Source organism: Siphateles boraxobius, unplaced genomic scaffold (assembly GCF_051911475.1).
Source record: "Siphateles boraxobius isolate OS27281-9 unplaced genomic scaffold, OSU_SipBor_1 68, whole genome shotgun sequence".
Classification (NCBI taxonomy): Eukaryota; Metazoa; Chordata; class Actinopteri; order Cypriniformes; family Leuciscidae; genus Siphateles; species Siphateles boraxobius.
In genome coordinates, this window is record NW_027509195.1 from 12,783,170 (window position 1) to 13,013,125 (window position 229,956).

Consider the following 229,956-nt stretch of genomic DNA (forward strand, 5'->3'; position numbering starts at 1 on the left):
GTTACACATGTATGCCCCCTTCCATGAGACATAAGATGTTGTCATTGATCTCAATGTGCAGTTGCATCACAAACGTCATTGATGAATTATTCTGAAGTGAGAAATGCATCTGTGTGCTGCACGAGCTTGAAGCGAGACAGGACCTGTGGGAGGGGACATGTGTATCACGAGTTCGTTCATGCTCCTGTGTTTCGCCTACCAATTCCACATCATCATGCACATTGTTCCTGCGAGTGAACGAGCTCACTGACACTACGATCCAACACACCTTCATCTTATGTGGATTTGCCCGCGTTCTGAGAGAACCGGAGAGCTCGCCAGAACCCTAGCTTTGCGCTTTGTGCGACTCATTCTTTTATTCGTCTGACTTCATGGGACGTGGTTTTAACCGAAACGGTTTAAGGACATTCAAGTCGTCGACATATTGTCTGTTGTACGCTTGGAGACAATGTTTTAAGGCAAACATTGGCGCGCGCGCTTCTCTTTAAATGAGCTCAGATTGGAGAGGCACTGGGAAGCAAAGCAAGGAACTAACTTGAACTACGAAAGTGAGTATTTCGATTAATTTTTAATGACTTTAATTGATGCATGATTGTTTTGTTGATATTTCGTGATTTACATTTTATTGACTCGCTTTTGACAGCTCACCTGTTTTCAGTGTAATTCCGAGGAGTTTTAACATCTGCAGCCAGGTGTTGTTTTTTCTGCTATGTCTAACGTTATTCCCATATAAACGAACCTACTATTTGTCCCAAAACTGTGTAAGTTAATGTCAAGTACAAAGGTGCTTTACATCACTACTGATAAATACAGTCATTTGTTACTGTTTAGTTATTTTGTTTATTGTAGTGTATTGTAATATGCCTACATTTCACTTGATTATTATGCCATTTCGCCAACCTCATTTAATTTGAACTATTACAATTCATAATTAAAAAGGAAACACTCTGCCTGGTCAGCAGTGATACTTCTATGTTTAAGGTGTAAATGAAAACGTTTGGTTTGATGTTATTTAGCAAATTCAACACAATTCAGATGAGACGAGTTTTGTCATCTGATATTTATCTGTCTTGAAAATGTTCTTAGACCCAAATCTAAGTGCTTGCTAAGTGCTGCTTTTGTTCGACTGTGCATCTTAGCTCACATTGTTGTTGTTGTTGTTGTTTTTTGTCCTGTAAATCCTTTATATTTCTACACATTGTCACCTCAGGAGGGTTGTGTTCATGCATGATAGGGATTTAATCTCATTCAGCTAATTTCTGATTGGTTGTACTGGTGACTAACTGGCTTTAAGTGTTTCCATTTATTTCATTGGCACTTCCCTTCCTCAGCTGGTGAAGGACCCCTTCTTTGCCAAAGGGTGCTCAGTAATACTTCCAGTTCTTTACATTGTGACAACACTGGTAGTCTGATGACGATACAAGGAAATGCACAGTTAATATTTATGTCTATCCTGAGCTATAACATAAGGCCTCAGTTGCATAAATATAGCCATTATGTTAAGACTGTGTTTTAAGAACTAGTGCGAACAGCTAGCAGTTAGTTAGGGGTAATCAGTCTTACTTTTCGGTATCAAATCTGCGTTTTTAATGTAACTGACTTGAAAAAGATATGAACAGTCTTGAAGAAAAAAAATGGATGACTAACTTGTAAGACGAATCTTAGCATTAAGCCACTATTAGGCCTTCGTTCAATTAGGACATATCTTTCATAACCATGCGTGCCTTAGAAAAAAACTACTGGTGTGCATTTTGAGACAAAACAATGGCACTGACATATTTTTAAGATAGCCTATGTCAGTGCAAGTTGCTTTCAGTTCAAACAGCTCAAACAAGCATTTTAGTCTGAGACTATAGGTTTAAGCTATGTCTGTGAAACTGGGTGTAGAGGCAGCAGACAGGTAAAAATAAGTCAATTTTACAATTGTAAGAGCCTGCAAAAAGAATCAGGCACTTGTGAAATATATAATATTATGAATTATTTCCAAATATTTGAAAATTATGACATTTTAAATGTTTTACAATTCAAATGTCATTAGAATACTCCGATATTTTTGAATAACCGTGACATGTTTTTCTACTTGTGGTTTACAGCTGTCTTCTGAAAAATGGGACTTTCTCTATCAGAATTACATGCATGCCTAAATAATTGATATGCATGAATGATTAAGTCAGACATAAACCTGAGCATGATTTTCGTGGGAGTACAGGAGCCGACTGTTTGTCACACATGCTTCTAGGAGGCTATTGAATAAATCATCGTTCTAGAACTGACAGGGAATGAGCCTTGGGAATGGTGAGCTCATCAAACCCTGTTTGTCATATTAATGTTTTTAAAAAGGCAAAGTCTCACCAGACCTACAGGAAAATGTAGTATTTTCTTTTTTCTTCCCTAGCCAGTGCTGTGGCATATGTTTGAATTGCTGGGTGAACATTGTTTCAAAGGTGAACAACATCCAGTCGCTATGAGGTCCACCACTAAATCTTTTATGAGGTGTATTGGGATGCTGCTTAGATGGCATTTTGGGACATACAGAAATTGCTTCAGTCTTGGATTTTATTTGGCATATTATCTTTCTTGACTGAAATTATGTCTACTAAAGACAAGTGCAGTTATTTACTGCTAATACAAGGGTAGTTTGAGAGAGATTTGAGCGTCTCAGATGCATCATCAAAAATTAAAAGTTTTGATAAATGTATAAAGAGAGAGAGAGAGAGAGAGAGAGAGAGAGAGAGAGAGAGAGAGAGAGAGAGAGAGAGAGAGAGAGAGAGAGAGAGAGAGAGAGAGAAGGTATTGTTTTAAGGAATAGTTGAACCAAAAATTATGTCTTAATTTATTGACCTCCAAACCCGTGACTTAATTTCTTCTGTGGAACATGAAAGAATAGGCTATATTTTGCATCTCTGTGTTTTTTGTCCATACTGTCAATGAGGTCCAATTGAATTGTTTTGGTTCCCACTGACTGTTATTGTATGTAAAAAAAATCTTCTTTTGTGTTCTGATGAAGAAAAATAGCCAAGAAAGATGGTCTCAAATCAAATTGAAATTTTACTTTCTTAGACCCGAATTGGTTCAGAGCAACATGAAAGTCAGTAAATGATGACAGAATTCTCATTTTGAACAATGTCTTCATTTTGTGCCACATATTACCAGAAATAACTCCATACTTTCAGCATAAATTAACTCATGTAAATAATCCTGATCTCTTGACTTTGTTCACCCAGCATTTTTTCCCCGCAGGTACCAAATGTCTTCCCCACGTTTTCATTTTTTAAGCACACTGATGCACAGCTGTATGATTACTGCACTTAAGACAATCACACACTGTAACAAGGACTTGCATCATACGTGAAACATCAGAGACTAGGTCTGCAATACAAAGAGGTCCATAAATGCATATTTGCTTTAAAGTAGGTTGTGTAACTCCCAAAGTTGCATTAGTTTTCTCTCAAAAGGCAGTGCTCAGGGCAAGCTGTGATATTTCGCCTGTTTCCCCACTTATAGCCATTAGGATATTTGACATCAGCAGTGGAGATAGACTCAAGCAGTGCTGCTTTTGTTTGGCTGGGCATCCCGCTCACATTATTGTTGTTTTTTTGCTTGTGTCAAGGTCAACTCAGGGTGAGACGCGCTGCCCATTTCCTCTAATGTGCATAGTGTCTCTCACTTATGGAGATCACAGCTTACAGTCCATTACAATGTAGCACAAACCCCAAGGTGTCTGTGAACTTAAGTGAGACATGTGGTCGAGAGAACAGAGGGACTGTTGGGTGATTTAAAAGTTGGAATATTTAAAATTCAAGTCTTTATGTTCTAGTGCTAGCTGTAGAATTCATGACAGAAATTTGCTTTATCCTTATTTAATAATGTGTTTAAAATAGCTCCCGTGCATATGCAATAAATTGGTAAATTGAAATTGTCAAAGAAATAATGAGCAATATAAGTTTATCCCATCATAGTCTCAGTTAATTACCATTTGAATGGAGACAAGTGTCATTCTTTAAGGTAATAATTTTCACCTCCGGCTAAAAGAGACCCATAGCGCTTCATAAATGTAATGGATTACCTTTCGGCTCCATTTATTAATGAGGAAACGGTAAGGCCCTGTTCGCTGGTCCCTTCAAGCGCGCTTTTATTCATTTGCGACTAAACAGTATGTCTATAGAATGTAACCCAAGGCTGTAATTAAACTCAAAATGAAACAGGACAAACAGTTTTCCCAGAGGACATCCCTTACCCAAGGGAAATCCAAGGCTCAAACTTTTTCAAATGGATCTCGGAAAAGTGCCGGATCTATGAGGGGGGAAAATACCCTTAAAGGGATAGTTCACCCCAAACTTAAAATTCTGTCGTAATTTATTCACCAATATATATATATTTTTCTTCTTACATTAAAAATCAGTGGGGTTCAATGTTGTTTGTGCCACTGAAAAAAGACTCTTGGCTGATCTATCCCTTTAAAGATTTTGATTTAGCTTTCTTCTCATTTATTGAAAGATATATAAGATAATATGTATGAAATGATATTGTCCGAACCCTTACCTACTCTACACGAGTGGAGAGGCATCAATGAACCAAAAGCTTTGTAAATGCAGGTCTATTTTTGGTCCATGTCGGACAGCTCTCTCCTCTCCACTCGCTTGTGTGTATCTGTTGTTTTGCACAGAGAAAAGACAGCTGCCAGATACAAGCAAATGATTTTATCGCTTGAGAGGAAGATGCCCTCCGTTGCTGATAAAAGGGCTTTGTAAATAGACAAGTGCATAATGAGAGACCATCTCCATTCTGACAGCGTACATGATGGAAATTTCCCCCCCCCCTGCCTTATTTTGAACTGATTTAATATTATGTCCTTTTTTTCCCCACTGTTTAACACAACCGTTCAAACATCTGGGGTCAGTAAGTTTCTTTGAAATAAGTCTCTTTTGCTCACCAAGGCTGCATTCATTTGATCAAAAATACAGTAAAAACAGTAGGCTACTTTTGTGAAATGTTATTACAGTTTAAAATAATTGTCTTTTTAAATATATTTTCAGATCTAATTTATTTATGTGATGCAAAACTGAATTTCCAGCATCATTACTTCAGTCTTCAGTGTCACATGATCCTTCAGAAATCATTCTAATGCTTATTTAATCCTCAATAAATATTTCTTATTATTATCAATGTTGAAAACAGTTATGCTGCTTAATATTTTTGTGGAAACTGAAACATTTGAACAATATTGTATATAGATTTAATTACTAAAAATTTAGAACCTCATTTTGTCACGTCCTCGGGTGGATGAAGAAGATGAAGGTAGGCGAAGTTACAAAATAGCAAAGGTTTTATTCCAATAAGTAAATACCCAAACAAACAGAACAGTGTGCTAGTGCACAAACAATAACCAGCAAAGACAAGCGTGAGAGGGGAACTTAAATACACAGATAATGACAAGGGCAACAGGTGACGGTGATGATGATGATGAGGGTGATGAGGCGCAGGTGCAGGTGATGATGACAGGGGATGCTGGGAAGTGTAGTGCAGACAAGGACAGACAGGTGCAGACGAGGACTGTGACACATTTATTTTCAAGCATTTTTTTCTACCAGACTGAAACACTGTAAAATAATTATTGTTGGTTTAACTTAAAAAAGTAAGTAACCTGGTTGCCTTAATTTTAAGGTAATTGAAATTTAAAAATTTGAGTTAATACAAGAGATTGATTTAATCAACAGAAACTCAAAATTGTATTTTATCTGAACCACAAAAAATTATTAAGTTGTTTTGACAAAAGAAAAAATGTTGTGATAACAAATTATGAAAATATATTTTTACAGTGTAGATAACTTATCCTTGGAATTTATTCAGAGTAGATGCCATATTTAATTTGTTGTGGATGAAAACAAGTCTCAACATACTGTCCATTCAGTAGGTTGTACTGTCTTAAAGATGTAGTGTGCAATTTCAATTTCATTGCAAAATTATGCAATGTAATGTATGCAATTCAGTTTTAATAATTGTGCGGAACTGAGGAAGAACTGATGATGGCACGGTTTGATCTTTGGTTGCCCTATCAGTGGAAAAGGGCGTTTCTTTCCCACCCACATATAGAGATCAAGTATTCAAGCTGTTTATCCATTTTGGTTTTTATTGTATTTCCATTTGGTGCATTATAACCATTAGAAGTGTGATGAAAACAAAAACAAAATAAGAAAAAACAAAAAGAGATTTGTTTTTGTGAGAAAACAAATTATCTGAAGGTACATGGACCTGAACAGACTGTGTATTTATCCTTTGCAGGTTGTGTACACCTATTAAATAAAGTGTATAAGATGCAGGTTGTGCTATTCTGAAATTCCGTGCAAACTATCATCAGCTTTTAAAGACGCGTCATAAGTAAGTTTAACCATTAGAGTCTACCTTCTGTTTGGTGCAGGGTTCAGTGGTTTGACATATCAAAGGTTATGAAATCCAATTTAATGACCAGGCAAGCTTCCAGAGCATCAAACCTTTCCTTATGTCAGCATTAGCAAAGGTTGAATGAAGAGTCGTCAGTGGATGCATGTAGCATGTGGTGCAGTTAATTACCTGAATACATACAGGACATCCATGATGCAGTTAGATCACAGCTAAATGTTGAACTCAAGGTGAACTCTCCCTCCAGGCATCATTGGCAATGATGATCCAGTCTATCTCAGAAACAGAGGGATTATGTAAAAATTGTTGAAAAGGTAATTATGCAAATTGTGGGAGCAGTCAGTGAGTTAGTGCTCTATGTCACCGCACTGCAGTTCCCCACTGCTGGATGGGTCTGCAATAGAAAAGCCTGTTTTTGCCCTTGAGGTAGTCAGAGGCTTTTTTCACCACTGATTGTAGATCATAAAGCAAGCAAAGTAAGACATTTCACTTTTTAACAAAGGTGAAGGTCAGAGCCTGTGACGGAGATCAGTCTAAGCCATCGCAATTGATCTTTCCTCGAGCACTGTTAAATGTATTTCAGCATTATAGTGATTTTTATGTCTTCTCTGTCTGGCATCCATAGCATTCAGCTAAAAGAAGGCAGACTGAAGCAATAAGCATTTTTTTTAAACAATCAAAACAAACATTTAAGTAAAACATTTAAATATTTATTGTGCTAAAATTATTTATATACATTTTTTAGACAATTAATGTATATACACAACTGCATTCTCGACAAACCTGCACTGAATGAATGGAATTGCGTTGGAAAACTAGCTGTCTACCACTTCATATAATGTGAGAGCCACAGTATAATCATGACCGGTTTAGTTTACTCACGGAGATGGAGAAATTATTTGCTTTTAGCTCAAAAAGGCACGTGGCTCAAACATACTCTCTGCACTCGGTTACTAAGCATTTAATGTCCTTGTTGGTTCTTTAACAATATCTGATGGATGAACTCACGCCTTGATTGACTCGATAATTTAATAACGCACTGCCAATTGTGATAAAATTTCCAGATGTTATGGACATCTGCATTTTTGATAATGTCGCTGAATGCAGTTGTGAGTCCTGAAAATGTGCAGGCTCGTATTAGGCGGCGCTGCCATACTATCCACTAGCATCAGCTCTAGAGTTTTGTTTTGTGTGAAACATGAGCGGGGATTAGGGATGAACATAAACAATGTGTAATTGGCGTAATCGATAACGTTGACACATCGTTCCAGCCCAGTAGAGATTTAAGTCATAATGAAACCAAGATCAAAAAGATGCAAAGTGCTTTAATATCTCACGTCTTGTCATGGTTGTTCGCTCTGCTCCTTCTCAGTAAGAGGCACAGAGGAACAAGAGTGCTCTCCTGCTGCTCACTCCAGTTGGTGACATTTTACAATGACCCCTGTTGATATCCAGTGTTGCTGTTTCTGATGATGCACCAGTTTAGGCAGAGTGCAGTGGCACAGTTGTGGCCAAGCTGAAGGGTGTTTGACTGCAAAATGTAGCTAGGGCAGAGACAACAGTGTCCTGGTTAATTCAGCCCTGGGGTTCTGATTTGCTGAAACCAGATGAAGTTTTGGCATTTTCTTCGTTCTTAGTGGCATATGAAAGCATAATGAAATTAGTCAAAATATTAATCAGTGAACATGCAAGGTACAGCTTTGTAAATGTCCGGTGTTCCAGTTCTGATGAAATCTGCAGAGTTTGTGTTGACCTAAGGATAAGACATGAAAAGCAAGAAGCATTGCTGCTGTCTCTGCAGTTTGGTTATTCCTAGTGTCTGTGTCTGCCAACAGCACTTATCCAATTATATGGCAATGCCTAATGACTCTAATGGTATCGGACTTGTTGTTCTGGTGAATGAAATTCCATACTTAAGTTCTGGTAAAGCCTGTTTATAAAAAAAAAACCTGCCACCAGGTTTTATGTTTGGTTTAGAACTTGAATTTCATTTAAATTGAGGTAGAAAACAGAGTTGCAACTCAGATTTGAAAGTAAAGTAGTGCAATTAATATAATGATTAGAAATTCAACTGTAACTGTAATAGTTTCTCAATATATACACTACCATTGAAAAGTTTGGCGTCAGTAAGATATTTTTTTTAAAGAAATGCATACGGTTTACTAACTTTTAGCTAACTTTTACATTGTTACAAGAATGCATCATGGTTTTCAACACTGATAATAAGAAAAAAAAATTGAGCACCAAATCAGCTTATAAGCTTTGCCATCACAGGAATAAATAACATTTATAAACATATCAAAATTGAAGACAATTAATTTTAATTATAATAATATTTTAAAATATTGCTGTTTCTACAAAAAAAATGTTTTATCAAATAAATGCAGCCTTGGTGAAAATTAGAGTCTTCGTTACTGACCACAAACTTTTGAATGGCAAAATATTTATTTAGTTTATTTAGTATTTAGTTTATCATATTTAAAATTCTGTCATCAGTTGCTCACCCTCATGTTTTATATGTGAATATGTGAATAAAAAGCCTAAATTTATAATATAAAGTGATCTAGTGTATATTCAGAAAATTTGGACTAAACCACTTGATCCATATGGATTAGTTTTACGATCTCTTTATGAACATTTTGAAGCGCCTCAGTTGCGTTGCTGTCAACGAAGGGACAGAAATCAAATCGCTCATATTTCATTAATCTCAGATAAGATCTTCATTTGTGTTCCGAAGATGAGCGAAAGTCTTACGGGTTTGGAACAACATGAGGGTGAGTATTTTATTTTTTTGAGTGAACTACAGTTACAGGTATTTTTCAGTGACTCTTTCTGCAGGTTACATCGATATGGCAGTGCGTGGTGACAAGTGGCATTTTTTATGAGTAATTTTCTTTATTAATTTACTCAACCGATTCGTTCAAATACAATGAAACAAGTGATTGGCTGCATCTGAAATCGCTTACTCTCTTGAGGAGGTACTTACTGTATTTTGAATAAGTACTGCTAAAAAAGTATGTTCTCTATAGAATGAATATGTGTAGTATGAATGTAATCCAGATGTACTACATACACCATATTGTCATTATCATATGACCTACCAGCGTCAATTGTGTCACTTCACTTTTATTCACAAATCCGCTCCCGTGGCCTCATGAGATAGTAAAATGTCGATTGTACGTAGTTTTTTTATCACATACTGTTTTTCGCCTACTGTTTAGTTACTTTAATTCCCTCTTATCATTGTAAAGCTGCTTTGAAACAGTCAATATTGTTAAAAGCGCTATATAAATGAAGGTTGACTTGACTTGTAGGGAAGAATGCGATTTTGGATTCAGCCACTGTCTTTTTGAGTGAGTCACTGAATCATTCATGCAACCGATTCATTCAAAAACACTTTCTGAATTCAGAAACACAAACTACTCTTTCTATTTTTAGTAAGAGTGTATTGCAGGAATAGTGAGAGTATTATGCTAACATGCAGTTCCGGATTCAGCAATTGATTCATTCAGGAATACAACCAATGTCTTTTTCAGTGAGTCTATGAATCATTAACTCAAATATTTGTTTCAATCAGTAACACCTCACCTATGTGTTGCTTGGAGATGAAACGGGTAATTATGCTGTATAGTTTGTTTATCATTAGAGAAGCAAAAATAGAAAGTAACTAGCAAAATTGCTTTTTATCGCTTGAAGGACACATTGAAGAATATATTCAGCAACACATATAAAGTTTCTTTTAGCTCGTTTATTGTCCTGCTATTGTAAATAGGGATGGTTTGTCTTCTTGGCTCCTAAAGATATTTGATACACACCCTTCTAATCTTGCACAGGAAATTTGTCATGCCACAATAATGGAAAAACAAACAAGTCAAGATATTAGCACTGTATAAATAATTCATTAGTTCACACAATAAATCATTTCACATTGCTTTAGTTTATCTGCGTTTGAGTTTCTCTCTCTCTCTCTCTCTCTCTCTCTCTCTCTCTCACTTGACCAGTGTATGTATGTCTGATCGGATCTCCTAGTGGGTGCCGTCTGTCCCCATCTGCCTCAGACTGCCTTGCTCCATGTTCCCCATGGAGCCCACCATCATTAATATTGCTTTCACTTGTGTGCTATGAAGAAACCCACTGGTAGTCGCCCGCACCTGCTGTCGGTGCTGTTAGGTGATGCTTGGGCAGAGAGGGAGAGCCGCGGTGTCACTGGAGACCTGTGAGCTAAGGACTAACTGTGGTAACAAAGATGTGGTAACAGATGTGAAATTATACAGTCAGTGAACAAGATCAATAATGTGGAACTAAAGCGTTATACGGATTTGTAAGAGAGATGAGGCTGATACACAATCAGGGTTTTAAATTGTGTAGCCTTGTTAATAAATGTTGACTGTCAAGTCATTGGACTTCGAATATGTGATGATTAATACTCATGATAATAGACAGTGCTGGTTTAGTCCTATATCTGGGCTGGTGGACCAGCATAGCCATTCTGTTCACCAACAAAAAATTGCCGTTAAGTTATAAAAAAGCTTATTTCTGAAAGTTCAATGCATTCAGTTTTTTAAATGTTTAAAAAGCGTTTTTTTTTTTGGTTTTGGTTTTGTGAACATCATGTGCTAACATTTTAAGAACATTATTAAATAATTGAACAAAATGTTCTATTAACGTTTCTGGAAGAACATTTTTCATAACTTTGAGAGAACCTTGGCTGAACATTAGCCAAAGTTTTGAGAACGTTCCGTGTTAGGTAAGATGGTCTTTGTGGTTAGTAAAATCTTGCAATTTAAGCTAAAGCCGGTGTGGACACCAGTATCTCATGCTGTAAATAAAAATATACGTAAAAATTCCTTAACACTGTAGAACAACAAGCTTAAGGCACATTTGTCTCACCATTTGTGGTAAGTTACTCTAATCTTTGCTTTCCATTACGAATTTAACCGACTAGCTTTCATGTTTGCATTTAATAGTTGGAGAGCTCCAGCTACTGTGTTGGATTGGTGACGACGTCTACGGCTTCCGGGCCATGAGTAGTTTTAAGGGCCAGGATGTGGAAAAACAGGGCATCAAGCTGCCAAAAAAATGGATTGATTCCAAAGACAAAGTAAGTTCACTTATCACATTTATTGTTAATTTCTGTTGTTTTACATGTGTGAATGTTGGGAAAGCTACTTTGGAACTGTTGCTTGCTTAGCTACAAGATACTCATGCTTTTGAAAGAAGTATTTTATGCTTACCAAGGCTGCATTTATTTGATCAAATATCCAGACAGACAAACATAAATATTGTTAAAATATTATTACAGTTTTAAAGAACTAATTTAAATATATTTTATTTTAAATTGTAATTTATTCCTGTGATGCAAAGCTGAATTTTCAGCATCATTACTCCAGCCTTCAGTGTCACACGATCCTTCAGAAATCATTATAATATGCTGATTTGGTTCTAAATAAACAGCTCTTTTTATTATGAATTTTGAAACAGTTGTACCGGTTGATATTTTTATGGAAACTGAATTTTTTTCAGGATTCTTTGATAAATAGAAAGTTCAAAAGAACAGTAATTATTTGAAATAATAATAATAATAAATGGAGCGATTGCAAGAGGATCCTCGCATTGGTGCTCTGCTCCTAATAAAAATCTTTTAACATTAGAAATTTCTTTTTTTGTCACTTTTGATCAATTTAATGCATCATTGAAATACATTGCTACATGCTGTAAAATCTAGCTTGTTACTGAAAAAACTACTTGATTTTGAAAAAAAAAACATACTTAAACAGTATTCACTACTTTTAGTTAGTAACTCACCAACACTGATATTGACTGTCCTTCATTTAAGTTTTGTTGACCATATTTTGATGGACTCTGCTACTGTTTATTTTTTCTTTTAGCCTATCTTGAAATGCTTCTTTTTTTTCTTCTTTTAAAATTCTTGCTGTATTCAATCGCACATGAGTGTAGATCCCCACAGACCGTACAATGGTTGTCAGGGGAGGAGGAGGCGCTTCCGGTCCTGCACGAGGTCCGCTGAAGAAACGGCGCCAGCGCTACGTAGAAAAGGACGGCAAGTGCAATGTCCACCATGGAAACGTGCGCGAAACCTACCGTTACCTGACGGACATCTTCACCACGCTTGTGGACTTAAAGTGGCGCTTCAATCTGCTGGTCTTCACCCTGGTCTACACCACCACCTGGGTGTTTTTTGGCCTCTTTTGGTGGCTCATCGCCTACATCCGTGGAGATCTGGACCATACCGATGACAACGAGTGGACCCCTTGTGTGAATAACCTCAATGGCTTCGTCTCTGCGTTCCTTTTTTCCATCGAGACTGAGACCACCATCGGTTATGGGTACCGTGTCATAACGGACAAATGCCCCGAGGGCATCATCCTGCTTCTGGTGCAGGCCATCTTGGGCTCCATCGTCAATGCCTTCATGGTGGGTTGCATGTTTGTGAAAATCTCACAGCCAAAGAAACGCGCCGAAACACTCATGTTTTCCAACACAGCTGTGGTATCCGTGCGGGACAGCAAGTTGTGTTTGATGTTCCGTGTCGGTGACTTGCGAAACTCGCACATAGTGGAGGCCTCCATTAGGGCCAAGCTCATCCGCTCTAAACAGACCAAGGAAGGAGAGTTCATCCCCCTAAACCAGACGGACATTAATGTGGGCTTTGACACGGGGGACGATCGACTGTTTCTGGTGTCACCGCTGATCATTTGCCATGAGATCAACAAGAACAGCCCCTTCTGGAACATCTCTCAGGGGCAACTGGCACGAGAAGAGTTTGAAATAGTGGTCATCCTGGAAGGAATGGTAGAGGCCACAGGTGAGTGTAGATAACAGAGAATGAGAGAGCGAGGGTAACTAGAACGATGAGTTTTGTTCCCCTGCTGGCAAATATCATAACTACAGATGTTCATAACTATTATGCAGGCAAAACATGTTTCTCCATTGACTGGCTTTCAAAAGTAGTCATGTATTTAAGTTAAAAAGCAATATTTAAATTATAAATATTTGATTATTAAAGTAGATGTTTAATCAATTCTTCATTTAAAAATGTAAAAAATTTATCCATTTATTTATTTATTTATTTATTTATTTAAAATGTAAATTTTTACATTATATAATAAAATATTAAAATTCCAAAAATGAAAATAGTCATTTAAAACCTGTATGACTGTCTTTCTTCCGCGGAAAGCAATTTTTTAAGAATTTAAGTTGTCAAGCTAAAAAATGACAACAAAGAACTACAAAATTATAACATAAAATTGTATATTGTGATTATATGAATCATGTACTATATTTCATTTATCATACCTTTGTATGATAAAGGCAGTTGAATAATTTTTTAGTTTTGACTTTTCAATGAATCTGTTGATTCATTTCACACAAAAAAAACGATTTATTAATGAATAAGAATGATCTAGTTGATCTGGTTGCAGTTGTTGAATGATATGAAAACATTCAGACTGCTTGGAAATATAGCATGCGAATCGTTTTTATGAAAATCTTATGGTGCTTTTTGGTTCTTTAAGTAGTTTGACGGCCTCACTCCTCATTTACTTTAATTGTATTAAAAGGATTTGCCAGGATATTCTTCAAAATAATCACATTTTATTTTCTAGGGTAGAGAGTTGGTCATAAGGTTTTTGATAAGCATGAGAGCATGATGCCAGAATTTAAATTTCAGATGAACTTTTCCCTTAACAATGTAAAATGGGAAAAAATATTTTCATTCTCTCCAGGTATATCAGAGCTCAAGAGTCAGGGGTAATGGGTGTTGCCTGAAAGTCAAATATGAAAAGTGACTAGATTTACTACAGTTCCCCTGGTAACATAATGCTGACAGCGGGGCGTGATGTGGTATTTTCATGGGATTCACCAATTATATTGACAGTGAATTCATGTGACAGCAGTTGCAATTACACTAGACTAATTAGCTTTTGCATTGTGCTTTATGTCAGTATAGACACATAATGCTGCCTGCATGGAGCATAAAGACGGAGGACTCTTGAGATGTTTCTCACTAAGGCAAGCTCATGGCCTGTCAATAGATCCGCCTCAGGGAAATTAGCGAGCAGAAGACAATTGAAAGAACTATAATGCAATTCACTCTCACGCATACATAAATACAGGCATGGCTCACAAACACACTCTCTCCTACATCTAAAATAATGAATCATTGCTCAGGAGTGGGATGCAGTGAGTAGCAAGGTTCAGTCCACAATCACTGCACTTGTTCAGTGCAGTTATACTTTTGTTTTGTCTCACGTCTGACATTCAAGAGCATCCCACTTTCAGTCGATGTAGGTTTAACCTATCTATTATTAGACAAAAAGCAGGATTACAGTAACATAATCAGTTTCATAAATGATACCAAACTATTCAGGTCAGGACTGTACCTCAAGGCCTAATGAAATTGGAAAATTATAAAGAATAATTATTGATTTCTTTTTCATGTCTTACAGTGATAAGTAATGGAAGTAAGATTGGTAACTCATGGCCAATCAGGGTAATGACATCAGGGAGACACTTAACTTAGAGTCCAAGTCTAATAACAATTATAATTGTTCTCATAACAATTCTAGTTTAAGCCTCGACCTGAGCAACAACTCACTCTTAAAGGGATACTCCCCTTTTTTTGGGAAATAGGCTCATTTTACAACTCCCCCAGAGTTAAACTGTTTAGTTTTACCGTTTTTGGATCCATTCAGCCGATCTCCGGTTCTGGTGGTACCACTTTTAGCATAGCTTAGCATACATCATTGAAGTGGACAAGACCATTAGCATTTCTCACAAAAAAATGACCAAAGTGTTTCGATATTTTTCCTATTTATGAGTGCAGAAGGCGTAATGATAATACGCAGCGCAATTGACGGAAGGTAGCCTATTTTCAGGCGCTGCGTCATATCAATGCACCTGCTGCACAATTCTTGATTATTACGCAGGAATGAGAGTATAGTTCCTAGCCATATCAGCCTAGAAAATCGCAACTTTACATTTTCCGTCGGTCTTAGTGCACAATGTAACTACAGAAGAGTCAAGTTTTAAATAGGAAAAATATCGAAACACTTTGGTAATTTTATTTTGAGAAATGCTAATGGTCTTGTCCACTTCAATGATGTATGCTAAGCTATGCTAAAAATGGCACCGCCAGAACCGGAGATCGGCTGAATGGATTCAAAAACGGTAAAGGCGGGCATACACTGTGCGAATTTCGTCCGATTTTGAGCCGAATTCTGACTCGTGCGACTCTTTTTCGGGTCGGGCCGATTTTCAGCTTTGTCGCGCGTCGTTTGTCGTGCTATTAATTCTAATAGCAGATCAATTTAATAATAAAATTAGCCTTCCCTAATACAATAATACTACTAATAATTTAATACATAAATTGGAAGTGCTAAATCATATTCATATTCATATTGATAGCTGATGCTTGTTTTGACAATATCTCTGGATAGCCTACATGACATCGTCTAGGCACAACCCAGCACGGGGGTTTATCGCACATATTTCACACGTATAGTGTGAGCAGTCAAGTCGCAGCTCGACGTTCGGACCGTATAGTGTGAGCACATAAATCCCGAGCTTTGGCTTTACATCGCATGCGATTTACTCGTTCAGTGTGAGTAGGTACCTTGCTGAAATCGCACAGACATCGCACAGTGTATGCCCGCCTTAAAACTCTTTAAGGAGTAGTTCATCAAAAAAATTTTAATTTTTATAATTTACTCACCCTCATGTTGTTTACTTCCACTTCTGTGGAATGCAAAATAAGATATTTTGAATAATTTTTCAACTGTTCTTGTCCATATCATGAATGTCAATGGGGTCCAAAACAACATGTATGGATTATATGGTTCATTGTATGTTCAAAACAACACTGAGACACTTTTCTAAATATCTTATTTTGAATTCCACAGAAGGAAGAATGTAATACAGGTTTGGAACTGGATTTGGACTCTTATTTTGATATATTGTTGTGTGTTGTTTAGTTCCTGTTTCTCTTCTCCGTACAGTTACTGGTTGTCTCCTTGTTTGTTTCTGTGGTTATGTATGAGTATCCCCAGTAAGTCATTTGTTTCGTCTTGTATTAAAAACTCCCTGTTTTGTTCACGTGATTTCCCCCCCAGACCCCCCCAAATCAATTCATCAGAACACCGCCCTGCAGCCGATTCTTAAGATTTTATTGGTCATGTCAATCACAATACTGATTGCCTACACCAAACACTGATCCCTAAACCTACCCGTCACTGTTACCTTAAAGGGGTAGTAGTCCACCCCAAAATAAAAATTCTTTCATAATTTACTCACCCTCAAGTGTTTCCAAACCTGTATGAATTTACGTCTTCAGCTGAACACAAAAGAAGATATTTTGAAGAATATGGGTAACCAAAAAGTTGATTGGCCCCATTGACTTCCGTAGTATACTATGGATCTCAATCGGGTCCATCAACTGTCTGGTTATTGACATTCTTCACAAGGATTCGGCCTTAGTTCAATTTAGGACATTGAAGTTGCTTTTATAAAAGCCTTAGAAAAGAAACATTACTGGTGTGCATCTTGAGACAAAACAATGGCACTGATATGACAGTGCAAGTTGCTTTCAGTTCCAACAGCTCAAACATGCATTTTAGTCTGGGACTAGGCTTAAGCCTTGTCTGTGAAACTGGGGGCAGATGTATTAGGTGTGATAAAGTGCTTACTAATCATATAAGCAAGTTATTTCCAATTTACACCTGTCATGAACAAATCGAAGGAACTGCTTGCATAACCCGAGGTTCATCCGCCTAGAACAATAGTGTCAACACTAAAAGGATGATTCAGACAAATTTACGACTTAAATAGTCTTTCTGTATGAAAGAATGAATGCAAGTGCTTTAACAGAAAATTCAAGCTGCACATTTTAGCTTTTAAACCCTCTGCAATTAATTGCACCATAGACTTCCATTATTTCAAACACGTTTTTGCAAACTGAGGGATGAAATTATTTTCTGTGATAGTCGACGGCACAAATGCTGTCGAGAGAGCTTAACTTGTGTTGAACCTGGAACGTACCCTTAAATTAAGCCTTTTAAACTGCCAACGGGGTGCTGCTCTTAGCAGGATTTGAGATGTTTTAAAACCACTTTCCTTTTATAAATTAAGGCTTTATTACCAGCAAGGCTTTGGTTCTACTTCTACTTGGGTAGCCTAATGTTTTGGAATTGCACTGGGTGGCTAACAAAGCATTTTACTCACAGTGAAATGTTTTTAAATTAACAGACTTCATGTTTAAAATGTCCGAATGGAGGTGTTAAAGTCAATTGCGGAGCATTAGCACTGAAACTGAAGCTTCTCTTGTGGTTTTGCAGTAGTATGCATTGCTTATATAGATGCATACCCAGTGTGGTTATTGAACTGCTGTACACTGGGAATCTCATGAATTTTGATGCGTTTGATGAATGTTATCTGCTGAGTTTTTCCTGGATATCATTTATATTCATTATGACAGCTGCTATATATCACTCTGTGTGTGTTTATAAGTGGTTGTAAAAGTTATGCTTGTTGAAAGTGTTTTGTTGCTCTGTCACTGTGTGTCTCTGGAGTAATTGATGTATATATTTAAGCTTCACTTAAGTAGATGATTAAAAAGCTTGTATTCTATTTTTAGAAGATGTGCATATAAATATTCAGCGGTGCATGTGCATAGATGTCTGTGCATTTCACAGGAAATATGATATTTTTAATTAATTAAGCTTACAGTACATTCCTGTTGACATATTGGCAGGATCATCACAAACCTTAAAAGGTCAAAAGCACAATTAGACGCGCAGTGATCTTTAGGTATTTAAAGAAGATGAAATGGAACAGGTAGTTCTTTAGAAAATGTCACAGAAGTGGGATTTATAGAGGGATTAATATCCCAATACTGAACTGATCTCATCAGGATGAAAACTGGAATATTTTTTCCATTACTGTTTTATCTCCACACTTAAAGCATCATGCAAACATTTTCAGCTCATACAACAGTCATATGCGTACTATATATTTACACTACACTAAAGTTGTATTTTGTATAACAAAATTTCCTTTTTTGTGGTACTGAGTTTAAATGATAAAACAATTAGTATTGCGTTAAAAATGAAGAAATGATCCATTTTATTTGATATTTAACATATTAAAAACATAAGCCATAGTAAAAATTGTATAAATGTCATAGCATTTGATATCAAAATATAATATGTATCTAATAATGTATTTTTTATTTTACACATATATATACATATTAACAATAAATAGTGTTTAAAAAAACAAGAGAAAAAACAAGAACTCCGATGCCTTTTGTCAACATTTTGTCAACTAATGCAAAGACATTATACATTCATACATGCACAAAAGAACGATAGCAAATCCAGCACTCAGAAGTAAACATGGAGGTGATGTGCTGCAGAAGTCAGCGAATATGTGCGCAGACGAGGATAAGGACATGCAAAAGTATGTACTTTTTCTTCACAAAAAGAGTACGTATACTTTTAGGGCATGGTATAAGCAGGCGAATTGGGACGCAGCACAACGGTATGTAAAATATTTGGAGTGACTCCCATCAGCGCAGAATTGTGACGAATGACGTAATTAATTCCGACATGACTGTTTAGACGAGATCACATTGCAAAACATCAGACCTGTATCTGATTTAGGACCACATATGAAAGTGACCCAAATCAGAATGGATGTGTTCAGATTCCATGTGTTGGCTTATAAGCAAAGAAAATCCGATTTGGGCCACTTTTACCTGAAGTCTGAACGTAGCCTAATGCAGTATATGATTGTCCACACCATATAGTAATTTGAAATCAGCATCTCTTTCTGTTTTCATTGCTTTTCTGTGCCGCTCACAACCGTTTTCTTCTGTCTTTTCCCACAGGTATGACATGTCAAGCCCGCAGCTCGTACCTGAACTCAGAGGTGCTTTGGGGAGAACGCTTCACCCCTGTGCTCTCGTTGGAGGAGGGATTCTACGAGGTGGATTATGACACCTTCCACCACACATATCCCTCTCCGACCCCTTCCTGCTCCGCACGAGAGCTAGCAGAACTGGCCAAGAAAGGGGAAGCTATCCCTTTGCCCCCTATTTCACCCCCAGCAACCCTGGGAGAGCCCCTAAACCCAAAGGAGATGCCCGAGGAGGAGCACAAAGAAGAAGAAGCTGCAGCAGAAGCAGAAGAGACTGTTAACAATGGTGATGTGAACAGACTGGAATGCGAGCAAGAATGAGTTGATGCATTGCAATCTGCAATCTTTTGCTGCCCCTGTGTGGCAGATGGAAATAGACAGAGAAAGAAAAACTCACTTCAGCCACATTAACACCACATAAAGTTACAAATCTATAGGCCTACATTTTGTCATTGACCCCACACTGGTACTGTTATTAACTGTTTTCAAGAAAAGAAGGAAATTGCACATGGTTAAGTTTTTGCATTTTAGGCGCTAAAAAGGAAAACCTCTTTCAGCTTGGATTTAAATGCAATTTATTTAAATAAGATGTAAATATTTGCAGCTTTGTGCTGTGCTTGTTTAACACACGCTACTGATTGCTTTAGAGGTTTATAAGTATTTCTAAATCCAGTTTATTTGTATAGGTTGCGATTTATTGACCCAGATGGTGCTTATATACTACAGCATTTTCTGTGTAAAACTGCTGGTAAAAACATTTCCTATTTGTATTTCATTTCATTAATGAAGGACATTCCATTCTCTATAAAGGGAATATTGAAGATGCTTAGAATTGCACATCAAGTATGGAATTTATTTAAAATAATTAATAGATGTATCATATGTCTACCCTTCATATTTCTGCTTGAGGAAAACCCTCACTGTTATGTATAGCTCTTTTTTTACACTAGATTTAATAAAATTATGTTTCTGTTTTATTTATAGGAAGCGAAAAAGCCGATTAAATAAAAATATTATCCTTCTCAGACACTGTGTTTATGTGCAGGCACTTCAATGTACCTGTCAAAAGTTTGAGAAAAAAATTATGTTTTTGAAAGAAGTCTATTATGCTCACCAAGGCTGCATTTATTTAATCAAAAATACAGCAAAAACAGTAATATTGTGAAATAGTAAAATAATTGTTTTAATCAATGTAAAAAATTAATTTATTCCTGTAATGCAAAGCTTAATTTTCAGCATTATTACTCCAGTCTTCCGTGTTCCCAATTCCGAACTCAGTTTGGAACTCAGCATAACCCATATTACATTCTGACAACCATGCATTGTCAAAATTCATAAAGTTACCAATCAACTGGTGATTAACACCGTTTCAATGCCGGTGGTTACTCGCATTTGCCGCTTTGAACCCTGGAGCTTATGGTCTAGAAACACGTTAAAATGTATTTTATTTATAAAATACATTATAAAATGTATTTAAATTTTAATTTGTAAAAATATTTCGCAATATTGTTGTTTGTTACTGTTCACCAGGTAAAAAGATTGTGTATTCTGCACTTACAGCTTATTTAATTTATAAGTTCAATGTAGCATGTAGCCTACCTTGATGAATAATCTAATTCTGTACAGAAACTTTTTGGTGGCATTGTGTGTCTATGTTTTCTTTAAGAAAATTAAAATAGAGATTACACAAATATTTTGCAATATTGCTGTGTTTTACTGTATTTTTGATTACATAAATGCAGCCTTGGTGAGCATTAGAGACTTCTTTCAAAAACATTTAAAAACAGGTACTGTATATCCACGTTGAAGCAGTTTCTGGGACAGAAATAAATGTAGGGCGGGGCTTGATTTTGTCCATTGGGTATTGATTTGATGGTCGTGGTTTGCTATTGCTGTGATCTCATGTGAGTGACAGGTTGTCCTTCATTTGCATCAAAAAACATGTCATCAGAGCAAGAGAAAGAAAGCAATATTTAAAAAAAATATCATGTGCATGGATAAATCATTTATAATAAATACTGAAATATCCCAGTAAAAGTTGGATTTCATGGTGACTTAAACACAACGCTCTTTAATAAACCATAAGCACTTTCTTGTTACTTTGGTTGGTCTGCAAAGAGAATCTGCATCTGCATTAATACATTGGCAATTTATAATAAATTTACCTAAAAACCAACTGCAGAGCTTAACATCCTTGTGTCATAGCTGGATGTCAGTTATAGTTTGAAAATTGTGTGCTATAATGTACATCAAATAAATATTTAATCTACAATGTATTTCATCAAATGAAAGACCCAGTAATATGACATGCAATGGTAGTCTATAAGAAACTATAGCAAGTCCCATCGAGTCCTTTTGATGTCATTGTAAAGCAAGGTGCATGACAGACAAACAATATTTTCTAATCATGCCCATTGTTGGTGGTAATTTCTCCATATAAAAAGAAAGGTTTTAAAAGTTTTAAAGAATGAGAGTAACTGCTCTCTGTGGCTTCTACACTAGAACTCAATATCACTGAATTATAGTGAATAATACAAAGTTCCCTCCTCAAATAGAATTTCCCCAGTGACCCTGGAGCATAAAACAAATGCTGTTTTCCTGAATAATGATCCAATAACCAACTGCATGGGTTCAGCCAAAAATACTTTCAGTCAAGTTATAGTTTTCAGTTGTCACCACCATTAACTTTGTTGTTGTATTTTCCCCTATCATCTATTTTTATAAAGTGAATCCTTGTTAATTAAGTCCTTTGAGTTTTAAAGTCTAGACACATAGCTGACATGTTCCTTTTGTTTAATTATGAAAACGTATTAGTGCCACTTGATTATACAATACGATATGAAACAAATGTATAGCTCTAGCAAGCACATTTAATTAGAAGCTGATCAAAGTGCTTTCCTAATGACATATATGGTAATGCCGAATTACCATAAACATGAAAAATGATATTTACATTGTAGTCTACTGCAACTTACAAAAGGATACTGTCCAAACATGGTATTATACTATGGTACATGTGGAAGTACAGTGGCAATTTTCTTTAAGTGTGTAATCTTTCATAAACTAATAACTTTTTATTTCTATTGAACTAGTGGCTCATTCCAATCACATGAACGAAGCAGTTGCATGATTGTAGTTTGCCTCTAGATGGCGGAACAACGAGCAAGAGCCACGTTTTTTTGCAATGCATTATGGGTAAGACATTCGACGCACATGTTGCCACCACCTGATCAGAACTGAACGAGTCTGGAGGAAGAGCTGCGGGATTGTATCATCGGCAGCTATTTGTAGAATTAAAACCGGATTAGCTACATATAGTACGATAAAATGAGACCAGGTAAGCGTTTTATAGTTTTTGATGCATTTATATTTGTTTCCATGGTCGCGCTATAAAACAACTGTTTATGTGTGTTGGTTTTGCTCGTGAACATACCGGCCAAGTTAGCCACGCGCTTAAAGTGTTTGCGCACGAATCGCCTTTCTATGAAATGTTATGACATTGTTTGTTATTTTATTAGTATATATTTAATCATTTAATTGTGGTCTCATAAAGAAAAGTGGTTTCAATGTAAACAATTATATTTATTGCAATGTTTAACTTGCGCGTGCGAGCAAACGAGCCATGCTGCGCACGCGGTGCTGAAAAGCCCCACATGGCTCTTAACTATAGAAACTATTAATTTGTTTTTAAGATTCCTGGTCTAGTTTACTTAGTTGCGTTGTTCTTATTATTAAATCAAAACCGTACTCTAAATTATTAATTTGTTTTTGGCCGGAAAGCCTGGACATTGTGCACAAGGCGTATTTTAATGGTGGAGTGTACACACTTTGAGGAACTCTATCAGACCATGTTAATGTCGATAACCTAGTAAAAACTAGTTGTTTTGGTTTAGTGGACAACATGTAGCAGAATCAAATATTATACGCAAAACTTGTTTATAATCAAATTATCATCAATATCTTTCTTAACTTTGTCATAAAGCAATTATAACTAAAGGTTTTGTTGCAGCTGACTACAGTTTACTGAGTGTGATGTTGAATTAACGTTACGTCGTCCCTTGTTTTGGCATAACCAAAGTTTTACTGTTATTGTTTCAATTTATTAATATTTGATTTCTCTTGACAGGATTCAGCCCGAGAGGAGGTGGAGGTAGAGGAGGCTTTGGAGGTGGAAGTAGAGGAGGCTTTGGAGGTGGAGGTAGAGGAGGCTTCGGTGGAGGTTTTGGAGGCCGAGGAGGAGGAGACAGGGGTGGAAGAGGAGGATTTCGAGGAGGTAGAGGTGGGGGTAAACAAAATGTTAAAATTATTTTTTTCCCCATATATATTTAATTCTGGTATTGTTGGAAATGGAAATGTTAGTTGATCTTCACAAATACTTTGGGTTAAAAAAATAGAAAATAAATATTTGGTATTTAATTACAATATACAGTATCAGTCAAAAGTTTGGAAACATACTATTTTTAATGTTTTTGCAAGAAGTCTCTTATGCTCCTCAAGCCTGCATTTATTTGATAAAATCTTTTTGAATGTACTTTAAAATATAATTTATTTCTGTGATTGCACAGCTGAATTCTCATCAGCCATTACTCCAGTTTTAGTGTCACTTGATCCTTCAGAAATCATTGTAATATGCTGATTTATTACCAGTGTTGGGAACAGTTGTGCTGCTTAATATTTTGTATAACCTGTCTGTGGGGCTACTTTCATGATTCTTTTAGCATGCATTTAAAATAGAAATCGTTTCTTACAATATACACTACCATTCAAAAGTTTGGGGCCAGTGATTTCTTTCATTTTTTTGAAAGAAAATAATACTTTTGTTCCGAAACGGATGTTAAATTGTTTATAATAAGTGATAGTAAAGACTTATATTGTTAGAAAAGATTTCTATTTTGAATAAATGCTGTTTTTTTACTTTTGAAAAAAGTATCACAGGTTTAAAAAAAAATTGAGCTGTTAATGTTTCCAACATTAATAATAAATCAGCATATTAGAATGATTGTGACACTGAAGACTGTAGAAATGGTTGATGAATTCAGCTTTGCATCACAGAAATAAATGGTAGTTTGAAGTATGTTCAAATAGAAAAACATTATTTATATTTTTATTTCAGAATATTACTTTTTTCTGCATTTTTCTTTCAAAAACTTTCCAAACTTGTTTGTATGTATATGTACCTATCGCTGTTTCTGTCTTCTAGTTTAGTATGTCAGAAAAATGTGCAGTTTATATTTAATGTTGTTTGTTTTGATGCATTTCTGTGTCTTGTTTGATAAAGGTGGAGGATTCAGGTCCCCTGGAGATGAAGGGGGCTTCCGTGGACGAGGGGGTTTCCGTGGCACTCCTAGAGGCCGTGGAGGTGGACGAGGAGGGTTCAGAGGGGGCAAAAGAGTGACCGTAGAGCCCCATAGACATGAAGGTGGGTCATCAATGTCTCAACTTTCTCAAATGCAGAAAAATCGGTTACATTTTGGAGTTGAAATGGCTGTTGCTGACATTTTTACATGCTAACGTTCTGTTTAAAATGACAGGAGTGTTTATCTGCCGTGGTAAGGAGGATGCCCTGGTCACAAAGAACATGGTGATTGGAGAGTCTGTGTACGGAGAGAAGAGAATAAATGTTGAGGTGAGCCTGTGGTAGCATGTCTCTGATGTTCACTGGAGTAGTTTTAGATATTGTATTCATTGCATGTTATTTTTTTCTGATTTAAGGAAGGGGAAACTAAGATTGAGTACAGAGCATGGAATCCTTTCCGGTCAAAGCTGGCTGCGGCCATTTTAGGAGGCGTTGACCAGATCCACATCAAGCCGGGAACAAAGGTCATGTACCTGGGAGCCGCATCAGGGACCACTGTATCCCATGTTTCTGACATTGTTGGACCGGTATGTGGAATTTGATTTAAAAAAAATATATATATATATTTATTAATGTCCACATCTTCACACATCAGCAAATAGAAAACACTGAAACGTTTATAGTTCAAGTGTGTTTTTTTGCACAATTCTGTGTATTGTTATTAGTTGCTATAATAAACTAATACAGTTGAACATTCAGCTGGGATGGCATTTTAACAGAAAAAAACCTTTACATATTTTAGCTCAAAACAATAGGAACACCTTAGTTTGATTTATTTTTGATTTTGTGATTTTATTTATATATATATATATATATATAAAGTGTTAATTCATGTTTTGAATTAGTTTGTTTATTTTAGTTAAAGTTTGTCATTTTAGTTTCTGATATTTTTCTTATGCTTTATTTTTCTTTATACTTTAATACTTTATTTCAGTCATAGTTTCAGTAATTATATATTTCAGCTTTATTTCAAAGAAAATTATTTTAATAGTTTTACAATTATTTTATATTTATTTATGTTAAGTTAAGTCATCTAAATGTTCAGATATTTCCAGCTCTGAAGTAGTGTGTGTGAATGAGCCGATACATATTCAAGCAATTTTGCATTGTTGGTTTGGCTTGCAGACATGACATTGTTAGACAGTATTTCTGGAAGTCTTTTTTTAAATTGTCTAAATTTTATTAATTTGCTCTTCACAGGAGGGGTTGGTGTATGCTGTTGAATTCTCTCACAGATCAGGCAGAGACTTGCTGAATGTGGCCAAAAAGAGAACCAACATTATTCCAATCATAGAAGATGCACGACACCCGCACAAGTACCGCATGCTTGTTGGTAAGTTCCTGTAATGGGAACATTTGAAGAGTAGGGAATGCTTATTGCAAGGTTGTTTATTAAAGCACTGCTGTTTTCTTTAAGGTATGGTGGATGTCATCTTTGCTGATGTTGCTCAGCCTGATCAAACACGAATCGTCGCCCTCAATGCACACAATTTCCTGAAAAATGGAGGCCATTTTGTTATTTCCATCAAGGTAGTGTAATGCTGCTAATATGTTGTTATTGGTCATGTTTTGCTGCTGTAAATCTTCAGTTGTTAACTTTTCCTTTCTTTTCATCAGGCTAACTGCATTGATTCAACAGCCGCTCCAGAGGCAGTGTTTGCGTCAGAGGTTAAGAAGATGAGCTCTGAGAACATGAAACCTCAGGAGCAGCTGACACTGGAGCCGTATGAGAGAGATCATGCTGTTGTTGTGGGAATTTACAGGTGAGTCTTGATGCATAAACCTAAAAGAACCATGTAGGAACTTTCAGACTAAATTTTTTTTAAAAACAAGGTTTGAGCAGCTTCTTATTTAGGCCTGAATAGCAATTGTGTAATTTAAAGTTGTGGTCTGAAATGTTTCTTATATAGCTCAGTTTTGCTCATTTTTTTATTTTATTTTTTTTGCAGACCACCACCCAAGCAGAAGAAATGAGGTGTCGAAATATGTCGTCACTATTCACATCCTCCTTCTCTCCTGAAATAACTGCTTCGGCCACTAGATGGACCCAAAATTTGCAGATGACAAAAGACTGATATATGAACCATTTTCCTGTTTCTGCTTGGATGGGATTGTATCCCGCTGTACCCGAATGGCACAGGCAACATTGTTTATGGAGAGTATCTCTGCTCCTGTTTTTCCATTGTGTGATCATCCTCTTTCATGTAATATACTGTACTGAGAGATGAAGTTTGTATTTTGCTTGTAATAATTATTGGAAGCTAAATGTGTTATGTTAACTAAATCAAGAGTTTTCCAAAGCATACATTCGTTTTTGTTTCTTTGAATATTTTTAGTAAAAAAATGTAACAATCGAATGTCATGGCTGTTATTTGTGGAATATTTACAGAAAACACCATTGTTTCAAGTTCTAATCTAATATTTCTGTATTATGCTTGTAACCTCACAAATCTCTGAAACAATTCAAAACTTCCTCTTGTTTTGCTGCCATAGAAGGGCTAGACATGGGTTTATACCCATTTTGAGATCAATTTGTATAACTAATACTAAAGGTTATTGTTAAACCAGCCTTAGCTGGTTTAGGTTAGTCGATATGGTTTTCTCCCATCCTATTTGACAAGTGCCCTAGACTTCTCGGAAACCATCATATTAGTTTAGGTATATTCAAAAAATTTTCCTGCAAGGTATTATTGTGGGTATGTCTAGTTACTTATGATTTAAAGAAATTAAGAAACTGAATTAAAGGTACAGATGTTTCCTTGTCCACAAGTTGTGTAAACATAAACTGTAAATAAATTTTCAAAAAAATCAGTAACTTTTAAATAAGCTACCAGTTCGTTCAGTTCATTGCTCAACAATGCATTTTAAAAAATTATATAGGAGGTTGACGATGTCAAGAGCATTTATAAACCTAATTCTCATGAGCACATACATTTACCGGTTATGACCAAATCCAAAATCGAGCTTTTTCGGCACCGCCCTTAGTCAAACGCCTTAGGTCCACACTCTGATAAAGCTACATTTAGATACAAAACCTGTGAAAACGGCCTGATTTGTATGGTTCGATGCGGTTCTGTATTCGATCAGCAATTGGAAATTAAACGTTCCTATCTTTCAACGTAAAAACAAATTAATTTTCATGTTTACTTTGTTTTCATAATGTTACTGCCGAATAATAGAAACGATAAAACTAAAATCCAATAAATCCGAAAAAAGACCGGAACACACGCATCTAGGAACCAACTGTGTAGTTCGTGCTAACGGGGGAACAAATATGCGGTAGCACAACGGAGAGCAGCATGGACAGTTTAAGAAGTGTCAGAAGATCTAAAGAGGAGAAAAAACTGCTTCGAAGGCAGATTAAAACCAGTCACACGTTACTGAAACACGAGGGCATAAACACAGTGTCACATCCCACAAAGGTACCTACAAAGTTTCTTTTGCCGAATTTTCAGAAAGATCTAGATTCAGACAGTCAGTAACATAGATTAAATGTACTGCTGCTGGATTCCTGTCATTATGTATGTAATATTTCTGAACACTAATTTTACAGCGTAGACATATATAAGCTGTTTGTTTTTACTTCTAAACGAATGCAGTAAAATTATGATATAAATGATTTGTGGCTTCTCCAGTCAAGTCACCAACAATGATAGTGAACCACTTTGATTAACGATCTAAGTTACGTGTCTTTGCATGTAACATGGATATAAATAAGCTGCCAAATAACTTAAGAGGTCAAAGCAAATTGAGTTGTTAATAATTTACCATTTTATGTTCACATTGACAGTGATCTTGATGAAGCCTCTTAAATGGTGAAATATGCAGTGCATTGCTTTGCATAAATTACCCACAAAATAAGTCAATAATATGTTCACAAATAATGTTCTCAATAATGTTTAAGAATGTCTGTTTTGTAGCATCTGGTGGTGTCTAATGGAGGTCTGGGGAATGGAGTGAGCAGAGAGTCTCTGCTGGAGGTTCTTAAAGAGGGAGGAACTTTTGAGTCCCTCCTCACCCCTCCAGCGAAACCTTATGCATTTATAACATATTCATCAATTGAAGCATGCCAGAATGCATATACATTTCTCAATGGACGAGCACTGCAGTGTCAGGAGCAAAGTGTGACACTTTATTTCAGCTATGTTGAGAAAGGTGCGTTACACAGGTCATGGGCCATATCATCCTTTTCAGTGAGCTTTGAAATTGAACAGTGTTTCTAATGCATCTCATCTTTGATTGTTTGTCAGTGGACGGTGACCGGAGTGTATCCTGTGCTTTACCTCTTGGTCTGTTGGTGTTGGAGGATTTTGTGTCTCCAGAGGAGGAGCAGCAGCTGCTGCATGCTGTTGATTGGACACCGCATACTGATGATGTCACGAGTGAGAGATACTTGGGTTGATTCTCAATCCTCAAATTGATGCTTCCTCGTTTCTTCGATTTCTTAATCTTTGTCATATAGTTATATGTAGCAGAGTTATTTCCTTGGATAATATTTTGATGAAGGCAAACCTATTAGTATTAACATGTTAGTAATAATAGCATGTTCACTTTATTTTCATATATCAGTGCAGAAAGCTTTGAAACACAGAAGAGTGAAGCATTATGGGTATGAATTTCGGTACGATAATAATAACGTGGACAAAGGCAAGCCTTTAACAGGTGGTAAGTATATCTCATTTTGAAGATAATAAATTAGTTGCAAATGTTCAACAAATTTGGGATTGATAAGATTTTTGCAATTATTTTTTAAAGAAGTCTCATGTTCACCAAGACTACATTTCTTTGATTAAAAATACAGAAAAATAGTAATTTGTGAAATAGATTTACAATGTAAAAGGACTGTTTTCTATTGTAATATATTTTTAAATGAAATTTAACTGAATGGAATTCGTAAATGAAAGCTAAGTTCAAAAGAAAAACATTTTAAATAGAAATCTTTTGCAATATTATAATTGTCTTTATTGTCTTTTGATCATTTGAATGCATCCGCGCTGAATAAAAGTGTTAATATTTTCCAAAGTTTTGAGTGGTAGTATACATATATTTACACATCTATATAATATAATTGAATAGACACCTGTCATTTCAGGCCTGCCGGCGGAATGTGATGCTTTACTACAAAGATGTTTGGCTGATGGCCACATAAGTGTCCTCCCAGACCAGCTCACTGTAAACCAATACCAAAGTGGACAAGGTAGTACATCATGTATTCACGCACCTGAGGCGAGATTTATGCCTGTTTATAGGAGTAAATGTTATTGTCTGTTACAGGAATTCCTCCTCATGTGGACACTCACTCTGCATTTGAAGACACCATTCTTTCCTTGAGTCTCGGTGCAAAGGTATGAATAAATGAAGCAATAAAATGTCAGTTATTATGGATTAATAATGGATTATGAGTATATGTTTACTTTTTAATTGTTTTCTTTTATTTGTTAAAGGTGGGGTATGTGATTCTCTTTTTTGTCAATTTTTTCAAAATAACTTAATCCTATTCCTAACCAACTTACAGCCACTGAGTTAGAAGCACTGAAATGAAAATTAAGCAATTGAATCATCTGTGGAACGGGCAGGACCTGAAAAACTCCAGCCAATCATTTCCAAGACCACCTAGAATCATTGGACAGTCAGTTCGTCAATCAAACGGTCCTACCACACACCCCTCCCTCCAGACCCCCTTTGTACGCATACTCCAAGCTCGTGAAGCATGCGCATCTCCTCAGTAAAGCCGGTTCCATGATTAGTAGTAAATCGTCATTACAATCTCTCGCACATCTGAGTTTTCGCTCGTGCATGATTGCGCGTCCATGTTCTTCGAATGGGTGGAGTCAGGGCCAGCGTTGGAGGAAAGAAGGTAGGACCATTTCAATTGTGTATTTTCAAAATCTGCCGGTCGTTTTCCAAATCGCATACCCCACCTTTAACAACACTTTTTTCATGCATCAGTATTATGGGTGTGATAATGTGTGGGATTGTGTTACACCAGACCTGTTTGTAGACTTATTGATTTGTTATGGTACAGCAACTTTATTGATTATCTGATTTTCCTTAGTCAAAACAAAGATGGAGATGGAAAAGGAACCTCATGATTTTCCTACATGGATGGATATCTCTGTTTAACACCTTTCCTCCCATTTTCCTATAGACAGTAATGGACTTTAAACATCCTGACGGACGTTCTGTTGCGGTGGTGCTGCCAGAGCGAAGTCTGCTAGTAATGAAAGGAGAGAGTCGTTATCTGTGGACTCACGGGTGAGAAACTGGATTTTTTTTTCAATCAACCCTCTGTATACACTATATGCCCAAAAATATGCAAAAAACCAAACACTACAGTCATATATTCTTTGATTTTTGTATGCTCTTGTATTTTATTGTAATATTATTATTTAATTAATGATTATTATTTATTATTTACAAAATATATAACATAATATAATTATAAATTCTTTGTTCTAGGGAGAGATGAACATGTTTTGTGTGTGTTTCATTTCAGCATTACACCTCGGAAGTTTGATGTGGTACCTGTGTTGGAGGCTGGAGGGTCAGGGGTCATGACCTCTGACTTGAGTAATCTGACCCTGAGCCGCCGTGGTACCAGGATATCGCTGACGTTCCGAAAAATCCGCCATACACCCTGCAACTGTGGTGAGTGTGTGAAGTATTTACTTATGCTAGCTACATTTTTTTAAATTATTATCTAAATGCAGTACCGTTCAAAAGTCTTTTTTTAAAAGAAATTACTTAAAAAAATACTTGTATTCAGCAAGGTTGCAAAATAAATTATATTTGATTTTTTATTTTTTTTTATCAGAATGTTATGACTCTTGGGGACATTTATGGCACTTGCTATGTGAACACAAAAAAAATGTGTGGACATGATTTGAAAAGGTTAAATGGTCCTAAAAATAGTCACACTTGTACTCCTTTTGACTGCCATTGAAATTAATAGGATATAATCATTTAAAAAAATTTAAAAAAGGAAATACAGAGAATTTTTGGGATATAATCTAGAAATCAGCCATGATGCAGGAAAAAAGCACACAGCAATCAATTATTAATTGAAAAATATATTTTTTTAAATTCTAAAAATTTTATGGATTTATTATTTGTATTGGATTGTTAAAATTGTGGAAACAAATGGGTCATAATTATTGCTTTAATATTACTTAATAAGATAAAATACCCTCTAAATACAAAATATTAATCAAATAAAAAAAACAATTATAACGAAAAAGTATTACATTGCTGTTCCTGGGGAAAAAAGTTGTATTTTAAGTGTTCAGCCACTTTTTGACTGGGAGGAGTAGGGTGTGACCCCTAAATGAGAAGCACCAGAGGGTTAAATTGATCAAAAGTAACAGTGAAGACATAATGTGACAAAAGATTTTTTTGTTCAAATAAATGCTGTTCTTTTTAAGAACCCTGACAAAATAGCATATTAATCTGATTTCTGAAGGATCATATGACATGTAATGATATTTCAAAGTATTCTTGTTTTCACTGTATTTTGATCAAATAAATGCAACCTTGATGAGCAAAAGAGACGTCTTTAAAAAAAATCATATACTGGCCCCAATTTTTTTTCAATAGTGAATATACATCAAAATCATATTTGAATATCTCTTTGCATTTGTATATTTTTGTAGATATTTTTGTAGAATCTGTTTATTTCTTGTTGTAGCCTATCCATCTGCCTGCGATAGCCAGCGGCCGCCCTCTCCACCCACTGTGCCTGTAGCTGAAGGCGATGCGTGTCGTTTGGAGTCACAGTATGTCCATCAGGTCTATGAAGAGATTTCCTCCCACTTCAGCAGCACACGACACTCACCGTGGCCTCAGGTGCGAGATTTCCTACTGACCCTTTCACCTGGTAGTGTTCTGGCTGACATCGGATGTGGCAACGGCAAATACCTGGGGATCAACCCTGAAGTGATGTCGGTAAGTAATATAACACAGCAAACTTTACCGGGATGTGACATAAACTTGGTCAGACATCTCATGGTTATCACTTACAATCAGAGGTGTAAAGTCCAGGTTCAGAAAGTAAAAGTCCTCCTCAGTATTTTGTTCCAATCACCTGGATTTGCTAATTAGCTCAGTTTTTCAGCCAGGAGGTAGAACCAGGGCTGGACTGGCCATCGGGCATACCGGGCACTTTCCCGGTGGGCTGACTTGCTTTTTGGGCTGATACAGATCATTCTTAAAAAAAAAATGTTTTGTCTGAACGGCCCATAATACTCGTACATAGGCGGCCCATTCGTTTAGTTTTGCTTAATTGGCGGTGCTGGGATCTTTGTGCCGGTGTAATGCATTGGACAAAAAAAGTCAACGTAGTTTTTTTTTTTCCACAGACCGGCCCATGAAACACGTAGATCAGCGGCCCATTGGTTCTTTTCTTGATTGACTTTGGGCTCTGAGCGAGCGTGCAGTGTCAGTGTGTATCTGTGTGTCAAAATTGTCAGAGATGGAGAAGAAACGCAAGGAATGTGCAGAGAAATAGCGTGAAAAAAAGAAACGGGCCCTTCAAGTGTCTGATGAGGAGATTGAGGAGGATCAGGAGAGAATGAGTGAGTGTAGAGAACTGTGGTAAGCAGAACTAGGCAACTTTCAGAACACTGAGGCGATGAGTGAGGAACCCATTACCCAGTTACGCATTATTTACACATCTGCATAGTTAACGATAGACGATTACGCATTTTAATAGAATTGTAATGAGACGCGATTGTAAACCATGTTTTCCCCCAAAATACAAGATCATGTGTTTCTCTTTCAAGCTTAGAAATTAGTACAAAACTAATTATGAAAGTTGCTTTTATTTTTCAGTGCATTTGTTTTACAATACATGGCTATTACTGTCATGGGATTAATATTATAACTATTATTATGCAGTAGTGTAATGCAGACAGACACTATATCACAGCTAAAAGAGTTTTGAGGTTTTCTTAGTTCAATTTGCACACTGATTATGGGTTGGAGCTCTTAATTTTTAACTCTCAAAGTGCACCAGATTGATGAATTTAACATTAATAATCTTTCTTACGGGGGTGTTCACTCACCACTCACCACAGATTTACCAAAAATCATGTGTCAAACACTGGTATTGCTATGCCAATGCAGCTTATAGCTTGTTTTAGGACTCATCATTGTGGAGTAGTTCGATTGTATTTTACAATTAGTAGTTATCTCATATATTAATTCTTACGCATTACATGGCATTAGTGGTTTTAATAGGAGTTAGTATACATATTCAGGGGCGTGAAAAGATCGGTTGTGTTTATGATTATATGTAGTGGGCCAGTCTGGACCAAAATGCCCGGGCCGATTTTTAGTCCCAGTCCAGCCCTGGGTAGAACTAATTAGTGAAATCAGCTGGCTGATTTTACACCTCTGCTTAAAATTTCTATTCTATTAATTTCTATTACTTTAACCCCTTAAAAAATGGAGAACTGTGATGGAGCCTCTATCGTCTGTCCATCTGTAGGTGGGCTGCGACCGCAGTGCTAATCTGGTGCAGATCTGTATTGAACGAGGTCATGAGGGATTCGTGTCAGATGCGCTGTCTGTCCCCCTGCGCAGTGGCAGCTGTGATGCCTGCATCTCCATTGCAGTCATTCATCATTTCTCCACACAGGTGAGCAACCTCGCTAATTCAGGGGAAAAACACTGTAAGGGGTCATGTTTTTGTACAATTATTAAAAAAAACATTTTTTTTAAGTGAGACATGATGCTGAACAAACTGCTTGTGTTCTTAGGAGAGAAGACAGGCCGCTGTCAGAGAGCTGATCCGGTTATTAAAGGTGGGAGGAAGAGCTCTGATCTACGTTTGGGCTATGGAGCAGGAATACAACAACCAGAAATCAAAATATCTGAAAGAAAGAACAATTGGAACTAGCATGGAGAATGGCGAGGAGATTAAAACTGAAGAAAATAAGTCCAACCAACCGGAGGAGCATGATAGGAAATTGAGTTCAGACATGAAATGCACAGAGGCCGGTTTTGGGAACGTGACACAACCCAGAATCCATGTCCATACTAACCGCACAGCTTTCCTTTCCCAAGATCTCCTGGTGCCGTGGCACTTAAAAGGGAATGTGGACAAGAACAAGGGAGCAGCGATTAGTAGCACAGATGTCCCCGTGGACAGCACAACCCAGAGGCCCATATTTCACCGCTATTATCATGTCTTCCAGCAGGGAGAGCTGGAGGAGATGTGTTTTGGTGTGGCAGGTGTTAAAGTGCTTAGGAGCTACCATGATCAGGGTAACTGGTGTGCGGAATTGGAGAAGACACATTATACCTCATCAGAGGATGATATTGCACAGGAAAAAGTCTAGTTCGTTGAATAAATACAAAGTTTTAATTTAAAAATGTACTTTTTAATATTGTGTATATTTAATATTTGTTTTTCATGCTTGCAGTGACAGTCAATAAAAGACAACTGAAGAATAGTGACTGAATGTTGAGTGTTTTTGTAAAGAAGCACATGTTGCTTTATATGCTTTCTTGTACAAAACCCACCTAAAAGTGATGATAGACAGGGCAAGTTTTTGAGCAATGTTGCTGGGGAATGTTGCCGTCAACAGACAACAGGCAACCAGGTGAGACACGGCACACAACCGATCTAAAGTATTTAGATAGAAATTTGTTGCCCATTCTCAATGTGAAACTGCCAAGCAACATTGATCTGAAACATTGCTCAAAAAAGTTCCCCTGTGTATCATCACCTTCAGTTTATTACACTTTGGCAGTGGATTAGACAACTATGTTAAACATGTTAGTGTCAACCTGATCTGGACTGGTTTATGCATAACAAATTCTACAGTAATACAATATAAGCACCATAACAAAGTATGAAGATACATTAATATGGCATCCTGTGCATGTTATTATTTTCCAGTCTTAAAATGCAACATTACAGTTTTCTACAACATGTATACAGGGCTTCTCATATCTGTCACTGCACTACTGTTCAAAAGTTTGGGTTGGGTAAGGTTTTTAAAAGATGTCATTTATTTTCACCAAGGCTGCTTTTATCTGACCAAAAATACAGTAAAACTAATATTGTAATATATATATATATAGATTTTTTTTTTCTTTCAGCATCATTACTCCAGTCTTCAGTGTCACATGATCCCTCAGAAATCATTCTAATATGCTGATTTGGTCCGCAAGAGAAAAAAAAAAACGTATCAATATTGAAAACAGTTACAGTTAAAATAAATTATGAATGAAACCGTGATCATTTTTTCAAGGATTTTTTGATGTAGAGAAAGCTCAAAAGAACAGCATTTATTTATAAAATTCTTTGTAACATTATAAATATCTTTACTATAACTTTTGATCAATCCTTGCTCAATAAAATTATTAGTGTCTTTTACAAACGTTTACTGAGCACAAACTTTTGAACTGTAGTGAATACTTGGCCTGAAGAAGTTTGAATCTATTTTCAATTAACTGACTGCACTGTTTTTGTTAGATCACTAGATGGCGTCGGATCGGAATGTAATGCAGAGGTAAAGGTAGCGCTATGAACTTTCACCTTGAATTTGATGACGAACTTCCTGCATGTTTAAATTTTCGTAACCTAGGTTGACCTGGCGGCTCATTTAATTTATATCCAGTTCAAATGTATACCTTTGCGTTTTGTCATAATCTACGGTAGGTCTCATACATGAAGAAACATCAGAGAGAGGGGGACATAAGGGTCATTCTCAGGTTCAGTCTGAATGTTCCCACAAAAATCATACAGACGTATGAATATTAGAGCTTACAGTGCAACTAAAAGGTTATGAAAATTAGGGGGAGGGGTCACATTTGTGACCTTGTCTTTTTGTCCCATTGGCAGTGGCACACTACACATTCGGGCTGTTTTAAATGTTGACCTCGACTTGGAACAATGAGAAATGTATGTAATGGTGATAAAATAGGATGTATACAGACCGGTTAACTTAATAAGTTTCACATCCACTTCATGACCTCCTCTACCATAATGTCAATAGTCGGTCAATGTGACTTGAATAATACAACGGGTTTTTTATTTTATTTTTTAAAGTATGCTTAACATGACAAAAGTGGTGGTGTAATATGCTTTTTAAAGCTAATGAAGTCCATAACGAACTTTGCATCAAGGTGCGTCTGTAAAGTCAAACATATTGTGACAAAGTATTTTGAAATAATTTCATTTAACGGTGTGCGCAAACTGCTTCGTTCTTGTTAGCTGGTTGGACTTCCAGTTTGAAGAAAACCTGCGACCATGGACAGACTGTAACCAGCAACTGTTTTTAAAGTAATTTATAACGCATAACCTACGAAAATATATACGTGGAAACTTCCCAAGTAAAGTTAATTCATCACATAATTGTGTCTTGTCCCACAATGTTTGGCATGAAATACAAATATTGAGCTAAATTAAGATTTAAAAAAAAGTTTTCTTAGCCATAGCCATTTATGGTCGCAGATTAGCTCTGTAAGTAAGCTGCTTCACATATCCACTGCCTCGGCATTGTTCATTTGCCTTGGCTCCAATCAACCTATCAATTTCTAATAGCTTGAAACGGGCCAAAAAAGCACTCCAGTGCGCGTTTTCTAAATTATTGTTCCCGTAAAAGCATCGTCTTTCTCCCCTACACAGGCAAATGCCGAGGCAAATAACGCTAACAGCCGTTGGGTGCAGCCCGTTGTCGGGTTTGTTTAGGCGGCCATTTTGTGAACACTGCACACACACACTGAAGCGAGCGCGCTTTGTAGCGGGGACGCGCTTTACCGTGCAGACCCTCTCTAAGCGACAAGCAGCCGCGGAGCCGATCCGAGATTAACGGGCAGTGAGGGGGGGTCCCTGGCGAATGCACATCGCTAATTGTAGCGGTGCGACGAAGAAACCCCGGTTTTTAGTTCATTCGTTTTTCTTTCTTTTTCCATTTTCATTTAATCACTCTTCTTCTCACCCCTCCACCCCCTCGCCGCTGCTGCTGCTGCAACACCACAACCGTGAGCGATCCGCTACTATACTGCCGCTGCTGGGCGATGTGATCGCGGTTAGCCTGAGCGCTAGCCGCCGAGACCCACACACCACCACCGTTACTGCCGCGATTTTTTTCTTAACGAGCAGACGGGACACACCACGTCAAGGCGGAATATTGCGGCGGTTGTCACGGTTGCATGTTCTGCTGCTCATCGAACTGGCGGTTGGCCGCGCCGGGGGTTTGAAGACGATCCTGTCGCGCTCATCTGTGCTTTTGGGGGACTGTGAAAAGAACGCCAAATGTGTTGAAGAGGGCTTGTAGAGCAACGAAAAGACGATAGCCTGCGCGTTTCGTCTTTTTTCGGGAGACGATCGCAGCAAGCCGTCTGAAGGGGTGGCGGTTCGAGGGGAGGGGGGTCGTTTTGCCGGTTTTTTCGGTCCGCCCCGGTACCTGTGTGGCGGAGGTTCGGACGGTAGAGGGGGAATACTGGTAATGGCTGCTTCAGGAAGCTGGACACGAAGCTGAGGTAAGACTACAGTTGGTTTCTTTACATGCAGACACACTAGTATCGTCTTTTTAGGGCTCAGCCTGTTCCCTACTTATTCATCGCAAGACACCGTGTTCCAGAAGATGCCTGATGCACAGGCCGAGGCTTTGGGCAGGGGAATGGGGAGGGAGTGGGGACATATTCGGCTTGCTACTTAATGTAAACTGGGTCAGATGCAAAAGACCACGGGCAGGTATTTAAACGTTAACGTTATCCTCCTGTACCAACCATAGAGCAGCGGCTCAACTCATGGCAGCCCGGTTGCTTGTCAGTGGATGTGATTTGCAATGATTAAAACCATGCAATATATCTTTCCCGATCTGGTTTGAACCATTTCGAGTATTAAACCGCTTATTCTGTGATATATGTATACAAAATTGGCATCAGTCAAATCCATTGCATGAACCGCGTTTGCAGCCATGCACCCATGAACATGTTCGATTATGAGACCTTCAATGCATCTCTTGGTTATCGTTTTTCATTACTCAGATTGATGAGTCAGGTTAGCCCATCACGTTTGTTTAGACATCCAGTCGTCATTTAATGGTTGTTTAAAAAAGAAAAAAATCCAAGAGTATCAGTTTGGCCACAATTACATTAATGCAAAACTGCGGTATTGCATGGGATGCAAATCTTGTGCACAGAATGCTTGAATGCTATAGACATTACACTGATAACGTTAATCTTGTTGGTTTTCAGCGCATTGGTTAATATATTTGACGTTTCACAAAACATACGACCGTCCGCAGGTCATATTTTGCGAATAAAACCGCGACTTTATTCCAAGGATATCTGTATTGTAGGGTGACGTTACAATTTTCTTCATACGTTCACAAGCGTGTGGCTTGGAGGGAGATTTATGGCCGATTCTTATTACCATCCACCTCTAGAATACATTTGGATGTGGCACATATACCCAAGTCTATAGCCCAGTGTGGATAAATCTGGATATGCCTAACGTTACACCCTTCATCTCCATAGCGTTTTCTGCAAGGTTTCTGCTGTGGTGCTGAAGTAGCAATGCCGGTTCAAAATGGACACACTTCTGCTTCTGCTCTTCTTTTAGCATGTTGCCATCTCGATCAGCCTTCTTACTGCATCATTATACGTGTCAACTTTAGCAATGGTTTTGAACGTCCATATTGTCACTGTGTTAGTTAGAATTCATGCTTTGATCCATGCTTTGGATCATGTATATTTTTCCCAGAAAGAAAAAAAAATGGGTGGAATCATTTGCATTTTAGTTGAATCTTGGATTTAGACTACTTGGAACTACTTTGTACTATCACCTTTCTGTTTTGGGTGTTTTTGTAATAAATAAAAAAAGATACATAATAGGAGATTGTCTTTTGAGACCTCTTTTTAGATGTAGGAGCCACCTGTCCCTAGTGTATTTTTTATCTCTTTTCCCTAAATCATCTAACTGTTTTCATGCATTTTTGTGCTCTTTTCCAAACATCTGGCTTGAGCATGCATTAATCTACCCTTAGTTTCTATTTATTTTTATGTGTGACAAGCTCTGTTTTTGGATTTCTTTTGGTGTCCGTGGCAGAGTGACACAGGGCTGTGAATAGACTAACTTCATTGTACAAAATCTTGCAACGACTGTACACATACTGTGGAATTACTTTAAAGGGGTCTTTCTTTGACAGGAAAAAAATGACAATGAATCTCTTAATTTAAATAGATGGGCGATGATTTTATATGTTTTATTAGGCATTTTGTAAAATGGCTCGTAAAAGGCTTGTTCTCTATAGCTTTTTAAGAAGTTTTGCAATGACAAGACATCAAGCATGCAAGGCAAGTTTTACCATGTTGTCTCAATATTATTATTATTATTAATATCTCATGGACACAATATTGTGTAATGTGTAACAGAAACAACTTTCAGGTGTATATTCTATGAAGTTGCTTAGCGGGAAGTTCCTATTGGTTGGTTGACAGTCTTGTAGTTGCTGTTAATGTCACATCTCTCATTTCTTGTAGCTGACATAAACTAAACTGGGATGGACACAACACACAAGCTTGTTAGTCTTTTCAGAGACCACCTGAGGCAGTATTCCCTATTCATCTTGCAACATACTCCTAAATTTGATAGCGCTGGGAGGAGAGAACACACACACACACTTACAAGTAGAAAGTTTATATACCGTCTCCCTGTTTATGTGGCTCTGACTTCTTTGATGATCAGCATAAGCTACATTTAGGCTCTTCTAAACATTGGAAAGAGCTCTTCCTGCTGTGTAAATTCATGATAAATACTGGAGTAGGAAAGAGCTGTTTTAGCCCACCTCCCTTTCTGTCCGTCTGTCCCTGTGTGACTTTGCCCTTTCTCTATCAGGACAAATCTCTTCACTCATCAGATGGCATATAGCCTAACACATCGATTTGGATGTGGCTCTTAACAAGCTTTTCCTCTAAAGCATGGCTTTTGTGCGAGGTCAACATGTGGCTATGTGGAGGATAACAGTAGCCTATATACTGAAGTATGTTCTCCATTGAGATTGTCCAGGCTATTTAAGTGTATCGTAATTTATGTACATCTTGAAATTTTAAACTACAAACTTGTCCTATTGTTCATCTAAACTGCCAAATGAGAAAGTGACCACCTGAGTCAGGTTTTAGTATTCCCTTGAATTCAGAGCAGAAGTTAGATCCACATCAACATAATTCATTTACATATCAAATTGAGGAATTACAAGGAAATTGCATCGGGAAATGGAGCAGCGTTTACAGCCACCATCCTAAACGTTAATTGCTTTGTCTTGTAAGGAATCGTAGTTAAAGCCATTAACCACCATTTCGGCAAACTCATTCAACCTCTGAGTAATCATCACTTTTGTGCCCTGCCCATTTGGTAGTAAATGATATTGAGGTGTGTTCATCATTGAACTTACAAATACAAATTACGTTAATGTAAACCAGTCCAACATAGGCTGCAAAACTAAAGTTCTTTTGGAGTTATATAGTTTCTTTTTAATGTAATTCATGAGATGTGTAAATGAGCATAAGTTGAATGGGTCTTTCATGGTGTCATTTGATAACCACATGAGTGATGGATTGATTTTTTTTATGTTTGCAGATTTAACACTACAGATCACAGTCACATTGCAGGAAGTTAATGTGACCCTGTATTACAGCTAAAGTAAAGTTTCGCAGCCAAAAAAGGGGCACAAAAGAGAAGACTTCTGGTCAAGAGCATCTTAGCTGGCTTCATGGCTTGCTCCCAGCTTCCTTCCATAAGCTGTTGCTTCCTGTCCCTTTTTAATGGAGTTTTCTTCCTGCTTCCAGTGGCTCATAAATTGGTAATGAAAAGCACACAGTGGCTTTGTAGATGTTGAACTGGCTTGGTGGATACCTAGGGTATGAGAGAAGCTATAGCTGTAATTTAGTCAGGTGTTGGTGACTTTTGATGGGAGATAGGAAGAAATGGAAAGTTGGCTCTTACAGAATTTTCTTACAGAAATCACATAGGGCATCACTTATATCCAGACCAACTTATAATCTCTTTTGCAACAGTATGGATGACACTTTTTCTTAGTCTGTCTGTCTTCGGTATATGGTGCAGGTTGTGATGTGGACACTTTCCTGTAGGGAGAGATTCAGTGTTTATGTCCTTTACTGTGTCTCAACTCTTTCTTGACCACTGCATGCACATATCAGAGTAGCCTGCCTTGCTGAGGTGTACACCTTAGCAGCAGTAATGTATGTGAGTGAGTCATTCTGGTCTAGTCCCCACCTCTACATGATGCAGTCTTGGTCAGTGTTTGAAATGGATAAGCCCAGAAACCCTGTAAGTTTCAGCAATGCTCTTCATTGACCAAGTGCAATATGGTTTCCAAATCTAGAAATTCAAGGTGCTGTAGAGTTAAGCCAGTCATTATAAAACATAATTACTAGGGATGGGACGATTACTGGTTTCACTATAAACCACGATAAAATGTACTGACGGTTAGTAATATCGTTTAAAATTCAATTATCATTAAAACCGTGTTTGATTATCGCGATTTTAATAACTCACTATAAATCCTGTCCAGCCAGCAATAGTCTGACGCAGGCGCGCAATGTTGGTTTTTTTTTTATTCGAGAAGGAATGGCGGAAGGCAGTGACCGTGTTCGGGAGATTTTTCAGCCTTTTAAGAGGACCAAATCTGAGGTGTGGTTATATTTTGGCATTTACAAAAATCCTGAGGGAAACTTAGTCGAGGATGGTCACTCTGTCTGCAGAACATGCACGAAAAAAGTCGCAGTGATAGGGGTAAACACTTCAAATCTGCCGAGTCGTCCTGTGTGACCATCATCCACTGTTGTAGCGAACGCAAGGCAAGTTAACTTTGATCTCAATACTAAAACTACGTCTGGAAAATAATTGGGCACACAATGTTGTTTTGAGTTGACATATTTTATCTTACTTGAAATAAACTTGAAGCTTCCGCGAAGAAAAGTTCGCAGCAAGTGGCTTTGAGCCAAAGACGAACGAATAAGTTCAAACAAGACTATTAAGAGTGACATTTAAGAGATAATAATGTATATTCATTGTACACTTATAACACCGATTTTTTTTTTTACCACATAATTACGGGGACATATTGAATAGAGATTAATGTCTCTATTCTTCGCTGTTAAATCCATTTAGCGTACAAAACTCGTCCAGACAATATGATCACAACAATATTATCAAATTCTGTAAACAATAAATCAACTCTGATTTCATTTTCAATACAATCAAAAACGGAGACGCAAGATTACAAGTTGTATTTGAATGAAATGAGAACGCGAGTCCGTTGTGATACATGGATGTGCGCTGTTATAATATATGTTGCTATTGACGACGGTCATCATAAGGAAGAAAATCAAAATGCCATAGAATAGAATCTTGCTTTAAAAAGTGCATAGAACTGCTTGTTTTATTTGTTGTTTGTTGATTCTCAAATATTAAACTTGTTGAAATGTTTTCAGTGTGAGCATCAGTTCTTTTTTAACACTTTCATCTTGTTTTAACAAAACCGTGATAATATTGATAATCACGATAATTTCGGTCACTATAATCGTGATATGAAATTTTCATACCGTCCCATCCCTAATAATGACTAGAGCTTGCTAAAGCACAAACCCTTAACCCTCAGTATTAAAGTAACTCATCCTGTATCGTATGTGATATGGAAATACGTTATACCTTAAATAATTTACATTTCAAAGTGTTCTGACTTAAAGGAGAACTCCGGGCAATTTTTAAGTTAATCTTGATCGTTAGACCTTTGTGAGTACTGACTATAGAAAAAAAAAAACGAACCGGATTGGTGCTTGCTATGCAGAGCTGCGACCGCGAATGCCCAGAGCTCCCACCCAGCTAAAACGGCAGCTATGGGGGCATGAACATAAAGAGCGTTTTTGAGCCTCTTAACAGACACAAAATGCAATTAAAATGTCTGTCCAACATGAACAAGGACCCTACATGAGAACAAGATACGTTTAGCAACTTAGCCATTGTTTCAACTCATCTAAATAGTCTTTTAGACGGCAAGCTGTAGTCTCGCGCTGCAGTCCCGTGCTGTAGCCAGAAAAGGTAAACAATGTCCAGGTGGGAGGAGCGTTGATCATATGCGACGAGTTAAGATCAGAGTTGCTTACAAGTGAAGAAGAAATGGTTCGTGTTTGTGCCTTTCCGAATTGTGGCAACAGAATGCGAAAATATAAGAGCTTAAATTTTCATTGTCTTCCTTTTCATGACCTCGAGATTCTGCAGTTGTGGCTAGTTGTACTTCAACTTGATATGCAATATCCCGTAGTACTACGCGCTAAAGATTACCGCATTTGCAGCGAATACAATTACAATACAATTACAATTCAAGTCGAAAAAAGCTAGTGAAATAATTAAAGCTTTGTAAATAAGACTACAAAAACATTCATGCACATCTCTCCTCATGCCGTGTGTGCCCAAGGATAAATAAAGTTTACATTACCTCCACAGTGGTTGCATCCGTCTTCGTACATGGAATGGCATTTTTCTTCAAACGGCCCCGCTGTGTTGAGTGTGTGTAGTCATCCTTGTCAAAGCTCCGAGTAGCAAGGACCAATCCGGTTCGTTTTTTTTCTATAGTCAGTACTCACAAAGGTCTAACGATCTAGATTAACTTAAAAATTGCCCGGAGTTCTCCTTTAAGGTTTTTATGTTGACATTGAGCCTTATATAGCAACCAGCATGTCATTGGTCTTATTCACACAGGCAACATGGTTTTTATTTATATATTGAAGAAAATCTATCTGAAGAAAATCCATTTTTAAACAGATTTTCTGATTCACCTTCGTAAATGAATCTATTTTGTTTTGAAGGTACGACAACCATTGTGTATGTGCTAGGAAAAGCAACTGCAGTCTGAACAGATAAAAAGTAGATCTGGCCATATCATGGGAATTGACGTAAAAATAATAATTATAGTGAAAAAAAAATAGGCCTATATTACCCCTTTTCCACCAACAAGAACCAGGTGCTGGTTCAGAGTCAGAGCTAGTGCCGGTTCGGAGTTGGTTCGTCTGATGAGCTTTCAAAGAACCGGTTTGCTAGCGCGGCAACGCCAAACACAAACACACCAGGCTTGTTCAGGATGGTTCGGCTTCTCTCAGACCGATCGGCGCAAGATATCGCAGCACTGCGAGAGCGATCCAAAAGCAGGAGTCGTATGCTCTCCAAGCACTCCCGCAGCTCCGATCAGTCCATGCCGCTCCGATGCATCTCGAACAAGCCTTCCATCAACAATGGCGGTCGTTGCGTTACTTTTTATGCTCATGGCTTTGCAAACCTACATCGGTGTCCAAACACGGCGAATCCAGCACGTTCGTGCAGCTCGCCGTAACTTGCATTAACGGAGATTACAATCGAGCTGCTATTAGCACGATTAGCTGCTATTTAAAAAATGGCGGTCACAAGTTTCTGTTCGTCTTGTTGGTCACGGTAACCCCGCCCCCAGCCGCTGACGTAAGCGGTTCTTACTTCTAGACCAGCAATGATTTGGTGCTACTTACGAACCACTTTTACTGGTTCGGAGCTGGTGCTTTGGTGGTCGAAAAACAAAGAACCGATTTGAAACTAGGCTCTGGCTCCAAACCAGCACCAGCTCTGCCTTGGTGGAAAAGGGGTATATGTTGCCTTTCTGACGCACTGAATGTAAGAACTGAATGGAACAAAAATCACATAAAAATCTGGCCAAATACAAAATGCAATTTGAGTTCTCGGTTTAAGAAAAATGAAATCAGATTTGACCTGCAGTGTGTGAACTTTCGGCTCGGGCACATTCGACCTCTCAAGACACGTCGGCGCGCCAGCCATCTTGTAATATTGAGTTAACACATATAAAAACACAAACCAACACATTCTCGCCTATGAAAGGGTATCCCATTTCTTCGGGAATTTAAATCTCTGCTGTTTCACAACAACCAGAAGCTGCGCAATGTTGTGGCATCATTGATTCTTACTGTGAGTGGCAACAGTCAGCGTGTTGCCACTCACATGTTTTTACCATGATACTTAAAATGTTTTTACTTTTACTATGGTAACTTTTTAATGTCGTGTTAGCTGATGCCTTCGTATTGTATTAAATCCTATGAAAATCATCTGTTGCTGAAGTCCATTGCAGATACAGATATTCATACGTATAACTATGGTTGCAGACACAGTCAAGTTGTTCTCTAGTGTTCACGGACTGGCTTTTACCGTTCCAACATGGCGGACAGCTTGCGTATAGCAGCCCTTAGAAACAGCCGATAGTGAGGCATCTATGTCTATGCTGGTAGCATCCACCTAGCAATGCCATAACAACCACTAAGAACCCCCTAACAACTGCATAGCAACATGCTAAAAATGATTTAGAACGCTTTAGAAACTCCCTAGCATCATGGCTGCAAGTATTGCACTCACATTTTGTGTTCACACCCCTTATGATTATCTAGTTAGACATCCTCAAAAGTTTTCTGACAACATAAGGGCCTTTTGCACCGGAGGGACATTTTGATAGTTCCTATAAATTTGCTAGAAGTACCTGCTTTTTGGCTTGTTCACACTGCAGGAACTTGGAACAATTTTAGTTAGCCTATAGGAATGCCTTATGGGGGGGGGGGAGTAGGGTAGGGTCTAACCCAGCATAATAGGAACTAGGGAAGTGTAAATTGATTGACCAAACGCATGCCATACGAAACATAGACCCGCACCATTTTTAAAAATCTGTGTAAGCACACAGTTTACTTACTCCACGAACATGTAAAACAGTTATAGATGGACCAACGCTGAAGTCCATGGAGATTTCGTCTCTTAGCCCTCTTTTTTGCTCTTTCAAACACATAACTTATACGTCTACATTCCATCTCCGTTATCACGAAACCCACGGCACACAACAAAAACACAGCTCCGATCACGGCGTCCTCCATCCTCAAGTTGTTGACGTTGTTAAATGCTGCGCTTAAATGACGTTGCTGTCGCCCGGCTTACGTCACTTCTGAGTTCCTAGCAGGAAAATGGCCCTAAGGGAAAATTGTTCTCGGGGGACCACCATAGTGTTTAGTTCATGTAACTGAGTTCCTATAACTATCCTTAGCGAAAGCCCCTATATACTATTTTCCAGAAGGAGTCAGGCTATCAATGAATATCCGAGAGCAGTAGCCTAATTGTGGAAGCAAACCTGAAGTAGCTGAACCTTTCTGCTGTAACTTAAGCATTCTGTTTGCATTGTGTGCAATTGAGTTATTGTTATGCCTGTGTGTGTTTGATCAGTATGATGTCTCTCTGAATGTATGTCTGCTTTAGCATTCTCTGTGCATGTGTGTGATAAGAAGGAGCTGCTCATCTTCATGGTGATCTTTTTTCCCTCTCAGCATCCCTGCCTTGCTGACCTGCTTAACGCAGCTCTGAGATGGAGAGAGTGAGGGTGAATGAGTTTAGACATATGGAGGAGTGAGTCTGGAAGACGCGAAAGGTAACAGGAGGTAGAATAAACTGGTAGAGAAGAGATCTCGATAAATCAAGATAAATGGATCTCCTATTCGGTCGAAAGACAAAAAAGAAAGGTGTAAAGATGGATGTGTTTGTATGTGTGTCAGAGAGAGAGAGAGCGAGAAAGTCATTGGTGGAGCTGGATGGGATAAAGATGTTATGAGCTGCTCCCAAAATAGACTTTTCTTCATCATTTTAGTAATCTTTATCCATCCTGTGCAAATCCCTGCACCATGAGAGAATAGTCATTTAAAGTCAAGTGCATGACATGACCACAACATGGAATTAATTTGTAAGTTCCCAAGGTGAAAAAGGCATGATTTTATTTTGTTGTTTATTAAAACAGAATTTAGATCAAACTATTATTTTTCAATTTTGTGGCTTTTGCTATTTTATTTATAACACAACTTGAAAGGTGATGGCGAGAAGAGGGAGAATTGGGACAGGATGTGTGATTCAAACCTGCACCTCCTGCATGAGCACCATTGCTTCACATGTAGCATGTGTTATGCTAGGCCTCAGCTCTGGCTTTTATACATTAGCCTAATTGTAATACTTTATTTTTACCCATGAAGTCAGTAATAGGTCAAAATAAAGTTTGCATTCATTTTAAATACAACATTTGCTGTCAACTTGTTTAGAAAGCAGACAGCAGACTAGCTAAAAACCCATAAAACGGGTAGATGTATAATCCACTAGTTGGGTTATTTGACTAATATTTGAAATTATCGAGTGATAACTGTGCCTCATTGGCCAATTAATATAGCCTAGTATCTGTGAATTGAACATTGATAGCCATGTAGATAATCCCCATTTTCTGTTTTTGAGTAAATACTGTAAAATAAATAACTGATTTTGTTTTGAACTGATTCATTTGATGAATTTGAAATCATATCAGCCACTGGCGATTACATAACAATTTACCATTAATTCATAGGACAATTAACAGACACATACACTACTATTCAGTATGGGGTTAAGAAATTCATATTTTATTCAGAAAGATTCTTTAAATTGATTAAAATAAACAGTAAAAACTGTCTTTTTGAAAGTAAAAAGATTTACACCGCTAGAAAAGAATTTCAAATAAATGCTGTTCTTTTGATCTTTCTATTCATCAAAGAATTGATCATTGATATTTAATAGGCAGTATTTTTTGAGGAGTAAATCAGCATATTAGAATGATTTCTGAAAGAGGTCATCTGCAGATACTAGTTGAATTGCAAAAAGGCCGTTTGATTAGGAGTTTGATGAACTGGGTAACTTGAGCTACTCTATATGCAGCTATAGCTTAGTAATTGTATTTATTTTTGCGTTGAGGTCTGTGTTTTATATTGCCACAAACTGTTGCTATGATTTAATTCACCATGGGACCGGGTTTACTAGTTCTGCATTTACTGCAGACTTGTCCAGAAAGTTAGAAGTTAAGCCTTCTGGACCAAATCTATTGTGATCTGACTGTCACAATTCATACTTTGGAGTCACGTGACTACCATGGATACCTGGCGGGCAACAAACGCTGACAAAATGGCCAATACTACAATAAATTATATAGTGAGGCTATTTTGTTTCCATAGCACATTAACAAAATGTTTAATGACACTAATAACACTAAAAACAATACAATTACTAAATATGAATAATATCACTAAAATGATATAGGCCTAAAAACAGTCTTTAGTTCACGAACAACACAACTCTGCCATCTGTGAAAATCACTTTTTTAAAAAGAAATATTCTTCTAATTTTTTACTGTCATTAATGTAGGTCCACAAGAGAAATATTAAGCCAGTAAATTAAGATAGTCGTCACTATACTGTTATATCCATCGTCGTCTCTGAGAGAACACTGCGTTAATGCAGCGACAGATGCTGAAAGCTCAGTCCGTTTCTACTTTCACTTTCGGGAATGAGCGCGTTTACATGCACGTTCTTAACCCGATTATGCTGAATGATAGTGCATCCAATCGCACAAAAACTATCTGGCATGTCGTTTACAACTCAAAACACCAACTTTTGTATATTAAAACTGGCGACGTCCTGGCAAGATTCTTGATTAGTTTACTGGGTTTCGTTGCTAGAGAACGACGTTCTTGCCCGCCCCAGCCAGTACTTCTGACGTCACGTGCAAAGTATGAATAAAGGGGTGGTGATGGCGCAGTGGATAAGACACATGCCTTTGGTGTGAGAGACCCGGGTTCGAATCCACTGTGAGACACCAATTTGTCCCTGAGCAAGACACTTAACCCCTAGTTGCTCCAGAGGCGTATATAGCAATTGTAAGTCGCTTTGGATAAAAGCGTCAGCTAAATGAATAAATGTAAATGTAAATGAATAGAGCATTGTCAAAATGCCTGTTTTTAAATATAGACACTATATATATATATATATATATATATATATATACTAATTTTAATTCATATTGAGTATGATAAGGTTTTATCTCGCTATTAGTGCACTAATGAGAGAATATTGTGTTTGTTATGGCCAATTTTTGGAATGAATAAGTTGTAAATCTCACTTGCTCTTCCTCTCTAATACATGCAGCACTCAATAGGCTTGTATGTTGTTGAATATGGGATGTATTTACACGGCCCATGTCTCTATGGATACAGTGACGTGGGGGTAGTGCGGGGCAGAACAGTATAGGATCCTCATCAGGGACATTGCTGGGTCACTCTCTTTTCAAAGGGAGATGAAAGTGGGTCAGGACTGGGGGAAGAGATGAGAGGAGAAGGAAGGAAATCAGGAGCAACTGAGAACATGCCACACAGCTTTATTTTAGTCTGTTGCACCAGTGTTGATTAGTCAAACTTGTTTGGCGCTTATTCTGTAATTATGTCAGGATGTAGCATCAGTTTGTATCGCTTGATGGGGTGACCGTAGTCCTGGGTCCATGGTCCAAGGGTTAGTTCACCCTCCCACCCAAAAAATTTAAGCAATTACTCGCCCTCATGTCGTTTCAAACCTATAACACTTTTGTTCATCTTCGAAACACAAATTTCTAGATAAAATCTGAGATAAATCTTTCTGTCCCTCCATTGACAGTTCACGCAGCTACCACTTCGTGCTTCAAAAAGTTCATAAAGACATCATAAAACTAATCCATATGAATTGAGCGGATTATTCCAGATTTTCTGAAGAGGCCGTATCGCTTTATATGATCTACAGATTGAATTTAGGCTTTTATTCATGTTTAAACATTGATCAGCCAACAAAAACAGAAGCTCAACCAAACCTGTTTGATGTTTAAGAGCAGACCTCTTGCGGAAGCTCAATCGTGCTGTGTAACACGAGAACGAACCTCATTGGTTCTCGCACATCAAGGAAACATGCTTGAGGTTCCTCTTACCAACTTATGTGCGAGTTGATGAATGTTTATATGTGAATAAAGGCCTAAATACAGTCTGTCCATCATGTAAAGCAATTGTGTCTCTTCAGAAAGTTTGGACTAAACTGCTCAATTCATATGGATTAGTTTTACAATCTCTTTATGAACTTTTTAAAGCATCAAAATGTCAGTTGCGTAGCTGCCAATGGAGGGACAGAAATCTCTCAGATTTTATTAAAATATCTTCATTTGTGTTTCGAAGATGAGCGAAAGCATTACGGTCTGGAACGACATGAGGGTGAGTAATTGATGACAGAATTTTACCACAATTTAAAGGGATAGTTCATGAAAATTGAAAATGGAAATTCTGTCATTTACTCACCCTCAAGTTGTTCCAAACCCATTTTACTTTCTTCTGTGGAACACTTTAAAAGTCAATAGGGTCCAATGTTATTCATCATGGTGAGTAAATCATGACAGAATTGTCTTTTTTTGTGAACTAGCACTTTAATACCTTTTACAGCCCTGCATACAGTCTACTACACATCCCCTACACAACTCTTGCATACAGTGACTGTGACGTTCGCCATCAGGTTGGCCACCATCTTATCCAGCTGTCTTTTTGGACCGCTTTGCCAAAGATAGAAATGTTAGATGTTGCACACACATTGGTGATACAGCGATTCAGAAACTTTGCTTATTTTGTATTTCAGGAAAAGCTGTAGTTGTAGTACCCTAAGGTGATGGACACAGGGTTGTGGTGATCCTAGTCCCAAACGCTGGCCTACCTATAGACAACATCCATCCGAATTGGGCTATATAACCCATACTGCATAAACAGGTTCCACAAATTGTCAAATTTATCAGTCTGCTTCATTACTTGAATGCAAGAGGGTGGCTGTCTGTGCACATGCATGCATTTCTAGATGTGCACATGTGCCCGTCCTTAAACATCTGTATGTACGTCATGGTAGCCTATATTTGAAACATGCCTGTTTTAAAGCCCATGGTTAGTAAACTGCATGTGTCCATGTAAAGGTCCTGTTATCAACGTGGGAGTGTGAGACTGCTTCATGCACTGACTGTGACAGCCAAAGTGCCTGTCTGTGTGCCTGCATGCCTGCACACACCCCTTGCCAGGCTCCATGACTGCTCTAAGCTGGCACAGCAAGAATTAAATAGCCAGAGCTTCTAGAGATTATGCCTGGCTTAACAGAAGCTTAATCACATCGTATGTGCAGTATAGGAGGAATAGAACAGACAGTGGAAGAAGAGGAGAGGTGAGGTGGCAGTGGGGCGTTAGGTTTTCATGTGGACCAAGCTCTAAGAATTGCGGTTTTGAAAGTTCCAATTTTAGGGGTATGTTTTATCCAAAAAGGAGCATGGTGGATGTTAGCTGTCAACCTTATTATTCTTGCATGTTCAGAAGCACTGCTCTTGAAAACTACCTGTGCACGAACTAAATAAATCTTTGAACTTGATGCTTTAAATCTGTTTCAGTTTTAAATCTGTTTGTATTAATGCATAAATGGATATTAGCCAAAAAAGCTATCTAGACTGGAAGAGTTTAACTTACCATTTGCAAACAATTTTACTTTTATAATGTTAGCAAATGCAGATGTTACTATCATATGGAAATGTAAGTTTGCTAAAACAATATATGCTATTTGGCAGCATTATTTCACCCATGCTGCCTAACATGTGACGTTAGCAGAAAAGGAAAGAAATTTCAGAGATGGAGAGTGTATAACATATTTATGAAAGATTACAGTAGACGAGCAAGATTATTTATATATATATATATATATATTAGATTTGATGAAATGTTGACCATTTCATTAACATGTTTAACATACTCTTTTACATACAAATAAGTTTAACATACTTTGTGTAACATATGCGCGTTTGTTTTAATCAGAGTGTCTCACTTTTCTTAAGAGCATATTGAGATGCTGATCAGGACTGTTGGAAATTGGTTTTATTTATTTATTTTTGTGGAAGTTAGTTAGTTCTTGACCTGTTGCTACAATTGCTAATTAATATTTTACAAAAATAGCAAAAAATAAATAAAATATTTTAGGCTTTGTAGTTTATACAAGAGGTTCAACTGCTTTGTCTTTCATCACATGTGGGCAGCCAAGCCTTTGTGGGGTTTGAACATTGTTCTCAATATAATTTGCTTAAATTACATTTAATCATTTTTTCAAACCTCCCAAAGAAAGATTTGTTTTTTTATTCCAGCTCCGAATGTGGGCATTTTGTATTAACTAGTGTGACTGGGAAAAAGTACAACTCCAGAGGGCAAGAGAACTTGGAAGGGTAAGAAGTCTCAGAAATTACAGTGATGTGAGGAATGATTGTTAAAGCCGTTTATTGAGTGTAAACCTTTTGATCAATTACATAACAGGCCAATTGAACAGTGATGTCTTTGTTAAGTAGAGTGATATGATACCCTGATATCTGTTTTTGGACGCTACCCTGAAACTTGTCAGAGACATATCAATTACTTGTTTTGTTACCCTAACGGTTTGTTTTGCTTTGCAAATTACATTGAATAAATGTGTCAAACCTCCCAAAGATTTGGCTGCTTATGTGTGAACATGAGGTGAAAGACAAAGCAGTTGAACTTGTATACGTTTTTTTCCCGAAATCTTCAAGTTGGGCATCATTTCCTTGCAAATAGATTTTTCTATAGCACTCATACCTTGCAATGGGGAGAGATATGTAATGTGTTTTAGATTGATTTGTTTTAATGGGTTTGTCCTTTGACAAATCTAATGGCCTCAGTTTATTCCAGTCCTGCCATTAGATCACGTTCATCAACTCCTGTGTAAATTACTGAGTTGCTATTTTTTGGTTCTGTAAACCTTGATACTACATAGTCTAAAAAGAAACAGCCAAAAATACTACTAGTTTACATGTGTATTATTGCCATAACTTTTCATGAAGAGATTTTTAAGTCTGTTTGTAAATCGTAGTACAGAAAACTTTGAGAAATTTGGCCTGTGTTCATTTGTTCTCGGGTGATGCAAAGTTTAGCAATCTTGCATACTCCACCTTAAACTTTGTTTCAGACTTTATAAAAAATTGTAGTACTAATTTTTTATGCTCTTCCTTTAAAGACTTTTGGGAATCCAAGTACTGCTTTGAAAAAATGCTGTCAATAGGTGTGTGTGTGTGTGTGTGTGTGTGTGTGTGTGTGTGTGTGTGTGTGTGTGTGTGTGTGTGTGTGTGTGTGTGTGTGTGTGTGTTTTAGAAACAAGCCAGTGGCTGAAAACAATTTACTAGCCGTCCTTGATTCACGGATTTACCAGATTCACCAAGTGCTGATCTAAAAAGGCTTTTCTCTCCCACTGCCAGTGCTTCCTGTCCCTTCATGCAGTGAACTGGCTTGGCCACTAGAGGCAGCAGAGGAGGGACCACCAGTAACTTCTCAATTATCACAGCCCTATGCATTCTTTTCTCTTTTAATCCCTGGTAAAACATTGGTATCACCAGTTATGTAGATTTACAAGCTGTATTAGTATAGTGTATTTTAACATGAAGGAATTTTATTTCTGTATGTAAAATTCTGTAATATTTATCTGTTGCTGCTTATTGTTATGTCAGCCAAAGGCTTCCAGTGACACTGTAGGAATGACCCATGAGCAACCTGATCACTCTTATGAACTCTCCCTGAACTCTAGAAAGCCTAATGCATACATTAAAGCAGTTTACTCTTTGTAGAAAAGAAAAAAAACACCCACATAAAAAAAGTAGATTAATTGCACCAAAAAGGATGACACTGGTGTGGCCTGGGCTACAGCGCCCTCGCTGTTTCTCTCATTGAGTGTCTTTGTGACTGTTATGTGTGGTTTTCAGGTGAAAGGTCGCACTGAGGAAGGGAGGGCAGGGTGGGGGGAAGGCTCATCAGGGATTAACAGTGGGGATTCTCCTGCGTCTCGCTCCACGAAAGGGTCAGGCGTAAGTGCACTGACACGTGTGGACTGATACTGTCAAGCTTTGTCTTTTCCTGATCATTGTGTCCCATGTATTATTACCAGAACATATTTAATAATTTAGCATTTTGTGACTCAATCACTTCATCATTATGTTTTTAAGACTATAAAGCCATTGAAATAAACAATTTTTCCCCTGTTATTCATTGTGTTCAAATATTATATTACTGAAGTTACAAAATTTATATTATATATGTATAATACACACACGCATACCTTTTTTCAGTCATATAATATCTAATGTAAAGGAAAAGTCAACCTGTCATTATCACAAAATAAACCCCAATATGATGATCAGGGCCTGACATGAAGTTTATTTTGAGATAATGACTGGCTAACTTTACGTTATCTGGCTTAGTACATCTACTTTTAGTTAATTAATAATAGTTAATTAATAATATTATTATTAATAAGTAAATTCATGGATAGAAAATATTAGTTTAAATAATAAAATAATCTTATTTGTATAGAGTGCGGAGAGAATTACATGAGACAACTTTGTAGGAAACTGTTTTTCCGAACGATTGAACAGTTGTACAGTGATGCCCTGGATGATTTCTGCTACTGACCAATCAGAATCAAGTATTCCAGAAAGCTGTGTAATAAATATACTATCCAAAAACTGTCTATCGTATACTACTTTTCAAAAGTTTGGTATCGGAGATTTGGTAATGTTTTTGAAAGAAATCTTTTCTGCTCACCAAGACTACATTTATGTGATCAAAAATACAGGATGGGAAACAGTAATATTGTGAAATATTACAATTGAATATAACCGCTTTCTATTGTAATAAATTTGTAAAAGTTATTTTTTCCTGTGATGGCAAAGCTGAATTTTCAACATCAGTCTTCAGTGTCACAGTGTCTCCATTCTAATATGCTGATTTGGTGCTTTCTTATTATCATTAAAAACAGGTTGTACACAGTTGATACATTTGTTCAGGATTCTTTGATGTAATGCACCCTTTCTGAATAAAGTATTAATTTATTCTTTTTTTTTTTTAAGTATGACCCCAAACTTTTCAATGGTAGTATACATGATGCTCTGTTTTTGTAAATGTGTCCGTAAACAACGTTGAAGATTTAGTCTAACATTGTTTTTGTAATTATGCAAGTATTTTGATTCCTAAAGTTGTGACAGCTCAGCTATGACTTGAAAGTGATTTTGAAATGCTGGTGCCATGGCCTAAGTGTTGGACATCTTTATCGTTCGTGTCCACAACTGTTCAAGCATGGCACCTCATGCAACCTATTTATGGATGAAACTTCAAACTTCTGTAATGGTAAACTTGAACCTAGCCCATCTTAGGTTTCTTGGCAGAACTTCCATGGCACTAGCAACATTGGGCCATTTTTGTCACAGGTAACACAAGTGTAATGAGGACAACTGTTCTGTTTTTTACAGCTTCAGATTCTGTGCATGTGCTTTTATACCATGCTATTGAGTGACATACATAAACCACTTAATTATTGAGCGCAACAAAGAGGTCTATCTCACTTACAACTTGTAGATAAACTGAAAAACTAAATAAAACCTTTGTTTAATATTAACATAGTTTATATTTAAACGTTTATTGTCTTTGTGTTTGCCATTTGAATGCCGGAGGGCACTTTTTAAGAAATATTGCTTAGACCCTATCTAGATGTTCCCACCTGTTTTAAGTGTTCATTCTATAATTGGCATGTTTTGTTTTACTGCTCTTGGATATATGGAATAGAGGTGGTCCAAAGAAAGCACACACTTTAGTTGGCTATTTTTAATATTTAGGGATTAAGAGGTCAGGTTTACTTCATTGTAAATATCTCACTGTTGGTAACGTTAGACGAGCCATTTGCCAATGGGAAGTGTTTGCTGGAGTGCTGTGATGTATATCTGGCCATTCTGCCTGTCAATAAGGAGGTTGAAAATAAAGCACTGAAAAGTATATGATTTGTTTTGGTCAGCATGTCGTCCTCATCTTCTGCTCCTATAAAGCCCATTTTGTTGCCTTATTTAACTTGCATGTGTCCAAACAGAAAGATGTAACTCTGTAATGCACACTTTAAAATCGAGAAAAAAAAAACATCTCTGGCGTGAGGAGAGCTGAAACACAACCCCGGCAACCTCCCCGCAGTGTAATTGTAATTCGCTGCTGTGTTACCCCGCCGTTCCTTTTGCGCTTGCTAGCTTCTTCAGTGAAGTTCGACTACCGTATCTTCCCACTGCATCATGTTTACCTAGCAACACGCATCACCCGCTGCCGGCCCTCCCATTGGTCATTTCAAAACGCACCCGGGACCAATGGCAGGGCTGTTACCATGGTACAATGTGTAGTTGCCGGGTGGAATTTTGCTGCAAGGCACGTGAGTCCCGGAATCTTCGCCTTGCGTTTTTAATCTCGGGTGTCTGGGAGCTTTGCAAAGGTGATTTATTGGAACCGAGTCACATTTTCTCTCAAGAACCAGCTCACTTATACACGTAGACGTTTATTTGTACATTTATGCTTTACAAACCAAAATAACAATGTGACACATAAGGGGCTGCCGCAGCTGTCACAGGGGTGCGCACTGCTGTAGCGGTGGAGAGAAAGGAGGAAAGTTGAATTTCTTGAAGTTTAAACTAAAGTCTATTTGAAAGCAAACTATATTAAGATACCCACATTTATTTCAGTATTTTTTGTACGCATTTAGCGACTAATAATGTTATTAAATAATATTAAAACATACTTTTGTTTCACATAAATTAGTTTTTTAATACATTCAGTGCTACTGAATATAATTTCGTCATTTAGCTATATTATTTTTTTATTAGTTTACTTAAATGTTGTTTAGTGTGTTCATATTAATATAGCCTTTTAATTCGTTTGATCTTTCATTAGTGAGTTTTCCCTTTTTTAACTATACTTATATATAGAATTTGTTTGCACATGATTCCAAATTGGGTGAACTATTTATTTTAATACATGAAATTTAAAATGGATAGACGCTTGCATATCACTTAAAATAGTCATATCGATCTTTTTCTCTTAGCAAGAGAAAGATACATGATAGATACATATAAACGAGCTTCTGTGGAGTCATGGAGGATGAATGACGGCATGGTTAACCTCGTTTTGCACCACCATCGACCCCCTCCCTTATACTCTTTTAGGGGAGAACAGAGAGGAATTACCAACCCGCTCGCTATGGGGTTTGAACATGTTTCCTAACCACAATATGGTCTAATTAAAATAAATAAATATAGACCCATTAAACATATTTTCTTAATGTACAGAACATAGTACAAATGCGGGCAAATTAAAACTGTACAGTGCAGGAAGGTAAGCTGTATGTGAGGCCATAATATATCATTATAATTAAGTTTTGATTTTTTAAGAACGGTCCCAATAAATGTTTTTTTTTCCGTATAAAGTATATGCATTCTAAGACTTCACAAGTTATTCATGTTGTCAGAGCTCTTTTTATTTTATTTGTAATATACAATGACAATATACATGGATACAAGTTTGAAGTAGCTTATATAAGCTAAAAAAATGCTCTTGATGTTTGATACTTCTTATTTGTTAAATCTCAACCTTATCATAATTTTTTTATGATACAGATATTTTATAAATTTTTCAGTGCAGTAGTATGATAACTAAGTTAAAAATTAATATAAGTGATTAATGATCACTAAAAGTTTGCCCTAATGCAACAATTCTCACATAGATTCTCAGCCTCTCGTTTCGTGTGTGATGAACGAAACAGGAGTCTCTCTCTCTCTCTCTCTCTCTCTCTCTCTCTCTCTCTCTCTCTCTCTCTCTCTCTCTCTCAACTTTTCGTTGTTGTCTCTCCCCCTCATATCATTCTACCTGAAGTCTTGTGTTATTTCCGTGGGCACGTCATCCTGTTTCCGCGGCGTATTTTGGAGACAACAAGGAGCTAGGGGAAAGGGCAGTCTCTCGTCTCTTCTCCGCCCACATACCAAGCTGACCAATTCAAACAGCAACGGGGACCAGTTCTGACCAATCGCGCGTAAGCTGCCGTGGCGTTGGATAGCAACAGACCCTACGAACGCGCGCACAGGGGGTGGAGAATGTAGCACCCATGCACGCGCGTTAGCAGGAAGGAGGGGGAGATTTTGAGGAGCAGTTTCTGTGGAAGGGAACATCGGCGTGTGTGCGCGCTTTAGCACAGAAAAGTTTGATGAAACTTAAAGGGCACAGAAAAATAACTTCTTTATCATATACACACAGTTCCCTAAGCTATTGTTACAAATAAAGAATTCAATGTTTCAAATTATGTCAATGACATCGGGCTATGAATTCTTAGGCTAATTATTAAAGATATTTTCATTTGGGGGTATTTAGTGCCGACCTTGATGTGTTTGTTGTTTGTATATGTTTTCTGTGCAAAACGTTGCAGTGTGTGTACAAATGATTAAATGTCTTCCAGTTGCTTATTTTGTCAGTAATTTAATGGGCACAATGTTGAGGTTAGTCTTGAGCTCCCAATTTGTCTTTTACTTGTAATAACATTAAATATATATTGTGATCCCATTTGCTCAAATAGCAAAATTAAAACTCCACAATAGTGTTTTCACCACTTTTAAAAAGATGAAAAAATAGAGATATTGATAACAGCAGTCAGACATTCAATTAAAACAGAAAGATGTCAATTTGACTGTCACTCCGTTAGAAACACACTCAGTATAACTAATTCGTTTTTTTTGTAAATTGATGTAAAGGTAATATAATGCACAGTATAGTGTTATAAATATACATACATTTAAAACAAATATTTTTTACGATGCTGATGACGGAAGCATCAGTCTGAAAGGGTCCCTAACGCTGTAAACAAACCAACGATTACTATAGTTACCTGACTGACTCGTAATAACTACATTAGCATATACATTTAGTGCAATCTGATTACCTTTTGTGCTTACTGAAACATTATACGTGAAAACACTTTCAAGACCTTATTTTTTAGCTCATTTGAGAGGGTTCAACCTCTCATAATTCGCACCTCGTTAAAGCGTTGTGCATTACAAAAGTTATGCCTTCATGATGTTTGTTTGGTGTACACTTGTTCGCTTAAATAAAAGCATTGTAATTGTGTTCAGAGGTTTGTTTTTTATTGATTCCAGCAGTCTACGCTGTGTGAATATCTATATCTGCAGACTTACTATAAATGGAGAGAAGTGGCTTCGTGGCGCTACTAAACTGAAAATAGGGATGTAGGGTCTTATAAATGCTTATGCATATGTGTTTTGTGGTGAAGCCTTGTTTGATCTGATGAAATCTGGGTAAATAAGCACATAGTCATGCGTCACTCCTTTTGAAACGTGTTTCATGGTTCTCAGGCAGCCCTCCGCTTTTGGTGTTTAAACATTGAAGCGTGGGGAGCTGCGTCAACCGAGCTCCTCCAAAGAGCGGCTCTCCTAGATCCCCCCTACACTTGAATGTGGATGGAACAATCCTCATTGCAGGGTGTGGATCCTGTGCCGGCCAGAGAGGCTCGACAACAAGGAATAATAACGGGCAAGCAGCGAGTATGATTTGAGACTGGGTGGAAAAGAACGACTTTATACAGGGAAAACAAATAGCAAGAAGAAGCGTTAAAACGAAAGGAGCGTTACGGTTGAGGGTTGATATCCAAAAGCGGGAGTTAACGTTATACGAGGGCAAATTAACCTGTGAAAGCGCAAGCGGAAGACCGACTACACTGCACGGAATTGCGATCCCTGTGACAGCTCAGGATGGAAGTAACGTCAATTTTTTTGCCAGCTGATGTTCTTCACGAAAACGCTTGGTGACGCTTTGAATTCTATTTTATGGTCGACGGAAAGTTGAAAATTGTCAGTCGCGAACTTAACGGTGATCTGTTGTTCTTTGAGGCGACTTGACAGCGCACGGGGGGACAACAACGCGAACACCCACCATTATAATCCTAACTTTTGAGTGAATTGTCACTGCTTGAACTGGACGTTTGGATTGTTTGGACTTATTTCTGGATATCTTTTCCATATTATTTAAACGCCATTCGCGCAACCGAAACGTTTCGCAGAACTGAAGAGGTTGTGCGATGGGAATCGCAGTCTCTGTGTTAACTTACCTGTCTATTCGTTTGACGTTAGCGCTCTATAATTGAGACTAAATTCTATTCTCACCCACATTGTATTGTGAAAAAGTATCATAGTGAAATCGGCAAGTTTTATTCCATTCTCCAGTAGTTTTACATTTTTGTGCCTGTAACTTGCACTTCAGCACTTTGACTCCTCGTAGTTATTTGTGCTTGCTCGTGTTTGTTTTGATCCTGCAGCCTACGGAAACATTTATCACAAGCTATAGATTGTTGTCACCCATGTCTTGAGCTCCTGGCACTCTCCTCCCCTTTTCTTCTTTTTGACTTGCCAGCTTATAAGGTCGCTGGTACACCTGCAGACTTTGCCAGTTGCATTCAAGGGGAAGGGTAACTATTTTTTCCCCATAAGGAAGTCACTGACACCTTACCTGGAGCTGCATTTTTTTGCTCACCAGGATTAAGATTGTAACTGAGGAAAGTGGCAACACAACCATTGTTGCCAAACGCACCTGCCTTTTTTTGACTAAAATAAGCTACTGTAGGATACCTAGACAGAATATAAGAAACGCCTGCTATTTTTAGCAAGAGTGATGGGGTAAATGGTGTTGAAAATTGAGACCCCCACCCACACCCTTAAGGCTACCAACACTTTCAGGTTCAGCTCTGGTTTCCTTGTCAGCTGCTGAATTATCTGGATTGGAAAATTGGGGGGTTCTGTCTCAACAAGGATCTCAATCTTATCCCACTCATTTGAACCGTTTCTCCAAAAGTTATTGATATCTTATCTAATGGAATCCACTCCATATTGTGGGACAATGAATCTAGATACAGTACAAGTAAATCAAACTTTAGTAACCAAATAAGCTCATCCCCATATAAACAGAGAAATATATCCTATGTGTGTGTGTGTGTTGCAGATTATATATATATATATATATATATATATATATATATAGCTCTATACAAGACATACATAGTTTGAATATGTATATTTTTATGCCAAAAGTGAGCATTGTTGCCTGAAACCCAATCCATTGCCTTAGAATATTATAGTAATAAAGGGAATAGCAAGAACAGAAATGAAACGGTGTTTGAAATAACTAAATGGTGCCTTTTTCGTTCATCAGTTTCTTCTGTCTGTCACTTCAGGATTTCGCAAGTAATTAAAAGATATTTTTGTGCGTAAATTTAAATCCTAATCTCTATAACTTGCCTTTATGGTTCAAACTTGAGTTTAGTTACCATTGGATGTACCCTACTGGATTATTTTCTGAAGTTGTAGGCATGTGCGACGGATTATTCTATACTTGATGTCAGCGACTTTTTCAGTACTTTTTGGGATCCCCAACAAACTTGATTAGAGTCATTCTTTGGATATCACTGGCCAACGCATAAGCATTTCAGATGGTGATCACTTCGTCTGTGGAGGAGAAGCCGCAGCCTTCTAACAGAATGGTCGCAAACTTGCCGACCGAATCCTGGATCGGCAGCCCAGATCAGAATCGCTTCTTACCCCAGTCACACCTTCTACGGAAGCCGGCAAGAAGTTAGTAAAACCTCTCTTTGTGCCTATAAAAATAAAGCTTCATGTGCTGTGTGAGACAATGGCCTTAAAATTTGACCACGCATGAATATTGGGAAAATCTGTGTCTGATACACTATTTCTTTCTATAGCAAGTAATTAAAAAGAAAAAGGTGTTCAGTCAGATCAGTTCTATTGGTTAAGGAATTCACATCCAATTCTTTGTCTAACATTGGTTTCTCATTTACCTTTGGCCAATAGTAAACATTAGAAGTCTTGATGGCTTTAACAGTCAACAGCACCAAAAACTGCATGGAATGTTGAGGGAAAAGCAAGCGAATTGTGATGATAACAGGGCTTTGGAATTTGAGGAAGTACATTAGCTTTTGGATGAGTATTGAGAATGCAAATACAGTTCGGTTAAAGCATTGTCTCATACATTGGTAATCAGCAACCTTGCTTTTATTGTCAGAGTTTTGTCTGTGAAAGCAGATCAACCATGGCATGATGTACATAATTGTGAATGATTAACTATTAAAAATCAGTAAAATCCTTTGTTTATAAATGAATATTGGGTTATTCAAGATAGAAAAATGGCCCACCCAGGGGCATTTCCCTTTTAGACAAAACAGACATTAATTACTCAAATATTTTATACATTTTCAGATACCCCTAAAGAACTTCACTCCTTTTCCCATCATTGTCTTAACATAACTTGTTCAAACAATCATGGGAATTGGCACATTCTCGAACGGTTTCAGTGGATGCTTGATCTTTGCGTCACTTCTGCGCGGTAATTTGTGCTGTGTGCTATGGGAGCTCTACGTGCAGTGTGAGCTCACAGTGATCGCTCTGTTGCTGGGAATCTTAGAGCTGCAGCAGAATGCTGCTCTGTAGACCAGCATATACTGTATTGTGCACAATGTACGTCACAAAACAGCTTTTCTTGGTTTGTTAGCCGTATTTTAAGACTTTATGATGAAGACAAGTTTGAATCTCAATTGTGATGACACTAAAAAAAGGTTATTGTCATGGCAGGCATATTATTTTAGATTTTTGCTTTTATTCCACTGGTGGTATAGGTTTGCTGTCCTGTGAATTTTTGTTTAGTTTTTTACATAGATTTACAGAAATATGTTAAAGGCCATTGTTGCATTTGATGATTTTGTAGAATGAGGGCTTAATTATTGTCCAGTAGATTATTTTGGCCACAGGAAAGCAACAACAACAAAAAAACATAAAGAAAATAAAATACCTTATTCTATGTGACAATTGGTTGATAAAACAAGCTTGCACTGGTATAGTTCTTAAGATTTTTGGGGCAGTAGGAAAGTTGATGAAGTGCAGTGATGGCCAGCTCATTGTTTGAATACCAATGTATATACTTGTACAGTGGCAATTGGTTTGTTAGACATAGGCTTGTTTAGCCCAACCTTCATTATTTGCAGTCTCACACATTCTCTGTCAGTTCAGGATTGGAATTAAAGGACTCAATTATCCGTCAAGCATTAAGCTGCTTAATGGAGTTACGATATAATTGCTTAATTGGCCCATTTCAAGAAAGTTTCCAAACAAGTAATCTACAGCCATTGCAAACTACTAACCCCACACCACACAAATCTGGATTTAGCTTCAAACTCCAATGTCCATTTTAACTTCGGCCATGAAGAGAATGTCATGAAGCATCTTTGGTAATTTGACATCTTTTGGGTCTTGTTGTGACCTAATGACCTGATTTGTACTATTTAACAAAACAAGACCATAAAGTCCAAAAGTTTGCATTTGCAATGAATATGCATATACACACTTGTTGCACAGCGATCTTGAAAGAGACTTGTAGACTGTCAGGCATTTTGCTGTCTGTGCATCCCATCTGCTGCCTGTTGACTTAACTATTTTGCTGACCTCAATTTTTAACCTAAACCTCCCTCCAAATGGACAATTGTTCATGATTGTTAATAGACTGGTTAAAATATTTGGGATGAGAAGTAACAGAATCATTGTTTGAATATGCAAAGAGTGTTTTTTGCATTTTCTGCCTTAAATTTTTATTTTTATCTGTGTATCCAGCTGACTTTTCTCCTGTTGCTATTTCTGTCCCCCCACCCCAGTCTGGCGTGTCAAGCACTATGTGTATAACTGCCTTTCAGAAGCCTGAGTAACTCTTTTAAAGATAGACATAACTGCAAGTAACCCATTGGGTGCAGGGAAAGCTGCAGGAATACTTCTGATCTGTGGATCCACCTATATGAGACAAATAAAAGAGCTGATAGGACCCCTGAAGACATCATATCAGCCAAGAATCACAGCCCCAAATCAAGGTGCATAGAGTTTGGACTGTGAAAGACAGTCATACAAACAACCCGTCCACTCCTTGCCCTTTGCCCCTTTCCCTCACGCTGCCTTTCATGTTTGTTTGCTTGCCGATTTTCAGTTTAAAGGTGAAATGTACCATTTCGCCATGTAAAATCCAGAATCGTGTCGTTAAATATAAAGTTTGCTTTTCAACACAGAATATAGGCTGTTTTTTGTTTATATGTCATACTTTTCCTTAATTAAATGTTAAGGTTTTGACTTTACTTGAAGCATTGGCTTGATACAGATGCTTGATGTGTGTCCAGGTTTATGGATGTTTTAGCCTATCATTCAGGGTTTAGGCATATGTAAAGGTTAAACGCTAAATTGATTTCTTTTGGTTCTAACAGTATATCTGGTGATGATGACATCTAGATGTTTGGCTGTTGATTCAGATGAGTTAAGTTCTCGAAGTATTTAAAGCCGTTTAATTTGCTTTGCACCACAAACTTACTGGATCTTTTATTGCAGCTTAATTAAAACCACAAATAATTCTGTTTTCCTCAATGACCCAATTAGTCTAGTCTATTAAACTCACCTATACTAGTGCACGAGCCATTTTGGGAAAAATGTCTGCCTATAGTTGTCATCTTTGTATGCCGATAAAATCTGTTGTTTCACATATTCAGAGGAAAAAGTGACAAATGCCCTTCATGCTCATTGGCTGTCCAACTCCCCACCTCCTGCTGGATTAGTGGTGGGCCTGAATCAGAACAAAAACATGTTATTGTTCACCAGATGCATACACAGTGTACCTGCAAGACCAGAGCAGCGATCCTACCCCATCCATCCAACATCTCACAGACACTTTTAAGTATTCACATTTTTCGTTTTGTCGTTCTGTCTGTATTGGTGTCTCCTGACTCACTCTCACATCATCCTTTCTGTGCTCTTTCCAAGAAAGAAAGTAAACAATGTGAATATGCCTGCACTCCTCGCTCTGTGTCAACATCCACCACCACTGGAGCAAGTGGCTCTTTACTCAAGGGGCGCTTGATTAGTGGTGGTCACTTTAGATTAGCCAGTCTGGTGTTAACGTTAGCTTGCAGTCGCCTTGAGCTGTGAAGGTGCAGTCTCACCGAGAGATCAGCACGTAAGCTCCTTAGGGTCCCGCTGCTCGTGTTTAAAACTCAAGGATAAAGAGGGGTGGAGATTCAGCATTGTGCATAACAGCAGTCAGCGTGCATCTGTTTACAACAATCGGGCTTAAACTTATTGTTGATGGCATAGAAATGGTAACTTTTTTAAGCAGTTTTAAATGATGATTGGCTCTTTTTATGATTAATTTCAATATTTAGGGCATTTTCAAATCACATTTAAACAATAACCATATTTGCTTGGCCATAAACATTTGCAAAATCATCTGTACGCCAAATGTTTTGGGGGATTTTTGGGGAACACTTCACAGTAAGGTTATCATGAACTAACAATAAACAATAGTTATACAGTATGTAATAATGTTTGTTAACTTCAACATTTAAATAATACAGTTTTAAAATCAAAATATGTATTTATTAATTCACTGTGAACAAATAGTATTTTTATTCAGAACATTTAAAGATTAAATGCTGTAAACATTCAGACATGTTCAGTGTTAGGTAATGTTAACTACTAAGTGCTAATGCATTCTGTTTTACTGATTTAAAAAAAAAAAATCCACATCAGCATTTCATAACGTTCAGACAGCAATGTGCTTGTTTTAGTATTGGCTGTTTCTGTGGATGTTAATTATGCATCTATAGCTAATGATCATTTTATTTAATTTTTAATTCACTACGTAAGCTCTCAATTTGCCGTTGTCACTGTATGAGGCGTCCACCCAGATGGCTTTTTTTATTAATAGTGTGGAGTCTGACTCAGCTATGGAGGCCTGAGTGTTTAAAGTTCTCTGTGGTTCTGTTTGGGCTTTGGCCGCCAAGGAAAGGTTGAACGGGGTTATATCGCATAACACAGGTGCTGAACTTAGTGGAAAGGTTGTAAGTTTTGCAGAAGCCTCTCTGAGGATGGTGTCCTCTTGCAAATGAGTGAGTTCTGAGAATCAAAAGTGGAGATGACCGGAAGGAGATTCTGGGAGGTGGTGGCACAAGCTCACTCAGTTCTTAAATAAATAATCTTTCTTAAAATTTTAATTTGGTAAGCCGCAAGTATAACTCCCCAATGCTAGTTTGGTCATCAATGCATGTGTGCTCCTTCCTATCTTTAAATGCAAATATGAAAGAGATTACAAATATCCTGTTGCATGTTGGGAGATACAGTAATGTTCATTCTCTAAATTTTTCTGGTTCTGTAGGAGATCTTTGTCGTACCTGCTCACAACTACCCGTACTATTGTTGGACAGAGTTTAATCCTGAAGTCCTCCCGTGTTTGGCATGACATCCATGTGACCTGCCATCTCCGGGCAGGCACGCATACTTTGGACAGTGGGCATGATGTGACGCACACATCCTTGCCTTGTTCACCTCTATGTACTGTATGTCTACCATGTCTCTCTTTCCGACACATGGTCGGGTGTTCTTTGTTCAAGCAACACCAACTTGTTGCTTCATAATAAGGTCAAATTTTAGTTTTTATGATGCATGGGAATTACTGAGCCCCTCAAGTTGCTCTTTATGGACACATTGTTGCTGTTTAACTTGTTTTTCTAATGCTTTTCGCATTTGTTCAAAGTGGGGCAAAACGCTAAATAAGTTGTGGATAATACCCAGAGTTTCCTCACGGTCCTCTTTTCCCTTCATGCCTATCATGGTGTGTCCAACTTTGGCTCAATAGCACCAGCGTTCCCATTACCCTAACAGGGAATAAGAGAGGGGGTCAGTACGGACATGGGAAGGGTGAGGTGGGAGTGATGGGGAGGGGTGTTCAGCTGTTCGCATGCACACACAACCATCCTCTTCCTGTGCCTTAGAGACAGGGAGTAGGCTGGTCTGTTGCCATGGTGACACTGTGATTGGCAGCTGGCAGCTGTGTTTGGTCAGCTGTGGGGATGTGGAGTGAGTTGGTTAGTGGGGGAGTCTTTGCATGGTTGATTGCAGCGGATGATTACTTCATCCACCACCTGATATATTTAACCACTGCGTTGTGACACTTGTGTATGTGACAATAAATTCTACCCAGGCACCTGTGTGTCTATAGAGAAGCATGTGCCTCTTTTATATTTTATTAATATGCGTTCCCATCGGGGGCAACATTTATGCGAGCGCTACAGCCAGATCAGCGTAGATTGAAAGCGAGAAGGGGGCGGGGGGGAAGAAGAGAGGTAACAGGCAGGGAAAGGGAGGGCGAGAGCGGCATTGTGGGAAGGGTTGCTGATACAGCACAAGCTACCAGGTTTATTTATAGAGACCTCGCCGCCCAGCCCTTGGATACCAGCAGCCAATCAGGAGGGAGGGAGAGAGGGGGCCTCTGCCAATCAGAGTGGAGGAAGGGGGGTGTCACACTCAGGAAGTTCTCAATGTGTTCATTTGAGCATTTAAAGGCACAGTGTGACATTTTTCCTGGTGCTCAGCAGATCACGCTCTTTTAGTCATTGTTTCACTCTGAAAATGAGGCCAAGGAAATAAATTGAAATTAGAGCATGTTTCTTCAGGGCATTATGAAAGGGATTTTTACTCATTAGAAATGAAATTGTGTGGGATTTTGTTGATTCTAAGTGCAGTGCACAAGTCATGTTTTCTTAGATGCCTTTAAAACATTATGCCTTTTTAATTGAGCTGTCTTGTCATTTGCTACAGGGTCCATGTAGAAAGAAACCAGTTGGAGATACTCCTACATATGTATATCCAGACAGGCTTCCTGTCAGTGAGTTGGTACTGGGACTCCTCCTATGGGCATGTAACAGCAATGCTTGCCGTCACTCCCTAGGATTGATGGTGGTCAGATGTGTCGTTTTGCACTTTGTTTAAGCTACGGCCATTGATCGCCCAGCCATTTCAAGTTGTAATGTGTCATTGATAAATTTCACCCCCATTACTCCTCACCTGTCAGCCCCTGAAAGCAGCAATAAAAGCATTCACTGTGGAATATCTCATCCATTTCATATCCCCTCGTTAGACGTTTAAGTCCCTGCTTCCGCACTCAGCAATCTTACTTAATTACTGTACTCTCGGCACATTCTCGCCTCTTTCCCGAGATGTCCAATACTTCCTTTGTACATTATGAATGTTCAGTGTGCTAGTGGATTATTGTGGGTAAAAAAAAAACTCACATCCTGTAGTTAAAATTTCAGTCCATCAAATTTGGGACAGCATTAATTCTTTATACGGCTGTAGTTTAGTGCTCTGTTAGTCCCTTGGTCTTTTGTACACATAACTAGCTCCAAAAATTTGACTGGCCTACATTTTGAAAGGTTTCATGTTTGTATGCAATTAATGTAGTTTTTATATTAGGCACAGTTTTTATGCTTGATGGTCTCAGATTTCTTGGTTGGGGGCTCTATACTAGTTTATAAGGGTTAATCTCACAAAACCGGTTAAGAATATGTCTGGGTCATACTTTAAAAAGTATTATTTGCGTGTAGACAATTAAGCTTGTTTTTAAGAGTAATAGTTTTTTTTGGACAATGATATTATTTTCATCTCAATTAAGCATATTTCTCTAAATTTTTATTTATTTAATGCAAACAACTCTCTGTTCTTGTTACTTTAATTGCTATATATATATATATATATATATATATATATATATATATATATATATATATATATATATAGCTTATGTATACAAGTGTACTTTAGTTTTTATGTAGAAAAATTACAGTTTTACACATTTGATCGGAAATTGTGCTTAATTATTATGAGAATAATGCTTAAAACAATGCTAAAAAGTAACTGGACCTACGAAATATATATAAAAAATATGCATAATATAGGTTATTTTTTTAGGTGAAAAATGACATGCTTTTACAATGATTCACCTTTAATTTGAGGTCAGCACTACTCTAGCAGGCAGCCTAATGTGCAGGCTGTATTTGAAAGTAATAGCTGCAGCATATTCTTGGCCAACGAGTGGCAGCACAGGACCATGGATAGCTCTGCTTGCCTCCCAGTCACTCCCATCATCCACTGAGATTTTGGTGTGCAATGTCATACGACCGTTTTTCTTTGTTCCACCGGTTTGGCAGTGACATACTGTACAGTGATTTTCTGGCGTTTGCACATCGCCCGCCCGTAGCTGTTGGAAAAACACACGCTGCTTAGAAAGTTGAGAGAATTATTCTGATTTGGAAACCATTCTCAGGGCTTTGAAGGTGTATTGCAGAGTATTCCCACCTTCAATACACGATTGTCATGCTGACCTGAGGAACGGTGCTGTAATTTCCCAGCCAAAATGAATTGGAGCTTCTTGAGAGGATAACCGATCATTCTTACAACTGTTCCGTCCGATTGTTGGCGATTTCAAAGACCTCTGAAAATGCCTTCAGTTTGACTTCCAATATGGTGTGTGTGAGTCTGTGTTCATATTTCTACTTCCCCCTGCAGTGCAGTGTTTCTCCCCACACCCATGTCAGTATTTGCTTGGCTTGTGCGATGCACTTTAGCAATGTGTCTTCTGAAACCTCTCTCGTTTTTTCCCCCTATTTCTCTATGAAGGTGGAAGCAGCTCAGGATGCAAGCCCCCCTCCTCTACCCTCTGCCAGCCTGCCGCCTTGGGCTTCTCCCCCGCTGAGCCAACCATGTCGAGCCAGCACAGCCACCCCTCCTTCAGTAACATCCACTCCATGGCCGACCAGCAGCAGGTACCAGAAACATGCTCCCTTGAAATTAAATGATATCATATGACCCGTATGTAAAGCATCATTCGCAAAGTTATCGTGTTGTGTAAAGATGTGTTTGTGACTTGCCCCTTATCATATAGATAAAAATTGTTTTTTATTTAAAAAACTTGCTTAAAAATTGCAATTGAATAAATAAAAATAAGTTACATTCTGATATATGCATATACTGTATTTAAATGCTAAGAAAAGCCCTCAAATGAAGACTTGTAAATCATAGCTATAGACATTAAAAAAATTAACTTTAGAGGTCATTATATTGTTTTATTTCCTGTCACTGGCCTACAGTTCACATCTTTATTATGCGGTTGAGTTTGTCTGTCTGAGGTAGACTAGTGGTTTGTTCATCCATAACATGTATTTATATTTTGCAATATTTCATTATTGGTCTTTGTATAAATACATATTGACGTAATCAGCTATTGCATCAGTATTGCATGTAGGTTGGAGATTCCCTTTATGGGTCTGGAGGGTGATTAATAATGTGCTTCATTTTTTATTGCAATATTTTATTTATAATTTATCACACTAAATGAATGCATTAAATTAACAGCCGTATTTATTAGTAAAGTTTTCATACTTATTAAAGTACTTAAATTAACGTTCTAAAGATGTTATAGGTTTTGTGTGTGTGTGTATATATATATATATATATATATATATATATATATATATACACACACAGTATATCCTTTAATTTGATTGTTTTTTTTGTTATGGTGCTTCCTCTGTTTCCCCTCTTTTTTTCTTAATGTTGTCTTGGTGTAACTTTTTTCCAGGTGCTGTCAGATATGACCATCCTGCAGAGGAGGATTCCACCGAGTTTTCGAGATCCTGCCAGCGCCCCGCTACGTAAACTCTCAGTCGATCTCATCAAGACATACAAGCACATCAATGAGGTGAATCCATCCCAGGCTTTTTCATATTCACACTTATACTTAGACCAATTGTACCAACCCCCTAGTCGTTAGTGAAGCAGCAATAGAGGTGCAAATATTAAACGTTGTGCTCGTTTTCCAGGTGTATTACACGAAGAAGAAACGGCGAGCCCAGCAGGTTCCGCCTGAGGACTCCAGCACCAAAAAAGAGCGCAAGGTGTACAACGACGGCTACGATGATGACAACTATGACTATATTGTGAAGAACGGGGAGAAGTGGCTGGACCGCTACGAGATCGACTCACTTATTGGCAAGGGCTCCTTTGGACAGGTAAGCCTGAAGATGAGAATAGAAGTCTAGGCTAAAGGAATACATGCATAAAATCAAACTGAAACAGCACTCTTGTTCAACAGGGTTTGTGACAAACTACAAACTAGCAAATAATGTCTTTTTTGTCTCCTAAATAACTTAATTTGATCCAAAAGGAAACTGAAAACAGTCTGCATAAACGTGATCATTTTGTAAAACAACATTGAACTATCATTATTCTCATTATTTTATTTTGGTGAAAAACTGATGATAGTTTGTACATAACCATAGTTTTTAATATGCTCCTGGTTCCAAATCTGCTATATGTACACCTTTCTGTCCCAAAACAAAAAATGGTAATGTTTTGTTACATTAGATTTGAATTGAAACTTATAAAAAAAAAATTAAATAATGAAAATAAAGGAGTGCTTTGTTTTCTCAATTAATGCATATTATAAGCAAACCACACTATAGACTAGAATAAATGACAAAATAAGGATTTGTTAAAGTAAATACGAAGAATTGGAAAGTCTGGGTACAGAAACTGTTGCATTTTTTTTAAAAATGTTAAATTGTATATATGAAATTTCTTATGTTGCTACTTAATGTTTCTGTAGTAAAACTAAAACCAAGTGTGCACTAATTTGCTCCTTTTTGTGTAGGTGGTGAAAGCCTATGACCACCATGAGCAGGAGTGGGTGGCCATCAAGATCATCAAGAACAAGAAAGCCTTCCTGAACCAGGCCCAGATTGAGCTGCGGCTTCTTGAGCTCATGAACAAACACGACACTGAGATGAAGTACTACATAGGTAAAAAACAGACACTGTTCGCTTGTCTGTACACGTACAAGAATACGACAAGCAGCTGTTACTCTACATTTAGTCTTCCATAGAGAACCCTTTGACCTAATGGCAAGAGAATTTCCTCCCACCCAAAAGCAATAAGTACTCGAGACTAAAAGTAGTTCATGAGACTATTTCATAGACGGAAAGCAAAGTGTAATGGACAATCTGGATCTCATGGATATCTAGTTCACTTGCTAAACGTTCTTTTAAACATACTTATTTCCAACTCTTTTTGTGATAACTTTGAGAAACCTCAAAGCAACCTCTCTAATATATCTTTTTTTTCTCATATTTGTTTCCTCAGTTCACTTAAAGAGGCACTTCATGTTCCGTAACCACCTGTGCCTGGTGTTTGAGCTTCTCTCCTACAACCTGTACGACCTCCTGCGTAACACCAACTTCCGCGGCGTCTCGCTCAACCTGACACGCAAGTTTGCTCAGCAGCTGTGCACGGCGCTGCTCTTCCTGGCCACGCCCGAGCTCAGCATCATCCACTGCGACCTCAAGCCTGAGAACATCCTCCTTTGCAACCCCAAGCGCAGTGCCATCAAGATTGTGGACTTTGGCAGTTCCTGCCAGCTAGGACAGAGGGTGAGACAGCGTCTCAGGCCCATTTGCGTCACTGTTTGTTAACAACAGGCTGATAAGGTCATACACAGTAGCAACTACAGTGAACTTGCATTTAAATAAACACAATGAATAGTGGAGACATGCTGTGCGGATCTTTTAATGATAAATGCATCTGTAAGAGAGAAAAACGCGCAATGTTGGTGGGATGTGCATTCAGAGCACATTCTAGAGGACTTTTCCAGAGCTGAAATGGATTTTACTACTTAAGATTCCTAGTGGCTGTGCTGCACCCTTCTTATCTTTCAGCTTCTGCTGCCCACTAGTGGAGAAAAGTGAAAATGTAATAGTTACTTTTGTATCTTGTATTTGTGCATGCCATTCATTTCTGTTTTCCTCCTCACTTAGATTTACCAGTACATTCAGAGTCGGTTTTACCGGTCTCCTGAGGTGTTGCTGGGCATGCCGTATGACCTGGCTATAGACATGTGGTCCCTAGGCTGTATCCTGGTGGAGATGCACACGGGCGAACCGCTCTTCAGCGGCTCCAATGAGGTACGGCTCGGGGATTAGTCACACAATGACTGTGCAAAGCATTTGTGACGTCTTTCTTTGACGCTCAGGCTAAGACTTCACTTGTAAGAACCACACTTCAGTAAACTTAAACAGGCATACAAATAGGATATAAGACAGATTTTTTTATTTATTCCCAGGCTTGTCAACATTATGCATTATTAAAATATTATAATTATTTTAAAGACATTAAGTCAGCAGATTACAGTTGCTACTGTAAATATTTAAAACAAGAGATGCCACTTGTCCCATCCCTGACTTACACTAATGAGTCCATCATTTTAAAACTGACAATGATGTGCTGCACTATGTAAAAAACAACAACAACAAAAAACAGTTTTATAATTTTCAGCTACTTAAAAGACACTGATAAATGCGATGTAACACCCAAAGACATTTGTCGGATGCATATGTATATAAACCAATTAAATAAAGTACAGTCGGAACCAATGTTGTTATATCCATTAAAAATAGTTTTCTATAGTTGAAATGAACCTGAAACAAAATATAATAATTAGATTAAAAACTAAAATTAGAAATGTTGAATAATTTAATTATTTAATGAAAGTGAAATAAGTTTGTTGAAATACAAAAATTACCCAGACTAAAACTGATATACAAATGAAAGCTAAATAGATTTTTTTTAAACTAATAAAAATGACAAAAGCACAAAATAAAATGACTAAAACCTAAAGGGTTAGTTCACCCAAAAAGGAAAATTATGTCATTAATGACTCACCCTCATGTCGTTCCAAGCCCGTAAGACCTCCGTTCATCTTCGGAACACAGTTTAAGATATTTTAGATTCAGTCCAAGAGCTTTTTGTCCCTCCATTGAAAATCTATGTACGGTATACTGTCCTTGTCCAGAAAGGCAATAAAGACATCATCAAAGTAGTCCATGTGACCTCAGTGGGTTAGTTAGAATTTTTGAAGCATCGAAAATACATTTTGTTCCAAAAGTAACAAAAACGACGACTTTATTCAGCATTGTATTCTCTTCCGGTTCTGTTTTCAATCCGCGTTCAAGAGACCGCTGACGTAAGACGAGCTGACGTGTTATCTGGTGCGCCCGAGCTTCGTTTACAGTCTGAGGGAGACGCACGCTGTAAACAAAACAATCTTCGCAAACATGTCTAAGGATTTCGACACAGGGAAAGACTTGCATTTTTTTTTAACCAGACATATTTATTTGAACCCGAATACACGGACGGACCAGATAACAGGTCAGCAGCGTCTTACGTCAGCAGCGTCACTGGGATCGTGAACGCGGATTGACAACAGAATCGGAAGAGAATACAATGCTGGATGAAGTCGTCGTTTTTGTTATTTTTGGAACAAAATGTATTTTCGATGCTTCAAAAAATTCTAACTAACCCCCTGAGGTCACGTGGACTACTTTGATGATGTCTTTATTGCCTTTCTGGACAAGGACAGTATACGTACATAGATTTTCAATGGAGGCACAGAAAACTCTCGGACTAAATCTAAAATATCTTAAACTGTGTTCCGAAGATGAACGGAGGTCTTACGGGCTTGGAACGACATGAGGGTGAGTCATTATGACATAATTTTCATTTTTGGGTGAACTAACCCTTTAAACTGAAATAAAAATGAATACTGAAAATATAAAAAATAAAAGATAATTTAAAGTATTAATAAATACTATGATATAAATAGTACTAATAATACTGGTCTGAACACAATATCCTGTGTATACACCTTTTAATCAACTCCTCAAGTAATAAATGCATTTCAGAAGGTATTGATCTGTCATGTATATGATATTTAATATATGCTAACATGTCAGTTGCAAATAAAGTCCATTTGGATTTTACCCTGACACTGTGCTGTATCTTTCTCAGGTGGACCAGATGAATAAAATAGTGGAAGTGCTGGGGGTCCCGCCCAACCATATGTTGGATCAGGCCCCTAAAGCACGCAAGTACTTCGACAAGCTGTCCGACGGCCTGTGGACCGTCAAGAAAAACAAGGACATTAAGAAGGTACTTTACCCTTCGGCCTCTGTGAGTAAAACTCTGCTTCTACTTATCCTTCGCCCTCCTCCCAAAGACCACCCTTCCTTCCTCACCATCACCTGCTCCACACCGACGCTCACCTTATCCTCAGGGAGAGGGGAAGAGAAAAAAGTAGGGATAAAATGGAGGAGGGTGGAAAAAAAGGTTGGGGATGAAATTTAAGCAAGGCTAATGTGTGCTAGTGAACCTCCTCCTCTCTCCACTGACCCGCCTGTGCTTACAGAGACACAAGGTCAATCTAAACCCCAACCTACAGCATCTGTTCTCCTCATCAGCATCATTGCCCTCATCATGATCATTTTCACAACCATCCTCATTATGTCTCTGAATCACTAGTTAGGAGCAGGCATGTCAGTAGCACTTACAAAATGATACACATCGAGAAACGTAAACTAAAAGGCCAAAAATATACAGCCACCCCTTTTTAAATATTATATGCTACAGCATATAATGATAACTTAGAGGATTGGACCAACTGTTTATTAATGCAAACAGTTTTTAAGTTAAATGCTCATTAAGTACATATGAGGTTGGGGTGTCCAGATACTTTTGGCCAAACAGTGTACACTACCATTTAAACATTTGGGGTCAGTACAATTTTCTTTTGGAAATAATTTAATACTTTAATAATACTACACTAACGTGATAGTAAAGACTTTTACATTGTTACAAAAGATTTCAAATTCAAAAATGCTGTTCTTTTTAACATTCTTTTCATCCTGAAAATATTACTCTTATCACAAAAATATTAAGCAGCATAGCTGTTTTCTACATTGATAAGAAATTTTTGATTTTAGAAAGATCACGTGAAACTAAAGTCTGGAGTAATGATGCTGGTAATTGAGCTTTGCCAACACATTAATAAATTACATTTTAAATTATATTAAAGTAGAAAACTTTAAAGATTTACAGTATAGATGCAATAATGTAATTTGTGTAATCACATTGGCTGAGCCCTATTTCTTAGCAGCTCTCAGTCTAGTCAACGACACGCTTGGGTCACAGGTTAAGCGAGTGCAGCCAGTTGCTAGAATGACCCTGTTTCCAGTGAAGATAAGTGAAAGTAGCATCAGGTTAAGAATCTAGAAAGTGTGTGTTTGCGTATGTGGCCGCAGATTAAGACGCAAAGCTAATAGCAGGTGAAGGGTAAAAGTCTGGATGAGGTCCTAATACACTTTGTTTTACAGGATTAATGTCTGGCACTTACTGCCAACTCATCCAGAGACTCACCTCAAATGCTCCAGCATGCATTTTGTACTTCTGTGTGTACAATAGAGAAAAACATTTGAAAGCTTTGCTTTGTACTCTTTTACAATGTAGATGTTGGTTCGTTTTAAGTCTTTATTGTAGTATTTATGGACCAGGATATATAATAGCACAGAATAGGTTCAGTGTCAAAGGTTCTCAAACTGTGTATATGACAGGGCTCAACAATGTTTTTTTTTTAGCAACATATTTGTCTCACAAATATTGTAATATTTCAGGAATAAGAAGGACGTTTACTACAAAAATACATTATTTGTAGTAAACTTATGCTTTTAATTTTCCATAATAGCTGGAAATCATGTATCTTTATTGTAATTCCATGACAGGTATAAAAACATTTTAATCTTGCTAGAAAATGATATGCATATGATGATTCCAGGAAAAGTTTTATTTATAAATCCTTTCAATAAGTCTCATTGTTGAACCCTGTATGACACTTAGAGCTCCTATGCAAATGTCATTATTCACACAAAACCACAAATATCTCATTTTCAGTCCCCTTCACCTGCATTGATTAATGATTTATTTGACTGATTAGTTTCCTATTAAAGTCAACATGAAATCAAAATGTACTTTCCTATACATATTCCAAAGAATAAAAATGTTTCCTAACCCTTTTCAGCTATGTTTTAGGCTGCTGTTGTAGGTACTGTAGCCTAAAACTAAATTCTTGCCTGTAGCTAACACAGTAGTTTAATTCTGGTTTAATGTTACTGTAAATAAACTTGCATTCACATCAGGCTCTATTTTGATATGGAATTTTCATGAAAAGTATGAAACGTACTTTTCATGTTTCAGTCAGTCCTAATAACAATTTTTTCCCCAATAACTATTGTTTCACTCAGAAGTGGGTTACAAACACCATTTCATGTTGACTTTATAGTATTTAATTAATAATATATAACAAGTTTATTCTTCTAACATTAGTAGATGTATCTATTTATTAATTATACAGCTTGGTATTAATAATAATATGTTCTTAGAATGATAGTTCATCAACCTTTGCTTTTAAATGATGACATTTCAACTGTTACTGCACTTCACTAAATGCTACCTGTTTGTGCCTCGTTCTCTTCCCTTCCTCTGTGTTGATTCGTCACTCCAGGAATATAAACCACCTGCCACGCGACGACTGCATGAGATCCTGGGGGTGGAGACGGGAGGTCCAGGGGGGAGGCGAGCTGGAGAGCAGGGCCACGCGCCCTGCGACTACCTGAAATTCAAGGACCTGATCCTGCGCATGCTGGACTACGATCCCAAGACGCGCATCACGCCCTTTTACGCGCTGCAGCACAACTTCTTTAAGAAGACAACAGATGAAGGCACCAACACCAGCAGCTCCACCTCCACCAGCCCTGCCATGGACCACAGCCACTCCACCTCCACCACTAGCTCCGTCTCTAGCTCCGGTAAGTGTTTGTAATGCCGCGGTCACACTAGACTTTGAGCATGCAAGATTTATACAGACTCTGGAACGGTTGCGGCGGCGGAAAAACATTTTTTAAAAAAACAACAACATAATAATATTTTAATATTTACAAAAAAAAAACATTATATTATCATATAATACATTCAAAATGTAAGGGATCCAGATTGCGTCGGGGTCCAGATCACCCTTTTGGGGTTTATTTTCCGATAACAGCCGATAACTTATTACATGGCTACTTGCCACATAAGTAAATAATTAGACACAAAATATTGATTTGAATTGAAATATTTAAGCTTATGCAAAGAAAAACAGGTCCCAGGTGAGGTAAACAGTTATTACAAGACATTTAAGGGATAATTTACCATCGTATCAACAATATTAACATAGACCTACTATTAATACTGGCGGTTTAGTTTTACTGTAAATACAGTTGATAACTGAGGCAAGAGATGGCACCAACTGCATTTGAATGAAACGAGAGAGAGACCGTGGTGTGATACAAGAGACATGAAAGAAGTGTCAGATTCCCAGATGAGCGGGTGCTATTGACAACGGTCGCAACCTGGGAATGTTGCGACTGACTCATCAGAATCAAGCATTTAAAAGAGCTGTGTAACAAGTAAAAATATGCTTTAGTAAACAGTGCTTTAGTGTAACAAGTAAAAATATAACTCCAGTGTACTGGAATCCTGCTTATTAAAAGTTTGTGTTCTTTAAATTAAGCTAAGAGGTCATGGCGTGATGTATTGATCTTTTACCATACGAATTCGTGGCAAACTTGAACTTTGCAACGCATTTGCATGGGATTGTGTTTGTGTCTCCCACATTCGCATGCGTATGAATTCGATGGAATGAAAAGTGTAGTGTGACCGCCCTTTAAACCTGTTACTGGGGGACAATAAAACTAGAAAAGGACTCCTTTTACATGAGCTCTTTGTTGTTGCTCCCAACCCAGGTGGATCTAGCGGTTCTTCCAACGACAACCGAAATTACCGGTACAGTAACCGGTACTACAATAGTGCAGTCACTCACACAGACTACGAGATGCAGAGCCCACAAGTAAGTAATTGTTCGAGCGCACCGCACAGCTCCTCTTTAAGATGCCAAAACGACTCGTCTTGATCCCCTCTGGTCGCTTCTTCTCCCTCCAGGCTCCGTCTCAGCAGCAGTTGCGCATCTGGCCAGGAGGAGACAGCAGCATGGGTCAGCTGTCCAACAGCGGCAGCGACTCCTCCTACCCGCAGCTGATGTTGCACAAGCCTGCAGCCACGCAGCACTCGCGCCACTTCCTGGGCAACATAGGGGGCATGATGGAGCCGCACCATCCCCACCCCATCTACGGCAGCCACCACAGCAACGGCAGACAGCTCCGGCAACAGCAGCAGCAGCAGAACCAGCCGCAGGGCCAGGCCTCGCAGGGCCAGCAGGGCCCAGCGCTGATGCCCGTCTCCTCCCCGCAGATGCAGGACAGCATCGAGCTCAGCCTCACCCACCACCACCACTTGGGTCAGTCTTCCATCATGCAGCCGCCCCCGTCGAGCTTGGACTCCAGTCAGTACGGCTCCTCCAACCTCCACCTGGGCCTCTCTGCCTTTCGGACTAGGACAGTCATGGCCCCCCAGCAGCCCCCTTCCGCTTCCCAGCAACAGTTGCCCCAGGCCCCAGCCTCCCAGGACAGCATGGTCGCTGCCTCCGGTTTGGGATACATCCCTCCGTGCTACGCCGGCAGCAACAACAATAACAACCCGCCGCAGGGAAGCGTCGGAGTGGGGGGGATGCTCACCGGGGGGCCTCCGCCCAGAGGAGTCGGGGGAGCTGGGGGGCGGCCGGACTCTGAGGAGTCCGCCATGATGGCAGTGTGCGGCAGCGGGAGTGGGAGCGGTCAGAGTGGAGCCAACTCTTGATAAATCTTGAACAAATTCCAAAAGCCATACGAAAATTTTAACGACAACATAACAGTGACAAAAAGCGCCACACGTACAGACACACACACGACACATTACACGTAGTAAGCGTACAACACACACATACATGCGCGCGGCCACACGTAACAGAATCGCAGAGAAAAACTTGTGAAATATCAGACAGTTGATTTTGTTTTTTCGTTTCGTTGTTTTGGTTTTGCATGGGGAGAAGGTCAAGGGAGGGATTTGAAACTGTTTTTATCGTTATTTTTCTGTTTGTTTGTTTTTCTTTAATTGAAGGATAAGAGCAGCGAGCGAATCAGTCGCAACAGAAAGTTTCAGAACGTTTGTTATTTGATTTTATGTGATTTCAGGACAGGTTTGCAGCGAGAGATTTTTATTTGCCGTTTTTTTGGGGGGGCAAGGAAAGGAGAGTTTTTTGTTGAAAAAAATTGAATGTTTTTGTCAAGACGACAGCAGCGGGAGAGAGTACCTTATGCTTTTTATTTTAATTTTTTGGTTTTTTTTTGTTTTTTTTTGAGGTTTTGCCGTAATTGTACATTTTTAATTTATTAAGAATCACTACATAGGGAGCGGGAGAAGGGGTTAGAAAGAGTCTAAATTGAGAGGTGGGTATTTTGGGGGTTTATTTATTCAATGTTTTATTTATACAGTTGTTTTATTTGGGCTCAGACAGATGATACTTATGCTTAGAAAACAAACAAACTTTTTTTTTCTTGGCTTCATTTTGTTGTTTTTGGTTGCTTTTTTTCTAGTTGAGCATAACCCACACACAAACACACACACACGACATACACTCACATTTTTGTTACTTTTTTTTAATGTTTCCAGGCTTTATCTCGCTTGACACACTGGCTTATATATCTCAAACTATGAAACAAATCCTACGAATGAAATAAAGTAAATGACAGAAACTGTTTTTAGTCGCCACATAGTGAGAAACACCAACTAACAACTAGAGGAGGAGGCTGAATCATGAGCCGCTTTCACGAGGAGAGGGGGAACGTAACCCGACTTCACATAAAGGAGGAAGTGATACAGGAAAGTCTTGAAAAACATCAAAACATTTTGCCAGAAGGAAAACCAAAATGCTTCCCTGTTGTTCGTTTCAAAAAATAGTCTGCCTTCTTCTTCACCATCTCACTAGACTCTCTCTCTCTCTCATCCCTCTCTTACTTTGGTTTGTGTCTCTTTCTCTCTTTTTTTCTTATCCTCTTTGTTTTGGACAGAAAACTGAAAGCGTTAACACATTTGTATTAACTCTGGATATGCTAAGCCAAATCTTGCTGTAGCTCTCTCTCTTTTTCTCTCTTTTTATTTTCTCGCTTACCCCATGTTTCAGTTGGAAGGAAGAGTCTGGGGCGAGATTTAGCAGGAGGGCAGAATACTTCAGTATGAAGGGACACTGTCACGCCCTCCTGACTGCAGCCCCTCCCACTCTGACTTCATTTCCTGCCTCTCATTTTGCTTTCTCTTGTCTTTATTCTCCCCCTCCTCCCCTTCCTCCTTCACAACACTCTGTGAGTGCTGTTTGCCATCAAGTCAAAAAAGTGAACTACTTCTCTCTCGGCTGCTATCTCCACTCTCAACCATGTTCGGATTGCTGCTAAAGAAAACAGACAGATAAATAAATAAATGAATAAATAAATAAATAAATAAAAATGAGAACTTTTTAACCCTCCTGCTTCAGAAAAATGACAAATAAACCACTGCATCTCATGTATTTATTACTATTTAACAAGGAAAAAAGAAAAAAAAGAAAAATCTGTTTTCTGCTGTTTTTTTGTTTGCTTTCTTTCTTGGTACAGGTTAAAGCTTGACATTTATATTATGTAACGGAAACATGGTATTAAACAAGTGCCTCGATTTATTGGTCAGCCACTGGACGGAATTGAACAGAAGAGGATTATAGGAGTTTGATCAAGGTTTATTATATGTATAGCTAAAATTCAAGCCTCATGCAACTGTGTAGAAATCCATGACAATTCAAACATCATGTGAGAACTTCATATTGGATGCAAGCCTCATTCAGTATGACTGACCAATACCATATATTTAATTAACTGATGACATCTTCATCCATTGTAATCTGTGTACATAGCATCCATGCATCATCCAGTTAACGTTAAAGCAATGTTTGGGTGAAATGTCATTTTCAAGGTTAATTCTAGTGACTGGGATTCGAACCTGCAACCTTTGAGGCATCAGGACCTGCAAACTACCTTATTCTGCTCAGATCAGTGATGATGACTGCTGTCCTTTATGTTCTTAATAACCAGTTAAAACTTGTAATTGGCCTCACTGGCTTCTTTACTTTGTCATTTTTTTCAACATCATCCTTCATGAGAACATAATGTCTGAAGTATTATGATATCATCCGTTTTGGTTTCTTTATTAAAGAGAGAGTTGCCTCTGTAGGTCCTCTAATCTTGTTATGTTTAGCAGACGTTGGTCACCATATAAATGTCACACTCACCATGCACTGTCAGAAACGTGTCTGAGCACTGATAAACTTTGAAAAATGCAGATGTTTCTGAGCTGCTTATGACACAACTACAGATTTCTGTGTGTGCTCTGTCATTATTGAAGAGTATAGGAAATATATCGTTAACGGGGACAGTATCCAGAACAAATTGTTGCTCTGTCACCTCTCAATAAAACCCTCACATAAATCAAAACTTCTGTGGAAGTGGAGGAGCATCTAAAGGGGGGGACAAAATCAAACAATTAAATTTAATTGAGAACACATACGTTAATAAGTTTATGGCCTACTGCTTTGGTTTAGGTATAATAGCTTAAAGGGTAACTAAACCCCTGGTGGTCAGAGCCTGACTCCAACCACTGGCAATATTTGAAAAATGCTGGAAAAGTGGGCAGAGCCCAACGGAGGGGGGCGTGCACCTGAGACGCATCTGTCTGTATGGAACTTGCCTACGTCACCAACAACCCCAAACATCCATTAGGAAAATTCAACTGCAGTAGCCACCGTTCAACCTGAAGAGGGCAGCACTCAGACGTTTTTACACCATATATTGTAGAATTAAAACACTTTATGCACAAATGTCAAAAAAGTTACTCGAATCAATGAACAGTACTAATAAAGCCCCATTCTTACAGATCATTAACTAAAAAAAGTTGGTTTAGGGTTTAGTTACCCTTTAAGCCTCAAGCTGGCTGATAGTATTTTTAATGTATATAGGCCGACTACAAATCAGAAGTAACTGGAAGTTGTACCTAAAATGTATATTGCTGCTATTTTACTTTTATAAAGCGCTGGAATGAATAAGACTATATTAAGTGTTCATATTAAGTCTATTGCACGGTAAGAGTCATGGTGTAAGGATAAAAACTAGCTTGTAGGCCTACTTGAAGCCAGTCAAAAAGTGCTACTCAGCATTGAATTCGTCTTTCTACAAAAACAATAGTTTCTACACCCCTATTTGCAGTAGTTTTGGATCTTAAGTAGTAAATGCTTGCTTATAACTAAGTTGCAAACCACATTTTTGTGTTGAAACGTAAAAGCAATAGCCCTATAACTGAATTTGATTTTTTATGAAAATTAAATGTACGGAATTGTTGCACGCGGCAAATTAGACCCAGTACCAACGCGTCAATTCGAATCACAAAACGGTTCATACTGAATCGGGCTGATTCGTGGAGAGTGATTGTCGCCGACTCAATGAACCATGAACTGTATTTTTCAAACATGTCAAAAATGGAGTGAGGGCAACCGATTAGCAAGGATGTAACAAGTAAAAAAAAAATAGAAAATGTATCAAACCGCATAAGAAATAATCTTGGCTTTAATAAGTAGCTTGAATATAATTAAATAGAAAAATAATAGGTACAACAGCCAAAAGATGTAACGTTAAATTGATTTCCGTACTGTTATATACAAAACCAATAGGCAATATTTAGGCTAATGCTAAATAATGTTAGGTAGGCCCACACGTAATTACAATAAACATTTTTTTATAAACCTTAATAATAAACGCAATAATGTGCTTAAATAAAGGCTTCAATGGGACTTGCGTGAATTACGTGATGACGTTTTTTACCGGCTCATTGAAACTGCGAAAAAACGATTCATGACTAAACGGTTAATTAGCCCTCACGTCATCAATCAACAGGTGGCTACTGGGCGCGCCTTGTGTTCTTCTCAGCGGCGTTTTATTTATTTCCTTTATGTCACATTTAAGAGTTAATGGCTATCATGGAGCGCATGAGTTTGTTTTTTTGTTGTTCTTTGTATTTTCTTGGCATAATGTGCATCGTCAAAGCTTACAATCATGGGACAGGGGGTCACCTATATAGCAACGTCGTATCCACGGAGCAGAAAGTCCTTGCCATGCAATCCATGTCAGGCGCTGTCAGGCCGTGGACAGAAGGCAGTGAGTTTATGAAGAATCCTCCGGTTATGCGACCATATCACATTTTCCCAATGTTCCAACATGTTCCAGTTCCTCTCGTTGACATGGATCTGTTCAGGCCTGTCTCCGGGAGACGACACTTACCAAACCTTTTGACTAGTCTTCTAATTCCTCAAGTGAACCCTCAGTTTGCCCAAGTGTCTCCCGCGCGTAATGCTCGTGGCGTAGAGGTTTGGTGTGGTTACAGTAAGATCTCGGTGCGCATGAATGAGAATCTACTGGGATTCAGAAGTTCACCGTCTTTGTTTCATTTGGGAACATGTCCTGTCTCACGCTCCGACAAGAACTTCTTATATTTCCATTACGACCTCAATGACTGCGATAGCTCTTTAACGGTAAGTAACGTTAGTTATAATATAGCCTACCTAGTCCTAAAGGTCCGCTTTTGTCAGAGGTTTATAAACTGAAAAAAGTTGCTGCCTTAAATTAAGTACAATCAATTTGGATGTTTAAGTCATTTCAACTTAAATTACATTAAACTGACTCAAAAGAGAATTAGTTGAATTTTGTATAACTTGTCAAAAAGTTGAAAATTGCCTAACTTATTCTGACGAGTTAAGGCAATGTCAAAAACATATGTTGTCATAACTTATTGATAAAATAAATATTTAGTGTAGGCAGGCAGCTATATATTTTGCTGCCTATATTTGTACTGTTAAATATATTTATAAATGTGTGCAAAATATTTAGTTAAAAAAGGCTAGTATCTTTTTTCAACACACCATTAAAATACTGTGTAAATCTGAAGAATTATAGCATACCATGGTCAATTGTTTAAAATTGTCAAGATATTTGTGATTAATCACTATTCCATTGTATAGAAAACTAGAACACATTTAGATATGGTAATGGAAAATTCTCATAATAATCTTAAAAGTTTGCATGTGTATTTTTTTGTTGAGTAGGCCTATCTCATGTGATACATCAGGCTCATATTATGATATAGGAGAATATGAAACCTTACTCCAGAATCTAAAGAATTTATTAAGAAGCCAAAATTGAGAAAAATTATGCAATTTTGTGCAGTTTCTCATGTTTGTATGGCCCAAAAGTTAAATTAAATTCTGATGGGCTGTAATGTAATTGCTAACAAAAATAAACAAAGGTTAACTATCTGTACATTTTATACAGGTTTTCATTTGTTTTTATTTAAGATTACAGTTAATTTGATTAAAGATAATGAGGGCTTATGAATTAAAATAAAAAGTAATGATGTGCATGGATAATAATAAACACTGCAATATTCCTTAAATAATAATCAATAATCTTGATTTTACCTACCATATTACAATGTTTGATCCTCCTCAGATGACGAACAGCCAGATCATGTATTCCAACACGGTGCGCTACACACCAGAGCCTCAAGGGACAGTCATCCGAGCGGTGCCCCTGACACTAAACATCCAGTGCCTATACAATAGGTAAACCAAGAATCTTAAGAGCTTTCCTGAGTTGTAAATGAAATTCACCCCCTCTTTTGTTTTCTCCAATTTCTAGATTTCATTATTCCTACAAAATAGGCTTCCTGCCTGTGCCGAGGGAGCGCATGTTTCACAAGATTTTTGAGCGCAGGGCCAAGTTTAGTATTACTGTGTGCAATGGTAAGCTTTTCCTCTCCTTCTATATAATTTCACGTATTTGTTGGTGCCTATCTGTCTATTAAACTGTGTGAACTCCAGAACGCTGGGAAAGACTTGAAGAAAATGTGAGTTTTGTGCTTGGGGAGCCCATGTATTTTGAAGTCAGTGCTGCTCATATGTCCAAAGACGAAAGGATTTTTGTTGACTCCTGCTATGCAACAGCATCCAAAGACCCAAAGTCCACTCCACAACACAATGTTATTTGTAATTATGGGTAAGCTGTTTGGTACACTCTGCTTTTATTTAACATAAAGACACTTTTAGCATGGAGAAAGAAAAAAATAAACGCCAAACCTCAATTTCAGGTGTATGGAGGACAGCAGAAGACAAGGAAGCCTCTCCCGCTTTCTCCAAAGACAGTCAAAGATTATAAGGTTTTCAGTCGATGCCTTTTTACTCCCCCAAGTTACTGGCACGGTAATGTTTTCATTCTTAAATGGGTCATATATATACACACACCCCTCACATTTCAGAAAACATTTTAGTATATTTTCTCAGGGGACAATACTATAGAAATGAAACTTGGATAGATTTTAGAGTAGTCAATGTGCTGATTGTATAGCAGTATATATTTACTGTCCTCTGAAAATAACTCAACATACAGCCATTATTGTTAAAATAGGGTGTACTCACGTTTGTTGCCAGCTAAGCGAACATGTCAAAACTGTGTCCAAAGTATCAATATTTTGTGTGAGCACCATTGTTATCTAGGACTGCCTTAATCCTCCTGGGCATGGAGTTCACCAGAGCTGCAGATATTGTTGCTGGGACCCTCTTCCACTCCTCCATAATGACATCATGGAGCTGATGGATGTTAGACACATGTAGCTTCTCCACCTTCTGCTTGAAGATGCCCCACAGGTGCTCAATAGGGTTCAGGTCTGGAGATACTGTGTTTTTGGGGTCTTTATCATGCCGTTCGGCCCAGTTTCTAAAGGGAGGGCATCATGTTCTGATTTAGAATGTCAAAGTACATGTTGGAATCCATGTTTCCCTCAATGAAGCGCAGCTCCCCAATACCAGCATCACTCATGCAGCCCCAGACCATGATGCTACCACCACCATGCTTGACTGTAGGCAAGGCACAATTTTCTTGGTACTCCTTACCAGGGTGTCGCCACACATGCTGGACACCATCTGAGCCAAACAAGTTTATCTTAGTCTCATCAGGCCACAGGACATGGTTCCAGTAATTCATGCTCTTGTGAGCCAGCTTCAGAAGAGGCTTCCTTCTGGAATGACTGTCATGCAAACCGACTTGTTGCAGTGTGCTGTGTTGGTCTGAGCACTGACAAGCTGACCTTCCGCTTCTGCAACCTCTAAAGCAATGCTGGCAGCACTCTTGCGTCTGTTTTTTGAAGCCAGCTTCTGCACCTAACGCACAGCACGAGGGCTCAACTTCTTTGATCCTTGCGAGGCCTATTCGAAGTGGAGCCCGTCTTGAAAAAACTCTGTATGACCCTGGCCTGAACTGTAACTCAGTTTCAGAGTGTTCCCAATCTTCTTATAGCCTAGGTCAACTTTGTGGAGAGCAACAATTCTAATTCTTCTTTGCCATGTTGAACATCCAGTGGTCAGTATGAGATAATTGTACTGAAAGCACAAATTTTAACTGCTCTAATACAAAATGCACAAATTTGTATGGTCCTGTCAAGCAGACAAAAACATGAAAATTATGAATAGGACATGTTACTTTGCATGGTTAAACGATGTACAGCTATTATCACTTAGGGTGTACTCACTTTTGTTGCCAGCTATTTTGACAATTACAGCTGTGTGTTGAGTTATTTTCAGAGGATCGTAAATATATACTTCTCTACAATAGAAATTAAACTTAAATATACTTTATTGTCCCTTGAGAAGGTGTGTGTGTGTGTGTGTGTGTGTGTGTGTGTGTGTGTGTGTGTGTGTGTGTGTGTGTGTGTGTGTGTGTGTGTGTGTGTGTGTGTGTGTGTCTAGTTGTCTCACTTTTAACTACAGAGATTATTTGTAGGGTGGGGTTTTCATTTGGTTTATTCATAGTTCCACACCTTGAAGTCTTAGCTGCATATAACTTGTGGAATATTGATTGTGGGAATTAACTGATTTAACACACATTGACCAATGGGTCATTTTGTCACACTATATGGACTGGAGCAAGCTGTCTTAAAAGGAAACCTGCTGTTTATTGACATTAATTTGATGATAATCAGTTCCAGAATATATATCTAAAATAAAGTCATCTCCCATAACAAAAAAATTGAAAAGTTAATGAACAAAATGACCAAATCCATAAATTGGCTGAATTATTTTTTATTGTATAGAAATGACAGCATATAGAACATGTGACAACTTGCCCCTGTGTGATGTGTAGGTACGGATATGCCAATCAATCTGTCTGTCATGCATGTATGAAATGAATGTATGTGTTGATAACATGCATATATATATATATATATACTGTATATTATGTGAATGTATGTTGATTGCATTTTTCCTCATTTTTACAGCACTTTTACCTGCATTGCACAATATCGGTTCACGATGCCACAAGCCTTACAGCAAAATCCTGTACCTATAACAATGCAGAGAGAAGGTGAATGTATTTCACATATGTGCAACATGCTGTGTAAATGCAGAGAAGCAAGATTCTTATCTTGTACCAACAGGTGGGACGAACTCTATACTGATGCATCCGTTTGTGCATGTTGTGATTCAACTTGTGAAATTGAAGCAACTTGTAAGTAGAAGGCATCAGAGACTATCATAACTTGAAATGAAAACACTATACATCAATGTTTTGTTCTTGCTTTCACAACAGCTGCTTTGCCCCGTACAACACAATCTCTGATAACAAGTCTACCCTGGATTATGGACAAGAACGAACAATCGTTAATGAAAGGAAAAGGATTGTCTGGTGTTCAGAAGGACACAGAGGAGGTGAAGTTCAAGATCGCAGAAGGAATCGGTGAAGAGGAAGATGATCGTTACACTGTGGAGACTGTGACTGATACTGAAAAACAAATGAAAGCAAAGGAGAGTAAAAAGATGCCCATAAAAGACTTTGATGAGGATGTAGAAGTACTTGTTGGGACAGAGGAAATAACTGCTATAGAGTTAAAGGATGAGGGTGATCTTTCTGGAAGAGTGATGTCTTTTGGGGAACAGATGGATAGTGTTGTAGAGTTCGAGAAGGATGCTGGGAGACTCAAGAGCGCAGAAGGAATCAGTAAAGAGAAAGATGGTTATACTGTGGAGACTGTGACTGATACTGAAAAACAAATGGAAGCAAAAGAAGAAAATAAAAATATGTCCATGAAAAACGTAGATGAGGATGTAGAAGTAATTGTTGGGACAGAGGAAGCAACTGCTATAAAGGAGGACGATCGTTCTGGAAAAGTGATGTCTGTTGGGGAACAGATGGATAGTGTTGTGGAGCTCGTGGAGGATGCTGGGAGTCTCAAGAGTGCAGAAGGAATCAGTAAAGAGAAAGATGGTTATACTGTGGAGACTGTGACTGATACTGAAAAACAAATGGAAGCAAAAGAAGAAAATAAAAATATGTCCATGAAAAACTTAGATGAGGATGTAGAAGTAATTGTTGGGACAGAGGAAGCAACTGCTATAAAGGAGGGCGATCGCTCTGGAAAAGTGATGTCTGTTGGGCAACAGATGGATAGTGTTGTAAAGCTCGAGAAGGATGCTGGGAGTCTCAAGAGCACCGAGCTTTTGGAAGATGTTAATGATGACAAAGGATCCAGCAAGAGTGGACTAAACGAACTTATTGACATTACCAGAGAAGAACTGTCCAAATATAAAATAAAGCCTGAAGTTTTTGAGAAGAGCATGCAGGTACAAACCACAGTACCCTCACACATGGCGATGGATGAAGAGGTATTTTTAAATGCCAAACAAGAACCAATGGAGTGGAGTAAAGATGAACATTAACCTACCCAGTGAGCGAGAAATGGTGGACTGACGTTTGAGATCGTTCCAGGGTCTCAAAGGTATGACGCTTTAATTAATTTATTCTGAATTTAGCTGCACTTTACAAGAGTTCCTTTTATATTTTTGTAGCATTTTTTATTATTATCATTTATTTCTTTATTTCTGTTTTAGGATCCTTGATTAACCCTTTTTGGAGTTGCATCTGTGGGGCAAAATATCTCTGCATACTTTCACAAAGTCAGTGTTTTGGTCATGGATTCAACTGAATTCAGGAATGTGCATAATATGATGGACGTCCAGGTGTTTTTCATGTATATGGATCGAATGCTTCAATGTACAGTACTGACATCCACTGTAATGTCATCAGAATATTAAAACATTTTTGATTGATCATTAGTTTTTCTTCTCTGATAGTATGTCCTGTGACTTTTTGATGCCTTTCATTAAATTAACAATTTATTCTTAACGGGAAAATCTCAGATGTCATATTTTATCCCGAAATCAATAGAAAAATGCTTTTAAAAAAATTAAGCTGATTTTATTTGCGCATTTGTCTTTATTTTTCATAAAGCTTTAGTATTGTTTGTTGTACTGAATTTGAAGCTGATTTTAAAATTAATAATGAAAACATGAAATGTGTATATAGTACAGTAATGAGATTTTGGTAACACTTTACAATAAGGTATCATTTGTTAACATTAATTAATGCATTAACACACACTAACAATGAGCAATACATTTTTGCAGCAATTGTTAGTTAATTAAAATGTTCATGTTAGTTCACAGTGCATTAACTAATGTTATAACAGCTTTTGATATAAAAAATGTATAAGTAAATGTTGAGATAAACTAAGATTAATAAATGCTGTAGAAGTATTTTTCATTGTTAGGTCATGGTAACTGTAGTTTACTAATGTTTACAAATCAAAAAAACTTTATTGTAAAGTGTGACACATTTTTTTAGTTTTCAATGGTCCTAAAATGGGCTTAATTTGCAAAAAATACAAAGTATATAATATAATATAACCTAAATCAAAAGCAACATTACTTTACATTTGGAATTAAACTAAATTAAGACTTCGGAGGAATATGCAAAGGTATCATAAAGTAAAAATCAGCTGGGAAAATTTACCAAGTTTCATTCAACTGGCAACAAGGCAGCATCTGAAAAGTTTTGGAGCTGTTTTATGATTAATTTTATATTATTCCTGGCGATGTCAGTTGTAATTTGAGGAGGGCTGTCTGTGTCAGATCCTCCACCTAAACATGGCTGTAAACGGCATAAACTCTAGAAAATAACAAGAGATTAGACATGGTCTGAATGAAATTTGTGAACAATATACATATTTAAGAATAAATAACATAGAAATCTCTAATGTAGGCCTACTGTCTGATTTTATAACTGCGCTGTATGTCTGTAGTTAGTCAAATCAGACCAAAATGCTTTCTGGATTATGAAACGGGAGATTAGGAGCGATTAGAACAAAATGTTTTCTAAAATACAGGCAAGAGAAGTTTAGACATCACCAGGATTTAATTTGAGGAACATTACAGACAGTCTGTAAATAATAATAACAAGAATGTAAATTAACAATGAAATCTATTATTAGTGCATTGGATGTTTAAATAACAATCAGAGAAAGCTACAAAATAATAATAATAACCATGGATCACTTGATGACGTAAAACAAACGCTGAATCTGTTTTGAGACCTGCTCGAAAGAACCGGTTCGTGGAAATGAATCGGACTTTTATCAACAGTGCTTGAAGACGACAGGTGCTTTAATTACCCATCTCGGTGATGTGAAATATGTCACGGTTGTTTGCGTGATTGTGACTATTACTTTGATGCTGTTTAGAGATATGAAGCTTTATTTTCCAGTATTATTTACTTTAGTGGTCTTTTTCTCCACATATGTTTACGCGTTACGAACTGCGCTGCACGCGATCGATTCGACCTCAGAGTCGGAACTGGACATAAGATTTGGAGAAGATTTTGAAGGATCTGCTGTCGAGCGTCGTGGCTCGCCATATTTGCAACTTCCCATTTTCCAGCATTCTAGAATCCCCCTTTTGGACAAAGTGCTTTTCACTCCAATGCATGGGTCAGGCCGTGAACAACTGCCCGAAGAGACGAAAGAAGTCCTCGTCCCGCGCGCCAGAGAACACGCGAGCTCCCGTCGCCGCGGGCGAGCACAACAAGTGAGCGTCGTTTGCCAAATGAAGAAAATGATCGTTAAAGTCAACAAACAGATTTTAGGACTGGATGGCTTGGGGTCTGAGCTAAAACTGGGAACATGTGACATCAGCAAGACTACAAAGCACTATCACGTGTTTATTTACGACATGGATCAGTGTGCCAGTAAAAGACAGGTGTGCTTAGCTGGTTTGTTTTTCTTTGTCGTTTCTTTTTTCGTTTGCATTTTTTCCTCCATACTTATGTCCGTGTTGCTTATTGTATTTTTGTCTATTACTTTTTAATTTGATAACTTCACTATAGGCATTTGCAAACATTGTGGAAACTATGAAACAGAAAAATAAATATGACAAAACCGAAATGGTATGGAAAAATTAAAGAAATAGTTTACACACAAGAAGATATTTTGAAGAATATGGGTAACCAAACAGGCCCAGGGCCTTGACGTCCATAGTATGGAGAGAAAAAAATACTATGGAAGTCAATGTGGCCCATCAACTGTTTGGCAACATTCTTCAAAATATCTTCTTTTGTGTTCAGCAGCAGAAGAAATAAACTCATACAGCTTTGGAACAACTTGAGGGTGAGTAAATGACGAAAATTCTTTAATTTTTGTGTGAACTATCGCTTGGGGGGGAAAAATCATAGTTAAACTCATTCAACTCAGGGCCTTCATTTTCACTTGATAAACTTTGAAATTATCTTTGTCTTTTTGAATGCAGTTAATAAACACAAGAGTAACATATTCCAATATACTGCGCTACTCTCCGGCGGTGGACCTGTGGCCAATCCGCCGTGCTGTGCCTTTCTCGCTCCCTGTTGAGTGTCACTTTAACAGGTAAATCAATGTCTTTAGTTCTACCAGATTTGTGTTGATTATATGTTCCACTTAAACTTGCAGTACATTTTTGTGTTCATTTTGTTCGTCTGTTAATCAATCACTGATTTATATTTTGAACAATCAATCACCTATGATCTTCTTTTCCCCAGATATCATTATTCATACAAAATTGGTTACATACCAGAAGTCAGACTTCAGAACCACTTCAAGCCCCTGAGAACAGTGGACAGCGTTGTACTAACTCCCCGTGATGGTAAATGAGGTTTGACTAATGTAAATTAGAACTCCATTCTGTTTCAGTCAATGAATCATCACGTCGCTGTCTTTTAGAGCTGTGGAGAAGATTATCCCCCACAGAAGAGTACACCCTTGGTCACCCCATGTATTTTCAGGCAGACGGACCCCCTCTTGCTGAAGACAAGAGGCTGTTTGTGGATTCCTGTTATGTGACTATCAGCAGTTCTCGTTTGTCTATGCCACGATTTACAGTCATTGAAAATTACGGGTAACACTTTGTTAATTTAACCCTATAAAGCTTACTGTATTGTATTTAAAAATAATTTTCTAAGGTCTCTAAATGATCAACATTTTTTGCTGTAAAACATGCTGTACACAATCTGCTACATGCCTTCTGTCATCTGATTGATAGTTTATACGTTCTTAGCAGGCAAAACGTCTTTTAGTATAATTCTAAAACGTCCCCCTTCAGGTTGTGGTACGTGCCTTTTTTCTGTGAAATAATTTTTATAAAGTTAACGTAAGAATATATTTTATATTGTTTAATTAGGTTTACTTGGTTATCCATACAGACATTTTTTTTTTTTTTTTTTTAGAAAAATCATGTTAAAATGTATCAAACACAGGCTTTTGAGGAACGTTGACTTGTACGTCTCTCAAACATTGTATTGCATTGCATTGTTTTGCCCCCCACATTTAAAACTACAGAGGTTTGATCACAAGCATTTGAATATCATCTGACAGACATATAATTAGGATATATATAGTGACAATGGATATTTTATAAGCATTTTATGCAAGTAGTCTGCTATACTGTTGTAAAGATCTCACTTTACAAGCTATCAGAATTTAATTGTACGTTTTGACCATGTAAATCACCAACTGAATCAAATCGGAGATTTTTGCTCAGTTTTGGGCCTCTGGATAAAATTGAGGATTGTTTAAATTTTCCTCTTCGAGTATGAGCTCCACATTCTTCTATATCGTAATATATGAGCAGTAAAAGCCTGATGTATCAAATTACACTCCGCAAACAACACGCATGCAAACCTTTTTTTAGATTTCGTTTTATGTTTTAAAACTTCCATTTTGGGGGGCTATTATTATACTTATGCCAGACTTTACAGTGTTAGGGGGAAATTCAAGACAAAACTTGACAAAATGTACGCACTTTTTTATTTCAGGTGCATGATTGATAGCGTGAGCAGCAGGTGGTCCAGATTCATTCAAAGCGGACAAAGGAATGTTGTGCGGTTCTCATTGGATGCTTTTCTTTTCCAGGGAATGTTGGGAAAGGTAAAATAATAAGCCATAATGGAATGCTGCTGTGATACAATTTCAGAAAAATGTTGCATGCTTTTACGAATAAGGCTCTTGATTTTTTTATTTTTTTTATCAGAATAATATTTGAGTCCGTTTATTGAGGTTGCCTGTTCTTTTTATTCTCAGAATCTTTACATGCATTGTGAAATATCTGTCAGAAGTTTAGATCCAACGGCAAGTGCAAAGTCCTGCACTTATAACCAGTCATTAAAACGGTATATTGAGTTTTGGTTTGCATTGTGATAATTCAAAACTGAATTGGTACTAATTCAGATAATTTCTTCTTCAGATGGGAAGAATTATACAGTTCAAAATCTGTGTGCCTCTGTTGCGACTCCATGTGTCTGTCTTCTGACCTGTCTGGTGAGAAACTTCAAGTGATCCTACTTTTAACTATTTTAATAGTTTAAAAGTCAGTTTTCATGAAGTACCTTGTTGGTATATAGATCTTTTCATAGCATTGCTTTGAGGGTAGATGCAATAATGCCTGTAAAAGTCTAATACGTATTTACACCAAGCCCTTTTTCATTATTCCATGTACAGTGTCTAGTAAGGTCATCACCAGTGAGCCCTGGATCATGGAGTCTGATTTGAACATAGTTGAGGAAGAGCAAACAACTCCATTCCTGCAAGAGGAGGTGGGAACAGGCTTTGTTCAAGTAATAACCACGCCGGCAGCTGAGATTGGACCTCGTCATTTTGTGCCAGTCTCAGCTGTGGTGGAGGAAGACAACAAATTTGAGGAGACACACAGAACCTTTGAGGAGGTATTTGGATTGGTTTAAACAAAGAGGACTTAAAGACATTTTGATTTTGTTTTCACAGCTTCATTGCACTTGAAGTGTTAATAAATACATGACACTTTTGAAATTTGTATATTTTTTCCCCCTTTTTTGGCTTTTTATTTTGTGTCATTTTAGGTAACGTATCAATAGCTATGTTTCCATTCACTTATTTTATGCGAATTTCGGGATATTGCAAAAAACAATGCTGGATGGAAAACACCAAGACATGCACATTTCTAAAACCGCACATAAAAAAATTGTGTGCTCAATTGAGGTGGATAATTTTTTCTTTTATCCGATAAGAAGACGTGCATAAACTAAAATGAAAACGCATTCAGCGAATAAATCCCTTGATGCGCAATAAAATCTCACGTGACTTCTGATTGGATATCTGGACTAACCAGGGGATCAATCTCATTGCACAGCATCTCAAATGTTGTTCTGAAATGCCTGAGAGTCTGTCATCACAATAGTTTGGTTTAATTCCCATCCAGAAGCGTCTCACTTGATTGCATTCCTCAAACACCAGTCATCCGAACACAAGATAACATGACAGTGTTTATAACGCATTATCTGTGCATTGATTCTGATTCGCAAGTCATTAATGATGTATGAAAAAAAGAGCCACAGTGGCTCCTGATTATAGCAACTTCCATTTTATTACAGATATTTTGCCCCTGTTTCTCAGAAAGTGATGATTTTGTTTTCTTGAACACATTTAATGCATTTTGTTTAATGTGACATTTCAATATTAAGTTCCAAGTTAAATTTGCAACTTTGGATGGAAACATATAGCTACTGAAATATGCTGCAAATAGTAATTGTAACTTGGGAAGTTGCTAAATGTGTTTGATCAGGATAAGTAAATGTTGAACACTACCAGTGCCCCCTAAAACTACACACTATGTAACATCTGTCATATTTTTTTTTTAAATGTCTAGACTACAAAAACCCTTCCAGATGCATTTAAAGGGTAACTCAACCCCTGGTCAGAGCCTGACTTCACCCACTGGCAATATTTGAAAAATGCTGGAAAAGTGGGCAGAGCCCAGCGGAGGGGGGCGTGCACCTGAGACCTATGTCTCTCTATAGGCAAGGGCATGGTGAGCCAAGTACCACAACATCCAATAGGAAAATTAAACTGCAATAGCCACCGTTCAACCTGAAGAGGGCAGCATTCAGACTTTTTTAAACCATATATTGTAGAATTAAAACACTTTATACCCAAATGTCAGAATCAATGAACAGCATTAATTAAGCCCCAGTCTTAAAGATCATTAACTAAAAAAAGTTTTTTTTTAGGGTTTAGTTACTTTTTAATATAAATAACAGGGCAGGGTGAGCCAATGAGTTCTTGCTGCTTGAAAGTAATTCATATTTCATTGTCTTGATGATGCGCCAGAAATTGCCAGTTCAGTCACACAGTTTTGATCACATGTCCAGTATATGTTCAGCTTCCTGTTCTTAGCTGATAGGAGCTGAGTGCATTTTACTGAAAGTCATGTTGTTCATAGAAATCTCAAATCCACTTCAATAGGACAAATCGATAACCAAGGGGACCGTACTACGAAGACATGCATGACGTGCTGACAAAAATATAAATTAGGAAGTCTTTCTCTTGTTTTACTAAATCATGACCACGTTGTACTAATTTGTTCCCTCCTTTTGATTTAACTAAAACAAGGGAACTAATAACCATGCATAAAAGCAAAAAAAAAAAGATTGTGCCTCTTAGTAGAGATGCTGTAGAGCAAAAGCCATTTTGGAAATCAGTACAAATAAAATGAACTAACATTGACCGAATTGACTTCTTTTTTGATGTAATAAATAGATGGGTAATGTCTACAATAATAAAATTCACAGATGCATTAAGTGAGCTACATGTTTTATTGGTTTAAAATATAATGTTAAACATAGGGGAGTGATGTTTTTTGATTAAGAAATGTCTGTACAAAGGCACACTTGCATACTAAGGCATATTACATTTAAAACCTAAGAGATGATTATGCTTTTCAGGGATGTCAGAACAGTCTTTTCAAAGCCTTATATGAAACATGCAAAACATATGTACAATTTAGCCCCGAAGACATACATTTGTGTTTGATTATGCATAAACTGTACAAAAAATGCCATGAGATGGAGAACTTGATACTTTGATATTGCTACAATGGTTTTTGGATTGGATAATGATTCCCGAAAAGTTGCCAGTTTGTTATTCTGTTATTCTCTGTTGTCTTCAGCAACTTGATGCGTCAGAAAGGAAACCAAGAGTACGAAAGCCAGGGCTTTAAAATTAGACCTTTTCAGTAATAAGAGTTCAAATGAGAGTGAGTGCTGGGATGTCGTGGCATGGGTGAGCTGGGATAGACAACCCCTGTTGCTGAGTTCCAGTAGGTGGTAGGAGGCCCAAAGAAATTTCCAGCGGAAACAGGCATAGGGGTTGAATGAGTGCCCATGAAGTTCATTTTTGGCTGGTGGCTGTGGTAGCTCTGCACATACGGCACTTCGGCCTGGTATTTGAGCACGCCTCCTTCTGGAGGATGGTTTTGGTGGGATTGGGAGATGCCCTGGAAATCGAATTTGTATGCATAACGCTTGCCGTGCACCTTGGTCATGATGTTCTTGTCGTAGTAGTAGCGGAGGGCACGGCTGAGCTTGTCATAGTTCATGTTAGGCTTGCTTTTTCGCTCCCCCCAGCGCTTGGCCACCTCATCTGGGTCGGTCATCTTGAATTCTCCGTTCGTGCCCTCCCAGGTGATGATGGCAGAATTGTTGCTGTCAGACAGCAGCTCCAACAAGAACTGCCACAGCTGGATCTGACCTGAGCCTGTGTGAAAATACAGTGTCAGATATCTTTAGCAGAGGATTGAAGGCCTTTTTAAGGCAGCTTATTTTTTTCCAAATGTGACCTTTTTTAGTATGTTGTACACAGAAACAGAATGTGGGTCGGTCAGACACCTACCCACAGTCCTGTCAGTGCTGGTGACGGGCAGGTTGTTAGAATTTTGTTTGGTCGTTCGGATCTTGGTGTGGAATGGTTTCGTTTCTGTGTAAAGAAGGTCGGGCAAACAGTCATATTGATCATGATGTGCTTAGTTTGTAAATTATTGTTTATTTATTTTTAGGCCTTCAGGTCTTAACATTAAAAAAAATCTAAATGTACGCTGTTCAAATGTTTGGGGTTGGGAAAATGTTTTTGGAAAAGTTTATGTATTTTTTTGATCAAATACAATAATTTTTTTTTACTGTTTTCTATTGTAATGTTTTTTGAAAATATATTTATTACTGTGATGGAAAAGCTGAATTTTCGGTGTCTTATGATCCTTCAGCAATCTGTCTTAAATGCTGATTTGGTGTTTAAGAAATATTTCTTATCAATGTTGAAAACAGTTGGACTGCTTAATGTTTGTGTGGAAACTGTGATGATTTTTTTCTGGATTCTTTGATGTATAGAAAGATGTTTTTGTAACCATGCGAGTCTTAATAGTCACTTTTTTTTATCAATTTAGTGTGTCCTTGCTGAATAAAAGTACTAATTTCTATCCTAAACAAATTCCTGACCCCAAACGTTTGAACAATCCTGTATATTTCTTAAATTATTAAAAATATACAATGTGTATAAATATATTTTATTGTCTTAGATATGTTAAATTTGTCCAGGTTATATTAACATTAGGGATATTCAGTTATATAATTGATATAACTGAACACAAGTATATAGTCTCTTCTCATTACTCGTTATTTAGTTATGAAAGAGCTTAACTTTGTGCCAAAACTGTGCATCCAAAGATTCCATACTCTAAAAAGGCCACATTTGTTGTTCATTTGACAGTAATGCATTTACAATTTCATAATTATTTCTTACCTGGATTTGCAAGACGGCTGCTAATGGGACCTAATGCTTGGTAAGGGTCTGCAAAGATGGAAAATATACAATACTGATTAAATATTTCAAGGTGTAGTGTGTAACAAAAAGATGATTAAAAGAAGTTTCATCGAGTTTTAAATTGTGCACTTGTCGACCTTGTGGAAGTCTTGGTGGAGGCTCTGAAATTCTGTTGTTGTGTTGATGTTCGATTGGAGAACCTGTGATTTTAAAAAGGTGAGTTTTTTTTTTTATGTGTTTATGGTGAACGATTCCATATTTGTATAACATTTTGTAACTTCATGATGTTTTGTGTACCTTTTGGGACAGCTGGCAAGGCGTTTGAGGACCAACTGTTCCTTCTGCCGATCTCCTCAAAGCTGTTTTCTGTGTGGAGGCAAAGTCCGATAGCAGTTAACAAAAGGGAGATTTTACAGGAAAGGATAGCTTTAAAGAGTAAGGAGAAGGGCAGCCACAGAAGGAAGGAAGCCCTGCATTAAAGATCCCTAAGGGGAGACGCAGGGCAGAACAAAGCGAGGAGAAAAACGGTAAGAAGGCCTGAAGATGGCACACTATTCCTCAGAGGATTGTCCTTTTGTTCTAACTGATTCTCTTTGCCACAGAATAGTCAATTGTGTCCTAACCTGAGCTCTACACCCCCTACTTCCTGTAATGATGCAGCTGTTTCCTGTCTGAAAACGCAACGATTCAAAAACCTTGCAACACCTAGGGCAAAATTCATTGAACAAACCACAGGCCTTATAGCACCTCTCTATATTCAATCTAAGCCAATGAAATTATTTTAGAACAATAACTTCAATACATCTTAACTATATTATTTAGTTAAATTAAACAAGTAAAGCACCAAAAGCTAAGCTTTACAGTATCGTTCGCTTTGTTTAGGACTGTTTTAGGTGTCAAACAAATTTGAAAACAAGCAGTTAATTCAGAATTCACTAGATGAAGCACATTTACCGAGAGAAAAAAGAAAGAAAAAAACCCTTTAAATTATTCAATTTGTTTTCATAATGTAGTATATTATTAAATTATAAGGAAAACAAACTAAAGCATTTACATCGATCCAATAGAAATAAATAAATAAATGTATATTAAAAAAAAACATTCTTTTGGCTCACTCATACGCACTCATATTCTCTTTCTATGAAACCTGTTAACCACATTTACCGGTTCTAACTCTATAGTGACACAAACTATAGCGGTTGACCAGAGCACTGCAATTTCTCGTTTAGATAACAATCATGGATTTCCCCACTTCATGTCTGTCCTCTGCGCAGCATCTTATTCTTTTTGCGCACAGCTTAGAGGGAACATTGCATGTGACTTTTTTGGCCAATATATGGCAGAAGAGGGCAGAAACTGCAGTATGAGATATATATTAGGCTATATATTCACTGGGTCATTACAGTTCCTGATAATGTCCCATTTTGTTGCATTAATATAAAATATGGTGTACGTTTATAGATAGGCTCCGAGTTCAGCCCATTCAATCAGCATTTGCAAACAGAAGTATATAAAACATATTTGATCCTCAAAAAAATGTCAAAGTAATTTGACTTACCAGCTTTCACCTGTAGTCTTGGCTGTGGTTGAGTATTGGTCGGGGTTGTTGGGTAGGAAAATGTGGGACTACCTGAGTGAACAGTAGTAAAGAAAACAAGCTTTTAATCTACTGTGTGTGTATATAAACAGTTATTTCCTGAATGATAAAAGTTGTTTCCTGATGTTTTGTTGACTGAATCAACAAATAGTAATGGATTATTCATATGGAATTATGGGAAAAGTTCCTTACTCTCCCGGAGGTAGTTTAGGTGGGAAAGCAGGATGTCTGTATTGTATGCGGAAGTAAGACGCATCATGTCCTCTTTGGTCATTTTGCAGAGTGCTTTTCCATCCAGGGTATGGAAGAGGGACACGTCCACATCGGAGAGGCCGTATTCCTTTATCGCCCAGTCTACCCACTGCCGCACATGGTCTTGTGTCCATACTTCTGGGTCTAAAGCAGGACAGAAGCAAGAATAAAATGAGGAACAAGTGCTTCAGCTGTGGCAGGACTGATCAGACTCAGTTCAAACATGAGGTAAAAGAAGAGTCAATGCACTCTTTGTTACTGTTCTCTCACTAAGATATAGTGCTGATGTTTTTTGTACTTAACCTAAGGGGTTTGTAATGTTACAAGCTAAGGGTCGGTCGGTCATGGTTAACGTGGCTCAGTTAGCCCCTGCTGGTAAATGTCATAACCACATCATCTGGTTCAAAAAGCATCTCCACTGTATTCTGATTCAATTATTTACTTTATATTATTATATGAGATTTTTTTTTACTTTATTTCTTTATTTTACTTTTTTTTTTAAGCCATTGTCTGGAGCAGCTGCCATTGAGATCTCTCTCCAAGTATTATAGACCTCCTGTTATAAGCCACCATGCTCTCTTATTTGTCCTTGAAATATGACGTCATATCCGAGTATTATGAGCATTATAATTGTTTGGTCTGGGTGACTCATGAGGAGGTATTCCATACACTTCACTGTCGCACAATGCATGGAGCGACTCCACCGTTCTGCCCTTTTCATAATGTTACAGCGACCTTCAAAACACATCCCTGAAGATAACTCAGCATCCTAATTGGTTTGTGAGTAAAGAGTGATTATCTCTGTTGGAATCTATGCAATCATTTGTAGTTTAGTCTGCTGGGTTACAGGGATCTAGTAGAAGGAAAGGCGTCAGTGTGTTTTTCTTTCTTTTCTAAAAGGAGAAAAAAAAGACACTGATGCCCTTGTTACAAACCTGCCTTTTTCCCACAAAGCACAAGTTCCTAAGTGATGCAAGACCCTGTGGTCACTGCATAATTACCACATATCTTTGTTTAGACATCTATACATCCTCTAGTTTTAGAAATTGGAAAACTCCTGACTAAATCTGTCTAGTGCTCAAATTCTCAAAAAAAACTAGTTAGAGAATTATTTGTATACTATTAAAGTATTTAGATAAAATCAAATTCTGACTCCTTTTTTGAATATCCTTTCTCACTCTTACATTCACTACCATTCAAAAGTTTGGGATGGTATGAATTTTAATGTTTTTGAAAGAATTCTCTCACCAATGCTGCATTTATTTGATGGAAAATACAGTACAAACTGTAATATTGTGAAATATTTTTGCGATTTAAAATAACTGTATTCTAATTTGAGTATATTTTAAAATATAATTTATTTTTGTAAAGCAAAGCTGAATTTTCAGCATCACTATGCCAGTCTTCAGTGTCACATGATCTTCAGAAATCATTCTAATTTCTTATCAATGTTGAGAACAGTTATTTAATATGTTCGTGGAAAATGTGATTTTATTTTCCATTTATTATTCTTTAATGAATACAAAGTTCAAAAGAACAGCATTTATTTGAAATTGAAATGTTTTTACTGTCACGTAATTCCTTTTTTGCTTTTTGTTTTACTTAAAGTAGTGCATGTCTCATTACAGAAGTAAAAAGGCTTGTGAATGCCTTTTCATGAATACACTCAGACACAGCTTCCTGTATAAACAACATTTACTCTTATATGAAAACTACAGATCTCACCTGCTGGTACAATCACCCTCTTCTCCTCTGTGACGCTGCTGGGTGGGGTGCCATTCTGTGGGCTACTCCGTGGCTCTGGATAAGAGGCCTGATAGGCCATTGGTCCCCCATCACTGTTACTCATGTGTCGGGTCCTTTTAGTCACACTGCAGTCCACTGGGGATTCACGGCTATGGCGTGGAATGAAGAAAATATGAAATGGCTCAATCCAAATGTTTTTGTTTTAAATGCGCACAGTTATGATGTTAAAGGAACAGTTTAAATATGTATCCTGAAAATACTTTATGACATAATAGGTTTTGACATTAGTGATGCTGAATGGCACTGGTTTCTCGCTTGTAACGTGTCAAGCAACATGGCAGGTTTAAATATAAAGAAGTGTGAATATGCAATACGTCTGTATTCAAATGGAACCTGTGACTCATATGGTCTACTTTATGGTGCATGATAGCATGTGTGTCTGTTGTCATTATGTGGAAAAGAGTAGCTTGGAAAACTTATTTTGTTCCCATTAGAAAGCAAGCCATATAGATTTGGAATGACATGAAGGGGAGTAAATTATGGCAGAATTAATTTTTTTGAGGGAATGAGCCATGTAAGTGGAGACTCTGGCTTTCTGACATCCGTGTTTGGTTCCCCACCTGGTTCCATTGATGTGTTCTGCTCTCTTGGCAGGGTTTTGTGTGGCTGATCCGGTCCAGTCTGGCTCAGTCGGTTCTAGGCTTTCTTCAGAACCCTGTCTGAACACTGTAGGTGAGGTGATCTCTCCCTTCATGTGCATGGCCTGGGGACCGCTGAACGGCGACTCGAAAATGGACTGGTCTTCACTCACCACCGATAGAGCTTCCTGTGATGTATACAATACACAATGGTTATGTAAACGAAAAACAAATTTGTCAAACCACTTGATTTAGGTGAATAACAAATCAGAATAGAAATAACTTTAATTTAACTATAATTTAGTCAGTAATTCAAGAACACGGATGTTACGGGTTTCCGCTATTATCGCTATGCTGTGACTTTCTAATCAGTGACTGATGCCAAGAACTAATTTGGGGCACAAACTCATTAAGGTTCTGGACAAAAAAAAACTGTAGAGTTAATAGAAATTACCCTAAGTCTTTTGACTGAAAGACATACCATCTAAAAAAAATTTATTTGGTACTAAAATTACTTATGAACTCTTAATGTTCAGCAACGGGATGATAATTTTGAGACTTAAAAATAACAGTTTGTCGGAATAGTTAAGGGCGTTTTTCGACTTCCAGGTAGATATGACTTAGCACTAGAGTCAAATTAGTTGTGAGTCAAATTAGAAATTGCGACATCTCTGCCTTTTATTTCCTGTGTTTAATGTCGGTAGTCTGCACTGAATAGCTCTGGTATAGGTGTGTCTGTTTGAAACTTGAAAAAGACATTTTAAACATTCAAATGTATGTAAGTGTTTGTGTGTGAATAAATGTTTGTGTTATAGATGAATTCAGGGAGCTTGTTTAGAAGGCTTTAGTATTGTCTTTAGGGCTGACATACGTCAGCACTGAGCTTTTTCGGTGGCTCACAGGAAATCTGGCCCCCATGTGCAGTGAAACCTTTTGGCATGGGGCATGAGATAGGAAACAGAGGAGTGGTAGAAATGTGGGTCATTTAAAGCTGAAAAACAAATTTGTTCTGAATGCTGAGAGGTTGAGGGTCACCAAACAGGGAGGAGGCAGCATTGTAGAGTGCTTTCACCTGACCCAAGTATTGCAAACTTGCTGTGAGAAGCTGTTTCAGTGTTCAGTTTCATAAAGTGATTGTGATGGCATCATTTACATATAAATTGCTTTTTGGTAAAATGTTACATTATATATAAGGCCTTTCCTTCTACTAGATCCCTGTAACCCATGCATATAATTTTGTTTTATGCATATTTCAGGTTAAGTCTATCGTAGAAGAATGTTCTCTATGCAGTCCCAACCAACACCATCTTTAGTTGTTTGGTTATGTTGTCAAATCAGAATTGGATTGATTATCCCGGAATTTGAATTGAAGCAGGGAGCAAACAAGATGAAGAATTGCACTTCAAATTTGAATGTTTGGAAGTAGACCGTGCCTTGTTTGAAAGTTTTGAAAAAAGTTTAAAAACCTTGAAGGGTTTCTAGGCCGTACAGACATAACAAAGGATGGATGGATGGATGGATGGATGGATGGATGGATGGATGGATGGATGGATGGATGGATCGATTGATTGATTTGTGGCACCAAGCCATAGAAGTCTTAGTCAATATTACTAGTTTCTCTTAAAATGTCTTATATTATATGTGTTATAATCCACTATGAAAATACTGCCATAATTCTTGCTCTTTTTCCAATTCTCTTATTGAGCTAGATGTGAATAGCGCTAGCATTATGTGATCTCTGCTCTAGTAGAGAAGTGAAAGCAAGCTCAAAACAAGGCCAAGCCGAGAGCTGAAACTGTTTTCACTGCAGCCTAGTCTGTGTGCATTTGCTTGCGACAGTCTTGTGTACAAAAGTACAACAACGAACAAAGAACAAATATGCTGCTGATCTGAATAGCAGAGGCGACATGCACTAAAAATGTATGTGCATCCTCTTTCATTGTCCAACACCATTTGAAAATTCACTTGAGGTTGATTTAAAACGGTTGATTTGGATCAGTATACAAATGTAAACAGCATGGAGCAAATGTACTAGTTGGACAACTGATGTATTCAGTTCATTCTACATCCTAAAACACAACAATTGATGCCAGGCAACTTTTCCAGGCAGTATTAACTGAGCTGGTATTTAATTCTGCAGTTAAAATGATTCTGCACCTTTTAAACCGCAACCACATACATAGTACTGCTCTCTGTCCTCCAAAGTGATGAACATAAACATACTCTACCCTGGCCACCAATGCCACAACTGACTTCCTGTTCAATGAGTTTCATATCGGTCTCTGTTGCTGAGAAACCCAATGCAATATTTTAGCAAACATAAACTGCATGCTGTGTGCAAAATGTCGAAGTCAAGGTCAGTGAGAATGAGATTAATGTGCATCTCACATCAAAAACAAAGAGAGATGCACATAAACCCTCATGCCATTGTTGTGCTGTCCTTGGAGCCGCTGGGGTGCCTGTGACATGCATGCAGTGTTTTCAAGTCAATTGCAACAGACCTCCATTTGGTCTTGTGAAAGAAATTCTCATTTTGTCACAACAAAGCTTGTGGTGGAGCTACGCTCCATGTAGAAATGCACAGTGCTTTTAGGTTTTGGAGGTTTTGCACAGAAACTAATCGCACAGTAAATCACCATCAAAAGCTCGGAACATATTGCAAACAGATTTACTAGATTACTGCTAGTTAGCTGAGCAATTGGACTAATTTTTCAAAGCTGTACAATCTGATGCATAGTACATAAAGAACCTAAGAGCACTGTGGTCAATCTTTGGTAATGAAAGCAGGTTATGAAATGTCCCTTTCCTTACAATGGGACATCTTAAGGTTGATGTATATATTTATTTCTCTTTCACGAACAAGACTGTTGGCATGATCATATTCTAGCTGGTTTGTTGTGGTAATTTTATTAGAATCGAAAATAAGACTAAGGTATGCACATCCGAAATCCAATTTGGCCTCAGGCGCAGGACAAAAAGATAGCGATAAATAAACAAAACAAAAAAGTGTGCACACTGCAACTGCAGCTTATAATAAAAAATTATAAAACTTATAATTTGTTGGCTTGAAATATCGGGGTAAAAATCACAGTAAATTGCGGAAGTCAGGCATGCAAAAAAATGCCCCAGGTTACACTATTTGACCCCATGTAAAAATGCACTGTATACCTAGTCATGCATGGCAATTATCTCATTTTTATGATTCATTCTCATCATTTTAAATATAAATGAGTGTGCAATTCCAAAAACTGACTGGTGTAATATAGTTTATGCATAAAAAATACATAACCTTCTCTGGTGCTGCTGGTGTGGTGGTCAAAAATGTTAAAATTGTTGTTGTTTTTATTCAATGAAAAATGAATGTACTATTTAGTTTGATAATGTTTTTTTATTTAATATTTTGTATCTTATGGTACTAAATTATATTTATAAAATAGTTATGATCTATTTATTACATGTTACCAATTTTTTGAGCATAGACCTGAAATTAAAATGTCCAACTTAAACTGTTGTAAATCTTAAATGCTTTGGAGCACATACTTAAGTTTGGTCTCTTTTTAAAGAAGACACTTGACAGATTATCGCTGAAGGGAAAAACGTTATAGAAGTTTACTCTATTATTATGGAAACTGCACAAAAATACTTTTTATATGAAATGGATATTTTCCAAAGATAGTTTACTCTAAAACTGAGAGAAAATCAAAGCCATAAATCGAAACTAGTTGTTCCAAATTTGAACTTGATTAGCTTTAAAAATTAGCTTTCAGCAAGATTTTGTTTGGGTGCAGTACCAAATGTTTCCACTAGATCAAATTCGTCTCCTATTAATTTCCAGTAATACAATTGTGATTTTTCTTTCTTTAGGACCATTAAACATTTTCGAATCATGTCAATGATTTATTTATTTTTTTGTCCATGAATCACCATGCTCACGTACCAAGTTTCGTACCATTCCGATGAAGTAAAACAATTATGAAAAAACAAACCTTTTGGTAAAAAATAACAGAACAGCACCAAATAATAATGTCTAATTTTGGCTATTTGCAATGTGAACCCAATAAATAACTGTACAAAATAAAAAAATTACAATAAAAAATATATTATTAGGGAAGATCTGGGTTGATTGGCACAGGGTTACTAAAAATTACTAAAACACATTATTTAGAAGACTTGATCAATTTTGTTTGGCTGGTGGCATAATTGATCATTGTTGGTATACAAACTAAGAAAGATTAAACCTTTATTAAGGTATACACAAATATAAATGCATGCATTTAAAACTAGAAGTATGTGACTGGCAGAGCAAATTATAGTAGGCTACATTTTATCATAAAATAAATGTATCATGTGTTAAGTGATGTTAGTTTGGTTTAAAATATGTGTATCATTTCTGTTTGTTATTTCTTCTATAGCCTTTAAAATTGTGCTAACCAACCCCACAAGGATGGTGACAACCCCACTGAGGATGGTGAACAGTTGCACACAATTTCAGTTCAGTCATGAACGAAATGTAAAAAATCTTTTGCCTTTTTTTCTGTTATTAATCCAAGGGGTTTTATTTCATCTGGGTGATCCTGCTACTTGTTTCGCCAGAGATCTTTAACAAAAAACGAAACCTGTGCAAACCAAACTTGGTCTCACCCACCACATGTTCACTTTTCGTTTGCTGTAGTGTTTGCATCTCATTTGACTGACTGACTTAATCTGCAGTCAGTACAATCTACGAAACCGAATACAGCTTTGATACTTAACAGCGGGGACCGTCACGACTGAGGGAATAAATCGTTTTATGTGTTTCGTTTGGTCGTTTAGTTACTGACATAACGGCTACATTAATAGTTAGTTTGCTACCCGTGTGAGGATTTCTCAATTTAGTAAATAATAAATAAATAAATATCAAATAATAATGATAGCCTATATAAATTACTAAAATATAAACATTATCATGTTAAAATTAATAACACTACAAATAATGCAAATTATTAGTTCTAATAGCTACAATTTATAAAAGTTGGGTTATAATTTATCGTTTTATATAACAGGCTATTAATGTTAATTTTTATAGATATTTTTTGAGCCTTAACCGTCTGATGCACGCGAATTCAAATGTGCTCATTAATCACAATCTATAGCGAGAACTTTCAGTTGTTACTCATGTTCATTTTGCGAGAGTGAAAGAAAGCAGAAGTTGACGTTAAGCCATGCTGATTTTGCAAAGAGACACGCAGCTGCGCTCTGAGCTGCAAAAACACTTTGTGGTTTTCACAAGTTTTAATCGGCAGCATCTTGCAAGTAAAGATGGGGGCGATTTTCGGAGGAGAGCCTTACTAGACCGCCACAGCGCGTCGAGACGAAACACGTTCGATTTTGCTTCAGTTTATTGTCCGGATAATTTAATTGAAATGTGGAACAATGCATTGGCATCGCACATCTATCGAATCAATTTTGTTTTGTCAGTCTTTGTTGCCTTTTTTCGAATAGAGACTCCGGAAGTGTGTGCGGAAAGTCTGAGGTTTGAGACAGGAAGCCTGCTGAGTTCTGATAACGACACCTGACAAGCGCCCAGCACTTTGCTATAAATTATTCCTTAAAGAACTAAATCAGGCATGGAAATAGCCTGCAAACACATAACAGAGGAATTGTTGCAATACCTCTGCTCTGTTGCAAAGGGGATGTATTCATTGCGTAAAGTCGACAAGCTGAATCAACACAATTTTCGCTAACAGAATTAACAATAAAAAAAACTGATGACTGACTTTCAAATGCGTCACAATCAAAGTTATTCGCCAAATCGAACAAAATGAAACGTTTAGTTGAAATTGGTTATTTTTTAACGATTAAATTGCGAGTGTTTGAAGACAAGATCAATTTAAAACGAAATATAGCCTAGCTGTTGTTCGAAACAGAAAAAAATAATTAAAATTAATCAGGAAACAACTATCAAACAATAACTTAAATTGTTTTAGGTTAGTAACCATTTCAGTATTTTAAAATTAATCTCAATGCGGCTGATAATGCCTGCAGGGGATTTTAGCGATGTTTGTGTCATTTCATGATTTTTTTTTTATCTTTATGAATGTACAAGTGGATTTAAGCTTTTCTAAAATAACAACTATCCTTCGCCAAGCGTGTGGAAGTTTAGTTCGTGTTCTAAACTTCACAACATTATGTAGCTATAGTACTTGATAGTTTTCATAACGAATAAAACACTTAGCCACGTAATATATTAATAATAACATCCGCCACCATTTTCTGAATACTGTTACCATCCCAATAAAATCCAAATAAATTCAGTCAGTTTATTAAGTACGCATTAATATATTTGTTCTTGTCGGCGTGTCATGAATAATTTAACGAGCTGAAAGTATACATAATAACAGTATCAGACGCTATAAGATTGGTGATTTTTAAAGTAGCATATCCACAGAATACCTTGTTGTTGGCGCCATAAAGCCACCTGCCTCGAGAGCGCCCCGCCATAATTGTGCCATATGTGAAATTCAGTATATTGTTTTCCAGTTGTCATTTTCTTGAGTTTTCGTTGTTCTTTTGTAATTGAAAAAGAAGTTAGCTACATGTCCCTAACCGTCTTGGGAAGATCAGTAAATATGCCATTTTTCATACTAGTGCGTAACTGTTAAAAAATAAAAACAAATGGAATATCAAATTTGTGCATACCCTTTCTCGCGCGCGCTCTGGACACCATTTCGGTTTTTATCTGAGTCTAAATGTTGTAGCGGTTTCTTGTGTTATTAAAGAGCCGACATTCAACCACGAACGGGAAGGAAGAGGAAATTTTGTACAAGAAGGAAAGAGTGGGGACCTGCATCACCGCCTTGCCTCTCTCACCAGTAGTCGCGCTAACCGTGTGGGTGGTTGCGCACTCGCTATTCATTTTCAGAACAGACAATAAACCAGATCAAACGCCTACCTTAATAGTACAGTCCATTGCAGAATTCGGTGGAGTTCATGAAGAAAATACTTTGGTAAACTTAAGCAATATAAACCTAGGTACTTTGATAACCCAGCTGAAACGCATCGACTTGTGTGCACAGGCGCATTTAGTCATCGGCGCAAACCATACTATTTTCGCTTAGACCATAACCGGATGGCAACTTTTTTTTTCTTTTTTTTTTTGAGCTCTCCTTTCTAAAATTGGGAAGTGAAGTCACACAAAAGCATCTAGCTCTGTTCCTTATTGGTGAACTCTTATTGCACCAACTCCTCAGAATATTTATTAAACCAAAACGCCCTATTTAAAGTTCACTGATTATAATGAGATTTTAAAATCAGTTACAAAGTTTGTTCATTTATTTACTTTTTAATCTGACCTTTTTCTAAACATGATATCATTATTTTGCCATCTTCATATTAAACGAAGAATAGCAGCCTTAAAGTTGATTAATAGACTGTGTAAATTGTATTAGCATTTTTACTAAATCTTTGTTTTTATAGGCGACCACTTATGGTGCCATGAAGAAACTTTAACATCTTTGGAAACTTTTCATTCCCCAAAAGGTTCTTCATTGTTTAAAAAAGTTATTTCACTCTTAAAAATAAAAGGTTCCAAAAGTTTTTGTTGTTGTTTTTTTAAGCAACGATGCCATATGACCATAGGTTCCCAAATAACCAGTGAACAGTTCTTTAAAATAACCTTTTTTTCTTGGTGTGGCAAACATTTTAATGATCTAAATAACGTTTTTCCACTTTAAAGAACATTTTGTGCAATAAAAGGGTTCTGGATGTTGAAGATTCTTCATGGAACCATTGATGCCAATAAAGATCCTTTATTTTTAAGGGTGTAGTCTTTTCCCTTTTTCGTTGCTATTTGATTGATCAACAGTAAGAACATGTACATGAGCTTTATTTATGTTATTTAAGCCTACTTTATTAACTAATGTGTTTGTATTTTTTTTCCAGACATAGCCTACCAAGTTTAGCGACAGGAAATCGCGACTTCAGTTGAATTCTCAAACCACAAACCAGTGATATGAAACCCCATATCAGTATATCATGAATTAACAGCTGCAAAAATGCTCTCCAAAACTCACTTAACTGAAAATAATCGGTTGCGTTATGAACATATAGATTGTGTAGGCTATACGATTAGCCTTCATATAAGAATAAAAAGCAGATGTTGATTAGTCATTAAACATCGCTAAATAGTTGAATATTTTAAACTTAATTATTCTGGGAAAGTATTTTAACAACATTAAGATGTGTTTAAAAAAACAATTGTTTCGACACATTCGACGTCTAGCAAGGGCGCGCGCATGTTGAGGTGCCATGGAAATTTGACACTGATTGTATCCTCTTCAGTGAGCGACTCCTTCAATCACGACTCAGCCCTTGCACGATTTGGCAACTTACTTTTCCAGATGTATTTTTTCTGCACGCCGGAGGAAAATGGCCTGAGGTGTTTGTTTATACAAGACCCTTGGGTTGGTCTTATCTGTCCAAAGCACTCACGCCGTGATTTCAGGCCTCCTCGACTCGGAATTTTACAGACCATTGTTCTCTTGAATGGCTTTTAAAGATACGAACCCCTCATTAAAGTCAAAGTTACTGGTTCTGATTGATCTTATTCCTAACTTCCAGTTAGAACATTTCTCCTCTCGTAACTTTATAATGATGTATTTTTGATGGGTTTGGTGATAGTAGACCTAAAAAAAAATAACTTTAATTGTTCAAGTTGGTCTTCTATGCCTATTAGCCTATATGTAATATATTCCGTTAAAATCGACTGAATGCAATTCAAACGTAGCATATGCCTATAATTTAAATAGTCTATTCTTACATATTTCGTATCCTAAATCCCAACTTAAAACAAGTCACATGCAAAACCACGAAAACGTTGCTGTCGTAGCTCGTAGTCTACACTCATATTTTATAATTGGTTACACTATTTTAAGGTGTCCGTGTTACAGTGTAATTATAAATTTAAGTAGCCTACTGAGTAATAATAATTAACTAGATGCATGTAGGCCTACTTAGTACTAGGGTTAGGAACAGGGGTTGGTTTATGGTTAGTTGCATCTATGCATAGCTAATTTATAGATATTGCTACATGTAACGTGTAACAAGGACACTGTGAAATAAAGTGTTAATAATATGACTAAATATGGCCTGTCAAATCATAATTATAATAGTAATTGTCATAGGCTACTTATTATTACTATTATTATTATTATGACTAGCAGTAGCTAATAAAAAGTCAAAAGGCTTTGCTTTTAGAATTTTATATTCGAATTTAATAGAGTTTTTACTGGCCTACTATTCTTGGAAGACGCCATTTTCAATTTTTCATGAATGAAAGGCTATGAGGGACAGACGTACAATGTTTTGCTGTACCGTCTGATGAGTCACATTTTGTATTCCACTTTTGGTGGGCATATGCTATATCTTAAATAGCCTATAGTTTCCAGAGTTTCGTGTCACCAAAATTTTTTATTTTCAATGTTTTGCCAAGTTGTTTGATTAACACTTATTCAGAACAGTATAGGCCCAATTAAGCGGACTAATTTAATTCGCGAAACCCTATGGCGCCTATCCTAAATAGGGTTCATGTCTATCGTCTTAACGTTTCAGATTTTTAATCTGACAATGATTCAAAACGAAGTTTATAGGTCGAACGGTCTTGTAGGCCTATTTGGAAAAATAATTGTGATGGGGCATGTCAGTCAAACAAACCTGTCAAGTGATGTTTTTTCTGCTCCCCCATAGGCACATTTTCTATGAATGAAGGGTAACAAATCTGTGGTCGTGACTCCTGTCTGACGTCACGATTTGTAAAAGGAGGCAACCGCAGTCACGACGCATTCCTTCACAAGTCGCGCGGACACGCCCCATCGCGCGCGGCCTCTTTATAACGGTCCCGGTGAAGCACCAACAGTCAACAGGATTGTAAGGCAGCGCTTGAGGCTGTAGTAAATCCTTTATATCTGGAATAAGGACTCTGAGCACGTAAAGGTAAGGTTTTCTCTTCAATTAGATTTGAATCTGTCTGTATTATCAGTGTTGGATCACTGACTGGCATTAAAAATAATGGACTGTTTTGCACCCACTGATGCCTTTAATAAATTATAAAGAATTTGAGAGTAGGCTAAGTGTTTTTAATCGAATAATTAGGCCGACCAAACAAAACTAACCCAATTAAGCAAATGCAAATTCTATATTAGTTTAATATCTAAAATATGCTGTTTTTTTTCTTCAGTTATGGAAATGTATCAAGCTGGATTTTACACAGAAGACTTCAGAACTCAGGAGGTTCCTGGTGGTTTTGACTTCAGCTCATATGGTAAAATCATATTTCAACACATTTTTCTCTATGCAGTGTTTAAATAGGCTATCTCTATAAAATCTCTTATCTCTCTCAGTGTATAGCCTAAATGATAATGTCAAAGCCCATATTTGCAGTTATCACATTAAGTTTGCCCTCAAGGGGAAAAATCTGTCAGATTTTGTGGGATTTAGTATTTCTCCAGCTTTGTTTCCTGAATGTCTGTGCAAAACATTTCCGCTGTCCTTGAGCTGCAAAGCCAGAATTGCAACACCCCTGTCAAAACCCTAAAAATTAGACCTTGACATCTTGTTTGTGTGCACTAATTCAAAGCTCATCAGGAAAAGGGGATGTCAGACTACATGCTCTGAGATTTAGGAATGTCCAAACCAGGGATGTAGAAAAAAAAGGGGTGGTTGGGTTAAAGATACACCCGTTTTTTTCTGCTCCCTCCCTTTCTTCCTAATCCTTTCCTCCAGACTTCCTCCTCAAACAGATTTAGCACCCCCTCTCCTACTCCCTTCTTCATCACTCTGTCACAGACACTTTTATTCCACAGTTCAGACTAGGTGTAGAAAACTTTATGGGAGCTTGCATACATTTATCCATTGTTGATTCTAGAATACACAATTTCTTCTGGCTCTCATTCATTTTACATCTTTGATAATGTACCTCCAGACAGCAGTGGTGAAGACCTGTCCTTTTTATTAGACAGCAAAGGACCTGTCCAACAGCAGTATCCAGAAACCTATTCAGAGCCCCAGAAGGAGCATTTGCACAGCGCTAAAGGTAAGCATCTCATGATGTACAAATTCCTGGCCATTTATATTAATAATGCAAACAAGTATTTTAATGATTACAAACATTAATGTGTGTTTTTATTGTATAGGTCATACTCTTATAGACTCTGGACTATTTAATCTGGACTCCTTCCCTGAGTTTAGCTGCTGGTCATCATACACTAATAGTAAATATCAAATATATATATTACATTTACAATGTACAAACTCGTCTTTTAAGTGGCCTGGTCTCACACTATGTCATTTTTCCATAGTTCCAGAAGGAATGGTAGCAGACAGACAGCAGGTTGCCTTTCAGGAATCTACTCAGACCTACCAGAACCTCGTCCCTTTATGCACTCCAACACAAAGCAGCACATTCAGCCCAGGGATGGACACATGCAGCCATTACCAACCTGGGAAAGGTCCGAGTCACAGAGGAGCAACCGGTACCGTCAATCTGGACCGTCTGGGTAGGCATTTGAGAGATGCATATTGTTTCAAATATATCATGCATTTTCAGGCGAAGCTAAATATAAGATAACATATGTTATTGATGAAATTTAAAAGGATTATATTATGAGTAAAGTATCAAAAAATGATTAATTATATATGCATTAAAGATATTAATGCATAAATACTATACATATTTATAAAAAATATATTTATTTATAAATGAATTATACGTGTGTGTGTGTGTGCATGTGTAATAAATTGTATGTTTTATTTAATGTAATACATATTATATAATAAATATATATAATATAATATAAATAAATATATATATTTCTCTCACTTATTCTTTCACTTTTCACTTTCACTAAATATTAACTGTTGTTTTTCTTGTGTAGGTGATACAGAGAGACCTTATGCCTTGTATGAAGCAGAGCAGCAAAGCAGGCCTTCATACTGGTCCGACTACCCCTCACCCACTTATTGCACTTCCATGCATGGGCAGCCGGCATCCTCTTCATCACCTCCAGTTACTCAATCCTCTGAGCAATTCTGCCCCCGTGTGGTCAAAAGGCGTAGCGCACCATCTCAAAGATCAGACAGAGAGGGTGAAATTACACCAATGTCCGCCTACCCTGGTGAGCAATTGTTACAGAAGACTTTTGAAGCATACATATCTTTCATAACAGAAAATAAGAATCATTTAGTCTTGTCAGGATATATGATTTAGTACTGTTTGTTCTCCATCAGGATCTGGGCCTATACAGCTTTGGCAGTTTCTGCTGGAACTACTGCTGGATTCTGCTTGCCACACTTTCATTAGCTGGACTGGGGACGGCTGGGAGTTTAAAATGTCAGATCCTGCAGAGGTAAGATTCATACCTCAACCAAAACAAAACACAGAGTCTCTGTAATTTTCACATTTGCTCAGTTGTTGTAAAGATAAAGACTGGCTTAACATCTCCCTTGTATCCTCCAGGTGGCGAAGCGGTGGGGCCAGTGTAAGAACAAGCCCAAAATGAACTACGAGAAGCTAAGTCGTGGTCTGCGTTACTACTACCACAAAAACATCATTCACAAAACAGCAGGGAAGCGCTACGTCTACCGCTTTGTCTGTGACGTGCAAGGCATGCTTGGAAAAACGGCATACGAGGTCTTTGCAAGTCTAAACATCTCTCCACCAAATGCAGTATCTCCCCAGTCTGTAAGCACAACCAGACCAGAGGAAAACACAGAGTCCTGGGCGCTTTAGAGGAGGACATTTACAAATGCCTGTAATGATCGAAAAGAACTGTAAAACCATGCCCTGGAAATAGTAACAACAAAGAAATTAGTTCCGTTCAAAGATATGTACTTTAAACTGCTTTGGACTTTTGAATGAGTGACATATATTTAAAAACAGATCTGAAATCAGCCATCAAATGCAGTTAGGTGCCTTTAGAAAACATTGTTAGCTACCTCTTTTGACGTTGGAACACTAATCTTGTAAAAAAAATTGTCAAGTAAACTGATGTTTTGACATCAGATTGTGAATTCTTGTAAATAAATTGAATGTTACAGTATGTGTCTTTTCACAAAAATGTTACTCGGTTTCATTTAGTCAAGTTAAGTCACCTTTTTTATTTCACGTTTGTCACATTTTTATAGCACTTTATACAATACAGATTGTTTCAAAGCAGCTTTATAGTGATCAACAGGAAAATAATTAAATGATGCACACAATTCAATTCAGCAGAAAAGCACGTGCCAACTATGTCCAACAGGTGGAGTGTGAGTGAGTATTTATGGTAATTGACTTGCACATTGCCCAATATATTCAATCCTCTGGAGCTCTCCGGTCATTTTTTACCAAAAATATATATTTTTTTACTTCATTGGAATGGTACAAAACTTGTTAATTTGCTTATGCAAATGTAAAATAACTAATTCATCAAACATTAAACCGCATATACAGTAAGTTCAAAAGTTACCAAATGAAATGTGGACCCAGGAAGGGTTAACAAATGTGAAGCTTTGACTACTAAACTAGAAGTAGCTTATACTGAGATGTACTTCAAAGTGTACTTGTAATGTGCTACAAGTAGCCTATTTGACTAGTAAACTATCAGTATACCTATAATTTCACTAGTAGTATAGTTGCAGTACAAACGAATACTTAGTTGTAAACTAGTTGTGTACTCAAAGTTTAGTACTGTTACACTTAAAGTATACTAAAAGTATGTTATCCACTAAAAAGTGGGCCGATTTAGTCCCGAGTAGTACTGAAACAGTACACTTACAAGTAGCTATTATAGTACATTAATACTAGTAGCTATATAGGCATACTTACTACATAAAATATACTTAAACTTTATACACTTAATAAAATAAACTTGAAGTAGGCTATAGGCTACTTATTTTTCGTAAGGAGACTTCTGTGTGCATGCATGTAATATAAGTTTAATTGAATCATCTTTCTATTTTTTGGATCATGAAAAATCAGAATGGGAAAGAAGATGCAGGTGTCTCCAGCAAATTAAGACTTTCTCTGAGGTAATACAGAGGTCTTGCTGCTTCTGTTCAACAGCAAGCTTTTTCCGTTCTATTCTAGTTATGTCATCATTAAATATGCTACAGCATGCACTACAAACTTCTACAAAACATACTCTCTTGTTGTAGCTACCCCGGTATTGACAAGAAACTGGTTATGAAATGAGGAAGGAAATGTTCACTGTAAATGTCAGACTGAAAGTCTAAGTAAATACACACCTTCATCTCGGCTCAAAGCAGGAGGTCTCTTTTCCAGCTGTTCATCCTCTCCCTTTCAAAAGCCTGTAGAAGACGAAGCTTTGAGGAACCATGGCGCAAAACATTAAGGAACACCTGGAGAGTACTTTTGAGGATCTGGGGGAGGACAAGCTAAAAAGGTTTAAAATCAAACTGCGCGATCGGACGGAAGAACCGCGTGTACGACAAGCTACAATCGACAAAATTAAAGACGCTCTAGATCTCGCCGATGTAATGGTGAACACTTTCACACTGAAAGGCGCTGTTCCTGTAACACTCGAAGTTTTAAAGGCTATTGGCAGTAATAAACTGGAAGAGGAGCTCAGAGAGAATACGAGAGACGGTAGGTTAACTGTTATGAAAGAAAACAAATAGTATAGGCTATAGTAGCCTAAATATAGTTACTAGACCGGTTTTCTTTAATGTTAGTAAAAAAAATCCCTGAATCTTAACACACCACAAATTAGGAGAAGATTGCACGTTTAGCGAAGTTATGTAGCCTATTATGAATTTTAATAATAAGCCTATAAATAGTTGGAAAGCTAAAACCATTTCTTCAGAGTAGGACCGATTCCATTTGAAAGTGAACCCGAAAGGATTTTCGAATGGCATTTCTCTCTCTCTTTATTTTTTTGTTTGCTTTGTTTGTTGTTGCAAATAATTGTTCCCTAAAGTAACCTACTAAAAGATTCGTTAAGAATTCAGAATCGAAAGCGGAGAAGGCTTTCTATTCAGAATAGAAATCCTTACATTATTTGCGAGTCGTTCTAATTGTAGCCCTGCTAACTTACACTTGACTAGAACTCAATTATAATTTCTATTTCCTCAGTGTAACGCCCATTAAACACTTGATTACAATATTTTGAAGAGGAGAGGAGTAAGGACGGGGAAAGGCCAGTTAGATAATCGGTAATATAATAATAATTACATGAATTCTTCATTCATATCCCAATCCATGTTGTGCTTGTGCATATTGAGGTTTGAATGTGGAACGTGGAGATTTGCAGTAAAAGATCAAAAATTGGAATAAATCATTCCTCAAAAATTGAAATTCTGTCATTGATTTCTCACCCTCAAGTCGTTACAAACCCGTAAGACATTTGTTCATCTTCGTAACACAAATGAAGATATTTTGATGAAATCCGAGAGCTTTCTGACCCCACCAGACTGCAACGTTATTACCACTTTCAAGACCCAGAAAGGTAGTAAAGACATTGGTAAAATAGTCCGTGTGACTACAGTGGTTAAACCTAAATGTTATAATGCGACGAGAATCAAGGGCGTAGGTTTAGGGGGGGGGGACGCTGGGTACTAGTCCCAATCAATATTTTGAGATGACAAATTTGTCCCCACCAATATTTAGCAAGCTCCTTTGAACTGCTAGTTTGATATTTGCGCTGCATTTGGATCGATTCCAACGGCCAGGACCACGACAGTACAAGATACGCCATAATTTGATTGGCGGTGGGTTATCTGACGGGCAGGCTACACGCGCGGGCCGGGACTACTTTTTGTGCTTGCACTCACTGGCAGCGCGGGTGGTTTATGCGTGTGTGCGCGCATGACGACGCCGATGGTAAGTTACCAGGGCTGTCTCTCTGCCTGCCATATACAAAGGCCAGAGTAAAACATTTTAATATTCCGTTTTTTTGCCCCTTTTTGTACTTTGTAGATCAGCTATGTCACCCAAGAAGAAGAAAGGGGACATACGAAGCTTTTTCATAAAGCAGAGTGTAAGTAGGCAAAAATAACTAGCCACACAAATAACTAGCAGTAGCAGTGACTGACCAGGCTTTCAAATGCAGATTCTACTGTGGAAAATAGTATTAACTGGTAGTAAATAGTGTCCCCACCAAAGCTGAGACCAAACCTACGCCCATGACGAGAATATTTTTTGTGCGCAAAAAACAAAACAAAAAAACAATTCAACAATTTCTTCTTTTCAGTCAGTCTGTGATGGTGTTCACGTTGTAAACAGTATTGGCCATGCATGCTGTGGGGTGCTCACATGAACAACCTCAGACACAGAAGAGAAGAATAGTCCATGTAACTTCACGTTGAACCGCTGTAGTTACATGGACTGTTTTAATGATGTCTTTACTTCCTTTCTGGGCCTTGAAAGTGGTAATAACCTATATAGGCCTATGTGGTCAGAAAGCTCTCGGATTTCATAAAAAATATCTTAATTTGTGTTCCGAATATGAACGAAGATCTTACGGGTTTGGAATGACATGTAAGTAAGTAGGCCAAATAATTAAAGACAACATTTTCATTTTTGGCTGAACTAACCCTATGACCTCCTCTTGTTTTTCAGTAGCTCCAGCTGTTCCTCAACCAGGCCCGAGGGCTCCATCTGATGGTGAGTAAGTCTAGGTTAGTACGGTGGGTTTTAAAGGGATAATTCACCCAAAAATGAAAATTCTGTCAGTAATTACTCACCCTCATGTTGTTCTAACCCCGTAAGACCTTCGTTCATCTTCGGAACAGAAATTAAGATATTTTTGATTAAATCTGAGAGCTGGATCACTCCTCCATACTCCTCCATAGGCTTCTAAGGGATTGAAACTTGTTCCCCGAAAAGTTATTAAAGACATCGTTAAAATAGTCCAAGTGACTATAGTAGCTCAATCTTAAGTTTATCAAATGACGAGAATACTTTTTGTGCGAAAAAAATAAAATAACGACTTTATTTCAACTATTAATTTCCTTCTCTGTGGGCCTTGAGTCAGTTCACTAGTGTGATAGCACAGGTCTTCTGTCGTTGTACGTCACACGCATCACCCACATGACCAGCGTCGGCCAATAGTGAGCCTACGTGTGACGTAGCTCTACGCAATCATACTGTACGTTAACTGACTAGAGGCCAACAGAGAAGGAAAAGAATAGTTGAAATAAAGTCATTATTTTTGTTTGTTTTTGCGCACAAAAAATATTCTTGTTGCTTGAAAAACTTAAGATTGAGCCACTGTAGTCACTTGGACTATTTTAACGATGTCTTTAATAACTTTTCGGGGCTGGCAAGTTTCAATCCCTTAGAAGCCTATGGAGGAGTATGGAGTGATCCAGCTTTCAGATTTAATCAAAAATATCTTAATTCGTGTTCCGAAGATGAACGAAGGTCTTACGGGGTTGGAACAAAATGAGGGTGAGTAATTACTGACAGATTTTTCATTTTTGGGTGAACTAACCCTTTAAATCTCTTAACTCTTTGGTAGGGGTGTAGCAATATATCGTGTCACACTATATCACAATACAAAAATGCAACAATATGTATTGTGGAGTGACAATATGCATTGTGTATAATTCACCAAAAATAAAAATTACTGTGTGAGAAATTCAAGTTTACAGAGTTTTAGTGTCAGTACTACATTAAACTATACTGTACATAATATTTAATATAATGTTTAATAATGAAATGGCCGAATATTTTTGGTTCCTGATAATGCTAAATGTCTTATGTTACCAGTAAAAAATGGCCTACATTATTTAAATATATCTAGTAAGTGACAGAGTGCAAGCATGTTCGCTAAAATAATTCTGCATTTTCACCTTCAGAATCATCAACATTTTTCAATATTTATTCTGGTTTTAACATTGTCCTGTGCATTGAGTTACTAGCACCAAGTCCAAGCCTAATCATTTCCACCCCCAAATGTTAAACCAAATTTTGCATTTTAATCAACAGTTGTTTTTTTTAAAAACCTTTTACCATATGTCTTGGAGTATCGCAATAATATCGTGAGTTCAGTTTCGTGATATGTATCGAATCGTGGGTATCGTTACACCCCTGCTCTTTAGTGAAGAAAGATATTGTGTTCATTTAACTTAAGAAAAATATCACAATACACAATTCACTCGAGTTTTCTACAAACGTTTCACAAAGCTCCAGGCAATTATCCTCCACTTCTGAGCATACAGAGACCTGCAATCTCAGGTTTCAGGTTGGAATGTCAAAACATAGGGGTGAAAAAATTATATGTTAGAATATGATGAATGATGTGCTCATGAGCTGTGTTGTGTTTTCTAGGCTTAACAGTGTCTCAGCCACGTGTGGATGTAGACGCAAGACCAGCTCAGAGTCTGAAGGTTGAGCTTCCTCAGTCAGATGATTGGCAGAGAGAATTGCAGGTTACTCCGTGCAGCCAACCATTTAAAAACAAAATACTTGAAGAAAATGGACAAGAGGCAAGTATTAAACAAGTATTAATCTATTCATAAAACATTACCAGGAAAAAGTAAAATAGTTCAATTTAGTCATCTTAATAAAACGCCTACATGGCCTTTCTAATGACACAACGCTACTATAGCATGACAGTTGCTCTAGATTGCCATTGTATTAGTTGTGGTGAAATTCTGCATTAACATCTCTTGGTTGTTTTTCTTAGATTTATGAAGCAAAAGACAAGTATGCAAGAACACGTCTTGCCCTGCTTATCAACAACAGAGATTTTGATGATAAGGGTATGACCAGGAGAGGGGCAGAGAGAGATGAAGAAAACATGGAATGGCTGTTAAAGGAGCTGGATTATCAAGTTGTCAAGTACACCAATGTCTCTGCAGAGGTGCATACGAAAAACTGTTATTTCAAGTCATATCTTATGAAATTATATAGATTTTTACTGCTTGTGGAGAAAATGATCCATATGGAACATATGGCTTTTTATTGAAAACCTTGAACTCAAGCTACTATGTTTTTCTAATTGTAATTGTACTCTTGATTTATTTAATGGAGTTTATTTGTTTGGCAGGGCATGAAGCAAGCAGTCAAGAACTTTGCACTACGTGAGGAACATGCAAGTTCAGACAGCACCTTTGTGGTTATAATGTCCCACGGAAAGAGGGATAGTATTTTGGGTGTCCATTATCATAAAACAGACAACCCCTCTGATACTTTCCCTGTTGATGATATCTACCGTCATCTGAACTCTGAGAATTGTCCAGCTCTGCGCAATAAACCGAAGGTTATCCTTATCCAAGCCTGCAGGGGAGGTATGAAAATGACGAAAAATAATTGTTCATTGTTGAATTCCCAGGACATCATTGTATATTATTAACTCACCATTGATTGTAGTCCCATTTGAAGAAGTCTGACACACTCTTAAACAAATCTCTGTTCAGGGGAGCATGGGCGCGTGTGGGCCAGTGACGGTGAGCCTGATGAGTCAATGGAAATAGAGGGCGATGACTTTGTGCACAAGGAGAAAGACTTCATTTCTCTGATGTCCTGTACCCCGGGTAAAGTGCTTTTAGGCAGAAAGTTTTCTTTAAAATTGAGTCATGCACCCTACGGTTCTATAAAACCATATGGACCCCTATATAAAACACTTTTTTCTGTATAAGAGTGAAAAATTATTTTATATAAAATAGCTCATTTGTATTCAACTGAACTTTATTTATTATTATTTGAAGATGTTTCTCAGTGTTAAACCAGTCATTATACACAATATCCATATTACACACAATATCCATTTCATTTTTGAGGAAAGTCTGAAAGATCCCTAACTCCACTAATGAATTTTTTCTACAGAAACCAAATCTTACAGGCATGTGCAGAATGGAACTTTTTATGTCCAATACATAGTGGATGTGTTTACGAAATATGCACACGAGGATCACATTGAGGAATTATTCAGGAAGGTAAATCACAAGAGCAAGAGCAACTTGTGTGAATTATGTTTTTTTTGAAAAGGTCGAAATATTTTTTCTGTGTGTACATTGCCATTCAAACGTTCGTTTCGTTCCACAGATGTTAATTATGTTCTCTTTTTACAGGTTATAAGACGTTTTGACAGCTCAGATATGGCCGGGAGCTACAGACAAATGGCATGTAAAGACAGAGCATCGATGGCAAAGTTGTTCTACCTGTTCCCTGGACTCTGATTGTACATGCGTTTCTCTCCTCATCTGTGAATTCTGTAGACCCTCATGTGCCTTTGGATCTCCAGCAAATCCTAAAAAGTCTTTCCAGATGTCTGAAAAAATAGTTCTTTCAAAAAAAGAAAAACCTTTATTAAACAACTTTTTCAATTTACAAAGGAATTGACTTAAATGGTTTAGCTCCATTTCCTCTGAAGAGAAAACCTGTAATACATAATAATTCACTAATGTATTTTCACACAAACAATACTTTATTTTGTTAAAAAAGGTAACCTACTGTATCATATTTGAAAAGAAAAATTCTAAGACCCTTGAATTATCAACATGATCAAAACCTCGCTGAAAAACCTGTTTCAGAATCACATGCCTTCTGTCCTCTGATTGATAGTTTATACTTTTTTTAGCAAGTAAAAGACCTTTTAGTCTCATTCTAAAAACATCCCCCTTCAGTTTGTGACACATGTGTCCTTTTGCGAAATCTTTACCGATTTTTAATTTAAGAATAACTTTTATATTGTTAGTAATATTTCAAAATAAACACTTCCTGGATTGAAGAAATTTCGGTTAGGTTACATACATCACTTTTTAGAAAAAAATCTTGTTATATAGTGAGTATCAAATATGATACATCAGGAATATTTACAAAGTTGAGACAAATGAGATACACTGTAAAAGAAATGGTTTTGCTAATGTTATATTTATAACAGCTATAATAAATGTCATTACATTAAATAATAAAATAAGAATAGCAGGATAACACTTTTCAAAACAAAAAAAAGTTTTTAGACATTACAGTAGCCTACCTTGGAAACCAACCAAAAGTACTATCTTTTTTTAATGTCGTTTTCAATTTTGCTTTAAATTTCAATTTAGTTTTAGTTAGTTCCATTAATGGTTTTGTTAGGTTTAGTTTAGTTTTTATTTTGCAAACACATTTCTATTTAGTTTTTATTTTATTTAGTTTCAGTTTTAACTAATTCATATTAAAGATGAAATCTTGTTAAACATGCCTAGTTTACTTTTTTCAGCAGTAAATGTAGCAGAGTGACCCATAAAAAATACATTTTAAAAAACCTCAATTCATCTGACTACAGCCAAACCAACCTGATGTGAAGCCAGTGTGATTAAATAATGAAGTATCTATGCAGTGTGAGAGTATACATGTACATGTTTTAAACCTGAATGCACACTGACTCACGTGGACTCATGTCACTGTGGGGACCTAAATTGAGGTAGATTATTTCAGTTAGTTTTTCAGTATTGTTGTTAGTTTCGTTTAGGTTTTCATTTATTATTAATTTTTTTATTTTATTTCAGTTCAGAAAAATGTTTTTTGACCAATAGTTTTAGTCTTAGTTTGTTTTCGTTTACGAAAATAACATTGAATGCTATCTGTGAAGTTTATGACTGACCTGGCATTGAGGAAGTAAAGCGGCTGCATTAGTTTCCAACAATAGTAAACTGATGGAGCAACCAGAGATGTATATGCTCATGTGATATAAGTAGTTTTCACTGTTTCATTGAATCATCTTTCTAATTTTTGGAGATGCAGGTGCCTCCTATTCGTGCAAATTATGACTTTCTCTGAGGTAGGCTACAATTTGTTGCATTATTACAAACTTAAATATCATACAACGTAGATAAAACATACCAAAGTACTACACTCACTTGTACCCCAGGCAGTATTTACAAGAAAGTGGTTATGAAATGAGGAGGGAAATGTTCAATGTAAATGTCAGGGTGAAAGTCTAAAGACACACCTTAATCTCGACTCAGTTCAGGAGGCCTCTTTGCAGCGGTTCATCCTCTCCCCGTCTAAAGCCTGTAGAAGAGCCACGAAGCTTTGAGGAACCATGGCGCAAAACATTAAGGAACACCTGGAGAATACTTTTGAGGATCTGGGGGAGGACAAGCTAAAAAGGTTTAAAATCAAACTGCGCGATCGGACGGAAGAACCGCGTGTACGACAAGCTACAATCGACAAAATTAAAGACGCTCTAGATCTCGCCGATGTAATGGTGAACACTTTCACACTGAAAGGCGCTGTTCCTGTAACACTCGAAGTTTTAAAGGCTATTGGCAGTAATAAACTGGAAGAGGAGCTCAGAGAGAATACGAGAGACGGTAGGTTAACTGTTATGAAAAAAAACAAATAGTATATGCTATAGTAGCCTAAATATAGTTACTAGACCGGTTTTCTTTAATGTTAGTAAAAAAAAAATCCCTGAATCTTAGAAAACCAAAAATAGGAGAAGAGTGCTCTTTTTCAAGATTTAATAATTATAAGCCTAGTTGGAAACCTAACCTCTTTTTCAGAATTTAGAACCAGTTCCATTAAAAGTAAAACGGAAAGGATTTTCATGCAAATTGCAGTTATTATTTTATCTTTTTCTTTTGTGTGTGTGTGTGTGTGTGTGTGTGTGTGCAAATAATTATTCCCCAAAACTACTAATTCGTTAAGAAGAAGCAAAATTTAAAGGAGAATTCGTTAAATCATGTACTAAACTTGAACTTAATTTCACTTTCAGTTTCTTTAGTGAAATGCCCAATAAACACCTGAATGTAATGTTTTGAAGAAGAGAATAGCCTAGGAAAACTGGGAAAGGCCAGTTAGGCTAGGCCTATATAATCGGTAATAATAAGCTGAAGTCTCCATTAATATCCCAATCCATGTATAGTTTGTTGTGCTGATGTTTGAATGTGAAACGTGGGGATTTGCAGCAAGAGAATCATTAACTTCCTCTTGTTTTTCAGTAGGCCTAACTCCAGTTGTTGTTCCGCAACCAGGCTCGGGGGCTCCATCTACTGGTAAGTCTAGGTTGGTAGATTTTAAATCTCTTCAAGAAAATTAGGGTGTTTATTTATAACCTAATAAATGTAAGTGCGTTCATAACTTAATATATGACCAAATAAAAAATATTAATATGAACTCCATCATCAGTATCCTCACAATCTGACCACATGCATTTACATCTCTTTCATAGTGGAACACTTCATCGATAGGAATTCGACAGATCTGATAAACCGAGTTCATAATGTGGCCCCCATCCTAGATGAACTTCGTCAGATGAAAGTCATCTCAGACGAGGATTACAGTAACATTTCTAATGAGAAAACCCCACAAACGAAGATGAGAGAGTTATTAAATGGTCCAATTAAATCTGCTGGCACTAAAGGGAAAGATCTTTTATATGAAGCTCTCAAGAAGTCAAATGCCTACCTAATTGTAGACCTTGAGGCCAAGAAATAATTAAATCTATTACATTTGTTGTTTTTTACTTTACTTTTTGTCTCCTTTGCTATATGTGATACATTGTATATGGAAAACAAAAACTTCCAAATCACAATAATAGCAAACAAACTCAAATTTAAATTTCCATTCTTTTAAAACTATATGCTTTTTATCACACTGCAAAACCAGCTAAGTTTGAATGTTGTTTCCTCTGCTTTGTTTATTGTTTTTTTCAACCAGACAACCTGTAACTAAATCAGGTCCAAAATCATGCTTGGTAGAACAAAAATCATTACATCTTTATTGATGATTAACACAATTGTATAATGTCTTGAAAAAATTGTCTTCGATTACTAATCTTTTTATTACCAGTCAATAAACAACCAAGTCATTGCTTTTCTAAAAACCCGTTTAATTTCTTCAGAAGTCTGTTTATTCTGACTCTTTATATTCCTGATTCAACTTTGCATAGGTATAATGTCTGGTTGATACAATGTTGTACCTGATTTATTACCATGTTATAATAATCATTATGCATTCTGCTTTACCTTAGTCAATGCAATGCTAGAAATGTCCCTAGAAATACACAGAGGTTTGTAACAATATAGTTCTATATTATAGCATTAACGTAGTAAACCTATAGTGTCTTTTAACTGAAAATTAATAAGCCTACTAACCAAAAGTGTAGTTATTCCAAATACACACCATCACAAGGGTCCTTTGAGTCAATAAATCTGAAAAAAATATGAAAAAAGTACATTTTGAATCAGAAAGGAATAAATATCTTTATACACTGTCGGTCAATAGTTTGGTATCATTTTTAATGTTTTAAAAAGAAATCTCTTCTGCTCACTAAGGTTGAGTGTTTGATAAAATTACAGCAATAACGGTAGCATTGTGAACCATATTACATTTTAAAATAAATGTTTTATATTTTAAAGCTGCAGTCCGTAGTTTTTTCTGTAGAATTTCCTGTGGTAATCCACCAGTACTACTGAAATTAAAAAAATTATTACAAGCTTACCGCTTTGAATCGAGCTAAGGCAAGAAAATAGTTTTGAATATTGGCTGGTTATGTACTTGTGCAAAAAATTATTTTGGACAATTTTTTACCCAAAAAAGTTACGGAATGCAGCTTTAATATATAATTTATTCCTGTGATGCCAAAGCTGAATTTTCAGCATCATTATTCCAGTCTTCAGTGTCACATGATCATTCCAATATGCTGATTTAGTGCTCAATTATTACAAATTATTATTAGAAAGTTATTTTTTTAAATAAAAATCTTTTATAAGATTATATTATTTACTGTCACTTGAATCAATTTACTGTTTCCTTGTTTCATGATTTCTTTCTTTCTGTAAAAAAAAGAGAAAAAGTTCATATTTAGGCTATCCTAAACTTTTAATGGTATGTGTTTCTACAAAACAATTCAGCAGCACAACTGTTTTCAACATTGATAACAAGAAATGTTTATTGAGCAGCAAATCAGCATATTCGAATGATTGCTGAAAGATCATGTGACACTGAAGACTGGAGTAATGAAGCTGAAAATTCAGCTTTGCATCACAGGAATAAATTACATTTTAAATTATATTAACATAGAAAACACTTCATTTTAAATTGTAATAATATTTCACAATATTACTGTTTTAATTATCAAACAAATGCAACCTTGGAGAGCATAACATTAAAACATCTTAATTATTCCAAACTTTTGACTGCCAGTGAATATGGCAATAAACTAATAAACTGGTGCAAAAAAAGTAAACCTACTTGTTTTGAGAGCGTGCAGCTTTTCTGGCCTCTCGAGCTTCGTTCTCAGCGTAGATCTTCTTATAGCAGTAAATCAGCACTCCAATCATCCACAACTGCAGGACTACGATCAACACGTACATCATGATCTCAGAGATTACAGTCGTCAGCTCGGGGTTGGCTGGGGAAGCAATAAATTCACATATTCAAATTACTAGTTGAAATGCAAATTTGTCACCTTTGAGTGGAATTTGAAGTCTCACCTTTTTCCACAACTGTCAGTTCCACCTCTTTGTTTATTATCACATGCTCCTCATTCAAAGAAAGGTACAGCGTTCGGTGGAAGGTACAGAGGTAAGTCCCAGTGTCATTATATGTGACATTGTGAATGAAGATGGCACCAATTTGCACATCCTTTGTCCACATAGTCCCTTTCCACTCTAATCTTCCCTCAAAGTTTTCATGAAGAATAGTTGGGAAAGGATATTCATACTTGAAAATCTGATAGGGACAGAGATATTACTAATAAAAGCATGTAAAGGTTTAAACGTTTCTTTAAATATTTTTTTTTTTTTTTGTTAATTTAAATCGATTAGTGTTCTACTGTATGCTCTGTTGTACACTCTTAAAAATAAAGGGTGCTTAGTTGGCATTGATGGAACTTTTCCATTACAGAAGTTGGAAAAAGGTTCTTCAGATTATTAAAATGTTCTTCACACTCTTGCATGTTCTTCCAAAAAAAAAATGGTTCTTTTAAGAACTGCTCACTGAAAGGTTCTTTGAGGAACCCTAAATGGTTCTTCTATGGCATTGCTGCAAAACTTCCCTTTCGGAACCATTATTTTTAAGAGTGTAAAATATGTCAAGCTGACCGAACAACCTGACAACAGGCTTTCTGGTCCATATAATCTCCGTACTAACATGGATAAACTCCTCAGTTCCAGCTGGTTTGAAGTGCCACTCCACAATAGCAGAACCTGGCACTTCTGCTCTTTGTTTGCAGGAAATGCAACCCAACAGAAAGCTTTCTCCAGCCACAGCCTCTGTCATGGAATCTACTTCAGCACATCCAGTTTGGACTTGTGGCACTAAAATTAGACATTTTGAACAAGCAAGAAAAAGAGATGCAAGATTATTATACTTCAGAGGCATTAAGCAAAGATGTTATCGCAGTGGGACATTTTGCAGGCTAGATCCTCAAGACTGAAGAAAGGCTTGATAAAATTATAGGCTGTACATATAACATTTTCTTTCTTTGCTTATCATGCATCATCAATTTTAATATTTTGAAAACTTTACGTTTCTAAGCAATAAATCTAAATGTACAGGATCTTATATGGAGAGACAGCAGCATAAGGACTTAACGAAGGATTTTATTAATGCCGCCTATAATAAATTATGACAAATATAGGCTGCAAACATCTAATGACTGTATGCCTACTAATATGTTAATAATCCACTCCAATAATTGTATAATGATTTGTATAATGACCTCTAAATAATTGTATCATTTTAAATAATTTCACACTTGCATGTTTTATAACTTACCTTGAATAAAAAAGACGCTGAGAGCCAAAAATGAAATCATTCTCATTGACATTTTAACAGTTCACGCACAGCTGTAACCGTGAAATCGCTTCCTTGACCCACGTTTCTCTTTTCTTCTTTATTCTCACAGTTTCTTAAACATTACTGGGCTCACCATCCTCATTTCCTCGCATTTTAAATCAAACTTTTCAGTTGATTTATCCGAAAAAAAAATACATTTAAACAATCTTTTAGCCTTTAAAATTATATCACGTCACACTAAAAAACAGATCGTGTGTTGCAGCAGACTTTGACGTTTAGGAGAGCTAAGTATAGACCGTGTGAATCCTTGTGCTTGCAACTCAACACGGAATTTGAGACGTGAGATTCGGTATACGATCACCCAATCATCACGTGGCATACCGTTTTAACATTTAGTCCCTTGAACTATTTTCTATTTAATATTACTACTTAACTTTTAATACAAGTAGCAAATAATCCAATAAACTTATTCAGTTTCATTGGTTTTATTGTTATTGGTAAAACATTGCATTGAATTATATGCATCACTGAGGTTCAGATATCAAAAAATCCCTTAGAATGTATTACAATAAATACTGGAATTAGTTTAGTATTTATTATATACTGGTACATATTTAAAAGACACTAATACAGTATATATCTTGCTTTTTTACTCAAAGATATAAGCAATGTTTTTCAGAAACACTTTTTGTAATCCTGGTTAAAACTTTTTTCACATCCTGATAAAAATCAATAAGAGAAGTGATCTAAATGTAAATATATTTTCCGAATGCAATGATACAATGCCCTATACCCGCTTGTCAACATGTATTTCCATACCTCCGCGCACCCTGCTCGTGCAGACATCACACGACATCAGCGCGTTTCAAGACTTGTAGACAGACAGTCACAGAGTGCCGCAAACAAACAGCAGCCACCTTCAACAGTTCCTCCTGAACCAAAACAACTTATGGCGCGTTCATGCCATGTCGTAACCGTGATTACGAGATGACAACCCGTGATGTTCTACCCAGAGCTGTTCACGTTCTGAACTCGAAATTAGTTCTAGCCAAAGAGTGACCTCTGACCCGTCGCATGACGTATTGACGAACGCGGAAGAAAAGAGGATAGAGTAAAGCAAAACACCGGCCACGAATTAGAAGTCTTAAATTAGAATTTTTTGAGAGAAATGTTGGAGGAGCTTGAGCTTGAGTTTGTTGCCCAGCCCTATTTGTTTGAAGCGTGAGAGGCATCTACTCCTAAGCTTAGCCTACGCTACTCCTACGTCAAATGTCTGTCAGAGGTCACTCTTCTGCCGGAACTAGACTTGAGCACATCCATTACCGGAAACCAGTGATTATAGTTTATGAAGTTGTAAATAGGGATATTTTTCTTACAAAAATGCTTCGCTTCGCTTCAGAAGGCCTTTATTAACCCTCTGGAGCCATATGGATTACTTTTATGATGGATGGATGTATGCGCTTTTTTGGACTTCAAAATCTCACATTATAAAGCTTGGAAGAGTCGGGATATTTTTTGATATAACTCTGATTGTGTTTGGCAGTAATAAGAAACTCTTATACGCCTGATGGCTTGAGGGTGAGTAAATATGAAATTTTTGGGTGAACTATCCCTTTAAGGAATAAGTGTTGAAATGGCTTGCCACTTTAAATCAGCACACAGGCCTTTAACTTGTTTTTTTTAATAACAACATTTTCAGAAATCACTTTTATATTTTTAGTTAGACCTAAGGAATGAGCATGATATATACAAAATAAACTAGTTGTAGTAGTAGTTAATGAGAGATAATTTCAGGGACCAGAATAGTCAAGGACATTAATGAGATCCCTGATCCTTTTGGGTTGTTCTGGTTAGTAGTGCTCGTGAAAATGAATAAACACATAGGGTATGTAGTGTGGAAACTGATTATAATAGCCTATATCTGCTCTCATATAAAATCTCCACTCTGAATTGTGCTTGGAAAAAATTTGCATATACAATACTCCTTCTTTGTTAGACAGCTGCAGATGTATACACCATCACAACGTTCCACAAACTTGTTTATTATAACAGCTTTCGTGTGAAATCATAATAAAACTTTATTAAGTAGAAGTGTCAATAGCCAGTAAAAATGTACACAGCTTTTTTAACATTCAAGAGAGTCGACATGCAAAATAGTTCTGCTTGAATTTCCGCAGAATTTTACTGACAAATAAGTGTAAGTAAACAACAATGGAGGCCTTTGCAAAGATACTAAAGTATATTCTATAAAAGGAGAGCTGTAACGATTTACAAGCTGCTCTAGTTCTCCATGAGGAAATGTTGATAAGGACTTTTTATTACCTAATACAGTACCTGTCAAAAGTTTGGAAACATTACAATAGTTTAATGTTTTTGAAAGAAGTCCCTTATGCTCACCAAGGCTGCATTTATTTAATCGAAATATTGTTACAAATTAAACAGTTTTCTATTTGAATATATATTTAAAATAATTTATTTATGTGATGGTGATTGATTTTTTTCTGTGTTTTTGATTAAATTAATGCAGCCTTGGTGAGCGTAAGAGACGACTTTCAATAATAATAAAAAAGAATAATGTTTCCATACTTTTGACAGGTAGTAAGTAGGTCACTGTATTATTTACAATTTTACACTTATTTTTTACACTTTATTAACACTTCAAAATGTGTGACATCACTGGAAATAAAGTCTCAAGGATTGTAATATTCATAAAAAAGACTGGAGTAGGATTTTATATTGCAATTGTGAACGTTTTAAAATGTGTGCTGCTGCTGTAAAGTTTAGCTGCTATATGCAGATGTGTTTAATACAGTGAAGGAGCTTTATGGTTTATCACACAACTCCCCTATTTTCTTGTCGTGGCACTGATGCAGTGTCAGTTTACTAAGTCTGGAGCACAGGGCCATTTCATTGGAGAGCAAGGTTAACAAAATCCTCCCTAATGGAAAATAATACCAAATAATAATGTTTTATCACACAACTACCATGTTTCTTTGTCATGGCACTGATGCAGTGTCCGTTTACTTAGTCTGGAGTACAGGGCCATTTCATTGGAGAGCAAGGTTAACAAAATCCCCCCTAATGGAAACTAATTCCACTATCTATCTCGATTATCTAATTATTATTAGGAATTTTTTATTTTATTTTACTTTTTTTACTATTTGTTCTAACATTAAATGTTTAATAAATAGGCTAAATCACACACACACACACACACACACACACACACACACACACACACACACACACACACAAAAAATCTCTCTTTTTTCTTTTTTGGTCAAATCATTGTCCTTCAGATCTGGTAAGTGTGTTAAGGTAAAATATTTATACTGACATGTCATGTCACGTCAGATTGCGTCAGAGGTTTACTGAGTAACTGATAAACTACGGAGTGAAGGTTGTTTTGGTCCCCCTCGCGTCAAGCGCACCCTGCCCAAACACAACCACAGGCGTTACGCAAAGCGTGCCGCTTGATTTCCTTACCGACTCCCACGAGCAGGTGAACACTTATATTTAGCACGGCTCGAGTTTCCATATGCCCATTCAATGCCAGCAGACAGCAACAACATAACCCTATGGAATCTCTCCACTACGCCAACACAACTCATAAAACCAGACGACTCACGGTGACGAGTCAAGAGCAGGTCACGAGCAAGAGTTGAAACCCTGTCAAAATCGAATTAAGAGGTGAGTCAAGGTTATTTCATATTTGATCAACGAAACGTTCCCGCGGAAACCCGATTAAGAGGAAAAGCTGAAGAGACTGGAACATATAGCCTAACAGTCAACATATCATAGTATCCTATATAGGCTACACCAAATAATCTGTAGCCTAACGCTTTCAGCATTTATCTAGCCTAATGACACGTAAATATAAACGGTTAGGCCATTTAACTTAGCCTACTGTAAATCTAGGAAGGTTCAAGTACACAGTTAAGGAGATGGTTTTGTTTTTAAAGCACACTATTTTATTTTAACAATATAGCCTATATTCAGGTAAGGTTTTTACTATGGGATGGGCCGTTACCAAGTCGCCTTAAGGCTAGTCATAATAAAGTGTGTTTTTCTTCAGCCCTTTAAAACCAAGGTGAACCTACACTGTAAAAAATATGATCAATAAGTTATGACAACATGTGTTTTTATATTTCTTTAACTCATCAAAATAAGTTAATCAATTTTCAACCTTTTTTATAAGTTAGCCAGGATTCAAGTCAGTTGATCAAGTAAGCAAAGTCAATGCAATATAAGTTGAAATGACATCCAAGGTGATTGTAGCCTAGGCTACTTAAAAATTTAAGTCAGCAACTTTTTTTGTTTTTGTTTACAGTGTACTCTTTGCGAGAAACGGGCTGTAAGGGCAAGATAATATTAACTCCACACTCATCTCTCATTAATCGTGTCCAGAATAATGATTGTTAAAAGCCTTGAAACAATCATTCAAGGTAAGCGAATTTATCATACTTCACTTTTTTAAAATGTATACTATATTGTCACCAATCTAAATGTTCAAAGTAATCATTGTTGGACTCCCATATTATTATGGTATTTCATTTCTCTCTTTTTTTTTAGTTTAGGTTAAACGCGCTACACTTAATGTCCTGTAGAGGGCGCAATAAGCAAAGAAATCATGTCAGCCTGGAAAAGATTAGTGGTGTAGAAATCAGATTTAACATCAATGACAAATACTCATTTGATTAAATTAACTATAGTATAGAAATATCTAATATTTATCTAAATTAGCCTATATGTTTATTCAAGCCTATATATTTCATTGGATTTTGAGAATTGTCATGAACATTGGTTACTTTTATTTCTCTTAATAAGGCGCTGGTGATATGAACCGTCTTATATATTCCATATAGACAATTCAAACTATTTTTTTTAGACAATTAAAGCTATTCAAAATTAATTATTTATGTACTGGCCTGTTAGTTAACAAAGCCAAAACATCCGTTGTTTTTCTCTGCGCAAGCTGAAGAGCCTTTTGATGGATTCTCTCTCGACTATACCATTGGGTAAACCGGGAGGGGGTGTATGTAATCAAGTATAATTTTCATTAATTATTATCTTACGCTTTATGGAGTGTTTTAATATCGACGATGTTCATATTGATAATTCTCATTATGTGAGTTCGAACTTTAATTTACTTAAGTCAAAGAGCGTCATTGTACATTATCTTTGCGTTTGAATCTACCCTTGTCAAATGTTTACCCGTCGCATTGGAAACTGTTCTCTGTCTTACTATCTCTTCGCGTGTAACGTTAGCATTTAAACTTGGGGAAAATTCGCATACTTAAAATGTATTAGATACGTAGTTTAAAGAGGCATATCTTAATAGACCAAACTATGAGACCACCACCTAGTCCTGTGACTAGGATTTTGGAATGGCGGAAAGGCGATTTAACGGATAAGAAAAAGTAAACAGAGGACCGTTTTCTCTCCCACCGGTATCATTAGCATGCTAGCCAACTAGCAACTAGTATTCTCCCAACTGTCTGTCTGAATAGTACAGCTGACCGGTTCGTTAGCACTGCTAACGCCTATCATGGTTTGTTTACTGCAGTATGATTTGGCATTTGCGCATTTCAGCGTATGTAATGTTGACTCGAAATAGTTAAACAGAAATACATAATTAGAAAACATAATTAATCTGAAAACTGGCAGCGAAAGGTACTTTTTTGTTAGCTTGCCGGCCAAATTAGGGGTGCTGATGTGTTCTTGCGAAAAAGTGGATTTTAACATCACCCCTCGTACTGTCGCCCGTCTGGTGTATGAGGCCGAACAGGAAAAAAACAATGGGGGTAATTCGTCCAATGGAAGGTAGGAATTATTGTTATTATTATTTTTAAGTTAGACTTACAATAACTTTACAATAAGGTTTCATTTGTTAGCCTTATTTAATGTATTAACTAACATTTGTTACTGTATCTATTTGTTAATCTGTGTCAATGTTAGTTAATAAATATCTAGATGTTCGTTGTTTGTTCATGTTAGCTCATAGTGCATTAACTAATGTTTACAAATACACATAATATATTAGTAAATGTTGAAATTAACATTAACAAAGATTAATAAAAGCTGTAGAAGTGCAGTATTAGTTCATGTTAACTAATGTAGTTAACTAATGTTAACGAATGAAAACTTATTGTAAAGTGTTACCGACTTATTTACCTTTTATTAGGTTAAAAAAGTATCTGTCATTGATGTCCTTCATTTGACTATAATATAACTTTTATTTATTGCACTGTGGTGGTTTTTACACTTACTCAATGTGTAAGTGAAAGTGTTAATAGCTCTAGTTTGATTTGTTCAAACAAAACCTGGACATGATTTAGCTTGTTCAAACAGGAAAGTAAATAAAGTGGCAGATCTTGTCCCTGCCCTTGATAAATGGCTGTCAGTCTTGTTCTGAAGCCTATGAGGAAACTCTTCTGTCTAGGAGCTTTTCAGAGGAATTTATATTAATCTCCCAGTAACCGAGAATTTCTACACAATTATTATAAAGGTCAGGTTTGATAACTGCTGATTTCGTTATTGTGTCAATCCCTTGGTGATGAGAATATGCTGCTACTATTTTGGTTCACTTTTATTTTTAAATGTGTATTTAAAGTTTTTTCTTTTGCGAATTGTTTGTTTCTTATGGTAATTTCTTTGAGTTTAGGAAGGCATCTTTACTCTGAAAGTGAACAATAAAGAGGACACACTGTGCTGCTCTTGTATTGTTGTGGTTGATTTGTCTCAGCATTGCTCACCAGCTTGTGGTACCAAGTGACAGGAAAAAAGACCTAGAGTTCTGTTTAAAAAGGTGCTTGCTTGTGGGAAACTTTTCTTCTCTACCCACAGCAAGCACTATGTATGTGCATTGTGCACAAATGTTACAAGGTAAAACATGCAAAGCTGATAGTCAGGTGAGAAAAGAAAACAGGGTTTCTGTTTACATGTGCCTTCCCATAGCATGAACAAAATGTTGTCTTCCCTTTTAAGCAAGTTCACCAACATGATAAAATCCAACCATACAGTAATAGGTTAGCATTTAGCATCTGCTAAAAATTCACTGGGTATTTCATTATGTTTTGGATTAGGCTGTTAAAGTTTTACACTCAAGATTAATCAAAGGCAGTAGCTTACATAAGAAAACTAAACCGTAAACAGTGCAGGTCTTGGTTCACCTCTTCTTTGGATAGAGTCTGCAACCTTCATGTTAGCAGTTAAATAGATAGCAGGTGTTTTTTAAAGTGATAAACAATATCAGAGGGATGATGGCTTCATTGTACTGTAATCAACCAACGGTTACTCCACCCATACATTAATAACAGCTTGCATGTATTAAACACCACTTAGCCGGGTGTGTGCAGGTTGTTGTTGTTGAATGATTTTATGTTTGTGTTCTTTTGGATCTCATTTAGAGAAGCTATACTATAAGAATATGGGAGAATATAGTCTAACAAGACCATTGAGTTAAACTTTGTCTGCTTAATCATGTGAAATGTGAAAAATTTTTTAAAAAGGTTTTTATAATTTTGTGGAAATATATTAGGAATGCAATACGATGACCATTTAAGAAACTAGTGTTAAAAGTTTGGGGTTGTTAAGATAAAAAAAAAAGAAATTTATAGTTAAAAAAAAATACAAAAGTAGGCTATTAAGTAGAACATCTGTTTTCAATAGGCTATTGAATAATTCACCAAATCAGCATATTAAAAGAACACAAAATATTTTTGAAGGGTCATGTGACACTGAAGACTGGAGTAATTCCATCACAGGAATAAATCAGATTTCAAAATATATTAAATAGAAAACAGTCATTTTAAATTGTTATAATATTTCACAATAGTACTGTTTTTATTGTATTTCTTATTACATAAATGCAGCATTGATGAGCATAAGAGACTGCATCAAAAACATTTAAAAAATCTTACCGACTCCAAACTTTTTTATGGTATACCACTATACCACATAATTTATGTATATTTCTTATGCATGTAGTTTTTAGTCTCTGAATCTCTTCAACATTTGGCCAAACTGTTCAAATAAAACAGTGCTTTGATGATGTTAATACTGTATGTGCATCCCAAATATATTGTGAAATACCACAACATTATACAATAGATCTGTAAGGATATATGTTTTGTGTAAGAAAATAATTTTTCAGTCTGTAGCTTGAAGTAGTTAAAGACAAATATAGTTTTTCCCCTTTTCAGCAACATGATCTTATCATACCTGATGTGCAAATCACAATGACGAGGCAGATTGCAAAACTGTATTTTTTGTGAACTCTGCTTGTGGAAGAAAAAGGGGCAGATACCTTTTTTGGAAGACTGCTTAAACAGCACCAGAGAAACGGAAAGAAGATGAATCTGACATCAAGCAGTCTTCGATGCAAGCAAGTTCTACTTCTCAAATGCTGAGTTTTTTCCCCCCTCGAAAAATGACTTGCACAATAGATGGCTGCACTTTTTTATGCATATTAGAATTCAGTGATGGCTCCACCCCATTTTTTCAGTTCCTGCTGCAGGAATTTATGTCTTAAATTCGCTGTACTATCTGTGAAGGAAGCTCAACTGCTGACTACTTTCTTCAGGACAGTGAGTTGAAATGGATGGAGAGTGCAGACCTTTCCAAATGTCATCAGATTGTATTTCTGTAATAGAATATTTATTTTGGGCTCTAGTGGAATTTCCAGACCAGATGTAGAAGACGAAGAGACTAGAGAGAGGCGCTTCTCAACGAATGATTGTATCCCATGAAACTTGTACTCAATGAAACTGTCAGCCATAGACTATCCTGATGCAGAAAAGTTCTATGTGATGTATGAAAGTCTGTTGATGATGGCTGTGACACCACCACCTGTAATCACCATGGCTGAGCCCATTCCCATTCCAACCCTGAACATTCTTCCACCTTCGTCCGATACGGAGTCGTGGTCCTGCTCCCCGAGTCCACGACCACACCGGTACCACTCACGCAGCCGAAACCGAGAGAACAGGAGAGCCAAGGAGGTTCAGCAAAGAGACGCATCAGAGAACCATTGGGATAAGGGGAAAGGGGAAAGAGATAGAAATCAAAGCCCGTCGCCTCCGATGGTTTCTAATGTAGAAGAGGAAGAGCAGGGAAGCCCCTCTGTGCTTCTCATACCCCCATCTCGCTCATGTTCACGGAGCTCCTCCCTAAGCAGGCGCTCTCGCTGGTCTATCCGTAGCCTTCTCAGCAAGGATTCAGATTGTGACAGCAGCAGGTCAGTGTGTTCCCCCTCCCACTTGCACAGTCAGCACCATTCCCTTACGCTGGCTTAAATAAAAAGCAAAGTGCATCCACTCTGAATGCTCATAGCGATATTCAATTCATGCAGATGCAGATGCAACGAGAAGATGAGTAGAAACTCTTTAAGAAACAGTTCTGGTTAGGGAGGAGATGATTTTAGTTTTAAGATCCACTATTATTAGCATGATCTTTTCCAGAGTTTTTTTCTTTCAGTGGTGTGTGATTTCATTTTATTTCTTGATTTAAAGCAGTGCTGCTTGTTTCACTTCTCTCTGTCAACAGTAGTTGTGGCATGTCATTTACCACAGGAAATGTATTTGACTTGTTCCTTATTTATAAAGCAAGCAAGAAACATGGTTACTGTAAGGCACACGCCATGCAAGTAATGGGCCATGCACTTTAGATGTTTAAAAAGGTCAATTATTTTCACCCCCCCAAAAATGGTTTTAAGGCAGTTATTTATATATTTTGCTGTAATGTGTCAATAGGAAATATCAGTTTACATTTCCAAGCATTCATTTTGCCATAGTAGTAATCCAGTGAGAGTTTTGTATGCATAAGGAGTCTGACAACACCCGGTGTGTTCCACGGAGATCTGATCTCACCATCATCGAGTCCATCTGGGATTACTTTGTATTTAAAACAGCTTTTGTCTTCTGTGCACTTTTCAGGTAGTTTTGCAGGTAGGCTCCTTTAAGCGTCTTGGAGACGTTGCCACAGTTCTTCTGGGTTTAGTCTGTCTCCGTTTTTTTCTGTTCATGTAATCACAGACAGACTCAATGATGGTGAGATGTGGAGCTCACCAGCTGTTGTCAGACTGCGTGAGCATGCAAAAATCTCACTGGATTATTACAATTAATGGCTAAATTAATGCTTGGAAATGTAAACTGATATTTCCTATTGACACACTACAACAAAAGATATAAATAACTGGCTTAAAACTATTTTGGGGGGTGAAAATATGTGCCTAAGACTTTTACACAGTACTGTATATTAAAATAGAAAAATCATATAATTTCACAATACTGCTGTTTTTTACTGAGTATAGATATATACATTTCTATTTACTTCTACTTAATATTAAGTAAATATAAATTGAAAAATCAATAATGCCATAAATGCTGTCAATAGAGTTTAACTTGTATTGATCCCAAAACATTCTTTCAATGCAAATATAATGATTTCTTCCCTAGTAAATTGGCATCTTTCAATCTACTCTAGAATTACAGCCTAGTAACTGTTTCGTTCATGCATATGTAAAAACACCATGCTTGCTAGTTATAATTATGGTGAATTTGTCCAGTTAAAACACAGAAGTATTTCCAGGGACCAAATTAAACAGAGAGTCCTAAAACACTGTCATTATGTGAGGTTCGAGTCCTTTTCATGAATAACAGGAAGATGATAGAGTGACAGAATAAAAGAGCAGTGCGCTTGGCAGTGGAGAGATGGAGGTGGGGCTCTATCTGAGCCGTCTGGCTCTTGTACGCATGACATCACTATTACCCAGTAGGAGTGTTCCGCCTTTTCTGGTGATGTCACTGCTGCCCAATCAGAAGCCGCTGTTTTGATGCTGCAGTGAAGACTGTCAGCCAGTGAAAAGACGAGCTTAGAGAGCGAAAGGTGTTTTATGCATGCCACATGAACAGCTGTGCCCTTGTCCTTCTCATCTACCAACCGGTTTCACTGACCCAGTTCTTTTTGTTGTGTTGCTCAGCCATTTCAAAGACTAGCTCTGAATTCGAGCCTATTGTGGTGTTTTAAGAGGTTCTGGATATTGTTTAGCAAGCGTTTATTTATTTATTACCTAACAAGAACTTTAAACCATACAATTATTCAAAACACAATCCTTGTTAGTCTGAAAACAATACAAAATACATTTCTATGGGTATCAGTTATAACCCTTGCAATGATTCAGATAGACATGAATGAGTATTACAGTATGAATCATTTACATGTGATGAAACAAAACAGGGGTTTTGGAAAAGCCATACTTCCTTTATTTGTAGACAGAGCTAATCTGAAGGTCAAGAGGTAAAGCCTGTTTATTGCTCACTTGCATGAATCGTTTTCGCTGCCTTGTTTGTTTAGCTACGTCTGTAGGTTGTTTCTCTGTCCATCATCAATGTAGATTCCTGACATGCAAGTTTGCACAACTACAGACATGAAAGTTCTAGGTTTGCCCACCTACATTAGCTCCAATTAATTGTAAACAGCATTGTTTGTTAAAAAATGTATTTTATATTGCCTCCTAATGTGGCTAAAATAATTAGGTTTATAATTTAAGCCCGTTAACACCCTCTGTGCAATCAGTGTTTTTTGATTTCTGCTTCGTTGCCTGAGGTTCACTCTGTTTACATCGGCTGCTTCTTAAGTCTGAAGATTTCATTTGTCTAAGCCTCTTTGGAGTGCTTTGGCCCTTTCTGACCATGATGTGCTTAGGGTGACATATGTTCCTATAAACTTGTTGAGATCCTTTTAGGATCACAACACATTTAAAGCTCTGTTTCCAGATACATGTGATTGCAGAAATAGATTGACTTGCTTTGAGCTTCAAACCCTCAATCCAGGTGATAATTGCACAGAGTCTGAGTTTGATCAATGCAAATACAGCCTCAGAAGTGACATTGATCACCCATAAGATCGACAGAACACTTGTACATTGCTGACTTGCACCTGTATTGTAATCTACCGTATATTACAGAAAAAAAGTTGTGCATTGTTAAATTTGCACAGTTGAGAAAAAATCAAAACGCAGATGAGTCACATTAGTGTATAAAGATATAGTTCTAAAAATCGCTCTAAATATAAAAGAATAGCAGAGCAATAAACAGAACAATATTGTCCACAGGTGTGGACGCTAATATTGTTATCGTTATAGTTATCTGTTATAGTTATCTTTCTTGGTGTGAACAGCAGGCCCTAAGTCACATGTTATTATTATATTCAGAAAAAAATTTAAATACTGGTAAAGTGAAATGTTTACAAACATTATAAACATATTTGAGTTCCCTCACTCCACAACAAAAAACTATTAAACTGATTTATTTAAAGCTAAAATGAAACTACTAGAAAATGCACTATAAAAAAAAACTCGGGATCATGGATCCCTGTCTCTCTTGGCAAAAAAAACATATTTGTGCATGTTTTGCTTCCTTGAGGTTAACTGCATAATATAAATCATTTGGGAATATAAATCACATCACATTTCAGAGTATATATATATATATAAAAAGAGATTTATATTTCGCTAAATATGGTGTAATGTTTTTAGTGTGACCCCACAGTCGAGGTACCCCCCCCATTTTTAAAGATATTAGTTAAGATGCTTAGAGCAAAATTGTAGCTTTAACATTTATTAATTTAGCAGACACTTTAATCCATAGCAAATAGTGGTACAAGTAAAAGTCTACTTAATGCTATATTTGATTTAGGATCATAAGTTGGAGTTTTTGGACACGGAAATCTGTCTATATGTCTTGGCTTCCCTTAACCCTTCTTACTGAGAATTATGGCAGCCTCTCCCTGGAAAACAGATTATGGAGACAGCAAGACTGCTGAGGATTATTATGCAATTATATGATCATTATTATTGCAGTTAGGGTTAACCAACTTCCTGTTTCTGATAATCAGAATAATTCCTTTAATTTGAATGATTTTTTATCCTTTCCAACTCCAAGTGTCCAGGCCACCAGTAAAGCATTTCAATCCAGTTTTATTGACTCAAGAGCTTCCACATAAACTCTAAGCATAATCCCCTATGTGTTGGCTCTGCTGTGTGGTGGTAAAGAGAGGGCCACTGCCTCAAACTGTGTTGATTCCCTCCTCCACACAGAACAGCCTCTTTCCTCCTCCCCCTCCCCCTCTTACCAAGTGTGTAGGTTGCTTTAGGATAACAGGAGCGCTCATGGTGAAGACCGCGGTGGTCGTTGCGTTTTAGAGGGGGTCTGGTACCTCGTTTGGGATGGGGATGTTGAACGATCGCGTTCTGTTGGACTATTACGGGCAGCGGATGAACAGAGGACGTGGTGTATCCAATGCATTCGGCTTGTTAATCTGAATGTACCGTCTGTTATGTCGGCGCAGTGCCATATTGAGAGGCTACTGTAAAATAAACGTGGACATCACGCATTGATTTGAGAAAACACCCAATGATATGTTCGAGTAAGTAGCAAATTGGTTAGTTATTTTATACATGGCATGCGAATGTTGTATTTGTACAAAACCGTATGCCAATGTTGTTTGGCGATTCACTTTTATCAGTTGTTCTTGCATCACTGTGCAGTAGTAGGTTAAGGCGTTAACACGCATGCAACTGTGATTGCATCCCCAAACCGCACTGATGACATCGACATTCTTTCTGTTTGATCAGTCCCGGTGTGACCAAATGCATGTTCAGCACTGAGGATTAACGTTAGATTGGCGCGTGCTGTAGTTTTACTCTGTGCAGGTTTAGCATGCAAAATCGCGTTTTCGCCTTACGTTTACTTGATGTAAATTGCATTGGTTTACGCAGTATCGATGTCAGTAACTGAAGCTCGCGGCATTCGTATTTTAGCTTGAGCATCACAGCACCCATTCATTCTCTTGACGTTTCCTCAAGAGATTCGTGAACAAGTTATTCAATTGAATCGGTTTGTTTGAACAAATTGTTCGACAACTGGACAGAATCGATTCAAGCGGTTCTTGAATCAACACATTGATTCATTCAACGGAGAACCTCGAACATGCCCGACTCGTAAAGACAATCAATCGACGATTGAGCTGAAAGCGAGTGGAACCAGATTTAACTAATGGACTAAAACAATACTTTAATAGCCATATATCAGAAACAAGAACACATTTAATGTACTGATCATCAACTTTTTATTACTTGATTGTGACAGTTCTGTTAACACACATGGTTTGCATGACATTTTTGATTACTTCATGATGCAATAGACTCTGATTAAAAAGTTTTTTTTTTAACCTTCTTTATTTTTTTCTTTCTTTCTCTTGATTTGTTTGTGAAACTTTACATGACGATTTTATATAAGTTGCTGTCAAAAATATGTTACCGTTAAATACTTTACAAAAGGGTTTTACTTTTGGGGTTTTATTCTGGCTTTTGTTAGGATCTTATTAAATCTGCATTACATGCTGTTTTACTGCTCTATTGTTTTGTTGTGGAATCGGTGTCACTGTGTTTTTGCTGACAAGTAAAACAGGAAACTTTTGATTTGAAGCTTACTAGATCAAATAGTTAAAGGGATAGTTCACCCATAAACGAAAATGATCCCATGATTTACTCAGCCTCAAGGCATCCTAGGTGTATATGACCATCTTCTTTCAGACTTACACAATCAGAGTAATCTCTGAAGAGGGATGTAGGAGTAGCGTAAGCTTAGGTGAGAGTAGACACTTCTCGCGGTCCAAACAAATAGGACTGGGCAACAAACTGAAGCTCCTCTTCTCTTATATCAAAATCCTCCAAAATTTCTATTAAAAAATTCTCGTTTTAGACTTCTAATTCATGACCTGTGTTTTGTTTTGCTCAATCCTCTCGCTTCCGTGTTCGTCAGTACATCATGCTTCGGGTCTGAGTTCACTCTACTACCGGAACTAGACTCGCGTACGGCCGTTACCAGAAGTCAGTGATTATAGTTTATAAAGTTATAAAAATGTATATTTTTCTTATAAAAACCCCATTGCTTAGCTTCAGAAGCCCTTTATTAACCCCCTGTAGCCGTATGGATTACTTTCATGATGAATGGATGCACTTGGGCATCAAAATCGTGAGCACCATTCACTCCCATTATAAAGCTAGGAAGAGCCAGGATATTTTTTAATATAATTCAGATTGTGTTCGTCTGAAAGATGATAGTCATACACCTAGGATGGCTTGAGGGTGAGTAAATCATGGGATAATGAAAATTAATTTTTGGGTGAACTATCCCTTTAAGTGAAAAGTGTGTTCTCTGATTTTTTGTTAGTGTCTGTAGTTACGTCATTGTCTTCTGTGACACGTCATCTTATCATCTTGCAGCAGGCGTGTTTAATCAATGTGCTGAAGTGTGTGACTACTGTCTGTTAAGGATTTCTATGGCATTTTTGAAGGTGGTTTCAAAACTTTTCTTGCACGGAACATTCAGTTCGAACTAACTGACCTCGCCACTCAAATGCAATATGTACAGGAAAACTTGTGGTCAAGGTTGGCAAAATATATATGTTTTAGATATTTCAAATGTCTTTAAATTAGTTGATTTTCATTAGTGCTATCAAGTATAGAATACATATATAACACGTCTTTAATGTTTTGCATGCTTTTTGTAGTATCAAGTAGGACTGGGTGATTTATTAAATATTCACAATATATTCACAATATATATATATATATATATATATATACACACACACACACACACACACTGTAGTCAACATTTGAAGTGGACCAAAACCTTTCATCAAAGTTATACATGAATTCTGAACAATACCTGTTCTTGTCTTTGGACAACTTTGATGAGCTTTTTTTAAACACTGCAAATGTTGACTAATATATATATATACACACACACACACACACACACACACACACACACACACACACACATACATACTTTTAATACATATCATTTTTTTGCTGCATCACCCAACCCTAGTAGGATCAAATTATATTAATATATTGATTTTGCATGCCTTAAAGCCACTATGAGCACTCCTTTGACAAAACAGGTCTCATATGTCTGCCATTTAAATGTCTCATCAGACTGATCAAATGCTGGTGAACAGATAAGGCTTTGTGTTTGTGTGCAGAAGCCTTTATCCATGTTGATACCTTTATTTTACTGGAACAGAAATGGAATGATACTATGGAAACGATTGTTATTATCATAAATACACTATTCATTCCTGGGCTTCGACCTATAATATAGTAATATAGGACCCATCCTGGAAACTCCATCAGTTTGTTCTGAGTATAATGGCTAAAATTCTTCTGAATGACAGCTTGATTGTATTTTGAAACATATTAGAGACTTTAAAGTCGTAACTTAACTTACAACGTACTGTGCTTGGCATAAGTGAATACATCCATCTAAAGTTGACTAAAAAGAGGAATAAAAAAATCATCTTTTGGAAATTGATCTTAATGCCTTAATTAAAAAGAAATAATGAAAAATCCAACCTTTAAGGACACCAATTTTCTTTGTGAATGAATAATGTATCGTAAATAAATAAATGTTCCATGTTAAATTCCCACAGGCAGATTTTTATTTTTAAAGGCCAGTTATTTCATGGATCTAGGATACTATGCATCCTGACAAAGTTCCCTTGGCCTTTGGAATTAAAATAGCCCCACATCATCACATTCCCTTCACCATACCTAGAGATTGGCATGGTTTTATTTCAGTTAGCCTAATAGCTGGTTTGGTTTGCATTGAGAGATGATTTTATGGAAAGTACCCCCATGCCAATCTCTAGGTATGGTGAAGGGTATGTGATGATGTGGGCCACCCTTTTAATTAAGGCATTAAAGGAGAATTCCGGCGCAAAATGAACCTGGGGTGTAATAACACATTGGTACCGAGTCGACTGTTCTCTGGGATGTGTTTTCATGATAATCGAGTGTAAAGAGTTTTATCTCTAAAAACTGCTTTTCTTATAATGCTAGTATATGGGCATATAATAAGTAAAAAGAGATCGCTAGTTAATACCACTAACAAGGCTCAAAATAGCCCCACACTAACACTGTAGCTTAATGAGGGTCTCTACATACAAACCGAAGCACTGAGAACTTTGTAAGTGTACAGACAGTTTAATAATAATATACTTTATGAAGACAGCGATCTCTTTTTACTTATTATATGCCCCATATACTAGTGTTATAAGACCAGCTTCTGCCAATTCACTTCTGCCAAGCACTGTATGTTATTGTAGACTAGAATCACTTAGTTGTAATCAATACGTCCTCTTTGGTAAATAGTGAATAAACCTTGTCTTATTTGTTGATTCCTTGTGCACGACCCGGATGCCCTTAAGGGCGGTTGAAGAGAGTGCTGAAATGCCAGATGACTGTCTGTATCTCCTTTCTGACCTTACTTTTCCTCCGCCTCCAGTACAGCCAGTAACTCTCCGCGCAGCACTCCCGGCAGCTCACCCTCCTTGCGCCGTCGTGTTCTGGGAGGCAGAGCCAGCGAAGGGGAGACAGGTGTGGACAGAAGTGTTGGAGGTTCAGACAGTCCCCTGCCTCCTACTCCCTCCTCATCAACCTCTTCATACCCGCTGACGGCCCGCCACTTTACTCGCAATGCCAAGGTAAGCCACATTCTAGGTCAATGAGATTGTTGGTAATCTCTCATGTATGATATGACTAGCGCTCGCTCTTCCACCCTCATGCTGAGCGCAGTATCATGTCCTGTTTGGTGTGAATAGGAAGAATGGTAGTGTTGCAAACAGTTATTTAGAAATTGTTCATCAAAAATATGTTTTTCAAAGAAATTAATTAAACGGATTATAGTTAACCTGCACATAAAACAACATTCAAAACCCATTTTGCTTCTGTAATATGGCTTACTTCTGAGGGAAGCATTAGGCGGGACTTGTTATTATCCACTACCAGTCAAAAGTTTGGAATAATACCTTTTTTTTAATATATATATACATTTATTTTTTAATGTTTTTAAAAGAACTCTCCCACCAAGGCTGCATTTATTTAATAAAAAATGCAGTAAAAACTAATACTGTGAAATATTATTAATACTATTTAAAATGACTGTTTCAGAAATAATTCTGATATGCTGATTTAGTGCTCAAGAAATATTTCTTATTATTGCCAAAGTGGCACAATAAGACCAAAATATTTTAAAAGAAAGTAAATAGTGTCCATTTTGATTGTTTTTCCTCTCTGTTTCAGAAAATGCAGAGCTGGTATAATGTAAGTATCCTGGGGTCTTCAGAAGTTCATGCCTCAGTGTTTTGTGCTTTAGCTGACCGTGCTGGTTACTTCCACTCACATCTCACTCTGATATATAGGTGCTCAGCCCCACGTACAAACAGAGGAATGAAGACTTTCGTAAACTCTTTAAAAAGCTGCCTGATACAGAGCGTCTCATAGTGGGTGAGTTTTACTATTTCATGAGTAAAGCAAGCAGAATGTCATGAGTGATATTATTTTAAGTCTAGCACAGTCCTTGGAGTAATTATGTGATGATCACATGGCCTTTGGTTTTGTTTATTTTATTTTTATGTCTAGACTACTCATGCGCACTGCAGAAGGACATACTGCTCCAGGGCCGTCTTTACCTGTCTGAGAACTGGCTCTGCTTCTATAGTAATATCTTTCGATGGGAGACCACGGTAATTCTCACATTACTGAAAACATTAACTAGTGCTCCAACAACGACTCAATAATGAAAATAATCAACAATGAATTTCCTAGTGGATAAACTTCAAGTTTTTTATAGAGAATGTACATGAATGTCAGTCAAATGGGGTGCAAAAAAAAAAAAGTTTTTCTTTTAGAAAAAGAAAGGTTAAATTTAATTAAATTAAACTTGAAATCCTATATGCAATGCAATTAGTATGATTTTTTATGAACAGTATTGTTTGAAAGGAATTAAACATTAAAGAATAAATAAAAATAAAGAGTACTCTTCTACATAAAAATGAATTTGCCTGTCATCATACCTGGGGCCCGTTCTTCGTACATGGATTACCAAGTTATGTGGATTTTATTGTTGACGATTTGACATGAACCGAACCGCACATTAATTTGAATTGTGATAGCTGTTATGCAGGTGGCTTGATGCTGTATAGGAGATGCAGATAACCTTTTAAAAAATATTTTAGATTAGATATATGTTCTTGAGAAACTTTATGCCTTTAAGACACTTTATGCTTTATAGCAAATCCGCTTCACGTATAAAATTAAATGAATTGTTAATTACAATATGCTACTCTTGAAAAAAAGTGTAAAGCCTGTACAAATACTAGAAACCGTGAAAAATTTAAATAATTGGGAATCATGTAACAAACATTTGCACATTTCATTTATCTGTTAGAACTTTTATGTCATTTTGCCAGTTTGGCTGTTTCCTCTTTTAATTATATGATGTCATTCCGTTGCTGTCTTGATTCGACCCAATCGCTGCATTGCTGATCATGGTTTCAGGGATCGATATATATCTGCCCTTTCCAATGAATGCAAGAAAGTAATCTTAGACAACTTATTACAGATATTTTTATCAAATCAGCAAATTTGTTTGAAAAACCAAATTAGGCAAAAAATCATCATCTCAGGAGTATTTAAGCGAGGTACGAAGAATGGACCCCAGGTAAAAGTCAATATAAATAATGATTAAAATGCGTATCATATATATGTATATATATAAATATTTGCACTGTTAAAAAGTTTGGGGTCTGTAAGACTTCTGAATGTTTTTGAAAGAAGTATATCATGCTCACGAAGGCTGCTTTGACTTGATTGGGCTGTTTTTTTAATTTATTTCTATATATTTTATAATGTAATTTATTCCTGTGATGCAAAATTTTCAGCATCATTACTCCAGCCTTTAGTGTCACAAGATCCTTCAGAAAACATACTCATATGCTGATTTGATGCTAAAAAATATTTTTTGTGCGGTTTAATATTTTGGTGTAAACCCTGATAAATAAAAGTTCAAAAGAACTGCATTTATTTGAAATGGAAAAGTTATGTTGATTTTAAAAATAATTATTTGTTGAACAAACCATTTGTGCGTCCTCTGCTTTAGACAGTTAGCTCAGGCAAACCGTATTTCTCCCTCTTTGTATCACCAGATAACCATACTGCTGAAAGATGTGACCAGTCTGACCAAGGAGAAGACAGCCAAGCTCATCCCTAACGCCATTCAGATTAGCACTGAACACGAGAAGGTACCGTGCTGCAGACATCGGATATGCATGCTAAAATTACCATTAAAGGATTTCTTTTGTTCACTCCATTTTGAAACTCCCAAGCCAATAAATAATCTGCCTTTGATTAAAATTCAGCACTTCTTCACATCATTTGGGGCAAGGGATCGCAGCTACATGATGATCTTCAGACTATGGCAGAATGCACTGATGGATAAGGTAAAAATTCCACTAGTGCACATTTTATTTGTGTATAAGACATACCCATAAGACATAAATTTCCTTTCAGAATGTGCACTTTGTATTTGTCAGTGTAGACAATTTCATATGGCAGACGACCAACATCGCTTGGCCATCCGCCATAATAATTAGCATTTGGCAAGATGCAGGTGGTGACTGTCCAGATGCATTGCTATCTTCAGCAAGCTTATCTGTTAGAATTGAACAATAATAAAAAGCTACTGAAGCTTATATTGTTTCAACTAACAGTTCAACAACTGCTACATTGTTGAAATGTTTTCCTCTGCTGTAAGTTTTAGTTAAAAATATAGTAAAAGAAAATGCATTTATTTTACGTGAGTAAATCACTTTCAGAATGCATTGCAACCAATGGAGTCAATGGAAATGTTGCTTATAAATAAAGTAGTTAAATAATATCTGTAATTAGAATAATGTTATTAAAATATAACGAAGATGAAAATATACTATTACACACAGTTTTTGTAATGCATTCTTTGTCCTTATTACACTGTTTGCTAAAAGCATTAGAAGGCTGATTCATGTCATTAAATGGCGCTTTAAAGTCTTAAATCGATCATCATTCTGCTGCCTCACAGAATCCTATTAAAGCAATTTTTAGCCTGGAAGACTCCATACCGAGCTTCTACTTGAAGTATTGATATTATATTTCTCATCCACAGACTCTGTCACCTAAGGAGTTATGGCACATCGTTCACCAGTGTTACGGCACTGAGCTGGGGCTCACTAGTGAAGATGATGATTATGTCTCCCCTACTGCTGAACATATGAACGGCCTGCTGTGAGTCCACACTGAGAGGAATCTGTTGATGAAATTTTATTTATGCAATTTACCTGATAAACACAAGGACAGACAGAAGGTCACTGTGTACCTGTATCTTTATTTTATTTTTTGGTTTTGGTTAAAAAAGGCCACAGTTATATACATGACTGGAATAAAAAAAATTTAATACATTTTATTTATTAAAATGTACTTATCTAGATAGATAGTCTAGTATACTACCTATCTATCTTCACCACATACAGTGAGGAAAATAAGTATTTGAACACCCTGCTATTTTGCAAGTTCTCTCACTTAGAAATCATGGAGGGGTCTGAAATTGTCATCGTAGGTGCATGTCCACTGTGAGAGACAATCTAAAAATCCGGAAATCACAATGTATGATTTTTTTAAACTGTTTATTTGTATGATACAGCTGCAAATAAGTATTTGAACACCTGAGAAAATCAATGTTAATATTTGGTACAGTAGCCTTTGTGTGCAATTACAGAGGTCAAACGTTTCCTGTAGTTTTTCACCAGGTTTGTGCACATTGCAGGAGGGATTTTGGCCCACTCCTCCACACAGATCTTCTCTAGATCAGTCAGGTTTCTGGGGTGTCGCTGAGAAACACGGAGTTTGAGCTCCCTCCAAAGATTCTCTATTGGGTTTAGGTCTGGAGACTGGCTTGGCCACGCCAGAACCTTGATATGCTTCTTACAGAGCCACTCCTTGGTTATCCTGGCTGTGTGCTTCGGGTCATTGTCATGTTGGAAGACCAAGCCTCGACTAGTCTTCAATGCTCTAACTGAGGGAAGGAGGTTGTTCCCCAAAATCTCGCAATACATGGCCCCGGTCATCCTCTCCTTAATACAGTGCAGTCGCCCTATCCCATGTGCAGAAAAACACCCCCAAAGGATGATGCTACCACCCCCATGCTTCACAGTAGGGATGGTGTTCTTGGGATGGTACTCATCATTCTTCTTCCTCCAAACACGACAAGTGGAATTATGACCAAAAAGTTCTATTTTGGTCTCATCTGACCACATGACTTTCTCCCATGACTCCTCTGGATCATCCAAATGGTCATTGGCACGGGACTTGACATGTGCTGGTTTAAGCAGGGGAACCTTCCGTGCCATGCATGATTTTAAACCATGACGTCTTAGTGTATTACCAACAGTAACCTTGGAAACGGTGGTCCCAGCTCTTTTCAGGTCATTGACCAGCTCCTCCCGTGTAGTTCTGGGCTGATTTCTCACCTTTCTTAGGATCATTGAGACCCCACGAGGTGAGATCTTGCATGGAGCCCCAGTCCGAGGGAGATTGACAGTCATGTTTAGCTTCTTCCATTTTCTAACGATTGCTCCAACAGTGGACCTTTTTTCACCAAGCTGCTTGGCAATTTCCCCGTAGCCCTTTCCAGCCTTGTGGAGGTGTACAATTTTGTCTCTAGTGTCTTTGGACAGCTCTTTGGTCTTGGCCATGTTAGTAGTTGGATTCTTACTGATTGTATGGGGTGGACAGGTGTCTTTATGCAGCTAACGACCTCAAACAGGTGCATCTAATTTAGGATAATAAATGGAGTGGAGGTGGACTTTTTAAAAGCAGATTAATAGGTCTTTGAGGGTCAGAATTCTAGCTGATAGACAGGTGTTCAAATACTTATTTGCAGCTGTATCATACAAATAAATAGTTAAAAAATCATATATTGTGATTTCTGGATATATTTTTTTTAGATTATGTCTCTCACACTGGACATGCACCTACGATGAAAATTTCAGACCCCTCCATGATTTCTAAGTGGGAGAACTTGCAAAATAGCAGGGTGTTCAAATACTGATTTTCCTCACTGTACATATACATACACACACACATATTTTTATGAATTAGTATTTTTTTTTTCAAATAGGCTGTATTCTATATAATACTTGAATTATATACAGTTGCAATCGAAATTATTCAACCCCCATTGCAAATCAGGTTTATTGGCAAAATTTAGACTTTAAGCTGTATGCAATGAACAAATCAAACAAAAGAAAATGAAATACCTCAACACAACAAATGTTTAAAGTGGTTTCCCCAAATTAATCTGAAAATGCAACTTTTAATGACTTCTGCAGTCAAAAAATTATTCAACCCCTTTATGGCAAGCATCTTTAGTACTGAGTAGAACATCCTTTTGCTGTTTTGACCTGCTGCTAACGAGATGTATAACCAGACATCAGCTTCTGGCAGCCTTCTGAGGAATCCTCATGAGCAATGGCCTCCAGTTCAGTAATATTTTTGGGTTTGCGAGCTGCAACCGCCTTCATCAAATCCCACCGGTGATTTTCTATCAGGGGATGATGGTGGCCACTGTAGAATCTTCCAGGATTTCTTCTGCAACCAAGCCTTGGTGGATTTTGAAGACATACCGCTGATCCAGAGGGCTGAAAAGGCAAATTGGAGCCGACCTTTCTTGTGCTTTTGGGTCAGTAGTTGTGTACGTCTTTGAGTTCAGTCACTCAAGGTTTTTTCTTAAACTGCCTTCTCAGAAATCTGGTTGCACCCCTTGATAGCTGCCTTTTTCTTCCCCATCCAGGTAGTGGAACTTCTGTTCCTTAAACTATGAACTTGCGAACTATGCTTCCACCAGTGTCTCTAGGAACATTTAGTGCCTTCGCTATCTTTTTATATCCTTTTTCTTGTTTGTGAAGGGCAATGATACCTTCTTTTAACTTTTTGGACCATTCTTTTGACAAACGTGACACTCAATAAAACTAGCCAGTTCAGATATTTCATGTGTTCTAGCTCAAGCACTCCTGGTGCAACTAATGGAGCCCTTGATTAGTGGCATCAGGTGGGCTTGAGACAACACCTTGTTGCAGATTTGTGCTGTTGTGAGGGATTCTATTCAAGGGATTGAATAATTTTGAAACTGCAGAAGTCATTAAAAATTGCATTTTCAGTTGAATTTCTGGAAACCACTTGAAACATTTGTTGTCTTGCGCTATTTCAATTACTTTTGTTTGATTTGTTCATTGCAAACAGTTGAAAGTCTATACATTTTGCTAATAAACCTGATTTGCAATGGGGGTTGAATAATTTTGATTGCAACTGTATATGTAGACACTTTTGCAGCTTGGCTTCAATAAATAATCAGGGTGTTGTAGTGTCAGTAGCAGATAATGGCCCCTTTAACAAGCCTGACACTTGCGTCTGACTGTCTCTGTGCTATAGGCCAGGTGAGGAGCCGGTCTCCGTCACTGACCTGCTGGATCTGGGATCAGTGCCGGTGGCTTTGGTGGGCTCCTCGCCACCCTCGTCTGCCTCAATTCTTCCCTGTGCTTCAGGATCTTCACCTCCATCCTCCTCTTCCTCTTCCTGCCAGCCTGTGGAGGTGCCATCTACTCGGGCCACCGTCGAACCTGAGCCCAGTCCAACCGGCTCCCAGAGCTCACTAACCCCAACCACAAACACTGGAACTGCCCTGTCCTCAACCGTAAGTGTCAAGCTACTGTGAAATACCAGCCAGCTTGGTTATGCTGAAAGAACATTTCAATGGAAGATTTATACACAAAAGGTTGCAAAAATCCTTTGATGAACTGTGATGCATAAATATTTTAGAAATATGCTGCTTGTGTGCATAGTATGCTACTTAGTTTGTGTGTAACTCATTGAGCGTCATTTCTTTTCTATTAATCTTTTAACAAATCAGTCTTAATGAGTGCGTTTACATGCACATTATTAAACCGATAATGCTTAATAAGCAGACAACGCGTGTGGTCATGTAAATGGGTTTAACCTTTTTCCTTTATCAGCATAAGGTCATAAACGGCTTAATAATAAACCAGTCGACAGAGCTAGATTTTTTTCCCCTTACTCTGATTTCGCCCGGCATTTAAACAGCTTAACCTTCGTTCTGTCGGCTTATTTAAGTGCGCATGTGTGATATGTGACAGGAAAGCGTCCTTATACATCAGATTTAAGGGCATCCTGCCACAGCAAGTGTTTTGCGGTAGGGGAGAAGAAATATATCAACTTTTTCTTGACTCAAGAAATGTAAAAAATGCGTTCTCATCTAGTACAGCCAAAGGACAAGTGGTACAGTTCTAGAAACTTCCAATATGAGAGGAGAGCGAGTCTCTGCAAGTTTCTTGCTGATATTTTGAGATACTCTGGCGTTTTAAAGCTTTATTTAACATAACTCGCATAAATATAGAATACTCTGAGTGAAATACGTGAATGCTTACGTTTTGACGTCACCACAAGGAAATGACCTGTTTTTTTAATGCAGTCTTGTAAATGCGGTTTAATCGCATTGGCAGGTTGTTGATTTGACATATAAACCGGTAAATCTGGTTATTTCAATAAACTGATTTTTGATAGTTATCTGCATATTGGTGTGCATGTAAATGTGCTTAAGGATTCATTAGTAAATCGGTTTGAATTTTGATTATTAAAGTCACAAATTAATGAAAAGTCATAGAAATTTATATTCATAATAGAACTGAATCATTATCAGAAAAAAATATTTACACCCATGATCATTTAATTCAGGCTTTTCAACAACGTCATGTTGATGTTTTCATGTTGTGAACTTCATTTTGTGAAGTATTGCCTATTCTTCTATGACCTTGTTATTTTAGTATTATTTATGTACTATTATAGTTAGTATTTATTAATATATCATATTTTCATTTTAATTTTTGTTTAAGTTGTTGTTAAAACATGTCTATTTAGTAGGGGTGTAACAATACATTGATATTGATAGATCAAATGACTAATGATACAATGTATCAATGTGTAAAGAAATTATATATATATATATATATATATATATATATATATATATATATATATATATATATATATATATATATGGTATACTATTTATTTATTTATTTCAATGAATGAAACCATTTTTAGTGGTTTTAGTTTTAACAATAATAACACATGTTTGAGAGTGTTTGTTTATTCTCTTCCTCGCTCTTCTTTTTATAGATCTTGGAAGAAGGTGGGGACAGCCAGTCAGAATCAGCCAATCAGTCACTTCAGTCCCCACTCACTGTCCCACACAGCCTGGGAAACCTCTCCTCATTGGATATGACCAATGATGAGGATCTCCCAACTGACCCCAGCAATTCCTCTGACACTCAGGAAGAGAGTGAGTGAGAGAATTGACCTCAGATTAAAAAAAGATTTGAAACCATTCTCAGAGTAGATGCATATGTGTTAAGTAGATATGTCCTTGAAAGTCAGACTGGTTCATTTGAACACTTGTACTTTCCACAGGTGAGGTGGAGTCTTTCTGTCCAGACCTCAACGGCCGACTGCATATCAACACGGTTGTTCGCATGAGCGTGGACAAGCTCTACGACCTTCTGTTCTCGGACACTCACTTCATACAGCACCTCTTCTCACAACGTCACTTCACTGGTCAGTTTACACTTTTTTGTGTTTTTTTTTTTTTAGTTTTCCATTCTTGCTACTTCTATACACTTTTATTTTCCAAATTGAATCACTACAGTACAATATTTAATTTAAAAATACAAAAATTGGGTAAAAAGACTTGGAATAAAATGAACTATGAATCTAAATTATAAAGTATATTAAAAATGTAAATATGAATGATATTAATTATATCCAAATATTTTAAATTGTATAATCAAATTAGTTTGTTTTATTGTGTCTTTTTAATATGTTTCTTCTATCTTTTATGGTTTTATATATTATCCATCGAACATTAAAAGGGTAGCCAGCTGTATTAGCTATTCTATATTTACAGACGTTCCCATTATTATGGTTACAGCAACTTCTCTGATTGGTGGGTCTCTCATCGGAAGTTCAGCAATTAAAGGTAGGGTAGGTAGTTTACGGAGAGGCTACCAATTGCGAGCTAGCTTTGAAAGCATGAGATGCTACGCCTCCTCTAAAACACATGAACCCGTACAGCAGGGAGCCAACAAAAGCATTACAAGAGACCGTATTAAACTACCTCATTTGTCGAAGCAGATAACATACAATAATAATAAACATAAACAACTTAAAGAGCACTGACCTGTACCACTTGACTGCTGCAGATTCATTTAGGCTTTGACCGAGTTGCCAGTGAAATGCATAAACGTCACGAGTTTCCATCTCTTCCAAAATACAGTAGTTATGGCGTGAAAGCAGCATAAGTTCATTGTTTTGGTTCAGGAGGAACTGTAAAAGGCGGTGAATGACATCTGTCTAAATCTGTATAGCATTCGGACCAAATGCAATGATTGGGCAAACATTTTATGGTCCTACACCTTCCACAGACGTTATATATACATGTAGACCACTTAACGAAGTTATTGCTATCAGGATGTGAAGAGACTTTCAACCAGAATAACAAAAAATTTTACTGGAACAAATCTCCTACCCTGCTTTTAAGCAAATTGAAAGTAAAGTTCACACTTATGGATTCTACATAAGCATATATTATTGTTAAACGACCTTGTCTTTAAAAGTTTCTAAAATGGCACATTCTCCTAAAACATCATGCATGTTTAATTAATTAGTTTGTAGATTAATAGAATGGTGCAGGTATAAAGTCAGAACCCGGAAGTCTAATTGTAACTGGCTGTGTAAAATAGGCACATAATATCATAATATATATATAGTCACAACTAAATAAATGAAATGAACCAAAAGTATAGTCAACTTATGTGTGCCACAGGCTTTATTTTACACATAAATTGAAAAACCCCATTATTAAACCCCATAGGAAAATCTCAAAGGAATCAGCGGTGAATTAGACTTCCGGGTTCTGACTGTGAAAGATTGTGAATGCCATTTTTTCCTTCCAGAACCCTATTGTAGTACTCAGTTGCCCTTTAGCGTACTTTTCTTATTGAAATACTGCCCCTAGTGGTTTGGAGCTCCTGGTAGCATTTTATCTTTGACTGTGTTGATAACTATTCTACGCATGGCCGATTTGTTTTTGCCTTTTCCTGCAGTTTTCAGATCCCACATGTGCCAAACCCCACCATTCTTTTTTTATGCTGTTTGTCCTATAAGGGCCTTTGGAGCAGATAATGAGAATTCACTCTTTGGTTTCACTATGTTCTATAGCATAAAGTACCATGGTCTAATTATTTTTTCTCTCTTGGTAACATTATTTACTTTGTACAGCAACTAATGTCAAAAATATTCATGGTAGACCAAGACATTATAGTCTCTGCACCACAGTGTGAGAATTTTTTTTCTCTCATGCTGAGCTCTTTGTCTATGTTGTCTGCATGGATAAATGCCCCCTTCTCTGTGCCCCTGCAAGTGCTCTGACTGTAATCACACATCATTCTTCCTCCCTCTTCTCTAACTTTTCTTTTTCTGCACTCTCTCTTTCGTGTGATTGGTTCAGATCTCTCTGTACACGAGTGGCAGCAGGACAGCAGCAGTGGGAACAGCAGTAGAGTTCTGAGTTACACCATCGCCATCAATAACCCATTGGGCCCAAAAACTGCTCCTGTGGTGGAAACACAGGTGGGTCCACACAGCTCTTTTTCTGTTTTTTATCTCAGCTGTTCGTCAGTCTACCCCTTTTTTATCAAAGGGGCAGTCCCCCCCCCGCCCCTACCCCCCCCCCCCCCATAAAAAATTAAAAGCCTGTCATCATTTACTTACCCACATGTTGCTCCAAATCTTGTATGTATTTATTTTTGCCAAACAGAAAGAAAGAAAAAGAAGCTATTTAGACTTTTTGTACAATGAATGTCAGCAGGGTCCAATATTGTTTTGGACCCCATTGTATGAACAAAAACAGTTATTTTGTGTTCCACTATTCAAAGAAAGTCATGCAGGTTTGAAACTATGTGAGGGTGAGTAAATGATGACATAATTTTAATTTTTAGGTGAACACTTTCTTTACATTCCTTTACATTTGAAAGAACATGGCCACAAAAATGAATACAATTAAAGTTTTAACCCTGAAATTTGATGTAATAGACTATTATTATTTTATATCCTAGACTATAATGAACATGTTCTGCAAGTTAAATACAAGTTAAGCTCTACTGACAAAAATATTTCTGATTTTTGACAAAAACTACTTTATAGAGATGCAGTTACAATGGAAGTCTACACACTAAGGCATTGCACTAAAATACGTATTAAAATACACACTTATATCTGCAATATTTAAACATTATGGTCTGGTTTTACAGACAGGGCTTAAATTAAGCCAGGATTAGGCCTTAGTTCATTTAAGTAACTTTTATTAATATGCTTTAGAAAAAATTGCATCTTGAGACAAAACAATGGCACTGACATGTTTTAAGATATTTCAGTGCAAGTTACTCTCAGTTAAAACAGCTCAAACATGCATTTTAGTCTGGGGCTAGGCTTAAGCCTTGTCTGTGAAACTGGGGGTAAGTATGTTAACATCAGACTAAAATTGCTTTCTAAAGTTGTGCAGTTATATTTCATATACAAATCTTGTCATGACCATGTAAACCTGATAAATCTGGTAACTCTCATGATTTGCGCAAAGATACAAGAAAAAGATAAAACATTCATGTTTTTTAAAGAAACACAGGTTTGCTGTGCTTGTTTGTGGTTCTGCAGAATTAGTTAAAAAAATGTGATTATATATCAAAATTACTATAAATAATGATGATAAAAATAATAACAGTTGTACTATTGTAATAATGCAATTTCACTGTAAAAAAAGTGTATTTAAGAAAATACAACATTAATATTTATTTAAACATTTTTCATGTAAGTGTATTACTTTAAAATTAAAATACTAATATTTGTGCCTGTCTTCATTTATTCATTTTCAAACATTAAACCATCAAGTTTTTTATTTTGATGGAAAATCCCAGAAAGAGCCCCCTTTTTTTTGTTATTTAAATCATAGCATTTGTGATTTGATAATCGCTCTAAGCCATATCTCGGTTGCGGTTTTATTTCAATGAATTGTTCAGCCCTAGTTAATATTTGTTAATGTTGTGCCCTATTCACATGGTTTACTTATAACTAGAAGTTCATCCATCTAGAACCATAAACCCACCACTAAAACGATTCATCCACCTTTTCAGCTCATGCACACAAACATAAATGCAAAAGAAAAAAACAAGCTTCATATTGCTGCTTTCTAATATTCCCAAATGTTAAAGACTTCCTTTGAAAGTGCATTAATGTAAACAAAGTTTTTCTTTTTACAAATAGAGGGACAACAGAAAATTTCCTTTAATGATGGGTTTAAGCAGATGGTAATGTCAGTTTGGTGCATTTTGTCATGTTGCGCAGACTCTCCACAAGAGCAGCTCCCGGGGGGAGTGTCATGTGGTGGACTCAGAGGTCATAACCTCTGGCATCCCCTACCAGGACTACTTCTACACTGTACACAGATACTGCCTCACTTCTGTCAGCAAGGACAAGAGCCGCCTCAGGTAGAACTTCCTGGCCATTGTAAGGCATGTATTGTTATGCTTCAAATGTAAACACCGCTGAGGGACCCATTGTGTGTGTGTCTGCAGGGTCTCGTCTAACATCTGCTACAGGAAGCAACCGTGGAGTCTTGTGAAAGCTCTGATAGAGAAGAACACTTGGAGCGGCATTGAAGAGTATTACAGACACATGGGTAAGCAGGTTTTCATCTCAGTGTCAACCTTTAATGCAGCTTTGGTGCTAAACATTATCCCCTGCATTCATTGTCAGAGACAGAGGTGTGTAAGTTGGAGACGCTGTTACAGTCGGAGGTTTCCGTGGTGAGCTCTGGGGAAGTGCCTTCCGCGGACTCTGCCAAGACGCCCCCCGGCCTGCGCAGACGCAAACGCAACTGTCCGAGACGAGCAGGAGAGCGGGAGAGAGAAAGGGATGGAGCGGGAGGAGGCGGGGAGCGGGGCGACCGAGGAATTGGAGATGATCGCGAAAGGAGAGAAGCTGGTGAGTGAGTCGACAGAGGAGCATGAGCTGAATTTCATCAAGTCTGGTCTGAGTCCATGTAAAACACATTGACATCTAGTGGTGGAATGTGGAATTGCTTTTACTGGATTTACTGTCATTTTTTAAATGTAATGAAATAAACCTCATATTTTAAATAATAATAATTAATAATTCGAGTTATTTTTTTAATAAAGACAACGTAATATTAATTCATTCATTTTACTGTTGCTCTTTAAAACAATTTGTTTATTATTATTATTATTAAATACTGTACATCACTTAATATCGCGAGCAATATCTCTGTATAGATTTGTTTATTTATGTAATTTAATTAAATAAAACTAGTTTTTTGAATAATAATATTTAAATATTTTAGAACAGTATAAGATTAACATATGTTTATGCTTTTACTGGAATAAACAAGGATGTGAGTTTTCCGTATTTTCCAACCTAAATGAACCACATGTATTGTATAAATCCGAAATAAAATAATCAGAATAAAAAAAATATAAACTTAATATTATAAATATTTTCCTCTAAAATAACAGGAAAATATTCCTAACATAAATAATTGTATCATTTAATAAAATATAAATAATAATTAATTAAGAATTCAGGTTTTCCTTCTTTGTTGTAGCTGATCACATGCCTGCTTAATGAGTTATTTTGCTGTTCTCCAGGAGCTCAATATGTGAAATTGGGAGAGAGGTGGCGAGGCAACAACAGCAGCATCTCCACCATTCTGCTCATTGTGAGCTTCATGTGAGTGTTTTTATCTTTGGCCATCTGTAAAGATTATGCCTGTGTGCATTTGTGTAATGTCAGCGTTAATGTGAGCTGCTGATGTCATCAAACTCCCTTTAGATGAACAAAATTAAATCTGAGCTCATTGAGGCCGACAGGTTGTCATCACTGCAGTCAGTGGCAGCGTCTTTTCTGGTCATGAAAACTTTAAGCTCGGCTCTGATTTCTGAAGATTTGAATGTACCATATTAACTAACACGGTGGACAACACGTTTAGGTGATGTTTATTTTTAGGACAATGAAAGATCTGTCATATTTTACTCATTCTCATGTCATTTGAAACACATTTTCGTCCGTGTAACACAAAAAGACATGTTTAGCAGAATTGTTTTGCTGCATTTTTCCATACAATTCAAGCGGATAGGGACTAGGGGTTTAAAGCTCATTATTCAGTAAATAATAACTTAATCGAGTATATTTTTCACAGAAAGCTATCATACGGCTTTGGAAAACTTTGAACATAGCATACAAGTCATGTAGACAACTTTAATGGTCATTTTTAGTGCTTAACAGCTCCAGTCCCCATCCACTTTCATTGTATAAAAAGAGCAGCCTGGACATGCTGCTAAATATTTCCTTTTGTGTTCCACTAAAGAAAAAATCAATGTGACATGAGGGTGAGTATATGGTATTAGAAATAATATTGGAGTAAACTGTCCCTATTAACACACTTTTCCGTGCATAGTAATATTACTCCCCGTTTATAACACCACCAACATCACCTAAGGAGTGTCTCTCTCTCTCTCTCTCTCTCTCTCTCTCTCTCTTTTCTCTCTCTCTCTCTCTCCGTCTCTTTCCATTTCTGTTCCTCCTTCTTTTGCATACTAATATCTCTCTTTGCTGTTCTTGTCTTTCTCGTCTCGCTTTCCTCGCTTCCTCCTGCGTATAGGATCTGTGTCAGGTAGAGCCTCTGTCTTTGTGCTTCAAGGAAAACACACATATTTTTCATGACACAAAATGAGTACAGATGACTATATTTAAATCTCTTCTGTCTTCCTCCAGTCTGGTGGTTCTGGTGGCTCTGAACATGATGCTGTTCTACAAACTCTGGGCGCTTGAGCGGGCTGCACACACGCTCGAGACCTGGCACTCGTACTCTTTAACTGACAGGTATATTAAAACTAACCGAGTGGCTTACACGCATAGTGCTTCTTGGCATGCTGATTCGGGAATCTCTCTGTCCGCAGCCCTCTGCCCCAGTCAGCAGGAGAGTGGGCGCAGGTCCTGCAGCTCCAGAGGCAGTTCCACCAGGCCCAGTTTAACAAATGGCAGCAGATTCTACAGTCTTCTGTCACACTTATAGATCAGGTGTGTTCCTGAGCTCAACTTAAACTTAAGATGTTCAGCTCTTCATCAGGCATTCGAAATGGAACCGGGGTCTCTGGTGTGGGAGGCAGGCGTGCTAACAAGGAGGCTAAAGACTGCAGCCTCTAGCATCGGCTGCTAGCGTGCCTCTTGATGCCAAAGCAGTGAGGTTTCAGCGCACAGCTCTTACTGGCCTACGTTACACAGGCTGGGACAAAAAAAACAGTTTAAGCTTAGGATATTAGGTTTTCTTTATGATAAATAATGTACAAATAAGACAAGAGGCATTTATTATGAAAGTAAAAAGGGTTGATTTTAATTTCAAATGGTTTCCCCTCTCTAATGTAGATGAAACAGTCTCTGGAGAAGCTCCACGGAGGAATGATCACACCAGAAGTGCAGCAGGAGTCTGATCCAGCACCAGACACACTGACGGATCAGTGAAGAGCATAAGGTAGCCCCTTCACACAACCGTTTACTGACTCTGGGCCCTGTGACGTAAATCATGGACAGGAGACGGTGCTCTACTCAGTGACATCAACGTTGGGATTGATATGGGTAGCTTTTAGGTTACCCAAGTGCCCCAGCAGCAGCTACAGGACTACAAACTAACTCAACTCTTCTATCATTCTGATTCTGAACACCATGAACTCTGGGACCGAAGCAATAACACACACGTACGGGAGCGTCTGTGACTTTCAGCTGTGCTGCATCTTGAGCCGTTTTGGTCCGTACGGAGTGTCTGAGGAAGCTCGTAGAGCTTGTAGAAAACTAAAATTCATCTTGGACCCTTTTTTTATTAAAAAAAAAAAAGAGTTTTTTTGAGAGATGCGTTTGAGATTTCAAAGAGGGAAGTGTCTTTCTCTTCTTTAGGAGGTTTGAATACAACCTCCAGTCTGCTCCGCAAGACCTCTCAACCTGTCTTTTCACAACAAACGTATTTTTTCATGGATTTCTTTTTTTCTTTTCATTTTTCAAACGTACAGTTTTCATGGAAGATAAATTTCATTTTCTCTTCTGTTTTGTTATTGTTTTGATGTTTTCAGAGCTGTTACTGAAACTTGTTGAAAGTGTGTCAGACCATTACAGTATTTATTTAAGACTTGAATTACAGTCCAACATCATTGTGTTTCTGCTCAAACGAGGACCAATGTAGAAATGGGTGGAACGAGTGGTATGAATATGAATTTCCATTTTGGCAATAATCACGTGGAAAAATCGTAATGACAATTAGAAGTTAATGTAAAAGTAAAATGTGCAGCTGTTAAGATAGAGAATCAGAGTGACGATTGTTTTTACACACTGTTACAATTTTAACCATTGCTTCTTTCTCCCTAATGTTTCAGTCATTATTTTTGTTTTAAATCCCTGTGTGTTTATAACTTAGGGGTGAGAGGAGCTCTTTCATGTAGTCGAGGTGTCGGGAAACTTGTAGAGTTCACTGGAATCAAACTTGAACATTTCAGAGTTACTGTTAGCTTGAGCAGCTGAACACACACACACACACACACAGATTGGAGGACTTCAGTCGTTCCTGGGACTAGACGTTTAGGACCAAGCTGAACTCAAGGTCAGGAAGAGTATGTGATGTACATTTCACTCAACACTGTGGGCGAATCTCACATTGAACATGTCCACGTGTTTCACCTCAAAATCAAAAGAAAAAAAGAAGCATATATATATATATATATATATATGTATATATACACACACATACAGATATATATAGTCGTATATTTGCATTGTTACAATTTCCTGACAATTAAGCATCCCTCAATTACTGTGAAATGAAAATCATCCTGTCCAGACTATTTTCATTTTTAGTTAATCTTTTTTCATTTATGAATTATTTTCTAAATGAAAATAAGCATAATTTAAAAGCAGTAAAAACAAATACTGTCAAGTGGTATAAATGACAATAATGTATAAATATATTAATTATCTTAGGTAATTGGACATTATGAAATTGTCACAATGCAAAATATATATTTTTTTCTATTGACTTTAATGTGAAATTCTTGACATGCTTGGTGAATTCACCTAAGTTGATTTTTGTTTTTGTTTTCTCCGTTTTATGTTTGATTATTTCATTTGGACGGCCTGTTACTGATGATTTTTTTGTCCTGCCCTTCAGCCTCAGTGATCTCTGAGTGTTATCAGAGTGTCTGTCTGTATGTCTGTCTGCGGGCGCTGCTGTGCAAAGCCCGCAGTGATGAAAGCATGTGCTATTTATTCGGGTCAGGGAGGAAGAGAGCGAAGGTGGGATGTATTGTATAGACACGATTGTAAAGATGACTTGTGACGGTCAGAAATGCATAATAAATATCCCAAAAAAAGTGAAAATTTGTGTGTATTACTAATTGGAATATAATTTTCTTTTACCTGTGTGTATACACACATATACACAAACACGCACACTTATGTTTGTGGTCAGTAAATGTATATGAAAGATCTAATGCTCACCAAGACTGGATTTATTTATTTAGATAAAAACAGTCAATTTAATAATATTAATACAAAAGTTACAAAATGGCTGATTTCTATTTTAATCCAATTTATTCTTTGATTTTTCGCAAGATCCTTTAGAAATCATTCTAAATATGCTGATTTGGTGCTTATTATCAATGTTTAAAATGGTGGAAACTATCGTTTTTTTCCCCCAGGATTTTTTGACTTTCAAAATATAAATGTCAAAAGAACAGCATGTATTTGAAGTAGAAATCTTTTGAAGTGTTAAAAACATTCTTGACCCCAAACAGGAGACATTCAGAAAAAGAGATGTATGAGAAAAGAAAAGGAAAAGACCAGCTGTATTTTTTACATGTATTTTATTTCATACTATCATGTCTTGTCATCATTTGTTTGGCAAGCAACATTTTCACTTCAACATGAAATGCATCCTGGAAGTGTGAAGTCATTGTGTGCGTATACTGTACAGACTCCCACAGAGATGTAGACATTGTCAGATAGTGACATCCAAGTGCTAGTATGATACCATCCATGTTTTAGTACTCAGCACTAAAACCAGCTGTGGTCTTGTTAATGTTTTGCGCGTTTATGACGGTGTTCATAAAAGTGCATTTCAAATCATGGAGTAGAATGCATCTACCAATTTAACAACCTACGAATGAAAGATATAGAAGTAAGAAAGCCAGAGCTAAAAAGTCTCAAGAATGTTCATTCATGCATAAAAGGCAGTGAGACTTAGGCAGTGTAGTGCTGCCCTCTGTAGTGACCACCCAAAATTGGCTACTAGAGGGAGAGGAAAGACTGGAAGTTTTTTTTCTTCTTTTTTTCGCACTTGTGAATAAATACATCTGATTCCTGCTTTCCCAATCCGTTTTCTTTCGAAATCATCGTGCATTAAGAGCCAGAGACTTGCGTATCCATCCTTTCTGAGTCACTCTCAATCGCTTTCATGCAGCCCTTGATTATATTGTCAGCAAAGACAAAACGAAAAGCGGAGGGATGATCAGGTCAACATTTGAAATGATTAATAGCACAGATCCTCTACTACGGCACATTCTTAATATATTTAATGATCACGTTAGTTTCGGTAGCTGATCTAGACTATGAAATTTTAGACAACAATGTACTTCACGTCTATGATTATAACATATATGTGACATTCATTTGCCTTGCATTTATTTCTTTTAAGAGAACGATTTGAATAGCTTTATATGCTACTGGCAATGTCTGCTTTTCACCATGAACGGATATTTTGTGCTTTATGTTGCTGAATATATTCACTGTTTCACACCAAGACAGTAAAGACTAAATACAGAGAGCTGGTTTGTAAATGAAAAGGACAATTTAAATATACACTATGTAACTTTTTTGTTCAAAATTAACAACATTTAAATAAGTCACATCATCAGTACTTCTTCCAAGACATCTTACCCTAAATCACTATACTTAATCTCTTCGTCCCATGAAAAGGACAGGGTTTTTGACCTATGCTGGGACCTGCCACCTGGGGGCGATTGAAACGTTTTGGCTTTACTTTTCAGGACTTGTGCAGCACACTTGGTGTAAACAGGGCCTAAGCTCAACCTTAACAAATGCCCAGCCCAGCCCAACCCCATCACTAAACCTGCTATCATCACCACCCCAACACCAGTCTAATGCCGCGTCCCAATTCAGAGGCCGCATCCTTCGAAGACAGATTGCGTCACCGCTGCGTGACGAAGGCTCCTTCAGATGCCTCTTGCGTTTCCCGTGAAATGAAGGATACAACAGATGGATCCTTCGTGGCCTTGCCTACCCCAGAATTCATTGCACACCAGTGAGGACAGGAGGTTTTTTTTTGTTTTTTTTGGAGAAATTGACGAATTACACTTTTAAACGTAAGTATTGGGTTTCAACTTGCTCAAATATCCAATTATACAAATGTAAAAAATAACTTTAAAGTGGTTCAAATGTTGACTTAGTAGTTACAACGAGCAAGAAAGGTGACATGGAGAACGCTAAATCTCGCACTGCCAGTCTGCTGGCAAAAAGAGAACGTGATGAACTGAGGGATTTGAAATGTAAAAGTGTGGCGGAGATGGCATTTTATTACTCAACGGGTAAGGTATTTTATTGAACAGATAAATTGCCATGTAGCTCTCTAATAGACTTAACTGTAAAGCAATATCTATTGAGAAGGGTCATATTCATATACGAAGAACTAAAACAATATTCTTTCTCAAAATGCATGTTTTTTTTTTTGTTTTTTTTACTGCTATAGGGGCAAAAGTTACATAGTGTACCTTTAAGTGAACTATTATGATCCAGTAAGAAAGTTTTAAAAGTAATGGTTAGCTACATGTGGTTTGTTAAATTAGTGCTGGTTCAAATCCCTTGTATGTGAGAGGGACTGTACTCAGATAGGAAGCTCTTGTTGTAAATGTGCATTATTATTTGTTGGCATTAATTATGTACTGCTAATCACAGTTCCCAGCTGCCAAATTTGAGATTTTCTGTCTGATTTCTCCTCCTATATATATTAGGGGTTAAACGGTGTACACAAAAATAATGGTTCGATACGTACCTTAAGTCACGGTTTGATGTGTTTTTGGTACAGCAGGGGGGGGAAACAATGCTTTAGTGAACAAACTTATGTTTCTGTCTTTAAATATTAAAGTCTGTCAATACTGCTGCAAAACACTCTTCCTGCTGCGATTTTAATGTTTTTTCATAATTTTGGATGCAAAATATTTTTGCATAATGTATATTTTAGTCAGAATTCTTGCGGTCCCATTCTAATACGCACAGGTGTTGTGCCTAATTTCAACTCCTTGCAAAATGATTAGCCCTTGTTGAAGCCTCAATATAATTGCCTAATCTTAACCTCTCCCCCATACCAAATCCTAAACCTACCTATACTGGGGATTTCTGGGGTATTGGCGGGACGTCAGAAGTCAGGACGACACCAGTGCAGTGTAGTTGACCCCCGGGTCAACGAGGGGTCTAACAATTTGGAAGAGAGTTAAATTTGGCACAAAACCGACGCTCATTCAGCAAAGTCTGTGGAGATTAATGGAGACTTGTTTTGCATTTTGTAAAATTCAAATACTGGCGTGAATTTCTTACATTTACAGATATGGATGCAACTTTCCCACCCAAAGTACGAAACTCAAATAACATTCTGCATACAGAAAAATTCTCTATTAAAACAACGCCGCATCGGTTCGAAAGAATACGTTCAACATTACACCCCTAATATATATATATATATATATTTGAATACGTTTTTTTATTTTCCTATTTTTATATTACTTGATATGTATTTGTGATCTTTAAAATAATGATATAAATAGATGTTTTCACATATATAATTCGATTTGATTGTTTTTACATTATTCTTATTTGCTCTTGCTCAGTAAATATACTAGTGACAGATTTTATACTCTATCATATTTCTGATGTCCTCTGGCTCAGTAGATATACTGGTGACTCATTTAGTATCACATTTAAAGCTGATTTCTTGTGTAGAAAAAAAATCAAAAAAAGGTGTTAAAAGCTAAAACACGTATGTACAAGTCATGTAATGTGAGACTGCATTTTCCTGATGGTTTAGAATGGCGGTTCTGTCGCAGTTGTTGTGAAAACAGCAGCCCTGTGGTTATGGCAGAGCGCCGGTGTGGGGGATGGAGGAGGCCGTTGGTGATGTCATAATGAATGGAGCTTTTGGCTTGAGACTTTTTTTGGACCTGAAATGAAACAAAAGGCAGATGGTTAAACGGACACGAAATAGAGGAAGTCTAGATGTGACCAAAAGAGTTGCATTTAACAGTCCCACCTGAGTTATTCTGTCACCGCTACACCTGCACAGTTACCTTTGCTCTCCGAGGTTATAGCTAAATATTCCGCCCTAAGAGAATAGGAAGGACGGAAAGAAGGCAGAAGGGACAGAAAAGGCAATGAAGAAAAGAACAGCAACAAGAACTTCTAAAGTTATGAGAACAGCAGCTTGCAGAAAAATATAGATCTTTTTGAGATTGTGGGAAATATAGATTTGAAGGAAGAAAAGCAGTGGAAACTAATAAAAGACTGGCGGAAATGTAATTGTCTTCTGTTTTACGCTGGCTGTCAAAAGTTTGGAATAAATCATATTTTTTACATTTTTTGAACTGTTTATTTGACCAAAAATACAGTAATTCTTGTGACATATTATTACATTTTAAAATAACACATTCTTCTGTAATGCGAGGCTGAATTTTCAGCATCATTAATCCAGTCTCATTATCCTTCAGAAATCATTGTATAATTTCTCTAGACAGACTCTAGAAAGCTCAAAAGGCCCGCATTTATTTGAAATAGAAATCTTTTCTAACATTATAAATGTATTTACTGTTACTCGAATCAATTTAATGCGTCTAGCTCAAACGTTTAAATGGTAGTTTATAAGTTTACACAAAAATATAAACGTAACACTGTTTTCAACATTGATTATAATGTTATTGATAATTTTTCACAATATTACTGTTTTCACTGTATTTTTGATCAAATAAGCCTTGTTGAGCATAAGAGACTTAACTCAAAAACATTACAAAACCTTCATTATTCCAAACTTTTGACACTAATATATTCAATAAAGATCCCATAAAATTGATTTTGAAGTTTTTGACTGCATGTTTGTTTGCTTTGAATCCACGTATGTAATGTATAGACGTATATAATAACGTATAGACGGGTGTTTGTTACCAAGTAAGAGCAAACCGTGAGGAAGTGTTTAGAAAATGTAAACGTGACTCACTCGCTCTCTCTCAGCGCTTCCTCTCCCGCTGCTGAAATCTTCCTGTAACAATAGATCATCTCCACCAACAGCCATAACTGCAGCCCGATGATAGACACGTACATCATGACCTCAGATAAGATGGACGCCATGCTTCGTGAAGCTAGGGGTGAGTGAGATCAAATTCAGTTCACAAATCCATATTTGGTTCTTTCATAACTTTCACATTTTCATTTAATCCTTAATTGCTGATCTGATCAGACTTATTCTGAATTACTAGTCTTAAAGTTATGATCAAACACTGATAGAAGGAAGTTTAAAGTACGTTCTGAATATATTAGTGCTGGTTTCAGCACTCAGAGTCAGTATTATGAAAGACATGCACATCTATAGTGACATCAGTGCTGATGTAGGCCCGACTCAGACACGTCTGATTGAATCATCACCGTCAGCATGTGTGACACGACGGCTTCTGTCCCAGTGGACAGACATGTTCTCAGCAGAAGCGTCGAACCGAACATGTGGACCCTCAGATTCCTCAGAAGCTGATTTTGAGTGTAGCTTCCAACAAAAATGTACAAGTTGGCCATTCATTTTACATTGTATTGAAGAGGAAAGTGTTTGTCAAAAATACTCAACACTTTTCCCTCATAAACTACAAAAAGAGGTTTTGCCTTGTGATCACTGGCTGTCAAAATGTTAATAATTCTACATTAGATTGTGGTTTGAACCCTGTTTTTACTTGGGAAATGAAGATTACAGTAAGTCCTAATTGTGAGAAATAACATTATTACAAGAGAAATAAAAGACACAATAGAAGTTTTATTTTTATTCGTGGACATAAGCTTCTATAGATCCTTGTCCTCTTACACTACTTCACTACCATTGTTATTTTGGTATTTTGTATACTTTATATACTGTTATATATAAATATATATATTTATACCCTTGTAAAGTATTTATTATTTTGAATTAGCTCTTATTTTTAATTTTCATTTTAATTTGAGTAATTCTGCTATGTGGATTTGTAATTTTTATTAGTTTTTCAATATTTACAGTATTATTTTTTTTTGTTTTTTTACATTTTCAGTTTTGGTAGCTTTAGTATTTCAACTTAAACATATTTTATTTTCGTTAAGTTTTTCATATAATATTTGTATTTTATTTAATCTCAGCTTTATTTTAATTGACAAAAATTATATAAAATAGTGTTATTTACAAAAACAACAGTTGACTTCTTGACAAAAGGAACATGATCAGCATCTTTAGTGATTGTTCTGTTTCCTGTTTTCCTTGTACTGTTTTCCTGCCTAGAGCCAGGGGCGGCAAAAATAAGATACAGTTTTCCTCATATAACACACTAGAATTATTGGAGCAATTAAAGTACTGATTTTAGAAAAAGCTGAAAGAAAAAATTATAATAGTGCTACATCAATCCAGAATATAAATACTACAAATATTGGAAGAAAAAAGAAGGAAAAATGCAAATAACTCAAATAAAACCATGCATTACATTCTTAAACATCCTTGCTTTCAAAACACGAAGCATTTGGGGAGTCAAGGACACCAGTAATGAAAGCCCCGGTGCTGCTGCAATGAAAACACTTTGCTTTCAGGGCCATGAAAAGGCAATGACAGTGTCCTTGCTTTTGGCATTTCAAAGGCATTTCTATTCAGTGTTGACACATCTGTCTTCATGAACACACTCTTGTGTTTCTTGGCTGCATTGCAGAGGATTGTGTGTGTGTTCTTTCAGGCCAATGATGTTATAACCCTCTAACTCTGATTTGTGCCTGCATAATACATTTCAAAACCTGTTTGCATTTGTTTCCTCTTATGTAAATTTCATTCTCTTTTAACTGACATACCATGGCCCACTACGTTGAGGGTGATAAACTTGGTGGCGTTGGTGTGGTACTCATAATAGGGGAAGACGAGAATGCGGTCGAAAAAGCATCGATAGGTGCCGGTGTCGTTGAAGGTGACGTTGAGGATGTAAATTGAGCCGTCTTGCACATCATCAGTTTTTTTACTGCCGTTCCAGGCCAGGCGGTCATCGAAGCGTTCATCCAGTATGTCGCTTGACATATCTGCATAACTGAAGATCTAATTGTAAGAAATAAGAGTGAGACCGCTATGGCAAATAACCAGTGTGAAGAACACAATATTTGATTCAGTACCCAAAACAAGCTTTTTGTTATTCTCCAATATTTTGTCTATAAATCGCAGTTAAAAGAGACACGTCAAAGATTGACTGTTGTTATTGTCTGTATTTTGCTCAACACTGCTCCCTGTCTACAGAAGAGAACTATGATGATAACTGTCATGCAAAAGCTGTAAATGCCATGTAAATTTCAATTTTGGCTTTCCAAACTCAATGCAATGAGTAAAATCTATAGGAAATTAAAAAAAAGGTTTCGAGTTTTAGTCTGGTTTAAATTAGTTCATAGACTAGATTTTGGTCTTAGTAGAGTAAAATCTGCCACAAGCCACAGTGATAACATAATTGCTATTGGACACTAATAGGTATAATCGAATACATTTATGACATTTACACCTTATTACATTTAAATATTGATTTTACAAATCCTTATCCTGTATGAATATCTGGAGAGGTCATAGAAATTAATTCCCACACAAAAGTGTAGGAAATTGCTGGACATAGTAATGTTGTGCATTACTTTAAATACGCCAATAATTTCACATTTTAATAGAATTATTAAAATATGAATACAAATATAAAAAAAACTAGTAAATATTAAACAGTTAAAAAGTGTCTCATTCTCTTTCATTCTTGCATAACAAATATAATTCTAGTAATATTCTATGCTAAACTATTTCACACAAAGGACTTTGGCATAACACTCAAAGAAGCTTGTTTGTAACGCCTATTTGGTAGTATTCTCTATAGTGTCTATTTCTCTATTTGGTAGTATGGTTCTAATGGCAGAGGACTTCTTTACCCTCCAAGTAAACATACTCAAAGTAAATTGTGCTGTAATGTGCAGTAATTCACTTCTGGCCACTAAGATGGTCATAAATAATGCATGATATTTTCCTACAGCATTCTCAAATCTGCTTTGGGATTTGGATGTTTTATTTTACCATGGAAATAATTAAGTTGCATTAATTCCTGTGTGCATGTCAGTACGCACCCACACAGCTGTGCTAAAGCTTTTGTATGTGTAAAAAGGCATCTGCACATTAATTTAGGTAATGCGTTGTATGGGGGGAGCAGCATCTGTGTCTCTCAAACACGCGAAGTCAAGCTGTAAAGTCTGGTGTTTGGTCTCATACTCACGTGTGTAAATTCCCACTCGCCTCTGGCCTTGAACCACCAGTCCACTGTGGCATAGGCCGGAACTTCCCCTCTCATCTTGCAAGAGATACAGCCCAATTTGAAGCCTTTACCCGCCACTGCCTCTGTGTCGGAGTCCACCTCCACACACGCCCCATGGCAGAGCCAAGCTACAGGAAGAGGAAGACATTCAGTGACAGATACAGACACATCTGCTTCAGTTCGTAAAAATAAAGTCTTATTGATGCCCACTTTTTTGTTTTGAACTGACAGGCATTAGTACGCTTAAATCTTGTTTTAATCTTTTTTTGTCCTTTTGCATGCATTCCCTTTTTTTGGGTCAGGAGGGGGAGGGGTTATGCATGATGGCATTTTTAGTTCAAGGCAGAGCATTTTCTTGCAAGCTTTATTTCCACTCATAAAAACTGATTTTGCAGTTGAAATAGTCCCAATTAACTGTGCATCTCAGACCACAGTATTTGCTTAAATGTTTGTTTTTCTTGTCTTCAAAATTCTTTGAGGGGAAATAAATAGTTTGTTATGAACTGTGATCCTTTTTGAGTCATTAATCCACTTTCATATATAGATGCCAGTCTCTATATATGCCTAGAAGTCGCAAACACTTGCAGAAAGGAACACACCTGATATTCCAAGTATCTTTCTCTCACACTTCACCCTGCTGTTCCCACAGAGACATCTGCATCGCTCTCAACCAATGATCTTTTTGCAATTCTGACCTCTGGAGAAGTATTTATTATGTGCAATGAGATGAGGGATAAGAAACATTGCACACACATCAATCACAGCTACAGCTTTACAGTTAATAACTACAGTCGTCCTGCTGTTTCGATTTTTTTACAGGAATCTCTTTACTGTAATATTCAGGAAAACAACATTTATAATTTGATTTTGATTGCTAAGAGAAAATGAGTAAGGATGAAAAGTAAAAATTGGTGCCACCCCAACTGGAAGACAAGAGAAGGAAGAAAACAAGGGAAAAAGAGGGAAACAGAGAGTTAAACGTTTTCAGGGTTACATCCATCACATCACTGATTATCATTGACAGATTATTGATTTATTGGCTGTGGACAGGAAGAAAAGGGGTAGATTGGAGAGGAAAAACAATGATCAGTACAGAAGTACTACAGTTTCAGAGGAAGGGGGAGGAAGGGTCTAATCACATCACGCTGACACATTCTTAAAACAAGCCAATTATTAAGCAAGCCAATAAATAGCTGATATTTCAATTCTATACTATGTCGAATTAAAAACATTAAACTAATTATAAACATTTTAATGAGGCATCATCACAACTTTGGAATGTACAGTATTTCAATTTTGAGATTCTCTTAAGATTCCATTGAACGGTGTTATTATTGTTTTTAACTATTATCTTTTAAGTCGTGATGAAATGTAAGTAGCGTCAGATCTGTTTGATTTTTGCATCCAAGTGTAACGGATTATTAAAAAAGAAAAAATGTAGGACAGGGACTGGGTTCTATGCATCGGCTGATTGGCATACTTCACAATAAGATTAATAACATGCATTTACATTTTGAATTTTGATTTCATGCCGACTTTTAGTGACAGCAAAGAAGATCTGGGGATATTTTTGGGGAGACATCAAAGGACACTATAAAGGGTGGGAGGAAAGGAGACTTCTCCCTTGCCCTTTAAAAGCCAAGGAGGGACAGTATACACACGCAATAAACTGACCTCAGACGTGTCCAAAACTGCCGTATAAACTTCTGTCAATGTCACTGCGGGGGCAGGGTCATTACATAACCCCTTTTTACAGAGATTACATTATGCAATTTATTCCAGATTAGACTGCACAATGCCCGCTTAATCCCAGGATTGAATTAATGCACTTTAAAGTAGAATTAGACAATTTTTACAATTGCTTTTTTGGGACGGAAATGTGAGAGACATACAATTTTGCAAATGCTTTTATCCAAAGCAATTTGCATTGCATTCAAGGTAAACATTTAATCAGTTATACATTTCTTGGGAATTGAACCCATGACCTTGATTTCTTTGCACCATGTTCTACTGTTTAAGCTACAGGAACACTGTGGTGCAATGAGAGATTCAAGGAAAGAGAAGAGAGAGCCTTTTGAGAGCTGATTCAGGCTTTCTACATGTAAACAAGAAGCCGAGGACAGCGTTTCCATGCCAGCCAGCAGTCTCAAACTGTATAACAGTGACATATACACTCTGGCCTCTCGGGAAATGGCAAAGATTTGTGATGAACACTGAGCTCCAGGGTGGAGACTTTCCATAGAAACAAAAGCTCTTTGATACATCGCTCAATATATGACATGATGTTGGCCAGTAATTTAGTCACTGTGGTCTAACAATCGTCCTGTTGAACCCACATATTCTCATCTCCGTCCAATCCCTTCTTTAATCTAATCTCTAAAATGAATCTTCAATGAACGATATTGTCGGTGACCCCCCAGTCGAGGGTAAATGGCAAACGCCAGTGATATTTCCCCAGGCGACCAGATCTAAAGACAAAGCCTCTTCCTTTTTAGCATTAAGATACTGGGATTCTCACAATCGGTTCTTGATGCTGGGATCAAGTGTGCTGCAATTGCAATAAAGAATAACCAGCAAGAGACAGTCCTTCATATAATATGTCCTCGTTCACCCTTGCCCAGATTTAGCATTCACGCTCTCTCCGTCCTCCCCCATCGTCTCATCCTCTTTCCGGCATGCACACACACGCACTCAGACACACCTTTCCTCACATGCACATCAGTTTTCCACGGTGCCAGACCTGTGCGTGCATGAAACCTGTGACACTGCTTTCTGAAGGAAGCATGACTGCTGGATTCTGCTGAAAATCTGCTTAGAATACAAAGACCTTGCTCTTCATTGGTTTGCCTGTTTCTAGGCCACTGTTTTCAACCCGTTAAACTATTAATCTTCCTTCTAACCATCTTTCTTCTCCCTCAAGCCTTTCTAGTACATTTACATTTAATCACTTAGCAGACGCTTTTATCCAAAGCGACTTACAAATGAGAACAATAGAGGCAGTTAAAACTAAAAGTTGGACAACAATATGCAAGTGCTAAGACCCCTCTCAGTTTAATCTAAACGCATTTTTTATATAAATAAACAAAAAAAAGAATAGAAGAGAAAGTGTTAGTATTACTGGATCAAGTGCTGCCGAAAAAGATGAATCTTCAGTCGTTTCTTGAAAGTGGCTACGGACTCAGAAGCTCTGGTTGTGTTAGGCATATCATTCCACAGACAGATACAGTCATGGTAAAAGTCCGTGAGAGAGATTTTGTGCCTCTTTGAGATGGCACCACAAGACGACGCTCGCTTGCAGAACGCAAGTTTCTGGATGGGACATAAGTCTGAAGTAATGAGTTTAGGTAAAAGGGAGCAGAGCCAGTGGTTGTTCTGTGGGCAAACGTCAGTGACTTGAATTTAATGCAAGCAGCAACTGGCAACCAATGCAATTTTGTGAGGAGAGGAGTGACGTGTGCCACTTCGGCTCATTAAAGACCACTCTGACTGCAGCATTCTGGATCAGTTGCGGAAGTTTGACAGAGCATGCTGGACGATCAGCCAGGAGTGCATTACAATAGCCCAGTCTCGATAGAACAAGCGCTTGGACAAGGAGTTGTGTAGCATGCTCTGATAAGAAGGGCCTGATCCTCCTATAATGTTGTGCAAGGCTTTTAAATCTTTTTTTTTCCGTCATATGATTGTCACAGTAGTGTTTTATGTATTCAATTTCTTCACTGTAATCTTTAATTGCCCTAGAATCACTATGTATCATAATTGCTCATACTTAGGTTTGGGGTGTTTGTTCATCGAGATGCACCAAAATTACAATTACAATGCAGGTTGATATAATTATTTTCATAAATAATAAATTTATGTTTTGATTCTATTTTTTTTCTCTAAATATAAAATGCAAAAAAATAAAAAATCTGCAAAATAAAAAAAGATATATATTTGCATATTTTTTTGAAGTATAGGGGATTTATTCATCAAGATGCATTAAAATTCAAATTCAAATCAATATGATAAGCTGATAATTATTTCCATAAATAACAAATTACCCGTATTAAATTTCTACACTGTCTATGTGTATATATACACACACACACACACACACACTCAAATATAATATATAAAAAACTAATTAACAAATGAATTTAGGTGTCAAACATTTTAATGTACAGTATGAAAAATGGATATTCATTTTGAGATTTTACATTTATCAGTGCTATTAAATTATTAATGTCTTTATAGGTTGACTGCCAGTTTAACTATAGTTTAATTAGTTTAATTGAGCATTAGATTAAGAAAAAAATAATCTAATGTAAGAATAGATGAAAACCAACAATATTTCAATTTCCAACATTTCAATATTCAACATATACCATAAAAAAACTAACGCAGGCAGATATGGTATCGGTATAGTTTGCAATGTGCATCCTTATTAGAAACTACAAAAGCTGTGTAGATCTCACTTGCTCTGTGTATGTATTTCAATCAAGACTATTTTCTGCCAATGTTTCTTAGCTGCATCCACCTCCCGCTGCTTAACTCCACATTTCCTTGAGAACTCCTGAACACTCAGTGCCAGCTAATCAATCATCAGTGTTCACAAACATGCGCACATCTAACAAACATACATTAACAACCACAGCATTGTCCAGCACTAAGCCAGACGGTCTAAACTTACACTAATTGCACTCCTGGAGTATTGTGTTTAGAGCAGGATATGATACAGCTGTTAAACAGCCAATGAAACTGTTATCACAGGTGTCTGCCGAGATGTCAGTGTGAGCAGCATCCGGAGACTATGATAATGTCATGTCCTGATTTATATTAGTCTTCATCCGGATGGTGTAACACAGTACAACTCTGTACTGAAAAATGTAATTCACAGCAACATAAGATATTCACTGAGAGACTGCACAACTTGTCTTTGTCGATAATAGCAATGATATATTGGACTTTTTTTTTGATAGCCAGTAAATGGACACCATATAGTGTGTGTGCATGGGCACTTACCAACTCTAAAAATGTTTTATTATTATTTTTTATTATCAATTTTTTAACTCACCAAAGCTGCATTTTATTTAAAATAACTGTTTTCTATTTTAATATATTTTAAAATATAAGATCAAAAGAACATTTATTTGAATTAAAATCTTTTGTAACATTATAAATGTCTTTACTTTCACTTTCGATCAATTTGATGCATCCTTGCTGAATAAAAGTATTACATTTCTAACAAAAAACAAAAAACACAACAAAAAATACTGACCCCAAACTATAAAAAAGAGATATAGCCAAGCTTACAAGGAACAGACTCAGATTTATTAATAATCTTTAATCGTTTGTAGTGCCATTATATGGTGACATTGCCATTAAATGCTAGGAATAATTTCCACCGGCCCTGACCGTGTGACAATTTGATCAAATCAGAGACTATAGTTTGTACATATTGAGTACAAGGAGATAGGCGAACACAGGGAACTCTCTTTCTGTCTCACGCTTTCATTCTCACACATCTTTCTTTCCATCTGCCTTTGCTCACTCCCACGTTTCATCTCCAATAAAATGTTTAATCTGAATAAAAACATTTCCTTAAAGTCCCTTTTCCTTGGTGATTCTGTGAGATTAATTACTGTATAAGGTGTTACACAAGTACAGTTGTGTAACAGTTCTCCTTTTGAGCTTTCTCCTTTTCTTATTTTAACCTTCTGCTCCAACTATTTTAATCCTTCCTTAGTATTAAGGAAATATGTAGCAATATTACATTTTTAGAGTCGGTTGCTCTCTGCTAAATGCTTTAAATAGTAATCTAGATGAGCAATTTTGTGCAAGTTCATCATAAAAAAAGACGAAATTTACTTTTTTTTCAGCAGACACAAACTTACACAAAAGTGACTTTAAAAGTTTGTATCATTTAGTTACAATACTTCAAGAGACTTAGCACATGAAGTAATAAAAACTTGCATTCGTTAGGCATAATAAAACATTTTAACATTTAAGCAACTGATAACAGGTCGGTTTACATAACCCGCTGGTACAGGATATACTGAACACATAATGCGTGTCCCAACACAAGACACGAGGAGAGATACAAATCCTCGCTGGGTAAACTAGGACATCTATCACTGAGGCATGATTGACAACACCTGTTCCCATGAGAGCGATTTATTTCCATCACTTCCCTTCTTACAGTCACACACAAGATATTCAGGCTATGAACAAGTGCCGACAGACACATATTTTAAACACACGCCATAAAACCTAGTATTTAAGAATCACAACACAAAACAAAGAATTCACGACCTACTGGAAGATAATAACAGCTTGTGACAGAAGCAACCGAGCTTGGGCAAGAGCTATATTTCTGTCTGGACCACCCCGATCACCCATGACTCCATTTTAGCATCAACACATGCTCTACTAGAAGTGACAGCTGGTTTGGGTTTTTACTAAACAATCCATGAACCCCAAAACCCATAAACACAACCGCTTTGAGCTTAATAAACAAAACTTAAATAAACAAAAAGCAAAGACATACTATTAGTGGACCGGTGCTAAATTGCCCTGATTGGATCAGCAAGAAATTCAAATAAAAAACAAGTGTCATTAAAGTAATTTATCACTTCAGTTGCATTATATTTTTAATATAACATCTAATAATTAATTACAAAAATCTCAAGAATACATGAGCTATTTCTTGTGATAACACTAAAGTGATTTATATACATTATATTATATAATATACATAATTATTTTTATATATAGTGTATATATATTTACTATATATATATTATATTATACTATATTTACTGTTTGTGTATATATATAGTAAACAGTATATAAAATATTTATATACAAATACATGCAATATATAAAATATAAATATAAATTTTAAAATACAAAAATAATAATAATAAATGTGTATCTATATAATGCATATTGTGGTAAATTGGAATTATCTTTATTATAGTGTATAGTGTTAGAGTATCTATATACCTATCTATTCCAAACACTTTGAAATCCTATTAAAAAACGCATGAGAGCAGCAAATACAATTTATCTTGAAAGCGGATTCCTGCTATACATGTACCTGCAGCTTTATCATGGCCTGACTGACACAGACAGACACAGATAAAGGGTGTGAGGCTTGAAATGTGTATCTCAAATGTTTCAAAGTTCGCTTAAGACACTCACCGTGTGTTAAACACAACAGCACAGGGACACACAGAAGTCGCACTGCAGACATCTTCACAGATGATAGCCGCTGCTTTCAGAGTCTTGATTCTGTCTTACACACACACACACACACACACACACACACACACACACACACACACACACACACAAAACAGGCTCAAACTGAAGAACAGGAGGTCTCGGCAAGTAGTCCACAGTGAGACAGGAGCTCTGCGAAGGAAATGCGCCCCCTGGATCTGTGAACAGATGAGCTTGACAGTGTGAAAAACAGATGATGTTTTCCTCTTGTCCTTCCTGTCGGGTGGGAGATGAGTGTTTTGATGAGGAGCAAGGGAGTCCAGTGAGGGAGTATCAGAGATTTGACGCCGCACTATGTGCAGGAAATCGATCCAACAAGTCCAAAGTATTCAGTTACTCCATGAAAGAAAAGAGAGCTGAGATGCCACACTCGAGTTTCAGTCAGTAATGGTTCTTCTAGACCTGTTTATTTGTTAACCAGTACTTAATTAATAATGACATTAATACACTTTTTTAAAGTGATTAAATATTCTGATGAATATCTCATCTGATTTCTAAAATATATAGAGATATTCACTAAACGACAAAGTTTACTTGTTTTCTTGACAGTGGAAGACTTGGAGCTGAGGTTGTGATTAGTTTTGAATGAGAATTTTATGCAGATAGTGGAAGACAAGTGACATTAACTAAGGGTTTTGTGTCATACATTTACATTAAACATCAGTTGCCTGATTTAACCTGAGAAGAAAAAAAACATTTGAAGTGATCCAATCTTTGCCCAAATGAGTTTGAAATGGAAAATGGATCTCCTTAATGATTATGTGTCTTTGGCTTCATGCAAACATACATTCAGACATTCGCTTCTACGCTAAATGATATTTATTGCTCATGTATTTTGTGAATTATTGCTTATGTTAATGAGTGAATGAGAGGATATATCTCTTAGGATCTTGATCTTAACTTGAAGTTATAGGCTTCTAGCCAATTATGAATAGGAATGATCAGATAAATGTATGAAATTATGTAATTTAGCCTACATTGCACTGTACATAAAATATCAACAGTAGATTTATCAGGCTGTCTATTCAATACTTGGTTTATTATTTGTGTCTTTCTCTCATTTAAATATATGCATGTGAAGTCGCTAACACATGCAGTAAATGTTTACTATGGCCGGATGTAGTTATGCTTATGCTCATGCCATCTGTTATTTTTGCCAAAGCGTCTGTATTTCCAAATGTCAAACATCAAGTCATATGTCTAACAGCGCGTAATGATCACCAAAAATATGCTAATAATACATCATTCATGGGTCAACATTACACATAAATGAATTAAATATAATTTCAAATACACTCCCTTTAGTCTTTTGAACAATATTCAGTGGTTTTTTTTCTTATTCTTTTTCTTATTTATCGGCTGATGCAAATGCCAACAACGTCGATGCTGTTTCCCCTTTCAACAATAAAAACGTGACCTCAGGGTGCTTGTTTCGAGGTTTGAATACGTTATCTCTCAGCCTACCGTTTCCGATTACCACACGTATTTAGTCTAAACAACATTTCTTCCCCACGTTTGGTCTTCTTTCAGTTGGTTGCGATGCTCTGTGGATGAATTCGCTTCGCTCGCGCGGTTAAATCAATTCAATTCAATAAATCAATCCGTTGGTCACGTCACGCTGGGTATTTCAGGGTCACGGAAATTAACCAGATTGTGCTGCCGTTCCTGCATAAATGTTCGGTCGTGAAATTATGATATCCACAAAAGAATCCGTTAGGACCGGAGCACCACACGTTAAGCCAAAACGTGGTGCGTTCATTGACGATTTTGTATAGGGAAGATGCTGAGTTTGGGATAGCCTAGGCGAGGAGGGACTGGGAGGTGAGCAGGGATGGGGGAGGGATATACAGACTGATGCATTGCAGTAGAGTGGGGTGGATGGAAAGCATGGTGTCTGCGGGTTACAATTTCAAGACAACGTAAACAGATGCTTATCGTCCTTACGTCATATTCATTCGGACGCATAGTAGCCTACTGAAACGTGACGCGCGATGCAAGACACATAGGCTACCTTAAATCATCCCTAAATCATTAGCTAGAGTAGGCCTAGTCTAGGCTATCGGATCATTCGAGAACAGATTGTTCTAGAGTCTAGAAATTTGGGAGCAATCTCATCACGTTAATATGAAGCAGCTAAGCCCAAAATCAATCAGACACACATTTTACACTGTTATAAAAAAAAATCCAAAATTATTTTGAATAGCCAGAAGGGGTTATGTAGATATTGAAAGCAGGCTCATCAAGCTTCTGCATTGTCTTATAAGTGGTCCATAGAATGTGCACTGTAGCCTACTTCAGGGGATACTCTAAAACGCATAACATGGCTTAATGTAGGCTTCTTCTTACAGCGACACTAAAAGACCAAATTCAGTAGACGATGATGCATCGCATACTAGCCGCCTATTACAGGCAATCAGATGCGCCCAGAATATATGAATGCAACACGTTTTAGAATCGCACTTCTGAAACCATATATTTGTGTGAGAAACAGACCGATTCAGCAAAAATTCAGTCTGTGAAATCGAGAACCAGATTCGTGAACGAATCATTCGAACCGGTTTTGTTTGTTTGTGAATTGGATGGATTCGAGTTATGAAAAGATTCAACATAAACGAATGATTCATTCACGAATCGATATCACGACTTTTTTTATGAACACTTTATAAACTCGGAAAGAAGAGCATGTTACGGGAGTTTCAGTGACGGAAATGTTCATCTGTTCCTCACAAAGATATCGTATCCTTTTCGTTTTGCCAGAGGAAATTACAGGTTTGGAACGAGTTTGAGTAAATCCACAGACAGTATTTTAAAGGTGCTCTACTTAGAGCACCTTTAATTTGGACTGAATTAAAGCCAGTTGTAATATCGTTTTTTTCACCTCTAGAGGGAGGTACACTTTCATTTATGAGGTGTGAGCCACAATTGCAGAGAAATTAAAGGCTACTTTAATGAGTGGGAACTGTATCATACTTCCTTGCGTGCAGTATAAAGGAGTATTCAAAATAATTTTTTTTTATAATGTCGTAAAATATCAAAATCTACATTGAATTGCTGTTCTTGGTTAATAGGCTACAAGTCTGAGCTATGATTTTTCTGTGACGAAACCTTCTTAAAACGCTACCGAAACCGCTTTACTTTTATTTTTATAGCGAGGTTGACACAATATGAACGATTAATAAGCTAAAAATTATTTAATGTGCTCAATAATGCGTGCATTTTAGGCCAGAATAAAAAATAAATAATAGTGTATTCAACTGAACAAATGCATAGAATGTCACGTGTTTGAAGACAGGTGAACTCAAAGGTCCAAGAATGCATTCTATTTTAGATTTTGACATCATAATGGACATTATACATTACAGAGAATCCTGGTGAAAAGACCTTCATTTGTTAGGCTATCTGACTGTTATTGCCTGCTTATTGCCTGTTGTTGAAGAATAAATCTTCACTCAAGCATTTAAGCATGTGTTGCAGAGAAAAAAATACTCTCCAGAATCAGGCACAGCTATGCGTAGTAGGCAAGCAGATTTTCGGCAGATCTTCTGGACCTTCCTTCTTGCCAGAGACTGGACAAAAGAAGTCAGCTTCAGGTGAAAGGCTTCCAGGACGTCGAGGGTCCAGACCGCCAACCTATTTAATGAATGTGGTACAGAGAAATGGCACAGGCCCTTCATGTGAGTCTGACCTGAAAGCCAATGCACCACGCATTCTTGAAAGTGGACCAGTGACGGTGGACAAAGCCACCGAAAGCCCTGAAAGCCCTGTTGCTGTGTCAACAAACATGCCTGTTCTGGAAGCAACCCATGTTCCTGTGAAGCCTGGAGCTGGACTCAACAAGTCAGCTGGACATTGCTTTTTGCCAGAGGCTGAAGACAAGACATCATTTTCAGGTGTAAGACCTCCAGGGCATCAAGGAGCCTGGTCTCATAAGCATTTAATGGAAGTGTCAGTGAAAAACATCACATACCCTTCATGTGAGTCTGACCTGAATATTAGTGCTGACCCTTCTTTATCCTTTCTGTTCAAACTTCGACCAGTAAGAGTGGACAAACGTACGTCTCCGCGCCAACACACTGTTGCTGTGTCCACAAATATGCCTGTTCCTGTGAAGGTTTTTGCTGGACAGAAGTCCATTTCAGGTGAAAGACCTCCAGGACATCGAGGGCCCAGAATTTCTTCAAATTTAATTGTTGTGGCAGAGAGAAACATCACAGGACCTTCATGTGAGTGTGATCTGCAAGACATTGCTCTCCTTTCCTTACCCAGACTGCCCAGTCTCGCAAGTCGACCAGTGAGGGTGGACAAACGCACATCTCTGTGTGAACATCCGGTGGTGTCCACCAACATGTCTGTTCTGGAAATGACCTGTGTTCCTGTGAAGCCTGTTCCTGTTGCTGACCCACAGAAAAGAGGCAGTGTTGTTGTGGCAAGGAATCTCACGTTTTTTTCACGATGTTCATTTGACGATGAGGGTTTCAAGATGAAGAGGGCACAGCCACCAAAAAGAGTCTGTCCTCTTGTTAAAAGATTTGCCTTTGATGGCAAGAAGCCAGACTTAACTGCTTGTGCCAGTTTTACACCCCAGACCCTGACTTTAAGCTTATAAAGCATCCACACGCAAATAAAACATGATGATGAAAAAGACAAAAAGATAATAAAAATATTCTTTGTGCATCAGAAAGCTTTTTGTGCATCTAAAAAAAATTCCTTTGTTGATAAACATGTGTGAAAGGTGATGAAATGTACATTAAAAGTGCTTAATCATTATTTATCCAGCATTTAGAAATTAATGGTATATACCACAAATTATTCCATGAAGAATATATATAAACATTTAAACAAAACCATTGTAGTATGAAAAGGCTTACTGGTTGTTCAGATGTTGTTTCTAGGCTATAAATGACTACAACTTTTGGTGGAATTGTTTTTTTCTGATGGAAACCGTTTTTGTGGAACTGTTATATTTTTTTCAGGATTCTCTGATTAATAGAAAGTTTAAAAAGAACAGCATTTAATTGAAATTGAAATATTTTGAAACATAATAAATTTTTTACTGTCACTGTTAATTAACTTAATGCATCATTGCTGAATAAAAGTAGGCTATTAATTATTTTTTAAAAACTCGTATATATCATGCAAGGAAGTACAGACGATGATGCATCGCATACTAGCCTACTCACGAGCCTACTACAGGCATCCAGATTCGCCCCGAGATTATGAATGCAACACGTTTTGGCCCTTCTGAAACCATATATAACTTTGTTGTGAGAAAAAGCCCGATTCAGCAAAAATTCATTCTGTGAAATCAAAAACCAGATTCGTGAACGAATCATTCGAACCGGTTTTGTTTGTTTGTGAATTGGATCCGAGTTATGAAAAGATTCAACATAAACGAACGATTCATTCACGAATCGAACTTTTTTTTAATCGAACATGACTTTTTTTATGAACAGTTTATAAACTCGGAAAGAAGAGCATGTTTGCAATATTAATATCTCCAATAAATATCCAGGGTTTCCTAATAATGTTACAACTCTACTTGGGATTGTATTAAAAGGGTGTCCTTTAGGACCCGGTGATTATTGACGGAACTTCACATATATTCTGCGACGTGACGTCAGTTGCTGCAAGCAAACATGGAGGACGGCGGAGTGATGGTTGAGAAACCTCAGGTGAGATGTTATGTTGTGTTTTTAATCATTTTACGAAGACATGGCTGGCATATACATCATTAATATCTTTAAAAAGTTCGCTTCTATGCAAACAAAACATACATATACCAAGAACACAACTCTAAAGCTTAAAATAAACAGTGAAAAGATGCCGATTCATTCAGCTCGCCGCAAATGCTCAGTCATGCCATTCTCTGACAGCGGCTAACGTTAGCATGTGTTCTCACGTTAATTTACAGAAGAGTAGTGCTTACTGCTAACCTTTCAAATTCAAATATTTGCTTTTGATCATATTTGAGCTATATTATTATGATGGAAATATTTCTTCATTCGTTCACACTCAGCCACTGAACATTATACATCGGTTAACCTATAACGAGGTTAGCTATTAGCATAGCAGTTGTATTTGTCGATTTATTAACATCTTATAAGGACTATTTTTTTAAACAAACCTCATATAATGCTTAACAGAATTGTAGTGCATGTAACTTTACTTTCAAATTTGAATATGTATAAATAAATAAATAAATAATTTATCTGCTTTTTAATGCTCATTATAACAGTTTGGATAACCGTTAATTTATGATCTGTTATTTTGCATGTTATGTTAAATATGTGGGATAAATGTTTATTTTGAATTACTGTAAATTAATGTTATTAATAAAATGAAATATAAAAACTCAGGGGCTTAATAATAATAAGTTATTCATCATATAGCCTAAGTAATGGAAATGGCAGAGGTTCACTGGGGGACGCCAGTTGAGAACATATTCTATAGTTTTGAGCCACAGATGCAGAAAATCCCACTATTTTATGTATGACATTTACATGGTGTTTGGAGGCTATGACATCCATACGTTTTTAATTGGAACTCCTTCGTCCCCGTCCCCCCATTTCCAACCCTGTTTATTATTAAAAAAATCTGTCTTTTGGATTTAATTTAATTGTGTGTTCATGAAATATTACCTTGCACCTACATTTTTGTGATCTTTTTTTCCCTACAGGAGGATGTGCCGGCCCTGCTGAATTCAAGGCCCCAGACCGGCTTGTCTTTCTTGGCCCATGAACCAGAAGATCTGGAGGACCTTTACAGCAGATATAAGGTTTGTGAGTTTTTTTTTTTTTTTTTGTGTGTTATTGACATGCTACTCATCTTTCACAATATTGTCCACTGAATATTGACATTACCCCACTTGTTGACACATAATCACCAATGTTAATTGGCCATCATTTCCACACTGCAGAAGTTGCAGCAGGAGCTGGAGTTTCTGGAGGTGCAGGAGGAATACATTAAAGATGAACAGAAGAATCTGAAAAAGGAGTTTCTTCATGCCCAAGAGGAGGTGAAGAGGATACAGAGCATCCCTCTGGTCATTGGACAGTTCCTGGAAGCAGTCGACCAGAATACTGCCATTGTGGGTTCGACCACAGGTAAAAGGACTGATCTTTATGTAATAGTATTTATTACAATATCATCCGTAGACTTTAATTTACTCTTTAAGTTTCAAAATGGCTTTAACATGTATAATGTAATTTAAAATGTGTACCTTGATATTGAATCCACTGTAAAGGTCCGTTCACACCAAGGACGATAACTGATACAATAAAGATATGATATAGTTCTAAAAATTGTTCCAAATATAAAAGAATAGCAGAGTAAATGCCACATCTATAAAGATGAGGGGCACAGAGAAACGATATCGTTGGAATCACTTTCAGAATGATTTTTTTCCAACTGATGAACAATAAAAATATTGACAGCCAATCAGAATCCATCCAATTTTAAATGGAAGACGACAAAACTGCAGAGTGCGCTAAAGATCCTGAAATACTTCAAGTGAAATTGTGACGTCCTTTCGAACAACTTTAAAAAAAATCATGCACGCCAAACACAATAGAATAGTAGCGCAATAATTCTGATTAAAATATACATATTGCTAAAATATTTGTTGTTGGAGACAATAAATGTGCCATATGTGGAATTTTAAACCTACAAGTATATTTTTTTGAAAGTGACCATTATAATGGGGTAATCAAATGCAGGCTAATATAATTAGTTTGTGCTTTTGTTTTTATTTTCATCTTTAGTTTAAGCCTTTTAGTCATTTTAAAAACAAAAGCATTATTTTTGTTTTTAAATTGTAATGTTAGAATGTAATGTGATTTTAACCAGCCAGCCTACATTCACTATATTTGTTTCCATATCCTTCAATAACAACATTGTTTGGATGTCATTGAGCAGGATGTGAAATATATATATATATTTTTAATAAATACAGATTTTCTTCATCCAAATAGAAAAACGTAGAATGTACCGAGATGTATATCGCCATTTAACCAAAAAATACAGAGATATGATTTTTTTGGCCATATCACCCAGCCCTGAAGTTGTAATTCGAACTGAAAGAGACACGGACAATGTTTTTTCATGTTTAATACTGCTTGCTCTAACCTAAAGCAATACATTGTATACAATGGTACGGGTATATGAATAAACTGGAGTGCCAATTTGCAGAGCTTGTGCAAACATATCCACATCACTATGATCAGATGCTTTCTTAGTTATTTTTTTCTTACCACTGGCATTGAGAGGAAAACACGCTGCATATATTTATTTACATATTCGCTCTCAACAATGTGGGCAGAATCAGGATGTTCACTAAGTATATGTATTTTGAACTTTTTTAAGAAGAATGAAAAAGATCTTAATCGAGAGTATATAGAGCCTTAAGAATAATCAGAATGATATCTGCTGGTGTCGAAAATAATCTGCCAAGTGCTTGTGTACATTAGAAATTTTATGACGTTGTAAATGTTCGTCATTTGATACTACACAATTTGGTTTTGTCAGTAATTGTAAAATAGTAATACATTTTTTATTTATTTTTTTATTCCTTCAGGGTCCAATTATTATGTTCGAATTCTGAGCACAATTGACAGAGAGCTGCTGAAGCCCAATGCCTCGGTTGCGCTGCACAAGCACAGCAATGCTCTGGTGGACGTTCTGCCTCCGGAGGCTGACAGCAGCATCATGATGCTCACGTCAGGTATCAAACAGTTCCTTGTTTATCCTGTATTATGATATTCATTTCCCACTTCTGAGTCAATTGCTCCTCTATTTTACTTTTAATGCGCTTCCTCTCTACCTGATCCTAGATCAAAAGCCAGATGTGATGTACGCAGACATCGGAGGAATGGACATCCAGAAACAGGAAGTGAGGGAGGCCGTGGAGCTCCCTCTCACACATTTTGAGCTCTATAAACAGGTTAGTATGTGCATTCAAGTGCTTGTGGAAAACAAGTGGGTGTGTAGCAGTTTTGCTTGTCCACTTACTTTCTGCTGTTGTTCTCAGATTGGTATTGACCCACCTAGAGGAGTGCTCATGTATGGCCCACCTGGCTGTGGCAAGACTATGTTGGCAAAAGCTGTGGCTCACCACACTACAGGTAGACTCAGTGGTGGCTAGAGGCTTTCAATAGCTGCTTTTCCAGCGTCAGGTCAGCTACTGAGAAACTGGCTAGTCAGTGACCAATCCATTACACACATTCTACCAGCACGGGAATTCCAAGTCAAGAACAGTTTGTAATCGTGCCGTGCCAAACCAAGCTCCAGTGGAAATATAACTGGAACCATTCCCTACCGTTCATAGAACCGTTCGGCCCGATGGTGGAAAAGCGGCTGTTTTTATCTTTTATTGAGCTTTGAAGTTCATTCCTGAACATAGATGTAAATAAATTAATAGATCTGAAGCGCATGGTTATATTACAACTGTTAAAATTGTGTTTTTATGTTTTATAGCGGCCTTTATTCGTGTGGTGGGATCTGAGTTTGTGCAGAAGTATCTCGGAGAGGGTCCACGCATGGTGCGAGATGTCTTTCGACTGGCCAAAGAGAATGCCCCAGCCATCATCTTTATTGATGAGATTGATGCCATTGCTACCAAGCGTTTTGATGCACAGACTGGAGGTATGCGTTCCTCTCAGGTTTTTCTAACTTCTGTTACCTTTCAAAGCTTTTGCTTGGGTGTTTTAGATATGTGGTATTAACTTTTTTTTATGAATAATACAAAATTTTATTCAGAATATTATACACTACCTTTCAAAAGTTTGGGGTCAGAATTTTTTTTTTTTTAAAGAAATTATTTTATTTAGCAAGGACGCACGCATTAAAGGGATAGATTTTCTGAAGGATAGTGTCGCTGAATAACAACTTGCTTTGCCATTATAGAAATAAAAATGTAAAATATATTAAAATAGAAAAGTTATTTTTAATGTAATAATATTTCACAATATTCCTGTTTTTATTGTATTTTTGATCAAATAAATGCAACCCGGGTGACTGACCACAAACGCTTGAACAAAAGTGTACATATTAGCCAAAAATTTTAAATTGTCATAATTCACTCAATCATGCCTCATGTCATGGCATCCTGAAGAAGATATTTAGGGACACAAGTTATGCACTGTATTTTAAGTCTACTAATCCCATAAACGGATGTTTTTGTTATTGTTTAATTCATTGTTTTTTTGCAGCTGATAGAGAAGTGCAGAGAATCTTGCTTGAGCTCCTTAATCAAATGGATGGGTTTGACCAGAATGTGAATGTGAAGGTTAGCAAAAAAAAAATTTTCTTCATCATTTCTTGTTTTTTATGACTGTGTGGTATAGTGTTATTCTCTTTGTTCTGTTCTGCTCTAATACGGTATCAGACTTTTTTGACATTGTGATTTATTCTTTCATTGACAGGTTATCATGGCCACCAACAGGGCTGACACACTGGACCCAGCCCTTTTGCGCCCGGGCAGACTGGACCGTAAGATTGAGTTCCCTCTGCCTGACCGTCGACAGAAACGCCTGGTGTTCACCACCATTACCAGCAAGATGAACCTCTCTGAGGAGGTTGACCTGGAGGACTGTATCCTCTTGACCCTAAATTGTTTTTTCATTATGAATATGATTACATTTAATCGTTTAGAAGAAGAAATGAGGGAAACTCAATACAATGGAGTAGAAGAAAATATTTCAGAAAATAAGTTAGGAGTCAGTATAAAATAATTCTTGAAAATGTAAATATTTTATTTAGCAAGGATGTGAAGACATTTTATAATATTACAAAAGATTTCTATTTAAAAAAAATATGTTCTTTTGAAATTTCTATTCATCAAAATATCCTAAAAGAGTTTACGTTTCCACAAAAACATTAAGCAACACAATTTCTGAAGGATCACATGACACTGAAGACTGGATTGATGATGCTGAAAATTCAGCATTGCATCAGAAATAATTTTTTTTACAAGTTATTTGTTATAAAAAATGTACAACATTACTATTTTATTGTATTTTGAGCAAATAAATGCAGCTTTGGTGAGCATAAGAGACTTCTTTAAAAAAAATCTTACTGACCCCAAACTTTTGAATGGTATTGAATCTCTTCTATTAGAAGACTGTTATGTGACTGTCAAGACCAAATAAATATTTTATAATTGCACTTAACAAAAATGCAGATGTTGCAAGGCCTGACAAGATCTCTGGTGCAGATATCAACTCAATTTGCCAGGAGGTGAGTTAGAGACACAAAACATTTTTAGTGGTTTATTTATATTTTAATTGTGATTACATTTCTTCAAGCATATATTTTCTGTTTTGATCGATCTCGTTTCTTGTGTCTACAGGCTGGTATGCTGGCTGTCCGTGAAAACCGTTATATTGTGCTGGCTAAGGACTTCGAGAAGGCCTACAAGACTGTTATCAAGAAAGACGAGCAGGAACACGAGTTCTACAAATAGAATACTCAACTAGATATCGGCATTATCTTTTACCTTGTTTGATTCAGCCTTTATTTGTACGTACAGTGTAATGTTGAGGACATAGCACTAGAACCTTGATTTAAACCTTCAGGGTTTACACTGCTTGTACTGGGACTTTGATTTCACAGGATTGTTTCAGATTTACATTATATAAAATATGGATGGAAAAACAAACATGTACATCTTGTAAGCATTTTATGTATTCTGTTTAGTGAAGAAGAAAGACCTGCTCTAAGACAACCATTAAAAACGTTTCCATAATGACTCTAAATAAACATGTTTTTAAAAAACAACCCTAATGAATGCTGGCAGATAATAGTTTAGGTGATTTTCAGCGCAGGCATGAAAGGGAGTTTAGAAAGAACATTCATATTTGACAACTACACAGATTTCACCCTGCAGATACTAACACTTTTTTGCAAGAGGTAATTGTAGTTGGACATATTAATGTTGCAAAATGTAATATTTTTTTAATATATACACTACTGAATGACTAAAGACAAAATCGTTTAGCTTTTAGTAATGCTTATTTAGATTTAATAAATTTGTATGATTTAGATATTATTTATGTAATTATTATAGGCTACCCTTAATCGATCACACGTACAATTTTAGTTAATTATTATTTCGCAGAGTTTAAATGAGTAAATATATAAAAGTTAATATACACTGACCTAAAGGATTATTAGGAACGCCATACTTATACTGTGTTTGACCCCCTTTCCCCTTCAGAACTGCCTTAAGTCTACGTGGCATTGATTCAACAAGGTGCTGAAACCATTCTTTAGAAATGTTGGCCCATATTGATAGGATAGCATCTTGCAGTTGATGGAGATTTGTGGGATGCACATCCAGGGCACGTTCCACCACATCCCAAAGATGCTCTATCGGGTTAAGATCTGGTGACTGTGGGGGCCATTTTAGTAAAGTGAACTCATTGTCATGTTCAAGAAACCAATTTGAAATGATTCAAGCTTTGTAACATGGTGCATTATCCTTTTGGAAGTAGCCATCAGAGGATGGGTACATGGTGGCCATAAAGGGATGGACATGGTCAGAAACAATGCTCAGGTAGGCCGTGGCATTTAAACGATGCCCAATTGGCACTAAGGGGCCTAAAGTGTGCCAAGAAAACATCCCCCACACCATTACACCACCACCACCAGCCTGCACAGTGATAAGGCATGATGGATCCATGTTCTCATTCTGTTTACGCCAAATTCTGACTCTACCATCTGAATGTCTCAACAGAAATCGAGACTCATCAGACCAGGCAACATTTTTCCAGTCTTCAACTGTCCAATTTTGGTGAGCTCTTGCAAATTGTAGCCTCTTTTTCCTATTTGTAGTGGAGATGAGTGGTACCCTGTGGGGTCTTCTGCTGTTGTAGCCCATCCGCCTCAAGGTCGTGCGCGTTGTGGCTTCACAAATGCTTTACTGCATACCTCGGTTGTAACGAGTGGTTATTTCAGTCAAAGTTGCTCTTCTATCAGCTTGAATCAGTAGGCCCATTCTCCTCTGACCTCTAGCATCAACAAGGCATTTTCGCCCACAGGACTGCCGCATACTGGATGTTTTTCCCTTTTCACACCATTCTTTGTAAACCCTAGAAATGGTTGTGCGTGAAAATCCCAGTAACTGAGCAGATTGTGAAATACTCAGACCGGCCCGTCTGGCACCAACAACCATGCCACGCTCAAAATTGCTTAAATCACCTTTCTTTCCCATTCTGACATTCAGTTTGGAGTTCAGGAGATTGTCTTGACCAGGACCACACCCCTAAATGCATTGAAGCAACTGCCATGTGATTGGTTGATAAGATAATTGCATTAATGAGAAATTGAACCGGTGTTCCTAATAATCCTTTAGGTGAGTGTAAATACACTTTAGAATCAATAGATGAAGCAATAAAATGACTACATAAGGTAAATGTTCAATTCTCTCTATACTTTTATCAACTGTATAAACTAACTTCACAACTTTTACTTGCATCGATATACAGTAGCGAGACTTTTTCTTTTAGTTGTCCTCTTTCATAGCTAGCTATTTTTTTGTTCTTGCTGTGTAAATTTGTTTAAATCCTTAATATTTTATTACTTTTATTTAATAAGTGAATTGCGCATGCTTCTCTCTTGAGAAAAGAATCGCAGTTTCACTCTTTTGGCTGTTCGCTACTGATGTCACACCAAAACTCAGGATCAAAGCCTGAGTTGACAGAGAAAGATGATGATTAGCATCATGGTACCAACAAAGCCTGGTTGGATTGGTTTGGTTTTGTCAACTCGAAACTAATCTTTCAACCCTGAGTTTGTTCAAATACCATCCTGGTACAGGCCCCTGGTCAGAGTCCAGATATGAACCCTATAGTGAATATTTGGTTGCTTAATATATACTCAAACGAACTGGGAGACATTTTTTCTACTGCTCATGAGCTGTTTGAAGCCATTAACATGTAGTCGAACAACATTAACTATTCTTCCTGTTAAAAGCTGTCTGCAAGTTTACCTACACAGCTTAAACATTTAAAGAAAAGGGGAAGGTTATTCTGTGCTAAGTTACATTATCTACAGTATTTGTGCTTACAAATTGTAGTCCATTACTGAATTCAAAATTCAAAACTGTAATGTAATTTATTAGACTATTAGGTAATACAATCTGACTAATGTTGATTAAAAATAAAATAAGAATCAGGATGAATGAATTATGAATAATTTACTGCCATTTTGTGAATATAAAGTAATCATGTAATCAAGAAATTAATCATGTAATCAGCGAAAATTTTAATTACAGCAAATATCTGTGAAACAACAGGTATTTAATTGTATAATGAAAAAGTGGGAAAATTCTTTAAAAAAAATACAGACCATTACCTGTAAAATTACATTTATTTTTGACAGTGTAATCAAGATTACATATAATCAGTTACTATCCAGCACTATAAACCACTGTTATTTTGGTATCATTCAGATACTATTATAGTTTTTGTCAATATTCTGAATTAGTTTTTATTTTTATATTTTCCATTGTATTTTTAGATTAAGTTATAGTAAAAAAAATTTTTTTTTTAAATATCTGCTATAGTTTTTTTTTTAAATTTCGTTTCAGTTTTAGTTATTTTAGTACATCAGGTTAAACTAAAAGTTGAAATAAATATCTGAAATAAAATAGGCCTACGTTTAAGGTTTTTAATATTTTATTTCAGCAACAAAAATGTTTTTTTATGGTTTTAGTTTCAGTTAACTGTAATAGCCCTTATATAAACACATAAAACCTTGTCCTGAGATTGCAAGTAAACCTCTTTCATAATTTCCTTATTTTGAATCGCAAGTATTGCATTACTGTCTTTCACCACAAGATGGAGTTTGGTAATAAATAAAATGTGCACTGACCCTCTAAATATTACGAAAGAAAAAAAACTTTTATGCTTTGCCGTTCTCTTATCATTGCGTATGCCACTTGTAGGCTAATCCAGTTTCCCAGCCCTGCACCTGGAAGCACACCAACAGTGCATATTTGGGATGTTTCTTTTATCTGACCCATTTATTTTTGACCTTGGAGTCTCTACTAACGAGCTGATTCAGGTGTGATTGATTAGGCAGAGTTGGAAAACGTGTAGTGTTGGTGTTCCTCCAGGGGCCTATACCATGAAGCCGGTTTAGGTGGCTAGCCAGCTATGTATCAGTTTAGTTTGCGACAACCCTGGGTTTTAGGGACCATGAAAGTGGTTTGGCTTTAAGCAGTTTTCATCGTCATAGTAACTTTCGCTCCACGGCTAACCTGGTCCGGGGCAGGTTATGTTCCAGGTAAGAGGTTGCAAACCGAACTTGGACCAATCAGCTGTGAGCAAAGTGACACATGCCTGATGCGATAAAGTCACTCCACCTGTTTCTACTCCAAATTAAAGGTCACTACATAGCAAATGATTTTTAAAGACAAAATCGTCTGTTTTTTTAGTGATGCTTATTTAGAATAATACATTTGTATGATTTAGATATTATTTATGTAATTATTATACCCTTAATCAATCACACATGTAAAATTTTAGTTCATCAATTATTATTACGCAGTTTAAATGAATAAATGTATAAATGTAATATAAATACCCTTTAGCATCAATAGATGAAGCTATAAAATGACTACATGTGAGCTTAAATGTTCAATTCTCTCTATACCTTTATCAGCTGTATAAACTAACTTCACAACTTTTACTTGCACTGATATACAGTAGCGAGACTTTTTCTTTTAGTTGTCCTCTTTCATAGACAGCCGTTTTCTTGTTGTTGTGTAAATTTGTTTAAATTCTTACTATTTTAATACTTTTATTTATTAAGTGAATTGCGCTGCTTCTCTCGCGAGAAATTAATCTCAGTTTCACTCTCTCAACATGTGATTGGCTGTTCGCTACTGATGTCACACCAAAACTCAGGATCAAAGCCTGAGTTGACAGAGAAAGCTGATGATCAGCATCATGGTACCAACAAAGCCTGGTTGGATTGGTTTGGTTTTGTCAACTCGAAACTAATCCTGTAACCCTGAGTTTGTTCAACTACCATCATGGTACAGGCCCCAGGAACAGGGTTGGGAAACACTGGGCTATTCAACAATTCATTGTTTTGCACATTCATGTTTGTTTTGATAACAACAGTGGCCCGTTGCACGAAGCTACCTGAACAAACTCTAAATTTAAGAGTAAACCTAATTTAAGGTTTAGTGTTGACAAATTCAGATAAATCAGGTTTAGCGGTCTCACAAAACTGGTATAAACGTTCTCTGTCAACTCAGGTTTGATCCAGAGTTTGCGTTTAACTCTGAAGCGCGTGCACCTGGGGCCTGTACCATGATGGTAGTTGAACAAACTCAGGGTTACAGGATTAGTTTTGAGTTGACTACACCAAACCTATCCAACAAGCCTTTGTTGGTACCATGATGCTGATCATCAACTTTCTCTGTCAACAGGCTTTGATCCTGACTTTAGGAGTTCAGGTGTACGTGACATCATTAGCGAACAGCCAATCACACGCATGTATTATGTTTATGATACCGGGGAAGTGGCTTTATTGCATCAGATACATGTCACTTTGCTCACAGCTGATTGGTCCAGTTTTGGTCTGCGATCTCTTAACCAAGAATAAAACCTGCTCCGGAGCAGGTTAGCCGTGTCAGTAAGTTACCATGGCGATGAACCCCCGCTAAAAACCAATCCACATTCCTGAGCCTGAAAAAACAGGGTTTGCTCAAACTTATCTCGAACTTACCTGGGTAGAAACTGAAACCAGCTTTGTGAAACAGGCCACAGGTTCAACAGACCTGAGCAGTTTTGGAACAGAGATGCAAAAGATTATCTCTTGGGTCACCGCCTATGCCCCTAACTACAAAGCTCTGCCCTATAAGGTTATCTAAAAAAACATCTAAAATTGGCACTTGTATTTAAATTTATTTGTAGTGACTAAGGCTCAAGGGCTGTCGCACTTCATTTATAACTTTGTTTGCTACTGCTTTTATCATTTCATCAGTTGGCTAAAGAACTTTATGATATGCCACTGATTATAGACAATGTTGGATTATGTTCTTATCTGCACTTTATGTCCAACTAATATCAGAGGTGTTAAGTCCAGGTTCAGAAAGTAAAATTCCTCCTCAGTATTTTGTTCGAATCACCTGGATTTGCTAATTAGCTCAGTTTTTTTCAGCCAGGAGATAGAACTAATTAGTGAAATCAGCTGGCTGAGTTAATGGGTGGAATAAGCAGGACTTTTACTTTCTGACCCCTGGAATTGACACCTCTGACTACTATACAGTACATAGCCTACGTTAGGGCCTTTGACTGTGACAGTGACTTTTCTGCACCTTAATTTTACTGAAAGGAATGATAAAATGAATGAGTAATAATTGCATGAGGGAAAATAACGATGACAACATAGTCATTTATGAACGTTGGGTGGCTGGTGTCATACTTGTAACGTAACACCATCAGTTTAGCCGATTAGAAATGAGCTACAGGAAAGAAATCACAATAATACATGATCATCCTGAGGTGACAGCAGAAGTTAGAAGATTCTGTTAAAAAAGTTAGGATTTACAAGACAAAATCAATTCAGAGTTAACAAAGTAGCCTAAAGTTTAATGCCTGGCTTTTTCTAGTTTTGTAGCTACATCTTCAAAGTAAATGTAGCCTATTAATAATTACAATATATTCACACACTTTTAAAATATCCATGTTCTTTATGAGTTTTGCTAACTACAGTAAATTAGGTTGAGGTACTATTTTAGTAAATCATAGGCATAATAATCCTAGTAGCTACATGAATGTAAAATAATTTTACATCCATTTAGCTAATTGTGGATAAATAGATTGTAGCTGTTTGAAGCAGACGAATGTCATATCAAGGTTAATGACCTTGGGATATTAAAATTTGTGTTCATTCATAAGATGTGTTTCAACCCGCAAAAAGAGAAGTGCTCTAGTGTGCGCGCACATACGCTCATTACAGCACAGCACAGCACAGCAGTGTGAGCGCGCATCACTTCCTGTGCAAGAGTGTGCATGCTGGGCGCTTTCAACTCCGACTGGACAACCGTCGGAGTCGAAGAAGTCAGACAAATAGACAGGAGTAACGGAATATCTGGGGGAATACTCCACCAAACTGTCCGAGTTTCACCAGGTAAGTTCTAAAGTCTCGTATCAAGGTCTTTTCTTCCTCGTTTTGGCTTTGTTGAAGTGTAATTTCCTCACCTTTTGGAGGGTTAGTGAGTATGTGAGAAGCCCCAGTTGTGCTAGCCTGCTGTAGCTAACCTCACTGCATCGTTTCCTCTCAAGTTGAGGTCTAAAAAAACCCCATGTTTATGTGGAAACGACTTTTTTGCGTTTTACAGGCGGCTTGATAACACCTACAGCATCAGCCTCAGCGGCTATAGTGTGTCATTATATCCAGCTGTGACTGTTAAACACAATTATCACGACGCAACACTGTCACATCATTTATCTTGATACATATTCATGTCTATTAGAGATCGACAGCTACCTGTTATTAGATTACCGCTTAGATTTTTAAATAAGTTAACGTACAATTTTATTAACTTACACAATAAACTATAAATATTATTATGTTTTCTTTTGTTGTTGTTTTTATTGATGCATATACTTTACAATAAGGTTCCTGATCTAACAAGAACTAACAATAAACAGTTGTATTTTAATTTTAATTAACGTTAACAACGATTAATATTGTATCAAAATTTGTGTTAGTTTATGCATAGCCTAGCTAAGGTTAACTAATGGGAACTTATTCTAAATTGCTACACAATACATTAAATGATTAGGCTACTTTTGTTGTTTTGCTTTTTACTTTTGGTGGGTTGTGTGTGTGTGTGTGTGTTTAGAAACCCATCAAATGGTGCCATTTATTGGTAGGCCTGATAAAACAAAACCTAAAGAACAGCAGAAATAAAGCACATTTTTTTTTAATTATCTAAAAAGTATATTAGTCTATTCAAATTATGAGTGTTTCTATATTTATGAAACTGTCTAATGTCTGTATAAGTGTCTTGCTGTGTTTCCCATTACTACAAAATATGATAATACATGCTTGCATATTTACACTTTTGTTTCTGTTTGTTTGTGTTTTAGGCCCAAGTTTACTGTTGTCTATTTCAACAGAACAAGATAACAGTTTGTTGATCAAATTATTGTTGTGTTATATGCAACTTTTTATTAAATAACCCGTTTTTATTTTTTTAGCAAAATCTCAGATTTGTTTAGTACTAGTGAAATGGTTACGTTTCTTTTCTTCAGACAAGTCTGATATTTGGTTTCTCATGACATGATTGTGCAACATAGTATCACCCAACTTAAAGTAGATCAATCTGCATTTCAGGTCAGAGAAACGTTAGTAACACTTGATAAGAAGATAGGCTAGTCATCTGTTTTGTGTGTATTATTTGTTAAAAAAAAAAAACCTGTTCTGAGCAGTTTACCCTGAAAGATCTTATCACCTTTTGTCATTCAAATTCATATTATTTTGCAACTTAGAAAGGTTTTGCCTAAATAAATTGTTGAAAGTTTGCCTTCGGTGGAACGGTTTAGGTAAATATCACAGTCAGTGAGTAGATTCAATTTGTCTGTTTTAATACTTCTTGGAAGGCATCGTGAGGAATGAAATGTAGTTTAGAGCTTTGAACTTCCTTTGAGGAGGATGTTGTTTATAGTGTGATAAGGAGGCTTAAGATTTCATGATATTTGTAGGTGATTTATGAACTGCTTAAGGACCAGGCAGAATTGTTAGAAAGAATGCCCTGTGTGATTTTGTTAATTTAGAAAATATTATTATTTTAGTTTCATCGTTTCACCAGGTAGGAATGTGTGGTGGTTATTCTCTGGTGAAAGATGTTGTCTAGTCCTGTTTTACTTCATGCACACTGCAGCTATTCCTGATAATACATTTCTATGCTTTGTTTTCCTGTTTGAAACCATTACCTTTTTAATGGGTTGCCGTTGTTAGCCCCCCTGGATCTTATCGCTTGGTTACAGATCCAAGCAGCAGGTTGTTCCGCTTGCTCTCTATAGGCTTTGCTCTCCATAGGCTTTGCTCTCCCTGTACCTTTGTGGCGTATAAGGAACGGCGAAATCCGAAATGGGTCAGTGAAATATGTGTAGCTTTGAATCGGCAGTCTCATTTTAAACCATTATGGTCAAAGAAATTATATCTGTTTAGGGCTGGGCGATATGGTCAAAAAAAATTATCACGATATTTTTTTTTATATCAGTCGATATCGATAATTATCACGATAAATGTCAAATCTTTGTTTCTTTCAAATTTAAAGGCCGATTTTCGCTCCTAAGGGAAAGTTGTAGAAACCAGAGCGTTAATTGTCGTTTTAAACTACTCTTTATTGTGAGAACATATCATGACAAACACTTACCGAGCAGGTGAACATTACACAAATCTGAGGTAGAACATTCAAACATTTGTCATTTTCCTTAAGAAAATAAATATTTGAATAGAAAAATTTATTTCTTAGTTTCTGCATGTGCTAATGGGGGATATTGTTTCAAGTCTTGAAACAGGTTTGTGTTGCCTAACTTTGATGGGATGTATCTTCAGCACAGTTTGCAGTGCAGGCTGCAATATTAATATTACATGTTTTGTCTCAAAATGCATATTTGACAGTGAGTTGACAGTAAATCTACATCCTAACTCAAGCTAATACTATGTAAATTTATGTTCATTAACAAAAACAGGTTAAATTTTTGTGGACTGTTTGAGTCTTATTAAAATTAACCATTGGTCATCCAGTATCATGCATTTAGATCATGATAACCACAGATAAAACCAGGCATAGCCTATAGCACATCACTATCATGGCAAAATGTAACTTTATGGTTTCCATGGTATTTGTATGAAAAACAGTAGCCTAAATAGATTATTAAATACTGTAATTATATTCCATTAGTCATTTAATACATTGTCTACATTCGTAATATAATGCAATTCAATATGTATATCCTACATTTCATGGTGCAGTTATTACAGGCTAACGTTACAGTAAATCCATGGTAAATCGATTCAGTATCAATTCAGATTCTGGCTGTATCATTTCACACAGTGTTTCTCCTGTTTGTCCGCACCGTTTCATCTGCCTTTAAACTGGTTTAAATCACTGAAACATTTGTGTTCTTCGCTGAATTCAAACGCTTCTCACTGGATCTCGAGACAGAGACCGATCAGAGTAAACGCGTCTGCTCTCGTCAGCTCGCGCTGCGCTGTGCTGCCGTTTGGACTTTGAGCCGAGCGAATAAATGCTCCGTGTGGCGCGCGGTTAAAATGAGTTTCGTTCCGCTTTTGGCGCATAAACATTATCGAACATTTATCGAACTCTTGATATCGTTTTATCGAGAAAAATCATATCGCGATAATTATCGTTATCGATTTATCGCCCAGCCCTATATCTGTTGAGAGTTAATCGATAATTTCTACTTTCTACATTGACATTACAGCGGAGTTAGAATTTACTTGCTCTATTATAACATTCTAACTTTTGGAAATGGTACAAGGTGTTAGGTTTTGAAAAGGTCTTGATGATCTTGATATGTTTCTGAACTCTTATCAGTCGCAGTTCTTTTGTAACATGGGAATTCATCAACCAGATGCATTTTAAGACTAGTTAGCCCCAGCAGAGTTTGGTTTTGTGTACTTGTTGTCACCATGTGGAAGCTGTGCTGTGTTTTTTTTTTTTTATGATGCTTGCTTGTTCAATCACTGGATCATCAGATCCAGCTTTGAGTCACCAGAATGTTTTCTACCAAGGCTTTTCAGCGTGTTTCCTTTGCAGAAAGGAGATTAGAAAGGCATCAAGCCACGTCTACATTCAATGTTTGCGCAACATCCTGCCTATAAAGATGAAGCCTTTTTAGATAAAAAATTTAAAGCAACTGGTGATCATCATAGTAGTTACTAGTTTGTGGTAAATGGACCTCTTCTTTTCACTTTCATGCATTGATAAATTCTAGTTGATTCCCCTCATTGTTTCCATGCGAGACATTAAAAGCAGCTTTAGTAAGCCGAGTAATATAGCTGAGGGAAAATATTTCCTGGTACTCTTGCTGCGGGCACAAACTAAATCCTCTAGCACCACAAATGATTGTCTGCGTCACCATTGACTATTATTCCCGCTGCCCTCCCGGATCAGGAAATTGATATTTTTTTCCTTGATGCGCTTGAACCCCTAGCTCACGCAAACAACTCTGATGTTGTATGTGTATTATTAAGGAAGATCCTTTTTTCTGTTGCATCGACTCTGGATTTGGCATGCTTGGCTTTTACTTTCCCTTCAGGTTATGTGCAGAGAGGTTATATAAATGCTCCAGATTTGAACAAAGTTGTGACAGCCAAATGCCATAGTCTTTAAAGAGTGACCTTTTTCCCTTTAGTTATTCTGATGTACTTTGAGCTCAGGACTGTTTTTACACATGAAATTGCGAAACCATTTGTGCCCAGCTATCATTTTATCTTTTTTTTTTGGCTCTTGGATCTATTTGATAAGGAAGTTTCACTTACGTTTGATATTCAGGGATTTCCATCTGTGTTTTTGTATGCAAATACTTCAGGATATTGCATTTAACATTCTGGATGGAAGCACCAAGATGCAAATTTCCACAATGTACAGAAGACTTTCCCCCTAAACCCTGAGGTAAAATTATTTCAAATCACAAGCACAAATCAAAAAAGAAAGGAATGAGATAATATAAGATGAAAACACTGCATGGGTCTTCCTACAGTCAGATGAAATGGGAATGGCTTTAGGGCAGTGCTGGATGTAGTAGGCTACCTGAAAATTTTCAAATTATTTATTTCTAATTTAATAAATTAGCCTAATGGAAAAATATATCTATAAATTCAACAGACTTGTACATTAGATGGCAACTTCTTGATTCTATAATGAAATTACAGTATTTTTTTTTATATTAATAAAAAAAGGAAGTAAACGCTGTAACCAACAGGGCACTTTGTAATATGGTAAGTTTGTGCACACTAAACCATGTAAAAAAATAACAATTAAAACAAGGTAGCACTAATTTTATTTACAGCACACAGTAAAAATGCCATGAATATGTCATAGTGGGCAACTGAATATAGCGCAGCATAGTTTGAAATCAAGGGTTTTAAAGTTTGTCAATCATGCGTCTCGAGTGAAGCTGAACTCTTCTGTCCTCAAAGACTGACCATCACACACAGAGAAACACGCCTTCGTGCAGGCTACAAATTTGACTAGCCTACATCTGCAAGGTTGTAAAATTAAATGTGAATTAGATAGTCAATTTTTTTTTAAATTAGTAATTGCTGAATGCTGACGGTAAATGAGAAAGTATAATAGTGTTTGCCTTTCTGTTACTAATAATATAAAAGTAAATGCTATGATACTTTTTAGTATAGTTTACTTTTTTGTTTAACAGTTATGTCTAGTAACATATTATACAAACCTGTTAAACAGAGAATGAAGACAGAGATCGAAAGCCCTATGTGCTTTGGTGCTGCTGTTCTCTGAGCCAGCGTTCTCAGCTCTGTCAAAATTAAAGTCCTGCATCCAACACATTGGTCAATGCCGATATTTTAAAAATGGCATGTATCGGCCGATATATCGGCCTTGGTGGTATACCGGTAGAGGTGGGTAGTAATGAAGTACATTTACTTGAGTATTTTTTTGGATAAATTGTACTTTTAAGAGTTGATTTAAATGTGGGTAGTTTTACTCGAGTACATTTCTAATGAAAAAACTGTACTTTTACTTTGTTACGTTGGATGACGTTCCTCTCGTTACTTTATGCAATACATGTTGTTAAATGTGTAGTTTATTCCAAGCGCGCTGTATCTTTTTTATGGGCATGAGCGATGCTCAATTCACAAATTAATCACTCTTTTGAGTCGATTCTGTTCAAAGACTTCATCAAATAAGTTGGCAGATCTGTCTAAATCGGTTCGCGAATCAGTTTGAATGATCTGTTCAGTTTCCTGCACGCACTGAATCGTCTGAAGCACTTTCAATTCACACTCGACTTGGAGTCGTAACAGGAAGATGGGGTCCTTCGGCCCAAATGGACACGAAGATTTTAAATATATATATTTTTTTAAATCATAGCTTCATCGGATTGGTCTGAAATTTGGTGACTTTGTTGGTACTTGGTATATGAACACCCAAAAAATTGGGGACATGATTTGAATAATCTAAGTGGTTGTAAAAAAAATTGTCACACTCAGGAACTTCGGGTCCAAATGGACCCGCATAGGAAATGGAAGCACCAAGATGCAAATTTCCACAATGTACAGAAGACTTTCCCCCTAAACCCTGAGGTAAAATTATTTAACATTATAATAACATTATTACAAATCCGCCACGATCCAGAAAAAAAAGCACACAACAGTGAAGGGGTGAATCTATGAATTCCGGCCCATTTGGACCCGAAGGTCCTCAGTGTGATTCTGAAATGAAGGACCCCAGAGGGTTAAGAACATCAAGAGCGTTGGATGAAGTGGCCGTGGACCTACAGTCTAGTGAAAGCAAATCTGCAAATGCATTATATTTTTGCCTGCGATGAAGATCTTTATTACTTGTAGTTTTTTCATTGGATACTTTTTACTCTTACTCAAGTAACTATTAAGATTATTACTCTTACTTTGAGTAAATATTTCTATAAGTAGCCTACTTTTACTTGAGTACAGTTTTTGGATACTCTACCCACCTCTGTATATCGGTTGACCATTATAGTCGACTAAATGTTAGTTGACAAAAAGAAGCTTCGTCGACCAAAATTGTTTTAGTTGGTTAGTCGCAGAACGACGGGTCCTTATAATTACAGTGTGTCGAGCAGAAAATCCAAACATTTTCATATTATCCAGCGATCTCAAATATGGCTTATCATTTGAAAAAATGTAAGTAGTAGCATCTTTAAAGTAGATAAATATGCGCTTTATTACTAGGTGCGTATTCAACTGTATGTGCAAAGTGTGGAAGCTGCAGCATTGGCGCACTTACTGTATGACATGGAGCTGGCGGTGCGGATTGACAATGGAAACAACTTAAGGTACTCAAGTTGTGTTTGGTCATACGGATAAGAGTAATACATCTGCGCCACTCACCGTCGTTTTGATCATTTAACCATGAAATTCAAATATAATGTGCCGTGACATCACTGTTTAGGCGCCTCAGTTCAAGTGGCAGCGTGGAGCGCGACTGAACGCGATCATCTCTTCCTCTTTAATACTAGTTGCAGAATAAACTTGAATGAATATCTGAAGTAAGGTATGTTGAAAGATACAATACAACTTACTGAAACGTATCATATCTCATATAAACAAGCACCTGGAAAAATTTGCTATGCATTGGATGACTGTTCTTGTATGTGTCCATGTGTTAATGACATTTGTTTTTAAGGTGTAGTTTGTTGTTTTTAGACTTTTGTGACAGAATCTGCCTCTTGTAGACATGTTTGAAAAGTACTGCCAATTAGGCACTGTGAAGTTACATACTGGTGTTGGGTGGTGCTACATTCTTATTGTATGCTCTGTAGCTTACTGTACAGATGGTGTGTATTTCAGGGATCTTCTAGGCTTTAGCGGGACATGCTTTGCTATACATGAACAGATGTTGGTGAATTGGCTGATAGATTGACTGTTGACCTTGTGTGACAATGAAGCAGGAGATCGAGGGATTGTTTTCTCTTAAGATTTGATTGACAGCAGGCTGCAGGATCCTGGGAATCCAACCCTCTTCTCAAAATCCTTTTTTCATAAAAATCCTTTCGTTTTCGTAACTTAACACATGGAATCCAGATGCTCGGTATAGCTCCAGCCATCTTTTCATTTGGCTCGCTGACTTGGCTAAGAATTTTTATAGTTTGAAGCCTCTCAACTTTTATTCACTCTTCCTTTTACTTCCAATACTTGCTCTCTTTTTGTACTTGTTATGCTTAGTAATTATCAGGGAATGAATCTAAACAGATTGTTAATGCTCATAAAAGGGGATTTTCCTCTATTTTTTTATTTATATTTAAATGTAAAAATCAATCCTCCAGATTTGTTTAATGTATTGATTTATCTAGGTATTGATGATCAAGAGATCAGGTTAGCCAACGACTGATACAATGCATTTATCTTATTTGATACAGTGAAATTTAATTTCAGTAAAATATAATACATTTAATTTGCTACAGTAAAATTACACACAAATATCTAAATATTTATAATATACATTTAGGTTAAAATAAAAATAAGGTTATACATGAACATATATGAAATTATTTTGCACAATTCACAATATATTTAAACAGAAAACATGCAGTTTCCAATGGCAAGTCTGTTGGTAGATTTTAGAACAGACATTAAAAAGAATGTCCACTTATGTTAATTACGCATAGTTATTGGCTGATGGTAATATAGTCTTGTTAGATGCTAGTGCAGATGCAATCTCATTATTCAGTCAAGCTATTGGTGCCTCACTTTTCTTTATGCTGTTCTGCTGAGCAAAGCCACACGAGTCGCTAGGGGTTGCGCAGCAGGAAAGATCTCATATCTTAATGCACTTTGTTTACCCATTCATCTGGCCATTATACTGTGTTTGTTAGTGGTCTATGTAGTGTGTATATAAAATAATTTTAAAGCCCTTGGGCATGGTACATTGTGCCTGACTTGTATAGATGCACGGCTCGCTGCTGTGTGAGGGGAGTGAAAGGAAGAAGATAAAAGGTGGGCTTTTGAAGATGGAGTTAGTCATGTTATTGATGTCCATTTGAATCCAGAACGGAAGGAGGTCCGTGCGACATGTTTCGGCAAGGAAAGCACACAATATTCTCTTTCCATCTTCTTTATTCCATTTTAATTTTGGTCATCTGTCCATCTTTCTTCCCATCTCAATGTGGATTACTGTTACTTTGTTCCAGTCCAGAAGCTACAGACCTGTTACGCTTGACTACACTTCCTAGAAAGCTTTTGGGTTTTCTTGAGTGCCTCTAGACGAGGTTATTTAAATATTTTTATTAATGCTACAAGGATTATGAGATTTGAGTTGGGTTCAAATATGGTAATCTTGCCAGTCAGATTGTGTCAGAGCATCACTTGAAGGTTAGGCCTATACGCTGATGTTTAAAGCAATATTCTGGTTATTTTCAATTGAATGTGCGTGTTCCACATATGGCTTACTGTCAATTACTACAGACAAAAATATGCAGTTTAAACATGAATTTGGAAACCTGTTTAGTATATCTAGTTCCAAGAAATCATATTTTATGATTCATATTGATTCGAATATGGTGAGAAAAGGATGTCAATAAAACTTGAATCAGTATCATCAATCCTTCACTGAAAGATTCAGCGGTTACTGAGTCAACATAATATATCTCACTTACTATACTGAAAATTATTATTTTAGTGATGTTAATCTAGAAATTAAGCATGTTTTGTAAACTTTAATGTTCATTAACCTATATCAAAATCTCCTTTTGACAACATGTAGTTATTACAGATATAGGAAGTCAAAGTCAAACCTCATATCAAACCTCATGCTCTCTGTCCACTATTTACCATAGTGGAATGATGCAATTTACAGCATCTCTTTCAGCCCTTCCCTTATTGCTTCTCTCTTTAGCTTCCTCTCCTTGATCTTACTTCATCACATAGAGATGTTTAAACCATCTCTCATTCTTACTAAAAGTGTGAGAAGGTACAGCTGAAGATGAGATCAGTAAGAGACGTCTCTTCTCTTGTGCCAATCCAGTAATCCCTGCGCCATCCCCCAGATTAGGATTATCGGCCTGTGAGTGGTGGTTTTAATGAGCTGTAATTGATTTGTAAGCACAGATCCACCAGACTGTGTCAGGAAGATTAAATGAAGCTTGTTTGAAGCCCCAGGTCTCTTTTTCCCCCTCCACTGTGTGATCCTGGTAGTGGTGGGACAGAATTCCCAGCAGGGGTGTGTGGCTTTTGGGACAGATTTTACAGAGTTGCTGCTTTCCTGCTGAGGGTGTTGGCCTCTTTCCCTTCCTTGGAAAAAGCCAGTGTCTGGGAAGTCGGCCATGACCAAGTGCAGGCTTCATTCATCTAAACACATTTTAGAGGAGTGACACAAGCTGGTAGTGTTTGCTCTCCAATAGTTGTAAATGGTGTCCAAAATTAACTTTTTGCCACACCTGCATGTAGGGCTGGGTATTGTTCAAAATCTTTCGATCCAGTGCCAATTCCGATACCTCAGTTTCGATACCGGTTCCTAATGATACTTTTTTCGATACCAATTTTATGAAATCCAGTTGAACACATTACCTCAGAAAAACTTTGGTTTTATTTTTTCAGTTTGACTCATGCTTCTAGCCAGTGCAAAAAGGAACAAAAAAAAGCACAAAGGAACAAAAAATGTTTTATAAAGAGCTCATGCTCACCAAAGCTGAATTTTTTAAAATAAAAAATACAGTAAAACTTGTAATATTTTACAATAGTATTACAATTTAAAATCTTATTTGAATATATTTCAAAATGTAATTTATTGAAATGAATTGTATTCAAAGCTGAATTTTCAAAATCATTACTTCAGTGTCACATTACCCTTCAGAAATATGAAAACAGTTTGCTGCTTAATATTTTGGAAACTATTATACAGTTTTTCATGATTCTTTGACGAATAGAAAATTCAAAAGAACAGCATTTATTTAAAAAACGAAATATTTTGTAATATTTAGATTAGATTAGATTAGATTCAACTTTATTGTCATTACACAAGTACAGGTACTAAAAAACGAAATATTTTGTAATATTTAGATTAGATTAGATTAGATTCAACTTTATTGTCATTACACAAGTACAGGTACAAGGCAACGAAATGCAGTTTGGGTCTAACCAGAAGTGCAATAGCAACAAGTGCAGGATATACAATGGTTCCGTAAGTGCAGTACATGGATATGTACTGAATAAATATAGAGTTGAATACTATTATAAACAGAATTTTCCAGATAGATTAGTCCTATGAATATGATATACAGATAACTATTATTGTGAACAGAATTTAAAGCTAGATATGTACTGAATATAATATACAGATGGCTATTACTATAAACAGAATTTTTACAGATATGTACAATGAACATAATATACAGATGATTATTACTATAAACAGAGTTTACAGGTGAATGTGTACTATGAATATATATCAGATGGCTATTACTATAAACAGAATGTGAGCTTAGTATAATAATGTGATATATATAGAATGTGATAATATACAGAATGTGAGCATAATAAACAGACGGTTATTACTATAAACAGGATTTACAGATAGATATATGTAATAAGTAAGGCTAAATGAGCAGTATAACAATGGATTTAAAGTAGTGCAAATTAAGTTGGACAGAAGCTATCCGAGTAAAAGTGCAATGGAAAGTAATTGCATATTACAGTTAAAGTACGGTATTGCAAATGTATATGTAAACAATTGGTACTGTAAATAAACAGTCGGCAGTGCAAATTGATATTCTAGTCAGGTGAGTAGTGCAAAATGCATATGTAAACAGTTGTTACTATGATAATAGTCAGCAGTGCAAATTAACATTATAGCATTGCAAATAAAAAATAACCAATAACAAAATGGAGTTAGGTGTGAGGAGGGAGAGAAGAGATTATCAGTATATGAGGGGAGTGGGATCAGTGTGGGTTAGAGTTCAGTAAAGAGACAGCTCTGGGGAAAAAGCTGTTCTTTAGTCTGCGGGTCCTGGTCCGGAGGCACCTGAAACGCCTGCCGGAGGGCAGTAGAGAAAACAGTCTGTGGGCTGGGTGAGAGGAGTCCTTAAGGATGCTGCGAGCTCGGTGCAGACAGCGTTTCCTCTGGATGTGCTCGATGGCAGGTAGTTGAGTCCCAGTGATGCGCTGGGCGGTTTTCACCACCCGCTGCAGTGCCTTGCGCTCTGCAACAGAACAGCTCCCATACCACACTGTAGCACAGTTGGTCAGGATGCTTTCTATTGCACAGCGATAGAAGTTCACCAGGATAGTCGAGGAAAGCTGATTCTTCCTCAGTGTCCTCAGGAAGGAAAGGCGCTGGTGAGCCTTCCTGACCAGGGAGGAGGTGTTGGTTGTCCAGGACATGTCCGCCGAGATGTGGATTCCCAAGAACTTGAAACTGGAGACACGCTCAACAGCCATTCCATTGATGTGGATGGTGTCGTGTGTGCCTCTTGACTCTTTTCTGAAGTCCACGATGAGCTCCTTCGTTTTGGTGGTGTTGAGGAGCTGGTTATTTTCAGTGCACCATGTGGCCAGGTGCTTGATCTCCTCCCTATAGACAGTCTCATCGTTGTTGCTGATGAGACCAATCACCGTAGTGTCGTCCGCATGTGTAATATTACACATGTTTTAATGTCACCTTTGATTACTTTAATGCATCCTATTCCTTACTTGAAAAAAATTCTGACTAACCAACACATTTTTGAACAACAGTGTACATTCAGTAGGTTATTATTTTTTGCAATATAAACACCGTCAGAGTGATCAACAAGGTATCTCTTTATTTACCATGCGAAGACGGAACAACTTTTATGCTCACTCTGTGCACTGTCAAGGTCTTTATCATATTTGTCGTGGTATACCGGTCTTTGCAATTATTTTACCGCAAATACTGCATCGCACGCTGTTGGCATCGAGCCTGGAGAAATGTACCCATCACTTTTGATAGACTTTTCCACATCTTTAAGGTATTATGTGTGTATCTCGCGTGAGTCGCGTCTCATATTTATGTGCGCGGAGACTTTGGGGTCAGTGAGATTTGTTTTTCAGAGTTTGTTCTTTAAGGCTGCATTTATTTGATAAAATATTTAAAATATATTAAAATTGCAGTTATTTTAAATTGTAATAATATTTCACACCATTACTGTTTTTGACTGTATATTTAAACATTTTCTGTGATGGTAAAGCTGAATTTTCAGCAACAAAAAACACCTGTCTTTATTGTCACATGATCCTTCAGAAATCATTCTAAAGCCTGGGACACACCAAGCCGACTTCAAAGAACTAGCGGCAAAGAAAACCGATGGTGGTGTCGGCTGCGTCTTGACCAAAAAGCTGCATTTGAACACCCAGCACAGACTACAGCTAACTGCATACTAGCACGTGTGTTCTGCACCTGGGTGTTAGGAATTAACTGTCTATATCAGCAGGCATCAATAATCTATATTCGTCATTCAAAAGAAACCGAAACGAGGATATATGAGATACAGGTGCTGGTCATATAATTAGAATATCATCAAAAAGTTTATTTATTTCATTAATTCCATTCACAAAGTGAAATTTGGATATTATATTCATTCATTACACACAGACTGATATATTTAAAATGTTATCTCATTTAATTGTTATTAAATCTGACAACTAATGAAAATCCCAAATTCAGTATCTCCGAAAATTATAATATTACTTAAGACCAATACAAAAACAGGATTTTTAGAAATGTTGGCCAACTGAAAAGTATGAACATGTACAGCATTCAATACTTAGTTGGGGCTCCTTTTGCCTGAATTACTGCAGCAATGTGGCGTGGCATGGAGTCGATCAGTCTGTTGTAGAGCCCGACCGATATGGATTTTTGGGGGCCGATATTATTTATATGTATATTATAATACAGTAGCAATATTATGTATTATAGTACAGTACCAGTCAAAAGTTTGGACACACTTTCCTATCGGTGTGTACAAACTTTTGATGGGTACTATATACAGGTCCTTCTCAAAAAATTAGTATATTGTGATAAAGTTCATTATTTTCCATAATGTAATGATAAAAATTAAACTTTCATATATTTTAGATTCATTGCACACCAACTGAAATATTTCAGGCCTTTTATTGTTTTAATACTGATGATTTTGGCATACAGCTCATGAAAACCCAAAATTCCTATCTCAAAAAATTTGCTTATCATGAAAAAGGTCTCTAAACGAGCTATTAACCTAATCATCTGAATCAACTAATTAACTCTGAACACCTGCAAAAGATTCCTGAGGCTTTTAAAAACTCCCAGCCTGTTTCATTACTCAAAACCGCAATCATGGGTAAGACTGCCGACCTGACTGCTGTCCACAAGGCCATCATTGACAAGCAAGAGGGTAAGACACAGAAATACATTTCTGAACAAATAGGCTGTTCCCAGAGTGCTGTATCAAGGCACCTCAGTGGGAAGGTCGTGGGAAGGAAAAAGTGTGGCAAAAAACGCTGCACAACAAGAAGAGGTGACCGGACCCTGAGGAAGATTGTGGAGAAGGACCGATTCCAGACCTTGGGGGACCTGCGGAAGCAGTGGACTGAGTCTGGAGTAGAAACATCCAGAGCCACCGTGCACAGGCGTGTGCAGGAAATGGGCTACAGATGCCGCATTCCCCAGGTCAAGCCACTTTTGAACCAGAAACAGCGGCAGAAGCGCCCGACCTGGGGTACAGAGAAGCAGCACTGGACTGTTGCTCATTGGTCCAAAGTACTTTTTTCGGATGAAAGCAAATTTTGCATGTCATTCGGAAATCAAGGTGCCAGAGTCTGGAGGAAGACTGAGGAGAAGGAAATGCCTGAAGTCCAGTGTCAAGTACCCACAGTCAGTGATGGTCTGGGGTGCCATGTCAGCTGCTGGTGTTGGTCCACTGTGTTTTATCATGGGCAGGGTCAATGCAGCTAGCTATCAGGCGATTTTGGAGCACTTCATGCTTCCATCTGCTGAAAAGCTTTATGGAGATTAAGATTTCATTTTTTCAGCACGACCTGCCACCTGCTCACAGTGCCAAAACCACTGGTAAATGGTTTACTGACCATGTTATTACTGTGCTCAATTGGCTTGCCAACTCTCCTGACCTGAACCCCATAGAAAATCTGTGGGATATTGTGAAGAGAAAGTTGAGAGACGCAAGACCCAACACTCTGGATGAGCTTAAGGCCGCTATCGAAGCATCCTGGGCCTCCATAACACCTCAGCAGTGCCACTGGTTGACTCCATTGCCTCCATGCCACGCCGGATTGAAGCAGTCATTTCTGCAAAAGGATTCCCGACCAAGTATTGAGTGCATAACTGAACATAATTATTTGAAGGTTGACTTTTTTGTATTAAAAACACTTCTTATATTGGTCGGATGAAATATGCTAATTTTTTGAGATAGGAATTTTGGGTTTTCATGAGCTTTATGCCAAAATCATCAGTATTAAAACAATAAAATACCTGTAATATTTCACTTGGTGTGCAATGAATCTAAAATATATGAAAGTTTAATTTTTATCATTACATTATGGAAAATAATGAACGTTATCACAATATGCTAATTTTGGAGAAGGACCTGTAGCATACACAGTAAACAGAATAAATATATAAACGTTTTGCAATGATCACTCAAATGTGGTGATCAAACACTTGTGTGACAGATATGTAATGGAGACAGGGTGAATGATAGAATGAGAATGATACATTTGAGCTGTAACCAAACTAGTTTGCATTGCATGTTATATTATATTATATTCTAAATACTGTTGCATAATCTTCACTAACGACTTTGTCTTTTAATTTAGTCACGTTATATAAAACATAACTTGTATCAATAAATATATCAAAAGTGTCACTGAAAACCTTATCTTCTATTTTTTTTCTTAATTACTCTAATCTCTACCGGTGGAGGAAGAACTCAGATCTTTTTATTAAAGTAAAATTAATAATATCATAATGAGAACGTTTTTAATTATATATGTACAGTACTTTTATACTATTTTAAATTAGAAAGCAACATGTAGGCCTACTAAACGTGAAACATAAAGTGTTATTATATAAACTATTGGAATATTGCTTGATGTTGGAACGTTATAGGCAGAATGAGCTTTAACACTGTGTATACACAGGACACGGCCGTTATTGCTCGCGCGCAACAGCTGTTTACCCTAGACGCAAAAAAGGGCCCGTTACAAAGCAGTGTTACAAACAATGTTACGGACGTGACAAGCTCTGAAAGCGGCACTAAAGTGCTTTGAAACTTTCACAGAGACCTCAAACAGAAAGCACAAAGCCTTTCATCAAAGTGAATTTCGTTTTGTATTAATTGTATCTTAATTTTAATCAATGTTTCATCAACCAATTGCCTGGATTTATTAAATAAGTAAATATAGCAGACAATAGATAATCTCGACATGGAGGCGCCGGCGCATGAACTGCTACTCGTCTCTTAAATGAACCGAAACTCAGCGCACAGACGAGAAATATATCTATATTGAAATTTCTACTTTTAAACAGAGCAATTCAAAACGAAAGACAGACTGCTCTCTGCTGTAATCCGTATGAAATGTGCATTTCTGTCTGGTGTGTTCACTGAAGATCGCGAGTCAGCGTCATCAATTTTCCAGCGACACTGACTGAAAACACTTGTTTATTAGTAAACAATTAAAATGTCTCTTTGCTATATTTGATGTATTCACAATCATTACTTTTGCCAGTTTTTTGTGACTGCTTTTAGGTGCTTTATTGGCAGCGCCACATGAATCACTGCACCCGCATTTTTAAAAATATTCATTTATCGGCCATTATAAATGCCGATACCAATAGTTAGGAAAATGCCTAATATCGGCCGATATATCGGTCGGGCTCTAGTCTGTAGCACTGCTCAGGTGTTATGAGAGCCCAGGTTGCCCTGATAGTGGCCTTCTGCATTGTTGGGTCTGGCGTATCGCATCTTCCTCTTCACAATACCCCATAGATTTTCTATAGGGTTAAGGTCAGGCGAGTTTGCTGGCCAATTAAGAACAGGGATACCATGGTCCTTAAACCAGGTACTGGTAGCTTTGGCACTGTGTGCGGGTGCCAAGTCCTGTTGGAAAATGAAATCTGCATCTCCATAAAGCTGGTCAGCAGCAGGAAGCATGAAGTGCTCTAAAACTTCCTGGTAGACGGCTGTGTTGACCTTGGACCTCAGAAAACACAGTGGACCAACACCAGCAGATGACATGGCACCCCAAACCATCACTGACTGTGGAAACTTTACACTGGACTTCAAGCAACATGGATTCTGTGCCTCTCCTCTCTTCCTCCAGACTCTGAGACCTTAATTTCCAAAGGAAATGCTAAATTTACTTTCATTAGAGAACATAACTTTGGACCACTCAGCAGCAGTCCAGTCCTTTTTGTCTTTAGCCCAGGCGAGATGCTTCTGACGCTGTGTCTTGTTCAAGAGTGGCTTGACACAAGGAATGCGACAGCTGAAACCCATGTCTTGCATACGTCTGTGCGTGGTGGTTCTTGAAGCACTGACTCCAGCTGCAGTCCACTCTTTGTGAATCTCCCCCACATTTTTGAATGGGTTTTGTTTCACAATCCTCTCCAGGGTGCAGTTATCCCTATTGCTTTTACACTTTTTTTCTACCACATCTTTTCCTTCCCTTCGCCTCTCTATTAATGTGCTTGGACACAGAGCTCTGTGAACACCCAGCCTCTTTAGCAATGACCTTTTGTGTCTTGCCCTCTCGCAAGATGTCAATGGTCGTCTTTTGGACAGCTGTCAAGTCAGCAGTCTTACCCATGATTGTGTAGCCTACAGAACTAGACTGAGAGACCATTTAAAGGCCTTTGCAGGTGTTTTGAGTTAATTAGCTGATTAGAGTGGCACCAGGTGTATTCAATATTGAACCTTTTCACAAATTCAAATTTTCTGAGATACTGATTTTGGGATTTTCATTATTTGTCAGTTATCATCAAAATTAAAAGGAATGAACACTTGAAATATATCAGTATGTGTGTAATGAATGAATATAATATCCAAATTTCACTTTTTGAATGGAATTACTGAAATCAACTTTTTGATGATAATCTAATTATATGACCAGCACCTGTGTGTATGTGTGTGTATATATATATATATATATATATATATATATATATATATATATATATATACATACAAAACGTAAACCAGCAGCTCTTGCTTACCATTTTGTATATTAGTTATGTTGATAATTTCATTTACATGAGATGAGTCTGAGCCTGACGATAGCCGACATACATGTGGAACATACGACAAAAACTAGCCAAACAGACTCTCGCTGACTGTCGACTTGGTGTGTCCCGGCCTTAATATGCTGATTTTTGGTGTTTATGTGGAAACTGGAAACCATGTTTTTTTCCCTGTTGTTTCATGTCTTTACTGTAATTTTTTTAAATTAAATTGACTGCATCCTTGTTGAATGAAAGTATCTTTTGAAAGGTAGTGTATATTTTCTATCCTTATGACAGTAGTGTGTTTTCTTTGCATATCAATTGCAAAAAACATTTCATTGTCACTATTCATTTAAAACTGCATTTTCACAAAAACGTCCAAGACCCCTCTAAGTTTTGTACCCTGATCATCCAGAAGCATGAGTGAATTAGTATTGAGGCAAATAAACAATTTTATGTTTTGTTTTTGGTCACTTCTCATTTCTTCCTCTGTTTTTCAGACACGGACTCCTGTCATTGGACCAGCTGGCATTGGATGGGGTGTTGGACCCTCCCTCTGCACAGCGACAGAATGAGACAATAGCTGGGGGTGTTGGATATCATCCCTCCCCCCTCTTCTTTGTTTCCCCCTCCTACATATCCAATACACATATACATACTCAGTATCCTTACACCAACACACTACAAAACTCTCTGGCCCCCATGCTTTACTTTGTTGGGGCCATGAGACTTTTACTGGGCTGCTGCTGTTGTTGAGAACCCTTTGGGAACAAAACAATCAATTTCCTTCCAGCAAGCGGACACATCCTTCCAGTTCCTACGGCTTTGGTGGAGCTTGACGGAAGCTCAGTAGATCATTGAATCATGAAAACACCAGAGGACCACTGGGAGTTTCCAATTGGAGTTGTACATTAATAGGCTAAAGACTGCCAGTGAGCAAAACAAATCGAATTCAACCTGCAACAGGTCGTGAACGTCTGTTAGAAGAAATGATACCTCTCCTTAGCCATTTCATCAACCACATCTAAAGTGCCTTGTATTGCATCCAACTGTTGTTTACCTCTACTCCACATATCTGATCCAATCCTTAAGATTCATTTGTTAACATCTCCAGGCCTTACAGCTTTCCTAGACATATCGGTTTTTTTGTTTGTTTCTGTTTGCGTGCAGAAGAGTCACACTCTGAAGTATCTGAGATACGAGGAATGAGACCACCGTAGAGTTCAGTTACTCAAACTTATCAAAACCTAAACTCACTCAGACTGTTCATCTGACTCTCAAACGTGGTGCAGTACTTCCACTGTACAGTTCCGTCACCATGTACACGCTGCAGTCCAAATGGCGTTACCTGATCATGTTCTTGGGTGTCCAGTTAGTGGTCATGGCTCTTCTCTCCAGAGAGGGCTACCAGAAAAGAGTGTCATATTTTCTCCGTATTTTCCGTAAGCCTGATTCTACAATGGGACATGCAGTCGGTGCACGCAACCACACGGATGTGTATGCCAACCTCTCCCTTTTAGGCTCTCCTCTTAATAGAGAGGACATGACCTACTGCCCGAAGAAGTCTCCTCTGATTGGTGAGTTCAGTAGTGTGTTATCAAGTTTCTGATCTCTCTATTGTGAATGCATCATATCAGCGTGTTAGTTGTTATAAATAGCTTGGGAGCTTCCACCTGGTATAACTGAGATTTTTATTTATTTATTTTTTATAAAAAGAAAGAAAAAAACCCCCCACCTAAAATTGATATAAAAATTTATATTAGTAATATAAATATACGCACTGTTTCATTTGTCATTTATTCTATTTTATTTATTTTCCATTTTTTGTATTTGAGGGGAAAATTCAAAAAATGTATAAAAAAAATTAAGAAAAATAAAGTATTTCTGAATTCAATGGTCAAAAGAGATGGAAACCCTAAAAATAATAATCATGGATAGCATGGAAAATCTAGCTTTAGTCCACTTTTACAGTCTAATAACTTTGGGCTCAGTGTAAACAATGTTATGTAAATCTACTGCAACATGTTTTCTATTTTTTTTTTTACTTATTAAAAGTCTTTACATCCTGTTCACACTCTTTTCTTTTGTTCAGTTGGACCTATTCATGTCACTTTCCCCTCTGGGCTTACACTTGCCGAGATTGAGAGGAAGAATCCCCTTGTTGTCCGTGGGGGGCGCTACAGGCCACCAAACTGTGAGCCAAGCCATCGCACTGCTGTAATCATTCCTCACAGAAATAGGGAGCACCACCTCAAGTTCCTCCTCTACTATCTGCATCCCTTCCTACAGCGACAGCAGCTCAGCTATGGCATCTATATCATTCACCAGGTGCGCCTGCAGTTTGTTATTGTTGTCATTTTTATTGCTGCTCATAATTATTCCAAAATGTAGTTCCATGGCTTTCAGTGAAATGACAGCAAACATCGCAAGTTAGTTTCGTTCAGGAAGTACAACAATGAAATTAAAAACCTTCAGGCTTCATAGCTAAGTGGCTAATGGTACATTTCCCAGAAATTGTCAATCAAATCCTTCTAAAAAATGTTTGATCTCTTCTGTAGTAGACCATTTGTATCTTCATGTTGAGTCCCTTACATTAACAAAGGTCAGACTATTGTTCTTACATTAAACCCTAATTTAAGCCGTATTTGGTTACCAAAGCAAATTTTTATTCTCATTTGGCACTTTGGCGAGTGTTCATTTTAGACCGTGCTCTCACAGTTTCACATGGTGTATAACACGTATTTGTTGCTTGGTTACATATCAGATATGCAGCTTTATTATAATACAACTCAACCATGCCTTCTGCAGTTTCCTGCCAGAGCCTGTTGTAATCACTTTATCCTGTTATATCTGTCGATCTAGATGCAAACCTGTACAATTCACTCTGACAGGTCAATCACTGGCCATCTTTTGCTCTCCCCTTGCTGATTTCCAATTTTAGTGAACAACGATGATCCTAATACAACAGTGTGCCAGATTCAGAGCTGTTTCCCCGAGCTATGTTGTCTGGATTTATTATTGTGGGTTTCCTAGGTTAATACAGTTTTATGTAGGATTATAGATGTACAGCATGACGTTTACAGTGTTTGGAATCGAATTGTTTTTGCTCCTGAGCTGAGAGGCACGATGAGATTGAAATCCCATTTGTGCTAGTTGAGTTGAACTTTTATTTGGTCACATGTTTTGTGCTGTTGGAATCAGACTTTAAAAAAAAGATGAAATGAATACTTTTATTCAGAAAGGAAGCACTGAATTGATCAAAAGTGACAGAAAAGATTTACACATTGTTACAAAAAAATCTATTTCAAATAAATACGGTTTATATACTATAAAACAAAGAATTACTACCATTACTATCATCTCCTTTCATATGTTTCTGACTTTGATATTATCAAGAGGGCAAGGATTAGACTGTAATCCTCATTAATCTCATCTCTGAAAATCCTGACCACATTATAGATTCAATCCATTTTTATTAGTATAAATCTATGCACTGCTGAGTCTATATATCTTCTCATTATAAATTGTCATAACAATGATGCTCTGTGTGTGTAGGCTGGTAATTACACCTTTAACCGAGCAAAGTTGATGAATGTGGGATTTCGTGAGGCCATGAGGGAGGAGGATTGGGACTGCCTCTTCTTTCATGACGTGGACCTTATTCCCGAGGACGACCGTAACACCTACGCCTGCGACGCTCACCCAAAACACGCCGCCATTGCCATGGACAAATTTGGCTACAAGTCAGTGTTCAGCTGCTCTTTCTCTGCGGTTCATTTGACTTCATTTGTTTTTCTACTTCAACACCTACACAAATGTTTTACTATCAGATCAATTTACAACGCATGCATTTGTGGAATAAATTGATTTTTTACCATTTTACGTTCGCTAAAATTTTTATAATATTTAAATAATAAATAAATAATATATTTTATTGGATTCCCACACAAAATTTATATTTTAAAAGTAGCCAAAAAAAGGATAATGAAAGACAGTTTTACTGTGACTTTCAAACAACAAAAATGTGAAAAACCCCTGTAATAATAAAATGCCTATAGTTGGATAAACACTTATAATGCATGAACCAATATGTCACTGTTCTAAACTGAATAAATACATTTATAGTATTTTTTTGTGCATTTCTCCTTCCTGTTACCAATCAGATTGCCTTATAAGATGTATTTTGGAGGAGTGTCGGCTCTGACCCCTGATCAATACCTCAAGATGAACGGTTTCCCAAACAATTACTGGGGCTGGGGTGGTGAGGACGACGACATTGGTATTCGGTGAGTGAGCGAGTGTGTTTATTTGCTGGGCATATTAATGGAGAGGTTTGCGTGGGAGGAGATCTGTCCTTGTGATGCAGCTGGCCATGAACCACCTGTCTTTTGCTAGCTTTGTCAAGTTCAAAGCTAGTGTCAACATCTGAGGGTGTGTTACTGTCTGCTTTATAGGGATGGATTGTGTGTTCTGATGTTTTATAAAGTTGTAGCCAGAGTGATGGCTCACCAGCTCGGCCACAAAGGATCAAATATTGTTATGCTATACATTTTAAAATCTATAGGATCTATAGGAATTGAAATCTATAGGAATTGTAGTTGATCCAGGATCAGTACCGACCAGTCCCCTTGGTCTGGAACGCTTGTGATTTCCGGATTAATTGCAAAGTTTAACCATCACAGAGTGAAAGTTTTTACACATTTACACTTGTTTTTAAGTCCAGAGCCATGCAAAAAACAAATTTAGTACTCTTTCTCGTTTTGTGTGTGTGCCTGAACAGACACTATTATTAGCAAAATTATGTAAAAAATGCTTGTCTCTGCAAAAATCCTTGTGCTTTTGTCTTAAGTGAATGTAAAATATTGAGAAAGAAAACTGATGCGTAGCATTATATTGGATCTGTGCATTGGCTCTTAAAGTGACTGCAGCTTAATATTCCTGTTGCCAACTGTTGTATAATTAATCTTTGTTAAAGCTACAAAAGTGATTTATTATTATTTAATTTATACAATTATATCATATATTATATTATCATTATTAATTATATTTAATTTATGCAGTGTTATTTTACATTTGACAAGTTTCTCTACTTGAATAGAGAATACTGTTAGACTTACCTGAAAAACACAAAGCCCTGTTTATTTCATGTATCTTTGCTCTATTGTATTTATCTATGCCTTTAATATGTTTATTATTTTTTTATGCGGATACACTCAAATCACCCCAGTCATTCTAGAATGATTAATTCTTTCCAAATACAGCCATTTAAGTCATCTAGTGAAATATTTTATATTGCAGTATATATCACAAAAAAACTAAATCTTGCAATGTCCGTTTTATCCAATATCGCGCAGCCCTAAAAGTCATATAACTGTAGTTTTTAACTCGAAAAAGCAACGTTTGTCAAGACAGACTTAGAATGGTGGTTTGAAAAAAAGTTGAAAAAGCTTTAAAGCTTGAAGATTTATGTGTTTTAAATGCATATACATTACTGTTTCAAAATTTGGGATCATTAAGATCTGTTTTTCTTTTTGAAACGAGTCTCTTCACCAAGGGTATATTTATTTTATTTATTTGTTCAAAATACAGTAAAAATAGTGTTGCAATTTAAAGTACTGTTTTCCATTTTAATATATTTCAAAATGTAATTTATTCCTGTGAAATTTTCAGCATCATTACGCCAGTCTTGAGCGTCACATGATTCTTCAGAAATCATTCTGATATGCTGATTTGCGGCACAAGAAACATTTCTAATTATTATGTTGAACAAAATTGTGCAGCATAATATTTTGGGGGAACCTGTGGTAAGTTTTGTCAAGATTAAAAAGAACAGCATTTGTTTGAAATAGAAATCTTTACCTGTTGAATTTCTTTGAATAAAATTCAGTAAATTCCTCTTCCTGTCATTCTGATTCAAATTCCAAATACAGCTTCCTGAGGGTGTGGGCCACTCACTTACATTCACACTCATGAATTGAATGGGAACCAATTACTCAATCCTGTGTGTCTCTTTCTGTTTTGTTTGCACACTATCTAACATTCTTCATCTTTTCAGGGTCTCTCTTGGAGGAATGCTGATCAGTCGTCCGTCTCTAAAAGTGGGCCGATATAAGATGATCAAACACAAGCATGACAAAGGCAATGAAGTGAATCCCAAAAGGTAGAATCGCTTTACAAGCATCTGATAAATGCCTAAACTTTGACAAGATGCGTTTTAACATATTTCCGTAGTGCATTAACATTCTAAAGGTGTGGTCACAGTGAAATTTCACAGTCAAAAAAGCTTCATTGTCTGTTGTTAATAGTGTAATATGACACACTGCTCACACAGAAGTCATTTTCAAACCAAGCAGCTTTCTATTGGTCAATGTGGAGCAATCTTTTTTGAAAAAATGTCACCCTCAATTGAAATTCCCAATGGCATGGATACCTATTGAAATGACTGCATTTCGCCCACAAAATTCACCAAACAATAGCCGCGTTTCCATTACGTGCAAAACTTTTGCGATATTTTTTTAAATGTCGATAATGACCATATCACACTATTAATTGCAATTAAAACGAATATTGCGAATGGCGTTTCCCTTAACCAATGTTATGCGTCTAAAACTTAATTTTTTTCCTCTTGAGAAGTCATTTAAGTCAAAAATCATGGCAACGGATGTTGGTAGGTTTATGTATATCTCAGCCAGTGCACTAGCCATTATTTTTAATTGAAGGAGACGTAGACGTGTTATTCAAGCATTAATGGCAAGTAAAGCCCCTTACATTTGGGAGTAGCCACATCTCCCTCCTATCTGCTTAAAGGTCTTTATAAATTTTTGCATTTTGTTGTTGTTTAGAATACAGTATTCCTGATACTTTTGTTTTTTATGAGTTTAGTAAAGAACTCTGTCTCGTCATCTGTCCAAACATACCGCATCATCTTTAAAGAATGATCGACTTTGACGTACGCTAGATGACCTGTAAATGTGCAAAAACTTTTTTCCATTGTAGTTTCGCAAAATATTCCCTTTCGAATTGCCTGAAAAAACACCTCATGCAAGAGTGATTTTTTTTTGTGCGATATATGGGAGATTTTGTGAAATTGACATGTTTCCATTGGGGGTATTTTCAATTCGTAATTGTTAAATGTGACTGCACCTTAACACATTTCCCTTTAAAATGATGAAATCATCTCCTAGTACTTCCTCTGTTCAAGATCTTTGCTCTCATGCAGGTTTAACATGTTGGCTAAGACCCGGCACACATGGAAAAATGACGGTATGAATACGGTGGAGTATGAGATCGTGTCCCGGGATTATCAACCTCTTTTCACCAACATCACGGTCAACATTGGCACAGAGGCAGGGCTGCATCCGCCCAATAAAAAGACTGCTTCTTAGCATGCTCCCAGCATTCTTGTGGATCCAAGAGGCACAAGTCTTAGCGCCAATGCCGCACTGCCTGCAGACCACTCGCCCACATGCACATGGCCAGTGAATCCACGGGACATCATGCCTTTACTGCACCACAGACTTTCTTCTCTCTCTCTCTCTCTCTCCTCATTCTCCAAAGTTTGACATTTTGATCCTGTGCTCACTGGTTCACTTTATAAGTCAGGATGCTGCAGAAACTTTATCAACTGGTCCACGTATTGAGCACTACGCAGAATCGGTATTGGACCACTCTGCAGGAAGGATGTGTTTCCTGACGGACAGACTATTCAAACATCCTCTGTGCCCATGGGCACCATTTAAAAACCTCTTTTGCCTTAGTCAAGCTGCACTCTCTCTTTACATTTCTTTCATGACGATTGATACGCCCTCCCGTAGTAGGGTGAGGCCGTCTCTTAGGGATGGGTAAAATTAGTTTTTTGCCATGTGATGGAAACAGTGAAGCAACATTGTTTTCTGCACTACTCTGTGAGTCTGGTGCATTTCCTGTTCAGTAAATTAGTACTTTTGGTTATATACTGTATTGTTATCCAGGAAAATGGAGGGATATTTTTGTTATATATCTTCCATTTTGGGTAACTCGCTCAGAACTGGCCTCTTTGGTAGTAATAACCACTCTATATATACTGATGTTCTCATTTTTGCCTTTGGTTGTCTTAGTAATAATGTTGGCTTTTATAATCAATGCGCTGCCTCTCATTTTCATGAATTACTCAACACATTGTATTTTATCCTTTTTTATGATTGGCTAGCTGTGTGCGGTGTTGTCATTTGCTTTGGATTAGTAATAGTGTTGTTGAATGTAGCTGTATCTCTCTTCTTGGTGAGAGAATGTCATTTCATTGCAGAGTGCATCACGTTGATTCTGTTTGGGTCGGCTTTGTGTAGTTTATGCTGGTTATTCCTCATTTGAGTCCAACATTTACATTTTTTTTTTGTCTAGAATCCTTGTTATTCGAAAGGTTTTAGGAAGGCATTCAGTTCATTTAAGTGTAAATTATTTGTAAAGCCATTCTTGCGTAAATTGTCCCATTGAAGAAAATGCCCTAATATTTGTAAAAAACATTCTAATGTAAATCGGTTTAATGAATCCAAATGGGTTACCTTTAAAAGCATTATGCAAATTGTTGGATTGAATTGAATGCGTTAACGTTTGTAAAACCATTTTTACATAACTGTTATGTTGACTTAAAGTGATGAAACCTGTTGCCTTAAAATGATCAAGTAAATAAACTTCATGCGTAATTGACATTTTTTCCACATAACTTTTTTTTTTTTCAATTATGCATGGTTTATTTACTTAATAATTTTAAGGCAACGGGTTTCCTTACTCTTAAGTTGTCAACTGAAAATTGTTCCTTGAATCAAATGCACTAACTTTTATAAAACCATTCTTACCTAAATTGGTGCAACAAATCAAATGCGCCAACAATCATGAAATCAGTGTAAATTTTTGCATTAAATTAAATGTTAAAATTCATAAACCATTCTTAAGAAAATTGTTACATTAAATTTAATGCGTGAATGTCCTTTAACCATTCTTTGTTAAATTATTGCATTCAGTCAAATGCGTCAATATTTGTTAAACCATTCTTGTGTAAATTGCTGCATTTCAAATTTAATACACAAATGTTTGTAAAACCATTTTTACATAAATAGTTGCAGTGAATCATATGTGCTATCAATAATATGTGCTATCCCCTTAAATTCCATGCGCCAATGTTCACAAAACATTCAATGCAACTGAACAATTTACACATTGGTTGTTCTACTTGTTCATGAATGAGACCCATTGGCAAAATCTGACAAAGAAAAAAAAGTTAATTCTTGCTGACTAACACGGATGACAAAATCAATGTTAAATTGTTTTTGTGTTTCACATTTAAAGATGCATCTGCAAAACTGTTTATTAAATTAGGAAAATAGCAGTACTAAAAATTAGTCTAAATCCTGGCCTTCACTGGCTAATGTAAACCTTGTTTTTGCCATGCCTTGTCTCGTTTTTGTCTAAACATCTTCTGCATTAAGTCTCATGGTGACACAGACTTTGTGATGGTCCAGTTGTTTCGAACTGTGCATGTGTGAAAGGTAAATGAAGGCCTACTTGCATTTAAAATTTGTGTTTGTGAGACTGAGAGAACTCAATTGTTTACCGATTGCTGCTGTTCTCTGTGGGAATGTGTAAGGTTGAGGTATCGCTCCCCTCTTTACCAATGTGTATGCTGTTGGGAGCTTGTGATGGGGCATTTGAAAAAAAAAATGTTGTTGGGTCATTGAAAGAAATCATTGGATGTAATTAAGACAAAAATACCAAAAATTCATTTCATCATCTTTTTTTTTTAACAAGCATGTTTTTTTTCTTTTATTGCTTAACAGAACTAGTCTCCCACGCCCCCTTCCCCCCATCCCCAATCCCCTCATTAAATCTGTACCTTACCCAAGCCTGTTGGCTCACATAGAATATCACCTGAGTGTAATGACTGTAAAGATTTGAGTTATTTTGGGATGTAATGGTTGGCCCGAAATGTGTATTCTTCACATCGAGAGTTTATATTTGATAATTATTCAGATCATCATATAAGGTACTTTGAAAAATCCTCAGTTGTTCTGCCATGAATTATATAGTTTGATATCTACAGATGACAGGTTACACACTACTCAGGTGAGGTGATGGATTAGATGTTTCTAAATGTGCCTTACTGGGCATCAGTTTTCTCCAGTTCTTCAGTGGGCAGTGCTCTGAAAATGTTTGGGGTTGATGTTTCTCTATAAGAAGTCTGCACACTACTCGGCGGCCTTATGATGATTTAATAAAATGTTAATGTACTAAATGGCTCATGTTTTTTGTGACTGGTGTGTTTTAGAGATTTGTGCAATTAAGGGTCTATTTGATTTGAGTTTTAAAATGGATTAAACTGTGGCCAAAACACTCTTTACAACCCTTCATTAAAAAGAATACCGTTGCTTGATTTTTTTTTTACACAAAATAATTTAATATTGGGTAAATGTAAGACTCATACTTCACCCTGGATAGTCAGGTTTGAGATTACATACTGTAAATATTGGGTTAACCTTCTTATTTGCATATTTATGAGGTAAATGTAAGACTCATACTTCACCCTGGATAGTCAGGTTTGAGATTACATACTGTAAATATTGAGTTAACCTTCTTATTTGCATATTTATGAGGTCAGAAGCATTGATTGGACAAGTATGACGTGATGTTTTACCCACTGTGGAAATGTTGCCACAGATCCAATCTGAAAAGCTTCAGTAAACCGTTCTTATCCATTCTAATATCTACTGACAGTTTTGTGAGTGCAATGTATATCGTAATTCGCAGTTTTTAATTTTTCATCAATTGAGGTAACTGTAAAATACCTTTTCATTTCAGCAAGTTTGCATGCATCTGTTCAACCTGCCACAGGAGCTGCTGATGCAGTTTTACTCTGCAGTCATTGAGTCTGTCCTCTGCACTTCAGCTCAGTCCTCAGAGGCTACAGCGGATAGTCTGGAGAACTGCTGAGAGAATCATCAGAACATCCCCTAAAAGGGCTGGACCCCACACATGAACTGTTGCCGTCTTGTCGGCTCAACAGAACACTGAACATATTTATTTAGTACACACAACCCTTACATTTGTATATACACATTGTCTATTTTATATTTGTATTATATACACTCACCTAAAGGATTATTAGGAACACCTGTTCAATTTCTCATTAATGCAATTATCTAATCAACCAATCACATGGCAGTTGCTTCAATTCATTTAGGGGTGTGGTCCTGGTCAAGACAATCTCCTGAACTACAAACTGAATGTCAGAATGGTAAATGAAGGTGATTTAAGCAATTTTGAGCGTGGCATGGCTGTTGGTGCCTGACGGGCGTCAGTATTTCACAATCTGCTCAGTTACTGGGATTTTTACGCACAACCATTTCTAGGGTTTACAAAGAATGGTGTGAAAAGGGAAAAACACCCAGCATGCGGCAGTCCTGTGGGCGAAAATGCCTTGTTGATGCTAGAGGTCAGAGGAGAATGGGCCTACTGATTCAAGCTGATAGAAGAGCAACTTTGACTGAAATAACCACTCGTTACAACCGAGGTATGCAGTAAAGCATTTGTGAAGCCACAACGCGCACGACCTTGAGGCGGATGGGCTACAACAGCGGAAGACCCTACCGGGTACCACTCATCTCCACTACAAATAGGAAAAAGAGGCTACAATTTGCAAGAGCTCACCAAAATTGGACAGTTGAAGACTGGAAAAATGTTGCCTGGTCTGATGAGTCTCGATTTCTGTTGAGACATTCAGATGGTAGAGTCAGAATTTGGCGTAAACAGAATGAGAACATGGATCCATCATGCCTTATCACTGTGCAGGCTGGTGGTGGTGGTGTAATGGTGTGGGGGATGTTTTCTTGGCACACTTTAGGCCCCTTAGTGCCAATTGGGCATCGTTTAAATGCCACGACCTACCTGAGCATTGTTTCTGACCATGTCCATCCCTTTATGGCCACCATGTACCCATCCTCTGATGGCTACTTCTAGCAGGATAATGCACCATGTCACAAAGCTCGAATCATTTCAAACTGGTTTCTCGAACATGACTGAGTTCACTGTACTAAAATGGCCCCCACAGTCATCAAATCTCAACCCAATAGAGCATCTTTGGGATGTGGTGGAACGGGAGCTTCGTGCCCTGGATGTGCATCCCACAAATCTCCATCAACTGCAAGATGCTATTCAATCAATATTGGCCAACATTTCTAAAGAATGCTTTCAGCACCTTGTTGAAACAATGCCACGTAGAATTAAGCCAGTTCTGAAGCCGAAAGGGGGTCAAACACAGTATTAGTATGGCGTTCCTAATAATCCTTTAGGTGAGTGTATTTTTATTATTCGGGTCTCGTCGCTGTCATTCTGTCTTTGCTGTGGAGGCTTCTGTCATCAAGAAATTCCTCATACGAGTAAACATACCTGGCAATAAAGCTCATTCAGATTTACTATCATTGAATTGTACTATATATCTGCCACTTAATATCATTGGTTTTACCATTTAACTTTTACCATTTAACAAACAAAAACTAGCAAACAATACTTCTAAAGCATTTATTCTTAAACTCAGCATTAAATAAAAAAATTCAGCCTATTTTGTAAATGTATGTTATTGTGAGAGATTCATCCATTCATTCACTTTAGTTCTCCTAATATTTAAACAAAACAAGGATTAATCTACTCTGCTGACATATGCAGGATTTTCCAATCATTCTCCGCTTAAATCCAGCCGCTTCACAATCGACAGCAAACTCTCATTTATTTTTTAATTGCAACGGGCACATCTC

At 37.1% G+C, this 229,956-nt stretch overlaps 15 protein-coding genes across 47 annotated transcripts; 12 read left to right on the top strand and 3 right to left on the bottom strand.

Annotated features, from left to right (window-relative positions):
- The first annotated feature begins 206 nt into the window (after positions 1-206).
- kcnj21 (potassium inwardly rectifying channel subfamily J member 21) lies at positions 207-21,606 on the top strand. The gene is made up of 4 exons (XM_077214881.1): positions 207-548; positions 11,367-11,500; positions 12,358-13,225; positions 19,304-21,606. The coding sequence occupies exons 2-4, from the start codon at positions 11,423-11,425 to the stop codon at positions 19,651-19,653; spliced, it is 1,296 nt and encodes a 431-aa protein (XP_077070996.1). The 5' UTR covers positions 207-548; positions 11,367-11,422; the 3' UTR covers positions 19,654-21,606.
- A 925-nt stretch (positions 21,607-22,531) lies between these two features.
- fbl (fibrillarin) lies at positions 22,532-27,511 on the top strand. Of its 2 annotated transcripts, none has more exons than XM_077214883.1 (9): positions 22,532-22,669; positions 23,459-23,611; positions 24,611-24,751; positions 24,864-24,958; positions 25,045-25,215; positions 25,889-26,021; positions 26,106-26,218; positions 26,306-26,451; positions 26,638-27,511. In XM_077214883.1, the coding sequence occupies exons 1-9, from the start codon at positions 22,660-22,662 to the stop codon at positions 26,660-26,662; spliced, it is 987 nt and encodes a 328-aa protein (XP_077070998.1). In that variant the 5' UTR covers positions 22,532-22,659; the 3' UTR covers positions 26,663-27,511. The 2 variants fall into 2 exon arrangements, with proteins under 2 accessions (XP_077070998.1, XP_077070997.1); XM_077214882.1 differs by having other exon boundaries at positions 22,539-22,669; positions 23,459-23,617.
- Positions 27,512-27,909: 398 nt separating this feature from the next.
- Positions 27,910-35,139, top strand: alkbh8 (alkB homolog 8, tRNA methyltransferase). Of its 2 annotated transcripts, XM_077214879.1 has the most exons (11): positions 27,910-28,110; positions 28,609-28,843; positions 28,939-29,070; positions 29,258-29,353; positions 29,781-29,885; positions 29,963-30,033; positions 30,837-30,943; positions 31,185-31,336; positions 32,373-32,629; positions 34,173-34,322; positions 34,444-35,139. In XM_077214879.1, the coding sequence occupies exons 1-11, from the start codon at positions 27,988-27,990 to the stop codon at positions 35,023-35,025; spliced, it is 2,010 nt and encodes a 669-aa protein (XP_077070994.1). In that variant the 5' UTR covers positions 27,910-27,987; the 3' UTR covers positions 35,026-35,139. The 2 variants fall into 2 exon arrangements, with proteins under 2 accessions (XP_077070994.1, XP_077070995.1); XM_077214880.1 differs by lacking the exon at positions 29,258-29,353.
- A 2,270-nt stretch (positions 35,140-37,409) lies between these two features.
- Positions 37,410-82,451, top strand: dyrk1b (dual-specificity tyrosine-(Y)-phosphorylation regulated kinase 1B). Of its 5 annotated transcripts, none has more exons than XM_077214889.1 (11): positions 37,410-38,179; positions 70,023-70,168; positions 70,984-71,103; positions 71,225-71,413; positions 72,055-72,202; positions 72,543-72,829; positions 73,214-73,360; positions 75,243-75,383; positions 77,788-78,091; positions 79,067-79,170; positions 79,263-82,451. In XM_077214889.1, exons 2-11 carry the CDS (start codon positions 70,106-70,108, stop codon positions 80,013-80,015), a joined length of 2,256 nt encoding a protein of 751 aa, XP_077071004.1. In that variant the 5' UTR covers positions 37,410-38,179; positions 70,023-70,105; the 3' UTR covers positions 80,016-82,451. The 5 variants fall into 5 exon arrangements, with proteins under 5 accessions (XP_077071004.1, XP_077071002.1, XP_077071000.1 ...); XM_077214887.1 differs by having other exon boundaries at positions 37,419-38,179; positions 75,243-75,404; XM_077214885.1 differs by lacking the exon at positions 37,410-38,179 and adding an exon at positions 61,537-62,102.
- A 1,689-nt stretch (positions 82,452-84,140) lies between these two features.
- zp3d.1 (zona pellucida glycoprotein 3d tandem duplicate 1) lies at positions 84,141-90,424 on the top strand. The gene is made up of 9 exons (XM_077214890.1): positions 84,141-84,801; positions 85,775-85,887; positions 85,964-86,067; positions 86,146-86,320; positions 86,412-86,523; positions 88,596-88,681; positions 88,755-88,825; positions 88,907-90,092; positions 90,205-90,424. Exons 1-8 carry the CDS (start codon positions 84,241-84,243, stop codon positions 90,031-90,033), a joined length of 2,349 nt encoding a protein of 782 aa, XP_077071005.1. The 5' UTR covers positions 84,141-84,240; the 3' UTR covers positions 90,034-90,092; positions 90,205-90,424.
- A 1,328-nt stretch (positions 90,425-91,752) lies between these two features.
- On the top strand, positions 91,753-95,487 carry zp3d.2 (zona pellucida glycoprotein 3d tandem duplicate 2). Its single transcript, XM_077214914.1, has 8 exons — positions 91,753-92,406; positions 92,953-93,068; positions 93,221-93,324; positions 93,402-93,576; positions 94,493-94,604; positions 94,758-94,846; positions 94,921-94,994; positions 95,175-95,487. Exons 1-8 carry the CDS (start codon positions 91,882-91,884, stop codon positions 95,414-95,416), a joined length of 1,437 nt encoding a protein of 478 aa, XP_077071029.1. The 5' UTR covers positions 91,753-91,881; the 3' UTR covers positions 95,417-95,487.
- Positions 95,488-97,284: 1,797 nt separating this feature from the next.
- fli1rs (Fli-1 proto-oncogene, ETS transcription factor-related sequence) lies at positions 97,285-118,091 on the bottom strand. 14 transcript variants are annotated; one of them, XM_077214898.1, is made up of 12 exons: positions 117,795-118,082; positions 115,527-115,633; positions 115,010-115,062; positions 103,518-103,723; positions 102,877-103,046; positions 101,092-101,295; positions 100,861-100,932; positions 99,600-99,668; positions 99,440-99,502; positions 99,282-99,329; positions 98,379-98,462; positions 97,285-98,243 (listed from the first exon to the last, which is right to left on the bottom strand). In XM_077214898.1, exons 4-12 carry the CDS (start codon positions 103,655-103,657, stop codon positions 97,720-97,722), a joined length of 1,374 nt encoding a protein of 457 aa, XP_077071013.1. In that variant the 5' UTR covers positions 103,658-103,723; positions 115,010-115,062; positions 115,527-115,633; positions 117,795-118,082; the 3' UTR covers positions 97,285-97,719. The 14 variants fall into 14 exon arrangements, with proteins under 14 accessions (XP_077071013.1, XP_077071012.1, XP_077071014.1 ...); XM_077214897.1 differs by having other exon boundaries at positions 115,523-115,633; positions 117,795-118,073; XM_077214899.1 differs by having other exon boundaries at positions 115,010-115,122; positions 115,467-115,633; positions 117,795-118,073.
- etsrp (ETS1-related protein) lies at positions 113,376-116,626 on the top strand. 2 transcript variants are annotated; one of them, XM_077214912.1, is made up of 8 exons: positions 113,376-113,504; positions 113,749-113,832; positions 114,493-114,603; positions 114,704-114,781; positions 114,869-115,066; positions 115,445-115,684; positions 115,797-115,915; positions 116,026-116,626. In XM_077214912.1, the coding sequence occupies exons 2-8, from the start codon at positions 113,751-113,753 to the stop codon at positions 116,296-116,298; spliced, it is 1,101 nt and encodes a 366-aa protein (XP_077071027.1). In that variant the 5' UTR covers positions 113,376-113,504; positions 113,749-113,750; the 3' UTR covers positions 116,299-116,626. The 2 variants fall into 2 exon arrangements, with proteins under 2 accessions (XP_077071027.1, XP_077071028.1); XM_077214913.1 differs by having other exon boundaries at positions 114,526-114,603.
- LOC143722992 (caspase a-like) lies at positions 117,809-127,327 on the top strand. 4 transcript variants are annotated; one of them, XM_077214906.1, is made up of 8 exons: positions 117,809-118,155; positions 120,127-120,171; positions 121,840-121,997; positions 122,198-122,374; positions 122,561-122,801; positions 122,931-123,047; positions 123,340-123,449; positions 123,585-124,694. In XM_077214906.1, the coding sequence occupies exons 1-8, from the start codon at positions 117,885-117,887 to the stop codon at positions 123,690-123,692; spliced, it is 1,227 nt and encodes a 408-aa protein (XP_077071021.1). In that variant the 5' UTR covers positions 117,809-117,884; the 3' UTR covers positions 123,693-124,694. The 4 variants fall into 4 exon arrangements, with proteins under 4 accessions (XP_077071021.1, XP_077071026.1, XP_077071025.1 ...); XM_077214911.1 differs by lacking the exons at positions 121,840-121,997; positions 122,198-122,374; positions 122,561-122,801; ... (1 more) ...; positions 123,340-123,449; positions 123,585-124,694 and adding exons at positions 126,477-126,497; positions 126,674-126,939 and having other exon boundaries at positions 117,885-118,155; positions 120,127-120,150; XM_077214910.1 differs by lacking the exons at positions 117,809-118,155; positions 120,127-120,171; positions 121,840-121,997; ... (3 more) ...; positions 123,340-123,449; positions 123,585-124,694 and adding exons at positions 125,453-125,813; positions 126,447-126,497; positions 126,674-127,327.
- Positions 126,952-130,586, bottom strand: LOC143722995 (sodium channel regulatory subunit beta-1). Its single transcript, XM_077214915.1, has 5 exons — positions 130,225-130,586; positions 129,598-129,764; positions 128,940-129,177; positions 128,698-128,857; positions 126,952-127,655 (listed from the first exon to the last, which is right to left on the bottom strand). The coding sequence occupies exons 1-5, from the start codon at positions 130,274-130,276 to the stop codon at positions 127,610-127,612; spliced, it is 663 nt and encodes a 220-aa protein (XP_077071030.1). The 5' UTR covers positions 130,277-130,586; the 3' UTR covers positions 126,952-127,609.
- Positions 130,587-133,636: 3,050 nt separating this feature from the next.
- Positions 133,637-164,682, top strand: gramd1a (GRAM domain containing 1A). 8 transcript variants are annotated; one of them, XM_077214916.1, is made up of 22 exons: positions 133,637-133,935; positions 134,576-134,690; positions 138,450-139,483; positions 147,603-147,801; positions 148,400-148,420; positions 148,519-148,603; positions 148,739-148,842; positions 150,304-150,399; positions 150,517-150,597; positions 151,299-151,417; positions 154,619-154,880; positions 156,383-156,545; positions 156,674-156,817; positions 157,191-157,238; positions 158,769-158,890; positions 160,658-160,800; positions 160,888-160,991; positions 161,069-161,296; positions 161,977-162,058; positions 163,103-163,210; positions 163,288-163,408; positions 163,754-164,682. In XM_077214916.1, exons 3-22 carry the CDS (start codon positions 139,008-139,010, stop codon positions 163,847-163,849), a joined length of 2,802 nt encoding a protein of 933 aa, XP_077071031.1. In that variant the 5' UTR covers positions 133,637-133,935; positions 134,576-134,690; positions 138,450-139,007; the 3' UTR covers positions 163,850-164,682. The 8 variants fall into 8 exon arrangements, with proteins under 8 accessions (XP_077071031.1, XP_077071033.1, XP_077071039.1 ...); XM_077214918.1 differs by lacking the exon at positions 157,191-157,238; XM_077214923.1 differs by lacking the exon at positions 138,450-139,483 and having other exon boundaries at positions 133,786-133,935.
- A 4,442-nt stretch (positions 164,683-169,124) lies between these two features.
- Positions 169,125-182,768, bottom strand: scn1ba (sodium channel, voltage-gated, type I, beta a). Of its 3 annotated transcripts, none has more exons than XM_077214928.1 (6): positions 181,147-182,182; positions 173,926-174,092; positions 172,493-172,730; positions 170,646-170,787; positions 169,689-169,760; positions 169,125-169,599 (listed from the first exon to the last, which is right to left on the bottom strand). In XM_077214928.1, exons 1-5 carry the CDS (start codon positions 181,196-181,198, stop codon positions 169,694-169,696), a joined length of 666 nt encoding a protein of 221 aa, XP_077071043.1. In that variant the 5' UTR covers positions 181,199-182,182; the 3' UTR covers positions 169,125-169,599; positions 169,689-169,693. The 3 variants fall into 3 exon arrangements, with proteins under 3 accessions (XP_077071043.1, XP_077071041.1, XP_077071040.1); XM_077214926.1 differs by lacking the exon at positions 169,689-169,760 and adding an exon at positions 182,692-182,768 and having other exon boundaries at positions 169,430-169,599; positions 181,147-181,236; XM_077214925.1 differs by lacking the exon at positions 169,689-169,760 and having other exon boundaries at positions 169,430-169,599; positions 181,147-182,177.
- Positions 182,769-184,690: 1,922 nt separating this feature from the next.
- Positions 184,691-185,838, top strand: LOC143722557 (uncharacterized). The gene has a single exon (XM_077213938.1). The coding sequence runs from the start codon at positions 184,691-184,693 to the stop codon at positions 185,831-185,833; it is 1,143 nt and encodes a 380-aa protein (XP_077070053.1). The 3' UTR covers positions 185,834-185,838.
- A 956-nt stretch (positions 185,839-186,794) lies between these two features.
- Positions 186,795-192,999, top strand: psmc4 (proteasome 26S subunit, ATPase 4). The gene is made up of 11 exons (XM_077214929.1): positions 186,795-186,899; positions 187,904-188,002; positions 188,144-188,330; positions 189,800-189,946; positions 190,056-190,165; positions 190,253-190,346; positions 190,699-190,866; positions 191,433-191,509; positions 191,646-191,814; positions 192,404-192,459; positions 192,572-192,999. The coding sequence occupies exons 1-11, from the start codon at positions 186,864-186,866 to the stop codon at positions 192,683-192,685; spliced, it is 1,257 nt and encodes a 418-aa protein (XP_077071044.1). The 5' UTR covers positions 186,795-186,863; the 3' UTR covers positions 192,686-192,999.
- Positions 193,000-199,180: 6,181 nt separating this feature from the next.
- LOC143722999 (beta-1,4-galactosyltransferase 3) lies at positions 199,181-227,441 on the top strand. The gene is made up of 7 exons (XM_077214930.1): positions 199,181-199,368; positions 217,675-218,751; positions 219,267-219,502; positions 220,730-220,917; positions 221,338-221,460; positions 223,230-223,334; positions 224,394-227,441. Exons 2-7 carry the CDS (start codon positions 218,493-218,495, stop codon positions 224,557-224,559), a joined length of 1,077 nt encoding a protein of 358 aa, XP_077071045.1. The 5' UTR covers positions 199,181-199,368; positions 217,675-218,492; the 3' UTR covers positions 224,560-227,441.
- Positions 227,442-229,956: the final 2,515 nt, after the last annotated feature.

Bases quoted from the DNA above. Each gene is read 5' to 3' on its own strand.
- kcnj21 (XM_077214881.1), top strand. From the start codon at position 11,423: ATGAGTAGTTTTAAGGGCCAGGATGTGGAAAAACAGGGCATCAAGCTG. The intron at 11,501-12,357 runs GTAAGTTCACTT...ACATGAGTGTAG, and splicing joins GGATTGATTCCAAAGACAAA to ATCCCCACAGACCGTACAAT. The intron at 13,226-19,303 runs GTGAGTGTAGAT...CTTTTCCCACAG, and splicing joins AGGAATGGTAGAGGCCACAG to GTATGACATGTCAAGCCCGC.
- fbl (XM_077214882.1), top strand. The intron at 24,752-24,863 runs GTGGGTCATCAA...TTAAAATGACAG, and splicing joins AGAGCCCCATAGACATGAAG to GAGTGTTTATCTGCCGTGGT. The intron at 26,219-26,305 runs GTAGTGTAATGC...TCTTTTCATCAG, and splicing joins ATTTTGTTATTTCCATCAAG to GCTAACTGCATTGATTCAAC.
- alkbh8 (XM_077214879.1), top strand. From the start codon at position 27,988: ATGGACAGTTTAAGAAGTGTCAGAAGATCTAAAGAGGAGAAAAAACTG. The intron at 29,071-29,257 runs GTGAGAGATACT...TTCATATATCAG, and splicing joins GCATACTGATGATGTCACGA to TGCAGAAAGCTTTGAAACAC. The intron at 29,354-29,780 runs GTAAGTATATCT...CTGTCATTTCAG, and splicing joins AGGCAAGCCTTTAACAGGTG to GCCTGCCGGCGGAATGTGAT.
- dyrk1b (XM_077214884.1), top strand. From the start codon at position 61,961: ATGGTGATCACTTCGTCTGTGGAGGAGAAGCCGCAGCCTTCTAACAGA. The intron at 72,203-72,542 runs GTAAAAAACAGA...TTGTTTCCTCAG, and splicing joins TGAGATGAAGTACTACATAG to TTCACTTAAAGAGGCACTTC. The intron at 78,092-79,066 runs GTAAGTGTTTGT...CTCCCAACCCAG, and splicing joins TAGCTCCGTCTCTAGCTCCG to GTGGATCTAGCGGTTCTTCC.
- zp3d.1 (XM_077214890.1), top strand. From the start codon at position 84,241: ATGGCTATCATGGAGCGCATGAGTTTGTTTTTTTGTTGTTCTTTGTAT. The intron at 85,888-85,963 runs GTAAACCAAGAA...TCCAATTTCTAG, and splicing joins ATCCAGTGCCTATACAATAG to ATTTCATTATTCCTACAAAA. The intron at 88,826-88,906 runs GTAAGTAGAAGG...CTTTCACAACAG, and splicing joins TTGTGAAATTGAAGCAACTT to CTGCTTTGCCCCGTACAACA.
- zp3d.2 (XM_077214914.1), top strand. From the start codon at position 91,882: ATGCTGTTTAGAGATATGAAGCTTTATTTTCCAGTATTATTTACTTTA. The intron at 93,069-93,220 runs GTAAATCAATGT...TCTTTTCCCCAG, and splicing joins GTTGAGTGTCACTTTAACAG to ATATCATTATTCATACAAAA. The intron at 93,325-93,401 runs GTAAATGAGGTT...GCTGTCTTTTAG, and splicing joins TGTACTAACTCCCCGTGATG to AGCTGTGGAGAAGATTATCC.
- fli1rs (XM_077214891.1), bottom strand. From the start codon at position 110,015: ATGGCGGGGCGCTCTCGAGGCAGGTGGCTTTATGGCGCCAACAACAAG. The intron at 103,724-109,967 runs GTATTCTGTGGA...TATACATCACAG, and splicing joins TTTATGGCGCCAACAACAAG to GAAGCTCTATCGGTGGTGAG. The intron at 98,463-99,281 runs GTAAGAAATAAT...TTCTTTACACAG, and splicing joins CAGCCGTCTTGCAAATCCAG to AAACGAAACCATTCCACACC.
- etsrp (XM_077214912.1), top strand. From the start codon at position 113,751: ATGGAAATGTATCAAGCTGGATTTTACACAGAAGACTTCAGAACTCAG. The intron at 113,833-114,492 runs GTAAAATCATAT...ATGTACCTCCAG, and splicing joins TTTTGACTTCAGCTCATATG to ACAGCAGTGGTGAAGACCTG. The intron at 115,916-116,025 runs GTAAGATTCATA...TGTATCCTCCAG, and splicing joins AAATGTCAGATCCTGCAGAG to GTGGCGAAGCGGTGGGGCCA.
- LOC143722992 (XM_077214906.1), top strand. From the start codon at position 117,885: ATGGCGCAAAACATTAAGGAACACCTGGAGAGTACTTTTGAGGATCTG. The intron at 118,156-120,126 runs GTAGGTTAACTG...CTTGTTTTTCAG, and splicing joins CAGAGAGAATACGAGAGACG to TAGCTCCAGCTGTTCCTCAA. The intron at 123,450-123,584 runs GTAAATCACAAG...CTCTTTTTACAG, and splicing joins TTGAGGAATTATTCAGGAAG to GTTATAAGACGTTTTGACAG.
- LOC143722995 (XM_077214915.1), bottom strand. From the start codon at position 130,276: ATGTCAATGAGAATGATTTCATTTTTGGCTCTCAGCGTCTTTTTTATT. The intron at 129,178-129,597 runs GTTAGTACGGAG...TGTCCCTATCAG, and splicing joins GAACTGAGGAGTTTATCCAT to ATTTTCAAGTATGAATATCC. The intron at 128,858-128,939 runs GTGAGACTTCAA...TTGCTTCCCCAG, and splicing joins ACTGACAGTTGTGGAAAAAG to CCAACCCCGAGCTGACGACT.
- gramd1a (XM_077214916.1), top strand. From the start codon at position 139,008: ATGAAACTGTCAGCCATAGACTATCCTGATGCAGAAAAGTTCTATGTG. The intron at 148,843-150,303 runs GTAATTCTCACA...TTGTATCACCAG, and splicing joins TCTTTCGATGGGAGACCACG to ATAACCATACTGCTGAAAGA. The intron at 151,418-154,618 runs GTGAGTCCACAC...TCTGTGCTATAG, and splicing joins GAACATATGAACGGCCTGCT to GCCAGGTGAGGAGCCGGTCT.
- scn1ba (XM_077214926.1), bottom strand. From the start codon at position 181,198: ATGTCTGCAGTGCGACTTCTGTGTGTCCCTGTGCTGTTGTGTTTAACA. The intron at 174,093-181,146 runs GTGAGTGTCTTA...CTCTTCCTGTAG, and splicing joins GCTGTTGTGTTTAACACACG to CTTGGCTCTGCCATGGGGCG. The intron at 169,600-170,645 runs GTGAGTCACGTT...GTTTCATTTCAG, and splicing joins GAAGCGCTGAGAGAGAGCGA to GTCCAAAAAAAGTCTCAAGC.
- LOC143722557 (XM_077213938.1), top strand. From the start codon at position 184,691: ATGTGTTGCAGAGAAAAAAATACTCTCCAGAATCAGGCACAGCTATGC.
- psmc4 (XM_077214929.1), top strand. From the start codon at position 186,864: ATGGAGGACGGCGGAGTGATGGTTGAGAAACCTCAG. The intron at 188,003-188,143 runs GTTTGTGAGTTT...TCCACACTGCAG, and splicing joins ACCTTTACAGCAGATATAAG to AAGTTGCAGCAGGAGCTGGA. The intron at 192,460-192,571 runs GTGAGTTAGAGA...TTGTGTCTACAG, and splicing joins TCAACTCAATTTGCCAGGAG to GCTGGTATGCTGGCTGTCCG.
- LOC143722999 (XM_077214930.1), top strand. From the start codon at position 218,493: ATGTACACGCTGCAGTCCAAATGGCGTTACCTGATCATGTTCTTGGGT. The intron at 221,461-223,229 runs GTGAGTGAGCGA...TCATCTTTTCAG, and splicing joins GACGACGACATTGGTATTCG to GGTCTCTCTTGGAGGAATGC. The intron at 223,335-224,393 runs GTAGAATCGCTT...GCTCTCATGCAG, and splicing joins AATGAAGTGAATCCCAAAAG to GTTTAACATGTTGGCTAAGA.